This window comes from Idiotropiscis lumnitzeri, chromosome 9 (assembly GCF_059441095.1).
Source record: "Idiotropiscis lumnitzeri isolate Australia: NSW breed Sydney's pygmy pipehorse chromosome 9, RoL_Ilum_1.0, whole genome shotgun sequence".
NCBI lineage: Eukaryota > Metazoa > Chordata > Actinopteri > Syngnathiformes > Syngnathidae > Idiotropiscis > Idiotropiscis lumnitzeri.
In genome coordinates, this window is record NC_142399.1 from 17,182,002 (window position 1) to 17,470,359 (window position 288,358).

Consider the following 288,358-nt stretch of genomic DNA (forward strand, 5'->3'; position numbering starts at 1 on the left):
CGATCAGTAGGCAGAGTACACCCAGAACTGGTTGCCAGCCAATCGCAGGGAAGACAAAGACGAACAACCGTCCACTCTCACACTCACACCAAGGACCAATTTAGAGTGTTCCATCTACCTCCCATGTATGTTCTTTGGAATGTGGGAGGAAACCGGAGTACTCGGAGAAAACCCACGCTGGCACAGGGAGAACATGCAAACTCTGTACTCTAATGCGGACGTGCTAACCAGTTGTCCACCGTGCCGCCTGACTGCATTCACAGAATTCAAATATTTGCAATAGGAGCAGAATGAAATTCTGCAATGTACTCTATCTCTATCTCTCTGTCTTTCTCACATGCGCTTCAGCGAAGAGAAGAGGTATGCACGGCTGTGTGAAGAAGCAATTGCGAGCCAAAATAAGCAAATTAAGTTGCGTTTACTGTGAGGTGGACGTGCTAACCTGTCGGCGACTACTACATTCTTAGAATTCAAATATTTGTTCTCGCAGCATGAAATCTTGTAATGTACTCTCTCTCTCTCTCTCTTTCCCCCTCTCACTCTCTTTGAGAAGGCTTACACGTTATGTGAAGAATCAATTGAGTGCCAAAAAAAGCATATTAAGTGACATTAGAGAAAAGGTATGAAGTGCCAATACAAAAATATACAGCCATCTTTACAATGCCACCACGGTCCGAGCTCATCTGGGAATTTTCCTCGTGCGACAAGTGTCTAAAATTGGTTCCGGTAAATGCACACCCAGCCTGCTTTGTGGCACTGAGGAGTGTAAATACAATTTAAATGCATGTTGTTTTGTGTACTTTTGATGTGACGCCCTGTTAGTGAATGAAGTGTTGACATATGGCTTACAAACACGTGGTCATTATGTGAATGTAAGCTACTCTTCTGCTTGCAATCATAAAAGTGCAATTGTTTCTTCCTACATCATGGATGCTACAACATAGATAATACCCCATTTAATAACATGCAAACCTGGATGTATTCGATGGAAGCAATTTAAAAGGACAAAGTCAGACGGTGACGCACATTGATTATTTTTAGGAAGAAAGACGAATGGGCGCCCAGGTTGGGGATGCGGGACGGACCCGTAAAATAGGGTAAAGTTTTATTCTGAATCCAATGATCAAATCATGAGCAAAGGCTGCAGAAGCTGGATAACAATCCTGATCATTTGATCTGATCAGGTGTGTTGCAGCAGAAAGTGATGGAAATTGGGCAGGACAGCAGTTATCGAGGAACAGGATTGAAGAACCTTCCTATAGAGGAATAAAACATAATAGTTCAAAACACTTTAAAAGAAACGTAATCTAAACCATGTCCACGCATTCATCCGTTTTCCTCAAGCACTTACCCTGTTCATTGTGGCTTGCGGTTGGCATGAGTGACCAAAATATAATATACATACATACTAATTCTTTGTATGCAGACTTTAAATGTGTAGTGGAAGACATTTGAGCTTGCTTGTGATAGTTTCCATAGCTTTACAGGCCAAATTTTAATCAAAAGCCTTTCGAGGGATGATCATTGGAAATTAGCTTTACATACAAATGCTGTGATGCTGTACATTTGAGATTGTTTCTCTAATGTTGTAGTATTTTTCGAACTGTTTGAAACAAAGATTTTACGGGTATTGAATTAAGAAGTCTGCTGAACCAAGTAGTGTAACTGCAGAGCAAATAGGCCCTCATCATGACTCCGACCGCTCTATGTGCAGGGGAGTGGATTTTCCTTCCTGTCCCATCCCACAGAAAAAAGATCCGCTCTAGCCCTGTCCTGAACCAGAGTAAAAAAAAAATGACAATCCTGTCCCAAACAACTCGCATTCCCGTCCTACTTCCATTCATAATGACTCCCACTCCTGTACTGATCTCATTTTGGAGGTCAGCTACATTAAAAATGGCTGCACGTCTGTCTGAGTTTTTTTTTTTCTTCTGGATAATCCTGCTCCCGTTATATCCTAAACCGTCCCAATCCAGTAATTAAAGTTAAAGTTGACTCCCATTCTGTGGGAATCCCACAATACTCGTGTGACCAGTGTGATTCCCCAAAAAATGTTACCCTCTAATGCGGTTTGCATGTGTGGCATCAAAAATATGTCTGTTAGGTGAACTGGAGACGGTGAATGTGGACGTGATGGTGAATGATTGTCGGGCTCGATGTGTCAACTATGTGAATGACTGGCGAGGGAGTATCCACCGAGCAGGGATACTTGCCAGTCCCACTGCCACCCAGCACAAGATAAGCAGATGGACGGATGAAACCTGCGTGTGTTTATCTTACAAGATCAATGACACCCTTTTGACACTTGCAAGCTGCCGCCATTGAAGTAATCACAATCCTGACCCTTAATTATGTGCAGGTATGTGGGTTTGATTAGAATGAACTGGTAGGGAGGACCAAAACACAAGCAGCAAGCGTGTGTGCTCATTAAATCACAAGAATCTTGGTTTGTCGTTGGTGCACATCCATATTGTTTAATGCCACACAGCCATGCAGATTTACAAGTATCATACCTTGGTTTAATGAAGGCTTCCCTGGTGAAATACAGTTTAGCCTCCTTGGGGAAATCAGGGTCCCCATCAACATAAAAACTCCTTCTCGCTGTATTCCTTTGAATTTGTTCCATTTTGGGAATACCTTCAAATGACTTTTCCCTGCAGTTACATTTTGGCACAGGTACAATCACATCCTTTATCCTCAGCACGTTGATGCTGCAACGAAACAGCTTATCTTCTGTTTTTGTTTTGGATCCCATCATGCCCACGTTACTGGACTTGGAATAATACCGTACCTAATTATTTGGCTGTAGTCATATCCAATCTATTGCTACAATCTGGAATCATGCCTTTTTGTTCTCCGTGACGACATTTTGAAAAAAATAAAGAGGATTTGTTTGCATACAATATATTTATACAAAATGAATAAGGAATCATTATTCTTTTTTGTATTTTTATTTCACAGATGATTCGTTCAATGTGAGGAAACGCTGTATTGTCATAACCAAGCCAAGCCCAGTTCAGTGTCACTCCCCAGACAGGGCAAATGGGGAAAGTTGGAGTGAGGAAGGGCATGTCAGAAAACCTATGCCAAAGCTTACACCGTATATGGAAATAAGCCTTTAACATCTGAAGGAGGCTAATTCAAAAAGGTGCTGCTGTATATGGAAGATCACAAAGGAAGTTGTTCATATCGTGGTATAGGTGAAGATTTCATACAGCTTTTCTTTTTGGAGATTTCAAGCACTAACAAAACCTTGAACCCTGAATTGGTTCTACTTCTTAAATGCATATGCTTAAGCCCAGTGGCAGCTCTGTATGCAGAGTTGCTTTTCAGTAGGCACGTTTTTTTTTCTTTCTTGGGAATACGTGTTCTATAATTAAACACAGTTGAGGCGCAGTTTTAAGTTAACTTTGGTCACATTATCATGCTCGTCACATCATCACGTGGGAGCTGCTTGCTAGTGATGGGAAAATGAAGCTTCAAATTTACTTCATGAACCAGTTGTTGAATTTTTGAGTCCTGCAGATGGCACTGTTGTTTTAAATAAAGGGTTTAAAAATGGGCAAGTCAGTGTGCTTTCAGCCCAATGTTGAACTGAGACTGCCATCTACTGGAGTCCAAAACAACTACAACTGGTTCATGAAGCTGATTTGAAGCTTCAATTACCCATCACTACTGCTTGTTCAACTGATTCTTCAGGATTGTTGCGTTGCCTTTTTTTGAGGACTCGGGTGTTAGAGGATTGGTCGGCTGATTAAGAAAAGGCTGCATCAAGAAACGCAAATTCACTGTATATTTTTATGCGCCAACACTATAATAAGGTAACAACGCTTTAATATGATCAGCAACTCTCAAACACGCAACAGAAACCACGGAACGAATATAAAATGCACGAATGATACAAGCAACTCAAAAACGAGGGTACTTGTAGACATAACAATAAACATGAAGCTGCATTTTTATGTAATAATATTAGCAGCGTCCACCTGAAATGCGCCGACAAAACAGGGTACCACAAAGTGTATGAAAATATATAACTCACCGTAATGCTAAATCAAGTGCCGCTGTTTTTTTTTTTTTGTTTGTTTTTTTTACTCACTTGCTATCTGATGAGTTTAATATTCGCATTACGCGGCCAAGACATGTACCTTAGCGTGCCCAGCAAAATGTCTGAAAACTACAACCAGTCGCTACCGGTGTTCGTGTGCACATTCATGCGCGCTAATATATTTTCAGTGATTGAAGATTAGCGATACACATTTTGGCGGGACATCGGTCACCATTTCAGACAGCAGAAATGACAAACCAAGCAATATTGTAATGCTTGCTGCCCTGCTGTAACGTAATCAGTTGAGACAGAAAAAAATAACAAGCCGAAATTCAAAAGGGGGCATGCCAATTCGTCATAAATATCTTCCCCAAAAAGCCCTTAAATCAGCACAGAGTCTTTTAAGGGGTGAATTTTAGTACTGCTGTAGTTGTTACATACCTAGTATACAAGGGCCGATGTTCAGACGGATTAAGTGTCCCTGAGGAGGAGAAGAACAGGGAAAGACTGCCTTTCAAGTAAGGTGGCACCAATCGTATACAACACTGTGTCTGGTTTATTCCAAAAATATGCATGTGTATATTGAGGAGCTGATGAATCAAAAGATCCTCGCCAAAATATTCGGGTTACCATATGTTGGTAATTTATGATTATAATCCTCCTGTGCTGTGACTCATCATTTAAAGAACCATTATCAGATTTTGCTTACTCGCTGAACCGCCACTCACCGGTCGATGCGCACCACCCAGCCACGAGCACCCCCACTACACATGGTAGCACCCTCAGACCTTTCTGCAGCACTCCTGTGTCGTAGAGTACATTTTACTCTAAAAAGACTATATTTGGTCCCAGTAAACAGACTAAATTTGAGAGTAAAATATTTTGCGTAAAATTATCAGTGTAAATTTGAGGCTGTATTGTTAGGCCCCTAAACACCAATCCAACGTCGGCTGTCATGGCAAAGCTCATTTAGTTGTTGAGAAATGGCTTCAGTTTTCACCATTTTTCCGCTTTTGTCACTTCTGGTTCTTGTCCAGTGCACCGATTCGCTTGCATACAATCACAGTGATCATTTGTCCCGACAGGCCTACTCAATTCTGCATCGGGCAAACACGCGCTCCAGAGTCCCCAACAACAGCTCCGACTTCCCGACGTGGCGCACAATACCAAGCAAGACGGCATGTACCAACTTTCCGACAGCCGACAGCGGATTGCTGTGTTGAGGCCTTTACGCCAAATATTTTACTCTCAAATGTAGTCTTTTTAGAATAAAATATACTCTACGAAATTTACTGTGTATAAATACCCCAGCCTGTCCATCAGCTGCGTTTTTAGCTGTGTGTGCAGTTATTGTTTACTTCTTGTTTTGTTTTGTTATTTTTTAACTTTGAGTTTACCGCTTCAACTTGCAAACCAGTGTAGAGAAGCAAAACTGAAAACTGGACTCTGATTAGGTGTTTTCACGCAAATTTACATCACATCCGATCGCTCACACATGCTCACAGTTGGTCACTGTAATATCACAATTCTTGATCATGTAATTACAAAGCCCCATTTATATTGCTCTTTGGTAAAACACAGAGTTGTGGGGTATTTCGGGCTGTTGTACTGCATATACTACAGATTTTTTTTTTTTTTTTTTGCATCTCACTGTGCGGCTGGTACCAAGTGACCGCGTACCAGCACCAGGTCACGGACCGGTAGTCGGGGACCACTGATATTGTGTATATTGAGTTGGGTGCCGTCAGCCAAAATCCATAGGGGTGTGTGTTTTATTTATTTTGTTGACTTTATTGTTTTTAATTTCTGAGATCAATTTAACCACACAATTAAAAACAAGCAAAATCCACACCTTCATAAATTTTCTAATTTAATTTTGGTGATAGGTTACCTGGACCGGCAGCAATCAGAGGGAACATAAATTAAAAAAAAAAATGCTTCTCACTTACGCACACGTGTACAGTATGAGCCCACCCACACAACATGCAAAGTCCACACGAGAATGTCAGAACCGAGAATGAAATTCCGTAAATTAAACCTGTGAGGCAGAGGAGCTAACTACACTGCGCAGCAACAAGCAAAATCAAATGAGTCGTATTGATGTTATTTACGTACAGTAACTGTAAAATATATCATCGTGTTTACAGGTCATTGGGTGGCAGAGTAACACCAAAATAAAATTGGATTAATTTAGGGAATTTAGGATGTCAAGTCAGCGCATATCTCCATTCATTTTCTGGACCACTTGTTCTCATTGGGCAGTGCTTCCCAATTATTTTCTGTTATGCTCCTCCACCCAAAAAGAGAAGAAATTAAGGGATTATCACACCACTGCTCTCATCTATTAAAAGTGTCAAATGAATCCATTAAAGGTCTATTTAAGTGATGGAAATGTAAAAAGGTTCACCTCTTGAAACAGCTCCAGGCTGTAAGTGTTGTCATCGTCCGCAAAGAAGACCACCCCCGCGTCGCGGCGAGTCCGGTGTTGCCTGAGCCAGCCCAGGGCCAAATTTCTCTGCTCGGTGGCACGGGGCATCCCTGCGCGCTTGAATCTGCGCGGTGTGAAGACGTGCAAGTGCGTGTAAGGCACACCGCACCGAGCCAAGAAGCGACTCACCAGATCCGTGCGCACCGTGGAGTCCTCCACCACGATCCAGTGGAACTGGGGGACCTGGCGGAAAGCGTGCGAAAGTCGGGTCAGCTCTGCTTTCTGCACGGGTCTTGTGTATGTGGGAGTTATGGCGTAGATGACAGGCAGGGCAGAGTAGTTCTTAGGGCCACCGAGCCCCGGTGTGCGGGCTGCACGCTGCGCCCTGCTGCGAGGAACACCGATCGGGGTCCAGATTGTTCTTTTGCTGTCAATATCGATCATGATGATGACTATTAAGACCCAGGGCAGCAGGATGAAGAAACGGCAGAAGAACACTGATTTCATGGCGAAGTTATCGAGCTTGCACTTTTCCACTCACTTCATTGCAAATTGCCAATCGCGACCCTCTCCCCCCCTTAAAAAAAACAGTCAAAGATCATGTTGTTACTCGTTCTTTCCGTGCCATGTCGAGATAGCAACATCCGCTGATCTCCACGCTCCGGGTAGTCCCGATTCCCCGAAGTCACTCTCCTTCCCTTTCACAATGCGCTCCCTGTCGTCCTGTCCACTTCCAGCTGACTCTCACGAGAAGCCCACATGTCGAGAATCCTTGGTCCGTCAATACCGTGCCTCTAGCGGGGCGACAATAATTCTAAGAAATCGGTTCTGCGAGGGGGAGTCTGCAACACTTGCTCCCGTAGCTGAGAAGCATCACTTGCAGAGTACATGAGGATAATAAGGCAGGATGGGGAGGAGCAGGTGCAGTCGTGGAGGGGGGAGGGAGCGAGAGAGAGAGAGAGAGAGAGAGAGAGAGAGAGAGAGAGACAGCGAGAGAGAGAGAGAGAGAGAAAAACAGAGAGAAAGAGAGAGAGTGAGTTTCAGCGATTTCGCCCCCAGCTCGAGTCCACTTCAAAGGCAAACACACAGAACTTATCATTTGTCTTAGAAAAAAGATAAAGATGTCCTTTAACAGTCCCACAATGGGAAAATTTGCAGTGTTACAGCGGCAAAGATATAGATCCCACAGAGATGGCGGCGTAATGTAGCCGTTAATGTATAACATTGAAAGCAGACATTCATAAAAAGCATGCAAATATACACAGTATATACGTATATACACAAATCCCCATGTATATATACACACTTGCATCCTACAACATAGACAAGTGTAAGGAAACAATCCTAATGTATGTCCATGGTACAGAGGGAAAATAAATAAAAATACTTCAATGATAAAAAAATACTGCAATGATAAAAGTGCTGCAAAAATAAGAATACTGCAATGGTAAACAAAATACATCATTGGTCAATATTTAAGGACACCATTGGATAAAGTACAGTAGTAGTGTGTATTGCATCCTAGGACTGCTCAATTGCACTAATGCCCGCCCGTTTGTAGGCTTGACCCAATGTTCTTGTGAAGAAGTCTGACAGCAGCCGGCAGGAAGGAGCGGCGAAATCTCTTCTTTAATGAGAGTGAGAAAGTAAAAAGAACATTATTTTACAACATTGTACTCATAATATTGGATGTTTCACTGTCCTCAGACAAAGTAGCTTTTGGAGACTAAAATCAATCCTATGCTTAGTGATTTGGATGAAACCCATTTAATGGGTTCAACCAGGGATTAATCACTTGAGAGATTGATGGGATGACAGCAAATGGTTTAATAGGCTCCATTCCAATACGAAATTGTTCAGCTTGATCAACCTTGATGGCATGTTCCTCCATCTGTTCACACAATGTGCAGTTCAGAAATAAAAATCATCTAGCATAAAGTCCATCGAAATAGCAGCTCTTGGATTTAAAATAGCTTTATTATCACCAGTCAACACATTTAACACTTCCTCCACGGGAAGGTGTGTTAAATATATTTTGTTGGAATGTTCTGTCACAGCAATTATTCTACAAATGAAGTTGGTTGCAAGCACTCTGCAATCTTGTTGTTTTCTATTGGTAAATGGACATGATTTGTGAGCATTTGTGAATGTGTTAGAGGGGAAACGAATCTGGTAAAATTATAGCTTAATGAGCAGAGTACATAATGATACAGAGTCCCATAAAAGTTAGATATTTACCAGCCATTTACTCTCAGCAACATTTATGCTCATTGCTTCAGTTCTTCGAAGTAATGTGTCCAACAAACACTCGCTTTTAATACCAATTTGTGAGATCCAGAAAGATCGAGATTACATTTTGTTTTTGCATACAATGCCCAAGTCCATTTAAATATTGATGACCCTTTATGTTCCAAGAAGTCTTAAGCCAGCTACACATATACTTATTGTCAGAAACATTTTGAGCCATCCTACCTCTTCTGATCAAAGTGAGCAAAGGCCAATTATTGAACATCTCGAATTATTATCCTTATCGATTAGCCTGTGATGTACGTCGTGTTAAGAGTCATTTTTTTCCCCTCCCCAATCTGCTCAGGACGAGGTCTGCGCAGAGAACTTAAACCGCTTCACTATTTATTTTATATATATATATATATATATATATATATATATATATATATATATATATATATATATATATATATATATATATATACATATATATTCTAGCACGATGGTCTCACAGTGCAGAGGTTGTGGGTTCAATTCCGGCTCCAGCCTTCCTGCGTGGAGTTTGCATGTCCTCCCCATGCCTGTGTGGGTTTTCTACGGGTACTCCAGTTTCCTCCCACATTCCAAAAACACGCATGGTAGATTGATTGAACACTCTAAATTGCCCATAGGTATGAGCGTGAGCGCGGATGATTGTTTGTCAATGTGTGCCCTGCAATTAGCTGGCAACCAGCCTACTGCCCGAAGACAGCTGGGATAGGCTCCAGCACCCCCGCGACCCTTGTGAGAAGTGGTACAGATAATGGATGGATATATTTTCTGTAAATCTTGGAAAAAGGTCAGCGGGGGCAGAGACTCTGATAGTCACGTGGAAAGTGACTGTACAGTGCTCACTAAGACGTTTTTGACTAGTCTAAGATCATTGTGAGTGTGTCGTCTACGTGCGCCTTGCGATTGACTGGCAAACAGTTTAGAGACAGCTGGGATAGGCTCCAGTACATTCTGCCACAACACAATTTACTTTATGTAGACCCCTGTAAACCCCAAACAAGATCGCGACGAGGTATGTTGCATCCTCTTGGTAGATGTGCAAGGCACAATTGCAACTGTGATGGTGTGAGTTGCGAACCTTTATGTTTTTTTTTTTGCGATGTTCCATTACAATCAGTTTTGGCCTTGTCACATGTTTTGCGCTGGGCCTTTACTATCTGTGTCAGAGTATCGCCACTCACAACCGACAAGTTGAGTGCTACTCGGGGCAGTTGAAGCGCTACGCAGACAGACTTAGCTGACCCAGACCTCCTACCCAGAGGCAAAGTTCACTGTTAACGGCCTTTCAGTCAGGATCCAGGTATAAAATAGTGGTGAAAGTAAGGTCTAAGTCAGGTCTCTTCAATCCTGTTCCTCGAGGGCCGGTGTCCTACCCGTTTTCCACCTATCCCTGGTGCAACACACCTGAGCGATCGTTATCTAGCTTCTGCAGTCCTTGCTGATTATCTGATCATTTGAATCAGCTGTGTTTCAGCGGGGAGAGATGGAAAACCTGCAGGACACCGGCCCTCGAGGTACAGGATTGAGGACACCTGGACTCTAAGTCATCCTGAGCATTAGTTAATTTAGTCCAATTGTTATTTTCGGCGAATCAGAAATGATAAAATATACTTGGATACAATACAATAATACATTTGTCCAATATAAATGTGTTAAGAAAATGAATACATTTATTGTCCGGGTTCATCTGTGCCGCATTTTTCTCACGAGGGTCGCAGGTGTGCTGGTCCCTATTCCAGCCATCTTGGGGCAGTAGGCGGGGTACACCTGGGATTGGTTGTACATTTATTGTAATTTTATCAAATTTACTAACTATCGCATTTGATTTAATATAAGAATACATCTGTTAGCTGTAAAAGAGATAATTAATCCTTGCTTTATTTACTCTTAAAGTTCATGTCCTTTTATGATGATAAAAGAACTTTGGCCAAATCCTTTCCTGTTTTTAACTGATTTATCATCCCAGGGGAAAAGATGTAAAACACTTAAATGAAAATGCCTTAACCTTAATTCTAACAAAAACAGGGATCTGTTGATATTGCCACTGACTTCAGTAGGTATTGGATCAATACTAACTGCAGGATTCCAGCGTATTGTAAGAGCACATATCATCAGAACCTCAGCATTCTGGATCTGCACTGCTTGTGGTGCATCAAAAGAAAAGCACGAGTTGAAAAATAAGAGTCTGTTTTCATGAATGAAACAAAATTTGCCCAAAAGGAACAACAATGACAATCGTCCATTCAGGAGCAAACTCAAACTGTCAGCTTTTGCCGAACAAAAATCTAAAAGCTGTTGGTTATTTGAAGGCTGGTATTTGTGACCTCCAGGTTATCCACAACAATAAAAATGACAGCCTCAATGTACCTACCACTAGTTAAGCTACTTGTTTGCCAAGCTTCCTTTCTTTCAACCATTAATAACCCCACTTGCCCCAATAGTATTTTCCGGCAGTCTGAAAAAACCCCTAAAATTCTCAAAATCAATAAGTGTGTATCTGACAAAAAAGGGTCAACCCCCAAAAAATATTTGCAATAAAACGTTCTAAGAGCCTTCCATCGTCTAAACATGTCATTCTGATTAATATTGCTTTTTGTGGAATATGAGTTCCGCAGTAGAATTTACCGGTTTTCAAAACATTTCAGGGGGCAGCCATTTTGTCACTTTCTGTCGATTAAAAATGACATCACTGTTGCTCAGGGCTCAGGTAACCACCAATCACGGCTCATCTGTTTCTGAAGCTGAGCAGTGATTGGTCGTTATCTGAGCCTGAGCAACTGTCATGTCATTTTCAGTCGACAGAAGTAACAAAACGGCTGCCCTCTGAGAAGGACAAAAACAGGTGGACTTTACTGATTAAGTCTTATTGCACAAATAAAATAGTAAACAGAATGCCATGTTTTGACTAGTGGGGCTGCATAGAACATATTCTTGTTAAGAATTTTTTGGGTTGACTTCCCCTTTAACTTCCTTAGTCAGAGACAGAGCAAGACAAAATCAGAATTGTTTGTCCAGTTCCAAGTCTGGGAGGAATTTATACAGTTAAGACAGTTTAGTCCATTGTTGGCATGCGGGAAACTTGGCCAGCCTCTTGTATTGACAGCAGTCCGTGGACTGAAACAAGTTACTCCGAGTCCAGTCAACCTGGATTACCTTTAACAGTGTGCTTGAGGGTGTAGGCTGTCACCAGTAGAGAGCAACAATTGTTGTTGATTTGGCCTGGCTGATTTGGCTATTATGTGACATCATGTCCAATGTCAGTCAGCCAGTAAGAATTTTGCCAGGGACGCAACGAATGCTACGGGTCATAGCACCACAAGAAGACAAATACAGTTTTGCGAATATAGTATCGAATATAATTTATTAACAAATTATGCCCATTGCTACATGGCACTCCCACAGATGATGAACACTCATGTTTCCACTATTGCAACTCTAAAACAGGAGGTCTGGCACTATAGAGTGTCCGACTCCAAAGCTTCCTGTAAAATACAGTGTATTTAGGCCAGCATCACGTGTCCGTAACGTTGGAAATTGTGTGCTCGGCACAAGGTATAGACTGAGAAAGGAGTTAACTGTGTGGAACGGATCTTTGAATCAATGTCCCACTTCTTCTACTTGTGCTGCACTGGTGCTTATTCCATTCATTCACGAGTGGGTGATTTTGCACTTAACGTGCATGTTTTCTGCAATGTGGGAGGTCAAACAAATCAGAATCAGAATCAGAAATCCCTTTATTGTCATTGTACTCAAGTGTGCAACGAGATTTTATATATATATATATATATATATATATAAATAAAATATACAAACTCACAAACTCAGTTCAGATATCCAGGATCTTCAACTTGAGGCAACAATGGCACAGCACTCATGGAACATTAAAGGGGGATTTATTTGCTCATTCGGATGTCCAATTTAAAATTGTCATACAAGCACAGCAGTACGTTGACTTACCAGTTCATTAATTCCGCGATTTAGATAGTTACCCATTTTTATATCAAACTGTGAGATGTGGTCACTTTTATGAAATGATAATAATGTATTAACAACTGTCATTATTGTCATTATTATCATTATTATTATTATTCGCCCATATATTATTGGTGGTGTTGACCAAACATGCACACTTGTGCTCGAAATAACTTTTTTCTCTGAAGAGCAATTTTGCTAATAAGTTTGCTTGTGTTGAGAAGCAAAATAATGATTTCAGGGAGACATTTTCTTCTCTGGTTAATCCCAAAGACCTGACGCAAGGGTTTAATTAAACAATAAAAATACAACTATAAAACAGGGGTGTTGAATGTAGTCAAATATCAAATATTCCAGTATTCGAGTAGCCAACTGAAAAATTCTAGAATAATCGTGCACTATATCTTTACTTCATACATTTCACTTCATAATGAAAACAATTTGGTTTCCTTTTTATACAATCAATGGATTTTATTTGTTAAATCCCCTCTGTGTATAGTTACAAACTGTATTTGCGGTTGAGGAGCAACAAACACAAATTATTTCAACCAGGAAATTGATATTTTATGAATGGAACAGAAAGCTTATGCAGGCAGGCGGGAAAAACGAAGGCTGGTCATCTGCATCTTGGCTTTCTGGTGGGTGTGATGTACTTAAAGTTTTTATATCAATAAATGTTCATTGTGAACTGCTATATTTTAGTGTAGAGGTTTTGAGTTGCTTGGAGGTTAGGAATCGGATGATAAAGGTAGTTGTGTGAGTGTATTTTTTTTTTTGCTTTATGAATAATAGTCATCAAATTGTTGTGACTTATTAATGTATCAGTTGCTATGCAGTTGCTCTGGTCCTTTTATGCTCTGTTCCTTGATGTCATATAGGTTTGACGCTATAGAGCAGGGATGTCCAAACATTTTGCAAAGCGGGCCGGATTTGATGTTGCAAAATGTGGGGGGGCCGACCTCGGCTGACATTCACTACATAAACAACAATATATTCAAACACATTTTAGCAAGCGATTCTGTGTTTCACATTTTGCTTTTTTATTTGCATTTAAACCATCAAACATGTATTTTGGTTGATTTGAAATATGAACATCACATGCAATTGAATATTTGCTTAACTTTTTATTCTTAAACAGAAGTAATTATACTCTTGAGTGCAAATAATATTTGAACATGAATTATATTATGAACATGAATTATATTATCATCATGGGAGTTCAATGTTCACAGAATGTTTGAATAACAGAAATGATTACCACAAGTGCAGGACTAATTTGATATACATGACATATCATCAAATATAAATGTTGATTGAAAATTCTATTCTGGAATGAAAACCGACAACTGGTCTGAATTTGTGACTGAACAAAACAAAATTAAGTCAGAGAGTTATTTTAATGACAAATGACTTGCCTGCATTAATGTGACGGGTGATACTGAGATCTGGACTGCAGCACAAAGGCCAGGTCTGGCTCAAAGGCAGAAGTATTGATGCGCAAGATGTCTCGCAGATAAGAGTCTGTGAGTCGTGTCCTCACACGACTCTTATTTGAGTTCATTACCGAGAATGTCTTTTCACACAAATACGTCGACCCAAACAAGCTCAACATTTTCTTAGCAAACTCTCGAATCTCTCGAAACCTGCCTTTATCCAGCTCTCTGTAAAAGTTGGCAAGAGAAAGTTGCTGGTACCGACTACGGCTCTCGGCGTCACACTGCAACTCAATGAGCTCCAGCTGTAAGTGGGCTGGAACATTGTCTGTGTCCACGGAGAAAGGTGATGAAAAAAGAGCGATGTCCTTCTCAATAGCTGCAAAATCCCGAAAGCGTTGTGTGAACTCTTCAGCCAAAGATTTCATATCTGATGCGTACCTCTTCGTTTGTGCACTGATATTGCTCTCTGGGAATCTGACCATGATTTCTTGCAGCGCTGAGAAATGTGCAGTATTGGGCTGGGTCTGCGACAGGTGTCTTTCAAACAGTTTGAGCTTGATTCCAAAGGCTTTGATGTGTGAAAATAGTTGGCTTATGACTCCGTCTGGTCCCTGGAGACTGGTGTTCAGGACATTAAGGTGCTTTGTAATGTCAACTAGAAAACCCAAATCAGCTAGCCACATGGGGTCACTTAGTTCTTGCATAGGTTGTCCCTTTTCAGCCAAAAACTCACAGATTTGCTGCTTAAGAGAGTAGAAGCGCGACAGTGCAGAACCCCGACTAAGCCATCGCACGTCAGTGAAATAGACAACGTCTCCATATTCTGCATGAACATCGCTGAGAAACTGTTGAAACTGGCGGTGGCATAGCGCTCTGGAGCGAATATAGTTAATAGCCTTTATCACCGGTTTCATAACATGTTCGTATTGGAGATGTTTGGCACACAGAACTTGCTGATGAATGATGCAATGGAGTTTTACAGCGTTACCCCCTTCTTCACTTACTTTGTTACATATTAGTGTCGCTAATCCACTTCGTTCGCCAGCCATGGATGGTGCGCCGTCCGTAATAATCCCAGAAATTTTATTCCACGGGAGTTTTAGGTCATCCACGGCAGCGCAAACAGAAGACAATAGGTCTATTCCTCTTGTTTGGGCTTTCAGGCTCTGCAGGTCAAGTAGTTCTTCAGTAACGTTCATTTCTTTGTCCACTCCTCTCAAAAAAATAAGCAACTGGGCAGTGTCCGAGGCGTCAGTGCTTTCGTCGCAAGCCAGCGAAAAGAAATCAAACTCCTTTCCTTTGACCCCCAATTGTCTTTTGATGTCTGACGACACTTCCTCAATCCTGCGTGCTACGGTGTTATGTGCCAGGCAAACTTTGGCAAACTCTTGCTGCTTCTCAGGACATATTTTCTTCGCCATCGTCATCATGCAGTCTTTGATAAATTCACCCTCGGTGAAAGGTTTGCAATGCTTCGCGATCAGTGTTGCTACCTCGTAGCTAGCTTTCGTGGCATTCTCATTTGACTCCCGGGCTCTTGCAAAATACTGCTGCTGTGAGAATAAACTCGCTTCAAGTTGCGTCAATTTCTTGCTGCGTTCCTCCCCGGTCAAATTGTCATACGTGTCAGCGTGCTTCGTTTGGTAATGTCGTTTGACATTGAACTCTTTAAAAACAGCCACGATCTCTTTGCAAATGAGACAGACACAGTTGTTACGTATTTCTGTGAAGAAATAGTCCAATTTCCACACATCTTTGAAGCGTCGACCCTCGCAGTCAACTTTCCTTTTTTTGTTTATCGTCGCCATTTTAGAAATTGGGGGTAAAGGTCACCCGGGCTGATGTTGTGTAGTGATACTGCCTCTAGTGGGTAAATTAGGAACAGCAATCAGGAAGAGAGCACACTCAGTACTGTATATGTGCGGGCCAGAATGTATTAATTTTATTACAGAGGCTGCGGGCCGGATTAAGTTAGACCCCGGGCCGCATTTGGCCCCCGGGCCGGACTTTGGACATGTCTGCTATAGAGTATTAAAGAGGGAGTTTCTCAGTGACACATCGTCAGTACGTCAAGCCTTCTTTGAGTGAAGATCTTAGCATTCTTCCATGTGTTCTGAATCCAGGCCTGCTTGTTGTTACTTGGAATTTTTGTATATAAAGACTTTTGCCGTCTCCTGTCTGCTTCTGGGTCCGAATCCCGATCCTCACGTGACACAAATACACATAATGCCTTTTTCTTCTTAAATGCCACGCATAGTTCTATAACATTTTTGCACATTATTTTGGAACGTGGTGGTGTTATTTAAAGGTGGTTTTGATCACTTAAATCCTGTTTAAAGGCCCAGTTCTGACGCTCACTTCCTGCCACAGATGCACTTGTAAATCTCCCTCTGTGTAAGTAGAAGTGGACATGAAAATCATTTACTTGGACATAAACAGAAAAATTGAGTCTTGAACCTAACATGAAATGGGGGAGGAGGCCTGGAGCTCCGTAGAAGACTCACTTGAAGAGAAAACAACAAAAACTAAAAGAACAACCATTCAATGTCATGCAGTCTCCTGCCGTATGACAATGAGCAGGTGTCAAGTGGTCTTTTACGGTCTTCAACATTTGTTCATCAGCTCCCGTATCAAGGATGTAACCAAGGGATTCACATATTCTGACTGGAACTCAGAGCAATGCTGGCCAAAAGTATCTGGATACCGTTTTTTGCTGAGAGCGTGAGTCCTTAGAGTGGACATGGCTCTTCTTCTCTTACAGAAGCTCCCGTGATTTGTGAGAGCCCACTTCATAAATTGTTTGGCGCTTATCTTTCAAATAAATGTACAACCTTTTTTTATGGTGTTTGAACTTGAACTCATTCGAACTACGACTCACTGGTAGTTTTGTTGGCAACTGTAATTGTGGTATAAAAGAAAAAAAGAACGAAAATACATGAATGAATGATTAAAAAGCACTAGATGAAAGAACACATTCAAACTGCAACAAGAAATCCCGCTAAGTGGGGCACATTGACCCGATGTGCACATGAAAATGCAATTATATGATAACTCGCAGTATAATGCAATTCTGTAGGACAATTTGATTGTGCTCTAAAACGGCGATCCAGTCAAACCGCATTTGTCAACACCATTAGTAACGGAATACATTTCTTTCCAGCACTTTCTTCACTTGGGTGAGAGAGAATCGACCGCAGTTTGATGACACGACGATTATAAAGGTTAAGGAGTTTAATTCGACTGCTCCACTTCTCGTTTTGGTTTGATGAAAAGTGAATAGCTACAACCCCCTATTATTGTTGCTGTATTTTAAAGGAGACAAACTGTATTATGCAACGAGGAACCGTATCTTGATAAACATGTTTGTTTTATTCATAAAATCAACTCAAGAGGTTCAGATAAATAATGGATGAAAATAAATATTGTAAATAAAGATGTCATTACTTGTAGCTCTAATTACAAAAAAATGGCATACACCTTCATGATTATTGTCATTTGGGTTTGTGTCACTGTTTTGTAATAGCATTTGTAAAAAAAATAAAATAATGAAACACATTCATTATAATTAATGCAGTGAAAATATATACATATATCATAATAATAATATATTATATAATAATATAATATTATAGTAATTCTATTCTTGATTGCTAAAATTCACAATATATGTATATGTTGTATATATGTAATAATATACAAAAAATAACCTTATGTTTAGTGGATCCATATGGCAGAAAGGTCTGGCAACGTACCCTTGTATTTTTATTTTTAGGATATAAAGTTGCAATTTTCCAAGTGCTCTGCGAATGCTTGGTTCATCAATTATGAACATGCGTCTTCGTCTTGGATTATATGGGGCAGAAAATCTGAGGTGCCATTACAGTTTGGCATGCTGGGTAACATTTTTAAGACCATGGAGGGAGCTTCAACAGCAGTATACTGCAGGTGGCTTAGCCTCTCTCAGTCTTTGAGAAGTAAACATGCTGCATTTGCTGCAATGATCAATAAAGTGTATGCTGCTCGGTTCTCCATAATGGAAACACCACATATCTCTGCAGACTGATAAATAGATACAAATGAATTAATGAATACTGTTATGAACAGGTATGAAGGTAAGAATTTGAGATGAACCCAACACAATAGCATTCATCAAGACTCTTTTCAAAGTCGAACACAATACAATGAATCTGACTAATTAGGCATAAAATGATTACAGTGCTCTTCACAAAGACAAGGGAAGGCAGGAAGCATGGAAAAAATGAAGCAACGTGAGTGAAGTACACCAGGACTGCTTAGAAGAGGATGTCATTCATTTGTGAAGTGAATGGACCCAATCACAGGCAGGCAACAATGAAACGGAGAAAACTCAAGAGTAATTTCAAATTTAGGTTTGGAAAAGACAAAACCACAAGATGGTACGGAAAACAAAAACTTGAAGTGGCGAGCGGAAGATCAGTATTCGTGGTTATTTTTGGGGCGTGCAGCAGTGGATCTTTACTATTATAGAGCTGGCGCCATCAAATATTTTGGTATTCGAATATCATTCTTAAAATTCTATTGAATAATCAAGTATTCCAATAAAAGAAAAAATTTTTTTGCTTGGTAAAAGAACAATTACAAATTCAGAAGTCAAAACAAAAACTACTGCATGCATGCAGCTCACATAAGAAGCGGTATGCATTGCAACCTATTGTAATTCAAAGTCTGTGGACTGTTAAAGCTGTCAACCCAATATTATAAAAATGTTTTCAAATAATAGTTGCGTTCAATTTTTACAACACAACGCAATATCTACCTTGGTGATTTTTCATCTTGCACACAATAAAACACATAAAAAAACTAATACTAAAACTAAAAGTGTTTTTAAAAACTAAATAAACCAACAAAATTTAAAAAAAAACAACTCAAAACCAAATATCTATAATTATAAACTAAAATTCAAATTTGCTAACTGTAGTAACCCTGGCGCATACATTCAGTTTTATATAACAATTTATTGATTGAATAATTGCTTAATCAGACACACATGGGCAATATAACATGCCCTAATATGTTTTCTTACATTATGATAGTTGGATTGAAACAAAAGGTGATATGAAGTTGTTTATCAGATCCATAGTCATCTAAACTTGTGTCATATTTATTTTTGATGTCAATCCCAAATGTTTTGGGGTTTGAATGGAATGAGATGGCGGCATAATTTGATGACGTTAGTCAAAACAATTTGAGGGGGGAAAAAAACTAAAACACCCTACGCTTTTTATAAACGGTAACAATATAAAGTGGAATAAAAAGGAACAGAAGAAAAAGCAACACCCAGCAGCGCTTTAACAATCTACCGAATGGATTTTCTGTCACTAAGATAAAATCATTTGGGAACGTACATGCTTTGTGCCTCCTTTCATTCAGGCAGCCAAGAAGGAAAAGAAATACACAATTTTTCTCACTGACATCCCCACCATCTTTAGTCACACGTTATTTACTTTTTCACCCCAGTTTACGTGCCATTTTTATTCCTCCATTCCCTCATACTTCTCCATTCATTCAGTAAAAATGTCCTTCCCGTTGCATCCCGCAACCAAACCAACACAGAATCAATCTCCGTTTATTAGTTTGTTAAAATCATACAGTGTAGAGTTTGTGGCCCTTCCCAGTACTTAGGTTTGAGGTCAACGGACGCCAAAATCTCTAGTGTTGAAATCTCAATCTGAAAATGAGCATTGCATTAGCTACACTTCACTTTGCGCACGCACACACACTTTTGTCAGTGACATCCGCTGCTGGCTCGTGGACTGCCTTCTCTCTCTGAGAATGACACAAGACACAGCGTGGTAAACAAATGTTCTTTTTGACATTGATGGCGGTGCCTCTGACAGCTTGTTGAGTCGGCAGAAGCACAATAGAAAGGTCTCTAGTGGGTCCTAAGCATCCAAATAACCAAGGTAATAATGACTCACTGGAAGAAACGTTCTTGATTAGAGTAGCACAACCGGTAGGAACCCCTCTTCCTTTTTTTTTCTGCCACTGGTGACTAGTGATGGGTAAATGAATCAAATCAATTTCATGAACCAGTTGTAGTTGTTTTGTCCTCCAGTAGAGGGCAGTCTCTATTCAACGTTGGGCTGAAAGCACACTGACATGCTATTTTTAAAACTTTTTATTTAAAACAACAGTGCCATCTACAGGACTCAAAAATACAACAACTGGTTCATGAAGCAGATTTGAAGCTTCATTTTCCCAGCACTCCTGGTGACCTCTCCACCAGATGCCACTGTTTTTTGCTATGCATGAAACGCTTGTATTTCATCGGCGGGTATGAATCCGTTACTATTCAATTTGCATGTTATTTTATGTACTTTTTATTTTTTACTACAGAATCTACAAGGACTAAATTTATTTGAAATCACAAATGACGAACTAGGGGAGACCAGGACTTGTCAGATAGATTAGTTGCCATTATCTTCTCCAGCAGAGGGCGCAATGTGGAACTAGCTTTCCTGCTTTTTTTGGTCAGGGCTTGGATTTCGTTTAGTTTCTGTTTTTGGAACCACATTAGCTACTGTACCAGATCAGGAGCTTCCTGGGGTCGCTTCCAAATTAGTTAAAATCATTTCGTCAAATTTCAAATATAGATACTCACACAAAAATAAAAAAATTAAAATTAAACTACTAACTACTAAAAACATAATGAGATAACATTAAATAATTACAAACAGAACTGTAATACAATAAAATAATAATAATACATATGTTCCATTGCATTTACAATTTTTTTTAGCCCAAATTACCTTAGAGTTCTACATAATCCTCTCAATTTTATTTTAAATCAAATAGTTTATTATTCCAATAATAAATTGATTAATCTTTGAATAGATTCCAAATCCAATGCACTGGAGGTTGTAGACACGCAACACAATGAGGATACAAACTAAAGAGAGAATGATGAGAGCGCGAGAAATTATTGCTACATAGTGAGAGACTAAACGCTGTTAAGGTGGAAGAAATTGAGGGCCAAAATTATAAAATGAAATAAATTAGGGAGGAAAAGTGCAGACTTTGCAAATTGCAAATGTAATATTGGGCAGGCTTCTCTAATGTCCTGCATTTGGCTTATGGGTACTGTTCACCCAATGCTTCAGTCGGGACAAAATACAAGCACGGGGACTTACTGTTAATGATTGTGTGTGTTTATCTTCTGCAACTGTTGCAGCTATTACAATAATTCAACAATACACCCCCCCAAAAGAATTACACTTGAATGCTCCTTTATGTTTGTGTTTTACCGTTTATGTTTATAGCACTCTATGCAAATTTACAAAGCAATACATATGATGCGTAATTTGTTATACTGTACTTTTTAAATGAGTGACTTATTTTTTACATGATTTGGTTGTCGACTAATTGAACCATCCAAAAAATTGGCGGGTGCCACTTCGGAACCAAAAGAGCCAGCTGTTTTTCTGGAACCGAGCCTAAAGAACCGCTGGAAAAAGAGTCAAAATTGCCATCATTATTCCAAATTACAGTGAGCGGCTTCACAACAACAATCCACAGGATGAACTTTGCCATGGATGTTTTTTGTGTGCCTGACAGTATGGCTCACTGATGTTCCCCTCCAGTTGTCTTTAGCGGATGAGCCAGTTCTTCTAATCTGACTTCTGACAGAACATCTTATCAATTTTAATATTGTAGTGCAAAAATACCATATCTGCCAGGGCGAACCAAAACCAATGCGATCGAACCGCGTCTCGTGGCTTCAGCTGCAAGCAACAAGTGATTCAGTCGATCAGCGTAGATAAAACAAATTAAACACAACGGGATTTGTGTGAGTGATGAGGCAGCAGTCATGTTACATGGTGATGATTCATTTCCACTCCCTATTATTTTAGTTATTGTGGATAAGTTATTTATCAGGGGCACCATTCACGCCTGTAGCGTTTAGTGTCTGTAAACAGGTCAATGTGGACAGCAGCCTCATCAGTTACGTTGACACTTACCATTAGCCAGCCTGTCGGGCTGAGAGATTAGCTTCTTGTGCACTGCTACTTAAAAGCTCTGGGGAAGAAGAAAAGGGAGGTGAAATTCAACAAAATATATTTGGGTGTGACACTGACCATCAATAAGAGTCTGAAGTAAATGGACTCCGTCTATAGAGTACTTTTCTAATGAAACAGAACTCCAAAGGTCTTTTCCAATTTATATTCACGCAGGGACGACAAGCTGTCCTCCAATGAATTGGCCTGCCCACTTGAGGTGCTGCAGGCTTTGATAAAGCTCAGCTAATCCATGTCCAAATGGTTTCAAGTCTAAACGACGTGTCAAACTCAAGGCCTTGGGGGGCAAATCTGGCTCGCCACATTATTTTACGAGGCCGGCAAAAGCAAATCATGTGCATCACCTTTCAAGATTTCTTGAGAAAATATTTACAAAAATGTATGATATTCATTCATCCAATTATCTTTTCCGCTTCTCCTCACGAGGGTCGCGGGGGTGGTGGAGCCTATCCCAGCTGTCTTCGGGCGGTAGGCGGGGGACACCCTGAACTGGTTGCCAGCCAATCGCAGGGCTCATTGACGAACAACCATCCGCTCGCACAAAAACACCTACAAGCAATTTAGAGTGTTCAATTAACCAACCATGCAAGTTTTTGGAATGTGGAAGGAAACCGGAGTACCCGGAGAAAACCTACGCAGGCACGGGGTGAATATGCAAACTCCACACAGGAAGGCCGTAGCCAGAATGTAATGAATGCACTTAACAACATTGAGATACTGTAAGCCTTTATATATATTTTTTTTTTGTCTACAACCTCCAAACTCCCCAACAATCACATGAACTATAGTTGAACAACTGTTAACTTTTGATTTCAAAACTAGTTTTCCATTAACTTATTGTGTATATGTACTAACATGAGGATGCAATGAAATGTTTGTTTACACAGTCATAACTGAGAGAAACTGTACCTAAAAATGTGGCCCACGGCAAAAAAAAAAAGAGTTAGATATGCACTTGATATTAAGTAGGCTAAAGTGACACTTCTCAGTGACATCATTCTACCCACAATGTGTCCGGTTACGGTGACGTGGAGGTTGAGGAAGCGGAGGACCCAAAAAAAGGAAGGGAAGCAAGGCAGGGGAAAGTTAAAGGGTATTTAATTGACCAAATAAAAAAAAAAATGCAAACAAGGAACTTGGAATAAAACAAAAATACCAAAAAGAGCAAAACAAGGAACCAAGGAAAAACAATGACTTGACTTAACTAAACTAAACTGACATGGACATCCAATAAAAACAGCTGACAAGGGGAATGCACAGAACTGAAAGAAAACGGAACTAAATACAAACAAATTGACGAGACAATGAGGGGCACCTGAACAAGACACAAGTGATTGGAATGATTGATTGGTTAACACTTGGGGCTTGGGTAGACAAACACAGGTGGACACAATGAACATGACGAGACACAACAAACGCAAGGAAAAAACATGAAACTAATTACGAGACCAAAGACAACAAATAAAGACCATGATACAATGTTTAATTTCCGAAGCCATGTTCGATAAAAGAAAACTCAAAGAAAATCCGTTGTTAGCGTAATAAGTCATTGATCTACTTCTGTCTAGTTTTGAGAAAAATGTCCCCGTTAGTACATCTGTCCATTACATCGACACATTGGAACCTGTCGTTCGAAGTTTTTATGTAGACAAACTGAAGTTGGTTAGGGGGAAAGATGATGGGAAAACGTCAACGGCGTGGTCAATCTTTAAAAATCAGACTGGTCAAATGAAGCCAGTTTGTTCCCCAAAGTGAGCAATCACCAAATTGTTAATGAAGACGAGGGAGGACTTTGATCCTCTCAAAAGCCTCGAGTCGTTAAGTAAGGTAGTTTTTGCCCGGATGGTTAAAGGATGTTCACTGTAGTGATGGGAAAATTAAGCTTCAAATTTGCTTCGTGAACCAGTTGTTGAATTTTTTAGTCCTGTAGATGGCGCTGTTGTTTTAAATAAAGGGCTTAAAAAGTGGTAAGTCAGTGTGCTTTCAGCCCAATGTTGAATAGAGACTGCCATCTACTGGAGACCAAAACAACTACAACTGGTTCATGAAGCTGATTTGAAGCTTCATTTACCGATCACTAGTTCACTGCATTCAACACAATGATCTTTGTGTCGTAACAGCAATACACTGCAATATATATATATATATATATATATATATATATACATATATATAGCCTTTCAAGCTATCTTCGCTTGCTAGCTGCTAACAAAGAGATGTTGATGACTCATCATCAAGCTAGGAACATAGAACATCATTTTAGAGAGGTTTTGATCAATCAAGATTTTAATATCTCAAAGTGAGCTTAAGTAAATTTGTAACCCTGAATAATTAACATTTAAATGTTGAACGTGAATGTGAAGAAAAAGTAAGTAAGCATCACGTGTGCCTCAAATTTACAATCAAAGGCCTTATGACCCACTGTACATGAAAAAGAAAAAAGTACGCAGAACGGACATAGCGACTATTATGCCGCTCAAAATTGATCCCACTCGACGCCTGCCATAAGAAAGCCTATGCACCCGGCATACAAAAGTGACGTCATACCGTAGACCTTTATTGAGTCAATTCACATATTTATTTTGGTATACAGTATATGTACGCAAAATATTCATTCTTCCTGGTTAACAGAGGATGAAAAACAGCGTGGGTATTCAATCTGCTGCTATTGTGTGTGGAGCCCAAGCTAAATTGCTGATACTTTTCATATTTAAATCAACCTTGAGTGACAAGATATTTTTTATTTTATTATTTTTCGCTCAAATAGAATTTGAATGTCCGTAAAAATCTCTCACTCTCAACCACTTTACCTTGAAGAACCTTCAATTATAATAATCTTCTGATTACATTGTTCCCTGACTGCACACACGTGCATATTCACTACGGAGCCCGTCGCAGTGAGCTCAGCACATGATTTGAGCCAGAAAGACAAACCACATCTCGTCTTGTAGCCTACAGAATACAGATTCTCGAGGGACCTACTCAATTAATTGAATTCAGTGGCTGTTATGAGAAGAATATAATCTCTGTGACATTATATTCTTGCTTGAAAACATCTCACGTCTGGACAAAATAATGTAGTTTGATCAGAAAGACATTTGTTCCAGAGGAGCTTCAGTATTTTACCTTTCATTGATTCAAGCAGATTCTATCCAATTTGCTTCTTTTGTTTATTTAAAACAGTCTGACCTATTTATTGCATCACTTGGTAGTTCTACGTTTTTGTTCACCCTAAAGGTATATCTACAGAAAGAGAATGTAGTTGCACTTTTTGTTAGAATGATGATTAGAGACTGCACAAATGTCTGAGTTATCACAATGTTCTCTTTGGCTCCAAATGACAAGTTGTACTGAATTGCCTTAGAAAACACTGCTCTCTAGTGGTTTAAAAGAAGGTCAGCGTCCCTGGTCCATAAAGATTTTGTTTAGTTGAATTTACACCGGCATAAAAAAAATATGTTAAGTTTGTTTGCTGTTGCTTTTTTTTTTTAACTTTTGCAGTGGCAGCTTTCTAAAGCTCCTACCTAAATCGGGTTCATTTTGACGTTATTATTTTTATATTATTTATAATATTATTTTTTTACATCAATAATTACATCGTATTCCTGGCTATTAGTGGCGCTTCTGTGCCCAAAATTTAAATAATAAAATTTAATTTGAAATAAATGAACTATATATGATGAAAAGCTTTAATTATAGATTGAAGTCTTCTATACACAAAATAACACATACAAAATCTAGTTAATTTATTTTAAATACCTTTCTTGGGAACATACAGACCTTTAAACATTGTGTTTGTCAGGAATTAAAATTTTAACTCTCAGATCAAAACACAAAGAAACAGGTGGATGCCCAACGGCCACTGCCCAGTTGGCACTGCCCTTTGCACCCTGTGGAGCAGAGTTGCAGCGTCAATACAGAGAGAAGTGAGATACTGATCGGAAATGAAAAGAAGAGTATCTCAGGAAAGTGAGCTAGAAATGGGTGAAGGGACACAGGGGGAAAGAATTGGGGACATGGAAATCTTCAAGAGTGAAGGAAGGTTACACCATGTAGAGAGAACCTGGATTTCCAAGTACAGGCCTAAATTGACTTTTCTGCTAACCTAATCTGGAGTGTATCGACATAATCTCGATCATCGGGCCGATTGGGCCTGCAAAAAAAAAAAATATTAAAATGCTACAAATCTGTCCTGAAGCCCCAAACCCATCCAATTTCTATACAGTTTGTCCTCAGCCCATCCCCGCTGACTCTGAGGAAGATGCAGCGTACACTTTGCACTGGTACCAGACAATCACAGGACAAATACTGTGTTGTCATTCTCACATTCAATTTTAGAGAAAACATGCTCACTCATTTGAGTTCCTCTTTAGAAGAGGGTTGTGGTGGACATGGACACTTTTATTGCCTAACTTCCCAGTTTCATTTGACACCAGGCTGTTGTTTATGCATTCTGATGTTTTCTCTTCACAAGATATTTTGCTTTCGTTTTCCAGGGAAGGTGCTAAGTGTAGAAGATAAGAAAAAATTATAGATGCATGTTTTATTTAGAGCTGCTTTAAATACAATGTGGAAATATAGTGAGAAGGTACATGACACATTGAAAGTGTTTTCTGTGGGGATGTGAATACCTCCACAAAAAATTATTCAATACAATTCAAGAATGTCAAATTTTAAAATTCAGCAGTTTGTATTGGTTTGATTCAATTGAATATGGTTCAACTGCAGTTTTTTCATGTTTATGAATATGCAACAACATTTAAAAAATCTCTAAATCACAAACAAATCCAAGTTAATCAAATTCACAGAAACAACAAAACAACAACGTCAAAGCGAGCGCATCTCTCTCATAAAAGACAATCGTCTTTTCCTCAATACATAGGGTACGATATATTTAGAGAATGCGACTATTTTAAAATGTAATGATTCAATTCATTTTGGCAAATTAAAACCAATTTTCTGATTTAAATAGATTTTATTACGCCCCAGATACTGTACACCCATGGCAACACTGTATACATGAATTACAAACGACTGTACTTTTTTTAATTCTACAATGGCAAACTGTTGGTCACTTGTCAACACTTACAATGAATGTGTTGCACAATGATCTCAATACATGATATCGTAATATTTTCATAATTATACATCTGCTCAAAGAATATTGTAGAAAAAAAAGCTTATATGTGGGGCATTTCATTATCAATGAACCCCAATATATATATATATATATATATATACATATATATATATATAGATATATATACATATATGTGAATAAATCTGCTTGCCATCAGTTTGCTCTCAAGTGATCTGGAACATCAGCAAGTCTGCCAAAGAGTTACAAAAATTAATACACAAAAATAAATAGATCAATAAACAAAGTGTTTCGTTTTATAGTCCAAACTCAAATTTTTTTAGATGTGCCATCTGCATTATTGGGTATGGTTTCACTCAGCTTCCTTTTCAGCAATATGCCATTGATGAGTTTGCTGGCCAATCAAGCACAGCACATGGCTATTAAGTCTTTAGCAATAACCTTGAGTGAAAATGAAAAATGCTGAGACAATTTCCGTTCGATTATCCTTTGCAGGGATTTTAAGTTTGCGCATGTCTTTGTTTGAATGACAAACTCTGAAATTGTGGTGTGGGGGATGGGTGGTAGTAAGCCTATCTTTTTTTCACTGTGCTGGCTGACTGTACAGACACGTGACACAGCTTCGGTCCTGATGCTGCTGTTACTGGAAGGCTACTGTATACAGTGAGTGTAACACAAGTTGATTATAGAAAGGAATCATTGAAAAGGAAACCTGATTGGAAATTGTATCATACTCTTGTCGGGGGGAACAAACAACAAAATAATAATAATAATAATAATCTCATATGGCACCAGTCAGCTTGATTTTCCTTTTTAAATTGCAGCTTCGAGTGTGCATTTGTAATTTTTATTGTGTGGACTGAGCAATAAATATGAAAAAATAAAATATATTGGTAAATCGATCATTTTCGATGAATACTGTATTCATCAAGTAAAAATGTCTTGATCCTGGGTTTTCGAATCCTATTCCTATTGGGCAATGGAAGCACCAGCCAGCCCTCACCAACACGCATCCTCGTTGCTAGGCTTGAAATCTTTTGTCCCTGTCATTTCCACACTCGAGTCGAGGACAGGGCAAGTGGCAGCGCTCGACAGCCGCAAACAAATGCCACTTTGTAACCGTATAATATGTAATATTAGGTGACGGGAACCCTCTGAGGGGAGCGGGCGCAGCGTGTCTTAAATGGGAAATTTGGTGGGCAACTGGCGATTCAAGGAGCCGAGCACCGTGGAGGAATGCGACTCGACGTGGGGGTCGGATTCGGAGAGCGACGAACCGGCGGCGGAAGAAGATAGCGGCATCTCGGAAAGCGTGAGCCCGGCGGAGAGCGAGTGGCCGGCGGGAAACAATGGAGACTCGTCCCCGAAGGTACGAACCGAGGGAGCTTGCACTAGGAGGTCGAGCTCGGTGGAACAAAAAACAAACAAACAAACAAAAAAAGCTCTAACATGTTTGGAGGCTGAACGGGACTGATAAAGGGCAAATTATCCGTGAATTCACCTCGGCATTACGTAATTCTAAGGTGACTCTTATAGCATTGCTACGTTGTGAACTTGAACCCGTTACATATTCACACGTTACATATTCGCTTCACGTGATATGAAACAGAAACCAGCAACACTTCCTTGTAGCCATTGTAGGATACCCGAAACCTGAAATGAACGTACCATCATCAAAATTGTTCACATTACATTGCTGTACTGTATGTGACTAATGGGACAGTATATAGTTGTCGCCGACTTTTTTTTATCGTGTGCTTGAAAACGACTTTTTACTTCAACTGTCAAGTCATGAGTGCCTGCACAAAATAAAGATATTTTCTATACTGCATTTGGTGTTATACCAAATGTTCTTTCCTTGCAAAGGTAATGATGCTCAGTTTTGATTGAGGCTGTCAGAGGTGTGTTCATTTAACAATATGCATTTCTTTTTTGTTTTAGGTGTCATGGTAGCTGTACTGCATTTTAATACCCGCTTTGTGATCTCAATTAGTTACTTAACAACGTAAAACATTGGTATCATGGTATCAGGTATCATTATATTCAGAGCTGGGCAGTTCGTCCCGAGGGCAGAACGGTCTGGCACGGCCGGACGACCATTTCCAATTTTAAAAAAAGGGCTAGATTAAAAAAAGTCTGAAAGTTGATTTTAGTCTGGTCCACAAATTAGCCCTCATGCGTGTGATGAACCTCCTCGCAAAATGCGCAAAAATTGTCAAAAAAACAAAAGCGTCACTACCAACTGTTTGTCTATGAAGAGACATGAGACAGCAGTGTGCATTCAAGCGTGCCAGTATTTCCTTATTCTGACATTACGTAATCCGCACCTCCTGCCTACCTGGGGTATACCATTACAGGGGGGGGCAACACCAAATCCATATAACACCAATAATGCATACTTACTTGCATTGGGCACGTTCATGGGGAAGAAGAACGAAGAAGAAAGACACTAATAAGAAGAAGGAAACAAATAAGACCATAATAAATCCATTATAAAGTAAGCGGAGTTGAATTGTAAATTAGCCAGCTAATGATGTTTAAATAAACCTCTGCCGTTAGCATCTCTCCTGTGGCATGCATGGACACTTTTTTTTGGTGGAGTGGGGGAATATAATGTCGGGGTGGGCAGGAGGGTAGTCAATTTTTATGAATAAGGCCGGAGGGTCGTGGCCGGAACAGCACTGAGATTGCGGCTGGAGGTCGGGGGGCTTGACCCGCAAAAAAAGCGTCAAGTTCGCAGCTCTGATTATATTACATTACATTTTAGACTACAACAAACTACAACCACCGTAACATCTCTTTTTGATAGTGTTGAAAAAAAAACTGATTGTTTATTACCTTGGCAAAGGTAAATATTGCACTTATTGTTATTATTTTAGGTTGTTGTGCTGTGCAAGTGGTCATAATGTTGTGGTTGTTCAGAGTATTGTTATTATCATAACATAGGAGCTGAGGTAATGCCATTTAGATTATTTCGCCAACAGTTGATTTTCCTTCAAATCAGCTCATAAATGTTGCGTTTGTGAAAGTTAAATGTTGCTTGTTATACCTAATGATGACATTCCGAGTGAAGTTCTGATGCTGAAGTTTGATTGAAAATTAAAAGGTGTTATTAAGTTGTAATTACAGTTCTGTGTAATATTTGTGTTAATGCAGAAGTCAAAATTAAAAAGGAAAGAGTTTATCTGGGACTATATCGCTGTTTAGCACATCACATGAAATCCATAGATACCACGCAAGTGTGCAGTGCAGGGATGGTTTCAGAGCTGCCTTAATTTTCTGGTTGCAGATTCTAACGTTTTAGGTTTGTGTGGTGCTGTAAATAGATCAGAGGCTAGAAAACCACATCCTCACAACTTTTGGAATTCCCCATAAATGCTTGTTGTTCATTCAAGCTGTAACTTTCTAAGACTGGTTAGTTGTATGGAAAGAAGAGCCATTTTTGTTGGAGTCTTTGGATTAGGTAATTACTGTGTCGTTATTTTCATTATTTCTACAAAATGATAATTTTACTTAGTATTTTACAAAAGCGAGATAAATGGGCACGCTCCACCCATTGCTAGGTAAAATACATAATTTCCAGTCCATCATTTTCAGTGCAGCAGCAAGTGTGGAGTGCAGGAATGTCACCGCTCAACACAAATGATATATTATATATAAGTATTATCAACTACTGAAACATGCAGCAAGATGATTAAGGAGCTGCGTGGCATGACGTTTGACAACTGCAAAGTCTTCATCAATCCTTCCATCCGTCTTCAGCCTATGCTAGCTGACAAAAAAACAAACCACCAATCAATCACAGGACACATACAGACAAACAACATTCACATAATCTGTAGATTTAAAACTATGGGTAATTCAGTCTTCAACCTGCCATGCATTTTTTTAGAATGTGGGAAGAAGCTGAACTATCTGTTATATTTCTATCCAGAGAAATGTTAATACAATTGTAAAGTTGTTCACATTCATGTAAATTCAAATAGGCCAAAAATATGCTTGTATTCATTTTTTATCGCAGTTATTTCCCGTGTCGGATGAACATGGGCACATTGGGATGGTAAAAGTGACAGCGGATTTGAATATGTACTTTCTGTGCATGTGTGTGAAATGTGGCAGCAGTGTTCCTCGTTCAAATAAAATAAATAAATGAAAAAAAAAAAAAGGGAACCGAAACTTTCGGTTCGGAAGCTTTCCTGAATACATCCTGAGGAATTGGTCTTCACTTTCTCCCCTTTATAAGGCCACGCAACGAGCCAATTAATTGCAAAATGAGTAAAGGCCCTGCTTGCTTTCTACTTTGTTGTTTGTTTGTTCAGTCACTTTTGTCACTCGTCAGCATATTAAATGGGGTCCTGACGGCCCGCTGACCGCTCATTCGGGTAACCGGTCCAACACATGGCACATATAGAGGCAGACAAACTCCCACCTGAGCGGGAACTAAAGCCACGCTTGCCCGCTCCGAAGTCAGGCGAGTGAACCATTACATCATCAGTGACTGAAGACAAAATTATTATCGCACAAATGCAAACATTTGTTGGCTTTGAACAACAGCCGACCATTACCAGACTTACACGACGGCTTGAACATTGCTACACGAGAAATTTTCGAGCAAGCTATGGTAATGACATTGTATGGGAATTCTGAATCTACACAGAAAAAAACGGTTTGTTGCATTTACTACTCAGTTTTATTTTATCAAGTGGTTGCACGAAATAAAATTATATGGATCCTGATATAATTTTTTTCAAGTAGACTAAACATCTACTTTAAAAATGTATCTGGATCCAGATGATTTTATTTTGCACAATCACTTGATAAAATAAAATTGAGTAAACAAGTTCAAAATGATATGACCTTGTTTTATATGATTGTCGGATTTTTCTCTTTTTATTCCTTGTGCAGCTGACTGACTCTCCAGAGTTTCTACCAAAGATGAAGAGGAGTTTTTACGCTGCCAGAGATTTGTACAAATACCGCCACTGCTATCCGGTAAATGCACAACTCAAACACAAAACAAGCGGTGAGTGAACGAGACTGAATTGTTGCACAGTGAGCGGGGTTCTGCTACTAGTTTTCTTAAATGGGTGACTGTCAGCCGCTAGATTTGCTGCGATTCCCACTTTGAATTGCAGGCGAACATCACAATTTGGCAAATTGAATCCAATCCAAAATGACATGTTCCTATCATATAAGATTTCACAACAAAAAACATGTGTAACAATAATCCTTAACTACCGGTATGGTTATATAGTCATTTCATATCTACCTGTGATTAAAAAGCAAAGCGCGCAGAGTCTCTGTTACCTAAATGCATGACAGCAAAAACTACATTTTTGGGTACGTGTAGGACTGCCACCAACGATTATTTTGGTAGTCGAAAACAGCATAAAATGTTCTGTTGACGGATATTATTCCTTCAATGGTATTTTTGCACTAGAGTAGTCACGATTAGTCAACTAATGGGATCATACGTAAATTGCGGCATGTCGCACCAGTGAGCAGTTGCTCTTATATAAACAGAATTAGTTTACAACTTGAATTCTTTAAGGTACTTATGTAAAGTTAACAAGATGATACAACATTCAACTTGACATCTTGTACCAGCATTTCTGACATATTTATAAATGATGGTTAGCTTCCAGACACGACTGAACATTATCGAGAATGCTCGGCATGCTGCCATGAAAGGGAAGTTTGCATCTTAAGTGTTTGTGGTTGAAATGTAGCGTAACTTTAGGACTCTGTTGCTAACAACAAATATCCACGACACTCCTTACCCACAACGCTTCTCTTTACATCGGGATTAACACTACTGCGCATGTGCGGGTGTGCAGGCTGATAATATATTAACATCGCTTGTGCTTTTTTGTTGTTGTTTTGTGTATACGTGTGTGGCAGGATTACAAAAAGTCCCGGCAACCCAACGAGTACCGCAACCTGCGATTCTACCTTAACAAGATCCCACTTGTACCTGACGGTGAGCCACACGCATCTATCTACGCATACAGTTTATGCACAAGACCTACTGCTTTGTGTTGAGAAAAACAATGTTGGCTCAAGAAGTATTCGTTTGTTTGTTTCTTTTTGGGGTGGGAGGGGCAAAGTTGTTCGGGTTTGATTTGGAAAGAGCTGCAGATGAGTGAAGTGATTCCACACAAAGTTAAATGTCCGTCTTAGCTTATAATGTACACTGTCTTATTAGGTATCTACATTGAAGAGATTTTGACAAGGTGGAGAGGTGATTATGACAAGCTGGAACACAATCACACCTACATTCAGTGGTGAGTAAAAACAACAGATTCCGTGTGTGTCACCATTGAAATTGTTAGTCCTGCTATTCTGTACTTTATGAATAAATGTTTTCTTTTTTTTTTCTTCAATTGCTGGGTGGAAGGCTGTTTCCATTACGAGAACAAGGGCTAAACTTCTACGCACATGAATTGACTCAGGATGAGATTAAAGTAAGACACACATATTTTCACTAACACGTCGCGTGTGAGCAGTACGTCTACAGTTTTGAAATGCTCAAGAAATATCTTCCTGCATTTGTGATTCAATGACGATTATGAATATTACTAATACAGACAGATACATGAAAGTGGTCATTTTTTTTAAACTGCCAATAACAACTCCTTTTAGGAATTCCAAAGCATGAGAGAAGCCAAGCGGCGTTTTTTGGCAGCTTATTCCCTGATGTTGGACTTCTACGGCATCAAACTACTCGACAAGAGCGGAAATGTTGCTCGTTCTTCCAACTGGCAAGAGCGCTTCCATCACCTTAATGAGTCAGTAAACAAATGATTTTACACTTGAACATCATCGACCCAGACGGTATATTCAATATAAGTTATGAATAGGCCAAAGGTAGATATTTGCACCCAACCGTCTAATCGTGATAATGCGAGTTGATTACGTCTTTGTATCACCATGTAGACCAAACTGTACATCTGCTTCACCTTACGCGTGCAATGCTTGTTACACACTATTTTGCAAAGCCCCCGCTACTTACAAGCCGCGAGTGGATAACAAATATGACTAAACCTGATGCAAAGGCCATAGTTGTGTTTGCAGCCGGTGTCTTCAAAGCTCAAGACACTATTCATCGCCTCCACGGTTGCTCAGCTGCACATCTCCGTTGTGATGGGGAGAAAGACACAGAGCCATGCTAATTGCTAAGTTATCAAAATAGTCAGAGCAGTAAAGCGGAGAATAACTTACTTCCAACAGGAAAATATCCAGCATTGGAGAAAATAAAAGACGAACATAGACAGTTTTAAAGACCGGAAATGACAGTCAGCTGAGAGGAAGAGCTATCGACTTAAAAGCATGATAGTTAAAAGTACAACGCAAATTAATAAATAATAAATATTAAAAATACAAGACCTTTTATTAGAAGACATTTGTATGGTTTCAGCAGCAATAGAGGATATAGGAAATAGAAAATTTGCAGGCCAGAGAAGCAGTTTGAACAAGAAGCACATTGCGCAAAACAAAAAGCTGGAATATTGTCTGTGCATTAACCATTCAAAGCAATCTATCGGTGACATTATTGATTGTGAATTTTGACGTTTGAGATCTGATGAAGCTAAGTGAATAGACTTTCTTTAGTACAGTGGAAAACGGAATCGGTAAAACTAATTAATTGATGGGCGCAGACCTATTGATGGGAAAATGAAGCTTCAAATTTGCTTTATGAACCAGTTGTTGTATTTTGTAATCCTGTAGATGGCACTGTTGTTTTAAATAAAGGGTTTAAAAATGGGCAAGTCTGTGCTTTCAGCCCAATGTTGAACAGAGACTGCCATCTACTGGAGTCCAAAACAACTACAACTGGTTCATGAAGCTGATTTGAAGCTGCATTTACCCAGTTATTTCAATGAAATATAGCAAACTAAACTGAAAGCCAATTGTACTATTTTTCATTGAAAATACCAGCAGTATTAGATTTTGTTTGCACTATTTTGCACTCAAATTTAATTCTGACTTGAGATTTGCAGTTTTGCACAATACATGTTATCTTGAAGTCACTCATGGTGTCGTGGCACACACACCTGACTTGTGTGCAGGCAGTGTGGGAGCAATTTCCGCTCAGTGATGGTGTCTGCGTGTGCCCTGCGACTGGCTGGCGACCAATTCATTGTGTAGTGCCCCTTTCGGCCATAGTCAGCTGGGCTTGGCTCCAGCACCCCCCCACGGCCCTGGTACAGGATAAGCGGTCTGTTTAATTGTCTCAAATGTATTTCTTTGTAAAGGTCACAGCACAACTACCTGCGCATAACTCGCATTCTGAAGTCACTGGGCGAGCTCGGCTACGAGGCCTTCAAAGCTCCCCTGGTCCGCCTGTTCTTGGAGGAGTCGCTACTTTGCAACACGCTTCCCAATATGCAACACAGCATCCTGGAATACTTTGTATACACCATCCGCCGGCACGCCGCCCGCAGACAGCTGCTGCGCTACGCGCGCCAGCACTACAGACCTGCTCACGCCTTCCTCTGGGGTCCGCCACCTAAGAGATCCAAACCTCGAAGTGGGGACGTTGGTGCTAATGTGGGGGCTGGCAGCAGTGGAATCCGAGCTCCTGCTCCCACTCCTGAACCACAGAGGAGGGGGGACATGAGCTTCATCCCTGCCTCTGCATGTAGCGGGACACTTGTGTCTTATCATGATGCCACAGTATGCCAGGATGTGGCTGGAGAGAACCTGAATGGATACACACCACTGGGCTCCAGCATGGATGGACAGGAGGGAGCACTTATTGTGATGCTGGAGAGGAATGAGGCTGTTTCTTTGTACGGTGCCACTTTGACTGATACTGGCTTTTAAAAGTAAAGCAGCCATATTAACATGAAGAAAAAATTGCTTGTTTTTAGGAATAATAGGAACGTAAACTAAGATAAAAGAGCGTATTGTATTACTCATTGTTAGTGTAGAAAATCCTAAGGGCTGATGATAAACATATTTGCTGTTGATTAATTTAAGCTATGCTAGCGAACATATGGATTAAATATCCAAACCATGTGAAAACGGTCGAGGCCCAAATCAGGGACATTTGAACACAAGACTGAAGATGGCCTTTTATTTTTTTTGGGGAGTTGGAGTTTTAGCCAAATTGGTTATCGATGTTTTGGGGCACTTGAGAAGCAGGTGTTCGTCATGCGGATCTACTGATCGTTATTCAAACCCTGAAAGTGGAGCCACGGTCGGAATCAGGATGAAGCCTACTTTTGTGTAACAATGTGAAGCCGGATTTCAGGGAGAACCTTCCTCTTATTAATTTTCAAACTCAGTAAACAACGAAAAGTCTCATACAGAGTAGTTTAAGAATGCATAGCAATACAATTATATATATATATATTTTAGTGTAACGTGAAATTCAGGTTTTGTCCCTGAGTGCTATTACAATACTAGGTGCAAGTTGAAACATATATATTTAAATACACTCCTTTTAAAGACATTGCACACCTTCTGCAAGGACGTATTAATGCGACTCACTGGTATATATAGACTTTTAAGATGGGCCGTGCATTTTTTGAGACATCATTGCTGTCTTTCTATCAAGATGATTGCAATAAATAACTACAGGTCGATCATCCTAAAATAGACAAATGTACTTCATGTGAAAGCGTTCCAGTCATTATTAACCGAAAACTGTTTGTTTTTCCGCGACATTCAATTTTCAGTGCCTGGCTTACAAGATCTACTGTTGTAATTGTGATTGAAAATAGTAGGTAGGTCAATGTGTTACAAATTACAATTAAATACATAATAAACTATTTGTAAATCCCAATCATCTAATAAACAATTGAAAGTTAACTATCAAATTTATACACAAACATTGATCATGACACTCATTTGTAAAGTGTGCTATACAGTACCTCTGAATATTAATTCCGGACGCATTATCAATAGTGTAGGGTTGCTGTGTCAAATATAGTCGACTGTTTGTCTTTTTTGCCTGAAATGAAAAGCCAAGTGTGAGGTTCCATTGTACATACATAATCTACAATCCTTCATGAGTTCTACTGTAGGTACTGAACTAGTGTGGAGTTTTGGGCTACACTGAAAATAAACTCGATTCCGCAAATAGAAAATTAAGAAAACAAAAATACGAGTAAAGTCAGAGTTCCAGGAAGGAATTATTACTATGAGAGATTCAGGGTGGAATGTGGCAAGAATAAAGATGCAGCTTGAGAGCCGTCCGACAAATAAGTTCGACAAACAGTGACACTTTTCTGACCCACTAAAATCATCTCTGTCGATGCGTTTCTTCAACCATCATCAAGAAGGATTTGAAAGACATTTTATTTCCGGTGTGGCCCTTTGTAAGGTCGCGAAAAAGGTTTGCAGAACGGAATAATCTCACCTGTAAGCCTTTTGCACCCAACTGGCTGCAAATAACGAGCCTCAGTCGAGTGACGTGTGGTGCGCTGAACTTTATTCAGACAATCTTTGTCTTCCTGTGAAAAGTGCGGAAAGGTTACATCAAATTGCTGATATACTTTTGAGACTGCTGTATATACAAATGCAACCTGTGCGTTTTAGGATCATCTTTAGAAATAATATACAATAATGAATACACATAGGTAGTTTTCAGCTATATGACAAACTGACTGTGATAGTAAATTGTGTGTGACTTATCAGCCCATAAATGTGAGTCTTCAATCCTCTATTACGAGGGTATGGACATGCACCCCCAAAAAGGAAATTTTTTGTTTTATTTAGTTTTTTGGAGTGAGCCTTATACGAGACAAATAATAATGGTCTTATATCTTAGCCTTTATTGTGTATCCAAATGTAGATTCTGTATAAGGTTGGCATATTTACTCTTTGGGGGTTTTATGATGAATATAAGCGAGCACCAACACTTTTACTCAGCCAGGCAGGCCTTAGCATCTCAAAATTCAAATCAGATTTGGCAGATGCTTGTGTTTGTAAAGCTTAAACGCCTTCACTGACTTCCTGACTAGTGTTCTTCCTCTTGGCTAGGTTGCACCACAGCCATGCATTTGATGAAATTGTAAAACAAACTTGAAATGTGTTCACATGGGGGGTCCCAGGGGGGTTGTAACTATTTGACTTTTTAGCATACAGTCTGTATTATCTATATACATTATGTGGGTGAGTGTAACTCATACAATTAAGTGCCTCTTTTGTATTTTATTGGTGTCTGGAAGGATAGTATTTCTCAATCACTTCTTGTGCATTGTTTTTTGTATAGAATTGATATCTATATTGTATGTCTGTGTGTATTCAGGATGAGTAATTATTTGGATTAAATAAAGGAATATATCTCATAAAGATTGGAGGAAACATATTGGAGTAGTGTATATTGGGCTCATTTAATCAATATGATTGTTCCATATTTCACTATTGTTATATTAGTACTTCTGGGATTTTAGAGTATTAGTATGTAGGGCACAATAACTCAAAAGGAATGCGCACAATATGAAATAAAAATTGGATTTGTGGAAGTTTAGTTTGTATTTATTTACATATAGACTTTACACCGATCTGATCAAGTGTACCAAAATTGGTTGTTATTTTGCATTATTATGCAAAAGCGCTGCAATGTCATAATTCGTACAATCTATGAATGACGTCATTGATCGAATCCGTGAAATGAGGCATCACAGCAAACACAACTTGGTTCACTACGGCGTTACTCTGTGTAGCCACATTGAGCCAGAAAGCCCGTGTCTCTGGTCGCTGACTACGGCAACAACGATATATGGGTCACAGATCGTTAAATATTTTTTTTGACTGGTAAAGAGTATTAAAAACAGTTTATTCCAGTAAAAGAAATGACAACTAGTTCCAGTATATGTATCGTTTATTTAATTGTAACATCTCTTTAATTCAAAAATGCTTTCATGGCTCAGCGTTCTGCATTTTTGGCCGCACTGACACCACCTCCGACGCTACGTACCCGGTGTCCAAATTTACCTTAAAAGCCCGACCAAATATGCCACAGTTTGCGCAATCCACGGGGCTACATGAGAAGGAGTCTTTAAAGGTGTCGAAGGATTCCACCTGCTGATTGTAGTATTTGGAAATGTGTGGTCAAATCGGACCAGAAGTGACATCTGGTGGCTGAAAATGCGGCCTTCGATAGCCTGGGAATTTGGACACAATCACAGATACAAATAGCAGGCAGGCATTTTGTTCGACGAGACACAGAAATAACGACTTTGTTGACAAGCACTAAACCATTTCCGGGCGGGGGATACAAGATATTCTCGAAGTTAGTTGAGTTATTTGCCTCTTCCGAACTGCTGATTTGATTTCTCCACAGGTGTTATATGGGATTAAATCTGGACTCACTCCGCTGCTTTGTTTTAAAGCCCTTTTGGGTGTTTTTTTTAAGTGTTTTGATTCATTGTCCAGCTTTCTGACACTACTGGGCCCTACAGTACGCCCCTAATTTTTTTTAAAGTAGTCTTCAGATTTCATGATGATCTGGTACCAGTGAAAAATCAGTGAACCTCCACTATGTTTGACCACTGGTTTTCAGTTTCCAGTGATGTGCTTTACCAAAAAGCTCTCCTTTGGCTTTTTTCCACTAGATATTCTCCCAGATGGATTTTGGCTTCTCCAAGTAAATATTGGCAAACCACAGCCTTTCTTATTTATGTGACTGTCTCAAGAATGAGGCCATCTCTTACCGTAGTGTCCTTTTTCATTCAAACGGCGATGAATAGTGCAAGCTGACACTGTTGTACCATATCTGCACTCTGCAGGTCAATTTGAATTTGTTCAGAAGTGGATTGAGATATCTTTTTTCCACTAATTTTAATAATTCGCTATTGTAATATTTCTTCAATTTTTCTATTTGTTCCACAATCGGGGAGCTTGTCTGACATTGCCACAGCAGGTATGTAGAATTACAAATAAAGGAGCACTGCATGCTTGCCAAACAGTTATTTCTTGTAATTTTGATAAGGTGCCAATAATTTTGTCAAGTCCATTGTTGGAATTCTGTGTGGAATTATCAGATTTGGCCTTTTTTTGTGTGTTCCAATGCTAACAAAAGAAATAAATAAAACGTTAATACTAAATAATTTGTCATTGCGAAAACTTTCTGGGAGATGTGGTGCATTATTAGACATCATTATCTGACTTAAATCAGAAATAATATGCCCCAATTGCCTTTCTATCTGTAATAGGACTCTCTAGACTCTGCCATCTTATATGAAGTGTGTGTGTGTGTGTATGTGTGTGCGCGTGTGTGTAAGTTCCTGCTCCAGCGGGAGAGTCATGACCCAGGTTCTCGGGTCAGGAAAAGCAGCCAATCAGAGAAGAACCGCTCCCTGTTTCCTGTGCTGTACTCTATGGTAAGCATTCCGCAGCACTCGCAAGGATGTCAGTGGAATTTCACAAAGCCCTTTGCTGATACAGGATTGAAGCAGCTCTTTGTTTGTTTAAACATGAACTACACTGTACGGTTATGGTTGCTTAAGACGAAAGATGCTCTATCGTGGGAAAACACGGCCATTGTAGGTCAGAGCCAGTGGTTGTAAATCATGAGCTGGCTGGCATTGGTATAAACGAATTAAGAGCCGGCTTAGTTTAACGTGACCACTAGGGGGCACCCAAGAGCAGGTTCCATTCAACAGTCCCGATACTGTTTTTTTTAAGTAGTCTTGCTTGAATGAGAACAGAGTAACAAAGATAAACGTAAACGTAAATAATTTTATATTATTCCGTTATGATTTTGCCCATTTTTATATCGTTTTAAGACCAAATGATTAAACTTCAACTTTCATCTACTTTTGTCATTGTTTCTTGTACCTCTCTTGAGTTACATGATTCGCCATTTATTTATAATTTTCTTTTTATTGAAAAGCAACATTTCCACTTCACAAATGATCAAAGTGGGAAAAATTGTATATGCCTGAGATTCTATTCTTTAATTTTGTATACAAAGTATTTGACATTATCTTTATACGTTACCAGCCAAAAATGAACACATTCATGCTATTGAATGAGAATCCTTGTCCAAACATTTGAGTGATATAATATAGCTGGGATTTTATTTGCTTTTGCACTTAATATATGTTCTTGTATTCAGTAGGCCAATTCAATTTTCTAGTTTAGCACTTTGACTGTTGTGTAAGGCAACCCCAAAGCGGTCTTCTGTATTTTCTTTTTTAACAAAGCGAAACTCAACTTGGAATGATCACTAATTATTATTACTGAATAGAGCACCCCAAAATAAAACCTTGCTTAGGTGTCCCATGGAGGCTTGGCTCAAATTTCAAAGACATTTTCAAGCTCCTTGCAGCATGGAGACTAGAAACTGTAGGTATGGAATTATCTGATCACAATTATCGAGAAACAAATTCTGTTTAATGTTATAATCACACTATTGCTCAAACAAAAAAATGCAAGCTCCAAAAATATTGAAACTCATTTTATTTGGAAGACAAAACACAAATCGGATGTGCAGAAACTGTTGTTTTTACACCTTAATGTAAACAGAAATAACTGGAGTGAATTATCATACACGCAATACCCCACGAAAGACAGCTGTGATACATTAAACTGTGGTGCGAATTTGGAATATGTTCCATCCATAGAAATAATTATTAAGATGTCAAAGGTCCCAACAGCTCGATGAATTCCTGAGCCTTGCAGCGCAAACAGGCCCACTCCCGGCCACCAGGGGGTGGATGCCGAGAGTGTAGGATGTTTACACTTCCTGCACTCAGAGGTCAATGCATTTAAGTGAGAAGTAAACACATTTCCACACGCCACCCCCAACAAAAAAAGAAGAACAAACATCCAGGAAGCCATGCCTGATTTAGTTCCTCTTTTCAATTACGGAGCTGACACTGAAGTGGTTATTCCATAACCACAGAAGAAAGTTGAGAATTGTTTAAACATAACCTGCAAGAAGCACGGCACGGTGTGATGGATGTGGCGGTAAAAGGCTGTTTGTCATACTGGCACGCCTACTTCCTTCCGTCCTTCCTTCCTTCCATGTCTGTGGTCCTGTGGTGTGTTACAGACGGGTGGCCTCCCATCCACTGGGAAAAGACAAGTATCACTGCATGCAATCACACATTTCCGCTCACAAGTTTGTCTAGGACTGGGGTGACCAAGTCCGGTCCTCAAGACCCTACCCAGCTAGTTTTTGTTTTTCATGTCTTCCTCTTCCAACACACCAGGTTCAAATGAGGACTGAATTTATGCACCCCTAGTCTAGGATTTTACTTTTGAGTTTTGCTTTGATGGTTTGATATATCTAAAATAAAACAGCAGTTCCATACATGATTCAGCAGATGGCTTCATGGTGTACCTATCCTTGTTTATTTGAGGAAAAAAAAATCATCTCTTTGCTATAGAAGTATTTGAAGGGGAAAGAAAGGAAAAAGAAAAATTAACATGAACAACTTTTTCTACCAAAACGTTCTGCTGAGCTACACATGTAAACTTTTGACATAATCAAAATGCACCTGAGCGACATTCTAAAATTTATTTGCTACATATTTGTTTGTTGGAAGAGAAATTACTCTCTGGCCCACATAATCCAGACGACTCAGTCCTGCTTTTACCTGGAGGGAAACTGACATGAACCACCAAAGATAGTCAGGAAAAAAAAAACAGCTTACAACATTTTCCAGAAGACTTTTTGTGAGCAGATTTGGGACATCGGTTGGGTTTAAAAAAAAAAAAAAAAAAAAAACACACAATAAGGACTCCATTTTCATGAATAGACTAAATCCTTCCGGTGGGTGGCGTAACTCTGAGGAGGCGGGTTCACAAGGTGGATCTGACAGAGGGAAGGCTGAACCATTCTGGAAGTTGTCGCAGCTTCAATCATGGCGAATCAAAGCAGCTCCTCTCATTTTCTTTAAATGCCGTCTCGACACATGTAAGGACATCTGTGCTGTGACGTGGGCAATTGGAGAGCGCCCCCCCCCCCCCCCCCCACCTCCAATGTGATCATTCACGTGAAAGTCATTGCTGTGTCTCCAGTGAGGTAATTTAAAACAATAGCAATAATAATAATAATAATGATAATATTCTCTAAAATTATTTAAAGCAGGGGTGTCAAACTAATTTTTGTGGACAGGCCACATTGTAGCTCCGGTTTCCCTCAGACGGCCGTTATGACTGTGATCCCATATAAATGTACGATCACCTTACTTTATCACATACACACAACAAAGCCAGTCAGTCATTTGTTTGTTCAACAATTCTTAAAATGGCAATATCGGATATCTCAATGTTGTTAAAAGTGAAGAAAATGTGCTAGAAACAGGAAGTTGACGCACATGATTTGCCCTTTGCGGGCCACATAAATTGAGGTTGCGGGCCAGATCTGGCCCCCGGGCCTTGAGTTTGACACCTGTGATTTAAAGGGTTGGACCAGCTGTCTATCCTGCACCGGTACTTAGACGTGGTTCGAACATTTATGAGCTTAGATGTACATTTGCCACCAATTGTCACTGCGCCCGGTGCATCTCCAGCGACATTCCCTATGCGGCGCCGGCACGCCTAGCTTGGCGGAGACTAGTCTGCTAAATTGTCAAGCAAGTGCAGCATGCTTGTGCATGTACAAAAATTAGGACCCGCCCGTATTTGCATCACGCCATAGACTTCCCTTTTATGTAGGCACCCAGCCTTTGTTTTGGTCGCATGAACGCCAACAGCAATAGGTGTGCATTTTATATATCCGGTCATCACCAGAATCAACAGTGCGCTGTCAAGATGGTACTAGCAGGTGGCTGCTGCAAACATCCGACTGAAAGCCCCAAGACCCAACACCAGCTTCCAGTCAAGGATGTTTACAGTAGCCCTGACTGCCAAACAACCTGATCAAGCATAGAAGAGTATCTCTATGCATAAGGCTTAACAATATGAATACAATAATTGAAACCAACACTACTGTGACGATCAGGTACTGTACTCCATGATTCCGCTGGCACGGGCAGCTGCTCCCTTTCGCTCAAGCAGAAGAAAGAAGCCTGAAAGAAACGAGAGTTCATGATAGTTTGTCCTGATGAGCAGAGAACAAAGCATTGAAAACCCTGGACATACTCAAGAGACAACAATAACGGCAATGACACATACATGAAGTGAAAAATGGAAAGGATTATACACAATAAAAGGAGAGATATACCACGTTTTAATTTTTTTTTAAACAAATTAAAACAGTTACCGGGTGCTTAATAGCAAGTCCGACATGTTTTTGTCCAAATACCCCAAGGATCAATAATGACCCTAATTATTGTCTTGCTCAAATGAGGAAAGAAAGGCCCTTTTTAGGGAAGTTAAATAGGCAAAACTTCACCTTTCGGAATATGCCATCAGGTCAAGACTCGATGAAAATGTGCTTCCTTTCAACCATTTGAAAGGACAGCACTTGTTTCAAATAAATGAGCCTCTCCAATTTTCCTAACTGACTTCATTGCACGTCGGTGAGCACTGCTGACATCTCGGCTTGCAGACTTCACCACCACTTCAACACAGATTCTACCAATGTAAATAAAGTGTTTCTACAATGATTCAAAATAAAGATCAATTACTTTATATTTTACTTTATATTTTTATTACTCTATACTTTTTATGAGGGATCGCCTGAAGATATTTTTCATTTTATTTTCTAAATGTGCATTCCTTAACACATAGGTGTCAAACTCAAGGCCCAGGGGCCAGATCTGGCCCTCGACCTAATTTTATGTGGCTGGCAAAGGCCAAATCATTTGTGTCAATTTCCTGTTTCTAGCACATTTTCTTCACTTTTAACAACATTGAGATATGAGATATTGTCATTTATTTGTTACCAATCCTCACCTTTTAAAATAACTTGAAAGATCATTGAACAAACAATTACTTACTGGCTTCTGATTTCAAAGCTATCCATCAATTTGTTGTGCGTATGTGATAACATAAGGTGATCATACATTTATATGGGTTTGCAGTCATAACGGTTATGGGAAACCATAACTACATTGTGGCCCATCCATAAAAATGAGTTTGTCAGCCCTGCTCCAACAAAAGAGGCAACTATGTTTATATTATTTCTCTTTGTGTGGAACCAATTTTTAGTTTTGCTTGGGACATATATTGTTTGACTTTATCGACTATGCAGTGGTGAACAAAAAATATTATTATAATATTATTAATCTCATTATTTAATTATTAATCTATTTTAAGAATTATTGGCTGGATAACTGAAATACTCAGATTCCCTTCCAAAAAACACAGTTGTTGGTTTCCACTGTGGCTCTTCCCTTCCCGTTGTTGTCCAGTAAGCATCCTGCAGGCATGTGACATTCCACAGCCTTCAACTCTCATCCCACCCCCCCCCCCCCCACACACACACACACACACAGACGCCCACACACGCGCACACACATACACATATTTACCATGTAAACACGTCTCAACTTCTGTTTAGCCATCATGCACACTCCCTACAGGTCAGCGTGCGCACGCACACACAAACACACAAGAAATCCAATTACTTTTCACACGCAAATGATTGTGACAAACTCCCACAGAGCCCTTTTTGACCTCTACATGAATACACGCGCAAACAGAAATTGCAGTTCCCGTCTCTGTTCACCGTCTCCTTCACAGCCGTTTCGCTTGCCTGCTGCAAAGCTTTAAATATGGTCTGCGTCTGCCAGTACTGTATATACAGTATGACTCTCTCACAAGAAAGAATTAAATATAGTGGATATTTGATCTGCTGTTCAGCTACATTGGTTTTGTGATTCTGGAAAAAAATAGAATGCTTTTGTGATGGTGGGAATTACATCACAAAGCATTCATTTTAAACCAAATTGTATGAACAGAATAAAAAACCCAGTATTTTTATTACAAAAATACACCTTTACTAATTTGCTCTCCAAAAAATATAAGCACAAAATGATATAGGTCTCAACTGGCCTTTTTACCGAAATCAGAGGATGTGGAAAACAAATCCTGATGACATGGGATTCATGATTCGAACATTGCCAAATCCTGCTTTGAAATGCTTGTTGACTAATGGTATTCATCATTAGCTTTTAACTCTCGAACTGCAGGAAGAACAACCATCAGGAGAAGCCATTTAATGAGGTTGAAAGACTCAGCAAGTTTTTAGATAGCGTCCTGTCCATTCCCCTGGAAACTAAGGAGCACTCAACGTTTTGTCCCCGATTGTCAGAATGCTCTTAACTCCAAGCAGAGGCCTCTGTGAAAAGTCCTAATGGGCGCTGCACAATACAGTGCAAACATAATGCCTCAGGAATGCTCGTACTTATTCAATAGTACATGTTATTTAAGACTAATTGCATGAACAGAACAGCGTGTTCTCGGGATATACATGTGTTCACAGCAGGCTCTTGGTTAGCTCTTGCAATGCATAAGACTGGGCACCATATAACACTTCAGGGTAAAACTTTTTCTCACACACACAAAGGTCTCTTGGGGAACAAAGCAAACTTTATCAGAACATTGGATTCCTGCATTCCTCAGATTCTTGGCAATCAGCTAATGCAGAATGGAGCGAGAGTGAGAGCAAGCGTGAGAGAGAGAAAGAGAGAGTGCGAGAGAGAGTCAAAAGAGAGCAGGTGTATTTGTTAACCCCTCATTCCCGCGCAGTATTTGAAAGTCTTAATGCAATATAACGTTATGGACCGATTCAGTTAATGACAGCAAATCAATGATTGATCCATTATTCAAATTTGTTTCTTGCAGTAAATGAGATTCGAGACTGTCATTAGATTCTTTTTAAAAGTACAGTTTGGTGATATTATTAAAAAGATTTTTGTCGAACAAAACCTACTAGTGGATATAATAAACTTATTGAGATACCACAAACCTGTCTGTGCCCTTCATGGACATGGTAAGGCACTGACCTGCAGAATGCTCCCTATTGTATGGAGAAAATGTGAAATAGAAAATGTATGGCTTATCAGCCGACATTCATGCTGGATTATGCGCAACAAAGTGATACTCTTCAGTTGAGACATTTCAGACGTGTACACTTTTTGCTATTGTGCCATAGAAGTGCTGTAGACATGATATGATGATATTGATGTTGCCCAATATTGTGATAACCTTCTGAAAACGACTGATAACTAAGTAAACACTAGAGCTTTTGCGTAACCGTCACAAAACACACAGAAGTCAGTGTCAATACGGTTTATTTCCATACAAATCCATTCTTAAAATATGCTGCACTTTCAATATAATATATATACTAATATAATTAACTTGGATTTGGAAGGTCAACCGATCTTCGCCAGTGCGTGCAACTCATCTATAGGCTCGTTTCAAGGAGCGAGTGCTTTTGCATTCACTTTTTAATAAATCGCCCAAAATCTCATTTCGAGCACTGAGAAGCAAATTGAGAGTTGACCAGGTTGCAGGTGAATACGACTGTCACGCAAACATAGGATGGATATAATGTCGATGTTCAGCCATCATTGAAATATAGTAAGAACACATATACACCTGGTCGGCACTCTGTTTTTCTAATTTTTTCTTTTTTCAAAAATAAAAGCGTAGTCGTTACAATGCACAATTCCAAATTATTATGCACAGCAGTGTTTGAAGACATTTTATTGGTTGTAAAGAACTGAACACAGGCATTTTAACATAGGAGCTCTTATTTGATAGCATCTTATCAATTCTTGCATCAATTTATCTTGTGAGTTTTTTGGACAGCTTTAATTTCTTTTCAGGATGTCAGAATAGCCTCCCAGAGTTGCAGTTTGGATGTGAACCACTGCCTTTAAACCTAGAATACAACAACAAATTTAACAAAGGACTATTTTCAGTTCTTTACAACTCATTAAGATGTCTTGAAACACGGCACAGCATTATAATTTCAACAACGAATTTGAACAGAAAATACATTTTGAGTTTTTTTTTTATGTATTTTTTTTCATATTGTGTTATCATATCAGTTGATGACATGACGATTATGCTGAGTGCATAGACTACAAAAATCTGAGAAAAACTATTTGCAAAATGATTTGGAACACAGTGTACAGGTCAGGTGTGCTGCCAAGCAAAAGTTTGTTTGAATCAGCCAAAAGAGAATCATCAACTGCCGTCAGCGGCTGTGAAATGACTCAAAACGTACGTATAATACAATGCTTGAGCATTCAGAGGTGCTAGACCATATCGTTCAGCCTCCAGAGTGCAGGAATGAGTGCACCGTGAGATTACGCAGTCAGAGAACGCCCTCAATTCAAGGTCGCTCCACCTAAAGAGTGTGCATTTCAAATCTCAGCTTTCGGTGTGAGTTTTGCATGTTTCTCTGTTTTTGTGTGACTTCTTTATACGTACTATGACTTCCTCACAAGTTTTAACTGTGTTACTCAGAGTGGTTGCACAGGATACTAGTAGGAACACTTCCTACACTGTTCAGCAAATTACAAATGAAACATTTCTACTCACAAACATTTTTGTATTTCTACCAGCGATCAGTTATATCACTTTATCTTAGTAATACTTTGTCATTCAGCAGCAGTGACATCCCCTTTAGCATCTGTGCAGTTCCATCTCTTACTTGCGAGTTTAATGAGACTCTCAATTAATCGTTTTATTGGGGATTGAGGTTATGAGGCACAGCACTTTGTTATTTTCTTGTCGCCAGGTGCCTAATCGATATTTTGACGGGTTGAAGAAACAATGAATTTCCATCACTTAACTTTCTTTATTGTGAGGCACTCTTTTTTCAAAGTAAGGGTGATAAACAGCCCAAGAATGCAAAATTTAAAAGTATTTTAACAGTATTTGTCCAAAGAACATTCAAAAAAATAGTTAAACCTCATTAAAGTGAGCACACATGGGGTACAGTTGCAACAAAAACATGGAATCAGTAATCAGATCAGACATATAAACTTCTTACTGTTTTTAAACTTAATTAAAAGGAATTATAACCTATTTTAAAATGTAAAACAAAACGATGGGGGGGTGTGGGGGGCTTAGCCAGGGTCACTCAGATTTCTAACGGGGCCAGAGCTAGCGGTGTGCCTGGTAACCGACACATCTGATGAGAATTGCTCCTTCCCAGAGCTTTGGACATGACAATTTGCTTCCACTACATGTGTAGCTTGGAAGACATTCATTTGAAACAAAATTGTTAGTTATATAAGCTGTATTACGCAGATTTGGTACCGTTTTCCAATTAGAATAATAAAAATATTTCTCTATTTAGAGTTTTGAATGGTGTAAAGTGACAGCTTGAACTAATAGTCGGATGCTTATGGCCTTCAATTGTGAATGCTGCTTGAGTCAAGTATTTGTGATAATATTATTCGACAATAAGAAACGCTGAATATGAAATGTTGTGTTGTGTATTGTGTGGTGGACATGGCCTTGCTCAAGAGCACCTTGACAGTAGGCAGCAAGTAGACCAGCATCCCTCCAGTGAGACATTGAATCCATGTTTTCTGACTCGAAAAGTCCTTAGAGACAAAGTATATATGATAAGCGTGTTTTTGGAGCCTAAAAAAATATTTTTCATGCAGATGTTGAAAACGGTTGCTGGTAAAAATGTAAGCGATAACCAGTCTGTGCTAATGTGAATAGTCCAAGTTGTAAACTATAACGGAGAGGGGACACGATGCTGCGTAGTGTCTAGTAGCGCTTCTGCAACGAAGTTTACAGTACAATGACTGAAGCACTATCGATCGTCAAAGTGTGGTGTGTGCCCCACATTCACAAAGCAGGTCTACGAACCAGCACAATACTGATTGAAAATTTTAAAAATATTGTCGGTAGTACAGCATCAGCCTTAGAATCTGGGAATATGCCACTATGAACTGTGATGCAATTCAACTCCCAAAGTCATTTACATTGAGTTTTGGGGATTTTAGTATTTACACATGATATCAGTTACATCTATTTTAAAAAAGCAATATCCCTATGCAGGTACACGGCCATAACCAGATATTTTAACTGTTAGCCACACTAACTTTTAAATGTCAAATCAAACATACACTAGTTTCTTTTACACACAGCTGTTACACTTCACAGTTCAGTATAAACTGCACAGAGATGTAAAGTAACTATTCAAACAAGAGGAACTGAATGACGGCGGACCCACTGTACCCGCATCTCTGTAAAAGAGACCACTGTCTTCTTCCAGCAAGGCTGCAATATTTGACATTATGTAACCACCAAGGCTGCATGAATTCACTCTTGCTATGCTAATGGTTGACATGACCACAGAGATGTGTTTGCTCTTTCATCCACCTCTCTAACATGAACACTACATCGGCACAATGAGAGGGCCAGCATGCCAGTTGAATGCCATTAATCGAGCAGTGTATCACATGACCTCTAGCTGGGTTCCAGTATGTGCCAAAAGAGAACCTTTGAAGTTGCGCAGATTTTTTTCCCCTGGTAAATCACTTGACAGACTGCAGCATAATTATGCTGCCTGGTTTGTGATTGACAGTCATTAATGCCAGTCCCACAGTGAATAAAGCGGTTAACTAACAAACATGCCAATAGCGCATTACTTGGTTTTCCTGCTGACAATCCCAACCTGTGGCAAACAATTTTCTGCGACAAAGATAGATGAAGCAACACTAAACAATTGTTTGAAATGAAAAAAAGGTCCTCCTTAATGTATTCATCTGAGCAACAAGACTTTTTCCACATCTCAATAGTACATTATTTACAGTAAGAAGGAATAAGGAAATCATACAAAAAGCTATGAACCACAATTTGCTTAAAGTTGAGACGTTGTGTCAAAGTTAAATAAAAACTGTATACCAAATATCCAAATATAACTTATTTTGAATTTAATGCCTGCAACACGTTACAAATAAACTGGGGCAAGTGCATGTTTACCACCGTGTTACATATATCATCTTCTCTTTCAACAACACTCAATACGTGTTTGAGAACTAACGACATGATTGTTGAAGCTTTGGAGGTGCCAAGGTGGAACTCTCACCTCCTTGCTTTCTGTACAACTTCGGTTGCTCAACAGTCACGTTTTAAAATGTGACACAGATTATCAATAGGAGACAGGTCTGGACTGCTGGCAAGCACGTCTAGTACTTGCAAAAGTTTTATCGTGCGGAATGTGGCCTGGCATTGTGTTGCTGAAATAAGCAGGGACGTCTCTTAAAAAAACACATCGCTACAATGGCAGCGTATGTTGCTCCAAAATCTGTAGGTACTGTAAATTTCAGGAATTCACAGATTACAGTGAAGCAAATTACTTATGACATCAACACTAACACACACCCCACATACAATCACAGATGCTGCCATTTAAACTGTGCTGGTAACAAAAAAATAATAATCTGAATATTCTCAGAGGACATGACCCCAAAAATTTGAAATGTGGACTCATCAGACCACAGACAGTACATTTTAGATGAGCTTGGGTTCAAAAAAAGCTAGTGGCGGTTCCACCCAAAAATATACAGGTTAGTTTTGCATTGTCGAGTTTTTCCATTTTTAGCCTTCTTGGCAAACTGCTAACTATATGCGTTTCTCAAGTGTTCCTGAGCACACATGGAAATATCTTTTACTCAATGATGCTGGTTTTTAAGGCAGTGCTGCCTGAGAGATGGAAGGTCACGGGCATTCGATGTTGGTTTTGAGCTTTGCAGCTCAAGGGCACAGATTTTTCCAGATTCTCTGAATCTTTCAATGATTTTATGGACCATAGGAGAAAAAAAACCTAAATTCCTTGAAATTGCAGACCCTCTACAAAAAAATTAATATCATGGTAACTTAATTTCCATAATTCCATTCAAAAAGTCAACGGAACTGTCTCAACTGGGCCAAGGAGAAAAAGGACTGGACTGATGGGCAGTGGCCCAAGGTCCTCTTTTTCGAAACAAGTAAAGTGTTCCTTTCATTCGGGAATCAAGGTCCAAGTTTTTGAAGGAAGACGGGTGAGGAACAGAACCCAGGTTGCTTCAGATCCAGTGTAAAATATCCACAATCAGTCATGATTTGGGGTTCAAAGTCTAGTGGAAGTGTTGGAAAACTGCTTTCTGAAATCCACGGTAACTGCAACAGTTTACCAGAATGTTTTAGAGGAATTCAAGACTTCTTCTGCTGAGGATCTATATGGAGATGCAGATTTAATCTTCCAACAGGACTTGGCTTCTGCCCACATCACCAGAAGCACCCAAACCTGGTTGGATACCTTTGCCATCACAGTCCTTGACTGATCAGTCAACTTGCAATTGACAATCTATGGTATATTATCATTTCATGCCCGCTTATCGTTGATTTTTTTTTTTTTAAATGTCTACAATATTTTTTTTTACTTTTTTCAAAGGGCTTATAAAAAAAGACAGATTTTGGAAGTACCACCCAAATATATGTGGACACTGCTTTTCGCAGGACACTTTAGAATAAAAAACAACATATACAACATCGACACTCTGTAACCTGTCAAAAACACACGTCCGGACTTTTTTATTCCAATTTAATTGGTAACTTTGGTACTTGGATTGTTGTAGAGTCACGCAGAACCTCCATTCTGCTGGTTACAGCTCAGTTGAGTGGGTTTTACATTTACAGGCTTCCTGGAATGGCCTTGATGTCAACAGCGTGACTTTCCACAATTAAGCCTGAGGATATGCAAGAGCATTATGACTCCCTATACACTTCTACTTGTCTCAAAAATGGGAAGACTTAAAAATGCTCACAAAATTGTCAGTGTTTATTTATTATTTTCTCAGTTATTGATGTTTTCCACTAGGTGTGGGTTGATATATTATCACTGTCTTACGACAAATAAAGACACTAACACCAAAAAAGTCCTCCAACTTTATATGATTTCTGAAAAGTTTCCATTCTTTATCAGAGAAGCCTTTCTTCCTTCACTGAGCTTTCTATCCTTGACAAGTTGAGCTTGTACATCAGTCCATGTCAGCAATTTAACAGGCCACCGGGTATTCCGAACAGCTTCCGGAACTAACAGAGCTGGTGGTCTGTGTAACCAGAACTTTTGATTATTAACACCGTGAACTCCTAAAGGATTACAAAGCAGGTTAATATTCCTTGACACCCTTTGAGTATCTCGCACAAAGCACGTCCTCAGTCGCCATGAACATTCAATACAACAACGTGAGGTTAAAGTAGTCTTTTCTTAAATTTCTTGCATTCAAATATTTCAAGATAGATTTTACTTTTTAAAAGTAGGGATGTAATGATTCACTAAAGCCCCAATTTGATTTGATTTTCAGTTCCAGATATTAATTAGATTATTATTATTATTATTATTATTTTAAATTGCTGCCATGCTTGTCTCTTTGCACAAGTGTGGTGCTGCAGCCATCTACAAACATAATACGCATTGATGTTTGGCGCAATCTTGTAAATATTTAGTGCATTTTAAATGGAACCAAAACATACACACTTTGCTGATTTGCACTATTACAATGAAACTACCTTTAAATACTTAAATACTGCTGAAGATATTTCACTTTTCTTGGGCATTAATCTTTTTTTTTTTTTTAATGAAGAAGGCATTGAAATCACAAGTTGTAAAATTAGGGAAGTGCATTGTACAAAGGAAAACTTATTTTGTTTTGGTTCTCTAGTGTGCATTATTATAAAAACCAAAATAAAAATTAAGAGGCACATGTTTGTCTGCTCTGTAAATTAGTATATATTCCAACGTAACGACCAAGGTATGTTATGTATTATTATTATTATTATTGGGTTCGGTGTTGCAGTTAATTGCTTATGGCAAATGGGTCATGTATTACTTTGAGTACTGCGATGTCTGGGTTCATAAATGCAACACTCAGTGCGCGGTCGCCATCGAGTGACCGTGATAGCACATGTACTCTTGCTTTCTGATGTCAACCACGGGTATACAAAAATTCAGTTTTGGTTTTTAATAAATGTGAGTTTGCTGACTAATGCTGCCATAATGCTCAGTCGACTCTACAATATGTTAGCGTACCACAACAGGGCAAGAGCAGGGATGGGCAAACTTTTTGATTGGCGGGCCGCGATGGGTTCTAAAATTTGACAGAGGGGCCGGACCAGGAGCAGATGGATGGAGTCTTTTGGTCACCTCACCTCATCTGAGAAAAAAAATACATATAATTTTCAATGAAAGTGAATAGCAGCATTACAACTAAATATGTCTTTGAAAAAGCACAGCATTTAGAAAATAAAACATTAACAAGGTTTATTCATTTTTTCAAGTTCGGCGGGCCAGATTAAAACGTTTACGTGGCCGCATGTGGCCCCAGGGCCGTAGTTTGACCACTGCTGGCATAATGGTAGAGTTCCATCAGACGCACATGATAGCCTGTGTGTGCTACCTACAGGTAGCTTCCAGAAAGGAATGTTCCTATGTCATAAATTAAATTGGGCATCTGACGCAACCTGCCTCCTTTTAAAATGCTCGTTTATCACAGCCGTGCTCCTATGAAAGGCAGATTTACTTTTTTTTAAGTAATTTTGTGAAACGTGTCCGGACTATGTTGCTAACGCTAACATTGGTTTGCCATTAAACTCAATTACCCACAATGCTTCTGTTTTACATCACAGACGACCAGGATTACCACTAATAGGCATGTCCGTTGCAGACAAGGAGCAGGAGATGAGGCATTTTTCAGAGGAAAACACAGCGCCAAATAAATAAACATATCAATAAAGAACGCGTCGTCTATTAAAATTACCCGTCAACGGTTGTAATCATCAACGTTTTTGTTATTAGTCCACTAGTCTTGGCAGCCTAGTGTTAAGTAAAGCAATATATATGCAATGTGCATATGCAGTTCGTTTACAGAGGACACGAGAGAACAAATTTGCATAGCGCTGCCAATCAATGCTTTTCTACATCAATGCACATTTTAAGTAGTTTAATTTGAAATTACATTGATTTTCGATGAATATATACATCCCTTTTTAATAGCAAAGGAAACATCCCTCGGTAGTACAAGCAAAACTGAAACTCCAAGGTGAGTTGCCTGTATTACTATTTAAAGACTAAACACAAAACAGAAGGTCAGAAAGATGAGAGTATAAAATGACACATCTGTCCATTTTTCCTGTCTGAGCACGTGTCCACAAGCACATATACAGCAGTTTTATTTGTAAGATTTCTTTATTGGGATCCAGATGAACTAATTTACTGTGCTTTGGAAGCATCACTGCAGTATGCTGGTTGTCCAACATCAACATAAAGTTTTACGTCTTAACTATACCAAGACATTTTTTATCAATGTTTAATCAAGTATATGTTACAAAAATGCATAATATGTATGCACCTTAGAGATACTAAATGTCGTATATTCTGATATCATAATCAGAGACTGGAATCATGTACATACACAATGATTGAACAGTCACAAAAATGTGGGTTTCTTCATTGAGAGTATTTATCTTTCTTTCTCTTATTATTTCAACTTGGCCCCGTTGTGCACTATTTAGCTGTGCTTATTCATTACAATTTTAGGCTGGGAATAATGCAACTGAAATAGAAATCACAGTCGCTACCCTTTTCATTCTCCCTGGCAAATGCGCTCGGGGATGGACTGAGAATTCAGGAAGTGACTCTTGTCATCTCCATGGCAACTCGGAGGTCAACTCAGCAAGGCCGGAGACCCCTCCTCAAACACAGAGGAACAGAGCTCTGGATCCACACAAACAACTATCGCGTGCACGCACACGCACACGCACAACACTCGCCGGCGCGCACACACGTGCACGCACGCACGCACACTAAGTCAAGCTGTAATTAATTCTCCAAAGAAGTGCATGTTGAACATTAACAGCCCACTTGAAGAATAAAAGCTATTTGAACGAATACAACTACAGTGATGATGGTTATAAATTATGTTGTTCCGCTGAACAACATCTTAAATTGTCTAACTGTCCCAAGTAGACAGATCATTAGTTATCTTGATTGGGCTCCTGTGAGACATTTTGGGATAACTGTATACTAAACTCCACTCAGTGCTTCTTCCCAACTCTTATTCGGATGGGACCCAAAGCAGTCATCGTCCCACGGGAGGAATGAAAAGAGACTTCGAACAGGGAGCGCTCCGAGAGTCACGTTTACTGATTTGGTTATTTAAATTAACATGTAAAAACATTCCACCTCTTTTGAAAAGGGTCACAACTGACGAATCATCAAGTCAAACAAAGAGAGCTAACATCCATTAAAACAAACAAAAACAAGATACATCAAGGGTAGTAAACATTTTTTGAAACCAATACTGGACTTTGCAAACGTCAAATATGTTTTAACCTACCACCCTTGACATGAACAGGAAATAGATTATAATCAGAAATCAGAATCAGAAATCCCTTTATTGTCATTGTACTCAAGTGTGCAACGAGATTAGAGGAGTAAAGAGAATATTCATCAGACAACCAACAAAAATTTAAATACACATGACGTCATATGTTACGTTAAATACAAAGTGTAAACATTTTTTAAAGAATGATAAAGTGCAACAAATTGTGACCAATTCCTTGCGATAACGTTAACTCACCATGACTACTTCATCACCGACAACAGTTGAGGATGAGGAACAGCTTTGCTTCGATTTAATTAACGGGATTGTAAGGCATTATCCATTCCTTTAAAGTGTTTATTTGAGAGGGATATAAAGGTAAAGGTGCCTTTGAGGGCCAAAAGCGAACTTCAGTCTTCTGTCAAAGCTGTCCGTCACTTGTCCTTCAAAACTCCATCGTAGAAGGATGAACGGGGTGTTAATCGTCGCGTATTTAAATTGAATTCTTCGGATTACTTTTAAACAATTTTTAAAACACGTCTTGCCCCGAGACAACTTCTTATCGGAAATCGCGTCGACAAAACTGCCAAAGGTTTTTGTTGGCGCAAGAGTGGACGGAGTCCTGCCCCTTCTTCCTTCCTACCGGTGTCTAGTTAGCGTTCTTTGCACCATTAGCATGTTAGCCTCAAAGCTGTTCAGTTTCCGGTTGAGAGGGTTGTCGTCAAAATAAAATAAAATAAAATAATTTTATAAATTTAACGAAAAAACTTTAACAATCAATGGAACTATGTTCAATTACCTAACTGACATATGTTTATAACCAGTTCTTCAACTGTGGTACAATAGGCCTATACGTTAAATGTGTGTATACTGTGCGCTTTTATTTTTAAATCAATGCGTTTTCACAGTGTCAGATGACAAGTAAACTAATACTACATCCTGCTGGGCTGTCTCACATTATAAACTCACCGTTTGGACACAAAATTAACCCATAATACAATGACAATAGTCTCGTCAGAATAATTTGACAGGTGTACTCCAGTTTCCGGAAGACTAAAAAAAATAGAGACGGTCATTTTATGTCAATAAAAATTGTACTAGAGTTTAGAGTTTAATGACTCCATTTCGAGGCATTAAAACCCTAAACCAATTTGTCGTGTGTTATGACTATTGAATACTGTACCTTATTGTGTTTGAGCTTGTCCATAAGGTTTTCGATCATTGACTTTTAGATGAATCTTGACTTTTCCTACGAGAACACAATCTCAATTATGTGTGTAGCCATTTCTTTCATTTTACTTATGAAACGTAAACATGATATTGTCTGTAGGTCACCAGTGCTGTGTCAACGAATCCCCACATTTTACTGATGCTTTCAGTGTAAACACTTTAGTCGTCCAACTAGCGGTTTACCGGATTTTATCTGCTTTTAGTTGCTGACACCTGTAGGTTTGCAGTTGCTACTCATAACAAAAAATAAATAATAGAAATAAGAGGGGGCAGTGGAAAAAAACCCGCTGTAGCATGTGGGCCTCAGCAGTCCTAAGTGTAGTCCGCCTTTCACCTGAAGTCAGCTGGGATAGGCTCCATCTTCCCACTACCCTAAATAGGATAGTAAATGGGTGGATGGAAAACAGCGATTCACCCAATCATGCTCGCCCATGCAAAATGTCATCAAACAATTAGAACAAAAACAGTATGGAAAACATGCTTCTCAATATTTTATTTGCAATCTGATGAATTGACATATTTCCATGTCAAGTAACATAATACAGACAGGGATATGCATCAAAAGATGTACTGTGCTGTACAGTATTGTCACTAGTATTTTTGCATTTCGTTTACAACATTACCCTCTAGTGGCCGCTACCTGTAACTACTATCAATTTGGGTTTATCTGCAAAATTCATGAACAACGCAAAATTGACGTCGCCTTCAACTTCAAAACAATTAAATATTTCGCATAAAATTGATTCAGATTGTGGTCTTAATGCAAACCTTTTAATACTGTTGGATATTGTATAGATGTAATAATCATTGATGGATAGATAATTGTTTGTTAATAATAATTTTAAACAAAGAAATGAATACAGCAAACCTCAAGAATGCTGTGTATTCTCTCATTAAGGTTCATCAATGCTTTGGGTAAAGTGTTCCCCGACGTACAAGCCGTGGTGCAGGATATCCTTTTGGGCTGCAGCCCAAGCCATTTGCAGACTGGAGAAGCGAGCGGCCCATTGACCCTGTGGATCCACTGTCACCACTCCAGCCAATCCCTCCACTCTGGACTTCATGTAGGCCAGGCCCAAGTCAGAGGCTGCCTCTGCTGACTGACCTGGTGGCAGAATGTTTCATCATCACAGGAAACACGGACATGATGGTCAGTTGACAAGACACCAGTTGGCAGTTTGCAAATTAAGCTGACGTAGGAAGCAGTGATTGTTGCAATGATAAGAATGTTTCTAAAAACAACAATGTCATGTTTAAGAATAAAAACAGCTTCAAAATGGATGTAGAGGTACTCTGCTTTGTAAATGAGAATGAGCTTGTTAGTTAATTGAACTGCAAATTCCGCTGTAAATACCCGCAATATGTGGTGTACACTGGTACAATTTGTTGATGAAACTGGCCCTGCTGGCCTACATAATAACAATATACTTTTAATATTTAAGATGCATACTTTGTTTATTATATTTATGTGGCTTAGAAATTTGCAATGTAAAATGTGAATTTTAAGAGAATTAAATTTCTGCATTCACTGTCAAAGTATTTATCAGTCATACCGTTTCAACAAAATTAGAGGGAATTTAAAAAATCTATTTACTCTTGAAGTCGATGTGTGCGCATGCGTTCATGCACGTCTGTCAGTACCTTGCTCCATGTGAAACAGGATGAGTCTGGCCAAAGTAACTTTCATAATGGCCTCTCCGTGGCCTGTGGTTGATACGGCTCCCACTTGATTATCAGCAAAGCCTCCACATCCTGGAAAACATATAGTACAAACATTACAGTACTCACACTTTTTATCTCTTTAGTACTATTCAATTAGACAACTGAGGCCTCATTTCAAATTGAAGTCACATATTGTAGTCCCTTTTCTACAGCATGGGCAGGATTTATTTGTTAAAATAATTGTTTTGTTCATATTAGACACATTTACTTCTTGTATAAAACACAGTAATTGAGATTTTAAGAGAATTGGGTCTAATGGTGATTTAAAACAAAATTGTCCATAGGTGTGAATAGTTGTTTATCTATTTGTGCACTACGATTGGCTGGTGACCAGTTGAGGGTGTACCCCACCTGCTGCCGGAAGACAGCTGGGATAGTCTCCAGAAATGTCCGTAACCTTTAGTGAGGATAAGCGGTTCAGAAAATGGACAGATGTCTGTAATGGCAGCAAATGTAAACCAAACCTCATCATGAAATTACTTCAACTCATGACCCCTCAACGTTAACTTCTGCAAGTGAACTGCACATGTTTTTGGATCATATGTGAAAGAAAAACAGACCACCCTTATCACATATTAAGCAAGTTAAGTTGGCTCCAGCTAAGTTCAAATCATACATTAACTGGTAAGGAACTGGTGCTGGAGTCCAATTTAGAAAATCTTTAAAGGAACTGTCCAGCCAAGATGGCCCATTTTTCACTCATAAGATCAGTTTGTATATATTTTTTTAATCAGGAAACTGAAATTAGTTCTCATTATTATTTTATCTATGAATTTTGGAGAAATTGGGAAATAAGTGAGAACTTAAAAAAACGCTTTCTTTTAATGAGGAATATGGCGGCGCCCCCTTCGCTTCTCCTCGTGTTCCTGCGAGAGTCACTGTAGGGACCGATTACAAACTCTCTATTGGAATTCATGTACTTTCATTGCTTGTCACGTCCAAAAGTGGTGATCAATTGGCACCAAAATTCACATGGACATCCCTACCTATGACCACTTCAACATATCTAAAGGATTAACCACTCAGTGGCTGATGTATACGACAAAGAGGAACTGTGGAAGTGAGCAAAGCTACATAGATCTATGCTAAGAGGAAACTCGCACACTGCTTCTTTCCTGATCACGGTGAAAATGCATGGCGTAAAAGCACCGGATGGGATATTTACAGAGACTAAAGTGGGAATGAGTAGACGTGCAGATTTATTTGGATGAGGATTGGCCCAAGTTTTTCAACCTACACACTGTCCAAAAGATACATGCCCGCCTGCTGGCTGCCTGCTGCCAACCGCCGTCTGCCTCCTGAGATTTGACACGACTTTAATGGAGCTAAATCTCCAAAATATATAGTCGGTGTTCGTGTGCGCATTCCTGCTGTTGTCCGCTTCAGCCTGTGTAAGTAGAGAATCAATCATCACGGTATTTTTTATTTTGTTGAGGCGATCACATGAGCTCACGTTTGTTGTCAATAAATCAAAACTAGTTTTCAGAACTAGTTTATAATTTCACAGGTTGAAATGGACAAGAGTAGTCATGTGCATTTGCATTTTGGTGGCGATCAGCGGGTGTTCTTGACAACAGAACTGACAAAGCAAGCAATATTACTACGCTTGCCTCCCTGCTCTGACGTAGACAGCTGAGACCGGAAAAACTAACAAGCCGAGCTCCAAACGGGGGCGTGCCAATTTGCCGTATATCCCATCACATGAAAACCTTAAATCACTACAGAGTCTTTTAGGGGAGGGGGGAGCATTTTAGTAGTGATGCAATTTTTTACAAGCAAACCTATTATATAAGAGCTAATGTTAAGATCATCCAAGTGTCCCTTTAAACTGAAAAGATATTGTATTTCCTTAAAATATCCAAAGGCAGAAATTTTTTGAGGCTTTATTATAGGACCTTGTATTGAAATAGAAATGTATCAAAAATCATATAAACGCCATTATTAATGAATTATATTATGGAAATACAGCATGGTATGCAGTGTGCATTAATCAATTGCAGAAATATGGTATAACTGAAATTGATCACATGTTGAATGTGAGGCTTTGTAATACACACATACACTAATATACACACAAACAGAGGGAGAGAGAGAGAGGAAGAGCGAGATTTACAGTAATTGCTTCTGTGATTTGCTCAACCTTGTTCAAGAAAATCCGTTACACCTCATTTGCATAAATATTTCAACTTCATTACTAATTGGAGGACTAACCTATGCAGGGTGTGTCACCCACACGTCCTTCCATCTTGTTCAGAATCCCACCAGTGGAAGTCGCACATGCCACATTTCCTTCAATGTCAACTGCCACAGCTCCAACGGTGCCCATCTTTCCCCTACACAACAAAACATATCATGCTGCTTCATATCTATCTAGATATTCATATACACACATATACTTCACTGTAATAAGGATATGCAGTGCATAGATGGATGGCTGGATGAATGAACTCCACACAGGAAAGCCGGAGCCGGAATCGATCCCACGACCTCTGTACTGTGAGGCCATCGTGCTAACTAGTCGGCCAAGGTGTCGCTCACATCTAACCATTCCCACTTCAATCTCTGTAAATATCACGATTGGGGGTTTTATGCCATGCATCCTCACCATGATCAGCAAAGAAGCAGTATGCGAGTGTCCTCCCAGCGTGCATATATTTACCTTTGCTCACTTCCACAGTTCCTCATTGTCATATAAATCAGCCACAGAGAGGTTAATCCTTTTAATATGTTGAAGTGGTCATAGGTAGGGATGTCGACGTGAATTTTGGTGCCAATTGATCACCGTTTTTGGACGTTATGAGCAATGAAAGTACAATGATTTCCAGTGGAGAGTTTGTAATCGGTCCCTTCAGTGACTCTTGCAGAAACATTGGGAGAGCGAAAGGGGGTGCGGCAGTATTCCTCATTAAAAGTAGGTGTTTTTCAAGTTCTCACATTTTTTTCCAATTCCTCCAAAATAATAATTAGTTTCTTTCAGTAATGCCATTGAGTTTTCAACAGGGTCTCAGTGTTGAGTCAGGCTTCTTCATTAAAAGAATGTCCGTGTCTTCCAAGGATACCACAACGCATTCGAACAAACCATGTGACGTTACATTCTTCACATACTGGTTACAAGCATTTTAATAGGAAGTTGTTGTATGGACTAGTAAATGCTAAGTGAATAAAGCAGCACCGAGAGCGACATACAATGAAGTAAATCTGATGTTTATTGATTCAGGAACTATAATATACTATATACTATAAACTAAAAGGCTGTAAAATACCAACACATAACTGAATACACCCAAAAAGTACAACTTTAGTGTTATCCTTGTTGAAGTGGTGAAACGAAGACGTGCAACTATCAGATGCCTAAACAAACACGTCAGCATCAAATATTGATCTTATTTACCGGTGCAACCTGCAAACATGCAAAACCAATAATCATGCTGCTATTTGGCAATCAGCTATCAGCAATCTTGCAGTGCTGCAAATATGCTGGAAGTGGCCATGGATGTCTGTCACTCAATTTTGGGGTGCTTGAGCACCCCTAAACTGAATCCCAGCAACCCTGAGAGATTAATTTGAGTATTTTCCGGACTATTAAACCCACCTGCATATCAACCGCATAAACTCTTTTTGGGGAAAAAAAATGATATACAAGCAGCACCAGACTATAAGCCGTAGTTTTCTATGTAGAAAAAAAAAAGATGTTTATTGCAAGTACAGAACGATTTTGTACTGTGTATGCACATAAATGTACATCAATAAATTGTTAATCATAGTGTCTTTTAACATGGCAACAACTTTGCTAATTAAAACAGAACAGACCCAAGAGAAAAAAAAAAAATCAAGATTTATTTAGCGCGTTTTCTGTATTAAAGAGCGCCCCTAGAGGTGAAAGAAAAAATTCACAGAAAAGCCGCACCATAGACGCATGGTTCAAAATCTAGGAAAAAGGTAGTGGCGTATAGTACGTAAAATACAGTGGTTGATTTTTTTTCTGGCGAAAGTAAAGCATTCTCCTTTACAACAATGGACCAGTGAAATTAGGTGAAATTAGCCTTACCTTGTAAACTTTTTAATTTTTTTCTATTATTATTATTATTATTATTTTACGGACGGTCCTAAAATAGCGGTGACAAACTATAAATTAGCAATAATGGAAGTGCGGTTAAAATTACAGTGATGGAGCGACGATGAACATTCCTGTTCGGTTTGAAATAATGACGGACTGGCGATGATGGACGGGAGGCCCAGCAAACTTTCCTAACGTCTCCGTTAATTTGTACAACATTCCATTAAATTATCAAGTCTGTATTAGAATGAGGTATTGTCTGCTGAAGCTGATCTCAGTAGAATTTTGTATTTTTAAGGAAAAATATTGCAATTGTTTGCAATTTCTGCACTATAATTAAAACTATAAACACAAATGTGACGAATTACTGTCACCGCCAGAAAGAAAACGTGTGTCATGATCCGCGTCAGGCATGACAGGGGTTTTTGTATTGTTTTCGTGTCATGCGGTTTTGTTATTGTTTTCGTCACCTCCCTGCCATGTGCACTTTGTTTTTGTTTTGGTCAGCTGTGATAGCGCCTCCCCTCAGCACTCGTCCTCACCAGCCACGCACCTGTTCCCCGTTACCCTCATCACACACCTGTTTCCCATCTGCTCCCCTGATCACTCGGACTATTTAAGCTTCCCATACCGACAACGCAGTGTCGGGTCATTGCCGCACTTTCCGGACTTCCACGACCACGTATGTTACTGTCAAGTTCATGCTCTCGTTCCCGTTACGTCCCTCAGCGTTTTGCCCCGGCTTCTGTTCCTCGTCCTCCTTTTCTGTTAGTCACGTTCTGGTTGCCCTTGTTCCCTAGCCCCATGCCACGTTGTTTGTCCTTGTTTGTTTCAGTTAATAAATTCCCTTCACGTTACTCACCTCTCTGCCTCCTCGCCTTTTGGGTCCACCTCCTCCTCGCCGTAAGGCGAACCGTGACAACGTGTAACCCTATTTAGCGGAAAATATATCATATCTGTCTCTTCTTTTGGAATGGAAAAATCTATCGGGATTAAAACTGGCATTATATGACATAACTTACATTTGGCACTCCACAGGGTTGGCATCTGGTGCCAGGTTTTCTTTCCAACGCATTCTGGAGTATTCAGTGATGAGGGATTCTTGCGGCACCTCAGGGACACCCATGGCCCGAGCAAACTGATTAGCACCATGTGCTGTCAGACAGGTATGACTGGTCTAGTATAAAAAGAAAGTTTGATATAGATTTAAAAAAATAAGATTATTAAATACTATTTAAGACCCATGTCATTGAAACTTGGTTGATATTAGATTAGCCTTAAGTGAGATGAAACCAGATGAATAGATCACGATATGTCTATTGAACTGAGCTCAGCAGTAAGGAAAGTACATAAGGAATAAAGTCTGTACATCTTTAGCACGTCATCTCAGAACAAAACACCCTGCTCAAGTTACCTTCCAAACCAACACTGCTGGAGTGTGGTGCTTGTGGACAGTTTAGAGAAATGTTTCTAAGAAAAATGCCTGTAAGGATGACTCCGTTTAGATTGTATTCAGGAATCCAAGAAAGCTATTAGAACAGTCTTTGAATTAAATATACTTAATATTTGGTTATTTTGCATTCATTCTAAACTATTATTCAAGTAAATATCTGGTAAAAGCTTCACTTTAAAAAAACTATTACTATTTAAATGTTATTATTATTACTATTATAACTTAGCAAGTTGAGGTAGCACTGTAGTATTTTTTACATGATTTATGGACGACGTGTTGTTGACGACGGTGGCAACACTTTGTAAGATGCCACAACTACAATGACTCGAAAACATGAGTCAAGTCAGCTGTTACGCAGCGACATGCTGCAGGGAACAACTTGAAAATAAAAGCGTGCCAAGGCACTGATGTTAGTGGATTTGGAAAGATTTTTTTGGCCGCACCATGTTGGAAGCATGAAAAAGTGTTGCTAGCCCATAGATGTACAGTAATTTCTTTTTTAACCAAGGTACATAGTATTACAAAAATTTGGAATAGACATTTATTATCATGTTGAATTGAAAGTATGCCTTTTTTTTTTACAACATCTAGTTACCGGATAACATTTATAGAATGTTAAAATTAAATAATAATAATCCGTGTATATTACAGTGGGACGATTTTGGATCATTTTCTATAGAAACAAATAGTCATAAGAATTTACGGCAATTTGTCCATTGATCCATTCAGCGGTGACATAATATCGGCACTTTCTTAAAATAACGTTCTAAGTCATATATCACCTTGAACATCTCATTGTGCTGACCAAGCACGGGATTGTGTAATAACAGTTGAAGAAAAAAATTAATTCTCGCTACTAAAATTCAGATTTTCAGGCAGGGACCCGGAATACTCTACAAGCGCTCCTAAATACTTCACACAAAGTTCACAAAATATATGATAAGAATCATTGATCCTCATATATTGTTTATTTACCTTGTCCATTACGAGTCTTGCTAGCTGCACAGGGTTGGCTATATTGCGCACAGCAGAGACAGCACCACTAGCCAGTGTTTTCCCATCCATCACAATGGCATCCATCTCCACATTCCCACTGCTGGTTAACACTGACCCAAACCCTAAAAAACAACTCAAGATGAATGAACAGAACCGAGACACCAGACAATAAAAAATGTGACACATACAAAACTAAAGGCACAAAGATAAGATTCCCACCCTTGCAAAACTGAATCCTGCTATTTAAGATCTCTCTCTCTCGCTCTCTCTCTCTCTCTCCCTCTCTCTCTTTCACTCACTCACTCACACACCATTGGCTCTATTTTCAATTTTGTATTTATTTTTACTGTAAAGATTTTGCACAGATGCAAGCCTCCTTTAGCGTGTTTGTGACTTTGGCAGCAGGCCCAAGGCATTTTCTTTACACGCCCTACAATTTGGTGGCTGAAAATTGACGGTTTTATGCATGCTGAAAGCTAAGCTGTGGCGCAGGGAGACAGATTAGACTAGGGTCGCGGGGGGTGCTGGAGCCTATCCCAGCTATCTTCGGGCAGTAGGTGGGGTACACCCTGAACTGGATGCCAGCCAATCGCAAGGCACACACACGAACAAGCATCCGTGCTCACACTCATACCTAGGGGCAATTTAGAGTGTTCAATCGACCTGCCATGCATGTTTTTGGAATGTGGGAGGAATCCGGAGTACCACGCAGGCACGGTGAGAACATGCAAACTTGGCGTGGGTTTGATTCGGGTATGAGCATGCTTGGTAGGTTAATTGAACACGCTTTCCCTAGGTGTGACTGTGAGTGTAAATGGCTGTTCGTCTTTGTGTGCCCAACGATTGGCAGGCAACTCGTTCAGGGTAGTGATGGGAAAATGAAGCTTCAAATTTGCTTCATGAACCAGTTGTTGTATTTTTGAGTCCTGTAGATGGCGCTGTTGTTTTAAATAAAAAGGTTTAAAAAATGGCAAGTCAGTGTGCTTTCAGCCCAATGTTGAACAGAGACTGCCCTCTACTGGAGGACAAAACAACTACAACTGGTTGATGAAGCTGATTTGAAGCTTCACTTACCCATCACTAGTTTAGGGTGTACCCTGCCAACTGCCCGAAGACGACGGGGATAGGCTCCAACACGGCCGCGACTTGTGAGGATAAGATGTTTTGATAATGGATGGATGGGGGCATATTGTGTCAAAACTTAGTACTCTGTGGTACAAAATATCAAAAATAACATTACTGATATTATAAACATTTAAAATACTTTTGATCTTGCAAGTTCCTTGTCATGGCTGACAAAATTCGTGTTTGAACCTTTGAGCCTCTTTTTTGCAGAACGTTTTGGCCAAATTATTGACAGGGGACTCAACTTTTGAGTCCCCTGTGTCCTCCTGAGGAAACAAAAAACTTCACCTGCATTGAAGCTTGGGTTATTCTCCAACTTGGTCACAGCTTCAACCACAGCATCCATGCTGCTTCCCCCATTCTTGAGGATAACATAGCCGGATCGAGCAGCTGCGCAAACCCCAGCCTTCGACGCCATAGATTTCTCTCTTGGCACGACGCCAGCCCCTCCATGGACCACCACTACAGGAAGCATGTCAAGCACCTCTGCAAGAGCTGGGGCGAGAGCAAGTATAATATGAAGCTCTAATTCAGAGTATTATTTGTTTCATAAAATCATTTTTTCTCTATCTACAGATGAAAAAAGTAAAGAAATGCATTAAAAAAATACTCATGGTATGCGTCAGTATCATATTTTTGGTATTTTGTTTTCCTTGGTTAATCTGGATTCAAATTCAGTTTGATGCCTGATACATAGACATACAGATAAAAGTTGACTTACTTGCACTGTCCTTTTCATATGTGATTCCTGAAATCATAAACGCCAATGCTGCTTGACCCTTATATCGGTCCTCCTTTAAAACACACTACAGTACTTTTATCTGACTGAGCATGCTAGGAAGATATTTAAGACAAAAGAAGTCCAGGTAACAGGAACCAATTCCATGGATGCCTTAGAGCTATTAAATGAAAAAAATTCACTTGACGATGACACATGCACATGTCTGGACTGAAAAAGTCACCACACAAGAATGAACTAATGTAATAGGAACATAATTTCATCATCATTAGAGTTATTCCTATCTGATCACGTGGTCGAGGCAGACCACACGTTTCTTTCAGATGACGAGTATCAGGAGAAGAAAAGTTGTGTACATTCCTCAACTACTGCCCAGATATTTTGAATGGTATTATTCCACTGGAAAATTTGTGATTTGTCATTTTTCAAATCTTAAAAGTAATAAAACGTGTTTTACAAATAAACGTAGAAAAGATAAGAGAGAATTGCCATTATGTAAGTCAAAAGAAAAAATACTTTGCAGGAAGATATTTACTTATCAAGATTTAAAATTCCCTGTCATATATCGACAACACACAGTACCAAAATAATTGTGGCAACAACTTTGGTGTTCATTGTTTGGAGTGGAGTTAAACAGTTTTGCCTCCACAATTTTACAGTGTGTGTCATTCATTGATTCGTTGTCCCTTTAGGGGTCTAGAAAGACTAACATTTTGCACTATTTGCACTTGTGTGCCCAACTATTTTTCTTTGGTGCAAAAGATGGGTGCACACATATTTTACACTGCATCACATTTAACAGCAATTTTATATAGGATCAAAGGTAAGTACTTTTTTAAACCAAGTTATTGGTTCTCTTTTCAGACAGCGTTGAATGGGAAATGATTAACGAACAATCTGTTCATCATAAACTTCTTTATTTCTATCACAATTCCACAACTCTGACTAACTCAGTCAAAAGTATTGGTATTTGAAGTGCTCTGTGTCAGAGTGTTGGTCAGGACTTTTGAACATATCAGGCCTTAACCTAACGTTCAAAAATGAGTCAATCATTCTTATCATCCAGAGCTATTTCCAATCTGTCTGATGGGTGTAGGTCACTCACCTAGGCCTGTCACAATAACATGTTCTTACAATGATATATTTTTACATAAACCATCATGGTATCCGATAATATTGTTTATTTATTTATTTATTTATTTTTGGTTTCTGACAGACCTGTCGCCACGGGGAGGGCATAGGCGACTGTGCCCCACCACTGGTTGTCAACCCCCTGTGTATGTGATGCACGGATAAAAAAAAAAAAAACACTTTATTATAACAGTATTATTATTTTATTTGATCATAATAGCTATTTTTGTTATGTGGGATACTTTGGGGTGGCCCATTCGAAGAGATATGTCAGCGTGTCTGCAATTGGATATGGCCATTGTATTTGCCATAAATTGGGCAAACAATAGTAATAAAATGTAGTTAAAATTTCATAATGCAATCAAAGGCAACGGTTCGGTTTTAATCCCATGAGTTTTGGCTCGATGATACATCTTGAAGGAGCATGTGAATGAGGCATCTACAGGTGTCCATTTTGTCCATATGTATTGTAAATGTCTATGATAATACCTGTCTGTGAGTGGTTGTCTCAAAGGGAATCATTTGAGGCTATTGACTCTGAGCAGCAGTGCTCTGAGAATATATCCAAATAAATGGAGCAAAGTAAGTGTATTCATATTCATAATATTTTGCCCACTATTAATTTTATGTGCACTGCTTTAGGCTGGGCTTTGGAGACTGGTCTGGACAAGGGTACAAAAAAAATTATAATTATTAATGTTTCCATTGGGAGGATGAGCTGTATACACAGGATGGATGAATGATACTGCAAATAGCTTCTCATTTTATAAACAAACAATTTAAGATAACATCCCTGAGGCGTGAACAAGTTTCTCTGTTTGAAAAGTTCAATTGTTACCATGCACCGTTCACAAAGACGTTTGCTGAAACTAATGTAATTAAAACGTTTACGTGTTGTGAAATATCATTTTGTTGTGTCGATCGAGGTTAGAAAATACTGAATGACCTCGAATGATCTTAACCAGCGGACAGAGGAAAAGCGAGTTATCTTTCTTTTTCAAACAACACAATACGAAGAAAATAAATGAGTATCGCAGTAAAAAGTAACAAGTTAGAAAACCAAAGCTTGCATGTTATAACGAGGTGATAACACTTGAGCTACCAATTAATTAAAACAAATTCGCGGATATAAATCTTTACGATAACGCCACAAACTGAGAAGAGAAGAACACATAGCAATAAAAATTATGTTACTACAGCACGATTCGTTTATCCGGCAAATGCCAAACTTATGAAGAGTCCGTCTACGAGACTGACTTGTGAGTATGAATTTAAATATATGTAACTTCGAAATTCCCTCACAGACAGAGAAGGAAGGCAGATATTGATAGAAGGGTGTTAAAAACGCCATGTGACCAGAATGTCTTATTTAGAAACGTATCGTGTTCAAAGAAGACAGAGCGCACCTGTACTCACCTACAGGTATCCTGATGGGTACTATTGTGACATAAGTCGAACGGTCGTGCACAAAGGTTGCCTACTTCCGTCTTGCTCACCATTTAAATGTGAATGTAGTATGTCCTCTTTGGCACCATCGATAAAATAGAAAATAAAACTTGGAAGATGCTTGGCGCCCCCTAACGAAGGACATACGACATCGTCCAGAAGCTGTACTTATCAGCCTTGGTCTTAAACCGCAAACAAAAATGTCACAACAGGATCATTTAGTTTATATTGCCTTTTGACGGTAACGACGATACGTCACAAGCAGATGAACAAATATATTTATGCATCAATAAATTATATTTTAGGATAGATGAGCAGAAATGAACTAGTTTCCAGCCGCACCCCTGCATGAAGATCTGTCACTGCACACTTTGTTGGGAATCTCTGACGTCTACAATGTTTAACTGATTTGGCCACATGATTTACTCCAAGAAGAAGAATTTGCTGTAAGTTGATCTGTATTTCTTTCTTTCTCATTTTTTTTGTTTCTTTCATTTTAATAAGGATGCAATGTTATGCAGCGGTATACTTCAAACAATTTCATGGACAAATTATATTATTTAGAGTGTATTTCCTAAAGAGAGCCTGGATAACCTGCAGAAGAAACTCATTTCATCCGCTTTTATCCGGGATCTTGTTCATTTATCACAACCCACACTCCATGATTATTGGTGAGGGTAGGAACGTAGAACGACTGGTAAGATGAGAGCTTCACCTTTTGGTTCAGCCCCTTCTTCACCACAACGGACCAGTACAGATTCCGCAACACTGCAGACGCTGCACCAATCCACCTGTCGATTTCCCGTTCCATTTTCCCCTCACTCGCGAACAAGACTTAAACTCCTCTTCTCAGGACAGCATTTCCTCCCCGACCTGGAGGGCAATCCACCGTTTTCCAATTCAGGGCCATCGTCTCAGATTTGGAGGTGCTGATTCTCATCTCAAACACTTCACACTCAACTGCGAACTGCTCCAGTGAGAGTACTAGAACAACATCATCTGCAAAAAGCAGGAATGCTATACTGAGAGTTGGACCACCTCAATGCTGGCTGTGCCTCAAAAAGACTTGTTGGAAAAAATATATATAATGTTATATTTTATCTGCTAAATTGGATACAGTAATATAGGATAGTTATTGCATTTTTGTAATTTGCGCGACAAAGATATGAAATATTTGCAAAGTCCCCTTCCTCACCTTGAACAACTGCTGACAGAGGTGATACAGCAAACACCATTGTCGTTGGCATCACCTAATAACCGGGCACAGACCATTTCGTGCCACATAACCTTTGTCATTATTCCTCATGGCTCCGATCCTCTTTAATTTGAGGCTCATTTTCAGAAAGGTTTTCAGTGTTGTCATCAGTCCGCCTGTTCCACTGCCCTTAAAATCTGAAAGCCTGTACAAATGTCATATTTTTAGTGTCTGGGAATTATCTACAACAATTATAAAATTTGAAACAGATTAACACAATTCAACAAATTTAATTTGGGAGAGCAAAAATACAAAAGCTAAGACAATAATAATAATAATAACAATAATAAAAAGCAGTTTTCCAACCTCCAAAGCAGAGTGTGAATGTTAATTAACTGGTTGGCAAAGGAAGTGATTGTTCACTCCTTTGGTCTGGCAAACAATTTTGCAGTGGAAAATAAATACAGTAGACCAATGAGCATTAATAAAGCAGGTTGTTTTGTCCTTTTTGGAGGCAACAACTTTGTTGTAGGCCATCTCTTTCTCAATATTGTGTAGGAAGTGTTTGGATTTTTCAAGTTTAAGAGAAAAATATTTGCATGCCGTTGCTGAGATGAAATAGACTCCCTTAAGTATATGAACAATAAGACCAAATCATTTATTTTCGCCTTTTGCTTACATCTGGTTCTCCATGCACAACGTAGAAGGCATTATTTGCAGAGCTGGGCAATACGTCCCCGGGGAGAAACATTTTTGGGGCAGGAGGTGGGGGGTGTCAACTTTTAAAAAAGTGTTCGATGAAAAAAGGCCGGAGGTAGTTTAGTCCAGCCCACGAATCGTACCTAGTGCGTGTGATGTATTCACAAGAAAGTTCTAAAAATTCATTTAAAAAATTACCTCCGAACGCGTCAAAAGCACCACTACTATGTTTGTGTATGAAGAGACGTGAGACAGCAGTGTGCGTGCAAACATGCCAGTATTTCCTTATTCTGACATCACGTAACCTGCGCCTCCCGCCTGCTCCTGGGGCATACCATTACAGGGTGGAAGGGGGGCGGGTCCAAAACCGCTGAAAGACAGAACAGAGGGGAAGTCAACCCGTCAACCTACTGACAAAACACTTACCACCATAATAAGTTCATAATAAAGTAAGCGGATTTGAATCGTAAATTAGCCAGATAATGATTGTTTGCTTAAGTAAAAGTATAAAAGTAACGATTATAAAAAAACTAAACTATAAAAGTAAAAGTAAAGCGAAGGGGAAAAAAATGCAACAAAGAGTAAGTCAAGTCAAACATTTTTCTTTCAATATTTTCTCTGTGCCCTGATAGTCTAAACTAAGGTTTTCTGATTAAAGGAATTATCCGGTCGAGATGGCCCATTTTCATGAACAAGCTCTGTTTTTATATTGTTTGATCAGGAAACTGCAATTAGTTATCATTTTCATTTTTTATCAATTCCTTTTGGAGAAATTAGGAATTAAGTGACGATTTCAAAAAGGCCTCCTTTTCCCACTCACAATCATACCTAGGGACAATTTTAGAGTGTTTAAACAACCTGTATTGCATGTCTTTGGAATGTGCGAGGAACCGGAGTAGCCTGAGAAAAGCTACTTAGGCTCAGGGAGAACATGCAATCACCGCTCAGGAAGGCCAGAGCCCGAAATCGTACTGTGAGGCGGATGTGCTAACCAAATGGCCACTGTGCCACCACAAGTTATCATTTGAAAATTTTAATATTCACAGAAATTTATAGAAATGTAATGTGTTGTATACTTTTTTTTTTTTTTTTTACATTGTTAAACTACTGTTGATTTCTTGTGAGAAATCGTGTGCTGGTCAGTGTCTTCACATACATAAATATAATTCATTTTGACCAAACATTTCAAGATCTTTTTAGCAAATGACTTTGTCTTATTTCAGAAGTGTGTATGGAAATGGTCACACTTTGCATTCTCTCTTCCAAGAAGTTTGGAGACCCCTGCACTACAACTATTTGGAAATAAAAATATATAATAGAGAAAGAAAACTTAATTGTAAATTACATACAAATAATTATCAAAATAGCAAAAAAAAAATATATATATATTTTCTGGGATCATAGTACAGATCTGTTCTCTGAAAGTAGTTATTTATTTAATTTTAAATATAAGCAAGAACTGCTAACAAAATATTATCTTAAAATATTTGTTAATTTAAAAGACTGCCATAACCAAAAGTCAACACTGAATATTAAATTATTTGCTAAGTGTTTTAGAATTTTAGTGACACACTTGGGCTTATGCTCGTTCTCATTCTCGGTGGCAGGGAGGCAACTGCTGTGATGAAGGTCTTTTTTCTTGCATTGATGCTACTTTTTAAATACCTTTTAAAATATGACATATCCCCCGAGGTGCTAGCAATCCTGTTCCTCGAGGGCCGGTATCCTGTAGGTTTTCCAATTCTCCCAACTGCAACACAGCTGATTCAAATGATCAGATAATCAGCAAGGTCTACAAAAGGTAGATAACGATCGTTCAGGTGTGTTGCAGCAGGGAAAGCTGAAAAACGGGCAGGACACCGGCCCTCGAGGAATAGGATTGAAGACCACTGTTAGCTAGGTGCTCATGGACTGATCTACGAAACTGCAGATTCCCATACAGTATTATCAGGTCAAATTTTCTTGGCCCGCTTCCCTCCATCGTGCAGGAAGTAGGAATGTTGCTAACATTTGAGCCACTATTGTCATTTCTGTTTGTCTCTTTTTTTGGGAGGGGGGGGGGATTGTTGCTGGAGGGCTTATAGAAATGTCAGTAATAGTGAGTGAAAACCTTGCTAAAATTATGACATTTCAAATACAGGTTGAAGCTCTTGCTCGCTCCCTCGCCTATACCACCGTCCGTCCCTTTGGGTGCACATAAATTAAAAGTACAACTTTCAAAATAAAAGTACCCAATATTTTACATTTTATTTGGACATCATGACCTCTGTGACAGCCAGTCAAAAACTGTGGTGAGTTGAGTGGCCCTCAGCCATACTTTGCCAAGGTTTGTTTTATAATGTTCATCTTTAGACATGATTATTCATTTATATTGTAAGATGATAAGTTTGTTTGGCAAAAAAATGTAATGGAGCTGCACTGTTACAGCTGTTTGTACAATATTATATGTTTAAATATGTTTGTTTTATTTTAAAAGCGTTTTTCATGGCCTAAAAAATGAACAGCAGTAAGAGCTACAAAAACAAACCTTAAAGTATTTAAATGGGATATTTCTGTATCTCAGGAGTGGGGAGGTCAGGATCATAACCCACGCGATGGAGAGGGGGTTTACTTGTGTTCAAGAGGACTTAGCCAATGAATGTTGTGCTACTTTCCATGTAAATGACAGGGCAGTCTTGAACAGTGTGATGCTCCTTTACAGGATTCCTAAAGCCGGCCAATCAGAGAAAGGTGTTCTCTTGCGGGCGACGTTTAAGCCTTAAAGAGACAGGAACCAAAAGAGCAGCTGATGATTGAGCAGAGGAAGTTAATAAGATAAATAATTAAATTTACAGTTGAATTGACTATATGTTGCAGACATCTTGCTTTGCCTTAAGGCTCAAATTGAAAACGAAATACTTGAAAGTTATTTTTAGGTAAATGTACCGAAGCTGTAACGTAACAGTAAGATGTGGGCGGGAAGACCTGATCACTCGCCCCTGAGGAAACCCTTTATTTTGATACGTGCTACAGGCCGCCGTGAGCGCGCATTTTCCCGGCGAGTGGAGCCCCCCATTCTCAAATTAGGGCGGCGCGTTCCTGCTGCAAAAGAAGTGAACGCGCTTGAGGGGCTGCGGTCCCATTGACGGCTCTGTCTCCTTGACAGCAGCATCAGCATCAGCATCAGCAAGAAGTGCCCGCCTCGCCTTGCAGCGACGCAGCCAGACCAGTGGTCGAGCGCAGACCGCCTTGCCTCGCCACCTCCCTCTCCTCTGATCGGCCGGAACCCGGATCATTACCGCGTGCCAGCGTCCGCACCGACCCCCGGAGAAATGGGCTCCCCGTGAAACAGAGGTGGTGGAGGGGAGAGGCGGGCGGGTGGGAGGGGGGTGGGGGTTCGACACCGGAGCTGCAAGAGGGAAAAGGAGAGGCAATAACTGCAATCCGGAACATTGGCGCTACCACAACCACCATCGCTGTCATAGCTACCATCACCGACGCCGCCGCCCTCGCCGCTGCCGCGCCGGGTGCCTCCCCCCAACCGCCATGGGAACTCCGCATCATTCGCTCCTTAAACTGCTTCATCCGCAGGCCATGTCGTGATCTGTGGGCTCCGCCAGCGGGTTTTCGTGATCCGTGATCCCAATCGAGGGGAAGGAAGAGGAGCGTAGTGGTGGGCAAGATGTTCGCCTCAGTAGGCCCTCGGGGTCCACCCGTCGCTCAGGCCATCCCGGAGCCCGACTTGAGCCACTTGACTGAGGACGAGAGGAAGATCATCATGGCTGTACTGGCACGGCAACGGGAGGAAGAAGCAAAGGAGGAGGCCATGCTAAAGTAAGCTAAAGAAAGATTTCTGTGTGCGTGTGTGTATGAGTGAACTCCTCTTCCTCTCTTGTATAACTATTGCTTCAGCATCAGTACCGCGGCTCTTTTCTTCTGTTTCTGACCATGCATGTGTTTATACGTGTGTGTGTGTGTGTGTGTGTGTGTGTGTGCATGGCATGGGTGTAAATATTCTGCTACTCTCTCTCTCTCTTTCTCTCGATCTCTCTCTCTCCCTATGTCGAGCGCGCACACACATACACGCGCGTGCACACGTGCACTCACACACGGGGGCTCACATGCACACACACTTACTGCAATAAATGAATGACAAAAAGTGAAAACGGGCCTGTATCATGTTTCGATGGCGATGTTGGTCGATGGGTAACTTGAGGATGATGGTTGGATGAAGTGTATGTCACCACACGGCTCATCACCAGCAGCATGATATCCCACTTACTCCCTTCTCTGAGAAATAGAAACAAATTTCTCATTTGCACTTGTCTCATTAGCATCACCACCATGAGTCATGCTTCTGCTTCAGTCAAGTGGACTGTATTTGCTTTTAACCTGAAGTATTTCATTGACAGATGCAGCGGGAAGAGGGCAATGGAATAGCAGAAAGCTCACTGATGCCTGACACGGCACATAGTAAAAGTAAAACCCTCCCTGTTGGCTTTTATCTGTGCAGCATCCATCTCAACAGCTGCTGTTCCCAGCTCTGGGGTGCGGTTGAGCCTTTCCCATCCTTATGCACGATATGTAGGCCAGAGCTCTTGCAAACAGACTCGCTGTTATAGAACCAGTAGACCAATAACAGAGTGGGGAGAAGGTGCCTGTTTAATGTCATTTTGAATCAGGAGTGACTTGTATCCACTGTGTGCATCCACCTCCTCTGTCTTCCTTTATATGGTCTTCATATGTGCATCTATGAAGAAAGGTCCGATGTTTATCATTGCGATCAGTACGGAAATGAACCCTTTTCGCCAGTACCACGTAATCCATCAAGTTAAAGCATTTTTTTCATAGTATCTGCACAATGCTGCTTACCGAGCCGAGCAGATAGATAGATAGGATGACCCACCTAAGCTACACGCTCCTCAAGCTGTACGATTCGGTTCTATTTTAAGCACACTGCGTGGACTGATAGCCCAGCACTGGAATGGAGGATCGATTCACTGCATCTAAAGTAGGAAATGTCCAATATATAGCTCCTGCTCTAAGTGGCCATGCATCATTTTTAGTAATGTTTCAGAAGCCAAGGATTCAGACATGTCATACCGTTGATGCTGCAAATAAGACTGTCAGCACCTACAGTACGTCTTCACTTCAACTGGCCTCAGCACTGTTCTTTCTCATTAGTGTTTGGCTGTAGATTGACATACCAAAGCCACCTTTTCTTTCTGATTATAGCTCAATGGTTGACAAATGCAAATTATTCACAAAAGTATCGGAGAACGGTCCAGTGGAACAAGGAACAAAACAAAAAGGATACACATTGCATAGCCTGTGTTGCTTCAACACCGCAATCTCACAGCTGGGAGCTTTTGCAAGTTGCGAGTTGGAGGGGTCAGAAATATCTGATTTGGAGGGCCTTAATCACAATTGTAGAACAAGGCTCTGTTCGAACCAGTCAAGTTCCGTCCCAAAAGTTTCCAGAGTTGGAAAAAATGCAAATAAATTAAAATATGAGGTCAATGGGTCTTGCCCAACTTTCTGAATTATTCAAGAAAGTGTGTCTAAATACTAAAGCTGTATCGGGTACATGGTGAGTTAATAGACAAAATGCGGTTGGTATGTTGTTCTACAGATAGGAAAACTGGAATATTCTGTTGAGTCAATTTTAACAGGAAGTGAATAATGATTTCAAAATGTTTATTTTAATTTGACAGAAACAGCTGCTATTCTGGATGCAAAACCTGCATTTATTTTTCTTTTCACAAGACACACATTCATGAAGCCACATAGAAAATGTTTTATGTAAGAAATGGATCATGTGTACAGTAATTTTCAGTGAGCCTGTGATGTTTGTGTGCATGCTTCGACTGTATTTTCTTCTACAATAATATGCAAATGCTGCATATTTTGAGCACATGTGTATGTGTCATGTATTTTTAGCATTGCCAACTGCATACAACAGCAGTATCCATGTGAGGAAAAAGCTAATGAGATTACAAGCTTTGTCACACGTACATTAATTGAATATTTGAATTACACATGAAATATGAAAAGTATATAGAACACCATTAAACCCAATAGTTGTGCTTCAATCAGGTTGTCTTTGGACAAGAGTCTGTTGTCTTAACCAACCTATACCAGTGTCATTTTGAGGTGACACGTTTTATGAAGGATCAGTTAATGCTCACTGTTAGATCTGAATCACTATTTAATTTAACCAATGTTTCTGAAACATAAAATGATATTTAAAGTAAAGAAAACCTGTTGAATTACGCACTCATTCATAAATTATTTGCTCTGAAAATCAGATAAAAAAATGCAAATGCTTTACATGATGTTAAATAGTAGTCCTTGTGAAATTAGTACCAACTGTCAATAAACAAAAGTTTATATGTTTAATACAACGAAATTGACAACCGTTTCTTATTTTTTGTATTACAGAGAAGAAAAGCCTATTCAAGCCAGAACAGTAAACTTGGTTGGCCAGAAAAAACCTCCGCAGCAAAATGATGTCCGGTGAGTGGCTTACCCAGTTGACGGGAGTTTGAAATTGAAATTTAAAAAGTGAGTTCAGATCGGGCGCTCCATTAGTCATCGTAACTGTCTGTTCTTTTGCTTCACAATTGCTGTTTTGTTGTGCGATCGATCTTACACCTTGGATGAGTCACTAGGATAACAACTGCAGCTGTAAGAATTGCATTTCAAAGAAAACACGCATAGGTGTTGAGATTGCCTCCTGTATGTACGATACAGTGTATGTCCATCAGTCAGGTGACTACTACAACAGCTTTCAACATAATGATTGACATTATCCATCTGATAATTCCACGCAGTGCTTTTTCATATTTATTCTTTCCCGTCAGTACGCTCAGCTCGTAACAAAACCATACTGTACGTGCGTGCCATGTTTCACTTGAAATGTGCATGGAAATGAATCATTTACACATATGTGTTGCTAGATTGTAAGGTCGGATATATATTTTAATAGGTGGGGACGTGAGCTAAGGTATGGTCACTCCAGATAATGGCAAACTGGCCCTTTGCACATAATTTCCCGCTTTGCCGAAATGAAATCATATCCAGTTTCTTTCTTAATGCCTTACAGACATTGCTTAGTGCCATATATTTGATGCAACCATACTCTCGCGCAGCACTATCGCTTCCAGTCAATCTTGAATGGCGCCCTTTATAACAACCGCTGGCAAGTCTTACCTTAGTCAACATTTACAGTACTTATATCCAGACGCCATCTTGAGTACGTCGACATCGCAGCCGGATTGGATGTGGCAACGTGAAGCGATTTGAATCGTTCACTTGCTCCTTGAAGATATATAATCAAGTCAGAACTCATTGAATTAATACCAAACCGTTGTTTTTGATTGTATTATGTCAATCGAACTCAATTCCACAAATATTATTCGCAGTCTTTATGGCTAATACATTAACCACATCCAATACATAGTGCTTTGAACGAGCCACCCGGTTCAACAGAAATAAAAAAAAAAAAAAAAAAAGGAAAATAATATTTATTATATGTCAAATTTTAGATGCCCGATGGGTTTGGAGCTCATGTAGTTTCTTTTGTGAAAAAGGTTCAATGGGCTCTTTCGTTGGCAACCTCAAATGTAATATCTCCCTCCCTCCTCACTTGTCATATTGTGATTGTGCCGGCATCGGCTAAATGTGTAATGTATAAAAATGTTTTATCAGACACTCAATGACAACAGAATGTGACAAATCAAGCTAGGAAACATTAAGTATTACAATGCCACTATGACGTGGATGGGCTGAGATGGAAATAAAAACGAGCCAAGCTCCAAAAGGGAGTGGTCAAATTTCTGGTTAAATGTCATCCCCAAAAAGCCATTAAGCGTTTCTTTTTAACCTAGGTACTCAACCCTTCATATAGGCCGGTGCATCTAGCATTGTTCTAAGCATCTTGGCTGGTGGGCCCACCCGTGGCGAGGTAGTGAAATCCGAGGTAGTTTAAAACACTGTTGCTTTAGATGCCAATATGAACGTGCACATTGGTACATAACATTCATGGTATTGTTTGTTGTTTTTGGGGGTAAAAAAGATATTTTATTCAAGAATCATGCGTGGCTGTTTACTTGCTTTGTTGGTTCACAACTTATTCACGTTCTGGATATTTTGCTGGTGTGGTATTTCAGTCAGAATGCTGGTGTGGTGGCTTTTTTCCCCACTATACATGTGTGTGTTGTGCGCATGCGCTTGTGAGAGTTTTTTGATCATTAATACAGACGTGAATTGCCAATGTTTACTTGAAACAACCCGTCATCTCGCTTTGAAGTAATATAAGCATCTCCATTCCTTTCGGCTTATTTGTGTTCTGAAATTCAGCTTGCCTCGATTTCAGCATAACGTCTACACTCAATAAAGTCTTTCTTTTCGCCATACAACGATCAAAGGATAACACGTGTCTTATGTTTTATCCTTGTGTACTATATGTTTGGAGTATGTGTGTCGTTTTGACAGAGATTGATGGTACACAGCTGCTGCGCTGAAGAATCTAACGGTACCACTGTTATTTATAACACTATATAATTTGTGTCTTTTTCGCAGGTGCTTTTCTTCTAATAACAGAATTTTTTTTAGTCAGTAAAATCATCATTCCGTTCATGTACAACCTCTCATTTTATTTTAGTTGTGGCATACGAAACTGTCAAAAATCGGGTTACAATATGAGTCAATTTCTGTACTTCAAGGTACAATCCATGAACTTTGTATATGTATGCAATGGGCGAATTATTGGATTCAAAGGCAAGGCACCTTTATTTACTGTATATATCATGTACAAGGTAACTCAATGTGCATTAAATCTACAAAATTTAAAGGCATTCAAAAACAATTACGTTTATGATCCTTTAACCATTGCAAAATGTTGGTATTTGTTGTATTTCTTTTTTACAGATTATTACAGACATTTTTTCACAGTGCGATGCTTTGCCCAACACACTCACAATACAAGCAGAAACAACTCAAACAACAAGTAAAGAAGCCAATTTTTGCAGATATGAATTTATTATATAATTCCTAATTCACTGCCATTGATTGTTTTTGTGCACGAACCCATAGTCTACTTCTCTCCCATGCACTGTTTCACTGGCTAACAGCCAATCCGAGTGATCAATTGTCACTAGCGGTCGACGTGATTTTGGATACTGCAATCGGTGACTCATTCAAATCATATAAAAAAAGTACAATGTCGCCATGTGTCTTAATTCTTTATAATTCTAAACTTTTCTTGTTTGTTAGGGTTGTTCCTGCTTGTGTTATGATTGTGTTGGGCAAACCCGGTATCTGTGTGCATTTGTTGTTTGCTGGCTATGTTGTGAAAGTAATGGTTTTGCTTGACATTGTCTTTAAGAATTAAATGTTGTTCACTCGAGACAGATTATTTTGGAGTTTGTATTCAGCATCAATTGTAACTTTTTTTCTTGAAACCCGTATCTTACTGAATGGCGAAGGTTTTCACACATGGCGAATGTTATTTTTTTGTCAGGGTTCGTTCAAAGTTGCACAGATGTTCACCAGGCATTCGGAAACAGTTTTTTCTTGTTGCCATCAAATTTGGAACATGTTAAAAAAATTGTTGTAACCCTTAAAACTCTTTGCGAATGTCTTACGAACGTATTAGCAACCCTTTGCAAGCACCTTGAACGAACCCTGATTAAAAATCAACATTCGGGCTGTGCGCAGACACTCACAAGCTAATTGAGATACCGCCTTTAATTATGCAGTTACTCCAAAGGAATTGAGGTCAAGAGGTCTAAGAATACTGCATCCATGTGGAAATGGCAGAAATGTCATATGCATGATGCAGATGTTAGATGGCCAGCGAGTGGCAAGGGGTGATCTTGGCCATTCATTTCATATCTTGAATGTTCATATCTCCATTTTGATATGATAACGATATATCGCTCAGTCCTTCCTACGACCCATATGCTTATGGACGATGGCAGGTTTAATTGATTTTGAGTTATTGGCAATTCATGCTTTCATTATATTTATATATATATTGATATATTTCATTAGTATATTTTATCTGTTAATGATTAGATGCCGAATGTAATTTTATCCATGCTATAGGCCTTTAATGATTCATTTCTTTACTTTGAGATCATGTGGCATTTATTTTGCTATTAAATGTGTTTTCATGATCACGTTAGAACCCAATATATATATATATATATATATATATATATATATGTGTGTATGTATTGCAGCAGTGTTAATAGCACTTCATTAATGCCATCTTAGGGAATCCTTTCACGATGGAACGTATCGCGAGATCCTGAAATGTTTAATGAATGGAGCAATGTGCACAATTGTGGTTGGCATCTGCACAATGCAGAAATTATAAAGTACTGAAGAAGAGAGTGAGTTAAAAACCACACTCTTCTTCAGTTGTTTTTAGTTTCTGTGATAAAAAGCACAATGTCGAATACACTTCTTGTGTTGATGGGAACATTAAACATATGCACTCGCACTAACGCAACCAGTAGGCCTGTCACGATAATTACTAGAATCATTATTGTTTGATGAATAAAATTGACCCGCTTTTTTTTTTTTGATTGAATGAACTCAATACTGGGTCATTTATATCTGTGTTTGTTTGCATACGTCAACAATAATTAATCGTGCTGAATTATTCCCTATCATATGATATCTGTTACCTTGCTCGCCACTGGGCGAGTTAACACTGACGCATACGCAGCTAGGCTCTTTGGTGCTCTTTTAGTACTTTTTCTTTTCGTACTATTTCATTGCCTGCTCATGCAAAAACGATTTTGCAAACATTTACTACAACTTAAAGAAACTGGCGACCTGCACCAGATAGCTGTTTTGACCCCATAATTGACACAAAGACCAGGATACCGGTTCTGTATCTTTCCGATACCAAATATCTGGTGCATGGGGATCTTGCGAAGAATTACGTTCTTCTGGTGGAAAGATTCTGAGGTGTATGAGCTTCCGGTTTACGTTTATTCCAAACAATCGGAACGCCACCTAGATGAAATTTGACCTCATTCTCGTGGGTTTTTGTATTAAGTGCTGTATATTCAATAGTTCAAAGCTAGTGCTTTTCACAGTGGAAATGTCATCCAAAGTAGTGACTTTTTAAAGACGAATGACTAGCGTGTGGTGTGCCAGCCATTATATTAAGCTTTTGTTTTTTCGTGTTCTGCGCACCAGTGATAAAGCTGAGCTCTTATTTTTTTTTTTTTAATCCTCATCCTGCAGTTAGTAGTATATGCATGTCATTTTTATTATTTTTGCGAGTCAATCTTGTGACCATTGGCTGTGTTGGTGAAGTCTCAATTCCCATTCTCCAAGCCTGCTCCTTTTTTTAGGTTGTCCCGGCTGGTAAATGAAGCTGACAGTTTTGTATAACTGTGTTGTATAACTTTCGGTCCCACAGACCACTATGTCAATGATCCATATTGTAATGTGTGTGTGTGTGTGTGTGTGTGCGTGCGTGGGGGGGGGGTGTGCGTGTGTGTGTATATATATATATATATATATATATATATATATATATCGTGTAAGGATATAATACTTTACATCACTAAACGTGGACGAGAAATCTCTCCTGATAGCAAGGTACCATGGCAATGGCCCAGCAGCCCTGAAGTGTGCTGTGCTGTGAGCCCAGAGATTGGCGAGGAGTCATTTCCTGAGTTCCTTCAGGGATTGGCTGTTATCCTGGTCCATGAGCTTCTGCCTAAGCAGGGACCATGCAGGACATGTTTAACTCAATCTCTGTTTCATATCTCAATGTCTGAGAGTGTCCCATTTCACTTTTACCAAGCAGGGCTGCTGAATTTTGACAAGCTTAAATCTGGTGCACTTGTGGCCGGCCAAAAAAGGATCAGGCCTTCAGTCTTCTTTGAGGAAGTTGTGGCAGCATCTAGGGACGAGTTGTGATGAGTTGTGAGATGCACAAATCGGAATACTCTGAAAAAGTCCACGTAGACAAGAGGAGAACATGCAAACTTCAAGCCAGAAGGCCAAAGACTGGAGTCAGACCCACAATAACTGCACTGTGAGGCAGTTTTGCTAACCAGTCATCCACTGTGACACACTAATCAAAGGCTGAAAAATAAATAAATAAATAACTAAATAAATAAATAAATAAAAGTATTGGTTGCATTTGTACTGTTGTGTGTCTGCTTCCTCTAAAACTCAGACAGTCCTGTTGTGTTAGCAACTTTGTGATTGTTGATAGTTATTAGCGGCTCTGAAACAACTTCTATTGTGGAATATAATTAAATTTTATTTTCCCACACTAACAAATTATCACTAAATTTAAACAAGACAAAAAATATAGTTTTGGGCATTAGGCAAACCGTAGAACAAGTCAAAATCTTGCCAAATTAAAATAAAAAGAGTATGAAAACAAATTAGAGGGGAGTTATTATAACTTAAGCGGGACATGTGACAACATAAAACAAATCAAGCAAAGGTTGTGTTTCTGCTTGAGGTTTTAATTTGTGGAACAATTATGGCGCTAAACTAAAAAGGTGGGATTTACGTGCTCTGTTTCTAGACAGGTGTAAAAAACAAAGTACAAAACAAAATCAACACAAACATAGTTTATAGAAGTTCTGTTAGCATTGCAAGACCTCTTAAACCTTTCACATTTCTCAGTAAATTGCATGAATCTTAATGACAACATTCTGACAAACAGCAAGCAGGATATGATATCGATGGTATCAGTTTGGTGCTGATCCAAATTAGAATTGTTTGGCCTTGGCACAATAATGTCTGAGGATTTATTATACTGTTTAACCTTTTAAATAAAGTGGTCCTCAAAGTCATTCTTGAACGGAATGAAGGAGGGGGGGGGCTTACATCTCCTTGAGGTACTGTACATTTGTGTTGTACCTCTACCAATTTGCCATCTTTACGTGCATACGTGCTGTGTCTGTGTCTGGCATTACCAGGCCATATGGACTCCTGTGTGGGGAGCACACTGCCCACTTCACTCTACTGTTGGCTCTGGTGCGTCCTCCATCTGCCGCTCCTCTCCTCTCTTCTCTCCTCTCCTCTCCTCTCAGGTTCTTCATTCATTCCAGTTGTATTTATTGTTAGTGATTTATCTAATCTTAATTTAAAATCCCAAAATAGACATGCATGCCTTTCTGAATATATTTATTAATACACCAGCTGTGACAGCTAAGGCCTTTCATTTCCCATAGTATTTTTTAACGGATACTCCGCTTTGTAATATTGATTAGCCAATTGTGAGCAATTCCAAACTAGTCATTAATACATGAGGCGGTTTTCTCCTATGTAAGGTTTGTACCATTTCTATTCCTTTTAAAACTGAAATTGTTAAAATGGTTTCTGATTTACCTTTCTTTACTATAAGCAACTTGTGATCAGTGATTGGAGCTGGTATCAGTGAAGCGCCAGATCCAGCAGATGGTGCTGTTTTTCTCTTACCCAATATGTATTATATATTTAATACAGAGTTGTGATAAAAATGTGTTTGGCAATTTAGTGGGTGTGGGTGCTACAGTGTATGCTTTTTTTATTGAACTTTGCACGAAGTGATTGTGCTTCGAAAATTTTGAAAGAAACCAGTGTGGAGTTTATATATCCAGAGTCTGCTAGATTGGGTTACAGCTAACCCAAGACCCTAATGAGGACAAGTGGAATAGAAAATAGATGGATGGATGTTGCTAAAAATAAATCGGCTGTGAAGTTCTCACAATGAATTATTCATATGTTTACAGTATGTCATGAGAAAAGAAATTCTAAAGAAAAGATGATTCTGCTTGAAAGATGATGTCAGGAGTCGCCTTGCGGCGATGAGGAGGTGGACCCAAGAAGCGAGGAAGCAGGGGTAGGTGAAGCTTTAAGGAGATTTATTGTGGAGCTTGGTGGGGACGAACAACGGGGCGTGGGCAAAGAAACAACACAGGCAACTGAACGAGACTAACTGGACGATGACAAGGACCAAACACGAGACGGGAACGAGCCAGGCGGACAGGGAACGAAGACAAGTGCAACAACGGGAGCGAAGCGCAAGTCGTGAGAGTCCGAGGTGACGTGGCAACAGGAGGCAAACAGGGTAATGACCCGACACTGCGTTGTCGGTCTGGAAGGTTTAAATAGTCCGGGTACTTAGGGGAGCAGATGGGAAGCAGGTGCGTGATGATGACTAGGAACAGGTGCGTAGCTGGTGAGAAGGAAAACAATAACAAAGGCACATGGCAGGGAGGTGATGAAAACAATAACAAAAGGCACATGGCAGGAAGGAGGGAAGAAAATAACAACAAAAACACTGACGTGGCAGACACGGGTCATGACAGTACCCCCCCCTCAAGGGACGGCTTCCAGACGTCCCAAACGAAAACAGTCAAAAATGAAACCAAGTCCAAGAACGAGGGTGGGCGGAAGGGGGCCGGGAGGCGGGACCAAGGCCCGCGAACTAGGCTGGTCTGGCGGATGTCCAGGGGGCCAGACCAGCGAGTCCCGACGGGGCCATTCGGGCGGACGTCCGGGAGGCGGGACCAAGGCCCGCGGAATAGGCCAGTCTGGCGGATGTCCAGGGGGCCAGACCAGCAAGTCCCGACGGGGCCATTCAGGCGGGCGTCCGGGAGGCCCGATCAACAAGTCCACCCGTGAACACTCAGGCGGACGTCCGGGCGCACCCGAGACCGGAACGTGGAGCGGCGGCTGGTCGTCCAGCCCCACCGAGTCAGGAACGTGGAGCGGCGGCTGGTCGTCGAACCCCGCCGAGACAGGAACGTGGAGCGGCGGCAGGTCGTCGAGCCCCGCCGAAGCAGGAACGTGGAGCTGTGGCTGGTCGTCGAACGCCGGCGGGACGGGAACTTGGAGCGGCGGATGATCGTCGAGTGCCCGCGGGACAGGAACGTGGAGCGGCGGCTGGTCCTCGAACCCCGCCGAGACAGGAACGTGGAGCGGCGGCTGGTCCTCGAACCCCGCCGAGACAGGAACGTGGAGTGGCGGCTGGTCCTCGAACCCCGCCGAGACCGGAACGTGGCACGGCGGCTGGTCCTCGAACCCCGCTGAGACAGGAACGTGGAGCGGCGGCAGGTCATCGCACCCCGCCGGGACAGGAACGTGGAGCGGCGGCTGGTCCTCGAACCCCGCCGAGACAGGAACGTGGAGCGGCGGCTGGTCCTCGAACCCCGCCGAGACCGGAACGTGGCACGGCGGCTGGTCCTCCAACCCCGCTGAGACAGGAACGTGGAGTGGCGGCGGTTCGTCGGATGCCGCCGAGGCAAGGGCGGCAGGCGGCGGCTGGTCATCGTCCACCGCTGAGGCAGGAATCTGGAGCGGTAGTGGATCGTCGGACGCCGCCGACACGGAGGCGAGAAGTGGCGGTGGTTCATCTGGCACCGCAGGGCCAGAGGCGAGAGGCGACGGCGGTTCATCGGACGCCGCCGAGAACGGGACTTGGAGCCGCGGCGGGCCGGGCGCAGCGGGGACCGGGACTGGTAGCGGACGCAGGGCGTGCTCCGCCGCGACAGGGACTTGTGACGGACGCAAGGCGTGCTCCGCCAGAACTGTGACTTGTGGCAGACGCGGGGCCTGCTCCGCCGGAACAGGGACTGGGGACGGACGCAGAACGTGCTCCGCCGGGATAGGGACTTGTGGCGGACGCATGGCGTGCTCCGCCGGAACAGGGACTTGTGGCGGACGCAGGACGTGCTCCGCCGGAACAGGGACTTGTGGCGGAGGCATGGCGTGCTCCGCCGGAACAGGGACTTGGGGCGGACGCATGGAGTGCTCCGCCGGAACAGGGACTTGGGGCGGACGCATGGAGTGCTCCGCCGGAACAGGGACTGGTGGCGGACGCAGGACGTGCTCCGCCAGAACAGGGACTTGTGGCGGACACAGAACGTGCTCCGCCAGAACAGGGACTTGTGGCGGACGCATGGCGTGCTCCGCAGGAACAGGGACTGATGGCGGACACAGGGCGTGCTCCGCCGGGATAGGGACTTGTGGCGGACGCAGGACGTGCTCCGCCGGAACAGGGACTTGTGGCGGACGCAGGACGTGCTCCGCCGGAACAGGGACTGGTGGCGGACGCAGGGCGTGCTCCGCCGGACCAGGGACTTGTGGCGGACGCCGAACGTGCTCCGCCAGAACTGGGACTTGTGGCGGACGCATGGCGTGCTCCGCCGGAACAGGGACTGGTGGCGGACGCAGGGCGTGCTCCGCCGGAACAGGGACTGGTGGCGGACGCAGGGCGTGCTCCGCCGGAACAGGGACTGATGGCGGACACAGGGCGTGCTCCGCCGGGATAGGGACTTGTGGCGGACGCAGGACGTGCTCCGCCGGAACAGGGACTTGTGGCGGACGCAGGACGTGCTCCGCCGGAACAGGGACTGGTGGCGGACGCAGGGCGTGCTCCGCCGGACCAGGGACTTGTGGCGGACGCCGAACGTGCTCCGCCAGAACTGGGACTTGTGGCGGACGCATGGCGTGCTCCGCTGGAACAGGGACTGGTGGCGGACGCAGGGCGTGCTCCGCCGGAACAGGGACTGGTGGCGGACGCAGGGCGTGCTCCGCCGGAACAGGGACTGGTGGCGGACGCAGGACGTGCTCCGCCGGAACAGGAACTTGAAGCGCTGGCGAGGCGCCGGAGCGGGGGTCAGCAGCTCTCGGGAGGCCAGAACAGGCCCCAGCAGCTCGGGGGGAACCGGGACGGGGCTTATCATCTGGCGGGGAGCCGGAACGGGACTCATCTGCTGGCGGGGAGCCGGCACGGGGCGCGGCAGCTGGCGGGGAACCGGAACGGGGCTCGGCAGCTGGCGGGGAACCGGGAAGGGGCTCGGCAGCTGGCGGGGAGCCGGGAAGGGGCTCGGCAGCTGGCGGGGAGCCGGGAAGGGGCTCAGCAGCTGGCGGGGAGCCGGGAAGGGGCTCAGCAGCTGGGGAGGAGCCGGAACGGGGCTCAGCAGCTAGCGGGGAGCTGAGACGGGGCTCAGCAGCTAGCAGAGAGCCCGGACGGGACGCTGCGGCTGGAGAGGAGCCGGGACGGGACTCAGCAGCTGGCGGGGAGCCGAAAAGGGGCTCAGCAGCTGGGGAGGAACCGGAACGGGGCTCAGCAGCTAGCGGGGAGCTGAGACGGGGCTCAGCAGCTGGCAGAGAGCCGGGATGGGACGCTGCGGCTGGAGAGGAGCCGGGACAAAGCTCATTAGCTGGCGGGGGGGCGACAGAGGGCCGGATGCAGCAGTCGGTCCGGGCACAGCCGAACCGGGGGCCCTGATCCCTATCAGCCTGCCGCCATAGGGAATCAGGGGAATGGGGAACACGCGGGACCAAGGTTACAGGGGCTGGTGAACGCGAGCTAGGGGGTGCCAGGGGAACGTGAGCAGGTGCTAAAACCGATGGTGAACGAGGGGAACGACGTGGCCGTGATCTACGTGATTTGGGACGTGAAGTGCGCGAGGTGGATTGGGAGGTGGTCTTGGAAGACTCAAACGAAAAAGGTGTCAGGAATGGTTCGGGGGGGAAAAAGTGACTGGTACTAACTGTGTCCGGGTGGCGCTGAGCGTCTAACAAGGCGTAGATGTGGTCTGCATCGTACTCGTGATCCGAGTCGACAAAAACGTGCGGGGCATAGTGCTCAGAATCATCTGCTAAATCATTATCAACTAAAGCGTGAGTGGGTGAATTGGCCTGGTGATCAAAATTGTCGTCGTAATCGGAATCAATGGTACAGTGTGGAGGAAGGTCGGGAAGGAAGACGAGGGCGTTACCGTGAAAGGAAGACGAGGTACGGGGCTGGTCGGCAGGCTGGTGAGGGGCAGGCACCGGAGGCTGCACGGTCGGTGCAGCTGACGTGGGGGCTGCATGGGTTGCTGCAGCTGACGTGGAGGCGACGTGGGTTGCTGCTACGGACGTGGAGGCGACGTGGGTTGCTGCAGATGATGTGGAGGCGGGACGCCTTTCAGCCAGCTGTCGGTCGGCCAGCTGTGCCAGCCTCATGCTCTCCACCATCTTGACCTCCAGCTCCACCATCTGAGCTGTCAGCTCCATGATAGTCTCCCGGGGTGGTACCGCGGCGGCGCCCTTCTCCGCGATCGAGGCCACCTGCTCCGCTATCTGGGCCAGTCGTGCGCCCAGCTCAGCGCGGCGGGAGTCCAAAAGGTAGGCTGTCTTTTCGAACAAGTCCTCGTAATCTGGGGAAGCGGGTAGCGTGGCAGACGTGGCGCTGAGCTGATCGGCGGGTTGGTGGGGGGGGTCCGTGCGGCGGTGTCCATGACGCCGCCGCGAGCCCCTCGCTGGGTCCTTTTTTCGAGGTCGGGTCATTCTGTCAGGAGTCGCCTTGCGGCGATGAGGAGGTGGACCCAAGAAGCGAGGAAGCAGGGGTAGGTGAAGCTTTAAGGAGATTTATTGTGGAGCTTGGTGGGGACGAACAACGGGGCGTGGGCAAAGAAACAACACAGGCAACTGAACGAGACTAACTGGACGATGACAAGGACCAAACACGAGACGGGAACGAGCCAGGCGGACAGGGAACGAAGACAAGTGCAACAACGGGAGCGAAGCGCAAGTCGTGAGAGTCCGAGGTGACGTGGCAACAGGAGGCAAACAGGGTAATGACCCGACACTGCGTTGTCGGTCTGGAAGGTTTAAATAGTCCGGGTACTTAGGGGAGCAGATGGGAAGCAGGTGCGTGATGATGACTAGGAACAGGTGCGTAGCTGGTGAGAAGGAAAACAATAACAAAGGCACATGGCAGGGAGGTGATGAAAACAATAACAAAAGGCACATGGCAGGAAGGAGGGAAGAAAATAACAACAAAAACACTGACGTGGCAGACACGGGTCATGACAGATGATTTTGTTTCATTGTTACCTCTCAGTGTGGCATGGTGGATGACTGGTTAGCACGATGGCCTCACAGTGCAGAGGTGCAAGGTTCGATTCTGGCTTCGGGCTTCCCGTGTGGAGTTTGCATGTTCTCCCCGTACCTGCGTGGGTTCTCTCCGGGAACTCTGGTTTCCACCCACATTCTTAAAATATGCATGGTAGGTTAATTGAGCACTCTAAATTGTCCGTAGATATTATTACAAGCGTGGATGGTTTTTTGACTTTGTGTCTGCTCCCTGAAGATAGTTAGGATCAACTCGAGGGTCCCTGCAACTCCCGTGAAGCGAAGCGGCTTAGAAAATGGATGGGTGGATGGATGGATATCCGAATACCAAAATATTTGCAGCCCTAATATCAGCCAAGACTGCAAAATCTGTACTTCACTTTTAACTAACTAGAGCAATTAATAGTGGATAGGCCAAGAAAGGTGAAGGAGAGGTGAGAGAAAAGACACCGAATTTGGTGAGGTGTCCAATGTCTACACTTGAATAAAATAAACACATTTTCCACCCTCTGTCTTATAATAATAATATAATATTCCCTTTATTAGTCCCACAATGGGGAAATTTGAGATTCGAACCCAGGCCTCGTGGGGAGACTGGGTCCTGAACGCGGCGCCTTAGACCACTCGGCCATCCTGGCTCCCTTGGGCTGCATGTTCATAGATGTTTCCAGAGATAAACACACTTTAAAGAGTGACCATCCCTTCAAAGTCTGTGAGTTAACATTGAAGGGAGGTTGGAAAGATGGGTCAGCTGTATGTCGTGAGTTATGGGGACAACACGCAGAACAACCCAGCAGGATAAGTTCTGTAACGGATGAGAGGGAAGTTGGAATAGCAGCACCTGTCTCAGTTTGACAGATCAAGGGAGAGAGCCTGTATGTCCCTGCTTCCATATGGTCACATCACATATTATTCAGTATGTGCTCAGTGTATACTCTAAGATTAAACACAATCTGTTCTGAGGCATTGGTCGGATTTGGATTTGTTTACATTTAGAAAAAAAAACCCAATATAAAACAGTAATAGGGCTCACCAAAAAACATTTATTCATTTTGGTGCAGGGGCAAGTTCAGATTTCCGTGTTCTTCAGTTTAGCTGACTGTGCCCCATGTCGGGTCTTTTCTTCTTCTTTTTTTTTCCATCAATTTCCCAGTGGCCATGTGATGTCAATTAAACTTCAATATGACATCATTTTAATTATTTTGATGCCATATTGATTTGACTTCAGATGCCAACTGGGTTGGTGAAAGAAAAAAGACTATCCTTTAGAGCAGGTAATATGAGGTACAGGTGGTGAATTTGATCAAGGTGCCGGAAGACACACAAATATGGCAGCAGCGTACATCAAACACTGAATTATTGTAGAAATCCATTAATTAAACACATTAGTATTACCATCATCGTAATTATATTTAATTTACTAATAAAAACACTGTAAAATTGGACATGTGATGTTAAATTAAAATAACAATTCTCTGGGGTGCCTAATTGTCAAGTGTAAAATTACACAACCAAGTAAATCTTTGGATAGGTGCATTTTCCCAAACAAACCTTTTTGAATTTTACTGAAATGCGACTATGTGACTACAATTCATAAAAATGTCGTCCTATATCCATTACCATAATATTTACCATAATATTATCACATCATAGCCAAAAGGTAAACAAAGCTGCTGAGAGGGTTTATGGAACCGTGACCCAACAATTTGCTATCAGTGTCAACTTCAGCTAAGTGGCACAAAATTGTTGACAAGGGTTGTGAGGGATTTGTTTTTGGCTCTGTGTACCCCAATTGACAAGATTTTGTATTTTTAAAGAAAATGGCCTCTTGGTTTTAAAGCACAGCGTGCCTGAGTAAACATGCAATCGATGCTTCAGACTCTGTGCTGCTGCTTTGTTACGACCCCTCCGCTTCATTATAGTATTAAATTCATATGTGAATTGAGTGAGAAAGGCTAAAGAAAGAGGGTAAAACTTGGGTTGTAATTTTTTTTTTTTTTTTAAAAAACAAGTCACATTAATGTAAGGAAGACAGCTGGGAACTGTTTTGAATTATCAACACTGACAATATGGCTCCGTTATGTACTATACATACTATTTGCATAATTTTTTACATGATATGTTTTGTCTATTTTAATGAAATGGGCATTTTCTTTCCATATAGACTGTAGGTATGGGATTATTTTGTTGATTAAAAAAAGAATGGAAAGATTATATTATTATTATTATTATTATTATTATTTAACATCCTAAAACTGGTGCAAATAATCATTTGGAATGTGTGAATTGTGGTGCGTCATACACAATGCAAGTCTCAAAAGTTCAGATCCTTGAAAAAAAAGTGCTAAAGAATTTGCTGCAAATAAAAAGGTGTTAAAATGAGTGTGGGTGGATGTGCTTTGCATGCATAAAACTCTCAGACAAATTGTTAGAAATATTCTGAAACTTGACGTCAAATGTAAAGTAGAGCAACTCACATCAGAAGGGGTAACAAACTGATACAATTCAAATTGATATCATTTTTTATGTAGGTTGTTCATGGTAATTTGGTCAACTGTTTCACAAAATCTCTGCTTCCTATTTGAATGTTGATCGAAGTACAAGGGGAATGACTCATGTAGGCCACAGAGGACTAAATCCCAAAAGGGAATAGTGGAAGCTGGCTCCGAATCCCAACGATATGCCAACCTGCTTTCTAAAAGCTAAGGACTATAGACACCATGAGCCAATATTTGGCTTTGCAGCAGTAATGAACCTCAAGGACTGAGGGGCTTTGTCTTTTTATTTGCCTTATTTTGGACACAAGTACTGAATGCCAAGCAGAAGGTCTTCTCCAATTGTTTTTTTTTTTAATCATGATTGTGCTATGATTGAGGATACAGATTCTCATCCAAAACCAGTTGGAAACAGATGAGTTACTGTTTTTGTTAACTTTTCATGGATAACTAAGTGAGAGATGTGGAAGGGTCTCGCAGGGACGATATTGAGTTGGTGAGAAAGAATTTGACTTGATAATGATTACACCATCGACATGATGTATTAGAGAACACAGCAATTATTCGTTGTTGTTCGGCCTCCACCATCTTCAGATTACAGTATTTCATACACAGTGCGAGTCATGGATCCGGTAGTAAATCCTGTGGTGCAGCAGCAGCAGCAGGTGACCTCTTTGTGACCTTTGGCTTGTGCTTCTTGGGTATATATATATATATATATATATATATATATATATATATATATATATATATATATGTATATATATGTATATATATATATGTATATATATGTATATGTATATATATGTATATATATGTGTATATATATATATATATATATATATATATATATATGTATATATATATGTATATATATATATATGTATATATATATATGTATATATATATATGTATATATATATATATGTATATATATATATATGTATATATATGTATATATATATGTATATGTGTTAAGTATGTGTGCCTTTTTTTTGCTTTTGTATGTGTTTAAATAGGAGAGTGTTTGACCCCAGATCCCAGGATCTTCCTTTCTGTGCTTGCGATAGGGTATTTTAGGACAATTCAACCAGAGAAAGCAGATACATCCCGAATTTGTTCGTGAATATAGCATCTGGGTTCGTGCAGGAAAGTTGACCCAATAGCAGACACGGGACAAAGACAGATATTTGTGAAGAAACACTTTTATACAGTAATCCCCTCTTCGTTGCAGGAGTTAAATTCCAGAAAAAAACCCACAATAAGTCAAATAGAAATATCCTTTGTAAATAGTCTCTTAGCAGTTTTTTAGAGCATATACACACTTAATATTTTTAGGTCTTTAAACACAGTTTGCAAGTAATACAAATGCATTTGAACATGTATAATGTATTGATAGAGAGAAAGAGGTTTAAATATTGTACAGACTGTGTCACAATGTAACAATCACTCTGTGTTTACAGTCAATAAATTCACTTTTTTACAAGCCAATAAACGTAACCTATCTGACAATATACTGTTCTCCAATAGTCATGCCCATAGAGGTGCATTATAAAATGCCTATAATTAAATACAATAAAAAAATAAAATGCAGCTGTCGCTTTCTGTAGGTGTAAAAAGCAGGATTACAGCAGATGATATTCAATCAGTTTCACATCAAATAAATCAGATGTGCTAAAATACTTCTTGTTTTGTTCTTCTTTCAAATTCACACCATCTCAAACTAAATAATATAATAATAAGTTATTTAGTTTATAGTTCAATAATAATAATATTAAGTTTGCCGTCATCTGATGGTTGACAGTGAATGACACCCAATATCAACGGCAGTTTGGCTAAAAGAGAGTTATGAACTGTACAAAAAAATAAGAGGGGTTTACTGTGTTTTGTTGAGGAACCGGTCAGAGGAGTTGAATCCAAACAGTATTGCAAGATGAGGTCCTCAGGTGTGAGGTTCATGCGTGCAACAGCCAATGTTAATTAAAGGTTAGTCCTTAAATATAAAGCAGTCAAATTTAAAACCATAATTAAGGCGATGATTGAGCATGTCCTCTTGAGCCCCATGATGTCAACTTTTTTCACACCACTGCACGAAGTCATTCGTTGTACCTCATTCATAACTTCAAAAAGCCATGATATTGGCACATATTTGTATTAAAATCACTTGTAGGCATAACAGTCTCAAATAAAAATGCGCTAACTTTGTTTGTAATCAAGTCGGCTGTCTTGTGCGATGTCAAAGAGGACCGCCTGTATAAACAACCCGTATATGTAGAAAATCCGATTGTAATTTGGATACTGAAATAGAACACAGACACGGGGTGACGAGTTTACAGCAACATCTCTTGTTATATCTTTGTTCACCCTCATTTTTAATTTTGTTATATGCCTTTTTCTTTTATATTCCCTTCATCCTTTTAAAGTCCTTAGGTGTTTATTTTTGCTCTCCACATTCTCCTTCTCTCCCACTCACTCAATGTCCTTTCATTTTAACTTTACAAATTCTTCTACGCTGCCTCAGTTATTTTCATTATTTCCATCCTGCGACCTCCCTGTCACTCCTGCCCTTTCATCTACATACAACCCGATAAGTAAACTATATGAACCTCAGCCCGGATGTATTTCATATCATATCATATCATTCATATGATTTCACATCATATCATTTCACTCTCATTGTGTGTATTTTTCATTCTCTTCCCAAACTATTTGCACACTGCTCAATTTCCTCAAGGTGAAATACGTTTAATCTGCACATAGCATCTATAATGTAATCATGATGTCTGTATATTAATTGGAAGAGTTTTGTTTTCCTCAAAGTACCCTCAAACACGTGGACACACGTTTGATTGTTTCAAACTTTAAAAAAATGTGTTATGACTCTGACTATACAATCATGATTTTTTTTTTTAATTATTTTGTCAGTAAAAGTAGCAATTCAATTACATTAAGTGGCATCTCATGGTTTCCAGCTGAACGAGTGCCTGTCAACATTTACCTCAGCTTCCTTTTACATATTTCTGTATTTCGTCCAGCACTCACTAAACATTTTATATGTCCTAGGGGCATCCAGCAGCAGCTTTCCAGCTACAGGGAGACGGTGATCAGGCAGGCCACAGCTGCAGCAGGCTCAGCAGTTCACCGAGACGATGCTCCAACCTGCGGCATCTGCCAGAAGACCAAGTTTGCAGATGGTTGTGGGAACTTGTGCTCTTACTGCCAGACCAAGTTCTGTGCCCGCTGCGGAGGGAGGGTCTCGCTTCGATCCAATACGGTGAGATGGAGAGAGAATATTTTATCGCTTCTATTTTCCATGAAAGTTTTTAATCAAAGAGTCAAATCGTGTCAGTGATTTTCTGAAAAAACGAAACGAAAAAAAAAAAACAACAGTGACATTGCGCAAATGTATGAGATAGTGAGCTCAATAAACGTGCACTCGAGCGCTACCACATTTTAATATAGACTGGTCACTCTTCCCGATGCAGTCAATATATTGAAACCAGCCAAAATTCTTGCCAAATAATGAACAGCTTCATCAAGCTAAAGGGATTAAAAGTCTTCAGCATTTGGGGTGACTCAGTATGAACAGCCACTCACGGGATAATTCAAAACATACAAAACATGATACAGCAGTACTTCTCAATTATTTTCTGTTACACCCCCCTCCTAGAAAGAAGAAAACTATTCGTAACCCCCCCCCCCCCCCACACACCGACTCTCCGCCGCAACTATAAATAATAGCATTTTCATTGCAAAACAAACCGACACCGTTGAGTTAATTCTCGCTGTAAACGAAGGGCAATGAGAGTGCCAATGCCAACTACTGGAGAGGATGTGCAATTACACTTTTTTGTAGTACTGCGGGAAAAAAAGCATGTTCCCCAGGGTCACACGCGCCACCCTATGCAACGCACTTGTTGTTTTTGGCAGTTTGCTGTAGTGTTATTGGAGTTTATTCGATTATGCCATTGCATTCAATGAAGTGGCCAGTGAGGACATGTCGAGTAGCAACATCGCATGCATCCATTACAGTAACATTATCAGAATCTATTTCAAAGAAAACATTTGTTTACTTTAATAACTGATAAAAAATGACAATAATTCCTCTGCTGCTATAAAGATACAAACTTTAAAATCGTCACAAGAACTATCAAATAGATGTGCAAACATTCTGTTGGTAATCAGAGGTCAAAGTCTCCAATACACTATAGTGCAGCAAACATCAAACCCTTACTATGTCTCAACCCACCTTCGAATCAGAATCAAAATGCCCTTTATTGTCATTATACTCTTTTGGAGATTACCTCACCCATGCACCATAACATGTTCTGTATATGTATTTATTGCGGTTATACCGTATATGTTACAGTATATTTGATATAGTCACACAGTTTGTTTATGTGTGATCCCACCACAGTGTCAATTCGCTGTACGACCCAGGCAGAAGCTCCTAAAGGTTAATTAGGCATTACACTGAGCTGCGGATGGTGGGGGAAGTCTCCCACTCTGTCTTGGTCTCCCAGGGGTGCAGAGGTGCCCTATAAACACACAGCGGGGGAGTGCTGTGTGTTAGTAAAGGCGTTACAACTTCCACTGACATAAGTGGTGTGTCCTCTCGATCCCTCCCCTATGCTCCCAGTGTGCCATTTAATGATCCCACACAGACTTAAACACACACCCAAAAGTCTAGTCTAATTATTGCCTGCCATGGGGTCCCAGGTGGTATATGATTGGGTGAGGGGAAGTTTACTGTTACACACATTTTACTTATTGGTGATATTGGTAAGAGTTGCGAACCTAACAGAACCACATTGGTGACTTGTACGTTCGTTTTTTTTTTGCTCAAGATGCTTCCTTTTCCACAAATAAATAAATAAGTCCAAAAACTAAGTTTCTATGTGCTACATTGAAGGGTCACTGATTTCAGACAGCACACTTACTATGTTTCTCTCTTTTTTTCATGTTCGGTTTGACTCGGCTGAAGGAGGACAAAGTGGTGAGTACTGACTTTTTGTTTTAAAAAAGCGTGTATCGCATGCATTTTAAGTCGGACGGACGATTGTATCAGTGTATCAGTATGGTTGGCATCTTTGGCACTGTCGTGCATGTTCGTAGCACTTCACTTTTCCACACTTTATGTTAAAGCCTTTTTCCAAAACTGATTTAATTATTTTCCTCCAAATATCCTGCACACAATATACATTAATAACAAAATGAAAAACATTTCCATTTTTGTTGGCTAATTTATTTCATGTAAAAAAACAAGACGGCGACACGGTGGACGACTCGTGAGCGCGATGGCCTCACAGTGCAGACGTGCAGGGTTCGATTCTGGCTCCGGCCTTCCTAAGCGGTGTTTGCATGTTCTCCCCGTGCCTGCGTGGGTTTCTTCCGGGTACTCCAGTTTTCTCCCAGATTCCAAAAACATGCATGGCAGGTTGATTGGACACTCTAAATTGCCCCTCGGTGTGAGTGTGAGCGCGGATTGTTGTTTGTCTATTAGTGCCCTGCGATTGGATGGCAACCAGTTCAGGGTGTCCCCTGCCTACTGCCTGAAGATAGCTGGGATAGGCTCCAGCACCCGCGCGACCCTCGTGAGGAGAAGCGGCTCAGATAATGGATAGATCGATAAAAAACAAGAAATCACAGTCTTTGGCATGGCTAGAAAATGTGCTCAGGTCAACCCCGTTTTCACTGACCATCCTTAAAATGTGCTTACTGTTTAATTGAAGTCTAGAGTTGGTCAATTTAATGGTTTGGATGTGGTTTGGAAAGGCACACACATGTGTCTAATGTCTATATCATCATACAAGATACACAGAAAAAAGTGCAGCGCACAAACCGGTCATAAATTCGAAGAAATTGTCTGTTTCTCTCCAAGACAGGAATGTCTTGAGGCACAGATCTGGGGAAAGGTACAGACAAATTTGAGCTTCTCTGAGGGTCCCTCTGAGCACAGTTTAAGAAGTTCGGAGGAAGGTGAGATTTTGGTGGAAAGCAGGCATTGCTCATCACCTGGTCAATACCATCTCGAGAGTGAACCAGCGTGAAGGCAGCGTCAATCTGTTATCCGTTTCCGATAAGATGCTTGATGTTTTTCAACAAGAAATAGGTAACTAGTCATTATTGAGGGAAAGATGAATGCAGAAATATTGAGGATGAAAACATGCTTCAGCGAGCTCTTGACCTCCATCTGGGAAAACAGTTTATCAGCAGGACAATGACACGAAGCAAGCAACCAAGCAAAGTGGCCCACTTGAGGACAACTTTGTGAACCTGAGATTTAAATCTGATAGAAATTCTCGGGGCAGATCGGAAACCCACTCCCCCAATTCAATCTGATGGAACTTCAGGGGTGCTGCAAAAATGAGCGGAACTGGCCAAAGCATATTATTTTCAAAATTTAAGCCTGTAAAATGTGCCAAAGGTGCACCAAAAGCAAAGGCTTTGAATGAACATGAATTTATTTAGGTTGTTCTTTTTCAATACATTTGCAAAGATTAAAAAAATATTTTACATTTCTCCCTTATAATACATTGTGGTATTGTGTATAGAATCCTGAGATTTCTTTTAATAATAATAATAATAATAATAATAATAATATGTGGGAATGAGGCTGTAACAAAATAAAATGTGGTGAAGATATATTTTTTTTATTGGTCATATTTTGCCAGTACCAAGCCGCAGGTACATTACGATTCCTGTTAGAGTCATGAACATAATGTATTTTTTGTGCATTGGGCACAACGTGGCCTCTGCTCTGCAAACACGTTAGTGATACTCTCAGAAGATATTTTCCCGTGGCCTAAGAACGACTGGCGTGTTAGGTGATAAAACCATCGGTACATGTACAAGCACCCTGAAGCAATAAACGATTTAGAAAACGTGAATCCTCTGAACAAACACCGAATGCACAAAATGTAGCATTTTATCATTAATTTATCTGGTTTTACTTGGTGTTTTCGGAAACCACTAGAAGCCATCTTGGAAATATTGCAAACGTTGGTTGACAAAGCTGAGATCAAATTCTGAAACTTTCAGGGTGTTTTATTTTTTAATGTAATCTTCTTCTTATTATTTTTTATCAGAAGTGGAGTGGTTAGCTTAGAAGATACCATATGGTTTGACTACAATTGGACACCTTTTGCTTGACAGTTGTTTTTCAATTTTGGGGAAGTAGTGCGACCAAGCATTTACACATTGGTTGTGTAGATTATCTGGCTGTCATAGTGTCTCTTTGGTCTTTGAATTAGAATCAATTTAGGGGCCCTATTTTGGTTCACTGGTGCCTTTGGGTTGGGCGTAAAAACGGGTGGAACTTTATTTTAGTCCTGGGGCAATTCTAGTCAGGTGTTTGGGGCTGCAATACACCTCACTGAGCTGCTGCACGCCCGATGCACCTGCTATTTTGGAAACAGAAAGTAGACTGCATTTGCTTTAAAAACAAATGCAGCTCCATTTTCGTGCCAGGGCAAGTCTAGTTGCGTTCTTGAGTTTGGTAGACACGCTATGCCTCACTGGGCGTTTCTTGTGACGCGCCACTCATATGCTCCCCGGCGCACCTCAATTTTGTGACAAAAAGATGAGAGAACTTTAGGTCAATTTTGCAATGCAAGTGATTTTGGTGGATTTGATCGAGATACAGGCAGACAGATCCACGCTCCGCGGACTTTTGTGGAGGATGTCATCTATTTAATTGATATAAATGACACCAGCGTGGAAAAATCCCTCTGAATTATTGCAGTTCATTGAACAAATTATAATAATTATCACCTTAATAGCATCGCCCTGAGTGGACGGCACAACTATTGTTGTACTTCGACTTACTGTCGATGCGTCATTTCCAAAATCTATTTGAAATAAATGTAAAATATTCGAAAAACTGTCTTCAAACGCACCATTTTGCTTAAGCATTCACAAATTAAATTTGGCTTTTTGACACCCTTTTTTGCTGAATGATCAACTAAAAGCCATTTAATACACAACAATTACTTAGAAGAACTGATCGGACGTAAGAGAAAGCATAAAGTCTCCAACGATGTTGCACATTTGGTTATGATGAGCGAGTGCTTCATTATCATGCTTGTCCAAGATGACCACTGGACAAGACTGCTGGTATTGAGCAACTTATTTTGAGCACATTTTTGAATTGGATATACTGTTACTGGTGTGAAGCACTTAAGTCCCATCTGTTTATGTTCGACAAGAAGGAGTTGTGTGTGTGACGTATGTGTAGGTGATGGAAAGGGGTTTGTGAGTTTGATCTCTGAGTATTGCAGATTATTAAGCGAGTCGCTCCCCACTCACTTGCAAATACTAAAGAGGAAGCAGCATAAGACTTTTTGCGTCGAGACGAACGTTCCAGATGCAAAGAAAAATCTATGCACTTGTGTTCATGTCCACATGGCTGTAGAGCATGAAATTGGCTCCATGTATCTCCTTCGTGACGAAAATGTTCAACCTTAACGAATAAAACTGACCATGTTCAGAACTTAGCTTACTTGTCATTTAAACACAGCGCATCCCTTTTGCATTTGGCGTTGGCCTTGATATTTATACCTTTGGCCTCCAGCATTAAGTCTGAATCAGGAGGTGTTTGTGTGTGTGTGTGTGTGTGTGTACTGTAGACATCTCTATGACAAGTTAAGTCGATTATTTTGCTTCGGAAATCGTTGAACAAAAACCCGGAACACTGACAAAGCGCCGTATGCTGTGTTGGGCCACCAAGCCGATGGGCACTACTCCTTTCACAAATGAACGCAGTGAATTTTAATTACATTGTTTAAAAAATAAATAAATAAATAAAATATGTGTCAACATAGCACAAGTCACTAATAATTACCCTCTGTGGTAGAGAAAGTGATATACTTCTGACAACTAGTATTGTTATTACGAAGAGAGAAGGACAGTGAAGCCATGCTAATTGCAAAACTATCATGCCAGACGTGTACTGTAGATGTGAATCACCAAAACGAGTGATTGTGCTCTTGTCACATAGCTCAAGTTGGAACCACGTTATCGCCGAGACGAATCAATGTTGAATGGTAAAATAACTGACAAATTAACGAGTGTCTGGAGATAAAACAATACAAAAATAATACTACACAGCTGCATAGCTACATACATTATAAATATTTCTATGATATAATATAAGATAACCTTTATTAGCCCCATAATATGGAAATTGGCATCAAGTGAGACATATATTTGTACAAGAAGTACACCGCAATAATTGCAAAGCAAAATTTTGTCCTATACAATCTATCAACAGTTATTTTTTTTTTGCCAAATAGAGGGTTTAAATTTTGACTTTTAAGAGTTAATTCATCCGATTTGATACTCTTGATTTCTTAAATCTGCGATTGGTTGATTTCTTTAGTTGAAAACAGACTTGGTAAAGGCTAACTTATCCATTGTTGACAATGGCACACTGGAATCTCATATACTTTGATTCTGGCTGAAACTGAATGCACCATTATAAGGCTGATGCAATTAATACATCACAATAGCAAATACTGAAGCCATAATTTATTAAAGATGATTTTTACAGAGTAATGATGTTCTGCAATTGAGCAATATCTATAATTCCGTGTTCCCGTATTACGTAACGCATACACGGTATTATTGTCCCACAGTAATGTTCTTGAAACAAATGTAAAAAAAAATACATTAGAATGCACATATAATAAGTGTATAAACTGTTTTTCTCAGTGAAGTGTCACCTGTCTGTTCACAAAACAACTGAAACATAAATGTTCTTCTACTAACTTCGTTCCTCCTACTGCTACAGTGCTGATCTGCACAACGAGCACACTCTGAAAACGTACTTTAGATGACTTACCTCTCACGCTGACAAAAATTAATCTAGTGATGACAAGAATATGCTATTAAATACCACAAAATGTATTGCAAATGTCTATTGATCCAACTCAGAAATGATGCGCTGCTTTGTGTCACGGCACAACACAAAAGAAAAAGTCTGAGCGATGTGCCATGTCCTGTTAATGCCACAGCGGCTCATGATTACTATTGATTGCCAGTCTCACGAGTTGCGTCTGCCACCACGTGCGTCTCTCATTGACTGGTCTTAAGGGGGCCATCTTTCTTCTGCTTCTTGCTGTCCATTGCCATATGATAACAGAAATACACACATACACTGGGAAGCATACAGCATAGTCTTAGTGTGCGGTGCCCTTCTATAAATAGATTGATATACACTGTGGGAAATTATAGACAACCCAAGGGAGATTCTACTTCGAGGGTGCTCTGTGGACTTTCCCTTTCCAAATAATACCCTGTTTTGTATGTGTTGGGTGTCAACATGGACACACATCCAACTCATGGTACAGAGGTCCAGGGTTCGAGTCCGGGGTCTGACCTTCCTGTGTGGAGTTTGTGGGTTTTCTCCGGGTACTCCGGTTTCCTCGTGCATTCCCAAAACATGTTTGGTCGATTCTAAATAGTCCTTAAGTGTGATTATGAGTGTGAATGGTTGTTTGTCTCTACCAGTTCAGGGCTTACCCACCGACTGCCTGGAGACGGTTGGGATAGGCTCCAGCACGCCCCGCGGCCCTCGTGAGGAGAATGAATGGATGGATTTTTAACACAAATTATTTACTGAGTAGCTTAAAGATGGTGAAGTGCCGTTCATTGCAAATGGTCTGTGTGGTTTTATATTATTTTACATTTAGGTAGCCAAACATCCTATTTTGTCCGGACATGTCTACTTTGTGCACCCTATCCGGGTGACCCGGACGGTTTTATGAATTCATGAAACTCTCCAGCTTTAATCAATTTTCACAGGACCATGTCTTTAATTAGACTGACCTTATGTGCGACAAACGAGAGGCGGTGTGGTTTTTACGTGTGTATCACGGACATGGCGAATGGGGGGCCAGGCTTTCGCAGAATCCTGAAGCAAAGGCAACAAATAACAGTAGTTAGGACAAGTCTATGGATCAGATGCACTCAGTTACCAGCAAGCAATACGACATCCTTTTCATGCGTCAGTGTTTCACCGTTACTGGACCGAGATGTGCGTTACGACTACCGGTTGAACAAGCCAAATACAATGACAGTCGGTTTGACCTGACTATGATTCAGAGTTGAGGACGGTGAAAACACATGAACGAGATAATAGCGTGCAATGCATGTATAAACATGTTTGAAAATCAGAGATCTCAAAGCTTATAAGTGGACACATAACACACACGAAAAAAAATGAGGAGAGAGTTCCTGTGCAAAGTTGACTGAGTTCCTTTATTGCTAGAACTGGGAACCCGGAACAGGGAAGAAAACAATTGTGAGGAAGAATATTTTTTTCTTTGTTAAATTAATGTCCTTGTGACACTAGAGTTTTATTATTCATATTATTACACTGAAAATAAATAAGAAACATTTTATTTTATTAAAGCTGGATGTTCTACAGAAGAGATATTATTTAGGACATTGTCATACTTAAGTAAGACAGTAAGACTTCAAAAGATAGTTTTTTTTGTTTTATTTTCTCCTCATACAGAGGAGGCATAATTTAAATTAGCGCCGCACAATATATTGAAAAAAATACTTTGATTGTGATTGTAGCACTTGCAGTACGGAATGCAAAATTTATAATGCCTGGCCTCTTTGAGTATAATTTCAGTATTTGCAGACTGGGCCAAGTGTCTTCTTTTTTTGGAAATCAAAATATGGTCACCCTGACTGTCCATTACATGTAAGTCACACTGGTGTAGACATTACTCGAAAGACAAAATGACCATATTTTTCGGACTATGAGTCGCATTTTATTTCATAGTTTGGCAAGCCTTGCGACCTAATACTCAGGTGTGATTTGTACATATTAAAATTAGAGCTCGGACTTGAAAATGTCTTACCGTAACTAGAATCCTGAGTCTCATTGTGGCTGAAGATAGAATCATGGCGGGTAGTGTAAATCCTTGCTGTGGTTTAAGGAAGACATATTCTAAACAAATGATATGTCATACATTACTTGCCATGACTACTATTACTTCTTCTTTTACTTTCTTTTGGTGGCTGACAAATATTTTTGGTGCAACTTATACTCTGGAGTGACTTACTGTATAAAGGAATGGGTACCGAAGACTGTACTATTTTTGGTATGGACCAATTTGGGTCGCTACTCCCGAGCAACCATTCGCGTGAAAACAAACGATGCCATGTTTCCGTTGTGACTGTGCGGGAGTAGAAAAGTTGCCGATTTTCCATGAACGCAGCATTGTACGCACGCCAGCGCAATGACAAAACCTACTCAAGCTGTATTTCACAAAAAGTCTAATTTTAGTCAGGACATTTTTTTAACTAAACAAAATCGGTGCATCCGTAAAAACTACATTATCAATTTGAAACTTGGACTAAAAACATAAGTATTCTATTTTATGCAGAAATAATTTCAGATATTTTTATTTATATTAATGTTGATGCCAGTTCAAATCAAATGTCCCTATAGAGGTTCTGTGAAGACAAGCATTTTATGTCACCAAATAAATACAATGGGTACTCCTACCACAGTGGTACCCAACCTTTTTTTTTTTTTTAACTTGGGACCACATTTTGATAAAACACAGACAATTTTAATTTAATTTTACTTTACATATTTCATGTATGAAAAGTTGTTTTTCGTCAACAATGACAAAAATATTTCGTTGACGCCCCTTTTTTCCATTTTTTATTTTTAGATTATGAACAAGCACCAACCAAACTTTTTGTTAATTTACCACAATGTCTTTGTGATGAACTGCGATGTGTCTTTTCAGGTTTGCTATGTTTTTCGTCGCTATCTTTTGCTCACATTCCTTCCCTTCTACTAAAATCAAGTATACATTTCTTTCCCTCCACTTCAACATAGCGGAAATCTGTCCAAATATTTCGTCTTCTCTTTCTTCTATGCCCGACGCAAAGCATGGACATTTATGCTTCACTTTGTAGGCAGTGGTAATTTTGCAGTGACTGGCAACTGACCGCCGACTGACCATGTTTGCCGTGAATCGCGCGAGATGAAGGTTAAAGAGTGGTTATCAACACCAAGAAATCATATACCGTATTCTCCGGGCCATAGGGCGCTCTTTAAAGTCCCTAATCTTCCCCAAAACAAACAAAGCGCCTTGTCGCGACCATCAACCCTTTTACTCATTGGGCTGTTCGGAGTGCATGTTAGCACACCCTGCTGGACAAAGTCTGAGTCATCTATGCTTCTAATTGACTGATACATTATGTGACTATGGTGTTTGGGTGATGGTGTAGGAGAAAGCTGGACAAAAGGGCAGCTGTCCACAATGTTGTAGTCTGTCTTATCATTTATGTTATTGCAAGCAAGAAACGTCCCAGGTTTAGACAACAGACTGCAAAAAGCCCAAAGCACAACAGCACATCTCTCTAAACAGCCATGCACATCTCTCTAAACAGCCATGTGATTGGCTGAGTCTGAGTGGCTCCCAAGAAGCCATTGCTGTAATTGGCTAAGGCTGAGTGGCTCCCAAGAAGCCATTGCTATAATCTTTTTGTGTTATTTTTATTTCTTGTGGGTATATAGATGGCATGAGAGATACATGTTTTGTGTTAATCTTATTTCTTTGTTTCATTGTTTGCTTGTATGCTGAGTTTTTTTTAATTTTGATTTGAAACCGTGACTCTAAGGATTGTGGTGACCAGTGAAGTCTCTCCCCTGGCGTTGTCTAGTAGACTATTGCCAAGACCCCTTTTATTGGTTAGAGTCAGTGTTATTGGCAGTGAGTACTAATAGTTTCATGATGTCTGTCATAGAAGCGGGGTGATCCCTCTGGCAACAATCCCTTCGTGGATTGAGTCCCGGTGAGCTGGCATCAGCTAGCGCGAGCGGCTGAGCTAGCGCGGCTGAGCTAGCGAGAGTGGCTGAGCTAGCTAGCGAGAACGCTAGCGCGGCTGAGCTAGCGAGAGCGGCTGAGCTAGCTAGCGAGAATGCTAGCGCGAGCGGCTGAGCTAGCGCCTTGTAGTGTGGCGCGCCTAGTATATGCATTAAATACGGAAATAGCACCCTCAACTGGTGTTGCGCCCTTTGAAGCAGTGCGTCTTATGGCCGTAAACCACCTGGTCTTTGCTCGTAAACTTTTTTAGTCAACAAAAAAGCATACTGATTTATTCGCACTTATTGTTCATTAAGGTTTTAGTCTTGTCTAGTCTAGTTTTGGTCTGTTGAAACAAATATCTTTTAGTTTTCGTTAACGAAATTAACACGACAGAGCGACTTATTGTTCGAAAAATATGGTAGTGTCACTTTGACCAACAGGGAGTCCGGTCTGATTCATAAATTCCAAAACCCTAAATTATTTTGTATTCATTTTGTTTTCTACTGAATGTAACCGTTAAAGTAACTTGTAGTCTAATTTAGTGACTTTTAGGAACTTCAATTTTTTTATGGTAACAGTGACAACGCTGCTAATAGATGTGCAAACCATACGATGTACAGTATTTGTGGGAATGATTTGTTTGACTTGCACGTCCTGTGTATTCACCATCAATAGCTGTGAACGTGTACTGTACGTGTGTGCGCGTGTGTGCGTGGGTGTGTGTGCGTGTGTGTGTGTGTGTTTCATGTTGCGGGAGAGCTGTGGTGTGCTGATGTAGTACCTCATTAGCTGCTGTGGACACTAATCTCCTTTGTGGCAGTCTTTCATCCTTAGCTCAGGATTTATAGACGCCCACAGTCGCATGCTGCCGGTGCCATACGTCAAGCTGTCATTGGCTGCTACTACTTCCTGTTCCCACCCCTCCACCTCCTTTCTTTCTTTTGACCAAATATGCATTTTTTTCTCATTTGATAAGTGACAAGAATTTGGTGTATTTTAGCTTGATCAGATGCATTATTAAAAAGTGTAATGTAGCCTGGCAGCGTTATATGACAGTATGTCTGCTTGAGTGCAGACTGGATGTTGTTGATGACTGTGGTGATCAATACAGTAAGTGACGGATTGTGACTCCAGGTGATAGGAACTTGCAACTTGAGCGTTCATACTTTGTAACAACATTGCTGTATGTTATACTGTGGTGATAAAATTCGACCTTTTTATATGTGTGGTGCAAAACTTATTATAAGTGGTATGGTTAGCTCTAAAGAAGGCAGCAAATGTAGGAACTAGGGATAGAAATCTGACCCATTTTCCAATATCAGTTAATTACAGTTTTAGCAAATTAATTATTAACCTGATAATTGTCTAAACAAAAAAAATGTTTCTTTTTAAACAAAATAATAACATTTCACACAATGGGAACCAAACTGTGGGAATGAGCATGTGCCAGCTGGCTTTGGGTCAGAGTTCACCAATCAACACCAAAGACAAAATAAAAATATTTTCCTCGATTTATGACTTCTGGTATTTTCACGATTTATTATTATCGATGAGAAGCAGGGAGGCAAGAAGTGTGAAAAAGAAGAAAAATAAGGCAAACATGAAAAGTACTAAATGTACAAATTCCAAAACACATACAAGATTCAAAGTACCATGTACTGTATATACACATAGTATAATCAGGATGCTACCATAGAAGATTATTTCAGTAAGAGGGGCGGATCTTTGCGTCTGCCGCTATATGTGTGTGCTTTTTTGCATCCTCCAATTTAATTTGCTAATTACATTTTGGAGGATTTTTTTTAGCATGCATTATATACACAGAATCCTATTCCACGCACATGGATGTGCACCACAACAATCTAGGAAAGAAATCATTTTATAGTCTTTTTTTTTTCAAATTTAAACCGCAAATTGTCCTTAAAAATACATTTCTCTAAAGGAAATACACAATCACCACACGTTACACGTTATATACAGTACACATGAGCGATGATGCACATACTGTATGTGGGTGCAGACCTCCTTTACCCCCCCTACCCCACCACCACACACACACACACACACACATATGCACACATGGGTGCACGCAGGCACAGATGCTGCAGGACGCCAAACAAACACACACACACACGCACACCCACACCCACGGGTTTTGTGCCCTAGTTTCCATCTATGGAGAAGCTATTCTCTCTGTAGTTCGCCTGCACTCACAAACCGATCTCAGGGGGATCTTACTACGGTGATGTGACACGCTGCTGCTGCAGTTGTTTCAGCATTGTGTGTGTAGGGGTGTGCGCGTGTGTGTGTGGATCACCAACACATATGCTCATCGTTGCCTGTGTGTGTATTTGATGTTGTCGCCATTGTTTTTGTGGACATGTTTCTAATTGTGTGCTAATATAGTTCTTCCTCACCTATCCCTCACCATCGATATAATCTACAATTGAGGATTAGAGTAGCCATGTCTCCAGCATTCAGGTCATTTGTTGTGAGAAATGCTCACTACAAAATCTTTCTTAAGTGACACACTGTCACCGCTCTAGTAGAAATGACATACCTGGAGACTCACGTCACTTCACTGTCAAAAGATCTTGACTCTCTTTGTGGAGTTTGCATGATTATTTTCGAAATGAATACTGATACAAAATTATATTATCATACCCCAAGCTACTGTGCTTTCTTACAGGTTACCCCACGATATCAGGGTTCACTACTACGTATATCGCACATTTTACATATATTTGTCTATATCACAAATCCTGGCTTTAGAACATCATGACAAATGCATGTTTCATGCTTCTTTGTTTTTTAAACACCGGAATGGAACAGAAAAGTTAAACACATCCTGAGCGCACTCATGCAGGGGCTGCCCTTAACCACAGCTCACGTCCAAACACTCACACGCACACTCGCCGTAGTTTGAGCCCTGCAGTTCTCTGATGTTGTTTGCCTTTGTACCAGATACTTTGACTTTTGAAGATCAATGTTTCTACAGTTACCTTGAAACACTTTTTTATTCCAGTGACTACTTGATTTTAAAAGTACAACTAAGTTAGGTTAAGTTATTTCAATCGTTAGATTCAGCAGATACCGACCACCCTACTGAACATGAAAATTAAACCCGTATTTGTCACCTCATCTGAAGTACTTTTTTAACAGTGACATTTAAAAGTCTTGTGTTGGTTTTATTGAAAATAAAATAAAGGCAACCTTTTTGACTTTTGAACGATGACAACTGCAACTGTCTGCGGTGATAAGATGGACTATGTTTTGTTAATTGAACTCGAGTGAACGAGAGGAATGAATACATTCAACAACAGAACTTTTCACAATATTTGAAAAGTACTGCAGTCTGACTACTTGACAATTAAAAGTAGAATAAAAGTAGTTAGGTCAGTTACTTTGAAATTTCTGCAATTCAGAGTAATGCACTATTGAAACAAATAATTGTTGAAGAAACATCACTAAGACACCTTTGTTGTTTGTTCAAAAATATTTACTTTGTGGGTCTGAAGTGTGTGTCGGAGGGCGAAACTATCTAATACAAATGTTATTTCTGTATCACTGATTTCCACCTATTCCGCTTAGGTCTGGAACATATCCTCTGTGATAAATGTGAGTTCACTGAGTTTTATTTATTTATTTATTTTTCTTATTGATGAGTTCCTGGTCATGCCTGGTAATTCAAACATATTTAAAACATTTCAATCTGGTAGACATGTCATAAATCACATGGAGCAAAAATATAGATATAATGTCCCACATGAGCTCCTGAGTGTGAGTGCCTGAGTGTGTAGGGGTGTGCGTGTGTGTGTGTGTGTGTGTTTGAATACATTTTCCCATTTTCCCTGGTGGTGCTGGGCTGTTTGGCAGGATAAATATAGCTGCGGCGTCGGTGTAAAGCTGTTTTCTCCTCAGCTTTTGTAGCTTTAATCAAAAGCAATCTGGAGGAGGGAGAAGTGAAAGAGAAGGGGGTGAGAGAGAGCGTGAGTGGAGGGAGAGGATGGGGAAACGGGGTGGTGTGTATGGCAGACGGCAGAGTGTTTTATTTTAGCTCTCTTTAAATAGTCATCGGGGAATGTTCAGGAGTAATGAGAACTCTGGTGGCTGGAGAAGACGGACTGACTCTAACCTCCCATCTCTCTCCTCCTCCCTCCTATGTGTGTCTGTATTTCATGGCCAGCCACACTTCCTCCGTCACTGAATCTGATACAAATGCGGGCTTATGACTACGACTGCGCTCTTGCTGCAGGGCCAGCGTGCAGCACTTCCTCTTTTACAGAATGATTCATCATATCTATTCTGGGATGGAATTACATCAATCGTCAATTTCAACTGTCAATGCAGTAACTGATTGCTATTGATCTGTCATCATTTTGTTTTCAAAATGAATTAAGTGGTCTACACTGTATAATGTCATACAATGAAACACACCCCTCACTAGCCCACAAAGCTGACATATTTTAACCTGCAATTTACTGCTGTAGAACATACTGAGTAAGCAAATTGCTGAAACGATGGAATGGCAGGCAAGTTAACTCGCAAAAAGTATTGTTTCTCCAGACCATGACTGCTTTTTCAAAATGCCTTTTTCTAAACGCCTTGCTGTGTGAAGTTTGCATGTTCTCCCTGTGCCTGCGTGGGTTTCCTCCGGGTACTCCGGTTTCCTCCCACATTCCCAAAACATGCATGGCAGGTCGATTGAACACTCTAAATTGCCCCTAGGTATGAGTGTGAGCGCGGATGGTTGTTCGTCTCTGTGTGCCCTGCGATTGGCTGGAAACCAGTTCAGGGTGTCCCCCGCCTACTGCCCGAAGAAAGCTGGGATAGGCTCCAGCACCCCCCGCGACTCTTGTGAAGAGAAGCGGTACAGATAAATGGATGGATGGACCTATACATTACAATACAATAACACTTTATTTTAGGGCTGTCAAAATTAAAGCATTAACTCAGGGGATTAATCCCAAAAATTTTAACTCAGTCAAATATTTGAACTCAGTTAAATTAGTTTGATTTACTTAAAAAAAAATTTGCATACTTTGCAAATATTGTGCCATATTAGCTGTCTTTAGCACGTCTCAGAACAAAACACTGTGTTTAAGTTACCACTGGGCCTTGCAAACCAACACTGCTGGAGTGTGGCGCTTGTGGGCAGTTTTGAGAAATGTTTCGAAAATAAATGTCTGCAAAGATGTCTCCATTTAGATCGTATTCAAGAATCCAAGAAAGCTATTAGAACAGTCTTTGAATTAAACATACTTCATATTTGGTGATTTTGCATCAATTCCAAGATATTATTCAAGTAAATACATGTTATACGCTTCGCAAAAAATAGTAGTTGAAAAATGTGATTAATCATGGAATTTCTTTGTGATTAATTAGTTTAAAAAATTAATCACTTGACAGCACTACTTTATTTAGATAGAGCATTTGACTACAGCGGGACGGGAGCAAAGCGCTTTTCCATATGGTGTAATATACCTTATTTTCGCAGCCATAAGGCACACTTTAAAGTCCTGAAACTCGTCCAAAAAAGCCAGGGCACCTCAGCCTTTTGAGGCGGAGCGCCCATTATGTGGACCAAGTGCACCGCTGGGCTGACTGCGAACATTAACTGCCTGCACACTGCTTATATAGAGAGAAGGCGGGCGTGGCTAACGACAGCAGGCGGACGTGAGAGGGGAGATGGGCGTGAATGACAACGCAAAGGCACGCCCCCAGTGCAAAGCAGCCCCCAATGCTCCTATATGGGCAACCGTGTCTGCTAGCTCTGTTGTTAGGGCTTTCGCAAAAGCCGGCATCATGAGGAGCCGCACGTAGCAGCGACACGGGGAATCTGACAATGACGAGGGGGAACCTGGCGTGTTTGTGGGAGAACTTGCCCAGCTGTTTATTTCTGATACAGAAGACGATTTTGATGGATTTGTGGATGATGACTGATTAATAATAATGTGAGAACATTGTTAAATAGTTCAATAAAATACAACCAAGCTCAGTTTTGCTCCTGTTGCCTTTTTAAAAACAGCTAGCCACGCTAGCCATGCTATCTTCTGTTTTAGCGTGCATGCATGTAAACTAAGGTATTGTATAGTAGGCTGGGAGGCGGAATTTTGCTGGGCCTACACTATTATGCTATTCAGTTGATTTGGGGTGATAGTTTTAGTTTTGATGTAACGCCGTGACCGCACATCGTTTGTTGATTAGTGACTTGCTTACACCGGCATTGTGTCGGCAACCCATCTGAGGGGCTGCGCGGCAACGAGAAGGCGAGGCAGACTGATAATGACTCTCGTGTTTGGTGGAGAACGTGTCCAGCTGTTTATCTTGGATACAGAAGACAAGGACTTGGTGCATTTTTGGATGAGGACAACTTCAGCACGTTGTTAAAAGCTAAAATAAAGTACCACAAACTCGCGCTGCCATTTTAAAAACACGGTAGCACGACTGAGCAGCCAGCACGACTGCTCGGTTGCTCGGTTCTGTTTGCGCCCAATGATACGGTGCGTTCTATCTATGTATCAAATACAGAAATAGCACCCTCAACTGGTACTGCGCCCTTTGATACGGCGCGTCTTTTGGCCGTAAAAATACGGTAAATTAGCAGGAAATTATAACACATAAACACATATACAATAGATTCTCCAGAAGAACAGCAGAAGAGTGACAGTCTCATGTTGAGTCGAAAGCTAAAGAATAAAAATGTGTCTCCAAACGGGTTTTAAACGTGGGGGCTTGCCTAACATTCAATGGGAGGTCATTCCTTAGGGATGGACAGAACAAAAAAGGCATGATCCACCCTGAGGCTGCGCTTAGTCCTCAGCACCTCCAGCAGCATTTGGTCCACAGACCTGAGGCAACGGGCAGGTGCGTAGGGGTGGTGGAGCTCGGAGAGGTACGCTGGGGTGAGGCCATTTAAAGATTTGCAGACAAAAGAAGTATCTTGAACAGAACTCGAACGTGCACTGGGAGCCAATGAAGAGAGGCCAAGATTGGGGCTATGTGATCCGTCTTTCGACCTCCGGTTTTCCAGAAACCCCGTCCAGTAGAAGATTCATAGATATCAGCCAGATGCATTTATCTAATTTATGTTTTAGAGTTAAACTCGTGTGGAAACACACTTCATGAGTAGTCACAAAGAAAATCTGTACATTGTGTTGTCGCATTGATAGTGTAGTGGTTTTGCATTCAGGATGTAGGAGGAGCCAATGACAGGAGACATAGTTTGACAAGTTAATGATCCAATCATTATTCACTTATCTTTATTTTCAGCTTCTGAAACCCAAAGTTAGCCAATTGCAGTGGCCAAACTACAAACTGGTCATGTGCATGCTGTGATTGTGATGATCTGAAATATGTTATGAAACAGTGACTATTTGTGTGTAATCTCTCGTTTTGACTCATTTTCGTAGGTCATCTGGGTTTGCAATAACTGCCGAAAACAACAGGAGCTACTGACCAAGCCAGGCGAATGGTTCACCGGTCCGTCAGGAAAGCCCACTGGTCTCGGTTCAGCCATCAGTGAGCCATCTGTGTGCCAAACCCTTGGTGAGAAGAAGCTCCGATCCCACTCCCAAGCCCCTCCGGGCTCCACAACATCTCTAGACCCGAACCTAGCCGGCGCACCTGCGAGCACTGCTGGAACAGACATCCGGTCACGAAGTGAACCACCAAGAGACACGTACGTTTTGCAAGTAAACTGCATTTCAAACCAATCATGCCAATATTCACTTGAGGATTGTTTTATTGAAAGTTTTAAAAGGGAATTTTGCAATATGAATGAACTTTCAGGGGTGCAGATAAACTTTTTTTTTTTACCAAGAAAGCAGTGGCTCCTAAATTAATGAAATAGGGGAGCACACTGTAAGTCAACTTGTAAATTAAATATTTACACAAATAATTTTCACTATACTAATAAATGGATTTACTGAATAGTGGAGCAGAGGTTTCTCACCCCCCCAAAAAAATAAAAATAAAAACATATTAATTGGTAGTTATCAAAAGAAATAAAATCTGCTAATTTGTTGGTCCCAAGGATGCGAGTAGATGAAATACGTACTTGCACTGTCTTCGCTTTCTGGGTGTCTGAGCTTTTGAAAGGCTTTCTTTACCAGCTCTACTCAGAGGCGCTTTGTGATATTCCCCCTATTGGTAACAATGGTTTCTCTAGATTTGTGAGCGATGATTACAACGCTTGAAATGTTGATGACCTTCCTCATTCCTCATGTGGAAAAAAGTAGACTAGATCTGCAGCAGAGGTAGTTAGTTAGGTAAGGGTCTACCAAAAGCACCAAACATGCTTTCTGTTCATTGTTTTATTCCTTTGGTGTCCATTTACATATTCATTCCACTAGGAGAAATGGGAGAGGCGGTGGAGGAACTGGTCGGGGAGAGCGCAGGTCAGGCCAACCCATGCTGCAGACCCAGGTTTCCATGGACCGAGACCTCCGAGGTGAATCCAGGGAGCACAGGGAAAGCCGGCGGCTCACAAAAGGGCGTTCTTTGGAGATTGATCCAGTGGGAGGAAGTGGTGGGTTGAAACGGACACAAGAGGGGGGCTACCAACACAGTGGTGGCCCCCCTCGTCAAGCAGGGACACTCCCTTCTGGAGGCAGGGGCCATCCTGTATCAGTACAAGGCATTGCAACAGGAATTATGGGGGAGGTGAGGGATGGGATAGTGTCTGGACAGAGGACTGTCGGTGGACAGTGTGAAAACACACTTGCGCAACAGGACCGCCCGCCTCAACTCAGAGAACCTCTGAGTTCAGGGCCTGGATCAGCCTCTGATCAGGGGCATGTCGTGAGACGAACCAAAAGGAACAAGGCCGACAGCATGCTACGCAATGATTCACTCAGCTCAGATCAATCGGAATCTTTGCGGCCACCACCACCCAGACCTTACAAATCAAAACGAGGACTGGGGGCTGGAGGCAAGAGGCAGACCAGTGTCAGCAGCTCAGAAGAGGAAGGAGGGACCACACCTGAATACAGCAGTTGTGAGGATGCTGAGATCGAAAGTGTGAGCGAGAGAGGTGAGACTTCTTAATCTGTGCCATTTTCAATTCTTCACATAGAATATCCGAGTCAGATTAGTGTCAACTAATGTGTCCTGTCATGCATGTGTGACATCCAATCCCATGACTATGATTAAAAGGATAATTAAACCATTACAAATAACATTATTAGAAAATAATCAATGATAATAAGTAAGTATAATTAACTATGATATATTGAGAGTACTTCTTGCTAAAATGCCTGAAGGATTCCCACATTCTCTGATTATTTTATTTCATTGATTTTCTAGGTTTTCTTTTTAATTTTTTTATATTTTTTGGAGTGTTTGGGGTTTTGTAGGGATTTTTTTCTCAGAATTCTTATTGGATGAGGAAATTGAACAATATAATTGATACACAATATTAAGTTATTATCATGATATACAAGTCATGATATGATCTCATAGTGCAAAATAATTATCGGCAGAGTGCGATGTGGACAAAATCTAATGTCCTTTTATGGGTTATTTTATATCCGAATAACAATAAAAAAGAATTTTTCCCTAAAAGTACATGAAAATAAAAAAAAAATTATCTGAAATTTCTCCTTTTTTTATGAAACACATTTTATATAGACACATTTATTTATAAACTATAAATAAAATAGAACAAAACACAAATATCCAAGAGGAAAATACCATTGAAAATATCAACAGAGTGTACGCTGTTGTTGTTTACATCGTGATATCGGTAATGAACAACGTTTACATTCTTGCTCCTCTATTGTTGCCATAAACCGCTGAGAATTTCTGGGTCCCGCACATTTTCGTTCATATTACGTACAATGTTGCATCTAAAGTCATTCATCACACAAAAACTCTCTTGCAGCCACATGCACATTGCACATCTCTATTTATTGAACTCCGCTCACAAATGACGAGGGAACATTTTTAGCGTGTCATGACGAAGCAGCCCATGCTTTATCCAAGTATTACATGAATGTAACAATTTGAGCTTGAGAATGATTGAATAGTCGTGCCTGGAGATAAAAGCACAAAGATGACGTAATAGAAAGCCAAATGTTGTTGTGTTACCATCTCAGATGCTACAGCAGTGTAGCAAGAAAGCTAACCCAAAACCCCACACATTAACATACACCCCAAAAACCCAAAACAAAATGTAGATGTTTTTATATTGCACTGCAATATAGTATATTGTTATATCACACAGCTCTATTTTGCACATTGGAAATATCCTCACTTAAAATGAAGCCCTAATATTAAACTTAACAGGCAATTGGTGTGTTAACGTCAGGACATACCTGAACCTGTGTCCTTAAACTTGAAAAGAGCATGTTTTGATAATAAACATGAACATAAAACTGTTTAGTGCAGACTAGTTAACAAGCATGAATTTGTTAGGTTTGGCCCTGGGAATTAATGAGATGTACAGGCCACTGACCACTCCTCCTTTTCATACTGCTAAGCGCTATTCGTGGGCAGCGTCTTGGGCGGGCATCAGCAGGAGCATATATATGAACTGTGATGTCAAATGGAAAGAGATTCCTTTAAGATTTATAACTGCCCTGGGAAATGGAGCTTCTTGCCGCATTTAATCAAGAAAGTAGCTTCGCAGTGAAAAGACAGTACAGAGGTGGGCATTCCGTCAGTACTGATGGACGGTCCGTCAGTCCATCACCGATGGACGCTTGGTTTGCTGCAAATGACGTATGACAGGAACTTTGGAAAAACTGATGGACTACCCACGGAAGTGGGTTTTCGTCCGTTTATTTTTGTATTTATTACTTTTATATTTTGTACTTATTTACTTTTCTGCTGGCAACCAGTTCTGGGTATGCCCCGCCTACTGCCCGAAGATAGCTGGGATAGGCTCCAGCACCCCCCGCGACCCTTGTGAGGAGAAGCGGTACAGATAATGGATGGATGTACTTATTTTGCTATTATCATGAAAGCTAGTATGAGATGATTATCAATGGCATGTTAAATCTGCAGATGATTTTAAGTACAGCATTAATTCTCTTTCCATTTTGTTTGTAGAAGAACTGCAGTGCTTACCACATTTTCTAAGTTTCATACACAATGCCTGCTTCGGGACAGAGCCAGCAGCCTGATAGTCATTGTGACCAGTGTGCATGTTAACAAGTGTATGTTAGACTGTGTGCGTGTTTGAGTGAGTCTAAATGCTTTGCTGAGTGTCATATTATATTGTTTTCATCTTGGCCCTAAGGGAGTGAGTTGGTGGTGACAGTTGCACTGAGTGTACATGTGTGTGCTTGATCGTGTGTTTGTGATACGTCCGTTTGACCCCATTTGATTGCAATGTTGACCTTGTGTGGCCTCACATAGCAAACGATGTCCTCAAGCCCTAGAAGACACGGCTGTTTACGCTCTAACATTGTTATTTCCAACGAGGGTGATGTCACATCACTGCTCAGCATTCTTTGAAACTAGAGCTCCTTGCTGAGCATCAAACAATTATAGGGCTAAATGAAGCCATGTTTTTACCATTTTTTTTATAGCGCTGTTGAGAACTGGGATTGTTGCTTCTCATACAACCAACCTTCAATTCTCAGAGAAGGATAGATTGTGTGGTTTAGATTTGCAGTGTATTGAGTTGCGTAATAGGTGTAATTAGTTCAATGTTATTATGCATTACCCTCATAACCTATTAATTTGATCAGAATAAGCAATACCTTACATTAGGCACTTCAAATATTTCTTTAAGCTCCTCCCCACACTTGTAAAAAATACTGTAAATACCAAGCTGGGCACTTGACCCTTTTTTGCCAGTCAGTCACCCACCTTCTGGCTGCGATAATAGTTACATATTAGATTCATAAAAGCTGTCGGCCCCCGGCCACGTTCCGCCACCACCCTCTCAAAAAAAAGCAAAAAAAAAAACAAGCATCCGTGCATGACGCCGCCGTGGTAGAAATGCGAACGGCAGAGTTTTATTTCAAGATCATTGTTTGCAAAAGAAGAGACATGACTCGGCAGCGTGGGTTCAAGCACGCCTGTATTTCCTTCTTCTGACAACATGTAACGTGTGCCTCCCATCTGCAACTGGGGCATACCATTACAAAAGGGGGTGGGTCAGAAGTTTAAGAATCATATTGAATTCAACATGGATATGAAATTTGAAACAATTCAGGAAAGGTCCATCATATAAGACTTATTACATTTTATTTTGGAAAGAAAGACAGCCAAGAGATAAATGCAAGCCGTATTAGCCTGTCCTAGATACAGTATTTTCAAGGTTCCTAAACTGAATATTGCTTTTATTACCGGTATTTAATTTAAACATCATTGAGTCATGGTTTTCGTGAACCATGTAGGCACACATGCAAAATAAAATCTATGTGATGAGGGCCAACTCGCCCATCAGGCCATATGGTCAGATGCTAAGGGACTCCAAGGGGTGCCACAGGGATGCCTGCGACATCTGATTGGTGCTTAGAATCAAACTTTGATTCAACACCAAGCATTATGACAGTGAGCAGGTGGAGGTCTAGTATGAGCTGCTTTTGTCAGAGCAGGTTTTACTGTACACACTCCAGCACGGCAGCAAGACGCTGCTTCCTTTTTTAGCTTGAGACTAAGACAGGATCAATTATGAGATGTGGTTGCTGGCAGCGGAGAAGCATGCAGGCTTTTAAATCATTTGACTTTTTAAAATCATTGTGAGATCACAATGGAAACACACTCACGTACACTCAAATTTGCTCCGAGTCTTACATGTACAGTATTGGGCCGACTATGTAAAAACATCCTCTTAAACGCTACCAGATCAAACATTGAAAAGCAAACATTGTCACAGTAATTTGAAGATTGGATAATGACTTGTGGTCTGATCATATATTATATATATTTGCATATATTAGTAATATGTCATTGAAATCCATCCATGGAGTCCTGACTCTATATGGCCATGCGCGTTTTTTACGACTGCAAACATAACATTCTCAACCACGTGGCCCAACACTGCACAGAATTACATTCACGCTTGATTTATGAAACGGAGAACTTAGTTTGTTTTAAGATTACATAATGCCACTATAAGTTGTCACAACCCATTCTCCTCATTGTCTGCCTGCTCCTGGGGCTGCTTGGCTCTGTTTTTCTCTTATTTTATTTTATGTCATAACAATGGTGTTGAAGTGCTGCACACATTGTATTTCGACAACGCATGCCTGCACGTGTGTACTGAAGAGAGTACAGCTGGAGGAATGCCATAGAGATAGTTTTCATCAGTCGGCAATATATTCAATGAAAAAAAAATAATTTAGAGCTTCTCATGCCATTTGATAATAACCAAGGATGCTTGAATCAGTGGCAAATAGGCAAAGGTATACAAAGCCCTGTTTTTATATCGTGATATTTTCGGCACAGTCGGGCCTTCTGTGTTGACTATGCGTCGTTTTTTTGATTTTCAAGTTCATTTGCTCACATCTACCTGCAGTGACATAGCAATTTTTGGAGTAAAATTTTCAACCGTCATGTAAATGTAGTTAAACCCTTGTAAAACAAAACAAACAAACAAAAAAAAAAACAATATGACATTTAGTCCAACATTTAATGATGTGACAAAGGTAACTGTAAAAAGAAGTTAGCTCTGTACGGGGAATGTTATTTTTGGAATCAGGTTTGAATCCCACTGCAGAATAAAATAAATTACATGTGTGGCCCGCCGAAAACATTAAATGAATAAACCTTGTTAATGTTTCATCTTCTAAATACTTTGGTTTTTCAAAGACATATATATTGATGTAATGCTTTTGTTCACTTTCATTTAAAATGAAATGTATTTTTTTTCTCCGATGAGGTGATGTTACCAAAACACTCCATCCATCTGCTTCTGGTCTGGCCCCTCTGTCAAATTTTAGAACCCATTGTGGCCCGCCAATCAAAAAGTTTGCCCACCCCTGCCCTAGAGCAAGGCATCAAATGCCACCTGAGACTCCTCCAGATGACAGAGTACTTTACATACTGAAGAGGGAAGACATCCGTTCACAGATGAAAAATGTCATCATCAAGTAAAATAGCGGTCTACCTTAACACTAATGAATACAGTGACTTTACTGTAATTTAGTTCACATGACTTCTGGTGTTGATTCTTATCTTCTCTCATTCTCCTAACACCACTTGTTGAGGCTTTTTACAGGGCAGGGATGTTATATTTTTAATTTGTTTCTCATCACCTGGGTTATAATAATTTTAGATCTTCATTATTTCTTCATTCACGGTGACTTTTTTATTATTCACTTAGTTTAACTAGTTGTTAAAGCAACTTTGTTGGTTTAATTGTGTTTTAAGTTTTTTGGGAAACTACTTCATTTTAGGTTAGTTTTTATTAGTTATAGATTTTTAAAAACACAGTATGGCGTGTTTGACGAGTGCAAGATGAAAGCAAAGGGGCACTAAGTGTAGCTAATTAACGGCTACGTAAAGAGAACTAGCTACAGCATGTATGTTATTTATTTAATTGTAACTAATCTTTAGTTTGAAATAGTTTTCATCACTCTGCGTAAGTTACGTGTACTTAGGGTCATGTACATTCAGTCACAGATGCCACCAGCAGGCGGGTATGCAGTTTGAACAAACACTGAAAGAGCTCTGTTGTTGACAGTTGACAGATGCACTCAACTTTTGCTAAACGAGGATACGAGATATACTGCGGGTATACCGAACATCAATTGAGTTATTCACGCGACGCGATTACATATGAAGTCAATACAGTTTGTGTGGAATGGGCCAAATTGGGCAGCAGGGGTCAACAAAAAAACCAAGGGGGCCTCATGTGGTGTGTCCTCATTTAAAACCTGATCTCTAGGTAAATTTATTGAATTCCTTCCTTTGTGGTTAACTGTGGTCATTTGTCAGTGTAACGTTGTCATCCGTGCGCCTTGGAGATGTTCTAGACTCCCTGGTCTTCTTTGGAAGGTAGCACAAAGGAGTCAGTCCTCTTGTGTCTTAATGGAATGGCTAATGTGGAAAACTGCAACGGAAAAACGACTTGTTCACCTTCTTTCTTCTGAATGGACATGTTTCTTTTTTCTTTTTCTCCTTTTTTTTCTTTTTGGTAACAAGTAGTTCCTAAAATGCATGTAAATGGTCCTTTTCTCACTCCTTCCAATACATGAATGAATGTACCTAATTCTGAATATTCATTGTAATCCTACTGATAATGTATTCCAAAGGATTTTCTGACTTTTGCTTTTGAAGTATTTGCTTTTGAATAAGTTTTACTCAGTACAAAGGCCCTATACACAATAGTTACGCGTATATTAAAAAGGTAATATCACCTTTCCTTAAAAAAAAAATTGATCTTTCTCTTGCAGGCGACTGGGAATGCTACCCTCATGACCCCACTGTGTGGCATGTAAGTATTTCTAAACTCAACTCAACTTCATTTCAAAAGCCATATAACAACAAACACAGCTGTAACAAAGTGCTTTAAATAAAACATAAATGACATTAATTTAAAATAATATGAAATCAAAAAGAATTAAATTCAACATAATTTCCTAATTAAAATGTACAAGAGCTTCCTTTACATTTCAATTTTGCATGCAGGAGATGCAGAGCTATATTCCCTCCTTACACGTGTGAAACTGTGAGTAGACGAAAGAGAGACTCATAATGAACCCGCCAATGACAGAGTTTGCATGATGGGTACTCTTGTTTGCTCCAAGCTACCTTTGCAAATACGTTGAGTTTGAATGTAAACAAACAACTGCAGTTAACACCCAATAGTCCATCCACTGTAATACAGAGCAATTAATTAAATGTTCCAATCTCTTTTAATCCTCTCAACATATCGTGCGGAAATGCCGGCCGGCCCCAAGCTGCCCAGGTGAAAATATATGTTTTATTCATTGCAATGACAACAGGCCGAGCACCAAGAATTCACTTTGAGTTTCAAATTCAAATTTGAATTTTTGTCCAATTATATTCTAAAAAGGATACAATTAGGTATAAAGCATAAGAAGTATATTAGTGTGTTTTTCTATTGTTGTCATATTGCTTATTGTTACTTTTTAATGTCTCTTAGTGTGGCAGATCACAATTCTAAGTCCAGCCAGCTCCTGTTTTTTGTTGCAGCATCCTGTAACCTGGCAGCCATCCAAGGAGGGTGACCATCTGATTGGCAGAATCACCCTGAGTAAAAGGAGCACAACCATGCCAAAAGAAGCTGGAGCTCTGCTGGGATTAAAGGTCAGGTTGGCAACAAACAATTACGATATACACATGCATAATAATAAATATCCTCTACAAATGGGTTTCATATCTTTTATGTTCCTCATGGCATGCCTGCGTTTCTTTATAGGTGGTTGGAGGTAGAATAACAGAGTCAGGCAGATTAGGTGCCTTCATCACCAAGGTCAAGAAGGGCAGCCTGGCTGATGTGGTTGGACATCTAAGAGCAGGTACACTGAAACTCTGAGTCATTAAAAATACTAGATTATTTGTTTATTTTAACATAAAATAAAACTCTCACTGGAATGCAATACACTATAATAGTTAAGAATATGCAAACAGTATGACTTACAAGTACTGTATGTTTTGCTCATAACAGTATCTGTCAATATACCCACACAATTTCAAAAGCAAACTGAAATTTTTACTTTATTAAAACTGTTAATGATTGCTTGGAATTTTGTTCTGTTGGGAATTTGAGGTTTCCAAAATAAACCTATAACCAAACATCACGGCTGCATTTACTGCTGGAAATAAACATCTCTTCCACACCAACCATGACAAAATATCTCATTTCAGGGGATGAAGTTTTGCAGTGGAATGGGAAACTGTTACCAGGAGCCACCATGAAGGAAGTTTACAACATCATCCTGGAATCTCAAGCGGAGCCCCAAGTTGAACTTGTTGTTTCCCGGCCTATTGGGTAAGTTATATGTTTCTAAATTAATGTGTTTTTTTTAAAGACAGCTCATGTGGTAGAATATATACAAACTTAAATACAATTCAGACATAATCACTCTCTCATTTGGTAGACTTGACTGTCCAACTCTATCAAAAATTCTACCATTACAATGACAATGAGCAGCTTTCATTGATGAATAGTTCACCTGATAGTTTGCTTGCCTATTGTCTTTGTCAAGACACAAGCTTTAAATAGTTCATGTGTTCTCGCTAAAGTCATTTCACATGTCCTATTCCATTAGATAACCCCCTAAAACTATTTTTCTAGTTACAAATGCAAGTAAAAAGATATAGTTTCACATCTTACTAAGCAATAACTTAAATAGTGAAGTCGAAAATCATTACCTCAAATAATAGCTCAAGTCACATTTTGACAAAGAAAACCCCCCAAAAACATGATTTGGCCTTAAACATCTCCTGAGGACGCTGGCCACCTCTGCTGTATCCTTCGTCAAACCGATCGTCAAACCGATCTTCATAAATATGATCAGTTTTTCAGGTTTTCTCAACCCCCCCAATATTACTTAGGCTATTATTACCTTATTTTCACTGTCATTGATATTGTTTCTATTGATATTGTATCATCAATTTGAAAAGTTATTTTCAACATTATTGATTTTGTTTCTATCAATGACGTTGATATAAATATTTGCTTTGTTTTGAAAACACACTTTGAATGTATTAATTTCTCTCCAAACACTCACAAAGGGTGTATAGAAAATATCAGTAAGTAATCCTACCATTTTATTAGGATCTTTTTTATCCTTCATGCGTATGGAAAAATAAGTATGATATTTCTGGTGACATTTTGCATCCCAAAAAAAGCAGATCTTTCCTTTAGATAAGCTTTTGCGCAAATTGGCTTCTTTGAAAATCGCTGCAATTGTTTATTTAGTTAAATTTTCTAACTCAAAGGGCTGCAAAATGGGAGTAGAAGTGTTTCCACAAGCCAAATAAGCCAACATGCCAAAAAAAAAGAAAAAAAAAACATTTTATGCTCATAATGCTCCAAACTTTGCTAACTGTGCTGTTTTGAATTTTGGCTGCTGGAATTGCTGAAGCACTTTTTTCAGTTCATACAATGATGCTTGCTTTATTTATTTAATCTGTACATATGTTTTATAATAATAATAATAATAATAATAAAAATAATAATAATAATTATTATTATTATTATATTATATGATTATAAGTGAATAATAATAATAATAATAATAATTATTATTATTAATATTATTATTATTGTGCCCCTACTGAGGAGAAGCGGTACAGATAAAGGATGGATTATTATTAGTAGTAGTAGTTGTAGTAGTAGTTGTAGTAGTAGTAGTACTACTACCATCACACGCCACTTATAGTTACCGGTAACACAGAGATGAATATAACAAACAAAATAATACCAATTTCTATCGCAAGAATTCCAAAGTTGATGCAACAAAGAATCCTGGACTCCTTCATCAAGGACAAAATGAAACAAATTAACATGATATTATATGCATTGGTCCTCACATCACCATGCTTTGTTTGGTCTGGTAAAGCTGGTGCTTAGTGCATACATATTAGCTTGATGCTATAGCATCATTTAATGATGACTGGAACATATGAGTACATTATATTCATTTAAGGAACGTTCCCATTTCATGATTATTTGCTTTGCCGTGTTTTGTAACCGTAATATTTTAGCTTGAACATTGGCTATAGATAACCAGTTTGAATACTTTCTGAATCAAGCATGCAAGCCTGTGCATCCATAAAACTACTAACTTTACTGCATTCAATCCAGCCGGTTGTAAACATGCAAATGTGTCATGCATTTGTCTTTTTCTTTTTCAGTGATATCCCAAGAATCCCAGACACATCCCACCCTCCATTAGAATCTAGTAGGTATCTCTGATGTTATGCAGTGCCATCTCCAAAGTTGAACCTGATCCATTTTGTGATGCTTGTCAACTTTTGTTTTAAAATAAAAAATACATAAATTAAGCACCTTATGTAAGAAGCCAACCACCTATCAAGCTTATAAAAGTAACGTCACATGTCACTGCTACTGATAGGTGTTTCAAGTGGTTCAAACGTTGCCGTTCAGATTGATAGCTTAAACATTAGATAGTGCTTGATTTGGTCTTTGGGTTTCACTTGTACTACTGCATTTGCTGTCAAAACATAAAGACCAGAAAGCTGTCGATGGGATAACAGTACATCAATTTGGAGTGTCCTGACAAAGAAAGAAACAACTAGTGTACAGAGCAACAGACACTGAACAGGTCGGCCAAGGGTTTCAAATAACTCGAAATTGTCATTCTTCAGGTGTGAATGGATATTTGTTTATATTGTCTGGTGACCAGTCCCGGTAAGTAAGTTTCGTATGGCTACACCTCTAGAGGTGTGGGTCCGGGAGCGAAACAGAGTTTCGGTTCAGACGCCGGGTTTTTTGGATCATTCTTGGTTTCCCCGTATGGGTACTCTGCCACCGCACGACGACAACGTGATGATCCGGCGCGGCGGCCCTGAACTGTTGCCAGCCAGTCACAGGGTAGACATAGACGCCGTCACTGAGTGGGAACCAAACCCACGCTGCTCGCACACAACTCGGGCGAGTGTACCACTACACCATCAGTGACATACCAGTCCCGGTCAGAGAGGTTAAAAGAGGTATAGAAATTGGATGGACGGATGGATGTACCGAGCATCCAATGTTCTTCTTTTCCATCACTGTTGTGTGACATCACAAATGATGTTGTCGTCAAACGTTAACCCATTTACTACCCTTGACGGATAAAGACGTCAAAAATCCTTTTAAGAATTAGCATTCATGCTATTAGCATATTCGTCCTCAAATTGTTAGTCCAATTCTAATTTGTGTTCTGGCATTCGTTTGTTCCAAAAAGTTTCAAATTTCCTTTTTTATATGTATTGTATGTATTTTTCTCGTCATCTGCTCATACAGTGTGACATATTCTTTTGTTCTTAAGCATGAGTAATCACAATCACGGTGGCCTGAAATAACAAGAGCCTTCTGACAGTTTTTTCACACGCTACTTCATCCAAATAGAGAAGGTGCTGTTCTGCCCATTTAAAGAACTAACACATACAATGCTAAGCAAACACACTGTGGAATGCAAAATACTCTCTTAAGCTTATTTTGCCTTTTTTGCCATTATTATATGGGGATAATGAGGAGAATAGTTTTGATTGTGTCACTTTTTGCCATAAAGGGTATATGTTCCAGCCTTAAAGTTTGCTGTGTTGTCACCTAGTAAATAGCTTGTTTGTGAATATAGTTGTGCATTTAGCAACTCTCCAGAACTGCCCAATAGAAGTGACTGGAGATGACAAGTGTCTATGAACTATTATTCCAATCTGTAAACTGCATTCTCACACAATAGGTAGATGTGTACGTACTGTGCCAATCGTAATTGATATGAATGATGTCATTACAACAGAAAACTGATCAGGTATGGTACGGGAATCATTGTTATCCCTGGTCTTGACAGTACACTCTGAAGGGAAATATGTACCCAAAGGTTTACCGATAAAGGGTACAAAAAATAGTACCCCCCAGACATGTAACATCATCATCACTGACCTGTGAAAAACATGTATGTCCAAGTTTTGTTGTATTTTTTTTAACATTTTCAGGTTAATGGAATGTCTGTAATGTGAATGGCTTTTCACATACAGACCTAAAAAAAATATAAAAAAAAAAAAAACATAAGCGTTTTTCACAGAAACATTATTTTCCTACAAACAGTACAAATGTTGAGTGTCCCAATATTTACTTGAACGGGTACAATTGGTGTTATCCTTGATGGTACTGCCCCAGAACAAGCCATTGCTCCCTAAAAGGTAGAAATTTTGCAATTTTGACTGACAAGAGTGAAGGTGATTCTGATTAGTCATTGTTCTTACTACGTTCTAGTGTTGCCACAAAATTTGCAATAGCGGTATTAAAGTGACAGTACAAAACAATTCTCATGGACACTCCCAACTTCAAATTTCAAGTCACCTCAACCAAGTTCGGAAAACCTGAAAACAATACTCCAAGCATTGAAAAAAGTCTAAAAATCCTGTCTTTTTAATGTTTTTCTTTCATTTCCCTTTAACATAGGCTCCACCTTCAATTACTGAGATTTGCAAATGATTTTCTATTTCTTTTTGTTTCATAGCAGGTTCAAGTTCATTTGAGTCCCAGAAGATGGAGAGACCATCAATAAATCTTTTGTCTCCCACCAGTCCGAGAATGATTTTAGACACTCCGCAACTAATGCCAGGAAAACTTTCTGTGAGTGTGGATGCAGTCTTCTTCAACTGTTATCTGTTTCACATTGTGAAGTCTCTTGACCAAATTTGTTTGGATATATGTATTCATCTTGCAGGTGAAGCTCTGGTACGACAAAGCGGGTCACCAGCTGATAGTCAATGTGCTTCAGGCGGTAGAGCTCCCTCTGCGACCTGATGGACGACCCAGAAGCCCATACGTCAAAATGTACTTTCTTCCTGATCGCAGGTACAGCTGTCATATGTTCTTGTTTTCTATTATAAAGAGGACATTTTCTAAAGTGGCCTCAATAGTTGTTATTTTTTTTAAATATTGTAAATTTGGGATTTGCTTGAGTCATTGGAATGAATTACATTATTCAATGAAGCGAATTAATAGGCACAGCACCCCACTCTGGCTTCAAACTTAAACAATGACATTTTCTGAACACAACGGAAATCTTCACTTTTGTATTTGGTTGTGCTTAAACTAGTGACAAGAGTAAACGCAGGACAAAAGCTGTGAAGAAGACCTGCGAACCCAAGTGGAACCAAACATTCCTCTACACTCACATCCATCGTAGGGATTTCCGGAACCATATGTTGGAGCTGACCGTGTGGGACCAGCCCAGATCACCAGAGGAGGACAGCATCTTTATGGGAGAAGTAATATACGCACACACACGTGCACACATACACATGTGCTCTATGCTTTTTTTCATTTCTTTTTTTTTTTTTTTTTTTTTAAAGTTTTTTGGCTATCAGTTGCTGAAGTTTTTAACTTCTTCAAAGTAAAAACACATTTATTCACAGTTTTAAGATGAACCATTAGTTCTTGACAATGAAGACTTTGAATTAACAGATCCTTATCGAGCTGGAGACAGCCTTGCTGGATGACAAACCACACTGGTATCCCCTCCAAACGCATGATGTCTCATCCATACCGCTCCCCCGACCCTCCCCATACCTGCCTCGTCGACACATACACACAGATAACCCTGGCAGGAAGCTGCAGCGTAAGTATCGCATGTCCGTGTCTGTACTTAATTATGAGTTTGTTTTTAATCTCCGTAATGTTCTGTGTTTGTGTGCACTGGAAAACTGTGTTTTTTTGTTTTGTTTTTTTAACCTTTGTATAACATGTACTGTATGTCAATGTTAATGTCTGCTTTTACTTCCCTCCCTAATACTTAATGTGTACTGGAATGTGTGCATGCCTGCGTGTGTGTGTGCGGGCATGTGTGCACGAATGTTGTGGCGTGTGTTTGTGTGTGTGCCTGTGCGGACGTAGGTTCACAGCGTGTAACAGAACCTGAATTTGAGGGTACAACAGTAGTTTCTAAAGGTGGGTGGGGATTGTTTTTGTACTATGCAATGTTTCCAATATTTGTCTATGTGTAGTTTTTGTACGCTTATCAGTCGAGTGCAATGTCAAAGAAAATTAACCCTGAAAGTAAAACTCATTCAACTTGCGACCATATAACACTTTCACCTGGGTGGTGTATGAACTTACAATGTTGTAGACTGTATGTTGATACTGATGTGACAGCTGACTGGGGCTGTGTGATTGTTTGTATACTTTATATTCGATTACAAATCAAAATTAAAGAAAAAAAATGTTTGTTAGAATGCTATTGAGCCCGCTCAAAATAATAAACTGCATAAATTGGCTGTAATTCTGAATGGTAAATGTGTACTGCATTTATGAAACTTTTTCAATTAGTCTACATTTAATTTACTTATTTATTCTTTCGGCTGCAAGGGTAACTGGATATTTCACAATTGCTCAACACGTGGAAAAACAGAGCTGCTATCAACTCAGAAGAAAAGTTTATTCTTCCATATGTACCAATCAAACGATTAGGACACATCTTGGGTGTAAAGTGGTCTCTATTTGCCAATGCTCCAACCTCTAGTGATGGGTAAATGAAGCTTCAAATCAGCTTCATGAATCAGTTGTAATTGTTTTGGACTCCAGTAGATGGCAGTCTCTGTTCAACATTGGGCTGAAAGTACACTGACTTGCCATTTTTAAAACCTTTATTTAAAACAACAGTGCCAGCTACAGGACTCAAAAATACAAAAAATGGTTCATGAAGCAAATTTGAAGCTTCATTTTCCCATCACGCCCTGATTTTAATGCAAATGAGTATTGCAACCACAATTGGCCTGGACTCGGCTGTGTTCCATCCCGCAATATATATGTGTATGGCATTAATAGGGTACTCAGTCATTCCGCACCATTTCAGGATATTTCTGTACATCAGTCAAAACATTAAGTGTTTGAAGTAGCTAACTGGAAATCTCATTAAATCACATTTGTGTAATGATTACGGCTAAAAGTAATCCGTAAATTAATCCAATTTGTTAGTTGTGCAAATTGGAAGAATACTGGTATTGAATCTCAAAAACTCATCACGGTAAGTTTACTGTTGATGCAACTATTGCGTCTCAAAACTGGTAACTGCCGAGCATCCTATGAAAAGTCACAGCGGTAATAGTCATTGGCTTTGTGTTGGCTTCATGTGTTCAAAACAAGGAAGAAGCTCATAGACAAAGTAAACACTAAAACACCGGTGTCGGTTTCTTGGCGGCAATGTGATTAGAACAGGACATTTGTTCATTAAAACAAAAATAAAAAGCATGAAACCACACCAAATGCATGTTGTGATGAAAAATCTTACCATCATCCGGTCACCTTCCAACTTTTTCTGAAAAGTTCCTGTTCATTCTGAACACCTTAGATCAACTCTTTCCCAGATGGACTCAAGAAACAAACCATCTGGTGTGTCTGGTTAGATATAAATGGGAAAGAAAAATGGTAGACTCACTCAAAGAGAAACTAGCGGGCCATAGCAAGCTTTGAGGTATTGCACTGTTGGAAATGAAGCCAGGGACCTTGGGATCAAAACAAAGCCCAGCAAGGATGCACATATGCCTTCAAGGCTGATCACTCTCTTTATTTCTATTTTTATCTTTAGATGATGTGCGGCTGCAACGACAAAGAATGATTTGTTTTATTATTTTGAAAACAAAACTCCACTCTTAAGTTTGATTAAATGATTGTTTATTACTAAAATATTTCCATATTCACTTGCCTCCAAAAGTGTTCCATCTCTTTCGTTTTGTTGTAGACTAAGCACATTTAGATTGGACGTCAAAAGATGAGAACATGAGACAGAAGCTTTTACTTTCAGAATCTGAGTCACAACTCATTAATAATGAAAGTGCATTTTGGTCAGAGCATTGTAAACGTTAGGCTTTAATGACTATTTAGTTGCTAATCCTGAAATTTCTATAACCGATCACCAAGTTTTGCATTTTTCTTTGCGATGCTATAGAAGATTTTCACCTCAGCACATTTGGATCATTGGTCAAGGCCAGGGGTGGGCAAACTTTTCGATTGGCGGGCCGCGATGGGTTCTAAAATTTGACAGAGGGGCCGGACCGTCACGTCATAATTACAGTAACTATTTTTATGAAAATCACTTCTAGGATATAAATATTAAATAATCAAATGAAAAACAGTAAGTCGTGTGATAACTCATCGTGCCTTCTTGTCCAGCGTGACAAAGTTTTCTTACACCGCTGCTCAAACCGATTCATAGCATGCCAGTCATAACCTTAAGGACTCCTGTCGGTCACCAATGAAGATGAGAGAGCCTGTCCCAGAAGAAACAATGCAAGCCCATGCCAAGCCTTTGTTTCACAGATGAGCTTGCACACTCAGCATCATAAGCATATCATTTTTTAATCACAATTATTTGAGCCATTCAATCATTTTGGTAAAGGGTCAACTTCATCTCATCAGACTTTAAAACCTTTTCCTAGCCTTTTTCTTTTTTCTTTTTTTTTGGCTCATCTCAATTTTTTTTTCTGTTTTTCTTGTTTATCAATGGTTTACATTTTATCATGTCGTATTATGTTGTGCATTGTTCTACTTGATTTTCCATCTTGACTCAGCTTCACAATTGCTTTTCATGCACAGACACCTCTCGTGTTTTCATGGTAGTTGCACAAGTCTAAAGTTGTTCCAGGCAAACCAAAAATTTAATGCTCAACAATTAATTTTTTGAAGAATCAGTATAATGGAAATAAAGTGAGTTTCTAGTAAACATCTTTGCCTACATGAATAGTGGATGGATGCAAACACAGGATGCGATCCTCTCAGTTCAGACCTACATGTACCAAAATGTTGATATCTTGTCTCCTATTCATCTTTTGATGTCCAACCCAAGTGTATTCAGTCTACCACACAATTAAATGGATTGCCCAACTGGTTCAATACTTTCAGTGTCTATGGCGTCTGAATAGTAAATGGCCAGGTGATTTTGTACTTATTTTCTGTACAGTCTACAACATTTCATATAATGATCAGGTGTCGTAATATATCCGCCTGATCTCAAAATCATTCGCGCATAAGCCCTGAAAAAAATGCTTACCACACAGTGTTTGAAATGTTCATTAACTTTGCTTGTAATTGACTGTTTTCTGTGTATCCATCCGCATTTCCATGCACCATCACTGCCACCCGCCAGCAGAGGGACGTGGCAGGGAGCGACAACGGGAGTCCACGTCCACCCTGGAGGTGCCCGAGCGCCAGACGACGCCCTCACATCATATACGTTCCCGCTCAGTGTCCCCCCACCGCGAGGAGCAGGGATATATGCGTTCCCGGCCAGCCAATGTCCCTGCACAGAGGTAAGAAGTTACATGAAATGACGTATTGTTTGATTGAAAAGGGACAATGCTCCTACATCAAAAGTGTATTACAGAAAATTGATCATTTCAGAGATATTTGGCTTCATTATATATAAGGCGCAGTCTCAGTCCAGTGTGCTATGTTTTTGTTTAACACATGGTCAAAAAAATTTTACCTTAAAACATACGGTAGCATGCATGCACGCTATAACTAGTGATGGGAAAATGAAGCTTCAAATTTGCTTCATGAACCAGTTGTTGTATTGTTGAACCCTGTAGATGGCACTGTTGTTTTAAATAAAAGGTTTAAAAAATGACATGTGTGCTTTCAGCCCAATGTTGAACTGAGACTGCCATATATTTGAGTCCGAAACAACTACAACTGGTTCACACGGCTTAGCTGGAGGCAAAAAAAAACTAGGGTACTACCCTAAACTCACTGTGCACTACCAAAAATGTTACCTTAACAAGCTGACTCTGACTGACGGGACGATATTTACCGATTCTTCCGCCCTCATACCGTGGATGGACAATTTAACAGGACTGCCCGCCGTGCAATGGCCGGAAATTTACGCCTACCCAATGAAAAAAAACTGAAAAAAAACGAGTGTTTACACCAAAGATGAACTGAAATATTAAACCATTCGAAGGTTGCGACTACGTTATATGCTATTGCAACTGAAACATACAGTTAACATTGAGTTAGCAAGTGGTTAGTTTAGGATATAAAAAGAACCCCCCCAAATAATGCCTAATTTAAATGAATTTGAGCCACAACTAAGTTTTTTAACTTATTTTGGAACTCGGTGCACATATATAGCGCACCCCATTATCAGCAGCCCCGTCCGTTTGGGTGAAAATTTAAAACTTGTGTGCGCCTTATGGTTGTGAATATAATTTTGAAAGGAATCGGGAATGTGTTTGCAAAACGCATTCTTAAAATTTTTTTCTTCATTTTAGTACCAAGACCATCCTCATGCTTATTCCAATAAATTCTTGTACTTTGAAATACAGTTTTTCTTCTATAGTTTTTTCCTGAAAAATAGTCATCTCCAGCGATGTTTCCTTTGGATGCTACATCCTAGTTCAAGCTATAGGAAAGCGTCGCTATCCAAAGTAGCAAAGTAGGCTATTTATAAAATGTATATGCATCCAAATGATCTTATTTTGTGGAACCATTTGTCAAAATGAAATTGAGTAAACTCAAGACACCATTTTTTTGCACCGTATATGATAGTGTGTGAGAGAGGAGGAATGTTGGAAACCAACAAACAGAGGCCATCTTCTAATGAAATGGCCAACTACTCCGGAACTCATTGTGCTGCCAGCTCTGCTTTTACAATCTGAGCCAAATAAGCCCAGCCAAGAATTGTCTGCCATATTGCTTGACCACTACAGTGACATAAGCCATTTTCGTCTTTAATTATATGTTTATTGTCTTTCTTTTTCAAGGAGTCTAGACGATGAGCTTTCGCACTCCAGGCGTTCTCGGTCTCCGAGCCGCTACTATGACTCTGCTAGAGGTCACCACACGGATCAGGAATACCTGGATGACAGGTATTTCCCTTGCGTTTCGTTTTATTCATAGCAATGCTGACAGCTTAATTGGAGGAAATGCTGGAAAGTGGCAAAACATTTGAATGTGTGGAGTGTGTGAATGTCATGGATAGTGAAACCTCATTCTTTGAGTCAAGTAATCGCATGGTTTTTATTTTTTTTCCACTTTTGATATGCAAATCTGTCCTTTTCATGGTTGGTTTGGACCTTGTAAATGGGTTTGGTGCAGTAGCCTAGTTGTTTGTAAACTGTTCATCGTAACTTGTGTGTTTTGGCGTGCGAGTGTGTGTTCATGTCGACATTTGTGTTTGTGCATAGCGTCCTCTCGTTCCAATTCACTCTCTTCTCCCTTTGCTCTCCTGTTTTGGGGAATTGTTGTTGATTTCCTCATGTGTCATCCATCCCCATGGTTACCACAGTGAGGCCATCATGATCCACCAATCAATGCGAGGCAAAAGTGCTGAATGCATCCACTTAAGGTAACTTGGTCAATCATGTCATATTCCATACTATGTGTTTCTTGGTGTGAATTTCTGGCGCAGAATTTGTACTTGCATAGTATTTCCGTGAAAAGTGCCTTTTTGTTATAAGTTTCAAAACTGAATGTCACAAAGCACATTATTCAATTGTGAGAAGACAATCAGATTACATGTCAATGCAATATTCATCCTAAACCCAATAATAACTAAAAGAGCTTTTAGAAAAGTCAGGCAAAAGGGGTCAAGATTTTGAGAGGGGAAAGACATCTAAATGGCATCGTGGATTGCGTTCATGTAATTCGCTTGCAATGCAGCCTGTGAGCCACAAGAGGGCACTACAGGTTGATGTTTATCATTGCCTACAGTTGAGTGGGACTCAAATTTTGTGTTTTCCTTTTTAATTATGTTTTAAGTTTTGGGTTTGTCCATGATTCTCTTGTATACCAGACAAACATTAAGAATCAATCTTTACAATGTTAACTGTTTGGCACATGTATTTTTTGGGGGGGGGGAATACTCATTGCAAAAATATTGAAGCACTGTGATTCAAAAACATGAAAACTGAAGCGACACACAAAGTGTGTTGCCTAAACTTTGAGTCAAGATTGTAGTTCTAAGCATAGCCAGTAAAGTCATATGCTCTCAGTCAAAGAGGTAATCTGGGCTCCCTGAGAACACGTTGCCTCGTCAAAAGTAAAACCATATATCTTTACAAAAAAAGAAAAAAAAATGCCATTGTGCATTACATTTCTAAATGTGGAAATCATCTGTTATCACGTGCCTTTATACTATGAAATACTCAACAGCATAAAACCTCTGGTAAACTTTCCTCTTCATTTGCCCTGTGGGACTCTTTCTCTCTGTTGTCCAAAAAGCCACCCTCAATTCATTTTTTTCCTTATCTTCTCCTACAATTTTGTCCACTTTGCTGCTTCTGTTGCTGACATGCATGCTTACCGTAATTCATGAGGTAAACTCGTCACAATGAAACTCTCCCACCCGAGATGCCACTTTTATTGAAAAATACAATAACATGAGGAGGTAAGTATAAGGCCTTGATATGCTTCAAACAAACATCAAATATTCAAACGCGTCCATAGTGTGGGACTTGAATCACATGACCTGAATCGTTGACAATTGTCGCGATTGACACAAAATATATGACTCAATTTAACTTTGAGTTCACTCTCAAACACACATGAAATGTAAGCCATTTGAGAAAACAATAAAGTAATAGACAATACAAAGACTGGTTTGAGACCATTTCGGGACTATCGTGCAATTGTGATTGTGGATGCGTTAATGCAAGTACTACTCTTTTCATAAAGCACTGCAGATCCCAGTCAATAGTCTTGAATGGTGCCCTTTGTGAATACCGCTGACAAGTATAATCATAGACAACATTGAAAATCCATATACATATATACATTGACGCTTACGTAAATACACTTATTTCTTGGAGATGGATCATGAAACCAAAACGTATATGATTATTAATACTAAATCATTGCTTTTGATTGCATCTAAGTCAATTTTAAGAATATTAGTCATCAATTTATGGAGAATACAATGGCCACATCCAATATGGCGGATGCACAGACATCGCTTTGTCTTTCCTCATTTGCAGCACTGTTACGTGCCAGTGACAGTATAAATGCAGAATGTAAGAAAATAATTGTCACCTTATTTCCTGCAGGTCACCATGGTTTATGTTGACATCACGGAAGCATAGAACTGCCAATTTGGAGTAAACAATTTTTGACTGGCAAATACGTTCGCACGTACTTTCAAGTACGTTTGAATATGCTCACCCGCACTCAACCTAGCATTTTTTCTGGAAATGCCACTCATCATCAATCAAACAAAAATCACACACATTTTTAATGTTTTAGTGATTAACAACTCAACATTAGTATTTTGCAACACAAAAATAGCTACTATGATAAAACAATATAATGCTAATAATATTAGAATAATTAAGTTCATTTTTAGAGATCCGTGCCTCAAATGGGGGTGGCACAAATATATTGGTAGACGGGCACGCCCTCCCAATAACCCGCTCATGGTGTCAGGTCTGTTACAGCGGGTTTCTCAAAATGTTCCATCCTGCTCTACTTTTTTATACTTAAAGTTTCTATTCTGTATCCATGTGTCATTTATGTCACAATTTAAAGTATGGAAATATTTTTTCCAATCTATAGCCATGTACAAGTAATAATTATAGAGTGCTCATTTGGTATGCTGTATTTCTCATCTACAAGATTTTTTTTTTTTAACTGGCCTTACTTCTGAAAATGTGAAGAATTATAACCAGCCACACCTGTGTAATAAAACCAATATAAAAAAGATCTTTTCAAGTCAAGTCATTTCTTGTAATACTGTACCAAAATATGTTCTCAAACAACAAATATTTTTCTAAATGCCAACATGTCAGCAATGTTTGCAGTGATGAGTCTTCACTGTGCTATGTTGTCAATTTGCTTTCATTCTTTTGTTTGAAGCATATGGCCAAGCTTCGTGGGGTTGTATTGATAATTTTCTCAAATCATCAATAGTTTATACATTTCGCACTACTAATAACTTCTGCTACTACGGTCGACAAAAAATATCAGTAACTTTCTGGGAATGAGAATCTCACTTGTTTTCAATTCCTATGAGAGTCGATTCTGTTCTTTGTTTGCACTGCATGCTGTTTTTGGAAATCTGCTGTGATCATTAGCAGTCGACCATGCAAGCATGTCAAAAGCTAAGCTCAGCTCAGTTCTGGAATCACCACCCTGTTAAAATATATCGTCATCACACAGTGATTTTGGTAACTCAGGTAATCATTGTGCCCGGCAGCCAGGCATGGCTTGATTTTCAAACTTGTCATTTTGTGAATCCTTTCTTTTGTAGTAAGTTTTGTGTTTGTCCATTGTTTTTCTCTTTGTGGTTGACCTCTTGCCCTGTCTCTCCTCCCCATCCTCCTCTTCCTCCATTGGATGGCATGTTGTGCTGTGATGCCTCTAGTGATCTTCAGCCTTCTCTGGACAGGGTTAGGAGTGCTAGCACCAACTGTCTGACTCCAGATAATCATGTCCCCTCACCTGAGTTGGAAAGGTACCATGCTTTGTATCCACCACCCTCCTGTAGTGATGCTGTAGTCCCGATTAGCCTTAGATATCGCTCTCTTGCACTTTTCCCCACTTTACAAAAATATTTTTGATTCTCCCTCACAACAAGGCACTCACTGTTGACCGAGTTTCTTTTGTTGTCACTTGTGTTCAGATTCACACTGTTTTAATTCAAATGATTTACTGTAATTGGTCCAGTAATTTAAAAGTTATACTTGCCGCTGGTGAAAGACAATTACATTTCTTTTTGTACACCTTAAGATGTAATTCTTCTTCTGCTGTGATTCATTTCACTAGTCACACATCTCTATCCTGGTTACGTGCTCTTAATCCAGAGAATGACCTTTGAAATTTATGTCAGATGCACTACATCATTTCCAGGAAAATGTGTCTGCTTCGTGAGGCGGAGTTGTGTGACTTGTATTGCTGTCCAAAATAATTGCAGTTGTTTGTGTCTGGTATTCATAGCGTGAACCTTGAATGTGTCTCGTTGATGTCATACACCTGTGGTAGTGCATCTTCAGTACAAAAAAAGAAGACCATCATCTTTACTGGTGGTGCGTTAGAATAATCAGCAAAGTACTAATATTCCTATAACTGAAATTAAATAGAGCTTTAAATAAAATGTGATTTGGAAAAACTAAGCAATGAGGAAATTGTGGCTGTATGCTCCTGTACAGTTTAATCTGAAACTAAAACAATATTGGGAATAGGATTGCCTCTACTGCCCTCTAGTGGTAGAAAATAAAAAGAAATTCCCATGATGAGACTTAATTTCTATAATATTAATTTTTAAATACTGATGGTGTGATAAAATCATGGTATTTGACCGTCCATCTGTTGGACCTAAAAATATTAATGGATGATAGACTCCATTTTTTTTTTCAGTGAAGTTATTTTTTTCCCTGTGACACATAGAAAATCACTGTCCCATTCGTTGCCCCGGAGACGACCTCCGAGTCCCAGGATTTTTATCCAACATGCTTCCCCTGAAGATGACAGGTACCCTTTTGTGGACCCTTGACCTCTCTCTCAACTCTTGAGCTTGACTTGTGACACCACTGAGTACCAACTTAAACGCTTTATTTTGTAACTTGAAAATCACTTTCCTATACACTAATTAATTCCATTAATTATAACCCCCTTTTTTTCAATTCTTCTTTCAAACTACAAGTTATGTTTTCATATTTTTTTAGGTGCAAACAGGTGTTAATTGGCAGTTTATGTGTGTGCTGTTCATCACTGTTACTTTAGATTCTTTTAAAAAATGTTTAATAAACTTGTAGAGTTATTCTTAATCTAACTTTTAAATGAAATAATTTTGTGTTTAAAGTGATTTTATCTTGTGTGATATACAGCCCAGATATGAAGTGCCATTTTTTTTTTTTACGAAATTTTTTCTTGCTTTATTCTTGCACATTTAAATCTTCCCACAAGATAATTATTGCCAAGTGAAGTTCAGTTTCTTTTGTTTTTACATTGCCACTTACTATAACTGCAGTAGCGACTGTAAATGGCGTCCATTATTTGAAGAAATACAGGATAAAATCACAAGCTATTTCTCCTACCCTAAATCCCTGGTACTCTTTGGTCATGACTTTGACACAGTGACTGTGGCATACAACGTAGAACTTGTCAGAATAGGAAGTCAATCTACAGACAAATTCTACCCAGTTTGTCACTCACATTGTGTAAAGGTTTTGAGTTTGTGCATTTTTACGGTCTCTTAGACTTGCGATGGTTTGTGTTCCTGGTGGTGGATAGTGTCGACATTGTTTTGTCTTGTTGGTTTCATATTGTTTTCTCTAAAGCTTCAGTTTGTGCTCATCTCTAACTTGCAGTATAGCTTGGATTGCTTTTGGTGTGAAATTCTCTGCAGTTTTGTTTGCTTGTTGCACTGACAAAGTGTTTTTGGTTGTGGTGTTCTGGGAATTGCATTTGCAGCTTCTATGTGCTCAACTTTTTTTTTCCAAAAAGTCCTATAGACCTCAGCAATGCCTTACAACTCTCAATGGCATCAAGTTTGGTTGTGTGTATGTGTGTCATGTCATCCATGCTATATTTTCCTCTTTGGTGCCTGAAAGTCACTTCAATGAGTTACACAACATTTTATTGAGGCATCTGCACAGAAATACACACACACACACACACAAGGGGACTTTTCCATTAGCCCCATCGAGACAGTATAGCTTGGCCCCGGATTTTCCATTGGTTTGGACTTTTTGGGGACTGAGCAGGTACAATAAAAATGCTTTTCAGGACCATCTCGAAGATGGTATTTGAGTTATATATACACGTGTTACTTGACCCAGTTAGGGACAATTAAAGGGACGGCCAAAAACCCATCTCTGGCCTTTGCTTAGTCCATCCTTTTTTAGAAACCTTGTCGTCCTCCAGCCTCCTTCCCAAAAATGGGTGGACCGTTCCGACTCTGTTTCTCTTGTTTTGGGGTATCTTCTTTACACAACCACTATCGTTTGGCAGCCTCATTATTTCGGTACATCGGAATGTCAGACACGTGGCAGGAAACTCTGAAACACCGGTTGGTATGTACTGGACACTCAGAACATGTGAAATAGTAGCCATGTAGCATAACGTCACAAAAAGGCAGATTTTAAAACACCACCATCGCCTTTGAATTGTCTCGAAACAACATCACTTCCTGTTCAATGATGGACACCACTTTTAACATTCCATTTTCCAATTTTGTCTATTTATTTTATATAAATAAAATAATTAGCAACTCCTAATGTCTATTATGGCCGTTTAGGATTTATGTGCGTAACTTGAAGCAATAAAAGGCAGGATACATTCTTATTTTATATTTGATACAGTGTAGAAAATTACAAGATATCCTGATAGACAATGTTTTCTTAAAATTATTTAATGAGCAAGTGTTTTATAAAATAAATGAAGACTAAGTTTAATTTAGCTTGTTTTTTTGTTTGTTTGTTTGTTTTTTTATCCTGGTCCACAATTTAGAAAAGTAAATGAAAAGAAAATTATGTAAACAAAGGAACTGCTGTAACTACCGAGTAGGCACTTTTTGCTAATGCTAAAAGCTAGCTGCTAGCTAGAATTGTGCCGTATCATAGAATGACGGCGTAATTAAGTTGCGGTTTGTTGGGCTTTCTATTGACGATTATCAATGACTCGATCTATTCTTCGATAAGATTTATGCTGAACTTAGCCTTTGCGGAGGAGGCATGTTCGTTGCGTATGTGTTGGGTCAATAGGCAGAAAAAAATCCTGTATCATTAATTTGAGGACTCATTTCACCCCAAGTTGCCAAAATGCTCCCAAACATGTGACGTCAGACACGGACTTCAGCGAGTCTATTGTTGCTTCTGCAATGTCAAGCACTGCCACCCCAAAGCAGTCCACAAAGGCGCAATTGCTCCGTTACGTACAATTCTACCTGCGCAAATTCTAGCAAAATACCGAAACAAAGAGAGCTCCACCCATGCACACTGTTGGACTACAATTTGCGCTACACTTGCGCTGGGAATGAAAAACAAGATGACATGCCAAATTAGTCACTTGTTCAGGGTAACCTACAGTATGACTTTATTTTAGAGTTATTTAAAATATGTGACATTTATTTGTATTCTGTTTTTCTTTTCCTATTTTCCCCATTTTTGTCTGCTCTCTGATGTCTTTTTGCACTCTTGTACTGTAAGGTAAAGCTAAGAGGCTCCTTCTGCAGCCTTTTCGTCAGGGGATTCTCCCTCGAATCATCCAATGAGAAGCAAATGCTCTTTGACTTACTAGAGACACTGTAGTAGAAAACAAGCTCTCTGTTTGATTCCATGTCTCATTCCGTATGACATATCAACCCTCAAACCTCCTCAGCATAATCTATTGTTCTGTGCTTGTGTTTATTACCATGTTTATTCCTAGTGTGGATATTTTTTGTGCCTCTCTGTGTTCCAGGGGATGTAGGAAAACCGTAATTATTTTGTCTCTGTATTTCTCTATTGAATATTTTACACTGTTTTATTCTTTCTATGCTAAGTACTCGCAAAGTTAGATATTTCCACTTTCACCCACTTCCACCTTGTATGCAATGTGTGTGTGTGTGTGTGTGTGTGAATGTGTGACTATTTTCAAGAATCTTTTTTGCTTTGTTTGCTGGCTAGTCTACACCTTGCTTCTTGTATGGCTGATGTTTTTGCCACCTTTTCCCTAATTGTTGTTGTTGTTTTAAGCAAAATATATATTTTGGTCAACCTTGTGGTTTTATAGATTTATCCAAACTATTTCCCAGAAGTTATTGAAATAAGTTTCTTTATGATATATTGCTCTTTCTCTTCCCCTTTTTCTTTGTCACTTACTAATAGGGGACACCACCAAGGCGGTACACCTCTTTCCTCTTCAGTGACGTCATCCTCATCTCGCAAAGTGAGGCAGCTTCCCCAGCTTCCCCCCAAGAGCAACAGTGTAGAGCAAGGTAAACATGAGCAGGTTTATGGATCTCTCCTACCATGTGCTTGCGTTTTGACCACTTGTAAGATTTAGATGTACAACTGGTCAGTTGTGTTTATGAAAATAAACACCACAGAAAGCAAAACTTATCCACAAATGCGAAGCTATCTTCCAGAATACCACATGTTATACCAGAAATCCTTTGATGAAATTTTTGTTTTATTTTGTGTTTTTGTCCAGCCCTGGTAGCAGAAGAGCGCGTCCGTCAACTCCAAATGAGAGTTCATTCAAACCGGATGTCAGCTGCCAGTAACTCCAGCCAGCAGGACCTGGACAGTGCACTCAAAAACAAACGGGAGGTGGGTTCCAAGTCATCTTTCACTTTGTGATTAATGTAGTAATTAGGGCTGTCAAAATTAAAGCATTAACTTTGGAGATTATTCTAAAAAAATTGAACTCATTTAACCCATTTTGATATACTTCAAAAATAATTTGCAAACTTCTACACCATATTAGTAGCACATTTTTAGCACCTCATCTCAGAACATAACACCCCGCTCATGTTACCACTGGGCTTTGCAAACCAATACTGCCGGAGTGTGGTGCTTGTGGGCAGTTTTGAGAAATGTTTCTAAGAAAAATGCCTGTAAGGATGACTCAGTTTAGATCGTATTCAGGAATCAAAGAAAACTATGAAAACAGTCTTTGAATTCAGTTGGTGATGTTACATTAATTCCAAGCTAGTCAAGTAAATATCTGTTACAAGCTTCCCAAAAAATTGTTGAAAAATATGGTTAATTGCAGTTAATGAAATGTAATCACTTGACAGCACTAGTTCCAAAGTATTATTTTCACACTTTTAATGCTGACTGTTTTTATGCGTGCCAAATGAAATGTTAGGATTTGCAACATGTTTTGTGACGTGGATACGATTTTCTCCTATTGCTTAATACTGTACTTTTTCCATCAAAACTAACACAAATGCCTCTCATTGTCTTAAGAGCTCATTTTTGGGTTCTTTTATTAATGGTCTTTCTTTGTCACTGAAGCTGCATTTACTGTTAATGCCACTGGAGGGAGCCTGGTAATAATGTTGCAATACATCCAACAAATTGTTGAAACTGTTGTCAGAGATGAAAGCAGACTGTACGCGTTGTTGCAAGTCAGATAAGCAGAAACAGGCAATTATTTCTCCTCACATTTACAACTTTAGTTATCAAGCAATGATTGCTTGCATGTCAGTCATGTGAACCACTACACTATCATCATTCATATCAGTGGGTCCCAATCTTTTTTCCCGCCGCAGACCACTTCTTACAAGTCCATAGGTTTAGTGGATCAGCAACTGTTGCGTGGTGGGGCGGTATCTCGCAGCATATTGCGCAGAGCAGGCTTCATACCTGGTCTGTTTTTCACTAATTTTGCTTGCTTGTGGGTTTAATATTAGTTTAATGCGACCGAGTCAATTAGCATCTTGTCATGCGTCAAGAGGTCAATATAACGGAAAATAAAATATTTTTCATCTTAGAATAATAAATAAGCCGGACGTACTGCCAGTTTTTTTTTCCTTTAATCTGTGCGTCCTGGTCCAAGGTGGCCCAGTGGTTGGGGGGGCCACTGATTAAGATGATGCTGGTTTCCTGCAGCTCTTCAAGGACCACAGGACGAGCAGTGAGAATGCTTCCCATAAGTCCTCGGACAGTGATGTCAGCGACGTATCAGCCATCTCTCGAACCAGCAGTGCCTCTCGGATAAGTAGCGCCAGCTACATGTCCATCCAGTCAGAGAGACCCAGAGGACGCTTCAGGTACATACATTATATGTACTCGTCTTTTCAAACATGTGATAGACGTCACTTTTATGATACTCTGTGGATGAATTTGCATTTTAATGATGTGATCGATTTTGTAAAAATCGATGATCAGTCGAGCCATGCGTGCGACGGGCCGCCACATGATGAAGAGCACCAGTGTGAGTGGCGAGATCTATGGGATGGAGCATGCAGATGGCAGCCAATCAGACACCGCCCTCGGGAGCTTGGGAAGCGGGATCAAAAAACGTCGCTCAAGCCTCAGCCAGCGTGTTGTTGCCATCCTGCCATCGAGGCGCAGTCGAAGTACCTCGCAGCTCAGCCAGACAGGTCAGAGAGCACACCAAGAATCATGCAAGACCTTCCACAGATAAGTTTTGACTGAAAAATAAATGGTGGCGCACCAATCACCATGATATTTTACACAGTAGAAAAGCTATGTACTAAACATGATGAAGAATCCGTATAAATGCTTTTATCAGAATATTATGTATATTCATATATATTTTACATGAGTTAAAGTTATCATTATTATTATTATCAGTATTACGAGCTTTTGCAAAAGTCAGTCGGCATCATTCTGACGAGCCGCTTGGCTATGAGAAATATGCTAACATGTATGCTAGCATAGGTTTTAGCGTGCACGCATTCTCCCGTTTGTTTTAGCTAGCATATGTTTCATTATGTCTGCGCCCAATAGTACAGTGAGACACATTAAAAATGTTAAATACAGAAAAAGTACCCGCAACTGAGACGGCGCCTTTTAATACGGTGTGCCTTATGGTCGTGAAAATACGGTAGTAGTTTTGGAGACGTGAGGATTCTGCCCAACACCCTCAATCAACAATAACTTCCCATCTGCATATTCATTTTGAACAAGGTGTGTTGCTATCATTGTATGTTTTTCCTTTATGGATTCTTCAACGACAAAATACAATTCATCCATTGATTTAAACATTTTTTAGCATGGAACAGTTCAAATATATCCCCGTGGACTGTTATCAAAAGGCAGAGTAAATTGTGGATTGGTGGCTAGTCAACCTTAGGACATATAAATGTTCCCATTGTGGGACTAATAAAGGACATCTTTATCTTTATAACATGCAAAAAATCTAATTACTACTACAGTTACTGAGTGGAAAAATATTTCTATGCTGCCCCAAAAGAAAGGGAGTGTGTGTATCGCGACTCTTATCGATGACGTTGGACACTATTACTCTTATATAATTAGTTTACAAAGTGTATACATCTCAAGAATGCATCAATAGAGCACCTCGATAATGGCCAATGCATTTCGCATGGTCAGCAAAAAGGAGCTTCATTCTCTTAGTTGTGTGTGTGTTTGTAATAATTCATGTACTGTATCTGTTGTCTTGACTATCCGTCATACATGCTAATACATGTATCTGTCTTTCCAGTACTTTGGTTTGAGTTGTTCATTGGTTTTGTTATGTGTTATTGCAGAAGCGGCTGGTAAGGCGGTGGACAGACAGAAAGGTAAACAAATTAGAAAGAGAGTGTAGAATGGAAAGGAGGTGACAACAATAAGAAAAAGTTCTGTTTCAAATTAGATTTCAATTTGTAATTTAGTTTATTCACCATTGAGGCACAGCATGACAAAATGACGCGGCTGACTCACCTATTAGAACAAGGGAAAAATACCAATTATTTGTTTACTTGCTATATTTTAAAGAAAAAGGTTAACCAACTATCATTGTCGCTTCAGGGGATGTCACAGAGAGTTACTGGCATGATTTGTTTGGGACAGTTGCATATGCCCGATTCTCATCCTGCTTAACGCACCCATTTTTTACCATTGGCTGGATATCGGGGCACTGGCTGGGAATAGAACCCGCACGATTTGCACGAAAACAGCAGCATGTACCACGTCGTCGCCAGTGCTTTGAATTAGACGTTTTTCTTTCTGAATATATTTTACGTTTATATTACCCAGACAGCAAGAGATGTAGTGACAATACTCCCAGCCCTTCCTGACCTCTGTCTTCAGCACGCTTCTTTACTCCATCCTCTTCAACATTATTGTGGCATTCAAGAATCTGGGAAGTCGGAAATCTCCAACGTATGATGAGGAAATGCTTTCAAACAATTTACTATTTGTGTATAAAGTTTGATTGCATTTCCTTGATTGATATAATGAAAATTCACAATTAATCAATTGTTAGTTCTTTGTAAAATATTTGGATAACCATGCTTGTTTGTTTACATTTGACTAGTACACTTTGATGACACCGTTTGTGATCACCAATTTCCAACTTCCCACAAGTCTTAAATGCAGCAAACAGTTTTAAATGTGGTTCAGTTCATGGCGAAACCAGTAAAACAGCTGTTTGTTTGCTCGATTGTGTTTGCATTTAATGATTTAATTTATATTGACTAGACAGATCCAACTTAAACAAATGACTTTTAGAAAGGGCTGAACCAATCATTTATGGATGCACAGTACGGTGATTGCATGATTTCCTTTTCTTTCTCTTGAAGTTTCACCTTTTAAACATGAGCAAACTCATTACTCTATGCTGTTACCAATTACGGTAGTGACCTCATTCTCTAAAATATTATGTTTCAAAGTCACAAGGTGTGCAAATTGGTAGATGAAGAAGGTCTCGTGGAGGATTTGTTGTTATGTGTATCTATTTGAAAATGCACAACATAAACGTAGCACATTACACGTTAAAACAGCACATGCGCAAATGAAGAAAGCTCAACATGTTTCACGTTTCCTGCAGAGGCAACCGCAGGTAAGAAGGTGACAAAGGCTGGCAGCAGCAGTATCCAAAGGAGCGTCGAGACGGGCATGGCAGTGGAGTACCCGCGAGGAGGGTCAGCCATGAACCGTCAGGCCAGTAGAGAATCCACTGATGGCAGCATGAACAGCTACAGCTCTGAGGGAAAGTAAGTATAGTTGCAAGAAAAATCATTTGAATCTATGGAATTCCCTGGCCTTATCCTTAGATTGGTCATACAGTGTGATCCGATCTTCATCTAAGTCACAGTCTGCTTAAACTAATCCCGCACAATCAGATATTTTCATTCTCAGTGCATGTGTAGCGTAAAGCTTGGGTGCCGTTTTCTTGCGTTTGGTATTTTGATGGACAGGTAGAATTGGGCCAAACGGGCGTTTGACCTGTTATGGGATGGAAGTAGCCGTTTCGCAGCCAATCGTAGCACCACGCCTCATTGGCATTAAAATGAGTTGGTTGGAGTGTGGGATGACCGAGTACGCCATCCTTGACATTGCAGAAACAATACGTCGAGTGTACCGTACTTTCTGTTAAATAAATGAATTGTCAGATGAGTCTGGGACGAGGCAACTCTGTAATGATGACTTCAAAATATTTTCCTGAAAGATCTGAGTAAAAATCAAAGTAGAATGTTCAACAATACAATCAAGTGCCAATTTTAAGTTCTGCTCAAATAAAACATGAATGACAAATACACAAAACTTAAACATGATTTGAAGAAAATTGTGACCACAACGTCATCATCTCTGCAGCAGTAAACTGATGCAGTGTGTGTGCGCGTGTGTCGTTATGTTTGTTCGTGTGTATCAGTCTTATCTTCTCAGGAATGAGGTTGGGCGCTGACAGCCAGTTCAGTGACTTCCTAGATGGTTTAGGACCTGGTCAGCTGGTTGGCCGGCAAACACTGGCAACACCTGCAATGGGTGAGCGTTATAACAATTATATTACTACTGTCACGAACAGGCCTTGTTTGAGAAAATAAATGTGGCCTTTAAATGTTAAAGGGGAAGTCAACCCGAAAAATTTTCTTTGCAAGAATTTATTCTCTGCAGGCCCTCTCGTCAAAACATGGCATTCTGATTAATACTGCGTTTGCGGAATATGGGTCAAATAGTAAAATCCTCCCGCTTTCAGTCACCTCAAGGGGGCAGTCATTTTGTCATTCCTGTTGACTGAAAATGACATCACGGTTGCTCAGGGCGCATATAATGACCAATCATGGCCAATGTTCCCTCTAAGCTGCGCGCATACGCAATTGCGCACTGCTCTCACCTTCTCTGCGCACATGGCGACGCTGTCCACGCACACACATTACATTTTTACATGCATTCCTTTATTTCCACCGCAGTTAAATCTACAAACAGGACAACACACTATTCCCACTTCCCTTCCAGTTTCAATAGCGCGACTGAGGGCGCACACTCAGTTGTTCTACTATAGTTTGAAACATACACATGCTCACCACTGACGTGCTGCTGCAGACGACACACAGACAGCTCTATTCAGGAAGTCCAAATATGGGCGTAGTTTACACGCCCCTTAAATGAGGTTGTTTGGCGTGCGTCAGAGGTCAGATGACTTAGAATTCTTTTGTGTTTTATTAGATGGCACGATTTTTGTTATTTCTGAGGGGATAATGTGGGACCATTTTGAAACAGATTCTATTCAGACTAAATAAATTCCGCTTAAAATTTTGGCTGTTATTTTTTTTTTTTTAAGTAGAGCTGATTTTATCATAATTCTCGATGCATTTATTTGTTCTATTTTCATATGTAGACGGTTTGAATGTTTTTGTAACATCTAAATCATATAACAGGCGTGGTATTGGTTTGGCCCCCATGCGCATGCCTGATATGTTGAGCACTGTGGTCCAATGGATGCATGGAAAATTAGAGGGAACATTGATCATGGCTTAACTTAAAAAAACAGGTGAGCCGTAATTGATGTTACCTAAGCCCTGAGTAACTGTGATGTCATTTTCAGCGACTAAATGGCTGCCCCCCTTGACATGGCTAAAAACGGATGGATTTTTCTTGTCGGGGCACATACAACATTTTATTGCAGGTTTTTTGGGGAGTTTTAAGGATCAAACTGTTTCATTAGACAAACTCACATCTAAGCATATGTTATTCATGTTTCCCACATACGCAGGTGATGTTCAAATTGGTTTGATGGATAAGAAAGGACAGTTGGAAGTGGAGGTGATCAGGGCACGAGGCCTTACCCCCAAACCAGGCTCCAAATCCCTCCCAGGTTACCACCATTTTCCTGCTCCCACATTACATTGCTTTTTCTACTTCATCACCTGTTTTGACTATTTTCTTTTTTTTTAATCTGACTAACTCCACGACTGCATCAACAGCTCCCTACGTCAAGGTGTACCTGCTGGATAATGGAACTTGTAAAGCCAAAAAGAAAACTAAGATTGCACGAAAGACCCTGGAGCCTCTGTACCAGCAGCATCTGCTATTTGATGAGAGTCCCCAGGGCAAGGTGCTTCAGGTAATCTCCTGAGTGTGTCTATGTGTGTGCTTGTGTGTGTATGACCGTCATTGTATATTACTGACCGAACCATCAAAAATAGCTTCTCATTGTAAATGTGTATATGAGAAAGGCTTTACCACATCAACACTAGATAATAATTGTATTTATTTATGGATTGAAGATTTTTCAAATAATGTCTTTGTTTCTTTATTTCTTCCCAACAGTCACTAGAGTTTCTGTTGGACTAAGTACTGTGGTTTGTGTTTTTTGTTTTACCTGATCCAGTGTGTCTCGTTAGCACTGCCCCTCCCCCTCCTCTCCTCAACTCCTTACCTGCCCTTGTCTGCCACAACCTCTTTATCGAGAGTCTATTTCAGGGACATTCACGTAAAAAGGGGCCAGGATTTTTTTTTAATTCAGTCTTTTACAACGCAGTTCCAAATACATTTGCTTTGTAAGTAGTATCTTCATCGATTGGTTGTAATCGGCTGGAATATAATTTAAGAAAATCTTCAAAATTTATCGGTTTATTATTGATTTTCACAATGAACCATGAGGGGTAAAAGATAACTTATTAAACTAATTACAATCCAGAAAATTATTTCTGTTTAAAATGTGGTATAGAAAGGGTATTCTAAACTTAATGGAAATTCATAAATAACAAAATAAAACGTAAAAGTTTGAGGTCCTCTGGTCGATTTGGCCCCTCTGTTTGATCAGTTGTTGTTTTGTCTCACCCATTTTTGTTCTGTGGTTGTCACTGTGAGTTACCGATTCATGCCCTTTTTCTGCTTTGTAATTGTAATTATAGTGGTACCTTGACTTAGGAATGAGCCCAATTTCAGATCTGTTAGTTTCTTTTTTTCCCCGTAAATTAGCCCTAAGTATGGCTCCCAGTGCAACTGATTGCACATTATCAAAAACCCGGGTAATAAGTGCTGATGTTGTGTGACGGTGTTGGGTGTGCTTTTGCTGGCGGGACTGCAAGTGTGTTGTTTTTATTGACTTGTTTCTGGAAGAGCTGTCCCCTTGTAGTATTCCATTTTTCGACTTTGGAAACGCAGTGTTCTGATCGTTCTGGTACAAGCTAGCAAGCTCATCGTTGTAACTCACTCGGCCATGTTCCATGCATCAACACATAAATGTACTTGTGTTTGTGTGTATGTGTGGGGGTGTGTGTGTGTGTGCGAGCCTACATTATGATAGTTCATGAAAAGAAATGAAAAAATATGAAAATTAAAATTTAAACAAACATTTTCGTAAATTAAATCAAATTAAAAAAAGAATATAGTTACAAAGTGAGGTCACGCAATGGCTGAAGGTGCTCTAGTTGGGGACATGTGACGTCAGGCAGTACGGGTGGATACAGTTCAAGCTACTGATTGGTCTAGAACATGAGCTGCGTTCAGAAATTAAGATGAGGGGAGCAGTGCTTTCCTAAAATAATGATCTTGCCGCAGTTTAGTATTGAATGTGACATTTAGGCTTATATAGTTGAACACAAAAATTTATTTTCCAAGAACCATGGCATATTCCGTTGTGCGAATGGCAACAGACACACACTAGACCAGAGGTGCCCAAGTCCATTGCTCTCGAGCCCCTATCAAGCCTGTCTAGGTATTTCCCTCCTCCAACATACCTGATTCAAACGATCAAGGTCAGTATCAGGCTTCTGTAAAGTTTACTGACGATCCTAACCATTTGAATCAGTTGTGTTGGCGGAAGGAGACATCTAAAACAGGCTGGCGGGGGGGATCTCGAGGTCTCTACTTAGGGCGCCGCTGCACTGGAAAAGTGCCTCTTGGGAAAAAAAAAGACGCAAAGAATTTTTTGAAAAACTAAGTAAATTAAAACAAATGCATTTTAACACACCAACTCTTAACACTGAATGAATTTTAAAAATAAAATTCAAAATGAAATGAAAACTAGCGATAATAGCTTCCCAAACTATTTCAGCCATGATGCGTGTGTGACCTTCAGCTTAATTAAACCTCATAAAACCAATTAATTACTATACATTTTGGCAATGTTAACATGTTTTTGTATTTTTATATGATTTATTTTTTCTTTATTGCAAAAAACTGACTTACAAAGAAATGGGTGCTTTTTTTTTTTGTTTTTGTTTTTTTGTTGAGCAACCATTTAATTCATTTCAGTAGGTGAGGGCCTTTTGTGGTTGAAGGCATCTGAGTTGTGAGCATGGCCACAGAATAAATTATACTCTTAAATCAAGGTACCACTGCATATAGTAGTCTAGAAATCATATTGTTTTTGTAATTATGTCCTATTGCATCCACTAATCTCCATTGTGTTGACTCTCTTATTGATTTTCTCCTCTAGGTGATAGTGTGGGGGGACTATGGACGATTGGACCACAAATGTTTTATGGGTGTAGCACAGATCTTATTGGAAGATTTGGACCTATCAAGCACGGTGATTGGATGGTACAAACTCTTTCCACCATCTTCGTTAGTAGATCCCACTCTAGCTCCACTCACGCGACTGGCGTCTCAGACATCATTGGAGAGCTCAGGACCAACCCCGGGTGTTCGGTCCTAGTGACCGTGATGACGTCATGCGTTCAAGGTCCCTTAAATGACAAAATAGAGGAACGTAACTATTGGACCACAATGGAGCAGAAGGTGGCAACTGGACAAGAAGACCTCGGGTCTACCAATAAAAAGCCAGACGGAAAGACAGGGAATATGAATGATAGAGAGAGAGCAGACGGGAAAGAACTAGCCAATCAAAGCTTAGTCGGAGTCTGACAATCATTTCTCACACCTTAACTTCTTTATCTAGTCTATTTGAGCGTATATTTTTTTTTTTTTGCAAATTTGCCTTCATTTGTTCCTCCTAGAAGGAGATTTTCTTTCCACTTTGATTATCAATTATTTTTTTGTGTAACTTTTTTTTTGTTTACCAGATCAAAGTCCTTCACGAGCCAAGAGTGCTATAAACACTGTCGGGGTGTTGGTAAAATTTCAAACTGACGCACCTTCATGCAGATGAATGGCTGCATGAGACGTTCATTGGCATTGTCAAGGTAAGAGTGGAAGTGTAGCTGAGCGCCAGGGGCAGCTTTTTGGCATGGTGTAGAAAACTTTTTCATTTAAATGGAGCCTGCGCGTGCACACACACAGACACACACAGACACACACACACCCACACACACACACACACGCCAACACGTAAACAGTCATCCCTTGCCTTGTGAGACAAAAACACAAGCACAAGAAAAGCTTGAGTCCTTTATTATAATAGAGACAAAAAGGTTTTGCTCTTTGTCTGAACAAAAGAAAAATAGGCCAAATTATTACATGCTATGTATATTTTATTTTGAATGTTTGTCTTTGCTTTAGCCTAGAGGTCAGAATGGTGCCATATGGTGCAAACTATTTCTATATATATTTTTTTTTTAATCAATTTTAGAGCAATGCTTTGCTTTTGAGCAAAAGCCATTATCAGGTGACGTTTGTCTGAACAACCTAACCCTAATACCTGCGACCCCTGTAAAAGGGAGCAGCATGATCTCGGGATGTCCTGTCCTCACGTCCAGCTGCATGCATGGTTCTTTTGTTACTTTCATTTTTTTTTGTTTTGGTCTCTCACTGTCTTTTTTTTTTCCATTTATTATTATTATTTTTTTTTTAGAAAAGTCAACTACTTGAGAAACTAACAAAGAATTCTTTTTTTTTTTTTTAAAAGTTGGGAAAAAAAGGAAGTGTGTTAGTTCCACATACATTTTAGGCCAACTTGTATGTTGCATGTTCTTGTACAGTTTGCTTGGACTGAATATGAATACAAACCGAGAGAAGCCAAGCCATCCCCCGCTCCAATAACAGGAGCGGACCAATGAGGGAGGATCAACTCCACCCAGGCCACACCTTCCACTCGGGGTCGAAATACTGTATCCATATCAGGAATTTGCCACAGTAAGATCTCATTGTTTCAGTTTTTCTTTGAAGCCCTTTGAACAACAGTGCTGTTCTGTAGTACGGAGCATAGCTGAGATCCTGGTGATGATGAGGATGTAACTGTAATGTCAGTTTGTCGGGCTCCAGACCAATAGCGAATGTGTGAAACACAGCTATATGTATATGAAGTACTTTTAAGAGTTTGAGAGAAATTATAAAGATAGAGATATATATGAATATAGAAAAAAAGTGTATCTGCCTGTCTCCAAAACACACATGCACACCTTGTACATAGAAAATAATGAGAAGTTATTAACAAGAGAAATGTCAGTGACACGCAAACATTCCTGATTTTTGTTTTGTTTTTTGAGAGAGGAATGTGCACCCTTTGCTGAGCTCAAGCTGCTGAGCGGTACTGAGCCACAAGGGGGTGCGCCAAAAGGCCTTTCTTCATCCACGCTCCAAATTGTTTAAGCAAAAGTCTGGAAACATTGTTTTTCTTTTCAAGAACTCCCCTCCTGTTTATTGCTATTGATTGGGACTGGACTTCTAAAGCCAATGAAGAATAAGATTTTACAGACCTATGTTGCAAATGTTTGTTTTGAAAATCTTGGCAGTGTGGCCGGCTGCCCTTTCCTTTGTCAGTATTATTCCTCGAATACTGATTGTTTACAACCCATGACTCCCCAAACCTTAATGATAATGCTAGATGAAAGACGAAGAAGTATTCACTGCAACCGTTCTTGTTTGTATAACAGATGTGGCTCTACTGACGTGTATGTTTTATATTCAAGAGTTCATTTTTATTATTTACAAATAAAAGACTGCAGAAGAAGATATCTTCTCCTTCCAAGGAAGAGGCCTCATTATTACAGTGAAGCTGGTTTTGACATGAGGAGTAGAGGGAAAGGTGTTATAATGCAAAGTCCTTTGTGGACAACTGAAAAAAAGTGCAACTTCCTTTCAGCTTTTTCTGGGATCCACTCAAACAAGACAAAGATGAAACACTTCATTATATTTGTTATGTGCTTATCACGGGCAGCACGGTGGGCAACTGGTCAGCTCGTCCGCCTCACAGTACCGAGGTGTCTGGATCAATTCCAGCTCCAGCCTTCTTGTGTGGAATTTACAATTTCTCCCTGCTTGGGTTTCCTCTGGTTACTCCGGTTTCCTCTCACGTTCCAAAAACATGCATGGCAGGTTGATTGGACACTCTAAATTGTCCTAAGGTATGAGTGTGAGCGCGGATGGTTGTTCGTTGATGCGATTCGTCAAACCGATTTAATATCACACTGAGACAACCCAAGGATATATAAAATGCAGTTTCTAAATGATGATTTCATTTAGCAAAGGGCAAAAACAGTACAAACCTATCTGACCCTCTGTGAAAAAGTAATGTCCCCCCTGTGCTCAAGCAAAGCAACCAAGCAACTGTGACTCACTACAGTTTTGGGAAAGTTGAGCAGTTTCACGGGCAACAGCCAACCACCACCTTTTTTGAATCAAGAAATCACTTCAATAGAATTTGTTAGACAAAGTGAAATAGGCTACAACATCTCAACAAATGCCACAATCCAAAGAAAAAATTTCAATGGACAGACTGACAGATAGATAGATAGATATTTTGTATTTTGAGTCTTCGAAGGGTTCACTCTTTGCATTGCAGGGTATGTCTTCCTGAATAAAAGCCAACTCTAAAAATACTACAGTTTATTTCATCAGTCATCATAGATATATCCACTGGATCCTCTGCCGCAGTGTGATTACAAACCCAGCAGGATATTCACTGCAATTGAGTCAAAGCAAGTGACCGAGTGCATGAATATGTAAACTAAGCCTCCTAATGTGCAAAACATAGCAACCATCACAGTGCTTCTATGGCATCCTAATCAAGGCAGTGATGATTCTAAAAAAAACATCCAGACATGGTGAGACAATTAAATGTATTGATTTCATTATGCACTCAGTACTTGGATGCAGTGGCAGTTATAGGGACCTGTACCTGAGGTTGCAGAGGGGTAGCAGGAGGTTCAGTTGTTTGGGGGGCAGATTTTTTTCCCACTCCAACATACACACGCACACACACACACACACACACCCCAGCACACACACAAATTTCAAATTCAGATTTCCTTTTTGCATTTCCTGCGCTAGCAACATGGTGAAGACTGCTGGACACAGTCCTTACAGAGACGAGCTAGCAAGCAAAAGAAATGCATGCATTTTGTGTCGTTGCTGTGTTATTGGAAATAAAAGTGAGCATACTGTAGAAACCTACTAAATGGAGGAGTTTTTTGCTTAGTATGCAGCCATTTGCAGAAAAAAAAAGCACGCTGCAGAATATGGGCAGAGCCCAGGTTATAAAATATTAGATATGTATACATATGTATTATGCATAACAAAATTTAATTTTGGAGACAATTTATTTGTTTTCATTTTATTTTATGTATATAATTATTATTACAATTGTTATTTATATATTTAATTTTACTTTCTTACTACAGTATTTATAATTTATTTTACTATACCATAATATCATTATCTCTATTACTTATGTCATCTGTGACGTTAATCCCACTTGGGGACATCCATCACCGGCATCACCCCAGTATTAACCACTATGCTAAAAGTCCGGGCTGGCGCCATGAAATCTCTATGGTCGCAATCGCAATGAACCACGTCATCTTGGTGTGTAAACAAGTGTAGCCAACTGCACGGTCATTCTGGCTTTCATTAAAAGAAATAACCAGCCAAAATGGCCCATTTTTTACTATCAGGCTTAGTTTGTGTATTTTTTTTTATCAGGAAACTGAACTTACACATAATTTCCTTCTTTACCCATTCATTTTGGAGCAATTAGGAAATAAGTGATGACTTGAAAAACACCTACTTTTAAAAAGGAATCTGGCCATGCCCCCCTCCGCTCGCTCCATGTTTTGGTCGGAGTCATTGAAGGGGCCGATTACAAACTCTCCATTGGAAATCATTGTACTTTCACTGCTGATAACGTCCAAAAATGGTGATCAATTGGCGGCAAATTCATGTGGGCTTCCCTACCAATGACCACTTTAACTTATCAAAAGGATTAACCTCTTTGTGGCTAATTTATACAACAATGAGGAACTGTGGAAGTGAGCAGAGCGACATAGATGTATACGGGGGAGGGCACTCGTGTATTGCTTTCTTTACTGATCACGGTGAGGCATGAAAGCACCAATCGGGATATTTACACAGACTGAAGTGGGAATGAGTAAACATGCACATTTATTTGGATGAGGATAGGCTGTGACATACAACATGCCGTTTTATTCTTTGGAACATAACATCTCCGAGCTACGCGTACACCGCTCAAGGCTACGTTCTAATGCAGCAACAATCGGCCTCCTCGCTGAAACGTTTTGTTAGCTGAACATTGACGAGCAAAGCTGCTGATTGGTATGGAACATAGGCTTCCTTTGGAAACTAATAACAGGGGAGCGTGCTCTGCCTCTCCGAACACATAGACACTCACAGTGTAGTGTAGGAGCGCCACAGTAAATTACCAAATGGGACCCTAATGTTCATTTCTTTTTTTTCCAACTTTGAAAGAAAAAAATTGCAAGAAAATGTATCAAAATGGTGAGGTCAAATTGTAATACATGAAGTTATGGTCACAAATGAAAATCCGCAATATGAACTGCGAATTAGCAAGGGAATTACTGTATGGGCTATGTCTGTGTTCCTAGACGTGTGTGTAAGCACACAGTTTTTTATCAAGCATATCAACGCCACATTTCAAACGGTAGTCTGTGATGATATTTGTTTTTTGCTGTGGATCTTCTTCAAGCTCCACTTTCTTATGCAGCATGCATTAGCTCCATGAACAGTCAGGAGGGCACTATCAGAAGTGAACATAGCTCGCGTCCTGTGGTGTTTTTCGCCTGCTCTCCTAACTTCCAGACAAATTTTGTTCAGTGTGCCAAGCAAAGTTGTGTTGCATTTCAGAAGCCTGATCAACAGAGACAATAAAAAAAATTGTCAAAAGGGAGAATCACTGACAGTCCTCTGTCCTAAAAGTGTTCCAGTGAGCCTTGTCACAAGATAGACCCAGTCTTTAAGTAGACGAAGCAGCTGCTTAGGACTCCCATGACCAGTAGATGCCCCAATTTGAATTGACATTATGGAAAACAGCAACGACTTTTGTCGTTGTGCGCCGTTGGTAGGACTATGCATGACAGTAACATACGGTGTGAAGGCAAACTTCAAAATAAAGCTTAGTTACCCAAAGATGACATGAATATCAGTGCCTTAGTTTGCATTTATTTTGAAGTTGTTCCCAGCATCACATAGTGACGCGGCGGCTTTTTTGACGCGTCTCTTGACTCAAACAGTAGTTGAGGCCAGTTTGTATCGCCATCACAAACTGTTGCGGCGCAGCCTCCTCGGTTCTCATTGACAAAATAATACTAAATGGAAACTGGATATGTTACTTGTTCGTTGATCACATGTTCACTGAATTTGCTTAAAATTTTTTAAACATACCGATGGAAAACCAATTATTGGCATCACTCGCCATTATTAATAGCTGACAGACTTAACAAATTATGTAATACCCGAAGAAAGGCAACCGCACCCCAACCTCAGTAACACGAAATAATGGCATAAAATGCATTTGCAGCACAAATTGTCCCGGACTAGGTAAGTGAAGAGAATATTTGCAATGATGTCATAAATGACATCTCAGAAAGCAAGAACGATAAAATTCTGAAAACCTAAACTGACAATTTTTTAGTCTAATCACAACAAAATGGCCATCACTTTTAAGTATTGCAGTATATATTATATGCATTTAATCATTATTTTATCTCTTGTAATTTATTTTAGGACAGATTACTGTTTATATTATTTTTTCACTTTTCACTTGAAAGAAGCTTTTCGCTTTATGTTCAGACAAGGTTTGTAGTTCTACAACACACTAGTTTGTCCCTATGCACCAAAATGTTGCAAAATTCCTAAGCAATAAAGTTTTAAAGTTTACTGTAGATATATGTCTTATGGCTTCACTGTTTGATTGTTGCGATATTTATTTCAATTATTTCACTTTAGTCACCGTTTTTCACCATTGCACTGCTGACTGTGACAAAACAGGACTGATACATTTCCGGTGGAGGAGGAAGAGAAGTGAGGCAGGAGTGAAAAACAAAATGTTTATTATACAGACTAAAAAAAACAAGAAGGCAAACACGGTACTGGGTTTAAAAAAAGATAACAGAAGTCCAAAAACAACGAGAACCAAAGTAACTATACAACCACTCCGAAAACAGGACTTGAAACAAAGGACAATGAACCGAAAGAAAGCAGTGAACTAAATACAGAGAAATTGACGAGTCAACGAGGAACACCTGGACAAGACACAAAAGCTTGGCGAGAGCTGATTGGCTCACCCTGGTAACGGTGATGGAGGACAATGGACACAACAAGACACACAAAGGAACACATGTGAAACGTGAAACTAAAGATGGAACTGAACTCAAACGCAATTTAGACAGAACATGACAAGTACAATTTGTGGGACTGAGAAATTGTTGCATTTACTTGGATAAGATTTTATCACAGTTTACTTTATTTAACCTTTAAACAGCTTAATTTATGTGTTTTGATACTTGATTACAATCTTAAAATTGAAAAAAGAAGCAAAAGTAAAACAAATTTGTTTTCAGATTTTAGAATGAGGTTTGGCAGCATATATTGTAAATACTGCCAGTCAGGTGGGATGCCTCGTTTGAATTCTCTTCAGCATTAGACAACATCTGACAAAAATGTGAAATGTGGGTGTTTGGGTTGCACAGTACGCCATCACTAAATGGCACACCAAAAATATAGGTAGTGGTGATCGACAGTTTTCATTTTGACTGGACATTTTAGTTTCAAATTGCAGTCAGTTCTCAAACCTCAAACTCAGCTAATTCAACAAAGTGAGGGGGGGGGCTTCTCCCTGCGCTATAAAATTATCAGTATTTAAATCAGGGTTTCAGACATTTTTTTTAGTAGAAGCACATGTGCCCCCAACCCAACATTTTAGGGGCACAAGTAGAGAATATTAATCACAAATTGCCCTACAAAGTAAATATGAACATTTCTACTCATTTTCACAGCAGTATATTCCTGATAAATTGGCAGAAGTGTGGTGCAAGTTGTCTGCATGTTTGTCTGCAACAACAAATATTAAAGAATTTAAATACATAAAAATAAATTAGCAAATTCATTGGCCACTAATAGCATGAGTATAGATGAAAAATGTAGTTGCACTCCACACATTTTCCTATACTTATGTGCGGTGTTAATCTTCAAATTATGTGGTCACAGTGGCTAACAAACATATTAAATACAGCTTGAGTTGTTGTTGTTGTTTTTTTTTTGTTTGTTTGTTTGTTTGTTTTTAGGTGATAGGCCTACTTAAAGTTTAGCAACTCTTTTTGAGACCACCCTGCAGGGTTGCAATTTTTAAAAATGTTAGCAACACAAGAGTCAGCGCCGAGAAGCTTGAGTTCCAGATCTTCACCATCCATGTGAGAAGCGTGCATCATCACCAGCAGTCACGTCGAGTGTATCAGCTTGATGGCTTCTGAGATGACAGATGTCTCACTCTGTCGCCCTCTGCCACTCTAGACCGCCATCCCTTTTCTGCAAAGCTGCACGCTGAGGCGAAGAGACGCCTGAAAGCTCTTTATTGCCACCTTGTGGCGACATCGGAGCACAAAAATGGATGACAGACTCATACTCACGTCAACTCCTCACTTTCTAAAGAAATAAAAACGCCGGGGGAAGGAGAACCGCATAACGGTGATGTGATAAAAATATTTTTGTTTCGTGTCCATATGGGTGTTATGATTTCCACTGAGGAACAAATGGGTAAAATTTGGCAACTCAGACCATAAACCTGTTTACTCATTCTTCAGAATGTATCGACACTTCAGCTTCTTCTCCGTACACACTCAAAGCGTTCAAGTTGATTGGAAATGCGTTTCAGATTTATATTTTTGTTTTATATATATATAAATATATATATATATATATATATATATATATATATATATATATGTAGGTCCTTCAACGCGGTCTAACGAGATAAGTAATCTGTAATAGAAGTAGTTACACGACCTAAACTGATTCACATTTTATATAGCTATATTTATCCGTAGATCGTTGGTGTCCACATTAAATCGTTTTGCTGAGCAGCGGAAAAAATTAATGATTTCTCCAATTTATGACACAAAAGAAAACGTGGAACACCTAAAAGCATCGTATTTAGGAGTACATATTTATTCACTGAAGAAGTGATTTTGGTCATTATGACCAAAACCTTTGGAAAATGTCTCGATCATCTCTTAAATTTAACTCTCGTGAGCTGTTTTTGTTTATATTTGTTCAAACTCATGTACCTTTAATTTGACTACCTTTAATTTAATAAAAACAAAAAACATTAATATAAAACCAAAAGAAACAAGGGAGGTCGCTTCATTTTTTTCGCGGCATGATTTTTAATTAGCAAAGACTACAACACAATGATCCTGTCATTTCAGCTTTTCGACAACAAATGGCCAATGAGGCCATGTTAATGTTTTCGTGCCTTTTCAATTGGCGTTCGTTGTTATGTTTCACATTTCTCGCATCGGTGTGTGCAATGGTGAAGCGTGCTGCAGTGATGATCACTAAATATATCCAATACTGTTTATATTCAGTATGTGTGATTTATACTACACACTATATAAAACATGCATGGTTTATATTTTTCGTTTACTTTAATGACCAATCTGATATATTAACTTGCTGAATATTGAGTTTTATGTTGAAAAAAATGCTGTGCATGGCTTTCCGTCGAAAATATTTACAATCATGTACATGGCAGCATATTCAAATTTAATTCTGCCTTTAACTATACAGTAGTTTAGAATAGTTTTGCTCGTCGCTGTCGGTAGTGTAGAAATAGGCTGCATCACGTGAGACGTGCGGGTGAGCAAATAGGATGCGCTGTGCATGATATTGAACAAAGATGAATTATTTATCATTAAAGTGCAGCGTTATTATTGTGCAAAGAGACAACTATTTTGATCTACAGGTCCAGTGCATTATATTCGTGTTAGTGCGCATAGAAACAATGCAAAGGCATTCCAAAATTTCTCAAAATAAATTTGGAGATTCATTTTTTTCTTTTGCCTGCAATATAGACTATTGTACGCCGACATCATGTGGCAAAACTTTCTGGAAAACTTTCTCGCTCTCACCAAACTTCACTTTGCCCTGGTAATTATTGTAAGCCCTTATGTGTTGTTTTCGCTTATTTTTAAGTTATTATACAGCTCCTATAAATTACCACGTGCACATTTTCCCATTAAAAAAACAAATACAATCCACTGTTTATTGTTTTTTTACGGGGGACGGGCATGTGTAAACAAACATTAAGAGTGTAACCTATAATTGGTCACTTATGATAATAATAGGTCCTCTTGGTCTCCGGAGATGCGCTACATGAACACGCAAGTCGGGGAGTCAGATGGCATTAGATGCAGGGACTTTGCCAGTAATGGAGGCTTTCTGGTTAAGAGGCAGACTGAAACAGAAGGGTGTCATGTCAGATTAGATTTGTTATTTCCCCCCTCGGTGTTAATGGTTTGAAAGGCCCCCTAGTTTGCTTCAGAGCCCATTAGAAAGTGGCGGCCGTGATACAGCCGTCATTACCGCGCTGTTCCCCCGCACCGCCGCTTAATCTAATTAGATAGCCCGGCTCCTGCCTTTTGGGGGGAGTCTTTCTATTGATATTCATTAAAAATACATGATTTATCACTAAGCTCTCTGAGGTACGACCACGCGTAGCCGTTCGAAGGTAGAAACGGTGTTCTTTGGACTGCTGAGGATTTATTCCGCTGCAATTTCATGTTTAATCATAATTCATTATTCGGAACATGCTGGATTATTATTATTAATAATATTATTAATAATATAAATAATAATAAATGTCAGTTATAATAAAAAAATATACATTAAGCAAACGTGATCACGTAATTATTTGGATGGGTAAATGTGTATTTTGTCCGTGTTGCTAAATTGATATAATTATTTTCGATGGAATTATTCATTCTCACAACCCATTTTTTCTTATAGCGGTACTTCTTTTACGTGAATTACACTACAGATTGTTTTAGTCGAGTTCGCAATAGAAGAAAGAAAACATCCTGACAATTAAACAACATGCTTGCTAAAAAACATTTTTCCGAGAGAAAATACTTTAATACATTTTCGCTAAATCAGAAACACGTCTGATTCTTCGGTGAGTTTTATTCAGTGAAAATGTATTTCTGTATACAGTGCTAAATCACATTTGTTATGTTGGACAACTATAACGTGTTTTTGAATCACTTTAAGGACGCTCCATTCCAATATTAAACGTTTTAGTGCCCTCTATGCCGGTTTGACGCTTCGGGCCCATCGCAGCAACTGGTTAGGGCCGCTTCTTTTTACACTGGCGCTATATGGCCACTAGAGGGAACCCCAGTCCGTGTTTGCTGCTGTTAAAACCACCTCCAGTGTAGTAAATCCACTACAGTATTCTTTAACGGCACTTTTCGTCGTTGCTTTAGCAGCACTTGACCAATCCTCCTCCTGTTTTTTTCTCCATATAAAGTAATGTGATTATTAAAAATACCTTCAATTAAATGCACCGTTTGCAAGGTGTCTTCAGCCGCTGGATTTCTGGATAAGAAAAATAAAATCAAACTGCTTTAAATTGTGGAACTGCCTAACCTCATATTATCCAAGCGTGCCGTCGTTTAAACTCGACCGTGTTTCACACCAGCAAACACTTTACTGCCTTTATAGATCTCTTAAGCTATATGCTCCAGTGCTGGGCTACTTGCAACACAAAGGTCCCAAGCGTGTCATTTCCCATCGTCATTCATCTTCATAACAACCAGTTAGTGTAAAATTAACAACGACTTAACTAACGGCGGCCATAAACGTGCCCGTGCATTAGAGGCAGATGGATGGTGGTGATGGAGGCTGGCCTGCATGCATCGGACTTAATAGGTAGACTTTGCTCCAGCTCTTAGGGTGTGATATTGTGTGGCCCCGATGCAAGATAACGAGTGAATCTTTCCTGTTGTCCCTTTTGCGATTAAATGAATTTAAATTCTGACAAAAAAAGAGATGAAACGATAAATAGCATTCATTGCAACCTGTGTGTGATGTCCTGAACTCAGATATCGCATCATATACGCAGAAAAGCGCTCGCATGTGTGCGCGCGTGTGAGTGTAGGTGTGTGCGTGTGTGTGTGTGGGGGGGGGGGGCGTGTATTCGTGCGCGCGTTTGTGGTTGCGCGTGTAAACGTGTGTGAGCGTGTGTGCGTGGGTGTGTGCGTGTGTGTGTGTGATGGAGGTGGTGGGGGTCTGGTAATTTGGTCTATAGCTGCGTAATCCCGCCTGATTTCATCTAATACCACCGGGCAGACGCAGCGACGTGTGCGCACATCCCGCGACGTGATAATAGTTCCCTGTAAAATCCAGCCTGGCCCCGTTTTTGCAAATCTTTTAGGATGTCTGAAAATTGACGGTACGCGCGTGTCCGTGTGCGAGTGTGTGCGTGCATACGTGCGTGAACATGAAATTCCACTGCCAAAACGAAAGACTGGATGTGACAAGGATTTGAAGCTCTGCATAGAAATTAAGACGACACCTGAAGGAAAAAAATGAGAGAAAAAAAAGCCTTTAACCCATTGCTTGAGGGTGATTTTCAAACCACGTGGCGAACATTGTGAACGAGTCGTGGAGTTGTGGCGAGACCTCGCGAAATCATCTGAAGTTGGGTTTTGTTGTATACGTAAAATTTAACATGCACAATAACAAATGTTCGGAATTTAATTATTTTAAATCACCATATCGGAGCAAAATTTGGCCAGGAGCATATTCACGGTAAAATTGCTTTTAATAAATCCATTAGAGGCTCTTAAAGCAGGCCCACAGCTCGGGTTTTGGGGGAGATTTCAAAACAATATAGGCAGCGACCCGAGAGACCAAGAGAGAAATGAAGGTGTAAAGAAGACCATAGAAGGGATGGGGGGTGAAAGCGGTGGGGGTGTGTATGTGGAGCTGATTTATCTCAGGGGCCCCTTGGTCATTTCCATATATTGAAATGCGCCCCCAGTTACTCAATTTCCCCGGAGCTGTCGTGCGTGCAGAGGAAGGCGCCCATGTGACCGTCATCGGTCTGATGCTCTGTTGTCTCTCCCCTCTTTTCACGTCCCTTACGACGCACACACACACGCACGCACACACTCGCCCCCGCGCGCTCTTATTTTGCACAGCCACTGTGCACTCTTGAATTTATACATGTAACGTGTTGATCTTTAGAGCTAAAGTGCTGAATTGTTCAATGGGATGCGGATGTAGCTATTACCGAATTTGTTGGTTTTTTTTGCTAACAAAGTTCCCACAAAATCATGCGTTGAACTCTACATGCCTTCGTGCCTGCGTCTGCACAGCTTTCCTTGCGTCGCACAATTCTAAAGTCTGATTTATGACGAGCGGCGCGCTCCCAATTTCCATATGGAGACAGCTCAGTTCTCTCTGTGCGTCCGATCAGCTCTGAGCGATGCCCTGCGTGCACGCGCGTTTTTGTATACGTGTGGTGGTGAGTGCGTAAAGTGGCAAGTGAGGATGAGGAGGGAGATTGGAGGAAAAGAAGAGAAGACTTTTTGTAGCAAAAGAGATGGAGCTGGGATGTTGAGAGGTCAAGGTTATAGCGTGCGTTGGATTCGGGGAGCTGTAAAATGACGCCGCCTTTTACCGTGGGTACCAATTGGGATTAGGTTGTAAGGGTCCCTTAAATTTATTAGGATTTAAGGTTTGGATTTATATAGGATTGCGGTGATTTGAAAGAACGTGCAATGAAGACAGTGTTCACATCAATGAAAATATGAATAAGTCTATAAAAAGTATTACATTTGTAATACTTTACAACTAAAAAAATGTATTATTAAAAGTCGACGCACTCGTTCATACAACACGTTTTTTAATCCGATATACTGGGGCGGTGGCTCCTAAAAGCGATACGGTCGACGGGAAAACTCAAATCAACCTGTACAGGTTGGGAAAATAGGGGTGATAATCAAAGACGTCTATATTTCAGTCACGCATCATAACACGAGTAAAAACGGAAGAAAATGTTTCCACTTTATAGACGCCCAAGAGTCTAAATCACCCAATTGGGGAAAGGTTGAAATTTTGATCCACTCTCATGTTGACCTCTAACCTACCGTTGTTGTGTACATCCAAATCCGCGGTACTAAAAAAGTAAAAGTATAAAAAATAACACTGCTGTACCCCTTCGTTGGTTTTGTTTGCTTAATGAAGCAGCTCTTGAATTAGTACACCAATATATCACTTATATTCATCCTCCCTGATGCATTCATCATCTCAACTCGTGAATGCGATTAATCATTATAGACCGATGAATAAAATACAAATTGTAACAAGAAACCGCAGTAAGATGCATACTTTTTGGACAGACGTGTTTTATCCTTACATCCGGAGAAACCTGCTGCTACACGAGCACTTCCACAAAATGGACGCACATGCACGCGCGTGTGCCGACCTGTCCTATAACAAGCCATGCGAGCAAGTTGCAACTTGCAAAATATTTCACTCACTGGTCATGCATTTTTCCCCCTTGACGTTGAACCTCCTCCGCCACTCCTCCGGCGACTCGCTCGCTCTCTCTCTCTCCTTCTCTTTCTCTCTGTCGCTCGACCATCACCCCCAGCCCCCCTCCCCCTCATCCTCCTGGCCTGCCTCCCCACACCACCATCACCACCACCCCCTCCGTATTAAGTGCGCGTCCTCTTCGGTCAGTGAGCGAATCTCCGGGCTCTCGCATAGAAGCGCCACTCCAAGCTCCCTCCGCCAACGCTGAGGTCGCTCGCGCCTTCCTCCCGTCTTCTCCAGCAGTCAGTGGAGCCATTATGTCCCCCGTCTTCTCACGTTCTCTCATCCGTCTCTTGTCGCTTCCGAGCAAGAACCGCGTCTTTCCACCCATTGTGTCTCCTCAGCGGATGGCCGCACCGGCTGCGCGCTGTTCGCGTGCGACTTTGCCGATATAAAGCCTGTCGTCTTATATTACCAAACCCCCTTTTATTACAAGAGTATTTACAATCTCTTCCCCCTCCTCTTCTTCTTCACTCTTCCTCCTCCTTCTCCTATACACCACCCCCACTACCGACGAACCCTCCCCCGTTCCAGCTCGAACCTGAATCACATCTGAAAGTTATTATGGGCCGGCTCCGCACTTCTTCATGCCAAGGTCAGCAGCTTGGGTTTCACCCCGAACCGAGCCAAACAGTCCGGCGAGGGCTCTTGATTGGACATATGTGAAAAGTGCCCACTAAATGTATTCACTCGCTTACCGCTTCCAAAGGTGTGCACAAACGTGCTTGGAATCGTTTGAAGTAGACGAAAAGTGAGTGAATGACGTGACCCAGACATGAGATGACACCCATGCAATATGACAATGAAATACATTTCTTCATTTCAAGAGGATTTCTTTCTATCTTAGGGGTGATCATAAAGTCATTGCCGTTGTTAATGAAGCTACGGGCCTACATGCGGATGATAATGACAAAAAACGTTTTAAAAATGTGATTATACAAAAATAAAGCGTATACGTGTTAAAATGGTCATCATGTATAATGTGGTTAATGGTTGTAAAACGTAAAAAAGCCACCCACTGCTTTGCCAGTGGAATTAGATTTGGGGTTGCTTGCAACGGCAAATACGCACACGCCTCAATTTAAGTTTCCCAAGTGTTCTGTGCCTGTGGCCACGCACACGACGCAAGTCCACGCGAGCCGGTATTTGTCTAAGTATGTGCAGGAGTATCATTCTCGCCCCACTCGGAGGCTCCGCTTGCCCTGTTTCACGTCCACGTCCCTTTCTCTCTCTGCATATTGCTTTCATTATACTCGCTCTCTCTCTCTCTCTCTCTCTCTCTCTCTCTCTCTCTCGCATACACCCTTCCTTCGAAGTGTGTCTTGTCCGGCCCCCCTGATCTCTGTGTCCATTGGCTTCTACCGGGTCTACTTCTCATGTGCGGCCCTCCCCCTCCTCTTCCTCCTCCTCCACCTCCCCTCTCCGATGATCGTCCATTGGTGTTGTTATTTCGCGTCCCTCCTCCCACTCCCACTCCCACTCGGGTGCCTCGGCCCTGCCCATGTTTTTGTATGTCGGGTGTCCGTCCACCGCCTGACGTTCAAGTTCGCCGGGAACGTCACGTCCGTGCACTTGAACCCCCAACCACGGGGGTGGGGGGAGGGGTGGGGGGGAAGGGGAGGGGTGGTTGGCGGTGGTGGTGGGGGGGCGGAGGGGGGCTTTTGCCATTTTTTTTCCATCGCTCTCCCCTCTCTCCTCTCCTCTCTCTCCATCCTCATACACACACACACTCTCTCTCTTTTCTCCGCTCTTCTTTCTCAAAAAAGCCATGAAGGCGATCCCGCGATCCATCTTCGCCTCCGCGCCATCTTTGTATAATTTCTAATTAGTTTTTAATTTTTTCCCTCCCTAAATTATTTTTGTTGTTGTTGTGTGTGGATGACGAAGACGCCGGATGAAGACATTCTTTTGCCCCTCCGGAGTCTCCAATGTGTAACCCCGGCTCTTCCCGATGTGATCCGCACTGAGCGCCGCCGCCAGCCACCATGTCTCGCCGCAAGCAAGGCAAACCTCAGCACTTAAGTAAACGGGATTTCTCGCGTAAGTACAACCCAGAAACGGAAAGATACATGTCCACGCATTGGTCTCGTTAAGTTACACCGGCAACCGGGTGGCATTGGTGGGTGGGGAGTCTGCGGAACATCAGCCGTGAGGACATCGCGATGGACCGCGCAGACCTGCGGTCAACTGGACTCAGAGCGCGGTCACTAAAGTGCGACACAGTAGTTCGTCAACGAGACCAAAATAAGTTGCTTAGCCTTGTTGCAAAACTGCAACGGGATCCAAATGAAGACATTTGGCGTTGACCGGCTCCAATTGGCTCCCGCTCCGGTGCCCCCACGGTGGGTCGGGTCAGTGGAGGCGCACGCTCGGCTCATCTGAGCGGCCGTACAGCGCGCTCTTCGCTGAGCTGGGGAGAAATCCCCCTCCGAACACCACTTAACTGTTTGACGAGCAAGTTTTACATACTCTCTCGCCTTCTATTTTTGGGATTATTTTTTAAAAACAGAAAAACTTGGAGCCGAAATTACCGGAACCAGCGGAAACACATTACCTCGTGTTTACAAACTGCCTCCGTCACAGCAACACCTCGCTTGGCGCAGACAGCACAGATCGATTTCCTTTACTCGCTTCTAAAATCCGAACGCCTGTTATGTAAATGTATCGGTGTTCACCCTAGTTGAGGAACTTTCTCACAGAAACACGCGCTAAGGAGTTTGTGCTGCTCGGAGTTGCAAGACAGCAACAGGAACTACTTGTCCTGTCCCGTTTCTCATCTTTTTTTTATTCTAATAAACTAATGAGGCGATGCACAAATGTTAACATTTATAATAAGTTGATGTAAGACCAGGTATTGGCTATTTATGGTTGTTGTAACATGGGAAAAAAAGATAAGATTTCAACATCATTTTACATAAAATGTCCCAACTGCGCACAATGTATTGATCATCTCCTGTAATTTGTCGTCTTTATTGCGCCTACATTGACACAATAGTCTTTTATACGAGGGGGAAGCGTACACATTTGTAAACTATAGAGAGAATGGCCATGTGTCATACTGAATTTCCTCGCGGTATTTCAGCGGTTGACTAAATTGGAGTAAATTAGAAAACAACAATAACAACAACAACAAAATATTATAATACTCACACATCAATGCTTTGGTTATGTGTTGGTATGCTGATTGGCCGTTGCCCGTGCAGCTGTTCGTTTTAGACCTTTTTTTTGTTGTGGAGGGTGGGGGGGGCTATAGTGTGTGACAGTGACATGGCGAGAAACTGTCGCTAGGAGGCAGAGCACGATCAGAAAATCCAGCTCAGAGCTTGAACTTGATCACTTTCGCTGCTACTCCTCTACATACTCACTGCTACTATGTGTGGACTATTGGGAGGGAAGGATAGTGTGTGTGCGCGCGTGTGCGCGCGCGCGCGCGTGTGTGTGTGCGTGTGTGCGTCGCGGTGGGGGGGCTGGGGGGCTATGGGCAATATACATAAACATTCAGTCACACGCATGCAAACATACGCACACACTCACACACGCACCCACACATGCACAGTCAAACTTCCACATGCCCTTTGACCTTTACTATACATATATTTTTTTAAAGAATTGTAATTTTGCTACAATCTGTGTACATTTCATATGGAAAGTGCATGTACGGAATTTATTCAAAACATCAGTATGGTAACTTTTCTGCATATAAATATAATTGTTTTCAATATACGTAGACTGTAATCTGTGAATATAATTTAATGGTTTGTATATTTTTGAGCAAGACCAAATCACTTTTTGCACTGACCAATAAAGGACAACAGCATACAAAATTTAGTATACAGTTAAACTTTAAAACCAACATTGTCGTCTACACCAAGGCCATATTTTGGAGTGTTTATTAGGATGAAATGGAACTGATTGTAGGATGTAATACTTACATAGATACGATTATGCTTTGTGTTCTTGCGCTGTCTTGCAGCAATAATATTTTTTTCTCAATAATCATTTTCTCCTTTGTCACACTGCTTTAAATGCACCAAAAATGTGTTCCCCCAATATAACAACTGTAACAGAAGCCTTTTAATTGAATATTGGATAGATTTCAATATTTTGGTCTTATTTTGTCACTGTGGTGCCCTCTTCCTCATTTTTAACTGCAGTATGTAACAAGAGTAAGACTGTGCTGACCTGAAGTTAAATCAGCAGGGTGCAACGGGGCTGGATGTAGGATGATGCTGGGGTGAAGGGGGCTGTGGTGGGGTTGGCGAATTTATCATGTTATCGCCATGTCCCAGTTTGCACGCAGATGTGTGTGGAACTGCAGCGTTCAAATGATAATTCAGGGAAGGGGGCGTGTGGTCCACATAATATAAAAAAGACACACACACACACACACGCACGCACAGGCAGGCTTGCATTCCAACACACACTTTCCAACGCTACCCATTTATCAGACAAAATCTGTTCCAATCAGCCAGGCGATGAAAATTAAAATCTATTTTTTGATCCTCAGTGGTTTTAAGTTCATTAAAATGTGAAATTGGGTGGCTGAGTAAAGAAGGTCAACGAGCATTATCTGGCGAGCGCGGAGTCACACTCCTCACCTTCGACTGGAAGATCTTCTTTAAAAGAAGGACACTGAATTACGCTTCTTTAATTCAGCGTTTGCTCTGTTCGCATGACTCTTCTCCACTGCAGGAGGTAGTGCGTTTGACAAAAGCCTTCTTAAAAAGTAGCCTCAAGTTAATCCGACCCCGAAAGGGTGAGGAATCGCCTTGAATGGATCAGTTTGAGGATGAGTTCTTGCTTCACAAGCGGTCAATATATAAGAAGTCATGTGACATCGACTTTTTGTCCTGGGCCCTGCGCATGTTGAACATGTTTGTTACGCTTTTTTCTGTCTCTTGGTTACTGGAAAATAACTTTCACAAACAAGGGTAGGAAAGTCTAAATGTTATGTTGTACTTTTTTTTAAAATTTAGATTTGAATATTCGACCTACTGAAGATAGTAAAGATTTGGTCACCAGATCTTTGTCTTGTGTTGCATGCTAAGCACCTTGAAAGCTCATCTTTGCAGTTGTTTAGTTTGCTCCCTCATCAATTCACACAAATAAATGCAGCAAAAGGAACCATGAGACTGTTTAAATATGTCACTTAATTTCCTGAGAGTAAGACTTATTTTCTCATTTCCTCCCTTTTACTCATTCTTCTTTATTCCTCCCACTCTTATCTATTTCTTCTTCTTTGGCCTTTCCTCTTTATTTCCAGCAGCCGATCCCCTTTCCACGGCAGTCGTCTCATCGGAGGAGTTGTCGGAGCGCTGCTCGGAGCACTCGGAGGGGAGCAGCAGCCTCAACGGGCACCGCCCAGGCTCAACTTTAGGCCGGCTATCGCGACTGGGTCATGAACCTCACCACTCGGCGGAACAGGACCTGCTGACCTGCGGCCAATGCCAAGCCACGTTCCCCTTGGCGGACATCCTGCTCTTCATTGAGCACAAAAGGAAGCGATGCCACGGCCCCCCTTGTCTGACTGTGGGCCGAGGCCTGGACAAGCCCCCCTCCCCATCCCCGGGCCTGGCCCTGACCCCGTCTCCCGCTTTGAGCTCTCTGCGCAGCCGCAGACCCGTGGAAGTTGGCATCCAGGCCACTCTGGCAGATGAGGACGATGACCGCTTCTCATCGCCTCGTGGAATCTGCCCCAAACAGGAGCTCCTCCCAGGTAACGGCTTTCACACCTCCCATCTTGCATCGTCTCCCTCTGGGGTTTACCTCAGTATATGAAAACAAGCCTCTTGGAGGCAATGCTTTGCAGAATTTCTTTGAAGCAGATGTTTGTCCATAAGTTGATAAATTTGCAATAAGACGACAGGATCGGAAACAATCTTTGTACAATGGATTCCTGCTTGAATCTTTTAATATCCACATACTGAACTTGTGTGGCGTTTGTTTCATGTGTCTCTACGTGTATATGACACAAGTTCCTATAGTCGGACGAGAAGCCTGCAAGTGCTCCAAATAAACTGCACAGAGGCCGTCGTAGTCTAAGACGGCATGTTAAGACAAGCCTCGGACTTTTGCTTTTCTGCATATAAGGGAAGCCGCAAGTAGGAATGACAATGAGGTTTCTGTCTTCTGTTCTGACCCACGTTGAACTTAAAATGCTTAAGGTATCCGGACTCTCGTGGTCACTTTGTACAGGACTGTAAATGCTCTTACGATTGTGTGTGTGAGTATTTATGACTCGGGTTTAAATTCTTAGGGGTAAGTGCAGTCTCTTCCTGAGTTTGGCTGCGCAGAATGTGTGTTCTTTTTTAATGTGTGGATGTGTGTGTGTGTGCTTCTCTCATGTGGCCCGAGCAGATGTGTCCGCTCGGTGTGGTTTCCCCTCTTTCATTGCCACATCTAGCGCGCCTAAATGCAGCCCAGCTCTGAACCCTACGTTAGGACTTCAAACATCTTTCTTTGCAAAATGTGCTTCATAGGTAAAACATGAGAGTTGTCCACACTTGTATCTTCTCCCTCATCTCTTCCCTTGCGAAGCAATCAAATAGCAGGCAAGCAAAGCGAGGGAAAAAGCCAGCATTAGTTAAGCTCTGAAAAGGAAAGTCATTTATATAAAGCATCTTAACACCACTAATTATTTGTTGCACTGCCATCTTTTCCTCCCCATGCATTTTAATTAGCAGTAGTTTTTAGTGGCCGCCTGTCTGTACCAAATTAGCCACTGCTGAAAGAGAAAGAGTAAAACGGGGATGAAGATCAAATAGAGCAGTGGAGAGACAATAAAAAGACACACGTTATCATTTTGTTCCTTGAGTGCGTCTCAGGAATCCAAAGTGCTCCAGTTTGTTTCCCATTACGCTGTTTTTGTTCCTGTATTCGTGTGAAAATTAAGTAATTGTTCCGTATGACCTCTGTCCTGCATTGAATAACGTTTAGAGGAGGAGCACAGACGAGGAAAATTATTGACAGACTAATGTGCATTTGACCTTTTCTGCAGATAGACAAATTTATGTCTGTGCAAGAGAGGGTGTGTCTTTTTTTTTCAGGCAAACCTGCTTGTCTAAGCAGTGACTATATTTCAACACACACACGCACACGCACACATGCACCCTACACGCACGCACACACACAGACACAGCTCAACTGGGTTATTAGAGCGATTTACATCATAATGCAGGCGCCTGGTAGCTTCAATAGCGTTGTGTGTGGGAACGTCTCGGTATGAACAGCTGTACACTCAAACTGGTGGCGAAAACAGGATTGCTGTGCTGTATGTCTTGCCTGAGTTTGAACTACAGAAAGTCATCAAAAATATTTTGCAGATTTTTATTACACTCCAACTCGCAACCAGCTTTCCTGTAGGAAAAAAAGAGAGAACAAATCTACTCTGATAATAAAAGCCAGTATTCCCCTTCCTGCCCCGTTGCTTTCATCCTAATTGACCCCAAACTGTCATGGCAAAGTAAATATGTCAGAAAAAAATCCTACCGGAGCTTCAGCCTTGATTATATCGGCCCAGCATTCCTAGTGACATACAACGAAGAGAACGGACACTTAGCGTGTTTCTTATTTATTAATGCTGACTTGTTGTGTTCAAGCGACATCTCTAATTATATATTTCATTTTTCCTTACAGCAAATCAAGCCAGTCAGACATAAGAAAAAAAGTCAGTTTTTGACCAAAACTCACACAGATGTTTTCTTGAAAATAAGTACCAGTGGTCCCTTTTTAAAACTTAGTAGTCACATTGTAGAATTTGGTAGGTATTTAATGACTCGTACAAGTCCAAACATCATCTGTGATGATTTATTGGCATTGCAATTAGAATAGCATGTTAACTCAAGCATCTTTTCCCTTAAGGCCATTTATTTATTTTTTTCCTATCTTGCTTTTGTGTACCGATGATGTGATGACGCTGGCGCAGCTTGTTGTGAAATGTGTATCTGTGGTCAGAGTGCGACAATGATGCCTCAGCTGCAACGCTCCGAAGAGCACAAAGCTCCGGACTCGTGCTTGGCCGCCGCTATTTGCATATCAAAGAGATCCGGCTGTGGAGAGGATGCATTACCTGTGTGTGTTTATGTGTGTGTGAGAGGATTGTATAAGCAAATCAGCGATGCAAAAAAAAAAAAAAAAGAAAAAACAGCATACCTCCCCACCGCAAATGCACACACGCACACACACGCACACGCACACAATATGTGCTCTCTCTTGCCCATTTATTCTATTAATCCCTGACTGAGATGAAAATTGTGATATAATCCCCGAGGCAGTTCATTCAAAAAAAAAAAGCATTGCTAATGTCTCAAAAGAGAGGGCTTTTGCATGTGTGTGTGTGTGTGTGTGCAAATGACCACATCTCTCACCTCATCTCTGCATGGTTTTGATGGATTTAAACACTTTTGGTTTGTGATGTACTGTTTTGTTTTAGGATCCAATTTTTGTCCATTTTGAATTCATCAGCCCCCTCCTCTATAACACATCACTTCTGCGATCTGAAATTGAGCCAGAAGCAACAACTGTTCATGCCTCTGACCGATGATGTTATCGGCTGATAAACTGTGATACCCTATCAATATGAGCTCATTAGCACAGCCTTCAGTCCTCCTCGCACAGACGAACCCTAAAATGTATTGAGGCCCACTTCAAACTATTTATGAAAGCCATTAGCCTGCTAACTGCTGATATTCCCATTTGAAGGCTGGTCACATGATGATTGTTGTATATGATTTATTGTTTAGTAATTATCTCATCATCACTGCTAATGCAACTTACCTCAATACATATTAGTTCATCTCCAAGGTCCATTTATTTTCTTGCATGGTGTCAGATCCCATTCTCAGCCTCATTCCTCTTTTTCATTCTTTTTCTCTCTCTTTTTTCGCCGTGTTCTGAGTTGTTTTTTTTTTTTTTTGATTTTGAACCAATTCATTTCCTTTTTCACTCGCGCATTTGTCTCCCTTCCTTGCAACATTTAACAGTTAACGCAAATCCAACACTGTAGATTGTAACCGAACCACTTTGAATGTGCTTAGTGTGTGTTCTCACGCCACAGCGAGCCTACAAAGAGATTTCACACACAGACTGCCATCACTAATCTATTGATAGCCCTCTCTTTCGTCCTTTTCCAACACAAGATTTATTAGTGGACTCAAGTGCAGCCTTTTTGAACTTCGCTTGTCGGGTTCGGAATGTGCTTATGAAATGTAAATATCTCTCTGGAGGCATAGAATATCAGCAGTGGGCTAAACACGGGCAACCTGATTGACAGCACAGTGAATAATTTGCTGTTGGGGACAACACATTTTTGTTGTGCTTTATATTCAGTGGTTATTTGCAATCTTGTAATTCTGCACATTTTGATGAGGGCTGGAAATTGTGTTTTAATTTACCATATAGTGTGTTACTATATTTTGATAATATTGCACAGATTATGTCACAATATAAGAAGCTAAGAGATTTATTTCACAATATTTAAAAATGATTTAAAATCGATGTTACTTAAAAAAACAGACACAAATGACTGTTGTTTGACAGATTTAACATTGGAAATGTATATAGTCAAAGTCATCACTTAATGTTGTAGCTTTGTAGTTGAGTCTCGTATTTATGCGCCCGTTAGATTTTAATGACAGATAGATGCAGTACTTGCAGGGAAATGAAATGGACATAGCAACGTAAAGACCGCAGAATGTTTTTGGCTTCATCCATGCTCCAAATTCAGCAGAATTCCTAGTTAGTTAGCGACCTGATTTTGAGTTATATGTTTCAAACGGAATTGGCACAATCAAATTAAACCTCTTTTTTAAATCATGTTAAATATAACGCAGTGTGTTTGCAATGACAAAAAAACAATATGCTTGCTAAAATGGACAAGACTCTCAAACGGCGGGTCCGCATAATTGTTGTGATGTGGGGAGCTGGCCTATTTGTTTGTCTTACAATTGAATTATTGTGACTGATATTTGATAGAAGCGTTTTTTTTTGTTTTTTTTTTGCCCCCAAGACAGAGGTTTCATGTAAAGCAATGTTTTGATTGATTGGCATAAAATGAAGCAGAAAAAAATGTTTTAAAAGCCAATCGCTCGTCACGACACAAAAAGTAGTTGTTGTAATTAGAGGGAACCGTGCAATTGTTTCTCTTCAACGAGTCGGGACCATCTTGCGGTAATGGGAGACAATCACACCCAAAATGCGTTACTTATGCCTACTGCGTAATTTTGTTTTGATTGCTGCCATTGCAGAAAATTTCACTTCACATAAATAGGATGATGGAAATGAAAACCAGGTAGTGCGAGACTGTGGCGCAAAATTCTACGTGGAACTGCTGATATTGTCTTTTAAATTAAGCTTTATTTTTCTTGGGAGTTGTTGACTTTTATTCTTAATTTGCCCTTGTCCACTTTCCTCCTCCTTTTTACTATCTTGTGAGCATACATTTTTACTAACATGACCAAGATGAGCAGTTTGACGTCTGAATTTCAAAACTTCTTTCAAGATGCTAAAAATGAATAAAACGTTCTTTTTGTTCAGGCTCTCTCTCCGGCCCGGTACCAAACGTCACACGGACTGGTATCGGTTCACCGATCAGTGGCTGGGGACCACATAGCCTATAAAATCGGTTTTATTATTTCTAATGTATCGGTTTAAGAGTTGGCAGTTTTATGCTTGTGCAAGAACAGGAATTTACTGTTGATACAGTAAATGCGAGGAACAAAAAACAGACAACAGCAACATTAAATGGTTAAATGTAATGACTGAAAGGCATCACTTCGCCGGTATTCTTTGATTGACAGCTGACCCCCGAGAAGACCCGCCTCAGATAGAGACTGCTTGGTAGAACACACCTGCCCTCCCCGAAACAGCTCTTGAAAAACAATAAATTTCAACGATTTCCTTGTTTGTAGTATTTAGCGCTGACATGTGCGACTACTCTAGTGCAGTGCTCCACACACTCACTGATGGTGGAGGATTGTTTATTGATCTGATTCTTTTGTGTTTATCTAAGCAATTCAGTGTCCACGCTACATTTACTCCTTCATAGCATGAGGGAAAAGCTTCTGCTTTTGGCTCACTTGCTGCTCACTGGATGTGTTTATTCTTGTTCGTTTGTGCGCGTGCACGCACGCACGCACACCCAAAGTTCAGACGGTTGTGCATGTTAGTCTCTTATTATGTTGAGGGCTTCATAAACCTGTTTATATGCTGCAAAGTTTATTTATATACGCCACTGGATTACAGACCCCTTCTCAACACGTACACACGCACACCCTAGTGTTTATCAATGACTCCTTTTGTTTGGTTAGACCTTCACAATCTGCCCACTTACAGTACAGTACCGATGTCTGCCTTTCATGCAGCCTGTGTCGCTTGGATTCTCGGCCAGTGTCCCAAAACACAGCCACCGGAGCTTTCCAGTCCAGGTCCCGAGCCGGGAAAGTGTGTGAGTGATTTGGCAAAATGAGTGCAGGGGATTCGTCGGTAGTTTGTGTGAGTGATAGACACACACACACACGCACGCGCGCACACGCACGCACACACGCACGCATACACGAACGTGACAAGACGCTTACATCTTGCAGCTGTGTGTGAGTGGGTCTAATCTTTTATGTTGGCATTGTGAGTGTGTCTGTTTGTCTCACTCTCTCCCACCACCTTCTCTACTTGACATCCTTCTCTTCAGTCAGTGAAAACGGTGATTGCCACGCAAAATAGGATGCATCTCTCAAGCAGGATAACATATGTAATTCGTACAATCCACGGCTGTTGTGGGACTTCTTTTAACGAGCACAAGTCACTGAATGAAAGTCAAGAGCTGCAGATGGTGATAAATGAAAGCAATGTGACAAATTCTTGATGTAAAATATTTTAAATGCAACAAATAAGGGTCTTTCAGTTAAACATTTAAAGAGGCATGAAGCAAGAAGTTCTTTGTCTACTATATACATCGTCACCAAATGAGTGTCAAATAAAATAAAAATAGTCCCATCCATTATCTACAACCACTTGTCCTCATTAGCTGACTTGAAATCTCTTGGACTGATCGCCAGCCAACCACTAAGCACACAAATATTCATACTCACACTTTTTGGCAATTTAGCATCAATGAACCTGAGGAAAATGTTTCTGGAATTTGGGAGGAAGAAAAACCACCCCAGCATGATGAGATCATGCTCTTGGCCCAAGATTTGAACCGTGAACCTCTAACCGCTGGCCTGCAATTTGTCCCAAATTTATGATTATGTGTTATTATAACCGTATTACATGTATACATATTTACACTGCCTAGAAAAATTAATAACATAATTCTTAAAATTTAAGAGTTTTTTTTAAACATTTGCCCAATGAATGTCTAATACAGTGGCCATCCTAAAGTGCCTTGGAAGGGAAAACAATAAATTAAAAACCAAAGTCAGGAAGCTACGCAAATTAAAATAAGATGAAAAGTTATGAATGCCAAATTGCTAAAATAATCAAAAAATACAACTGGGAAAGCATATAAAAGCATCTGGGTCCTGATCTGCAACGCGTTCCTCCTACTGACTACCTCTGCTTAACAGTACTGAATTTGCAATTAAGTGCCTTCCACATTCAAAAAGCCGTTTGACATTCTCTAGAGGAAAACTCTAATTACGTACCTTGAATTACTTATGACCTTGTTGTGCAAAAATACTACTACTCCTCATCATAACTACACTGCCCAAATGAATTAAGCATCAACGTCTAAATTATTTGCAATTTGATAGTTGGTTAGTTGTGCCACAAGTGCATAATTCAATTGTAATTTTTTTTAGTTTGGTAATATTAATTAAATGTACCAAATTGGTTCTTTATCCTATTTGCAGTTTAAAACTTTTTAATACATTTTGAAAATGTATTATATAAAACAAACAAACAAACAAAGCATTCACATTGTCCGAAAAATTGGCAAAGAACAATCATAGGAATGTTAAAAAAAAACACTCAACACATAAACATCCATGCATATGCGACCCCCCCAAACACACACACGTACACAAAGCGCCACCAGCAGTAACGCTGACTTTTCCAGATAATTTGTGGACGCTCATTTGAATTTTAAGCGCTACTTTAATCTTCAAAGCTCAAATAGCTTTATGAATATGCATGCAGTGGGCAGACTTTAGTTCATTACCTAGTTGTAAATTCTAATGACCATTAGTTCCTCACAGTAATTGCCAATTGTTTTGCATTTTTGATTGGCCTATTACCATGCACATTGGTGGTGCACATCCGCCACGGTTGTCAGAGCTCACATGTCAGAGGGTGTTTTCATGCTTGTGTTTGTGCCTTGTGTGTGGGGGTGTGTGTGTGTCTTTTCACATTTGTGCCTTAGGTAGGGGTGTGTGTGTGTGAGAGAGATGTTTTTTTTTTTGTTTTTTATTTTTTAGATTTTTGGCGAATATGAATGAAAGTTACATTATTCTTAATTGTGAAGATTTAGAGCCTAGGCAGATATTGGACATATTTAATTTACATGATGTCTCGCCTGTTTCCTCATTACAGTGCTTGTCCGATACACGCACACATCCACAAAATATATTCAACAAACCATCTGGCTAGGTCCTATATGGGTCAGCTGACATGGTAAAATGATTTCTCAATGCCCATCTCTCTCTCTTGCGCGCTCTCTCTCTCTCTCTCTCTCTCTTTCTGTCTCTGTGATTGTGTCAACTATTTTTTTCTTAAAAAAAAAAGCATGTTAATTGAGTTCTCCTTTGCTGCTCCTCAACAACATATTTAGAATCAATTTGGCCAAAGGCGGTTGACCTTGTACTTGCAGTTTCACTCACTATAAAAAAACGGTAAAAAAGTCGTTAATGAGAAAAGGTAAAATAAAAGTAAATAATGGCTTAGTGTGTTGTGCATGAATACAATAAAATAGTCCATCTGCTCGCAAGCACTTAGCTGTATGTATGTCTGGAAACACAGACATGGCTGCACTTCTCTGTGATGAAAAATGCTTTTTTTTTGCGGTGGAAAAAGCTCTTTGTGAGGAAAGACAAAGCACAAAAGTCAATAAAGCGCATTGATTGCCATTGAATAATGAGGATGCAAAATTCCAAAGATGAGAACAAAGATGGCTACCAGGATCAACAACAAATACACAAGCACTAATCTTGAGATTATTTCTCCTTATTCCCTTTGTTGCTTTTTTTTTTTTAAATTTTTTTTTTAAATCAGTTATTTACCCCTACTTTCCACTTACACGCATACTCCTCTTTCGTCCTCCTCCCAGTTTGTGTACAAATGCTGTTAGGGGAAATATGTGAAACTACATCCCGATGAAAAGGAATTCTTAATTGCTTAGAAATGAGCAACGTGATGGACGAAGTGTTTGTATGTGTGTTTTGAGGGGTGGTCTCCATGGGGACTCAAGAAGCCTGTTTCCTGAGGTGTCTATTCACACATATGCAGACACACACATACACACACACGCACACACGCACCCCACACATGCAGTACATACCTCTGGCTGCTGTTACTCACTTCAAAGTTGTTAATATTCAGCTGGGAAACTGTATCCAGAGTACAGCTAAATTATTTAGCGAATGAACTTTTTTAGGTAGTCAGATGAACTGATGGGCAATTTTCTCGTGTGTGCGTGGGGGTGTGTGTGCGTGGGTGTGTGTGTATGCCCGGTGCTTGGTCTTAGGCCAAGAGCATGCATAATTGATCCTGTGCCCGCTATCATTTTCTTGATGTAATTGCCCTGTAAGATATGATGAAATCTAATGGATAATTTATCCGCCCAAAATGGAATGGCTAAAATGTACTTTTTAGCCGTTTTTCTCTCATTTTCTCATGTGGGTGTTCTTGCACGAATGTGTGTTTTGAATACACGCACACTTCGACTGTGTGTGGTCAAAATTGAAGATGCTCGTCCTGATGTGGTGGATTTGAGTGGATTTTTATTTTATTTTAAATAATTAAACTAATAAATATGTTTCAAAAAGTAAAAGTAAAATCAAAGCATTGTGAAGTAAGATTTGAAGAGGATGTTTTTTTGGGTTGTCTCAAAACCCAACTGTTTTTTTTTTGTTTTTTTTAACTTTTGCCAACTATAAAGGTTCAATATTTTTCAGCTTCTAAACAACAATTTAAAACCTACATTTAATTATTTCTTGTTAACTAAATAATAAAATGAGCTCTTTCTTGAATTGACGCCCAACAACAAATACGCTTGGAAAAACACAACCAACTGCGTATGCGTGCGTGTGCGTGTGTGTGTGTGTGCATCGATAAGAAAATACACCTTACTTACAGTTTATGCTTTGTGAACCTTCTTTCATTTTTTTCCACTTTTTTTTTGTCCGACAGTTCGTCATGCACACGGTTGCATTTTTTTCTCCCATTGTCTTATAATCTATTGATTGTGGCCTTTGTCTAATTCATCGTTAATTTCTGTTTGCTGTGTGGCTTACTCTAACGTATATTCATAGACTGTTGACAGACTGACGGACAAAGAATCACACACACCCACACACACTGTTTATCTTTGGTGCTCAAAGTTAGGTGATGAGAGAAATCGGGGAATGGGACTGTGAAAGGTTGAAAGAGATGGACTGAGAGATGAGGACGACAGGGCATAGGGGTAGAGTGCCTTGAGGGGCTTGGGCGGAGGGGTAGGATATGGATAGTGATGGGATAGGGGATGTGAGGGTAAGACAGAAAGAAAGGGGGAGGGTAAAGTGAAGAGGGAAGGCTGAGTCTGACAGTGACTGTCCATTAACAGATGAACTTGGCCGACGTCCAATTGTTTGATGAGACTGGTGTTGTACGGTTGTGTGTGTGGCCGTGTGCGTTTAGCCCTCCCTCATCCCACACTCTAACATACATTTTCTCCTGCTCTGCCTTGCTTGTCATTTAGCTCCCTTTCTCATTGTATGCTCACATACATGCACGGGATGATTAATGATGGCTTTTGCTGTAAATGTGTGTGTTTTTTTTTTTTAATCATAGCAAAAATGCATGATGACCATTGATTTAGAATGACCATGTTATTAACAATGATAATGATATTGATATGATTCAAATGTATCATTGTCCTGATCACATGACTTCCATCCACCAGGAAGGGAAATTAGCTGAAAATATCAAGTCAGTCTCCCGTGCACAACCATTTCATTGTTCTGGGAGCACGCCCAATATTTTGGATGTCGGACTTATGCTGGGACATCCGAATTCAAAATCTCTGTTCTATTTCAAAGGTGTTTGCTGCCACGTGGGACAGTTGAGCTCTTCAACACCAAACAAATCTAACTATGCATTTATGGACCTTACTTTCAGCACTGGGGTGCGGTCATGCTGAACTCATGCGAGAACTGATGAAGGGCTTCTCAAACCTGCTCTCACAAAGTTGGGAGCATTAAATTATTGAATATTACTTGGTTAAAATGAACAAGAGAAGGGAACTCAAAGATGTAGTCCTGATTGATTAACTAACTAATTTTGCCCATATAGCATACAAAGATTTAGACTCCTGTTGTCCAGGTTGCTCATCTTACTTCCATGCTGATATGCATTAGTATTGGATAATACATTCCTGCCTATGTCTCATTTTCCTCCACCAAATAGTTAAGAGTTAGACATATACAGTGAACCCCCGTTATTCTTGTGGGAAAGGGACCAAGCCCAAACAGCAATAGCAAATTTTCACAAGTCAGCAGGGACAAACTCCAGCCCACCCGACCCCTAATGAGGACATGTGCGATGCAAAATCGATTGATGGATGCATAAGGTTTATATTGTTTGTGTTAATGTGGTGCCATATGACAGCGCCGGTGGCGAGTGGACTTGAGTTGCATTATGGGCCTTTGTAGCGTGGAATATGAATCACAAACTGGACATGTTGACACCTACTGCTGAATATGTTGAAATGAAACAGCACCTACAGTACACAGGAGGTACACCAGAGTTTCATAATTGACAATAGTTTGACCAGTTCGATGTATATCATTTTCCCTGTCTGTTCATTGTATAGATGTTTGTATGTTCCTTCCCGACAATTTCATTTAATTGTGATGATTAATAAGTTTGCATTCTAATATCAACTCTTCCTTCTAAATGTCATTAATATTCCAATATTTTGTGAGAATTATTGTTCTAAAGGAGTCAGTGCATAATATTTCTTTAAATCAAGAACTTTTTTTTTTATTGCGTCTATTGGCAACATTTTGATACAAGTCTTGTACTGGGAGTAGAGGCTGCCATTTTTTGAGGAATCTCACTGTGTTGGCAAAATGGGACAGGACAGGATTTTAATTTTTTTTTCGACTTCGAGCGAGAATGGGACGGGATAGGATTTTTTTTCTGAGGCAGTGAAATACGGGAGTAAAAATCATAATCATAATGTAATAATAGGAGTGAATCTAATCATGTGACTTGTGCATACATGTGAAAAAATTAATTAAAAAACACAAGCAAAACACAAATTATTTCTATCGTTTAATTGCATTACAATTGTATTGTTTGGGAAGGTCCAGATCGCTAACTGGTGCATTTCGATGATGTCACGCATGCGTTCATCCAGGTTTCAACTTGAGGATATTCGATTCTATGTGTATTTTTCTCAGTACCCTGTCATATTGTGCATCCAAATTGGCAGCCAAAAATCTGAATGTGCCACTCGAACATTGTATCAATATCCATTGTTTGTGCACTGAAGATTGCATCCAGTAATTCACATTTCCGTTTTTAAAATCTCTAATCTACTGTATATCTTGTAATTTCTCTGACACTAGTTGATGTCATTTTTTTCTTTGTTCAGATGAGGGCTTTTAACACAAAGGCTTTTGTTGTTATTCCCTTGTCACGGAGGAAAAAAGTCAGTCCTTCTCCTCACTTTTCTCCTATGTACTAATTGCAGTTAATGGCCACTGCCAATTTTGCATCAGGGAAGTTGTTTATGCACACTCGCACAAACAGAGACGCAGTGTGGTGGTGCAACTTACTTTTTCTACCTCTGGCTATACCTCACCTCGCCCCCCCTACCTAGTGGCTATTTGCGGCATCGTTGGCTGCATTTGAAATTCGAGCTTCTTGGCTTGAAGCTACCATATCAGCTAGCTTCTTTCGTCCCTGCTCTCTAATCTTGTGTAAACACAGAAATCAGCTTCCAGCTTATTCTGGCAGATGAGGGCCAGCAATGATGTCCCACTGTGATACAGTCCTCTAAAGCCTGGATTTAAAGTTTAGAGACGCTTCACAATTTGGGGAGGTACGTTTATGTTGGAGGAAGAGTGTTGTTTATCGTCTCTTTATCGTAGTGTATACCTGGGAGAAGGAAATCTTGAGCAATGTGCATCCAAAACAAATAATAAAGCAAGATTTGACGGGATTTAATTTTGTACTCTACAGGGTTAAAGGACAAGTGCATATCTTTCATTAGTAGAAGGGTGTTGGCTGCTTTAAACTATCTATTCGGCAAGAAATTCACACGACAAAGTGGAAAAGTGCAGGAGGCAGACAGAGATAAAGTGGAATTGAAAGAAAGCAAAAATATCTTCACCATGTTGAAAGAGACATGTTGAGACATGACCCGTGTCCAGACCCATGTACGCATAAGCGTCTGTCTTTTAAGATACATTTTTCTGTATGCTGGTGTGTGCGTGTTCGTGTGTGTGTTCTGAGGATGTTTGAGTATGTCTGTGAATGATCTATGGTTTGTGTTTACCAGGCCATATTCTGTCCAGGCTTTCCATCACTGGTGTATGAATGATAAATTACGGATGTCCATCGGATTCACCGAAGCACCTGTGGTCCCTTTTTTTCCTTTGTTAAAATATAAAAATGTATTGTTTTCATATGAGATAAAAAACAAAACAACTATTTATTCAAAATAACTGTCTTGAGAATTTTGAAATAGTTGTATCAGTCAGTGTCAAAACAATTTTGAACTAAATGTATTTATTTTGAGCACAAACTGGGTTATCCTTGTAAGCCTTTTTCCACTTCTTTTTTTTTAATTTTACTGTATTAAATAAAATTTATTTTTTTATTTTCATCCAGAATGGCAACCAGTGTTGATGTTGTGGTCACACAATTCAAACGTCAAACAAAGCTATTACTATTAAAATGCATTCACTGCCATTGACGGATATGTAAGCCAAAAAGTGCATTTTACCTAGGCTTGCAGTAAATTAGTTAAGTACAAATAAGATGTGTCACAAACTAAGTGTATTACATTTACTTTAATATCTTTTGTTTTTTTAACTGTGTATTTGTGAGAATCAGCAGCAGAATTAAAACAAAAATAATCAGTCTGTTATAAAATTGCCATTCTTGGATGAATAAAAAAAAAAACAAAGAGAAAATGATAACAATAGCAACTGAATTACAATTGATTATCATAATTGCTGCAAACTGATAACCTCTTTAAACTGACGACAAATAATTCTCAAATGCTCCCCCCCAAAATCCACACGTGAAAACCAAACAAGTCGGAATCCAGCAGCATTTTCCTGTCAAGCTGCAAGGTCCGTGGCTCTCCGTTTGCTCTGTCCACACTTGAGCGTCTCTCTGTGTTCTTAATCCTTTGCACTAATAACACCCACGCCCGTGTTAACATTCACGATCAATTGATCTTTCTCCTGCTTTTGTTAGTTGCTTATGAACTTTATTAAAAGCTGATTAAGGACATTCAGCTGGAATGCCCCTTACGAACCCGTTTGCTGTTTGACTGGCATAAATGGAGATGGCAGACGGTGAGTGAGATATTATTTACTCTTTAAGTTGCACTTTGCTTTCTTTTTCCTCTCTTTTTTTATTTTTTTAAATTTTATTTAGGTCAGTTTAAATCCACAGGAGTTTATCTTAACTGTTTAAAAAAAAGTGCCAGTGTTGTTTGTTAGCATTCTTTATGAGTAAAGCCACACGTTTACATCGTTTGAATGTATCTGCCGAAGCTCTGGTGCAAAGCGCCATCGAAGCCGGTAGCTGTGTTTGGACTTGGGTGACCTTTTGTTGTGACAGTCTACATTAGAGTAAAGCAAAAGCAGGTTGAAACAGTGGAATTAGTGCGAGTGAGATTTTGCGAGTGGGACTAGCAAGATCTTTGCGCTAGATACCACTTTGTAATCTTTTGCATCGTTTTCCTGTTGCTTTAAAGTGTGCGTAGTACACACACAACTCTAGTGATGCCTGACATTACATATGTGTGCATTCCGATGACCGCCAAGGTCTCACAACTCTTCCTGGGCTGCTGTTTCACGGCCTTCTTGTTTTGTCTTCTTCTTCTTTTTTTTTCTTTTCTCGTCTCACACGGGCCCTCCTTTTGCTGTGTTTGTGTTTCCACAGCCCGCTCGTCTCAGTAACAGTAAATACCCTTGCTACCTGACACAGATCCACCTTTCTACTTGACCGGGCACATAGAGAGGGTCAGCTGTGTGTGTGTGTTTGTGTGTGTGGGTGCGCAGACGTGTGAAGAAAAGTGTATTCCCCGGTGACCCCCTGCCCTCTGGTTTAAAGGAGTGAGTGAACGCACCCTCTTACTCACTCCCCCCCAAGCAGACTCCCATCTCTGACATAAAACAGGTTTAATCTTTGACACTGTGTCCAAACTGGCCTCTTTGCAGGTGAGGAGAGCCTCCTGGGGTGTGTATGTAACCGTTAGATTCACTCTGACCTAAATTTGGAGGACAATAGCCTGGAGGCTGTGTGTGTTTATGATTGTGTCTCTCTTGTGCCACTGTGAGTGTTTCCGCTTTTTGGTTTCCCTCAATCTTTTTCTTGAGAAAAACAGCGATATTAGATATTTGCTTTTTCTCTCGTCAACTGCAACCGCCGGTATAACACATGACTGTTCATATCAATCGAGAAAAGCAATACAGACCTCTTCTCATTTCTTTATTCCACCCACACTGAAAAACAACAAATTGAACATTTTATAGTGCCAATTCTAGACTAAATGCTGCTTAAAATTGAACGGCCCGTACATTTACAAATCTAATATGTCGAACACACCTAATACTACTACACAGAACAAGCCATCAAACATGCTACCTCAAGTGATTTTTTTTCTGTATTGCAAAAACATGCCTTCCATCACATTGGCCGCAGCCAAAAAACTAGAATAAAAAGAATGCCTGGTTTGATATCACAGTTAAGTGAGTCAGCATGTGTTTGAGCAGGAGAGATGAAAACCCCCTTTAGGTTTCCGCATGTCAAACGTTTTTTAGTGCCCTATAAAACGTTGCTACATCCCAATTCCATAAATTCTGAGTGCATCCACCATGTTACTGAATGCTACATAGCTTTGTGCCAATTAAACGAGACAGCATTTTACAAAATTAATACGACAGGAGTACCCATGTCTCCCACTTAATCCACTCTTCTATTTCCGATCTTTCAATTTCATAATATTAGCGCCCCTTATCTGTAATTATGTGATTTCATTGGATTGGCGCTAACCTCATAACAAGATCAAGAAGAACAAAGGAAAAACTGCAGATGAAGACTGGACATTTGAAAAAAAATATGTCCTTCAATGTCATCGGAAATTTTTTTTAAATTATGCAACGTATAAAGCTATTAGGACGAAGAGTGAAAATGTGTCTATGAAGAAATCTTTAAATGGTCTTCTTTTTTTCCTCTTATAATGGAGAAATATTGCCTCTTTCCCGCTAAATATCTTATTGTATCTTATATTATATTATCTTATCTTATCGTATCCCTTGTGTACAAGTTTGAGGTTTTTCTTTCATTTCTAAACTGCACATTATTTGTACAATTTCCTCAAATGAAACTTCTCAGTTTAATCATTTTGTTTCATGGCCGCGTTTGTGTCAGTACATCCTGAACATGTTTTTTTTTCTACCAAGAGAGTAGTCTATATCTGATAACTGTGTAAATTAGTGGATGTTTGAGAAAAATTTCGATTTGTTGTGCTTTCCATTTCAGTGTGGCGATTGCAAGGAAATAAAAATCCATCTTTGACATGAGCGTCCGGCTCTAACCTTTTGGATATGAAACCGTTGGTGTTAGCCAAACAGAAGGCATGATTTTTGTTACCCTTTTCACGTTTTGACAACATTAATTTGAAACATTAAACCAGACAATACAATCGCATACGGTAGATGCCTTAGAGCAATCCCAGAGTTCTTATTTCTAGTGCAATGCTCTCTGATGATGGAGATATTGACCTTTTAGGAATATTTACCATGTAATGCAATTATAGCACTAATGGATTTGGCCCGCTGATCTTTTTGTGCGCAGTGTCAGTGGGCTAGTAAAGCGCTGTTGGCTTTATTACAACTCGCAGACACACGGACCATGCACACCAGTCGAGCCCTGCGCCCATTTGCCTGTGTATGTTCAACATCTCTAATCCTCCCTCTCTTGTGAAATCACACACAAGCTCAAACGAACATGCGTGTGCGCACACAGCCACTAACGCACACGTGCACGCCAGACCCCTTGCGAGTGTGTGTCTGCCAAGTCAGACGGCAGACTGCCAGCAAATAAGGGGGCTGTGATGGGGTGAGGGCTCATCTGCCGGGGTTAGCCAGCTACAGCCATGCACACACAAAAACACACGCACTTAAGCAGTGGCCACTTAGATTAACGGGGTTAATTACCACAACATGGCGCTCGACTTTCCCACTGTGGAGGGACGATGAGCTCCGGCCGGGGTCACGAGAGGACCAGTAGTACAGCGTCCTCATGTGCATACAAACTTGTTGCAACATGTTACACAATGTGTTCATGAGAGACACCCCCAACATGATTGATAAAAAAAAATATATATATATATACATATATATATATATATATATATATTCCTCAGCCACTGATATTCATATTATGCAATATTACATTATTGCATATTATATGATTATAATACTGTACCTTACATACAGATAAACATTGATACACATTTCAGCAAATAATATTAACAATCATAGCTAAAAATGTGTTTTCTCTTAATCTTTTATTTTTGACAAACCAAGACATTTTCCGAAAAGTGCTTGCTTTCAACTTCATGGAACAAGTGTGTGAAAGAATTGTTAGACGAGTTATTGTGGATGAATGTAAGATACCTGACCTTAACTAGTCAAATACCTTTGCAAAACGTCCAGGATCTGCTGTAAACTTTGACATTCCAAATTCCGGCCCAAAAGATAAATTCAACAGATTTATTCTAGAATTGGAAAGAAAGTCTTTAGGAGTCATAAGGTCTAAAGTATTTCCAAAAGGGTCTCCAATGTTCAGCGACTGTAGGCGTAATGCCCAACTGTTCTCTCTCTCTTTTTTTTAAAGTGTGATTTGTATTCTAAGGTGTATATTTGTGTCGTCTATGTTTGTGATTCACTGTAGTTCTTGTTGTGACTCGCCGGTCCACATATTGCCACAGAGATTTACAGCCTTTAATATTAAACTGTGATAAGGAGTTAAATGGTCGCCATTTTAAGGCGCAAACGGCAAGCGCAGAGCTGTGATGGCCGCCGGGGGTTTTGGCAAGACGTGTGAGGAGCGCTACTGTCGGTTTGAGAAGTTGAGGCATGTTTAATGGCGAGAAAGGGAAGAAAGGAGGTAATGGGAGGTTATATCAGCGTCAGTTGGAGCCATGCAGAAGGAAGCGGCGACAGAGAAGACGAGGGCAGATGGTAAAACTAGTGCACGTGTGAAAAGCAACAGGAAGTCCCTGTCTTTGCCAGTCTGGACTAAATATGGCACACTTTGCCACCCTCTCACACATACCCCTTCTCACGCTGTCTCTGGAAAACAAGGGATGGGGAATGGGGGGGCTGAAATCATGGACATAAATGCTGTTCACAACCAAAGTTCTGTTTCTGTGTGCGTTCATATTGTCGTCCAACACAGTGGCAATAAATCAGATCACTCGTCTGCTTTCTCTGAGGAGTACATTTGTATTGAATTACAGTAACGGAAAAACTAACTGTGACTCACGTCTCTTATACTGTTGACTGTAAGAAAAAAAAAATAAAGGTTATTGGCACTGTTATTTTACTGGCGTTTGATAAATGATGACCAAAGCAAAACTTGGTGTTTAGTCTCTGAGGTTTGGAAAATTTAAAATTGACATATTAGTCTAGCTCTACAAGTCGACCATACACGTTCCTCTGTGTTTATTTTACAACATATTCAAATGTACGGTAACTAACATGTTTTGCAAACGATGTTACACATTTGGACTGGAGTAAGAAAAAACTCAGGAACACACACACAGCTGGCCTCCTAATTCAGATGAAACGTGCAAATAAATGCAGAACTCTGCTCACCATTTTTTATTTATTTGCCAAAATAGGTCTGCCTTATTGGCTGATGATTATTAGTAAACTGCTGTATTACCGCGGACATTATGCAACATATTGTAAATGTATTTCAGTGTTGAATACATACAGTGTTACTGTATATACAGAAAGTCATGTGTGAGGAACTTTTCTGCTCCACACCTCATGAGATAAGCCTGCAGGACTCGTTCAACCCTTATGACCCTGACACATAGCGCCAAACGCCATATTAAGCACACTCACACGTGCATGTACGTGCACACTGCACCCTTATATACATAGGTAGATGTATAGGGAACGAAAGGTGGTGCGGGAAGGGTACAATTGGGACATGTTTTTCGCCAATGCTTATAAAGAACATACACATTCACACACAGGGACACGCGCACATACACAGAAAAGCAGCTATGTTATGTTTCAACTTGATTTAGCAGGCTCAGCTGCAGGGAATAGGAGTTGAAAAAAAAAGAAGGGCAGGGGAAGTAGACGGACTGAGAGAAATGAAGTTGTGTAGTTTACAAGTAGTCGGCCTGGGGAAGGAGAAATATAGTGACTGTATAACTGTTTTAAACAGAAACGGTGCCGGTTTTTATGAGGTCCAGTAGTTGCTGCCCTGTAAGGAGAAGTGTGCTTTGTGGGAAATAATCTATGCGTCTGACACACTGCAACATACATTCATAGACATTCAGAAGACATTTGAGAGCCTACCGTCCCAAAAGGCTTTGTCAGCTATTTTACGGGGACTTTTTCTCCCTTCGAAATCCATTCCAATAATGTTCTTTGTAGATCATTCCGAATGTCTGAGATGATGACTTTGGAGAGACATGCATGTGTGTGCTTTTAATGATGTGACTCAGACGGTTTTGGGGATGGCAGAGAGTGATATTCCACAAACGGAGAGAATAAAAGCTCACATGAATGCCAAAACAGATCCATAAATGGATACACATGAATGCAATGGAGTCTGTGCTTTTATCACTTCATCACAAAGTTGTCCAACAACCTCTCAAGCCTAAAAAAAATAAAAAATTTAAAAAAAAGAACTGATATGGTATCAGATAGTTAGTCATCGAACATTGTTTATTTGAAACTTGTAGTAGACTGTCTAGTGCTGAATAGTGTATCGCACTTTCTTGAATACGTTCTTAAAAATCAGATATTTGCAATTATGTTTCACTGTCTGAGCAGTACTCTTTGACATTGTTTTTATGGTTATGAAACGAACCTGCTCGAGTGAATTAATTTGTTTTGTGTCGCCAGCTAATCTATCTGCACATAAACACTTGTTTTGTTTCTTTCCTGCCATAGCAGCTCCCAAGTAGGAGGAGCCGCTAAATGAATATGCTCATCTAATTAGCTTGATTAAGATTGTCTAACAGTGGTTATTATTTTTTTTTTTTAATTTTATTTATATTATTATTATTTGTTTATTTAAAACGTTTTTGAAAGAGAAAAATCGGGAGAAAGTCTAAACGTGAAGTTTAATGTCTGTGCGCGATCACTACGATATGTGTTTCCTTTCTCCAATTTTGCTTCTCCTTTTTTTTTTTTTTTTAACAAAAATGCTACCGTGCCGATTGACTTGTTCTGTATGATGACTAACAGCAAGGCAGGTGTGTTGTGAGTGTGTGAGTGCATGTGTTGATGAAGGGGATTAGATTTTGCCGTTCATTCACTACCTGCTTCAAAACACAACAGGTAAAGAGGGAAGAGATTGTAAAAAAATAAAGACGATAATAAGCAGGTATAGAAGCCTTCCATCTCTTTCGAGGAAAATCTTGCCTCAGTGTGTATTCCACTCCGAATCATGCCTGAACCTGACCTGACGTGAATCTTAGTGGCTCTTGGCTTGCAAGAAATGGATCCTGTTTACCCTGAACCCAAAGCTATTTTCTCCCTGTCAGGAGCCCCCTGTGCACTCATGCTGCATTTAATAGCCAGGGATTTTAAATTCCATGCATATAGCTTATTCAGCGCAGTGGTCAACTGTTTTAACAGGCCTAATTGCATATTATCACATTGCAGCATTTAACAAAATAGTTGAAATGTGACAAAAGAATTTGGCCAGCACGCAATCTGAAAAACTGTGAAAATAGTTTAGTCTCGGAAAAAAAAAACACAGTCGTCCTGAACACACCTAAGTCAAATTTGGAGTTATCTGATGTTTTATTTGTTGAGTGAAAATCTTTGAAATGAAAATGACACAAACACGAGAGAAATTACTTCAAGAGGTTTAGTTTGCAAAATGCGAGCGAAATAGTTTCCATTTAGATTGTTACCGACTTTTTGGTAATTATTCTTATCCCCCTGTTATTAATGTCAATTTTGAACTCACACAAGCCTTTGCATCTGCTTCCCAAGAAGAAACACGAGACTTTCAATCAATTATACATTTAGAACATCAGATTTGGACTATTTTGAGAAACACTATGAAGAATTTTGGAAATGGAACCTCAGACAAATTTAAGTAAAACAAACAGAAACGAGAGTATGGTAAATGGCAAAAAATTCTTAACACAACAGCTGAACATCTACTCCACTTTTTCTGACAGAACACCAACAACCAGTAAAACATCTTCTATGTTTTGACCAGGATACAAAATTCACAGTCAACTGTATTCATTTGGGCGTATTCAAAGTTCTGACTTACATGCCACAGTAAAAAGAAAAACATCAAAAAAGACGTAAGTTACAGCAAAAGAAAGCACATTCCGTTAAAATGTATTCTACATGTGCTTCAGTTTGATAAAGCCAGACGTGAATACTGCCTCCACCTTTATCTCAGGGGGGGAAGTCTGGTTTCTCAATTATCTCTGTTTGGCGCTACTTCTGACCTGTGGCTGTATTTACGCGAACACACATTTTATCCATGGCTTTTAATGGCATATAAAAAAAAGAAAAAAAAGCAATCACTTCTTCGTCAAAAAGCCCTCTCCTAATAGCTTTCCAGAGTTGTTTGGGAGCTGTTTGGGTTTGGTCATTAGTGGACCATGAGTATGTGTGCATGTGCGTGTGTGTGTGTGTGGCGTTTTGGAAACCAGCTGACAGATGCGCTGTAAGGTCGTCTTAGGTGGGATTGAGGGGCGGGGAGAGGCAGTGCCCATGAGGGTGGGGTTGGTTGGGGTTTAGGAGTATGTGGTGCAGCACTTAAGCCATACTGGGCCCTGATGGGAATGCCAGGCCCCCACACCACTTTCCAAAATCACTAATGGAGCATCTTTGGACGCACGCCCATGTATACACACCTTGCCACATGCCTGCAAACACGTATTTTACATGCGAGATTATTTTACCTGGATATCGAAGACATCCGCACAGCTGTTAAAAATACGTCTTGATTGTACATGCGCGTTCAGTAATTTTCTTCCTATTGCAGTTCACACTTTTCAATTATTTAATAGCCCTTTTGTCCTCCGCTGGTGGCCAGGCACAGTTTGGTGTGTGTGTGGGGGTGTGTTTGCGAGTGTGTGTGTGTTATTGCGTATGCAGAGCAGAATGCGGCTTCGCACACAAACAGAAGAGCCTTTCACATCCATCACGAGTCTTTTGTCACTCCCAAACTGCGTCTATACCATATGCAACTCTCCACAAGCACACTGAAACAATTTCTCGCCACCACAAACACAAAGAAGGGTTCATTTTTGTTTTTTGCATCACACTTTTTACTGCTGAATGTAAATGATAAAACTCTTGTCATAAAGAGTACTGCGGGATGCATTGAGACTGATTGATGCCCAGCAGAAATTCTACATTTAGTCATTTTTCACTTACTAAAGACTTTCATTCATTGTTTCTTTGATATAAATCAAAGTAAAACAAGCGCTCACAATTGTAAGAATGCATCACTGATTGTTGAATCTTACTATTCATATTTTTATCAAATAATCATTAGGAGAGCCCACATGGAGTATGAAACCAGAAAATTCAAATTGAACTCCTGAAATTATATTTAAAAAATATATTACATAACAACACAAAGGGCCATGTGTTTTCAGTTTCGTTATGCTACATGGAACAACTGTTGCCCCTGGGATTGTGACTATGATCAGTTTTTCTTTCCCTCACCCAATAAAAGCGTGTCATTTATATTTTTAAAGCAGTAGCAGTTACGTGCACACACACACACACACGCACACACGCATTCTAACTGTTAACCACATTTAATATCCCCTATATGATAAAACTAAGCCTGAACTAAAATAAGGATCTTTACAAAGTTTTGCAGGATTGTCGCTTGAGGTCTGTCAAATACATCTGTCTCGCAATTTCACACAAACCAAAAACCTGTCTCCATCATCTTGGCTGCGCTTCTAATGTTGCACACCCTGTTTCTTTTGGAGGACAAAAGATTTCTTTTGGCACCGAGCGCTGGGCTTTTCGAGAGCTGTCCCAGTCTCCTCGCACACGCGCACACACATGAGTACGCAGTTAAAGAGGCAGGTAAACTGCTCTTCATTTCACATTAACACAGTCATATATTCTACCTGTCTTGCTTGCTTTGCCCACTCTCAAGTTTTTCCTCGTTCTATATAAAACGTCTGTGGGATCGATTGGGCTCTCAGGGTGTAGTGACTGCAGCTCTAATGAATGAAGCCTACAGCGTTTATTAACTAGACAAGGTTGAGAAGGAGGGCCGGGGGTGGTGGGGGGGAGTTAGTCTTTGCGCTTCATCTCATTGCGACAATGCTCAGTGTTGATGTCTGCTAAGGAATACGGACTTACCTCAGAAAACTTGTTGGCAATTATGCTTTTCCGTGTAAGAAAAAATATCTGAAAAGGCACCAAGTCGCAGCAATTTATGCCGTACACTTGTGTATTGATTCATATTTTACTTTGAAATCACTTCTAATAAAAGCAAACAGAGGCATAAATACCAGAGGTGGGACTCAAATTGCAATTAATAACTTAATGTATACATTACATAATCTAAAACAAATGTTTAACACCATAAACAATGCTTTTCAATTCAAGTAGACCTAAGCGACAACATCCAATCATTCTTTTTAAACAAAGTACTACATATAAAAACAGATAAGTGCCATTAAATAAACGGACAAGCCTGCAAATATGGGAAAAATGATTTCACGCAGACTCGTCACATTCTCTCACAGCCATTTCATATTAATTAGTCATAATCTATCATGTTAGTTCTATTCAAGCCTTTTAATGACTTTTTGTGAACTTTATCCAGGTGTTTTGCGTTCTTGCCATACTCAGGAATGCAAGTAAACTCTCTTCAAGGATGAAGTCAGATTTTGGCCTTATTACTTATTTGCCGTCTTCACATAGTGGACACAAACAGTGTTTGTATTTTTCTCTGTGGATGCAACTTTTTTTATTGTTCTCGCGCACACAGGATTTACTGTAACGTGCAGAAATATGAAAGCAGAATTATAAATGCAACCCGTTTTAATGGATTATGTTTCTGTGATGTGTTAATGAGAATTAACACGTTAAAGTCCCATCCCATGCACGATTAGCACAGAAAACAGAAAGCTATAAGTGCTCAACACAGAAATGAAACACATTTGAATTAAACATTGCTTTATTTTTCGCAACCTTAACATGAGTCACCTCCGGGCTTAATGACCATCGGAAAAGCTATCTAACTATCGGGTCAGCGAGCCAAGTTTGAGCACAATGATCAGATTGTAATCATGAAAAATAATTACATTTAATATATTAATTATTAATATTATGATAACATGAATATTTCAAATGATTTACTCTCAAAATCCAACTTTAGGTCGATTTGGACGTTGAATTCTAAAATAAAATGCTTAAAAAAAAACACCCGAGACCCACTTGAAGTTTTGAGGCGGGAGGCTATCTTGAATTGGAGTGTTTTTGCTGCAGCCTAAACTCGATGTCTCCAAGGTCGACAGTGAGACTGTGGGAGGCTGTTTGTGCTAAAAGCAGGATGGCACATCTTTCCTCTCCTCCCTCCCCCTCTTTTCTCATTCACTCTGTCACCACAAGCCAGATACATCTTGGAAGGCAAAGGCTTTTTATTGCTGATGGCTTACAGTCATAAGTTTGTATTAAATATGTCCTTCAATCGATTGGCCTGGAATGAATACAATTAAAGAGATCGGCACTGAGTGCTTCCCACCTGGGAGAGCGGAGGGACGACCGGAAGAAAACGGCTGGGCAAATAGATGCAAAAGCAAGGATGGGAGTGATGTTGTGCATTCACACAATCAAGATACAGGATGGACTCAAATATCAAGACCAACGTAATCACTCTGTGCTGGAATTTTCATTCCTCATTCGCCAAAGACCGTTTGTCCAATTCTAGGTCCAAAGCACAAATCAATGTCCATAAAAGCTGTGATTGTACAAGTTTAATGTACAAGAGCTTTAAAGCCCTCACATCAATTTTAACAAGCATTTAATTTCACGGAGATTGTGAGCCAGGCTCCATTAACCATCACTGACCTCTGACCTTACAAATGCTCTTCGGGATGAATATTCACAATTCCCCATCGGCACCAAAACCGTTTAGAAAGTCTACTTCAATCCAAGTATATAAACGTAAATTGTAAATTGTCACAAAATTTGGTAGATTTGTGTATCGCTGTGACAGGTGGATTGAGGTTACGATAAACATGCGTGGGTGGCTAACAATGTGTGAGACTATATTGGACTTCTCCTTGCTTTTTGGGTTAATGTGAAATCATAAAGATAAAGGCGTGAGAAACTGATTAATGGTTTAAAATGCAGGCCGAGAACAAGGGCACGGACAACTGAGTTTAGTTTAAGACTACAGAGAGTGAGAAGACAGCCACCTGTATGCAGTGTTGACGGACAGATGGAGGGATGAAGCCAAGTGGGTGGAGGAGGGATTAGATGAGGAGAGGAAGCAAAGTGCTGTGCGTGTTTGTGTGTGGGCCTCCGTCCAGCTGAGGTGTTTGCTCGGCTCAGAGTGATCTCCTACTGCGGTCACTGCAGCACGCACAACACACGCTCACACACAAACACCGGCACACTCGCATGCACACACAGACAAAAAGACAAACTGGTGACTGAATTGTCGTGCTCGGCAGCTGTTGCAGGTCTCGGCAGATCATTCTGTACTAGCCTGTGCATGTGTGTCATTTGTGATCGCTAACCTCTTCTCCCATTTATGGCCCGGAAGGAAATTCTCAGTGCGCTCCTGTGTGAGTGTGTGTCAAAGCGAGCAGGTGCATTTTTGGGTGCTGCACTTTCAGAAAAAAAATGAATATATTTTTAAAAATAAGAATCCCTTTACAAAAGTTGTGCATAGATGTGTATTTATCATTTATATATGCAATTTTCGTTTTCCTCCTCCAAGTAAAAGTCCTGCGTGACAAACGGAGTCAGCTGTGTGCAATCAATCAAAAGCTTAAATTATTCAGCCCCAGTAAAGTCCAAACCAACTCGGACCGATCGAATTAAATCTGATGAAACGGCAAGAGATCAAGAGTGTGAAAGCAAGAGTTTGCATCCTGGGATGAGGCCACACATACAGACACAGTTTTGTGTGTGCGTGCACACTCAAGACTGACTCTTGTGTAACCAAGTTCAGAAGCTTCCAACATAAGCACAGACACATTGAGGACCACCTTCTGTCTTTCAATCTTTCCCTCCCCTCACTCGCGCTCTGTCTGTCTCTCTGTTTGTCAGTCTCTCTCTCTCTCGCTCGCTCCCCCTCTCACTGCTCACATAAGTGCTGTAATTTGGCTGGTCTGTAATTTCACCATGGTGGTTTCGGGTTAAGTGGTGGCTGTCACTGCGATCAGGGGTGCCGGCCTTCCACATGGACACGCGCATTCACTTGTACACACCGACAAGCATACTGCCACAGTGCACTTGGATGTTTCTACAAAGGTCACCTCTATTTAATTACGTGTATAAACACAGTTTAAAGGTGCAGGCTTTGTCATTGGAACAGCCTTTACAAGATGCATTACTGTGTTTGTGCGAGTGCGTGTACAGGACATAGATAGTTTGTATGTGTGTGACATCAAGGGAAAAAAAAAACAAACTCTGCAGCTATAATGGCTTGTGGTGGATTGACACACATGCAAAAACACACACACACACACACACTAGATTACAAGTGAGAGAGTTGCGGATACCACAGTCTGTAGCCCGGCAGGGGTTCTAAACACAGAGACAGAAGGTATTGATATATTCCACAAACACATACACACGGGCAGACGATATTGATATTTTTTGCTTATACGGCGAGAGAGAATGTGTGGCTATTTAGCAGTATCATAGATACACACCCATGCACACGTATTGTGCCAGCAAAGAAGCTCTCTATTGTTGTTTTGTGTAATCTAAATGCATTCATACTGTCTCACATTGAAATAGCAGTCCATGATTTTCAAGGCTGCAGGCCACTATGAGAAAAAAAAATGAATTTGATGAGTTAGAGTAATTTAAGGTTTGTTGCTGCGAGCCGAATTGTTATGGATTTAAGACATACCAATATCCAACTAGCTTTTCCATTTGAATTTAAACAATTTGATTGATCTGAGAAAACTTCAATTCGTTCAAAGCCAGAGAATATATACGTCTTTAGAAAAAAATTAAATAAATAAGGCTGTTCATTTGTTAGAACTCACCAACCCACAAAAAATGGTGACCAGTTCCCTGTGCTTGCTAATATTCCATAGAGCTAGTTGAGTTTCCTCCAGGATGCTATCCCTTATATATATATAAATTCTAACCGCTACGTCTAAATGCAGTGCTTTGAGAAGTCCGAACCTTAAACTGTATACTGGCTTTCCATCCTCTGAGCATTTGCAGGTCTTTGACCGTGCTGAGAGGACATCAACTGCCTCGGTTTTCTTTGCAATTGTTTGCACTTGACTTAGTGACGCAGGAAAAATATGTGGCGTCTATAAATTACTCCTGGAATTCAATTTGATGTGTGAAGAATGTCTCAGATTTCTATGGGCAGATGTAATAATTTAGCAGAAAGCCACTTACGCTACACCAAATAACTTGTTCACTTATTTTTCCCAAACAAAACTCTTTGAAACTTGAGCAACAGGCATTTTTAAGTTAAACCAACATAAACCTCACGTAATCATTTTTCACTCGTCACATAACTGCAGTGATAAAGTCACGTAACTACTGAATGGGTGTCATTGATCAAGAGTAGAATATGGGTATTTGATTGTTCATTACCAGCTGTACGTATGACGCACGAAAGTTTCTTTAGGGTCACAAATAAGGTGAGGAAGAAGAACTAGTGATTCTCGAATAAGCAGTGAAAACGCTGAGGGTCAGATCTAAATCCCAAATTGTGTAAGCGTCATTGTCCCTCAGTCCCAGTGTACGTTCTTAATCCCATTTTAGGGATATTCCATTACTTCACCTAGAAGCAGACTCAGCCGAGGACACTTGCAAATTGCCCTGATGGGTTGAAAAAGAGGAGCAGTGGTTTGGATAGAAGTAAAGGTGGGAATAAGGTGCAAAATTTGAGCCAAAGAGTAAAAAGACCCCCAAAAAATGGAGTCAAGATTAATATTTAGGAATTAATCAAATTCATGTCGGTCAAAAAGAGAGATGGACATTGAGTGTGGCCATCAGTATTTGTATGTGTGAATGGTGTTCTAAATGAGATTTAATTCTGACAAGTCAGCTAATTTCTAGGACAGAATGACTGGATGAAGATTAGGCAGTTTAAAGAACGGACAGTCTGTGTGACCTTCCAAAGATAATTTGAAAGTATAAAGGATTGACTTTATTGTTTGGTGTTTGAAGCACGCAAGTAATGATAATAAATCAATCAATTTGGACCGACAGTGACCCTCAGAAATTAATTAATTAACAAATGTGGGTGTAGTTTGCACTGACATCAAATTTCACTGCACGATCCAGAAAATCATAAGCAACCAAAATTTGCTTATCTCCTTTAGCTCCATCTCTTTGTAAAAACTGAATTTTGATTTCAGCAGATACAGTATCAGTTATGGCATGAGGACTTGGTTTTCTGAATGTCTATTTGAAGCATGCTATTTCTGTTGAAGTCTCTCTCTACTCTAAGTTCTCTCTCTCGCTCGCTCACACACACACACACACACACACACGCACGCGCACACCCCGACACAGGGGGTAACACAAGCGAAGCTGGCTTAATCTCCCCCTCATTCCTCCCTCTCCCATGCAGCACCACTTAAGTGTCCAGGCAATGCCCTTGGTTTAATAGAGTGTAATGCCTGAGCTGGTCACTGTAGCATGGCTGGTATTGAGTGTTAGGACATTTCTGAAACTGAGAGCCTCTGTTCTCCTGAGTCTCACCAGGAGCTTTGACATTTATCTTGAAGTAAAAAATCCCACACTATCATCCCCTTCCCCGTGCACCACTAATACACCTGCAGCACTCCAGCTAACTTGCTCTAGCATGTTTGTCGTCTCTGTATTCATTTTAAATGAAAGTATTACTTCACCTTTCTCACCTCCATCCCCTTGCCTTCATCTTTCTGTCTCCATTCCACTTCCTCACTTAATTCTTCTACCTCAGAGTGGCAGAGAGTTTCCCTAATGAAGTGGTTGATGGGAGTATATTACAGAGAGACAGAGTGAAGCAGTCGCCTACTCTAAAATCCATTAACCTCACAGTTTCACTCAGTGCATAGACGAGTCTAATCTAGGTTTGTATAAGGAACATACTAGCTGGAGAGTAACAAAGTCTTTGTTGGCTTATTGTTTTTTTTAGTATTGTATTTCATTAACATATTGGAAATTAATCAATTTGGTTATTGTGTATTGCTCAGTTCATAGGAAGCTACAGCACTGCACACACACGCAGGATTTTATACAATAATTATTTATAAGTATTGCCCTGTCATCAGTCAAAAAATTAAAAATAAAACGGGCTTTGATGTTTTATTCAGTTTTTTATTATTATTATTAATGGATGTTATGGGTTAAATGGTTTGGGGAAAATAATTTTAGGAGCAGCAAATCTGTTTGTTGAATGTTTTGTGGCCAAATTGTTCTTATTTATTTATTTTTTGGCAGTAACACTTGTGTTGCTGAAAAATGCATCAAATCGAACCCACAGGAGTCATACCGCCACGTCATCCAATTCCTACATCTGACAAATAGAAGAGTCTAAATTAATAAATGGACTGACCAGTTCATCAAGAGGAAACATTCATGAGTGAATAAAATTAACCATCGCTAGTCGTGAAAATGCAAATGATATTCAGAGGTTAAATCTGATGCAGGTGGCCACATTAGTGGTAATTTGTGCCAATTTTAATGATCCATAATTTAGCAGCCCCTCTTCTGGTCACGTGGGACAACTGTGTGTTGGAAAGGACAGAGTGGGAAAAGCAAATGCATTTGACTCAAACTGAAAGACAGAATGTGGCGCTCTGTACACAAAATTGAACGCTTCATTTTATAATTGCAGCCCGAATAATTGTTCACTGTGGCCATCCATAAATTTCTTTGCTGTTGTATGTGTCTTTTAAAATAAAGTTATTGGCAGAAGATTAATGCCAGATGCCCATCATTATACAGTTTTCTCAGCATTTTTTTGTCAAGTGTGCCAAGTTTCAGTTATTGAGTGTGCCATAAAGCAAGTGATTCACAACCATTGTACTCGCGTATCGTAGTGTGCTGTAAGAGGTCTTCAGGCGTGCCATGGGAAATTATCCTGTTACACTTAATTATTTATTTATTACACATCTTTATTGATTTATCTACACTAGCATCATATAGCGACAGGCAGAATTATTAAAAGCTCTTCCTCATCCATCCATCCACTATACAACAGAATAAGAGGTTTGTGTTCAATTTAACAGGCGCAGATTTTACACTGAGTATGTTTGCAAATATAAAATGAGACAAGATCATCATTATTTCTGTATGTATACTTTTTTTGCCATTTTATTTTTGCGTGCCATATAGTTTCTCATGACGTTAAATATGTGCCTCGAGGTTGGTAGGCAGGGCCATGAATTGTAATATAAGATTAAATGGTATTTTGGAATAATGTACAGTACGTTTCAGAAATTGTGAGCCATTTTTTAAAATACATCAAAATTCTGTCTTCTCCTTAGCTCCGAAGAATCTGGTTTTGTTGATTAGGCACATGACATTATAATTAAACCATCCAAATGGCAATACCTGGGCTTGTTTGTTGTAAGCATTTAGAATCAAACTGATGGCTGTCCATCTTGTCATTAGATTATACTGCTGGTGGTACCAAAGGTTATTAATGCTGAGTCCAAAAAAAACTTTTTTTTTTTTTTTTGTTCAAGTTCATCTCATTCCGTCTCACTTGTCATTAGGTATTTTCATGAATTACGTAATTTTTTTTCTCGCGCAAATGTTTGTGTGTGTGTGTCTAAATTAATCAGTTTTTGTGAGCAACACTCGGTTTTGGTGGCTCAATGGGATGGGAGAGAGGTGGTCCGCCAGGATAGCAGTTTCTTTGTTCTTCTGCTGACATCAGAGGACTAACATTTAGTCCAAAGGGAAACATTTTGTTCCAGAAAAGTCTGAGAGAAGAACAACACACACTGAAAAAAACATGCAGACCATATTCTCACATGTAACTCATGTGGGGCATGACCTCAATAAGAGGTACTGTTGTATTTGAAAACTCTGCAACACCATGTGCCAACTGCTCTTAATAGCTGTAACATTTAGGCCTTAGGTTCCAAAAAGTGATTGGTTCAGCCATGCCTTAGTTATTCATGCCTATTATTCTGGACACAATAAAAATAGTCTGTGCACAGTCGTAGCTTTGATGGTGAGAAATGCACAGAGCGGGAGGTTTAAAATTGTAGTTATCTTGATGCATGTGATATATTTTTATTGAACATATTTCTCTTAACGTCTCCTCTAAGATATTTTTTTTCTATGTCCCTTGCAGGCAAAGAAGAACCGACAACCTACACGTGCACTACTTGTAAGCAGTCATATGGCAGTGCCTGGTTCCTGCTGCAGCACGCCCAGAACTCCCATGGTTTCCGCATCTACCTGGAAAGTGAACATGGCAGTCCTCTGACCCCACGAATGGGAGGGCCTTCCTCCCTGGGTGGGGGGGCAGATTGCCCTTCTCATCCTCCCCTTCACGGCCTCCATCTGCCTCCTGATGCAAGCCCTTTCAATCTCCTTCGAATCCCAGGCTCAGGTTCAGGGGGAAGGGACAGTGTGGGAGCAGGTAGTACACTTGGGGTTGGTGGTGGGCTCCATCATCAGCGTTTTCCTCCCACGCCACCTATCTTTAGCCCCCCTCCAAGGAACCACCTGGACCCCCACCACCTGAGCCCAGAGGAACTGGCGCTGGCAGCCCACCACCCGAGTGCCTTTGACAGGGTGCTGCGCCTCAATCCTCCTCTTCCTATGGAGCCCCCTCCAACAATGGACTTTTCACGGCGGCTACGGGAGCTGGCGGGTAACACCTCAGGGTCCACTCCCCCTCTTTCCCCCAGCCGGCCTGGCCCCATGCAGCGCTTACTCCAGCCATTTCAGACAAGTGTGGGAAGCATAGGCACAGGAGGTGGCGGTGGCAACAAAACTCCATATCTTGCAACCCCGCCGCCTCTGCAAGGCTCCATGCAGTCCCCCGTGGGCTCTCAGACCACTCCCACCACTCCTCTTCCCTCCGCAGGGGCAACACCCTCGTCCAACACTCCGTTGAAATCCAAGTGTTGCGAGTTTTGTGGCAAAGCGTTCAAGTTTCAGAGCAATCTAATAGTGCACCGGCGCAGCCACACAGGAGAAAAGCCGTACAAATGCCATTTGTGTGACCATGCTTGCACGCAGGCAAGTAAATTGAAGCGCCATATGAAAACTCACATGCACAAATCCTCCTCACCAAACACAGGCAAGTCAGAAGATGGGCTTTCGACTGCCTCCTCTCCAGAGCCCGGCACCAGTGAACACATGGGCAGTGCCAGCAATGCCCTTAAGTCAGTGGTGGCCAAGCTGAAATGTGAAAACAACAGAATGCTACGTGAGAATGGAGAAGAAGAGGAGGATGAAGAAGAAGAAGAGGAGGAGGAGGAGGAAGAGGAGGAAGAAGAGGAAGAAGAAGGAGAGGAAGAGGAAGCGCAGAATGGAGAGAGGGCTGCCCGACGAAACAACAGCTACCACTTTGGCTTGAATCTTGAAGCCGCACGTCAGCATGAAAACAATGGAGGTATCGGAACTCGACTGGGAGGAATGACTGATGAGGGCTCCATTCCTCGTTCACTCCCTGAGGTAATGCAAGGAATGGGCCTTGCCGTGAGCATGCAGCATTTCAGCGATGCCCTCAATGCACACAAAAGGAACGCAATTGCCCAGGAGAATCACCTCCACCACCACCTCAACCGAGGACATCCGCAACATCGGGAGCTGTGCGATTCTAACTCTGTGCCGGAAACAAATCGTGGCGAGGAGGGCTCGCTCTCCACTGTCAATGGACGCGGAGCATCCCCAAACGAATCTGCCTCTGCCTGCCTTTCTAAAAAACTGCTTTTGGGTAGCCCAAGTCCACTCAGTCCGTTTTCCAAACGCATCAAGCTGGAAAAAGAATTTGACCTGCCCACTCCCACAATCCCGAACACGGAAAACGTCTATTCGCAGTGGCTTGCTGGCTATGCTGCTTCTCGACAGCTCAAGGATCCTTTTCTGAACTTTGGGGACTCCAGACAATCGCCCTTCGCCTCTTCATCCGAGCATTCCTCAGAGAACGGGAGTCTGCGGTTCTCAACTCCTCCGGGGGAACTCGATGGTGGGATGTCAGGTCGCAGCGGTACGGGAAGTGGGGGCAGCACACCTCATCTCGGCGGTCCCGGGCGGCCCAGCTCCAAGGACGGCCGCAGGAGTGACACTTGTGAGTACTGTGGCAAGATATTCAAGAACTGTAGTAACCTGACTGTGCACCGGCGCAGCCATACAGGGGAAAGGCCATACAAGTGTGAGCTGTGCAATTACGCCTGTGCCCAGAGCTCCAAACTTACTCGCCACATGAAGACCCATGGTCAAGTGGGCAAGGATGTGTACAAGTGTGAAATCTGTCAGATGCCCTTCAGTGTCTATAGCACCTTGGAGAAACACATGAAAAAATGGCACAGTGACCGTCCTTTGAGTACCGAAATAAAGTCAGAGTAGAAGGCCGAACAATGGGACCTTTTTCCTGCAGCTATCTGCCATTAGCTCCCTGTTTATTCCAAGACTCTTGCAGTTTTTGCCCCAGCCCCAAAACTCCACTTTCACCAGGCTGGTGGAAAGTTAAGACCATGTGCTCTGCACCAGCACACCCCGTGTTCATTACCCATTGAATGCATGATCTGTATCGGGGCAATACTCTTGCATTGAGGCAAAACTTCAAGCCTTTTTCTTGTGCAATAAATTACATGTTGTGTACTATTTTATTTTTGGACTTTTACGTTTTCATTTCTAAGAATTTGTCAGCATGCATAGTATGTTTTTGTTAATCAAAAACAAACAAAAAAAAAAGAAATGGAAAAAAAAAGAAAATAACTTGTCCCTGGTTGGTTACTTGTTTAGTAAATGTGTTGCTGTTTTTCTCTTGTTATGTTTTTTTTCTTTTTATTCTTCAAAAAGAGAAAAGACAAGAAAGATACAGTATACCCATGCTGCATATACCCTGTAACACATATCATGTACAGTTTTGTGTTGTTACATGGAAAATGACCCACTTCTGGAACCCTTGGAAATGCACTTAATCGGATCTTTCTAAAAGATACCATGTTCACACAGGGTTGAAAAAAAATACTTCATAGGTTTGATGAGTAAATAAATATTAACGACTGTCAAATTTCAATAACACAAGGGTGTGCAAAGACTTCAAATCGTACTATCATTTGGTAAAGTAAGAACGAGTGCCTTTGATATTTTAAGACTACATTGGCCATAATCTTATCTGGAATAAGTTTGGGGGCCACACGAGGCTGTTGAAACCAACAAGAAAAGGTCCTTGCATCAAGCACCTGACTGCCCCAGTGGACTGTGACACCTCATAATCAAAGATTCACTTTCTAGTTAATGACCATTTTAGCTATCTAGTACATGTTCAATGGGCTTATCTTCAGTACGTGGATTTCATACGGAGCATGGTACGACCAGTGTTGTTAATATCTGATAATGTGTAGTTCTGTTTCTGATATGGAGCTACTTTTAAGGAAAAAATGGTAATCTGTAATGTACAATCCTGAATTTGAGGGATACCAGTGATATTTGTCCGAGTTAGCACAAACCTGCAACGCTGCTTTCATTTGTGGTGTGGCGAACAACACATTCAGTAATACGTGACCTCCAACAGAGACTTGAGAACATTGACATACCTTGAAGCTAGACAGAGGGAAAGGTACAACAAACTTGAATCTACATATGTGTGACGGGGATTAGAGGCAATTACTTCTTTGTTTCTTCAAAACAGGGTCTGTCACTATGATCTCCAGCTAAATGAATAGCATCAGTACAGACTGGCTCTTAAAAAGAGTCAAATGTGATTATTCTAATCAGTATGCATAGGCTAATGCAGAGCACATGTTTTGTTGCTTTGAAACCAGAGAGGAAAGATCTCATAAACTGTTTCGAGTCAAGCACTTGTCATTCAACCTGGAAGTACCATCAACTCTCTCGCTTTGTTCCACACGTTTGCAGTCGTGGTCAGGCTTGAGTCGAAATGCTACATTGTCAGTTAAAAGACATGACGTGCACTGTTTGAAATTCCAAGTTTAAAAGTTTACGCTGAAGGGGGGAAAAGGGTCCCGCTGGTAAAATTCTCTGTTGACAGTCACTTAATAATAGTCGTTGATCTTCACCCCCGTTGCCGTTTTACTTTTGACCATTTGTCAATGTGTCCACTGGGCTAAGAAAAATCAGTCTTTCAACAAGGTCTGTACGTTGATTGTACAGCACTCTCAGATCATTTCAAAAAAGACGCTGGGGCCACCGGCAACTGGAGTCCTCAATGTTGACTTTGGTGAAGCGCTGCATTGTTTCATTCTTGCCATCTTCGTCTTGGATAATCTCTGACTTTGTCGGCTAGACAAACACTCAAATCGTGTTGTTCACATTTTTGTATAAATGTTCCTTTAATTATAGGTATGGAAATAAACATTTTGGGGGACATAACACTTCACCGTCCTTTGGGGGAAACTGTTAAGTTTGTTGTCATTTCTCTTTTCCTGGGCGTCTTGATAATGTACAAGACACCGATCACAGTATATATGAAATGATGAAATAGAAAAGAACAAAAAAGTAACAAAAAAAAATCTGTGATGTTTTGTATTTTATTTTGCCTTGGCTCTTCACAGCTCTTCAGGTTGAAATACAATTTGCATTGGGAAAATGAATAAGATTATATATGAATATATAAAGAACTTAAAATATAGGAAAATGCACATACATGTCAATTCCTATGCTTAAACACATTTATGGTTGATTTTTCTGTATTTCTAGAACTGTATTTGAATTCAATGTTCACTTAGAGTAGGCACTATAGTATTTATATTGAGGCTCGTATTTTTAACTGTTGCTTGTTCTCTCTAAAGGTACGATACCTTTTTTGGTAGTGGAAAAAAATCCCAAGCTGCCGCGGTATATTTTTTTAATTTGGCAGGATAATATAGTGCAAATTATTTGTATGTTTAAAGAAATAAAAGGAAAAACCTAATACAAAAAAAAAAAAATCAGCTAAAGCATGTGGCATTGGGAGGCATTGTTGGTCATATGATGGCGACTGCTCTTCACCCTGTCCACAGAGGTCGTTGTACATATCTTCTTTGGTTTTTGGTTCCGACCCTCTTTCCATCCTGCTGCCACTCTTGTATGCAGTAATACAAGCTGACATTGGCCTGTTCTGTTGTACGCTTCTGTCTCTCTTACAGTACCTGACAACATTCCAACAAGTAGAGAGAAAAAAAGAAATCATATACAGTCCAAAAAAAGTGTCAAAATAAATATGTTGAAAAATAATTCAATGTTTTGCAGATTTTTTTTTCATTGCCAAATACAAAATGGTGCTTTCTATTTAGATTGGGTACCCTTTCATATGCCAAGCATATTTAAAATTGACCTGAGAGACGTGGAGAAGCCTGCTTAAGTTAAGATTTTTTGTAAATGGCAATGCGGAATATTTTGTTATCAGCCTTTTCTATTCCTGTTCTGAGAGCTGTTTGTTGTAACTTGAACTTGAACTTTATCTTTTACAATGGGAGTTGCTATTTATTATCACCTCTATGCTCTGTTCAAAACAGAGACGTGGGATGGATCCTTGTTTTGATTTAATTTTATTTTATATTTTTTGTCAGAGTATATCATTTATTTTGTATTTGTGGCCAATGGTCATTTGACAAATCAAGCTCTTTATTCATTTCTGTTGTATATGTAGTACCTGTTCAGTTGTATTAAGAAAACCACTGTCTGTGTTTTCTGACAGATGTCTGCATAATCCTGTTCACACACCCATTTTGTCCCTTTATCAAAAAAAAAAAAACAGTTAATAAAAAAAATGAAAGTATATTGACACTTGTCCATTTTCTCCACTGTGTTTGTTATCATCTCAAGTCTTTTCCTTGCTATCCGTAACACACCACTTTCACAACAATTCTGCACATTGGGTCCAAACAATACGGAAAGCAGTTAGATACACGGTAGCGTCCCAGAACCTTTCTCAGTCGCTCTTGTCACACGTGCCCACTTCGCCAACCAGCTTCACCACGCAGCAGTGACATCTTTGGAAACCATTATTTTATGCGTTAGGGAGACACAGGTGATAAACAGAATTATTATATATGCCGTATTTTCCGGACTATAAGCCGCTACTTTTTTCCTAGATTTTGAACCATGCGGCTAATAAAATGGTGCGGCTTTTCTGTGGATTTTTGTTTCACCGGTAGAGGCGCTCTATTGTTCAGAAAATAAGCTAAATAAATCTTGATTTTTTTTTTCTTGGGTCTGTTTTGTTTTAATTAGCAAAGTAGTTGCCGTGTTAAAAGGCACTGTTTTAACAATCTGTATATGTACATTTATGTGCATTCACAGTAAAAAATCATTCTGTACATGCAGTAAACAACTAATTTTTCCAAACATAAAAAAGTGCGTGAGGGTACGTTGCTCCATGGACAGACTTTCTGTGCTGTCGTCCGTTGCCAGCGATGGTGGGAGTCAGTCGCCGAAGAACAGATGCTACTTGATCCCAATGCTCATTACACTCAACTCAAGAGTCTTATTCTCGCTCTCAATTGCTCCTTAAACCGCCGTATTCAGCAACGCGTACAAAATTCCGCATTTCTCTTTTCATACATATATATGGTTACATACAAAATCAATATAAAGGAGGATTTTCTAAAACGCTCTTGTTGTTCTGTGTGTGTATGCATGCGTGATTGCCTTTGTACATATGTGATTTACATCTACTTTTATAAGCAGATGCACACATCACTCTTTAATCCAATAAAATACGCTGCTGATAACGGCTATTCACATAGTCACATGTGCACCGACATTCACTTGACATACTAACACATATAATGGCCTGCCTTCACAGAATGTCCTTAAGCAAATATAATTATGTCCCTCAGTTTGCTCAGTAGTCACAAAGCCTCATAAAGCTGTCAGGATCAATCAGCACCATGTCCTCCAGCCACCGCACCCTTCGGCTCAGTTTACACACTCTTCAGCCTCTTTAGCAGTGATATGGCTAGATAGTGGACGACTCAGAGAAAACCTTGCACTGAAGATTCGACAAAATAGTTTAGGATGTTGTCAACAATGAAAAAAGTCGATCGCTGACCTCAACCAAGGCCATAAGATCTCACTTTGGATGAAGACTAACTTCTTCATGCACACTCAATTCCATTTGTCAAGAGTGATGAGGAGCCACTGAGAAATGGCGGCCAATGAAAAAAGAAAATTGCCTCATGGTGTTAACAAAGAGATTCTGAATCTGCACCTTCATCGAGAACCAATAATAATAGATTCTCCCTGTGCTCCAACCTTCCAAATTTTTATTCTAGACAATAAAGATTACAATTCCAATAAAAATTGTCGTACACAAATTTACCCCTTTATACTTGCATCATGCCAGTGTGTGAATGGATATGCCAATGAGCCAAAATATATGTTCATGTTGGGTTAATGCTTCACTTATATTCCACAAACGCGATATTAATCAGAATACCATATCTAAACTAGTAAAGGCGTATTGAACATATTATTGATAATAATTATGATTTGATTTCCCCTTTAAGGAGAACGAACAAACAAAAGCAAAAATAAAAATAAGTACTGCATTTTGAACTCACATTCAACTAGCCACTGGGCATGGTTTATATTTTTGTCATGACTCTGACTCTTCTCCTCAAATAACATTATATTAATTTTTTTTGTTTAATCTCCAACAAGCAAATAGTGTAGCATATAAAACATATAACAGCTTCAAGTAACATCTAAAATTGTATACTATATTCAACCAAACAAACAAACAAAAAAAAAAACGGGACAACAACGATTCGCTCGAGCGTGATCGCATTAGATTCGCAACTGAGCTGCAGCCTTTCCCTGCTAACTTTGGACGGGAGGTACGGTACACCCTAGACTCATCATCAACATTTCACAAAGCTAATGAACAACATTGCACACTCGATGGCAAATGATCTTACATAACAAATTCCTTGTGAGGCATGCCTCTGAAACAACCAGCTGGGTGTTTTAATCTGTTCGCATGTACAGTACTGTAGCGTACATTAAGCTTAGACAATAAAGATGGAGTTATAACAATTCTTATACAAATTCCAGGAAATTTTACATGTGCTCCAGGTCACTAGTTTGGTACTCTTGCATTCAGAAAATGCAGTTGAAGCCCTCAGAGCCAAAAGTTTGGAAGTTCAGGTGCGTTGGACATGAACGTATAATATATAATAAAGCTTTACTTGCCACCCCAGGACCTACAATTGGCAACAGTTTCCGCTTTGCTCTGCATTAAACAATGAAACTAGCCACTGGCTGCACCACCTGGGCAAATAAAACAAATCAGCTCCACATTTTTTCTCTCTCTCTCTCTCTCTGCCTCTCTCTCTGTACGTTTTTTGAGTTGATTTTGCGACACGCTCATTGTTATAAACCTCCGAAGCATTCAGGCTTTTCATCGAGGCGATCCTTTTGTGGTTTTATATGAGAAGCGTAATGCATTTGTCACTGTAATAAAATGTATACAACCATGACCTGCAGTCTCCAGTAACTGCCTGTGCATTTGTCTTTGGCCTGCAGGGTTTACTAAAAGAGGTCTTGCACTCACAATAGAAACTACGTTTTCACACTGCTTTGTGTATGGCCTTGACACAACAGTTCCAATACAATCACAAAGGAAAGTATGTGTTTTGTCTGTTATTTTTGCCCAAAGATGTGTATTAAAGTATATTATGTGTACATAGTGCTCAATGCCACAACAATTCATCTTGTCTGAGACAACCTATTGAGTAGTTTCATAAGTGAATACATGGTGGCTGACCACTGTGGTAAGGGGGAACTCACTAGAAAGTAAATGATGGATTCTATTGTGGATGTTCCATGCACAATACTCAGAAGCTGCAAATACCAGAAAATAATAATGAGCAAAAAGAAAGCACATACCCTAGCCCACATGTGTCAAACTCAAGGCCCGGGGGCCAGATGTGGCCCGCGACCTCATTTTATGTGGCCCGCGAAGGGAAAATCATGTGCTTCAACTTGCTGCTTCTAGCACATTTTCGGCACTTTTAACAACATTGAGATATGAGATATTGCCATTTATTACTTGCTTTTGATTTCAAAACTAGCTTTGTATCAATGTGTTGTGTGTAAGTGATAATGTAAGGTGATTTACATATGTATATGAATTCGCAGTCATAACGGCCCTCTGAGGGAAATCAGAACCACGATGTGGCCCGTTCACAAAAATGACTTTGACACCTCTGCCCTAGCCAATGTCAAACTAGTAACAGAAGTGACAACAAAATCATAATGATCATTTAAAAAATATAAAGAAGAAACTAGTAGATAAAATTAAGATCTAGAAAATAGAATAAAAAAACAATGGAAGTATATCTAGAGAGAATAGTCTAATGGCCAATTATGATGTGTAATAACATGAGAGAGGAGTGAATTAAAGATGCAAACATTTGCAAGGTAAACATGACATTTTGTGCACAATGAACTTTTAAATGTTAATAATAAAGTGATCAATTGAACGTGCTGATATAAACATAGCTATAGTGGTGAAAAGCATAATAAGGCATCTAGATATTAATGAGCTCCAGTGGCACAATCGGTTAGCGCGCGGTACTTATATGACAGTACATTGTAGAGCAATGCCGAGGTTGTGAGTTCGAGCCTCACCTGGAGCAGTATTTTTTCAAATTTCCCCATTGTGGGACTAATAAAGGACATCTTTATCTTTATCTTTATAAACTGGGAACAAAGTCTTGAGGAATGCAAGAAAGGATTTAGTTATTTTTGTGTTAAATGGCTGTCAGCAGGAAATTCAGTTCTAAATAAAACATCCTTCCAGATTCTGTTTTTTGGGTTTTCACATTTTAGTTATTTATTTATTTATTTTTTAAATCACGTGTTCCCAATTCCAGGCCTTGCGTGCCCTTGTCCATTTCTTTACCCTCTAAACTTTATTTGGCTCCCCAGTTGGCCTTTTACTGTAAATGGAGATGATCATGTGATGGCTAATGGCGACACCCAAATAAATGTTGTTTTTGTTCTGCAGGTTATCTCTTCGTCTTTCTTAGAAACGTTTATAAAACGAGGTGACACATCCTCCTATCCTTGTCACATCAGCTAGTGGTGCCAGTCCATTCACCTGCCCTCTTTTTTTTGTGGTGTCCCTTAAACACCATGGCGGCAGGTTGATCAGGCTGACGCAGCTCAAGTTCTGGTCCCGTTTCCACATTTTCAACCGTGCTCCAGCGGAGTATGATACTACAGAACTATCATTTGCAATTAACTTGAATGTATGTTGGTGAGAACAGAAGATTTGGGACTACAAACACAGAGGTGAATGCAAATTCCTTTTAGAAATTGCAAAATATGCTCCATGCCTAACTATATCACGATCCCATACAGTTGAATCATAAGAGGTGAAATTCAACATTATAGGTAGCGCATAATGGCAAGAATGCCCAATGTGAAAAATGGCTTATCCATACAAATGTGGAGTGATTCAAGTTCAAGACTGTTTCTATTGAACATGAGACTTTTCCTACCATCATGTATGTAAATATGACTCGGAAGTGTGGAGGAACTGAGAATAAAAAGAGTTGATTCAACAAGTGGAACAGGCAGTGTTTGAGGTCAAATATGGACTCACATGAAGAAAGACATGCGTGGCCCTCCCTTTTCTTCCCCTCTCGTGAATGAACTCCACACCTGGTTCAGCCTGAAGTTCAAATTCATTGTCTGAGTGAACGTGAATGAAAAAAAGATTCTATGAATGTGGCAGTGACTGAGGGCAAGTGAAGGATTTGAGCAAGTCATTGCATGTGATTTAAATTTGCTTTCAAGGATTTGACCCAAAAAATGAATGCTGTAATTATTTTTTGTAGTCTTAACCCTTTTTAAATGTTCAACAGTATCATTTAAAAATAGAAATAAATGTACCGAAATGTCGCATTAAGTCAAAGAATGATAATGTTGATTCTAAATCAAGTTGCGTTTTTATTTTTTTTTAAATTTAGTGATACACCGTACAATTCAGTAAAAAAAACACAAGCTACCCTCCTCCACTGTACACGATGATCCTGTGTTATATCAGCCGCTGTGACTCTGTTCACCCTGTGACCTCATAACTCAACAAAGGCAGGAGGTTGTACGGGTTGTGTCTTGTTTCGAACCTCCAGGGTCATGAAGGGCATCGCTCTGATCTGTGACCCCAAAAAGAGGCCTCGTGGCCAGGCTGGGCCAACAGAAAATCCCTCCGGCCTGAGCTGGATAAAAGGATGTCCAGAAAAGACATGGATTATCTGTGTGGGTGTGTGCGTCTTGCCTGACTTGTGTTACCAAGTTCAAAAGTCTCCGATACAAGCACAGACCCACTCACAGAGGTCAAAGATGTTAATTACAGCTCGACAGATGAGGGATAGGGGTCTATTTTGTCGGAAGAACGAAGAAAAGATAGCAGAAGACACACTGCAGAAACTCCAGATGCACTGAGGTGTCTGTGCTCATGAGCATTTGTGTGTGCACGTGGGAGGGAATGATAGACAAATGTGGGCTATGGGACATTGTGTGTTTTGTTATGTCTGATACCAAAGTGTTTCGGTGACCTTCCTGCTTTCAAGCCTTTTACAATACAGACACATGCACGCAATTCTCTTTCATCTTCTCATTTCATCTTTCCTGCAACACTTGCTTTGCGCATATTTGCCTGTGATAGTTCAAAGGTCAACCTGCAGTTGAGAGTTGGGTTTCACATGGTTTAACACCTTTATTGCTCACCACAGGTTATAGGGGAAGCTTCAGTGTGTACATGAGACAAAGTCTGAGTGTGTTTTGGATGTTGTGTCTAGTTCAGTTCTACTTCTCCTCGCTTATTCTCAAAACATAATGTTTACTATAAATACGGCCCTCCGCATTCTTATGCATGTAGGATTTACCGTAAGTAAAATAAACAATACATTTTTGCAAGTTTCTCTTGTCTCTCTCTTGTCTTGTTTGATAAATAATTTACCAGCTCAACCTATTTTCAGGAATATTACTTAAGGACGTTGTCACATGTTGCGAGTCTTTTTTTTTATACATTAGGCTATTTTGCTGATCGAAAGCCTGGTATAGTCCAATGTCTTGCAAAATTCATTTCAAAACAACCATTGAACTGTTAATTTATTTGCATAAAACTCAGAGCTTTTTTTTCCCTTTTTACGATAAAGTCGTATTTTGGAAAGTTTCATTGTATGAAAAGTATTAAAAAGCCAGAGGTATTTTGGAGCTTCTGGTGACTCTGCATAATGCTTAATATTTTTTACCAAACCCACGCTAATTTTTACACACTTTATTTGACTTCCAAATGGCGCAGAAAGTCGGATGGCCGAGGTGGATGGAGTTCTGGTTGGGTAGAAATAATGAACATAAATAAGGAACATAGCAAAATGCATGTTCCAAACTGTGATAATGACTGTGTTTGCTAAATAAAAGAAAGGCATTGAAATGATCTATATGTTTATTTTTTTTGTTCATTTCTACTAGCTATAAATAAATATGAACTACAAAGGTGTTAAAAATGAGAAAATACAAAGGATCCTATTTCGGTGCCCTGCGTAAGTCTAGTGCAAAGCACAGTTGAACTGTGCGCATGTATTTGCTGTATGACAAACAGACTTTAACTGTAGTTGGCGGTAGTTTTGTGGTGTAAAGAAACCACTTAAAGACAGGAATAACAAATAGGACACTATTCACATCACTTTCACAATCAGCATACTTTACATGTTTTTGGACCGCGGGAGAAAGCAGAGAGAGAACATGCAAACTCCACACAAAAATGTCTGCACTGACACAGATTCAAAGCCAGATTACTTTATCTGGTCAGAAAGACATACCAGGAGTCAAATCCGTCCCCAGACCTCAGACTGAAGGGGCTTTTGATTGTATTATGTCATTGTAACTTAATTTTGCAAATATTGTTTGGCGATTTTATGGTTAATACAATAGCCACATCCAATATGGCGGATGATGTGACATCGCTTCGAAAGTGCCACACGGTACAACCGGTGTTAGCAGCAGAAATAAAAAGAAAAAAAGTTAAATAAATGTTATGTTCATTTACAAAGTAGACATCCATAAGTGTTGGAGGCTCCGGTGGTTTATTTTGAAATGGGTTGAAATGGCTCTTTAGTTGCTGGCCCCAATTTAATATGCTTCTCGTTAATTGCCATACCATGATTGTGCCAGATTACACAGTGTCGCACAAAAAAAAATAAATAAAAAAAACTTGCTGATTCACTCTGAAAAATTGATGTATATGTCGCAGATTGACCTTTGCACCACCACACAATTTTCATATTTTAATGTCTTAGTGATAAACAGCACGTGAATATTTCGCAAAATGAGTTTCTATGATAAAATAAGATAAAATATAAATAATGAAAAAAAAAAATAAAAAAAAAAAAAATATATATATATATATATATTTTTTTTTTTTTGGGGGGGCGGGCGAGTGTGGGGCTGAAATTGCAATTGACCGACTCCAATACTTTAAAAATTTAAGGGGTCATTTACACAAGAGCATGATTATTATCATTATTTAAACAAATACAAATATTATATAATTTTGGCTATAACTTTTTAGAAATGCTGAAAAGTGCATGTTTTTTTGTCCCCCTAAGTTTGGCATGTAAAATTTATTTCTAAATACAGTGCATTCGTGTTGCTCAAGGTACTGATCCTAATAACACAGATTTAGCGATGTATACCTTTACTATGAAACAGATTGCTCCATATCTGAAATGAACTTGTGTATTTTGTGATCACTGGTATTTGTCATCATCGAAACTGCTTATGCGACAGGGAAACCAGGTCAGGTGAAATCTGTCCCAATTGACAAAAGAAAATAAGTGTCACCGTTTCAACAAAGTGTATTCATGATGAGGTGGCTTCTTCATTCTGAGGATCACAAAATATTTATTTTCCAACAGCTATATTGTTACAAAAACAATCCTAGCAGATCATCGATTTGTGTTTTTTTAAGACACCATCATTAAAGTGTGGAGAAAAGAGGAAATGATGAAACCTTTGTTGTTTAAAGCCCTGCGGCTGAAGTTTGTTGAGCTTTGTTCATTCTTGCTCATTTTCATGTATTGTCAACATAACTTTGTAAGCCATGCTGCTTAACTTGAATAAATTATTATTTTACCGACTAAAAGGCGTAGAATTCCCCCACTTCCCCAATCATCAATTTTCAAGAGACCCCAAAAACGCCATGTTTTTTCAACCATTAACATTACTTCATCAAAGAGAAAAAGCCATTTCTCACACTTTGATTGGTCAATTTGTAAAAACAACACACGTGGACTGACCAAAAAAAACCCCAATGCTTTTACCAAATTGTAAAATGGGAAGTTTCGGCCTGACACCAGCGATATGAATGTAATGTAAAGTTACCTCTCATACGTAACTTATTTGAGTGTACATTTTCACACACACACTTGCGGTCATACGATATGACTGACCTGTTTTACTGGCCTACAAAACACACACATGCACATGAACTGGTAGGTGCTTGCGTGCGCACACACACACCTGACCTGTTATCAACGACACTCAAATGTTAACCCAAGACTTTTGTTTGTTGAAATCATTTCAGGTTTTAGATTTATGCTTTTAATCTTGATAGTTTAGAACTGTAAGCCCACACATGCACATAATTTGCATGAATATGTCATAAACAATAACCACATTATGGGCAGGAAGTTACATTTAAAATATGCATTTGCAGAAACACTTTGCATCATTTACTTTGTAGAGTGCATTCTGAGGGGAACCTTATTCGAGGGGTCTCCGTGTCCTGCAGGCTGTGAATATTTGAATGTCAGTTTCTCTAATCATGGGATATGTTGAAAAGGTCACTCACAGTCCCGTGACCTCACCGAGAGCCTGGACGGAGCGTGCGCTCGTGTTTGCAAGAGAACATGTGCATTCACGTGCACATGACAACTATGTGCAAATTAATGTGTGGCAGCACAGAATGTGTTGAATCAGTACTGCAGGCAAAGAAATGAAGAGGAAAAATGAAATGAAAGGTCACATAGTGAGAGAAATGCAAGAAGAAACACATGAAACAGCAGAAAAATAGTCATGGAAATTACTGATACAGCGAAAGCTTAAAATAAATAGCTATCAGTCCATCTTCTTCCACTTATCCATGGGTGGGTCAGTGGGGCAGCAAAAAAAAATCTGTGACATATAACTCACGTCACCAAGTTGAAGCCCCTCAAAGCCACAGTTATGCCTAAAGATTCTGAATATAAAGGTTAAGAACAGGGACTTCAAATGCTTAGGATCAACAGTCCAGAGCAATGCTGAGTGTGGCAAGAACTGGATCAAAGGAGGTTGAAATGGTTGGAACAAAGTGTCAGGTGTGTTGTGTAATAAAGAGTCTCTGCTAGGATGTGCGGCTTAGAGACATCGCCTCTAAAAGAGACAACTGGAAGCAGAGATGGAAGTGTTGGAAATGAAGTTGTCGAAGTTGTCTTGAGCAGTGACCAAGTTTGATAGAATTAGAAATGAGCTCATCAGATGGACAGCCAAGTTGAGATGTTTTGGGGACAAAGTTGGAGAAAGCAGACTTGGATAGCTTCGACATGTCCAGAGGAGGTGTAGTGAGTATATTAGTAGAAAACTAATGATGATGGCACTGCCAGACCAGAGTGCGCAAGGAAACCCCAAAACAATGTGATGAGAAAAGTGAGAGCGTATACAGCATACACAGAAGATAGAATTTTATGCTTGTTACTGGCAATATGGACCAAACTCTAACATCAGATGCACAGGGACCGTGTCAATATTGTCTGTTTGGTATAGAAACAATTATATGGACGATCAAAGTCTGAAATAAAACATGAAGTACAATCTTCGGTGATCTCGGTTTGTAGATCAGCTTCCACATCTATGTGCAAACCTGTCTTAAATCGCCTCTGAGTTGTTTGCTGAGAACAGGTCCGAAAGGATGATGGTGCAAATATGTTACGAAACCCTTCTGGTTTTGGTTACCCTTTTAAAAATGATTGCAAGAGAAACGTTAAAGTAAATTTACAGATTAAATGTTATGACGCCTGTAGTCCAACAGCAGGGTAGGCATGATAGTGCACCGACCGCTCTGTAATGTGCAGGAGACACAAAGAAATGACATTGCATTAATATTTGAAATAATGAATCCACGTGGTCATTAGGCTGGTCTCCTCAGCTTCCACAGCAATACATTCGGCCAAGACAAGTGCCATGCATTTTGCATGCTCCTGTCAACAGAAAATGGATCCTGTGACATAATTATGTACACCTTGGAGGCAATATATATATATATATATATATATATATATATATGTGTGTGAGTGCATGTGTGTCGTGTATTGGGGGGGTTGGGGCATCAGGAGGGTTTCACCCATTTACTGTTATGGCGTCATAGCGGCCTTGGATATGTGATTATGGAAAGGACACCCAAACATCTCACCAACTGATACATCTCAGTTCATTTTAGCTCCTGCAAGAGATGTCAATCCAACGAAGGCCATCATTCCATTTTTGGCAGAATTATAACTTAATTCACTCCTTTTCATGTGGCTGTTGGATCCCTTCATGTTCGTGGACTTCACTTTGTTCTTCAGACATAGAAGACTGAGAAAAATGTGTTTTTAGTATCCTGTTGAATTGAGTTTGCAGGTGCATATCATGCAGCAGCACCTGGACAATTGTCTGGGTCATCATTCTCCATTATTTCTTATTTGGGATTCAATCTAGCATTTCAAACAGCATCTGATTATTTCTACAATCCTGGATGAGAAAAGATTGTCTAAAAGAAAGAAAATGATGTGTTACTAGCAAGGCCATGCACATGAAGCGTTTTTCGAGGTCAAAATTGAAAGTAATATATATTTTTTTTTGCGCAAAATAGAGATGGTGTAAGATGTGACAATTCTCAAACAAGTCTGTGTGAAATATATATCAATTTCCCTTATTGGAGGTCGGCAGTCGAACCTTTTATTCGTTCAAATCGTTGTGTGTTGTACTCACATTAGTTCAAATGAGAAGACTGGCCAACAGAAATTTTAGACATTGCTTCTTGTGTTCCTGAATTAATTTTTTTACGTGTTTTCATTTTTTTTCCCGAGTTTTCCCTATAAAAAATGTGGATTTTACCATGCATTGTAATTCATTGCAATGTTTCAAATGTGTTGATCCGTACCTCACAGATGACCTTTTTGAGAACGGCGGATGAGAATTTTTTGAAAAGGACTAGCAATGACGGAAGCGGGATTTCTTCCGTCCCTATAATCGTATTGGACAGCGCCAAATACCCATGGACGCCCATTTCAAGTGCTAAGTACCCACGCATGAAAACACACAAAGCCTGTCTTGTGTGTGTAATCCACTAAAACATTATTTCAGATCAAATGTGAAAAATCTAGTACGCGGGAGGAAGTGACTTCACTTTGCTTCAAGCCGACGAGGAGGAGCACTCGTCCTCTGTCCAAAAAACTTATCACATCAGCAGGCTGGGACGGGGATGGAGGAGGATTAAATTATGAATGAACGATGACGGAAGGCTGCCCAGGTCGCCGACGGAGGCCGGAACGGGAAAATAGTACCTCTGTTATTATGTCACATGTTATATAATTGTTATTATAGTATTCTTATTTTATTATGAAAACCTGATGTGTTGAAGATAAAAGAAGAGAGACCCCAAAAATTTATCGAGAAAAGTTTGCTCATCGTAAAATGTGTTTTATCATGCTAGTTTGTTGACCAGCGTAATTGGGTGGAGGTCAAAGTACCACTGCATAGGACATGTCGAATTAAAGTACAATGTGTCTACATGGCAGATTAGCGTCCAAATCACCAAATCACGTGGTTAGAGGTGAGTTAGGGACACTGTTTGCGTATGGGTCTTGTGGACATCTATATCTGGGGGGGTTCGCGAGGATAAGACAAACCAAGCTTGTGTACCATCAAGAATGCACACACTCAGACTATTAACCCGTTATCTGAGGATTTAGAAGTTAAATCGGGTCACCCGTGTGAATGGGGTTGGACCAAAGTCTGGCGTCTAAAACGAAACACGCACACATATCGTTCTCTCTCTCTCTCTGTCTCTCTCTCTCTCTCTATCCATCCATCCATCCATTATCTGTTCCCCTTTTCCTCACAAGGGTGGCGGGGTTCTGAAGCCTATCCCAGCTGTCTTCAGTCAGGAGGCAGGGTACATCCTGGACTGGTTGCCAGCCAATTGCAGGGCACACTTTGACGAACAACCATCCACAATCCGCGCTCACACTCATAACAATTTAGAGTGTTCCATTAATCTCCGATGCATGTCTTTGGAAAGTGGGAGGAAACCGGAGTACCCGGAGGAAACCCACGCAGGCACGGGAAGAACATACAAACTCCACACAGGAAAGCGGCAGCCGGAATCGATCCCAAGATCTCTGCACTGCGAGGCCAGCTTGCTCACCAGTCGTCCACCGTGCCGCCCTGAATAACACATTGTAAAATAAATATGATTATTCCTCGCCAAAATGTCATAAAACATTGATTAGGATCCGGCTCATTTGTGACCCATTTAAGTAAAAGTATAGGGTCCTGTCACTCATGAATCCGAGGGGTAAGTACCTCTAATAAACTCGGTTTGATTGACTGAATATTCCCCCAAATTTCACCTCCTCCCTAAACTTGGCTGGTTTCCATAAAAAAAGGCTTTGCTTATATGATTACTGTTGTCATGGGTCTTCACTCATCTTCTTTTTTGAGTGAAAATTAGGTCTGATTGTTGGAGACACATTTTGTGTTCAGGTCCAATAGTTAGACAGACAGGTCTGCCCAGACCATTGAATGAGTGGCGGTCTGCCAAAGCCAATAAGAGGTAGCAGTGGGAGGTTGGGGGATGGGACACACTCATGTATTATTCATAATTATTCACATAATCCCCATATGGAGGAGGCTGATCTTTATTGTGAGTATGCATAAGTATTTGTCCGTAATTTAAGGTAAAAACATGCCAGCTAACCAAAACACACCCTGAAATTGTATTGTATAGTTTACAAAGATAGAGTGCTAGAAGATACAATAACAGAAAATGCAGTGTGCCAACTTTCTTTTGTATTGAACCCATTCTCATCCTTGGAGTTGTGTGCATTTAGGTTTGTGGATTGAACTAACATTTTTTGCACCGCTGAAAGTTAAGATGGGAATGAGCTTAATATTACAAAAAACTAAAAGAAAACATGTGAGTCTAACAGAAATACACATTGAGAGCAAATCACAGTGTAAGACAAGACCTACATGTGTCAAGCGACTGTAGACAAGGCAGGGCAATTTTATTTATATAGACATGTCGAGCAGAAGGCAACTCAATGTGCTTCACACAAACAAAGACATAACACCTGCAAGCATTTACAAACATTTTAATATTGTTAAGACTGCAGGTGACAATCTAAGCTTCAACAAGGGAACAAGTCCAGTCAGTCACTCAGTCATTTTCTTACTTTATTTTTGCTTTGCTGCCCTAAAAATGTGAAAATTCTCCCTCTATGAAATATTTTCCACTTTTTTGGGCTCAGAAATGTAAGCAGGGAAGCCCAGACTTCTTCCTCTCTGGCCATTTTGTCAAGTTTTTTTGGGGGGGTCCAGAGGCGTTGTTAGACCGGGAGACAGCCTCTTCAGCGTGTCCTGGTTCTACCCCGGGGCTTACCCCGAGTAAAATGTGCCTGAAACACCTCAGTAGGTAGCCATCCAGCAGGCAACCTAAGCAGATGCCCGAGCCACGTCAGCCAGCTCCTCTCGAAGCAAAGTAGAAGGAGAGCCCAGTCGCCTTTTTAAAGGTAACTCAATTTGGTCATTTGTACCCATGATCTTGTATAATCTTTTTGAAATCACACCCTACAGCTCGTGAACATAGGTGAGTGTGGGGACATAGATCAACCGTTATTTTAGCAATGATTTGTTTGCCTTTGAACTTAACACTTTGTTATCCGACACAGCTGTGTCTTGTCCATCCATGCATCCATCAATCCATCCATTATCTGAGCCGCTGATCTTCACGAAGGTTGCGCGTGTGCTGGAGCCTATCCCAGCTGTCTTCGGGTAGTAGCGTGGGTACACCCTGGACTGGTGCCCTGCCAATCACAGGGCAACAACTGAGGATCAAGGCCTCACATTTGGAGGTGTAGCTTCTCATCCCAACCATTTAACACCTGAATGAAAGCTGTTCCAGGATGACAACTTGATGAGGCTAACAGAACCACATTTCCATTTGCTTCCTAACTATACACAATGTTGATTGTGTGTTGTTCCACCTTCCTTAGACGCCAGAGTGTGAACAGGAATTTCCTCCAAAACCAACTGTTAGCCTAACTCCATAATTTCACCGAGCTCCACCAAAGCTGCATTCAACTGGGCCTGCCTATGGGTTTTACGGGCTGGAAATACCTGATGGGAAGGGCTTGAAACTATTTCTGAACTGTCAGACCTTCCCAACAGACCCTTACATTTGGATCTGCCAGGCTGGACCAACATCGTCCCTTACCATCGTAGACAACAAACCAATTAGTGGTCGAATGTTCACCCAAATGTCCAAGACTTGTGACCACAAGTTAGGCGACACGACCACCGACTTTGTGGTCAATCATTAATCACTAAAGTATGGCCCAAGTTGTCCTGGTACCACATTTATGAATGAACACATTTAGGATTATGGATAATCCGTGATGAGCACAGAAGTCCAATAACAAACCTCATTAGGGGTCTGGTGAAGGGTTCCGCTCCTCTCAATCAGGCCGTTTGTATAATAAAAAAATGCTCACACCTGCTCAGGACACTGATGACCCACATTTGGGTGGGACAAAATGTTTTTCAATAGCTTTTTATGGTCCTCCCCCAGGATTTGTTTACCCAGGCCGACCCTTCCATGGACATAAAATTCCTGACAGCTTAGTTCCTATGATCAGTGAGACAAAAAAAACTCTTCACCATGGTAAGGCTCAAGGAGCAGGATTTGGAAATTATCCATTGCTAAAGGTGCAACAGGCAAACATTGTGTCTCAAGGATTGGAATTTCAGTTGATGAAATCTGTGTTTTTCATTTTACTCCAATATGTAAAAATAAATTCACAGAAAATTATTTACCGTATTTTCACAACCATAAGGCACAATGTATTGTTGGGCGCATTGATGTGAAAACATATCTTAACGTGCATGCACTCTATAATATGTTTAAAAAAAGGCAGCCCACGCTTTATGACAACTTGAATAGCGGTTTGTCAGACTCTTTACCTTTACAGTATGTGATCGCACAATGCTGGGGTAGGCATGTCCCTAGTCGCCACTCTACTTTCGTCACGGTTTTACATCAAAAACAAAATTATCACCCACCCAATATCAGCTGAACGGCATTCTAGCAAACAATGAAACAACCAAAACAAGCCACAAAGAAATACAATTAACACAAAACATGTATCTCGCATGCCATTCGGATCTCAAGTGCTGCAAAGCATTCTGGTAGTGTTTCAGCCTCAGACAATCAGATGGGTGGTTAGAGATGGTGTGCTTTGGGCAGTGTGTGTTTTTTTTGGTTTGTTTTTTGGGAGAGGAGGGCAGAATCTGTTGTGAAAAGGTTAACCTAACCTGTGATATTTTTTGTTTGCATAAAACAGACTACAGCATTGTGGACCGTGGCCCTTTTATCCGGCTTTCTCCTGCACGTAAATGCTGGTCTATTGTCAACTGACTGTGGTCTCAAACCAGTGGTTGCTGGTTTGCAATCAACCATATGACAGCTACTCACCGAACACACAATATATGAGTGATATTAAGGTTGAAATCATGATAATAATAACAGTAAAAATAATAAAATGAATATTTTTACATTACATTTCTGCGTAAACAATGGGATTTTTGTTGGCTTACTTTGATACATCTGTGAAGCAATTTACAAGAGTACAAAGGAGGCGCTATTTTCCAAGTCACACTTTTAAATTTGTACAGACTATGATCTTTTGTTGAACATACAGACTGAGCCAATAAATTGCACTTTTGAGTGAATAAATCTTAATTTTCTTTGAATAAACAAGATTTAGTGTGGTGGAAAAATGTTCAGCCAGCCTTTAGTAAAATCAGTATAGATAATGACAGAATAACAAGAGTGAAAGTGCTTCAATTGCTGGAATTTGAAGGAATTTACAGAATATAAAAGATGAATTGTGTCCTTTGAGAAAAAATTATCACCTAAGACTCTGTTTTCTGATATATGTATTGATAAGCCGACAATGTGCTGCACCACAATACATTGTGCTTACAGTACAATCAAGGTTGAATGGGATATCATCGACAGCCTGTTTAACAATGCCACAACTATGGCACAAAAGAAGACAAATAAACAGATATACATTAGAGTCAATTTTACCTTCAGTGTTCATGTCGGCCAATTTGTGACTTGTTAAAATCTTCCTACATGCCTTTGGTTTCAATTTTGTAAATTATCATTACTTCTAATTATATATGCACATAGAGCAGGTTGAAAATTTCTAATCAAACGGGTCCACCTTCCAGCTGGACAAGTACTGGGAAAAATACTCTAATACGAATCTCAAAGTAGCCGTATTACAGGGAGGTTGACAATGTTCTTGTGACCTGAGGTTTTGATTCCACCACAGTTCAGTAACAATGTCTTTATACCACTGCATCTGACACTCAGCATTGTGCTTGGTGCTTGGTTTGAATGCTGATGCCTGTCCCTAGAAACCCATGCAATTAAGCTGCCAGTCCACTCTGAAATATCTATTACACTTCATAATGGCGCATTACTTAACATTCACATTATAGATTATGAAACACTTACAAGTATTAGGTCAATTAGTGTTGAAACTATCACAGATGTAATGATATTACTCTAAGTAGTGTCCACAGTGTTATACTTGTATTAGAAAATGACATATTTTAATAGGATGACGGTGATGATGATCTCAAGGTGATTGTCAGAGTGCGTTTAGTGGAAAATGATCCCACTAAAGCTGCATGGAAGTGGAATGGGAACCACAGCAAGAACAATGGCATGAAAATAAATTTAATGCAAAATTAATTTTGAATATGATTACACTGATGATGACAAAAATTTCAGGAACCATCAAAAGCAGTTTGAGCCAAACATTGCAGGCACAACAGTTTTAACCGACAAGTGAACATATTTGTCGTGTGATTATGTACTCAACCTACAATAAGAAAAGTATCATTTATCTTTCATTTAAAAAAGCACCGGTATACTGGACAATACAGACAGAAATAGTAAGAACAATAGGGCAATGATAGAGCGTAAAGAAGAGGTAGTTCTCTAAACCTGGACCGAACAAGGGGCAGGGTAAAAAAAAAAAGTAAGAAAGAGGGTAGTGTGAGGAGGAGAGAATGGGAGCCTTTAATTGCATGGAGGTAGCATGACAATTGAGCGGAGAGTGGAGGGAGGCAAATCTCTAGGAGTATTGATCAGTTCGGTTCTTCCATTTCAGTCTCTCCTCACCCCCTTCTGCGTCTCCCCCTTCACCCAATTTGCACCCCTAATTTAGATTGAAGTGTGTGTGCATGTGAATGTGTGTCAGGAATTGTTGAGGTCATTTTGTGCACTGTTTGTCCTTCAGTGTATGCCGATATCTCAAATATAGTTATTTACTTCTTAATGTGCTTGTCTATCATATTACAGGGGTATTGCAAAAACCAGACACATGTCGTGTCGTTTACAAACGTAATTTCAATTTCTGATCTGAAACTACTGAAATACTTTATTTGAAAGTTATTCACGGCTGATATTTTAGTTTTTTAGGTTTGCAGTCTATATTGGTAAGCAGTGTGTGTGCGTGTCTGTGTATGGCAGGTGAAAAAACGGTGGCAGGGGTCGTGGGGGGTTATACTTCCTGATCGATCTCCCGTCTCCCTTTGGAGTGACCCTACACCTCCTCCTGGGCCTAATGAGACATGCCTCATCATGGGACCAGCACATGCACACATACGCACACAATAATAATCAAACAAATATGTTACAGGTTCGTTTTGTATAATTTCACAGCCCAGCAACAAATATGTTCATGCTATTTATTTACCAATCCTAAGAAACCGTTTTATCATGTGTGTACACCAGGTGGACCATTCTCTTGAAGGATATATGATCAAGGCTGTGACCTTCCACCTCTGTCTCAGTCCCAGACTAAATCAATTCCTAACCAGACAATCCTCCCGCCCTAAATACCTCCACCCACTTTTCCGAGCACAATGACCAAACCAAGACTACTTCACGAACAATACGAAACACTGCCAACCTGAGGGATTATGTGTGTTTACACATGTTGGATGTGTGATTGAGCCAGTAAAGAAGCGAAGAGAAACATTTGTTACTTCAGCACTAATTGAAACACTGGAGCAGTTTTGATGTGGTACTGTATGCTTTCTTACTTACAATATATACATGTGTGTGACTATTATTAGACTTATTTAATCGACTAATCGGATAAAATTTATTGTGCAGTAAAGTTTATTGCAAAATAAATTTTTTCCCCAAATTACTGTTTAGTAACCAACAACTGTTCTGCATTCCATATTGTTTAATGATGACAACTAAGCAAATTATCACATGAGAGGGAGTGATGTACTCAGCAATGTTTTTGAAAGTGGGAGCTACTTCTTGAATACTTAAAAACGATAAAGATTATGAGTCTGATATCGGCTTCTGAGGCTACTTCAAGTTCAATTAGATGCTTTTCAATTTCTGGCTATTCCTACTGCAGCTGCAAATAATTAATATTGTCGTAATAGATTAAACCGTCTATTGTTTTTTATCATAGATTTTTAGGATTAAGTTTCTGGTTGGGTCCACAATATCCATCAAGAAATTGGCAAAAATGTTGATCGTTGTCTAAAGTTAAAGCCGATGTTTGCAAATGTCTAATTTTGATTATACGCAAAAAAAAAAAAGAAATAAAGATGAGAGAATATTTTCTGATATGAGGGTAAAATCAGAGGATTTTGACATATTTCTGTTAAAAAATGGCTATAAACGATTAATCGATCATCAAACAAGTTAATGACTAATTTGATTATTGATCAACTCTACTCTATAATTTTTTTGTGGATCATGGTGACCAGTGCGCTTCTCAATGCAGTTCAGCGCAACGTGCGTAACAATAAGTAGAGATGTCAAATTGACTGGCACGCCGTAGTTAAAAATCCAGAGGCCAGAAGCATCTATATAAACAGTGTAATAAGACATCAAGTTTGAAAACCGTTTGAATAAAAAATTTGAAAAATGACTGCTGTCATAATCGTAGTGTGTTATTTGAAATTACAACAAGACATACAGTTAAATGGAGTGTAAAGTATTCTAAATATTAAAAAAAAATTGACACTAAATGGCCTTAGTGTTTTATGATGGATGGCAGACAGTCCCAGCAAATTAAATTAATTAGAACATATTTTATAATGATGCACATTATGATTTGTGACATGATTTTCTGGCAAATGAGTCAAAAATCTAACTGGTAATGTTATATGAGCTAACTTCTGGAGTTGCTGAATAAAATATACCTCACGTCTCAAGAGAAAGTGACTTGGACTCACTCCAAGTGTCACAATGGGCATATATGCGGCAATTCACATATAGACATGTTTGATTTGTTGTGACTGGAATTCTTCAACTACAGGTCTGTTCGACTTGCTGCCCTCTGGCAGGCGCTACAGGTGCATCAAAACAAAGACTCACAAACAGTTTCTTCCCGAGAGCCATCTCCATGCTAAACTCTCACACACACTTACCCTTACCTTGCAGAACAGCGACATAATATGTTTCTATTTTTACAATTTCGGATTTATTTTCTATTTAATTATTTAATCTTTAATTAATCTATTTCATATATTTAATTAAATTATTGTTGTATTGCACTGGAGCGGGGAGCTCTCTAATCCCGTTGCACACTGAGTACAATGACAAAAAAGAACATTCTGATTCTGATATATAGACCAAAAATGTTAACCTAACACTTTCCATTTTGCTCCCATTTTTAATGCACGGAACTCAAATATTTGCGACTCTGTTTACATGCTGAACGACAGCATGATTATTGTACAGTTTTACTGTGTTGGGGTGGACCAGGGAGCAAGAAATCCAGCCAGTATTTTGGTGTCCGCACCATTTACTTCTCACATCTCCCTCACATTAGATTGTTGATAATGGCCCACGTAATTCTGTTCCATTCTTCTTCAATGGCTGAATGTCGGCAGGAACTGGAACACGCTGTTGTATAAGCTAGTCCACAGCATCCCATACATGCTCAATGGGAGATGTGGCTGGCCTGTATACAAGCCATGCAAGAACTGGAATGTCTTCAGTTTCCGCGAATTGTGTACAGATGCAACATGCGGCCGCGCATTATCATGTTGCAACATGTGATAGTTGTGGAGTAATGACACAACAATGGGCCTCAGGATCTCCACCTCCAAGATAGCTTGATATGACCCACCCAGGAAGCGCTCACATTTTAGGGTTGCAGTGCCTGCGCATGTGCAAATGTAACTTGAAAGGTCTGAAATGACAGATTTGCATGAAGGAAAGTCCATAAAGCCAGAAAAAAAAAAAAAACATAGCTTTGCGCCTTTTTTCTACGAATACGTGGGAGAATATGGCTCTGGTGATTTTTTAACAAACTTCGTCTGAGCATTGTATGCGTGAGACAAAAAACTTTTCAAGTGTGTTGATGTACAAGCAGAGTGCGCATGTGAAGATTTCCTTTGTGAGTCCAGGGCAGATAAGTTAGACTTTGATGACACATTCAATGATAAACTTTAGATTTTAAGTCCTCTCCACACTAGTTATTGCTAGTCTACTCACTGCCACTCACATATTCCCAGCTGCTCGGACAATGTAATTGTATATCGATTGTCAGGAAAAGGATAAGTGGATTGTTTTTAATCTCTAGACTTGAGAAGAATATGAATTCATTCAAAGTCAAAACACTCAAAATTCCAAGTACAATCAATAAAGCTGAAAGGTTTTTCTTACAGTCTGTATAACACTATTCTAACAGTGTCAATCAAAATTAATCATTACTTTTATTTATTTATTTTTGGTGGGTGAAAAGTAGGATTATTTGATACAAAATAACTAGATCTCCAACATCTTAACACTTTGGTCTTTTATCCCTCCTCTCAATTTCTAATTGTCAAAATGGAATTTCCCCTTGCAGGAAATAAAAGGTATAATGGACTAATTGTGTTTCTTCATTTCCTCATCTTGATTATATATGTTTTATTTGTTACTGTCATTTATCAAATTTTGGATACATAAATTTTACCAGACAGCTAAAAACCTAAGAAATATAAAAATGCCTGTTTATCCCAGCGTAAGGTAGAAGTGAAAAATGGGCAAAGGTCTATAATGTTGACAAACAGGAATGTTAACTCGAACAATTTAGGTTTCCTATAACATGTTGATCCTGCTTAGTCGTTGAGGCTATCTGGACCCAAGTTTTGCAAAGAGTGAAAGCAACAAACAACAATGATAAAGCAGCAGTGATAATGAAGGTCCACCAGAGTCTGCACTTCCTGAGGGTCCTCAGGAAATTCAACCTGTACAAGAAGCTTCTGCTGGCCTTCTGCCACTTGTCCATCGAGAGCCTGCTGACGTACTGCGTCTCTACCTGGTACGGCGGCTGCACTGAGGCAGACAGAACGAGGCTCCAGAGGACAGTCCAAACAGCGCAGAGGATTATTGGCTGCCCTCTATTCTCACTGTCAGACATCTACACCACCCGGTGCCTCAGCAGAGCTCTCAATATCATCAAAGACAATACACACCCGAGCTCACACCTGTTCGACCTGTTGCCCTCTGGCAGGCGCTACAGGTGCATCAAAACAAAGACTAACAGACTGAAAAACAGTTTCTTCGCGAGAGCCATCTCCATGCTGAACTCTCACACACAACTACCTTGCAGAACAGCAACTTTATGTGTTTTTAGTTATTCAATTTCCGGATTAATTTTCTATTTAATTTTTAATTAATCCATTTTATATATTTAATTAAATTATTGTTGTATTGCATTGGGGCGGGGAGCTCTCTAACCTCGTTGCATACTGAGTACAATGACAGTCAAGGGCATTCTGATTCTGATTCTAATAATATAAAAAAAAAAAAACATCCACGTTATGAATACGTACCATTCGGCAGGCTTTTTAAAAAAGCTTTGGTTCTGTTAAAACACGCAGTACCTGAGCTGTTTGCTTAAACTGATTTTTTTGACTTGCTGCTGGGAGCACAGCAATGTGTAAGTGTGTGAGAGTGGAGGTGTGACTCATGTGTGAGTGGACGTACCCATGAACAACCTCTTTTATTTGTGTGTATTACCTTTGAATGGTTCCTACATGTGCATCAGACCGTGCATGTTTTTGTGGGTGTGTGTTTGCAGCCATTGCTTCCTTCCTTCCTGTTCAAGGGGACCCGGTCCCTTGACCGAACAACGTTTCTCTCCTCGGGGAGCGAACTTTCAGTATGCGTGTGTTTGTGTGTGTGTGCCTGTTACTGAAACCTGGCTAGATATGGGGCTACTACGAGACCACTCTATTATTGAAGTTCCTGATTTCAGTAATACATTCACAGCTGCACCTAAAAACTAACCAAACTATGTTACAGACAGTTGAAGACAAAAACAACCTCTCCCCACCCGCCTTATTTTGTAGTGATACTAGAAATTTGTTATTAATCTCTTTGCGTTATTATCCAAAAGTCGCCATGATATTGTGGACAGGTTGAGTCAGCAGTTTAATATCCACTTGACAAAAATACAGCAACAGCCGATGAATCGAGCCTGATCTGCGAATATGTTTTTGCTACTAATTATTCTGGTCAGCACAATATCTGTGATGGTGTATAACTGTTCATCCTGTTAAGGAGAAAGAAGATGAAAACATTTTCCTCAACACACATTTTTCACCGGTCGAAAAGTTGACCCGATGAGATAAATCAAAAATAAATGTGACTAAATCATGATGCATTTTCATGGACTAATAAAGATGAGATGTAGCTCATTAAATAAAAACTGGGCTAAAATTGAGTTTACTAGCAAAAGACGAGACGAAAATTACAGTATATGATATCTTGGCCACTGTCTCAACCAAATTCCCGCATGATTCACAGCAACATAATGCTAGGTTAGCTGGTGAGTTCTCACGCGATTCACGGCAAACTAAGGCTTGGTCAGTAGGCGCTCAGTTCCCAGTCTCGGCAAAATAACTACTGCGTAAAAGTGAAGCATTAATTGTCAGACTTTGCACAGGCCGAGGAGAAAGAGAATGACTGGTAAAATGAACACGTCCGTAGAACCCGGATTTGTCAACTCAACACACACTCTCTCACATCGCTTCTCTCTTAGACTCTCCTGCATTGACAGCACACCCACTGCATGTGGGAATTGAATTTAGGAGTTTCCAATTGTGCATCATTGCGATGCGGCGGGATTGTGTTTGGGGTCAGAGCGCTATCATGTTGCCAATCAGCCAGGCCACTCAAAGCCCACATCATCTTTTGATTGCATTTAGAATGGTTAATTAGATAAAATATGACATTATGTAAATGTCTGCGTCTTTGCCATATGGCTCTGGGAGCTGCCCCTCACCCCCACACCACCTTCCCATATCTCACCAGGGGCAACCGAGTGCTCTCTCTGCATGTGTGTGTGTGTGCATGTGAAGGCCTGCACATTAACTAAAAGTAAGAAGTTAACCTTGATTTTATTATTTTTTAATTGCTCCCCGAATGTCCGTCAAACTGATGACTGATTCTTTTTCTCCCAAGGTTGGTTGGAAACTGGACTAGATTGCAGTCAAAGTCAGGTTTCCATTTCAAATTGAAACCTAATCGAGTAGGAGTTGTAGATCCTCTCTTTGTGCTGTCCAGCCCTTTCGCTCAGTCAAAAAACATTGGTGCCAGATTAACTGAACATCTTAGTCATGTTTCTGTTCTCGGCCAGTCTGCGGTGGTACTCCAGGTGGGCGGGGTCTCTGCACAAATGATAACATCATGATAACATTCGGGGTGTTTCGGTGGCACAATCTGAAGGACGCCATCGAATTGCAAAAATAAACTTGAATGGAAATGCAAAAAAATGTGACGAAAAAAAGCCCCAAATGTTTTTCCTAGTGGTGGGCAAAATTAGGGAGGCTTCTGAGCGTATATCGAGTAAAAGTGGGCGTGCTAAAGGAAGCCCCGATTTGAGTGTGTGTCGGCGAATGTTACAAGGGGCTTCAGCTGAAAATCACTCGTTTACACTTACAGACGGTTGATTTTTCAGCGCATCAACTTCAGGAAAATGCGAATTTTGGCAATGGAAACAGGTTTTGCGAATAAACAATGGTAGGACCGGATATCCCACTGCATATTTTGACTGTATAGTGGTCCTACAAATTATCCAATTGGGTCACACAAATCGTAAAACTTGTCATGTGGAAATGTTTCAACTAGAATTTGTCTGCAAAATGTTGCTCATCAACGACTCTCCAGAAGACTTTTACGGACCTGTACAAATGGAGAACGACGTGATGGTCTCATTATCTCCAACAATATTCTGAACATATCAATCTTCTTTGCCGTCTCCCTCGCATGGCATGCATTGAATGCAGACACATTTATAACCAGAGTTCTTCTAGACCACGAAAGGTCGATCAGCAATCTGTCTATAATCACTTATTGTCGTAGAATCTTTGTGTTCAAGTCTACAATTCGTATTTTTGTGCTGTTAGTCTGTCTTGTTCAGGTCCGATTTTAATTATTTAGTTTCCGCTCCGCTTTAGTTTAGATTTTTGCGTTCATAATTTTCTTTTCATGGGGCAATTTTCAACGTTGTCCTATTTTTTTTCTTTGTTAACATTGAATGTTTCGCACGCTACCTGCTTGTTTTTGTTCTTACAGTAATTTGGGTGTGCTTCAACTTGGTGTCCAACTCACTTGTGATTGACAGGTGACCTCAAAAAGGAATGCTTCGATAATGATAAATGTTGATTTATTTATTTTTTTAGGTCAATAAGATATACAACACAATGATAACATAATACAATCATTGTGTGTGGTGTGTGTTTTAACTTTTTCAATATTAATTGTTTGACATTTTTGTTGTCTTGGACGATCTTAGATTAAGATTTTCAGGATTACTGTTTACTTTGTTATCCAAATGCACATTCTATACATTCGTCGTTTATTTATATAAAAAAAAAAAAGTTTACATGGTGCTTGTGACAAACACGAATGAAGAAAATGCTTGTTACCCGACTTAAAGAATATTTTACTCTGCTTATATTTTCCTTATTGAGGTAATTTACTAGTTCTGTGTACGCTTCTCTGGAGACACATTTTCAAGATCATTAGCTAGAACAGCACACGCAATTACATCCCTGTGTTTCACCATTGATAATTTGAATAGACATTTCTGCATATGGCTTTCCATTAGCATTAGCCTGAAAGGAATCAAAATGTCATTTTATCGTTCAAAAATCAATTAAGTAAAAGGACAGAAAAAAAAAGTAGTTTTTCATTGCAATTGTAGTCAGATGAATATGTTATCGTGCGCTTTTCCTTACGTATATTCATCGTGCTGTACAATACAATGAAGTGTCTGGCAGTCTTTCTCGTTATCTCTCGAACTTTCTGTCTATCTCCCCCTGCCTGTCCCTACACTGTAACCAAACCACAAAGGAAGCTGCTGAAAAGCGAGAGAGGTTGTGGTGGGCACACATACGCCCAAAGGGGCCCAAGCCTGACAGCTCAGTAGCCCCACATCTGGAGCCTCCCGCTGGGCCAGCAGCCTCCCTCCAGCCCTCCTCCTCCAACACCACCACCGCTCCATGGGGAGCACTGAGCGTGCAAAACTACTACACTCATACAGTTACACAAAGACGCATGCCACACACTCGACTAGCACACTTCACCTAAGTCCCTTACACAAACACAAATTGCACATTTACATTACTTGCCATTGGTATTGGAACAGTGACGCCAATTTCTTTATTTTTGTAAAAGATGGCTAAAATTTGAACGACAACTAAACATCAACATTGAATTTTTTATTAACAGGTATTTACATCTGCATCTGATACATAGCCTAGAACAGGCATGGGCAAACTACGGCCCGGGGGCCACATGCGGCCCATTGAACGTTTTAATCCGGCCCGCCGAAAAAGATTAAATGAATAAACTTTGTAAATCTTTTATTTTCTAAATACTGTGGTTTTTCAAAGTCATATATATATGTATATATATATATATGTATAGTTGTAATGCTTTTGTTCACTTTCATTTCAAATTAAATTTATTTCTTTCTCCGATGAGGTGAGGTTACCATAACACTCCATCTATCTGCTCCTGGTCCGGCCCCTGACAAATTTGAGAACAAATTGTGGCCAATCAAATCAATCAAAAATATTTTTTTTGTGTGGTGAAGCATTTCATGACATTGTTCATTATTAAAACAGAAGATAGTGTAGCTTCAGATTTGGCTTCATACTATTTAGAAGTGTAACCAACAAGACAACCAAGTGGTAATATATCATTGGAAAACAGGCAATTGTAAATCTGGGAGGAGAAGGAAACTCAATTTTGGCCAAAGCCGGTACAACAATTTGGAATGTCGAGAAGAGGAGATAGCCCCCAACAGATGTACATGTAGCTACATCAAAGAAACCAGCAGGAGTTGATGACAGAAACATTGTGAGAGTTGTATAGGAATCATCAGCATCAGCCACCTGAAAACTGAAGCCTGGTTTATGCTTGACGCGTTGGCGAGGTCCGCACAGCTCGACGTGGCAAAATTACGTTAGCTCAGCAACCACACCCCCTAAGGGCGGCATCCGCATTGCACAAATTTTCTGTATTACCCAGATTTTCCGCACTGTGCATCTACGAAGATTAGCGACCACACGTGTATAGTCCAGCAAGTCTACATGTAGTTCATAAGAGTCTTTTTTGTGTTCTCATTAAAGAGTTTGTTGCTAGCTTGCCGCTTGGCCAGGTCACTTAAACAATGCTACGATAATAATGAGTACTGCCAGTAGGCTATTGTGGTAGAAAATGTTTTTTAATTCATGAAGTACACATGTTTGTATATATATATGTATTAAAAAGATACTTTATTTAATTGCTGCTTTTTAAAAATGCTAATTTGTTTGGGGCCACAGGGGACTCCAGTTAAAATGATGCAGTTTTCGTCAAATGTTGATGCTAGCTAATCAGGGGATCAAACTTTGCAAAAAATACATTTCATAATTCAGTATTATTTTTTTTTTTTATCATCATGCCTCCTAATTACTTTTTATTTCCTTTTAGGTTTTATTAATTAAATCACCTTTCTGTATCATTGCCCTTCGAATTGGTAAAAAACAAAATGACCCATATCCATTTTCTATGTCTTTTCATTTATGGCACAATGTTTGAGTGAGTTTTTAATCCAGTTATTTTGCCATTTGCCAAACTTTAAAGTATTAAACTAGATGAAGGATCAAGTAATTTTGAAACAGATGGACGAACTAAAAATTCCCAATTCAGATTACGTTTTGTCTTCTGGAGATGTTTCGATCGCTAAAGTCCCGTTTTTCTACGAAAATATGTATTCATTTATTTTGTTAATGCTTTATCGCGCATGTGTTTGGAGTGTTTTACCGCTGTAGGTGAAAGTGTTCCATTTATAATCAGTCCGTACATGGCAGTGGAAATTATGAATCAATATCGTAAACAACTAAAAAAGCAACTTGGATTTTGATCGTGAATTTGACCTGAAGATGAATCAAGAACCCAAGCAAATAGGCCTGCTACTCCATATCCATATGTGTGTTTTTTTAATATATTTCCTTCTACCCTTACAATCTGAACACACCATCTTCCAGAATTGGATTGAATATGTCCATGTGGCTTTTCATGGACATTCTTACATTCAAAGGCAGGAACATGCTTGCAAAAAGCAAAACGTGACAATTTGTAGTTTAGCTAGACTCTCAAAATTGGGTGTATAATATTTCTTTTGAACGATGACTGAAACAATTTTTTTTTCTTTTTGTAAAAATATACATACCTTCCAGCAAGAATATGACTCATTTCTATTGACCCGGCTGGAACATCTGCTTGTATAATGAATTTTGACTGAAACAACTTAACTACTCAGCCAACCGTTAATCCAAACCACCCAATTGACCACACCTCATCATTTCTTAGATAGGTGCAACATTTTACCAGGACGGACATTTTAAGCCACGTTAACAATATTCACCCTCATGTGTTTGTGATTATATTGTCACCATAGATTAGAATGGGGTCGAATCTGCACAAAATGGGCAGTTTTGCAGGTGCAGTTTGCTGTGCTGGTCAAACCTGTAGTGCACTAAGCGCCCGAACCCTTTGCCAGTCAGTTTGTGGTTGCGGGATGAAAATAAGAATAACTTTCTGCCGGATAATGGCCCATATTCAGGCTTCTGTGCGTGCTGTCCCAGAGGACGGCCCTGTCTGCTGTGAATATTCTGCACTTTAATGGTCCATTAGATGCCAAACAAACACAGACAGACCGCCATACTAATGACCAATCGGGTCTAGGGTTGAGGCAGGGCACCCACCCTGTCTTAGTGTAAATGTAGATGCGTGGGAAGGATGCAGACAAGGGGTGGAGAGGGCCCCACATGGTTAGCCGTGTGTGTTGGAGTGGGAGGTTGATTGTGTGTGACAAGGGTCAGAAGGGGTGATGAGTTCTGAGTATGGGCTCTCTGGCCAGAGGGGAATCATCATCCCATCTTGTCCATTTGCATGTCTGTCCCATTTATTTGTGTGTGGTTTATTCTCAAATTATCCATTTTTGAATAATATGTCTTTGTTAACTTGCATGTATTTGCATGTGCATGTACATGTGCATATTGCCTGTCATTCTGCCATGTGCACGTCTTCATGCTAATGTTCACTTGAGTGAATGTGTGCGTGTGTTTGTGTGTGCGTGCATGTGAGTAGCCAGGGTTATTCTAATAAGAAGATGCAAGTTGTGGGCCCCAGGCCCTGGTCAGCCCTTTGCTCATTATCATTATTAATATTTGAGGAGTAGCCTGTGCAGGGCGGACAGACGCCCTGGTCTCTCTCCTCTCAACTTTTCATGAAATGTGACAGGCCACGTCCTCATCCTTCTCTGCTACTTATCACAATATGAGGACTGAGAGCTGAGGTGTCTAAGCCAGGCGATCATAAGCAATATTAGCTTGCTTACAGGGGTTGAATTTGAATTAAATCACGTCAGTAAAAATAATTAGAGGGCACATTGGTGAAACCAAAACAGTGGTTTGACATGTTTTTTTTACTTGCCCAGTAGCATAATAAACCCAGTACATCAAATACACATTGCTCAATGTTCATCATGTTTTCACCATACACATCTTAATAGGTTAACTTAAAATAAAAAAATTTTTTTTTGCTGAGTTTCAGTTCATAGACAAATATTATACTGGTCTTATTTTATTTATTTCACAGTCTAAGAGCTCTACACGGCTGTGCTTGAGCGTAAGAACTGGTGCATCTTGATTTTTGAGCAGGAGCAAGCCTCGTTTCACCTGTTTGGAAATTTGTCATTGCACTCTGCGACAGAAAGTCATTTAAACCTAGGATGGGCAACTGGTAGCCACACATTGAGTGGCCCCTCGGTTAATTAAAATATACAAATAAAAAATGTTTAAAATGAGATTCATATGCTCAAGTCTATGTAAATAACTTTGGGATTGTTCAGATTTCTGGTTTTTCTATTGTATGAACTTTCTTTAATTAATAATAATATCATGTAAGAATTATTCTTGATATTAATTACAGTGTTAGAAAATAAATTGACCAAAATTGCAATTGACCAAAAGCCTTGTGCAGCATAGAATCTACAACAGCATAGAACAACAAATCTCTGTGCCATTGTTTCATGTTCAATCACGATCCACCTGACGAGAATATTATTGTATAATGCATTCTCTATTTCCATTGCAAATCTGTGTGTCAACCCTGCTAACCCTATTCATAGTCCAAGAGAGACAGACACTAAGACGGACAGACCAATGAGGAGTTGTTTGTGCTATTAATTGCAAGAAACAAAACCAGCAATTCTTCAAACAAGCATTGAATCCTTTGTGATATAGTTGCATATTCATGAGAGAAAAAGTTTTCCCTTTTGTCTCAGTTGTTGGCAGGGGGTGTCGGTTAGGAGGGTTATTTGTTTCTTGTGACATTCTGGGAGTATTTCCTGAATGCCAGCCACCCAAAATAGACAAACAGCTTCAACATAGCAGCACATGCTCATGCACACAAAGGTGCACGTTTACTATGTGTGCACATACGATCAAACTTCTGACAAATGCGCTTGTTATATGTACAACCTACTTTTATAAACTGTACATTCACAGTCGCATTTACACATATGATGAATGTTAAAATACACTACTGAAGACAAAAAATTAGCCAAGTGGTTATGTCCTCCAGGAAGCAAATTATTTACAATCAAGTGAGGTACTTTTCAATTGCATTGATTCATTCCATTCCTTTCTTAGAAAGTGGAAGTTTTTTTTTACTTGAAAATAACAGATAAAAATCTGTTTTGCTAGATGGGTATTAAAAGTGCAACAGAGGAATAGAGCAATGTCGGGTCCCATTTTATATTTGCTACAGTGAGTCAAGCACGTTTTTGATTTGCATGCTTTGACAAAACACCTCCACTGTAGCAGCATTCAGATTTGTTTCAAACACAAGTAAAAAATGTTCAACAGAGCGCAAGAAAGCACAAAAACCCCAACCATGCACTGTCTAAGGGGCGTTTATTAATCTTGTGCTGAGTGTTTGCTCTTGTGCTGCCATGATGAGTTCTTCTGTGCTGTCTTTAAGACCAGTATGTGCAAATCACAGGTAGGATTTCTAAATATAATGCACTTTTTTTAATTGTCAATGGTATATGCCATGCAAAGGCTATCCCACCACGATTGATTAGGATTTTCATCATGAACAAGGTTTCTGCTTTCTGAGACACAGTTTGTGCATCTTTGTAATATATTCTATGTTCCGCTTAAGAAAAAAAAAAATGTCCCTCTTAAGTTGAACTCAGTTTCTCTCTTTTAAATCTGTTTTGCAAGTTGTTTGGTCAAATTTGGTGATAATATCCATACATAATTTTAACCACATTTTAGTCCACCAATTCATTAAATTCTAAAGACTGTGTAGGTACTGTGTTTGCTTGGTCCCTGTACCCCATTAACGACTAGAACAGGATGTTTCTGTATAAGGAAGATCGGCTCGGTGTAGGTCCTACAAGACGCACCCTTGCACTTCAGTGCAATAGGTCAGATAAGGAACAATCAATGTGGTATACAACAAAAGCAAAGCCCTCTTATCAAGTAATTCGTTGACCTTATTTATGGTTTTGCGGTACTTTTGATTTTTCATGTTCTATTGGAGTTTTCCATGTTAAGTGATCATAACACCTTCAAACTTGATTTCGTCCTTTCAATATCTTTTCCCGGCACAGTCCACCATTTAGTTTAATGTACATTTTACAATTTGTGGTCCAGGTATGCTGCTTGTTCTGTCCAGTTACGCACTGGTGTCAGACTTACTTCATTGAACCGGTAGCCATAGCAGAGGCCCGCTTGTCAGCTCTGACACCTCGTCTCACCTGCTGGTCTCTCTCGAGCACCACTAGAAGGTTCTGCGCCATTTTATTAAGATACAAACATCTGCTCACAGTAGATCAAGATGCAGCACGGAAAATTGTATTGTTTCCTTTGGAGAACGTGCATTTGGTCAAACTGCTTTTTCTGTTTCTTTCTTCTTCCTTTTTTGTCTGTTTCTTTGTCTGCTGCTGCAGCAACGGGTAACAGCAGAATGAGGTTCAATGACGTCCAGCGGCCATGTTATTGAAAATGGTGGATTTTCATCAAACTCACCTGCCAAGCCATGAGCGAAGAAACTGAAAGAAGTGGAATGGTGTCAATTGACAGCACTGTTAGATCACCGTTCAGCAAAATTCTAGCATTGCACAAACCCAGCTATGTGGATACAGGCGATTTTATACAAAATATGTCCACTATAAATAAATGGTGGACTAAAAGACCACTGAGGACTGTTAACATGGGTTTGGGTTCCATGTACACCTGCTGATTCTAGTCCTGTCTTATCCGTGTCCCAAAATGAATAGTGAAATTGAATCAGGTCCGATGACCATCTCATAATATAGAGGAGACAATGCCAATCTCTTTTTTCGCTTGCCAGATGGCATGTAAAACGCCTCGAGCAAGTTCAAGATCTGTCCCTGTTTGTCAGTGTGAGGCGACCCATTCATGTGCCCAAACAAATTCAGAGACGGCGAATCCTGTTAGACATCTAAGCGCCTCACCCTATTTGCAATAGTCCAAACTACAACAGCAGGGTATCTTTCACACCACAGTTTGGTGAAATCAAAGGGAGATGAGGCTGGCATGTAAACTGCACACAAAAGTGAACAATGGACATTTGAAGAATATGGAAAAGGAACACGGAGCTCAATATGTTTCGATTTCATACATTTTTATGGCCTTGTGGCAGACTGCTCGATGTAGTAGGCAAATGTGCTTCAAATGCATAATATACAGAAGTGCATATGCGCATTAGAATGAAGTCATCGCCTTATCTGTTTATTATTAGATTTTCTAACAGACCTAATGCTCTTGCCGTTCAAACAGGGAAACCCCCTGCAGCTGCAAGATCCAGCCTGCCCACCTGTCAATCTTCACTCTGCCCCAGGGCCACACCAAGCAGTCCGGGGGTTAGGTTGATAGTAACGGGATTGCCAAACCTGTTTCTCCCCATACTTGTTTATTTCCATTTTAAGCTGACATTTTAATATACCACGGTGCAGCTTGTCTGATCCTTTGCCAAAAAAACTGAAGCATAAAAAAATCCCCTCACATGGCTGTCAGCTTGAGGCAAAACAGCCAAATCAGAGTTTTGATGAAACAGAAGACCAAAATGATGGCTAGCATCTGTGTTTAGTTGGTGGCACACACATACGTGCATGCCTTCTTTCATATTATAAACATGTTGCCTTTGGGTAAATTGACAGTTCTTGCTTTGCTAATGATAAATCAAAGAACGGAAAAGAAAATTGCGTTATTGGTACTCGACCACCAGTGCTTTCAACCACAGATTATCCAATTAGGTTGATTAAATATACGGCACTTATATATATATATATATATATATATATATATATATATATATATATATATATATATACTAGAGAAATGCAGCTTTGGTATTGAACTGAGTTTGCTGTGTAGCATAAATGTATTCACTTGTCATCCAAATATGCCGCCTGTTTCTTCTGGATTTGTCTACTCTTATAAGTTAAATAATGTTAGACACACAGATCCCAGAATTAGCTGCTGGGACAGAAGTCTGCACACAAATACTGCTCCAGTTCGTGATTGATCAAAAAATATAAATGCGAGAGGAATTAATCAGATCAAGGTGTTGTTTGAACCTCCATTCACGACTTCGTAATTTTTTTTCTGGCTCTGTTCAAGAATTGCCATTATCATCAATCAAAACAATTGTCCCCATTAAAATGAACGGATGTATAATAGTGTCAGTGCAGCCCCAGAAATATGTCCCCCAGACAAGTCGTCGGACCGCCCACCTGCATTACTTCACTAGCGGCATAACCAAATAATTGCGCACCAACTGTCAAAAGCCATCACTGCCTTGAGTGGGCAAATGCTCACATTCGACTTTTCTTATCTTGGACAAATCCTGGTTTTTGTTGTACGTGGCAGATGGCAGAGTAGGTGAGCAGTTTTCAGATGCCAATATTGTGGAATGAACGGCCCATGGCGGCAAGTTTAGTGTATCGGTTGACGTAGATTATTGACAACGAACACAGGTCCATTTTATTGATGGCATTTTGAAGGCAGAGTGATACTGTGGCAATATCCCGAGGACTATTCTTATGCCATTAGTGCAAAACCATCATCTCACGTTGCAGCCATGATAATGCACGCCCCCATGTTGCCCTGTGCACAGTTCCTGAAAACTGAAAACATTGCAGTTTTTTTATGGCCAAAATACTCATGGACATGTCACTCATTGTGCTTGCTTGGGAACCTCTGAATTGGCATGTATGACATTATGTTCCAGTTCATCCTAATATCCAGTACGTTCACACAGCCATTGAAGATGTGTAGACCAACATTCCACAGGCCACACAATCTGCGACCTGATCAACTCTATACAAGGGAGATGTTTCATATTGCGTGAGGCTCACACCAGATAGTTACTGGTTTCCCGAACTCCCGACCCCTCAATACAGTAAAACACATTTTAGAGTGGCCTTTTATTGTGGTCAGCTTAAGGCACTTTGATATGACACACCTGAGAGATGGATGGATTATCTTGGCAAAGGTGAAATGCTCACAGCAAAGATTTAGACAGATCTGTGAACAACGTTTGAGAGAAATAAGCCTTTTGTGTCTTAGATTTTTGAGTGTTGCATTTATTTTTTTGTTTTTGTTTTGTTGTCTTGTGTCTAATTTTTTTTCTACTGTTTGTAATGGGTGGATGGACAATTCAACAATAATAACAAACTCACCCACCACCCATTTCTTTTGCTTCTAAAAAGTTTGGTTTCTATGTGCCTTCCACCATTTGAATTTGGGTCATTGGGCAGTTGTGCACAAAACGAGAATGTCTAATTGCTCTGGTCGCCGTAATGTAATCCTCATTGGGGCAATGTATTCTGTGTTTTTAAATGCAAATTCATAAGGTTATCCGGCACATAGATTTTCCCAAGCCCATATACACACTCACGCCATCTATGTGACCAAAGACCCTCTGACCTTGCGAGCGTTCGTCTCAATTTTGCCACTTAAGCCTTCACGTATTTCTTTAAAGCTGGCTAATGCTTTCCCTGAGGGCAAACACTGGCACAAACTGTCCCCCACCTCCATTAATCCTGTCTTTCTCACACACTCTCAATCTCTTTGTTTTTCTCCTTCTGCACTGGTTGACAGTTCCTTATCCCGCTCCATTTCAGTGACCTCCAATATCACACATTTTTTTTCCCTCTCTATGTCCCTTACTAATCCCAGCTGTACTCTTCCAGTCTTTTCCTTCTTCCGTATGGTATGCTCGCTTTGCATTTTTTTTTCTTTTCGCAACGTGTTCAGTGGGGAGCCATGGGGCAGAGAAATAATTCAAAGTTTTTGCATTTTGCAAGCTCTCTGGTCAGCAGTGCAGCCCTGTGCATAGACACATTACTTTATCTGGATTGACCCAGCAAACATCTTGCACCATGACAAATAGCCTAGATGTTGCTGAATGCACGCACGCACACACACGCACGCACACACACACACAGATACACCGAAATGAGACTTATGCAGAACACACACTCTGCTGCTGTCTGTGGGCTGGAAAGCAGGACTGCCCCTGGAGCAGACACTTTTAAAAAAATCTTCAGCCCAAAAAAAAAAAAAAAAAAATCAAAAAACAAATGAAAGCATCAAGGGAGACAGTGAATAAAGATACCGATAAAAAAAAAGAAGAAAAGAAGCTAGAGAGCTTTACTGGAGCATCCCTTTAGGTAACAGAATGATATTCTACATTGTTTAATTTTTAATCACTTTGCCGTACCCAACATTCCTCAGCTCCTTTTTGCATATGCTACATAGAAATATATAATTAATGTCTGAAAAGCAGATAAAAGTAAAAAAAAAAATAGAGGAGCAGAGAATAATTTGTTGTTATGGAGAACATATTAATGCAAGTGATAAAAAGTGGAGTTGCTGAGGCCACATTTTTTTCATCCTTCTTTTCTTTTTATACTTTGGCACATTACATTTTCCTTTGTACCACAGGCAAAGCTTTGCTGGTCATTTAAGGAAGTTTCAGGAGTAAATTGTCTCCTGCAGGCAGCCAGGCTTCAGACACGCTATGCATTACTTGGGGAACAGAGAATGGACTTGTGGGAAACTGCGGCAAATGTGGAACAGCACATACATACAGCATGGTAGACCCTCATTGTGATCATAAAATAAATGTAATCCTGTCAGAATTCATTGCCCTTACTCAATGTGAATAAACCAAGACGATGCACACATTGTCAGTGTAAGGATCACGGCCGGGTGGAACATTTTAGTTAGTAAGGGATACAAATTGTAAGTCGAGTTTCCACAACAAATCAGTTTCGTTTCCCATGGTAGTTTCTAGACGGCAATATAATAGTGTAGAAAGTTCAAGTTGAAAACAGAATGTTGTATTAACACCACTTTGTAATGAGTCTAGAATGTAACACTGACATGATGTTAAAATAAGGTGTCACATGGTTACGCTGATTGGTGTCCGTTTGAAAATGAAACCTCGTTCTTACGTAATGACGAACGTTCACTGGTCAGAATCAAACAATTTTCATTAGTATCATTTCCCTCCTCGTTTGCCAGATGCCAACTGGGTGAGTATGTTATGTAAATTGTTTTGTGTCCATATTCTTCGCTCTGTTTTGTTGCCATGTAATTTTGAAGGAGGCTCAAAGACTCTGGAAGGCCGCTCAACATCTGAACAGCCATCAGGTGATTAAAGCTCGTCCATGATGAAACATTTGGCTAACCAGCCAGTTGTTAACGAGTCGAAATTAAGCCAACGTTCACACACACAGAGATCCTACACTATCCAGACCAGGTGTTGTCAAATATGTAATGTCAAGTGTTTCCGCTACTTACTGAGTGAATAACTATGGAACTGAATGCCAGAATGGAATGTTTTTGTGTGTGTATGTGCGTGCGTGCGTGCATGGGTGTGTGTGTCTCTAGGAGGTGATCGCTAAATGGTGTGGCGTGAAATAATAGCAGTGTAATCCTGCCAATGGATCCAAAAAGTATGTATGATTCAGAACATATCATAATAGATTTGGTCAGTGGAACATGGTCAATAGAGCGTGCAAGGGCACTGTCCAACCACACACTTTCCCAAAAGAAAAAAAAAATTGAGAATCTTAAAAAAATAACCATATTTCGAAATATGTGTACCAGTATAGCAGTTTTTAGATGAGCTGGATAAGTAGTACATTGTAAATGTTTCCTTTATCATTGTTGTCTGAAATCAGGATGGATTCCTGGTCTTGGGTGCAGAAATATTTCCCTCTTGACACACATGTATAAGTCACTGACGGTGTAGTGTTACATTCGCCTGAGTCGTGTGCGGGCAGCATGGGTTTGGTTCACACTCAGTGACGGTGTCTATGTCTGCCCTGTGACTGGCTGGCGACCAGTTCAGGGCGTAGTGCGCCTTTCGCCCAGAGTCAGCTGTACAGGCTCCAGCACCCTCCCGCGACCCTGTACAGAATAAGCAGTGTGGATAAAGACAACGATATATATGTATATATATATATATATATATACATATATATATATATATATGTGTGTGTGTGTGTGTATATTAGGGCAGTCAAAATTAAAGTGTAAACTCAAGATGAATAAAAAAAATAAATTAAATAAACGATTAAATATTTTAACTCAGTTTTATTTAATTCAAAAGTTTATTTGCACATCTTGCAATGCCAATTTCAAACACTGTTCGATATTAGCTGTACTTGCTTAGCACATCCTCTCAGAACAAAACACCCTGCTTAAGTTAACACTGTGTGTTGTAAACTAACACGGCTGGAGTGTGACATGTACAAATAAATGTACTGTATAAGTTTGGAGAATTGTTTCTAAAAAAAAATCCTGTAAACATGACTCCATTTAGATTGTATTCAAGGATCAAAGAATGCTATTCGAAGAGTCACTTCATGTTTGGTGATTTTTTTCATTTAATCCATTTCATTATTCAATTAAATACTCCTTAAAAGCTTTACAAAAAAATAGTAGTATAAGAAAAAGTGATATATAGCAATTAATTATGGATTTTTTATGCGATTAATTTGTTAAAATAATTTAATCGCTTGACAGCACTAATATATATATATATATATATATATACACATATATATATATATATATAGATATATATAGATATATATATATAAAGAGAGAGAGAGCGATGCCACTGTTTGCAACTTTCAGGAGGACCTCTTTTCTGGCTACAGTCAAAGAAGTGCTTGCGGATTTGTGGCCCAGCCCCACGATGGAGGGCTGCTGAATGCGCTCTGTGGTTAGCCAAAGTGCTTTCAGAACAAAAACTGCCAGCCATCCATAGAGCGCATGTGTACATCTGCTTCCATTGTGGTAAAGTATGCATGATGTGGCTTCTGAAACAAAACATGTTAGAAATGTTTTTCCATATTGGAACTTTGTGACTGGCTGATACAAAGAAAAAAATGGTCACTTGTCCATGATAAAATATGCTGATCATTTTTTTTTTGAGAATCATGCACACTGCCAAACATGTGTCTTTGTGAGACATAACATAACATAACATAACATAGTAACTACACTGTGGAAAGCTCCAGTATGGAAAATATAACCAGCGCATATTACATGTTTTGGGGGTTTTTGTTGGGTTTCATTGATTGTAACAACTAATGGCTCATTCTTCCTGTACTGGCAAACCTCAACAGAAGAGTAAGAGGGCAATACTGTTGGTCTACCTATTGAAGAAAAACAATTACTTTATTTACTCGGAGGACACTATGTGCACATATTCATATTTTCTTTGATCAAAAGTAAGACCATATTTTGATATCCATTGTTCAAAATGTTACTTAGAGAATACTAAATTCATATTAGGTTGCAATTGAAGTATATTGTTCAAGTGAGACAAATTTGGTGAGGCCCAAGAGTAACTAAGAAAGTCACTAAAACGGGCAAAGAAAGTATGTGAAAGAATGAAAGAAACACATGGAATCTGATCTCTGACCGATATCAGCTCTCAATCACCTTTGGATAAAAATCTGATATGAATCTGCCGATGCTGCAGTGTAAATTGAGTGGAAGTCACTTAAATACGGGTATCAATGACGTGTCCTGCCGACGATACGTCGGGGTGCGATGGACGTTGTCCAAGATCAGCAGGGCTGTAAAAGTTTTCTTTGCTGAGATAAGACAGGATCCGCAGACTCACAAAGGACACAATGTCACGACCCTCTGCGTGCTTGAGAACATTCCGAAAACTAATATTGTAGCTTCGGCTCATCTTTTCAGCTTCCTCGACCGTCTCTTTCCGCTAGGCATTATCTTTTGCCCAACATTTCTCTATCTTTGCATGGTCTGTCACGTTTTCTTCACTGTTGCTGACTCGCTGTTCTAATTCTCTGACTTATTCTCCCAGTGCGAACGGTTTCCTCTCAATGCCGTTCAAAATTTTCTGAGTGTTGTCCAAGTGGGCAACCTTTTCAGATTCAAGTTTCTGGATGCTAAACTGGGGCATTTGTTGAAATGTTTGATCCATGGTCACAATTCAAACTAAAGAAGATACGCCCAGCAGCAGGTAGTGTGATATTAAATCCTTAGTCTGTATTTTACAGTAATTAACTGAACTGATCAATCAGGATTAAATATATGAACTGAGGATTAAAATTTAGGGTCATTTAGACGCAGGCTGAGGCACCAGTAAAAATTCACACCACCGTCAAAGCAGCTATCTTGATGATTTGGGAGACACAAATACTGTATGTACTGTAGAGAAGTGAACCAAGCCTTAGTGCTGGATCGAACTGAGACTTTCATGTCAGCTCTGAAATTGACTGGAGCCCAAAGGCAACCGGGATATGATCCTACTTCCTTGTGACCCTGAACAGGATAAGGGCATAGCAGCTGAATGTTTAGACGGATGTGCTCCTCAAGAATTCAAATTCTAAGGATTTAAAGAAATCCTAATTACTACTGTGTATATCATGACCCCAGTGTGTCACGTCCACCTGGGCCTCTCCTTAAGACCTGATGATGTTTTATCTCCATATGTGTCTAATTATATATTGTATCTATAAAGCCGCTTACCCCTTTCCCTTCAATTCCTCGCTTTTCCTTTTCTTGCTCTTTGAACTGTTCAAGCAGCGAGGCTCAGGGTGTTAGCAGGGAATTTGTCCAGCTTTGACAGGGCCGAGCCGTTTTTCCTCAGTGCTCTTTGAAGAGCGGCCGCTTATCGACACCGGGGCTAAGCGCCGGCCCTCTGAGCTCAGGCTTCAGCACTACTGGGAGCCCAGTGAGTCTAGTTTGCATCACTATCTGATTGCACCTACACAGACACGTGCACATCATGGGATGCTCACACACTCAGCCTGTGATAAATTCAGTACACGCTGAAGTAAGTACACACAAAAAAAAGTATGCATACATGTAGAGGAGACATTGAAAGACTATGCACCCAGGAAGACATTTGCAAAAAAGATGTAGTGACATTTGGATATGTGGGGAAGGAGATAATAGGGATGATAGAGATATGGGCACATGCGCATTATGCACACACCCTCACACAGACACACGCTAACCTTTTCCCGTGGCATACAAGGGACGAAAACATGCTAATGCTTGCAAAAGGAAGATCAATGGAGCTTTGTGGCACCCTGGTGTGAAAGAGGTGAGGTCAGGAGGCCGGAATTTCCTCCTTCGATTTAATACCTCAAGTGGAGTGATGACCACTGATTCAGTCTGCAACTCAGTCAACAAGTCAAGAAAATGTTTCCCACAGTGGCCCTCAAACTACAGGATATTATTATTATTGAGAAAAGTTCAGCTTGCTGACCTGTTTTCAGTAATAAATGCTTGTGTTTACTCTGAAGGCTAATTTTGAAAAAGGTATTGGGTTTGCATCGAGCACAACAGGCACACACATCCCTTGGCTTGTTTCCCAGTCAAATTAAGCCATTTAGAGTTGCCAATTACCCAACAGGATTTCCAAAATAGTCAAACTAAAAAAAAATTGTTGGTCCCCATCACAAAAAACTCGTAGCACACGTTCTTTTGTCTAATAAATCACAATATTATCAATTGAAACGTGTATACAAAAGCCCAGTTCAAATTAAATAAAAAAAATAGAATACAAAATTCACACGACATTTACTCGATTGAATTTATTTGTTTATTTATTTATTTTTGCAAAAATTCACTCATTTAGAATTGTATGCCTACAACATATTTTAAAAAATCTGGGACAGGGGCATGTTTAACGCTGAGCTTTTTAACACCACTCAAAAAATGTTTTGGAACTAAACGTATACGCTATGTATGTGGTTATTCTTTTCCTTTTTTTGCTTGATGTTCAACTTCAGTTGCTCAACATTTTGGGGTATGTTTTGTCCTATTTTATGCTTGAGAGTGTGCCACACATTTTCAGTGGAAGGCAGGTCTGGACTGCCGGTAGACCAGTCTAGTACTCAAACTCTTTTACTATGAAGCGGCGATGTTGTAACACGTGCAGATTGTGCTTTGGTATTGTCTTGCTGAAATAAGCAGGGTTGTCCCTAAAAAAGCCGTTGCTTGGATGGCAGCATGCTTTGCTCCAAAACCTGTATGTAATTTTCAGCATTCATGGTGTCTTCACAAAAGTGCAATTTAGGCATGCCATTGGCACTAACACAGCGACATACCATCACAGATGCTGGCCTTTGAACTTTGTGCTGACAACAATGTGGATCATTCTATTGCTCTTCAGCCTGGAGGACACATGCTCCATGATTTACCAAAACAATTTGAGATCGTCAGACAATAGGACATGGAGCCGAGAATCTGTCTGCGTTTCTTGGGGGGTTTATGTATGGCATTCAACTTGCATGGTGGAGTTTAAAGAAAAAAACTATATTAAGTGACAAGGTTTTCTTAAGTTTTCCTGAGCCCACTTGAGCTCAGTTTTTAGCACCGTGCCGCCGGGGTCAAATTATTATTATGAGTATTCAGTGCTGGCCTCGCCATTTGTGTCAGAGATTTCTCCAGATTCTCTGAATATTTTGATGGCATTATGGACTGCTGATGATGAAATCCCCAAATACTTTGCAAATTTATGTTGAGAAAAATTTTTCAACTGTTGGATTGTTTGCTCAGACAGTTGCTCACAAAGTGGTGAACCTCTGTCCATCTTTGCTTGTGAACAACTGAGCATTTGGGGATGCTCTTTTTATTCCAATCCTGACACCCACCTGATTCCAGATCAACTGTTCACCTGTGGGATGTTCCAAACAGGTTTTTATTTAGCAGTTGTCATCTTTCTCAATCTCAAACAGCCCCAGTCCAAGCTGTTCTGAATTTGCAGGCATCAAATTCAATATGAGAGAATATTTGGTAAAAACAATAACGCTCATTAGTTTGAATATTAAATATCTTGACCTTGTAGTTTATTTAATTGAATCTAGGTTTAAATTTATTTTTAAGTCATTGTTATCTTTTATAATGTATATCTTACACTATGTCCAAAAACAATAACTTTTAGTATATTGCAATTCTAGAAATGAGTTTGATTTGAATAGCTTCACTTGAAAATGTACAGTAACATCATGTATTGGAATTCTTGTCACTGAGTATCTGGTCGCCATAAGGCCGCAGTATCAATTTTCTTTTTAAAATCTCTCTCTCTCTCTCTCTCTTAAATGTAGCTCCATCCATCCCTTATCTGATCCGCTTCTCCTTACTAGGGTCGCGGGTGTGCGGAAAGTTATCCCAGGCAGGATACTCTCTGAACTGATTGCCAGACAATCGCACGAAGACAGAGACAAACGACGATGCACGATCACACTCACACTTGGGGCCAATTTAATGCAAATCTTTAATTTGGAGTGCTCCATTGACTTACCATGTAAGTCTTTGGGATGTGGGCGGAAACCAGAGTACCCGGAGAAAACCCACGAGGCATGGGGAGAACATGCAAACTCAAACTTAGGTAGATTGTACGCAACTGCTCAATGCCATTTACTGTCAAGCCTTGTTCGGCTGACAAACAAGCTGACATTTTATGCGGAATTAAAGATGTCTTACTTCCCATCAAAGAATGAGAAGTTAAGTTAAAAGACTTAGCAATGTATTTATAATAAAAATGCAGTTCTTGGATATTTTTACATGATTACTTCAGGTTCCGACTGGTTGTATTCTGTGCTGGCACCCAATAGCGTTAACTTGTTATAAATTGTGAGACACATAGGGAGAATGCCCTGTGAATATAAGTCTCAGAGGTCATTCCAGTTGTAAGACCTCTGTCAGAAACAGCAAATTTCTTGCAATGGCCTTAATGCTAAATGGGTTAAGTCATATATTTGCCATTTGGCCTGAAAAAAGACACAGTCATGTCATGGTGAGCAATTCAGCCTTGGCTGGAAAATGCTAATAATGGAATGGATTAGACTATCTTCTGGAAGAAGATTAGCGCCCAAGGCTAAAGCCAAAAGAAAGGCCAGTGCCATTTGATAAAGTCTGAGCGGAGAAAACCAAGGTAACTTAAAGACGAGAAGGTAAAAGTGGGATATCTGAGGATTTCATGGAATGATAAAAAGCCATGGATTGTCGGAGCAGAAGGTCTAAACTAGTGTTATCATTGTGAGAGAATTTAAGGGAGATGAGGATGAGGATTTTACATATTATTGCCGTCCATTTAGCCACATTTGAATTATTTGAATGACTGCTGCCAGAAATGGTACCTTATAATTGCTCACACCAGAGTTTGATGGAATGATTCCCAAGAAAACACTGTATCAAACCGTGCTGAATTCAGATATTGTTATTATTGCTATCTTACAGCAATCCCCTTGGTTGAGATGCAAAGGCACAAAGTGGCTGGCCCAGTGATGGGAAGAGAAAGTACAAATGACAGAGAAAAGAAAGTAGAAAAAGATAAAAATGTCATGCATACATTCCACAGGCTAGCTGTCTGTGAGTCGCTCACTCCCTCACTGGTTCCAGCACTGACCCCTCTCATTAAAGCTGATTAAAACTTTTCAAGCAAGCGCTGGTTGCCCTCAGAAGATGATAACCTCTACAAGGCTGCTACATAAAAGAATAATAGTCTGCTACAATAGACGGTCGGACAAAGAGAAAAAAAAAAGCAAGGCCCCCAATTGGAACGTTTTAGAAAATTAATGAAATTTTACATCAAATGAATTATAAATTAAGGAGCGAGAGAGCGGGAAAAGATGAATAAGTCATAAGAAAATGTACTCTTGCGCTATCAAACTGTAGGAACATGTTATCCTCCACCGGGCTTGAAGAAACAGGGTCAGGTTCAAGTTGCGCGGATTGGGAGGAAAAACAAAGGTTTCCTGTTCGACTCAGCTTTGAAGATTTTTATTACGATTGTAGTTGAAATGGGACTCTGGCCTTGTCCCCCAGTGCGAAAGACTCGGCGGCTGATTCTGTTGTGTTGTTTTCGGAATTTCTTTTTTAACCAGCTGCAGGGATTTGCGACATTTGGGAATGTTCTTTTTTTTTTTTTAAAGAAATGACATTAAAAAAAAGTAAGAAAGGACTGATAATGTGGCACTCTCGCTTCTCTGTAATTAATAGCATCTCTTTTTATGTGGTATTGAAAATGCTCTGTGATAGGAGACACTGCTTTACATGAATTGGAGGCCTAGTAAAGTTATGTTTTTTCCCCTTTTCTGAAGATTTTGTTCTCGCAAGAATTTTATAATCCACTTTTATTTAGTAAAGAGAAAGTTTCATTTTGTGGATACAAAATACATATATGGGTTTCATATAAGAACATGTTACCTGCAGTCCTACTAAATTCTCAGCCTGAGAACTTGCTGTGTTGCAATACAAATGTAACAGTATAAAACAATACTCTTGATCTTTGAAAAAAATTTTTAAAACGTGTGAGCTAAGCTCATGTCAGCTTGCATTTTTGCAGCCCGGGTCCATTGCCTCTCTCTTGACGATACCTCAACTGAATGGTGTTAAATGGATCATTAGCACTGTATAGAGACACTTGCCCTTCTGTCACCTGAGGTCAGAGGTTATAGGCCACAGGACACAAACCACTGATCAAATCAACTCAGCCCTACTTTACTTGTCACTTTTACAAGCTAACATTTGAGTGTGTGTGTGTTTACAATGGAACTAAAGTCATGTGCATATGTTCTTTATTATCTGCGGTTTACTTAAATCTACAAACCATTTCTCAAATGAAAATAGTTATTTAAAGCATTGCATGTACAGGCTTATGGGGTCTTTCATTTAAGGTCATTTCATTCTTGACAACAGAAATCATGCAGTCAGTCAGTAAATATTTTGCAAAGACAATCAACATATTCAGTTTTAGGTATTAGCTATCAACGTGCTACTTTCAACATAACTTCCGGTATGCAATTGATAATGATTCCGCCCAACATGGCACCACCATTAATTAATTATTCAGTTTAATTCGTTCTAATCAGAGTACCATGTTTTGACCCGTGTTGGCACATTCAACGTCTCCTTGCTTTAACATTTGTTGGTTTTAGTTCCCTCTTGAGTGGATTCTGTGTGGTCGAGCTGTCAGCATGTTTAGTTATTGAGATATGATGCGATCATGTGAATTATTTTCAGTTTGTGAACACTTAACTAGATTCATGAATAGAGAATTCAGAACTGCAGAGTATCCGCTTTGCCATGAGATAATTACAAATTACAATCATTTATTTATTTATGTGAATAATACCAAATAATGAGAATAAGTTTGCGCAATTATTTCAGCTTTCAAATTATTCTCCTCATTGTAGTTGTGCCTGCAGACTATCTGAGACATAATTTTGAGAAAGATGGAAAAAAGATTTAACAAGGACAATTCTTGGTAAGAATAAAGAAAGTTCCTAATTCTGTTTGACCAAGAGCACTCAGGGTGGATGCTGTACACTCGTAGTAAAAAATTCACTTCTGAGCCTTGATGCAGTTGAAATGTGTCGCAAGTCAGTTTTGTCAAATAATTGTCTTACCTATAGACATAGGACTTAAAAAATGATATAGTAGTATAAAAAGTAGACTAACTGACGCAATATGTATAATATTTCCAAGAAGATCCCTTAGATTAAAGAAAGTAAAGTAAAGTAAAAGTAATTTACTGATTATTACTTTCAACCAGACAAAAAAAGAATACAATCTCATTTGTCTGAGTTAACATTTTTCTGGCCACATCCACACCGCCCACCTCACAGACATGCGCAGCCACAAGCTGCTTATTTCAAAGATAGTAAAAGAAAAAAATACATACAAAACAAAAAAGAGCTGAAAATGCCTTTTTTTTTTTACAACAGTGAGTACATTGGTTCACTCAAAACCCCGAAGATGACTGTTGGGAGAATTTGATCAAAGCTTACATCCTTCGCCTACATTGTAAAATTATATATCAGAAAGCCCTCATCTTAACAGAGATGGGGCAAAAAATTAGGTTAACACTAGTTAATCGGACAATAGGCGGTCACTAGCATTCACAGCTTGTTACCATATGCTCCTCAATAATTAATGCGCTTCTCCCTGGCAGCTCTGCTACATGCCAAGCTTTGATAGAAGGTCACTGTGCTTAAGGTCCTGCCGCAGGAGGGGTGGCTGCTCCAACACTGCAATTTCATGTTTTCCTGTTTTGAACACCTATACAGGACATTCTCTAGCCTGGTCCAGGGTGTCACATATCATGTTCAGATTAAAGTTAGCTTCAGTTGTTCATCTACAGCTGCTCCGGCCCAAACACAGCAAAATTGTCTGCATTCACAGGTCAACAATGAATATTATAGTGTGCATGAAAGATAACACACATTACTTGGAACAAGATGACTCCAGTGGAAATAATAGCCTGATGCATGAATATATCGAAACGGTCAATCGCTGTGTGAATTTATACAGAGCGTTCAATACTGTTGACAAAATACTTGCGGTTTGGAAAATGACTTTTGTTCAAAACATATTTATGACAATACCGTTCCCCAGAGAAAACTCTTAGCCTCACTGCTAAATAACCTATGAAAATTGTAACAGGAAGTTGGCAGGCCCCTCACTGCTCTGACATATGCTGAACGTCCCCCTCCCCATGCTCAGGGATCTGTCATTCAGTTTCAGGGGCACAGCTGCAGCAAGGCACGGGGAGAATTAGCCCCCTACTGAGTTTCTCCCACCCCTTCCATCTATAACCACTACCCTGCCCCCTCCACCACTCTTTCTTCCACCTATTAGCCCTCTAACTGTGGGGCCTTTTCCTTTGCCCCTAATCATGAATGGTCTCCAAACCATGAGGTTTATTGTCATAGAAGGATTGGTGAGAGTTGTGACTGCTTTACTGTATGTACTGAAGGCAAATAGTGAATCTCTTATGATGGGATGCTTTAAGATGTGGTCAAGTGTCTGGTTTTACATTGTCTTTGGGGTTTGTCTTTGATACTTCACTTTGTGACGCACAGGAAGACAGATAGTCAAATGTAGACAATGACTGACAGGAAAGTGAAAAAGGGGGTTATTAATATGTGAAATGTGCACGGTGTGAAATGTAGTTGTCAGAAAGTGGGGGAATGAGTGGCCTTCTCTCTGTACCGGGGATTACGTTGGTCATCTTTTGTGTGCAGAAGGGTTTAGGGGTTCACACCAGATTAGGGGCTGGAGGATTAAATTAGGGGACTTCAAGAAAATCCTTCAGACTCTGCTCTGTTTATCCTCGTGCACTGTATGTGTGTCAGTGGTCAAAGTACATTAAATCCTTACGCGCTTTTAATTAACCACAAGGATTTTATTTTTATTTTATTTCTTTTTTACTCAAATGACATTGGTAAGAGAGCAAAGTTAGAAAAAAATATTATGCTAATTTGTGTACATAAATCCTGTTGTGACACCAACTTCAAAACCAGTGTTGGGGGTAATGCATTACAAAAGCAACACGGTACAGTAATATATTACATTTAGGGAATAACGGAATGCTATGATGAGATATCTTTAACATTTTTGTAATATGATTACAGTTATAATGTAATAATTTTAATTAATAATAATACATTACAAAATTGGGACTTTAACACACTTTTAATCACAAAATATAAACAGGAGGGAAGTTAATTACTTCACTAACAAGAGAAACTATTTAATACATTAATTCCCACTATCAGAGTGTCATGACTCACTGGGAATTTAAAGCAACAGTTGAATAGATCGCCCATTTGTCTCACTCCCATGCATTTTGTTTGTTTTTACATGAGGGTCAGCACTTGTCAAGGCTGAAAAGTTATTCTTTGTGACACCAATCACTTTCATGGTTTCATAAAATAAAATGCAAAACGTGCATTAAAAATACCAGCGGGAATAAACCAAAGTAAAAAGCAATGAATAAATTGCAAAGCAATAAGAGTTAATGTGCTTTTTACATATGATTTTACTGACCTTTGTGCCATCAAGTTCAGTATGTAAGACAGTGTTCATTCTGATTGGCTGGTAGCAATCAAAATGCAAGTCTGTCTACCCCGAAGACGGGGGCCGATGACATAACGCTAGGTCATAGATGTCAAACTCCGGTCCTGGGGGTCTGTTTTATGCATGTTTTCCATCTCTCCCTGCTTCAGCACACCTGGAAAACATGCAGGGAAGCGCCCCCCCAGGACCGGAGTGTGACACCTATGTGCGATGGAAACTCCAGTTGGACAAATTACAATATACTCCATTAAATTATGCGCTATTTATTATTTTCATTTTTATTCTATCTATCTATCTATCTGGAGTCGATCTCAGCTGTCTGGCGTTAGCAGACGGGGTACGTCCTAAATTGGTTGCCAGCCAATCAGTTCCAATATTCATATTTAAAAAAAAAAAAATCTTATTGATAGGTAGTAATCTCCCCCCAATGAGTAGAAACATTGGACATTACAGCACACACTATATAGTTAAATATCCTCATTGCAAGTTAACTTTACGAGCTACAGCATGGTATCAAAATTTTGTATTTTCCTTTTAAAGTGCCAAAATCAAAATTAAATAAATGAATGCCTGATTAAAATAAACTGAAAAGTCACTTAAACTTGAGTAACTTAATACTAATAATCATAAAGACGGCAATATTATAAAGAAACATTACTTTTCACATGCAAGTAACTAGTAATATGTAATATATTATTCTTTGGAAGTAACTTGCCCAATACTGTTCATAACACAAACAAACATAATGAATGAAATGCATGTAAAACGCTCATGCATTATCTGTCACAGCATCATGAATGCTTTTCACTGTAAGATATTAGTAAACTTGTCTCCAATGTTTGTGTGCAACAAGCCTGTTAGTAACCCTTCATTCAAATTCAACATTTCCTAAGGCGTTGCACCACATGCCAGCCTCCAAGATATCACTAAAATAAGCGTCCTCTTTGACCACGTCTGAACGACCATATGTGGCGCTCACGCTGTGGTCTTCTGTTCAGGTCCAAGACCCTTAAAACATCCTACCTTACGGAAGGATTCAGTTTTATACTCTTTTTTTTTTTCATTCTTTAGCGAAAGCATCCTTTGCTCAAATCAAAAGCTGAGTGCTTGCTAACCCAAACACTGGACCGCATAATGACAGCCAAGGCATCTAGCAAGGAGGCCACAGAGGTTGTAAAATAATGTGGGAAGGGAATGGGAATGACCAGTGCGTAAGTATGGGTTTCCCGCTGGTATTTATGTGTCTTTATGTGTGTTCAGGCCTTGTGATCAGTAAGCCTCATAGTGGAACGGTCGCCTCAAATAGAGTGCGACCAGCAGCTTCATAAGTTAAACCCTGAGAACTCTGTGACAATCTGCCACTTGGTGGAAAGGGAGGTGATACCACACCGGTGCCGGGGAGGAGTAAGTCTCTTCTCTATTTCAAAACCACCCACAGTAACAAATGACAAATTGTATATCAGGGCAAAGTAAATGACAAATTGTAGGCTTGCCGTCGCTTTGTGGTGAACATTTGCCATTCATTTAATTTGAGCAGATATTTTTGAATGACCAACCAAATTCCAGGGTTTCATTAGTTGTGTGATTAACGTGAGTCAAAACAGTCCTTGGTGGCCTTCCTTGGCATTTATGAAACTGCTTCATCCAGTGGTCATTACTTCAAAATATATGCTGACAAAATGCTTACTGTTTACTCTGCAGGATTCAGGACAGAGCAAGCCTATCGCTTCAGTGTTTGTTGACTATCTAAAATGAAGCACTTTGCACTGAACACTGCTTCATCTGGTAGACCATGGCTGTGGTCTTGTTGCCAAGATTTGGCTGATGTACACAATCATTGTTGGGTGTGCGGAAGATCAATAGTAGTTTGTGATCATTTTATTGGAGGATGACGATCTGGGATGCTCAATGTACTCTTCCTGGAACCCCTAACTCAGAAAATCTATGAGAAAAATTACCAGGTTTTTTAAATGTCACTATTTTTATTTTATGTTTTAATTGAAGACTGCAAAGACGCCAACCGAAATAATTGTAACGTTTTCTGTTGTGTCCTCTGGCCAAGGGGAACTGGGAAAATTGTGTGGGCCTTGCTGTTGTGGAGTCGCTGATCGTAAAATGACCTCTTGACTTAGTGTGGACAGATGTGGTTGGCTGTATTTCCAGATGCATCAACCTGTTATGGCTCGTTACTGGCTACTAATGGACACTTTAGTTCACTCTGCCAGACTTTACGTGAACGTTGACTCTATGACAGCACCCTTTTAAAAAAACTAGTGGATGAAGCAGGCCTGACACTTTCATGGTGTCTCGTCCGTCGCTCCCTGTTAGGCCTACGATCTGTTCAGCTGGTTGAGTGGAGAGTGGAACTCTGAAGGGAAAAAAATGCATCTGCATCAGAGATAAACACCTTTCCGCAGTACGCTGAGGGAAGTGCTCAACTTGACCCCACAGATGACTTACCTGATATCTTCCTGAAATCTGACTTTGAAGGTTTCAGTGGCTCCCTCTTGAACAGTCAGACAATAACAGAACAAGGCATGGTAAAAAGACCTCTGTACTCCATGGGCACCATGTTAGTGACCCCCAAGGACTAGATTAGCTGATCATGGGCCTGTTCTAAAACTAACTCACCTGTGATGATAGGAGCATTGCAATTTCTTTGGATTGTTGTAGAGGTGATCATTTGAAAATAGGTTTCTATGGTCTACCGGCACTCAACGTCATATCTTGCCTTTAAAATGTAAACAATACCCTACTGTAAAAGTCAGCGTGTCTGCTTGTTGTAGTGGGCGGGGCCTCCCATTAAGTGTCACTCCCCAGAGCGTGTTTGGCATGAGAACGAAATGGCACCAACAAATTGCACGCTTGTCTGCAGCTCGTTAATACTAAGACTACGAAATCCGTCATTTTGACGGTTTTAAAATTTTGTGATGTTTTTATTCTGCATACGTAGAATGACAATGCTTCTGGTTTCTTGACTTTTCCTAATTCTGTATTTTCTTTATTCTCATGGTGCAATTTTATGGCATCAAATAATAATTGCAAGTCATTACTCCATTAACTACAACGTGCCCGTCAATTTGACGGCTCCACTTAATCTTAAACACATTTTTCTGGGACAGTGCTGCCTGGTTTCCATGGCAACCAGTTAAAAAAGTTACTGGGTTGGGTGGGCTCGGGACAGAGATGTTTACGTTCCGTACTTCTGATTTACTTCCTCTTCATCGATGTAAAGTGCAGTAATGTCTTTTGTGACTTGCGTCTCGTTTCGTTTGGCACCATATCTGCTGTATTTTATCACGCAGTGGAAAGCCGCACGGGACAATAGGCACTGCACTAAGCGCGACACAATTTACATTAAAAGATACTCACAACAGAATTTTAACACACAAAATCCGTTTAGTAGACACTCGAGCAGTGAGTAATAATCTTTTCAGTCGATGACGTTATTGCCAGAGCGCAACAGAGCGCAGTCCATCGAAATGACGGTTCTAGTAGGTCTTATAGTTTCAAAACCTTGATAGATGTGGAAATATTTTGCTTTGACGTCAGAAATTCAGGGCAAGCAGAAATACACAAAGCGAGTCTGCAAAAGTAAATATAAAGGTGCACAGACCAGAAAATCTACAGGCCCAATATACTTTAGAATGGCCAAACTCTAACACAAAGTTTAAGGAGTGACGGGTTTTGTAACTGTAATGTATTTTAACAATGTACCTTCATACCGTCAAACAAATTAATTTGCCAAGCCAATTTATGTCCCCGCTGATTGCAATTGACGATGCAATAATCAATCCACATAAGCAGCTGCATTGAGGAATTATGCATTTAACACTTTTAAATAATGCTATAATTGTGTTGTTTACATTGAAGAAACCAAAAGCACTTAAATATAGGAATTCTACTGACTAAGTCAAAAATTATACATAATACAGATTGATTAAAAAAAAACTAATGACCAATGTTTAGAACATTTTATTTATGTATTTATTTTTTGAATTAGCTAAGATGCTTTGTCACATTTTTGTTTTATCAAGATGGAACAAATTTGATAGAACCGGAATGTACTTAAAGCCCGAGAGTGAGTACAGATGATCCATGTGAGGAAAAACATCTCAAGGCGAGGTCTGCTCGAGGACCAGACCACCACCATGGAGTCCCCATAGCAGTGACATAGCAAAAGTCTCCATGCATGGTGGATGGGTACACCATGAATAAAGACCTCCACCACGGCCTGCCGCTGCTCCGAGTACAAAAGGCTCCTTCTGATGAAACAGAGGACGACCGCAGCTGAATTCGTAGAGCGGGTCATCCAGTGACCAAAGGGTCACTGGCATTGTAAATGACAAACAGTTCTTAATTGCCTTAACTGGTTGAATAATAAATACACAAAAAACACGGAAATGGCAAGACATTACGAAATCATAGACAGACCTAATAACATAAAAACAACATGACAATAAGATAATATAATAAATGACAGAAAAGAATAAAATAAATGTTACAAAAAGTAAAGGGAATCGATAAAATGAGAAAATTAGTTTAAAAAAAAGGAAACATTAGTTAAAAAAGTAAAAAAGGTGGGTCTTGAGCCTGTTATTAAAAACATTCTCTCCAGTCCTGAGGTTCTTCAGAAGGCTTTTCTACAAGCAGGGCCTGTACAACTGAAACACTGCCTAGCTATGAATATGTGTGTGTGTCTTGTCTCAAGAGAGGGCGAAGAAGGACCTCAAAGCTCGAAAGGGTTTTTACGGAAAAAACGGTCTGAAAGATTAGGAAAAACCAAGACTATTAAAACAACAACTAAAATATTCTTAAAATCAAAGAAACTCATGGGGATCCAGCCAATTGATCCATCCATCCATCTTCTGTCCCGCTTCTCCTCACTAAGGTCATGGGGGGTGCTGGAGCCTATCCCAGCTGTCTTCGGGCAGTAGGCGGGGGACACCCTGAACTGGTTGCCAGCCAATTGCAGGACACACAGAGACAAACAGCCATCCGCGCTCACACTCATACCTAGGGGCAATTTAGAGTGTTTAATCGGCCTGCCATGAATATTGTTGGAATGTGGGAGGAAACCGGAGTACCCGGAGGAAACCCACGCAAGCACGGGGAGAACATGCAAACTCCACACAGGATGGCCGGGATCGAACCCAAGCCCGATGTTGTCTCTCACTGTGAGGCCATCGTGCTAACCAGTCGTCCACCGTGCCGCCCCCCAGCCAATTGAGTTATTTTAAAATTGGTGTAATCGGGTTCCATTGCCAAATTCTGCAATGATAGCATAATCTTTTTAGAATTACCAGAAAGCAGGGCGTTAGAGTAATCAATATGCTAAGCGGTAAACGCATACAAAAGCATCTCCTTGTTTGCCCAAGAGAGAAAGAGGTAGACTCTGGTTATAATCTCCGAATGCTAAAAAAAAATATTTTCTTTAAAGTTCTGATGTGAGGGATAAAAGTGAGCTCAAGGTCTAAAATAACACAACGGATTATCTAACAATATTAAGGATAAGGTCAAAATTTCAGTTTCTGGAATATTCGGAATAACTCGTTTCCAGGCGTGAGCAGAAAGCACATGGTAATTGTTATCAATTGCAAAATCCTCATCTAAATTGTGACAAACGGACAATGACATGAGGCAAATAACGGTCATTTCTACTCTATACTATAAATAAAAGACATTATCTTCTCACTTTCACCACATTAATAAAATAGTCCGGATCTTCCTCACTCCAAAGTGTGATTCTGTGATGCCTCTGTGTTGCGCATCTAAAGGACATACATGCAGTTCCGGTACTCAAAAGTCCATGATTACTTGTGGATAGAGCATGCGCAGAACACGAACCAATGTGCCGTTCAATTGAGATATTCAGGATAGAACAGAAAAACCCAGGGGTCTTATACAGGTTTTTAAAAAACAAATATGAGCATAATTGTTTTTTGCGGGTGTTTACGTGAGCTTGCGCAAACAGAATATTGCGAATATTCCAGTTTTTAAAATGTTATTGACTGCATGTAAACGTAGTCATAGGTTAGTAAAAGGTTTCTCTCTAAGGGCCTCAGGCCAGATTAACCTGGGTGAAACCGTCCAGTGTTTCCTCAGGTGAAGACAAACACTCAGAAAGGTTGATTTAAAAATGTGTCACAGCTAAAAAAAAAATACATCTAATGTTGTCAATCTGTCCTTTAACGTGGCCTGTGAAATCTTCAGAAATATAGTTTGTTGAGGTTAAGGAGAAGCTGTTAAAAGCAGCATTAAAAAGCAGTGTTTTTTTTTTTTTGTGGTTGTGAACATTTAGGAGAAGTATTCAGATCTTGAATTTCTGATTTCTCCTTTTTTTTCTCATTGTTATGCAACTTTATTTGGTCGCGGAATATTTGATGATTCACAGTGGTTCTATTATTTTCACCATTACCTCTCTGCGACCCTGCAACACTGTCATAATTTATGAAAGGAAGTTAAGTGCTAGTCAGACTGAGATTGATTGTGATGGTTATTTTAGCCATGACTTTTTGTTAATTGACTTCCTTTAATAGTTTTTTCTATATATTCTTCCTGTGTGAACTGGCTTGGCCATTTCATATTGATTACAAATATATATTTTTTTAATTTTCACATGCGTTAGTAATTGTGGAGTAATTTTCCCTTAATGCTCCACTTTTTCATGACTGTGCATTCCCTCCCAAAAGAAATGGCAGTGCATTCCCTAGCCGTGTAACTAAAATAAAATTATACCTTCACTCCCCTTACAATTTACCATAAAGTCCCTGGGTGAGGTTTATTACTTGGGAGGGGGGGACCACTTCATTGTTGCAATCCATGCGTATTTATGTGCACATCTATGTTATGCAAATGGAGGTGCATCATGCTTAATTGAAGAAAACCTTCAATGTGCCGTCTGTTCGAAACGCACTTAATAACCACAAAAGCTCCTTGAGTGGAAAACGAAGGACAGATTGCGCCAAAACCAATTATTGCGCCTTTGTTTTAGCGTTGTTAAGTCCACAGATCTCCTAAGAGCCGAAGCGCTGTTTTGATGTCTTTGAGTCAGGGTTATTGGTGGGATGGCATTAGCCACAGCTAGAGCTACAAAGAGCCGGGCCTCGACAGGGCCCAAGCCTCAGTCCAGATGGCTCGCTGCCACTGCGACCTTGTCAGCACCTGCTCCCCAGGCACTTTGTCTGGGCATTGCCTGCGGGAGAAGAGATGGGCACATCATGCCACCCCATATCCATGGAAGCTAATGAGCCCTGTGCCCGCTTAATTAAGGAAGCCAGCTTAATGCACGAAAGAAGGGGAGGCAGGGGGCTAAAACACATATGCTGGACCTCAACCAAAACAACAGAAATAAATAATTAGCCCCCCAAAATGGAGGGGGATGACTAGAGCCAAAATATCATTAAAATTTGATATGTAAATCTCCTTATCAGTCTAGCAGTGACACAAATTAGCAGAGCAGCTGAACGCATTAAATCCAGGCGCAAAATATTCAATTAATAAATGAATGAGTTGCGATGAACTTTTGATTAATTTGGGCTGCAGTCCAAGTGTACCTTATCAGGGAATGTCACCTTGGACTGAACCTCGTTGGTCTGTTAAATAGTGTCAGAGCATCCATCTTCATCTGCTTATTTATTCCTTTTTCTTAAAGAGCACTCCATATCACAGAGTGTCTCTGGGGAAATGGCACTGTTGTTTATGCCTGATTAGTCAAACCACCAAAACATGCACTTGTTTTTTGCTCCAGAAAAAAAGGCAATACATAATTTAGATTTCATTAAACTCAAATTAAAGCTATGCGCGTGTGAAGGAATAGCACTGTTAAAATGTTACGCGCCATCTCCGCGTCTCCCTTTGGACACGCACGTTGACACGACTGCACGCACATGTGAGCACCTTCTCTCCTTCTTTGCCCTCACTCTGACAAGCATGGACAAATGCTACTCTCCGGTTGACTCCCAAGGAGCAAAATAGACAAAAATATTCTGTGTCCCTCCATATCTGAGGGCCCAGAGAGTGAAGGAAGGGACTGAAAGAAGGGTAGGAAAGGAGGATGGGAGGGGTGGGCGGGCTAATGTGCAAAGTTGTTTCCGTCCTCTACGGCGAGGCCATCATTTATTCAGCAGCTCGGCACTCGAGACGGGCCACTCGCATTTGCTTGATACTCAATTATACATTAGCGTACATCACTTGGCAATCTGTTCATATCAATTTAATTGGATTTTAATATTGCCTCTGATCTTGTTGTCCAATTAACAGTGCTGGCTGGCAATAAAGCAGAACCACACACTATGTGACACCTTTGATCCCCACCATATGGAGCCCTTCCATTGATTACCGGCACCGCCACAGAATTTCACTCCCTCAATATGGCCTGTGATGAATGGAAGTGGTGGGGAAGCAGTGTATCAGGAAAGGTGGAGAAAGGCATCATCATCCCCTCTGCTTCACACCCACCCAACCACCACTGATGTGATAAAAATTTCAATTCGCAGCACAACTTCATTTATTTTGTTGACATTCGCCTCTGATTAAAAACAATAAAAAAAAAAGAGTAAGCAGGACAGTGTGGCCATGCTCTAAGCACTATTTGCAAATCGAACACTGATCATTTATCTTGTTAGAAGGCAAACCACTGACTGCCAGCCCGCTGCTGTGACATTGCCTTGACAATGACAACATGCTTTAACAGTGACACCTTTTTCCTTCCTTCCAGTGGCCTTTGTGTCTGCAATGGTGTTGACTTGCGTATTATCCCTCCTTCTGTTTTACTCCCATCGGCTGCTGCTACATAACAGTCAGGAAATAAGGCAAAGAAAATGGATAGGATGAACGCAAATAGGAGGTTCCTTACCCGTTTTTGTAAATAGAAAAAATAAAAAGGAGAAAAGAATCCATTACTTTTTTACAAAATGTTAAAAATATGAGTACAATACAGAAAAAAAAATCATTATGAGTTGTTATCGCAAAATAATGCTCTTCAAAGGTGTGTATTAGAGCTGTGACAGAACCTGCCCAGTGAAATGAAGACTTATTATGCGTAACTGAGGAGTTGTTTAAATGCATTTACAATATCAAAACCAATGACAAAGTTCACCTCATGGTCACATGCACTATTTTTCCCAACTCCAGAGGATTAATTTTGCTTTCTGTATCAGTCTCATCCTCACGTTCTCGATGTCCTTGTTAAAAGCACCACTGAGTACCGGCCTGTCATTAGAATAATTAATTGTTCAACCAAGTTGCGCATTGAAAAGGGAGCCACTTGGGCAGAAGCAACAAGACAGTGGTTAGTGTGGAGGAGGAGGTGGGTGAAGTCAAGCATGACACTACAAAACACAAACAGGTTCCTGTTAGGAGCTCAAGCAGCCGTGAAAAAGGATGGCAGAGAAAAAAAAAAGTCCCTATACGCTAGGTTGACTGCGTGACTCATTTTTCCACATTTTTATCTGCCATTATGAAAAGACAGAATTTAAGCAAATCACATTCCAACAATGACTAATATTGTGCAAATATGTTGATGTGATTGAAACTCTATATAAATATTTTGCTCCTGTGAATTGGTTTCTGCGAATAACCTGTTTGTGTGGTCCAAGTTATTCCTCTCTGAGTCATCACCTTGTGGTGGAGGGTGTGTGCTTAATGTAGCACATCTCATATGTAAATTATGATTTTGCTGCAGTCAGAGAGTTTTCCTTCTGCTTGGGCTGTAAGATTTACACCATATGAATGATGTTGGGCCACGCCTCCCCAACCAAGACATATAAACACAGTCATAACAGTGTTGTTCAAGTAATTTGCCTCAAGTCAACTTGAGAATGTATGATGAATGAGTTGAAAAAAAATAGCGGTGAAAACATATTTTCTATGTCAGACGTAACGCATGAAGCTGATTGCAATAACACTTCAGACATGTACTCAATATAAAATGGCTAATGGATAGTGGTTGTGGTCTGGAAAGATTGTGGTGGTAACAATCTTTACGATTGCTCAAACTTCCAAGTCAAACCCAACTTATTAATTCAAATTCAGACCTCACCATTTTTTACAAGTTTTGTATTCTTAATTTTTTTAACCTAAAATTGAAATTTGATTAAAAAGCAAATAGTCACTGAAGGATAAAAAGATTGACAATTCCCAAATCCTGCTCTGCTATGTTTTGATGTTTAATTGTTTACTTGTATGTGCGTGTGTGATCACGTTTTGCTCAAACATTGAGCTTGAAGACTCTTCAATGAAGGCTAACCTTACTGAGATCATCGGAGACAAATGTCTCCACTAAGTCAGATAGTCAGCACAAATTTAGACTTGAATAGAGTATTAAGAGTACACTTTTAGGTGAGACCAAGTGGAGGTTAATTTGGCATGCGCCAGTCCAACAGGTTTGCAAAAGTTGGGCTCTCCAGGCATATTTGGTGGGGATCGTTGTCATATGTACTTGGATCTTTGCAAAAACATCCAGCAACAAAACTAATGTTTTTGCTCTATCATTTGAATGTAAATGTATTGTTCCTTTAGAGAAATCTGAATCTGGATGCAAGGAATTTCTACTGGATCCACTTTGGTTTCTAGTTATTTCAACCACTGCTAATACAAACATATTGATTATTGATCAAAAACAGCACTCAAGGCAAAACAAGACAAATGACAACTGAAAAGAACACCAGTATTCACACGCTCAAAGTTGACTCAGATGAAGAGTGACGTGTGGTCAATATGCATCTGTTCTATTTTAAACTTGGCTTTTTGTGGCTTAACAAAGACGTGGGCTAAAATAAGAACTGGTATTAATCTTCATTCTTTTACAACGTATTATACTCACAGTTTAATACATTCAGGGCATCACAAAGTGACACATGGCAGACAGTGCTGCAACATGCTACGAAGAAACACAGGATTGACACTTTGAATATTTATTTAGTTATTGGTATGTTTTTAATCACTGCAGCCTCGGACATGCACACCCCAAATGATCCAAATATATGTGTGGACTTTCCAACTAGGGTGTGTTATATATTGTATTCGGTTGTGAAGGTCCACTTCAGACAAAGCAACATTGAGCCATTGTGCATTTGTCTCAAATTTGGGCATAACCCCTGTGGAGGTGGGGGATGATGCATTGCTGGGATTTTGGGCTGTCTAACCCCAGAGGGGAAAAAAATCTTGAGTGTAATTGTAATCAACTAGAGTAGCTGGCAGTGTCACACTCATTGTCAGCGCACACAAGGAATATTAGCTAGTGATGGGTAAATGAAGCATCAAATCAGCTTCATGAACCAGTTGTAGTTGTTTTGGACTCCAATAGATGACAGTCTCTAATCAACATTGGGCAGAAAGCACACTGACATGCCATTTTTTAAACCTTTTATTTAATACAGGACTCAAAAAAACAACTACTGGTTCGTGAAGCAAATTTGAAGCTTCAATTTCCCATCACTAGGCTCCGGCCATCCTGTATGTGGTTTGCATGTTCTCCCCGTGCTTGCGTGGGTTTCCTCCGGGTACTCCGGTTTCCTCCCACATTCCCAAAACATGCATGGCAGGCCGATTGAACACTCTAAATTGCCCCTAGGTATGAGTGTGAGCGTGGATGGTTGTTCGTCTCTGTGTGCCCTGCAATTGGCTGGCAACCAATTCAGGGTGCCCCCTGCCTACTGCCCGAAGATAGCTGGGATAGGCTCCAGCACCCCCCGCGACCCCAGTGAGGAGAAGCGGTACAGAAGATGGATGGATGGATGGATTTTCTCATCACTAGTTTGTGACAAAAGTGGACAAACGGCGAAATTTGAAACTATTCCTCGGGAAGTAAATCAACTACGCTCAGTTTTCACATTTCCTTTGTGTACATAACGACTGGCTGGACAGAAGAACACGGAAACAAATGAATCACTCTCATTCAAGAAAGGCCGTAGACATGGCATGGAGGAGTACAGCTTCTTACGTATGCGCAGAAGCTCTGGAGTAGTGTCCACCAGCTTTTGAGGTGTGGTCTTCAGTCATTTTTTTGTTCCGAGTGCCGACTTCTTGGCCGACGTTGGATCGGTGTGTAGAAAACTTAAGACTGAGTTTGGAACTGAAGGGTCTCATCCCATTGCAAAAAAAAAAAATTGAATGGAGTCTATAAATACCACCTGGGGTTAGAATTTCAATTCAAATAACAGTTTCCAATAACAAACAATTAGACTATCAATTCCCCCTTGATTGGTCACTTATTAAATAGTCAACAATTCCCCCCCAAAAATAATCCCCAGAATTAAATTTCTGGTAACAAGATTTCATCAAAGTGCTTTGAACTCCTCTTCATCACACAGAGGCTCGGGAGAAAAGCTTGATGCTGGCGGTACAGTTACGGTAGGTTGATTCAGTGCGGGGGCTACGATGGATGGACACAAAAGGGTACTCATCCTTCCTTATCTGCCATGTTGCCCAGTCGATAACAAGGACATCTCGATAATTCCGGACAAGTCTTGTGCACACATTGTCATCCTACCGAATACGAGACATACTTTGACCTAAACATATGGACAATCTGCAAAGAAAAACGAAAATTCATAGGCAGCAAGTAAAGCCGCAAATCCCAACACACACACTCACACATTTGATCATTTTTGCTATCTGCTGTCATTTACTTCCTGAAATTCCTAGCCCAGAGGTCCAGTGGGTCTCAATGCTGTACATATAGTTGATGGATCATAACTAAAGGAACGCTTCCTGCCATGCCCATTGCTGCCAAAAAAAATTGGCTCGCTGTTTTGTTTTTTGCTTGGTTGGCCAGCGACACTTAGACCTGCTGCACACTAATTTATAAGATAGCACCACACAATTTAAAACATAAAATGGAACATTTTCTTCATTTCATGACTGCATCGTTATCGTCAAACAAAGCACGCGGGTAGCTTACTGTTTAACTGGACAAACCAAAAGTGACTTCGCTTTCTCCCGTTTTCCCTACACCTTTATTTCTTCCCTCCATACGCTCTGGAAAATTCGGGTAATTTCAAGGAACATGATATAAACATTTTTGGATTTATAAAACAGCCTTAAATGTTTCACTTTTCTACACAACCTATGAGGCTGTCACTGTTGTTTTCAATTTTGATTAATGATTGTAATTTCAATTCATTCAAATGTTACTCAATCATGTCATCATTTTTGTTGTCATGTACCATTTAAAGTCAGCATCATAATTGGAAAACCTTACAACAACTAACCCGAGCACTCAAGAGATAATTCAATGCAGGTGACGCACGATGCGCAAGCCGAGGCTCTGCCTCCATCTTAAATTTGCATCATACTGGCTGCCTCTTCAGGACGATGTAGAATATTCAGTCTTGCAATATATACTTTGTTGTAGCATTTCCTTTAAAAGCAACACCAGCAATTGATACTCATAGCAATGTTTGTTTACATTCCGTTTGCTTTAAGGGAGCAAGCGGATTGTCCTAGCCTCTGTAACCACATTACAGCACTAAAAAGAGAGCAAAACCAAAATAAAGGAGACAGTTTAGACTCTTCACGCTCTGCTTTTTCAGCCATGAGCACACTTGAATCATAACTCAAAAAAAGCAGTGGCTGCCGGTCAACCAAACAAAAAACGGAAAGTTCACAGTTCATGACAGTTCATTCTGGTTCAGCCCCGTTGCTCAATGTGAGGCCTTACCTCAAGTGCATGGGACATATGCTTTCTTCATCCAATGGACCACAGTCGTTAATTTCCCAGTTGACTGTGTTAAATCAGGCGACATGGTTACAAAGGGACGAGTTGAAAATATTTGAAACGCATGTTCTAAATTGTACTTATTTGATATTTGAAATCTCATATTGATGGTGTAAAGGTCGCATGCCCCATATCTTTGAGGTCCCCTTTTTGATCTTATTCTGAAATTCCGATAATCTCTCAGTTGCCTACGACTTCCTTCCTCTCTTGACATTTTCTTTTCTTGCTATTTTTTTTTACCAGAGTAGCTATGTGTATTACAACACAATAGCGAGTGTATAAGTGTGTGTACACACATGGGCGTGCGTGTGCGTGTACACGCATATGCGTGTGTGTGTGTGTGCAGTCGGTTGACTGGCCAAGGTCTTTGAACACTAAGACCTGGATGAAGGATTGAAAGGCCCCTTGAAACCCCCTGGAAGCCTCTTCAGTCTGCATTGACATCCTCCAGGGGCCAAAGAGTGAGGGAAGGGAGATCAAAACCAGAGAGAGGAGTCCAAGAGGTCGACGTGAAGTGAATGTGTGGAGCATCAGCAGCAGTCCAAAGAAGTATACGCGTCTTGTGTAGCATTTTTAACAGGGTCACACGATGAGCAAAAAAGGCATCAAAACTGGGAAGAGCGTGCAGCTGTGAAATTCTGTCAATTCCTGGACAACGGACTGAATCATCACCCTCAGGGGCCATGCCAGGTCCGATGGCATATGATTTCTGTGATGCTGGAGTTACTTTGAAAGATATCACCCTTGAATTATTTTCAGCTGCCTGTTGAATTCCTGATTTTTTAAGTTAGGGACACTACGAAAATCTGATTAATTTCTATTTACAGTATTAATTTTCTGGAATGTGTACCAAGGACGAGAACAAAAAATAGATTTAGAAAGAATCCTGTGGTCTCAATAATGGCTTTGTAAACTTGATCTATTTCCCCCTAATTTGTTTTAAACATACACTGGAAAAAGTTAAATAAAAATAAAAAAAAAAATAGGTTGCACTCCTCTTCCTCTGCTTTTGCAATGTGAAAAATAAACTGATGCGATACCAAAGCAGTGTGAGATGTATTACTCAGCATCTCTTCAAATGCTACAAGTGACGTCACTTGCAGTTTAGGAGCAAAGCAGACTTGTTCATTTATATGTTGGATCCCATTAAGGGTCTATCGCTTTCTCACCACAGCAGACCTTCCCAAGTTTGTTTGCAGCCAAATATCTTGAATGGCTGAATCAATGCTGCATATAAACTGAAGTCAGATGAGTGTACCGATACACTATTAGTAGCTCATCTTGATTTATAATTGTACTTCATTAAAGTTTAGACTGAACTGAATGTAGCCTGATAGGATTGTGTTTTAATTTTCATGAATATGTCTATTAGTCTACAAAAATCAATTGTAATTCAAAAACACTTGTTATTGTTCTTTTTTTTTGTATTCTGAAAAAAGTAGTTTGATGCATGCATAAGTGATTTTATTTTACTTTTTTGGAGTGAGGTGCCAATGCCACTATTTGTATCAGTTTTGGTCACGGTCATTGTGACGTAATAACAAAACAAATGAATCATGGACTTACACAAGACGTACGGATGCCAGTATGTAATTATGATCATAAAGCTAACATGCTATGCCAAATATTTTATTAATGCACCAACTACTCAAAATCACCACCCACACACCTACTTAGAAATTCAGCAGGAAACAATTAAACAAATGAGTAGCCTTAACCATGACACAAAAACAATGAAAAATGGCAATGGTGATCAATAGCATGTCTGAAATTCTTCACTCGAGGTGAGTGAACTAAGTAGCACTCTTTGTAGGCTATCGGTCATTGAGCTACAAATCCCTAACTGATTCCTCTATTTAGAATCTTACTATTAATTCCTGCCCTGACACTTTCCTCATCAGTGCAACCCGAGGCGCACAATAAACACAAAAAGTGTCAAGAGATCATTCCTCATTTAATTATTCAACTATTATTTTGGTAAGCAGATTCACAAGATGATTAATAATTTGTTTATAATCACAGGACTCGGAGCTCGGCTGTCTCTCTCTATCCTAACCTTCGTCAGTTGAATGTAGAGCAGCTGAAGACCCATATGGATTTTTGCCCAGAGCCATGTGGGCTGAACTAAAAGAGAGCTTGTCAGAAAAGTCTGCAAAAGGGAGAGTGTGAAAGTGAGAAAGGAAGACTGTAGGGTGGACATAAATCTCCAAAAAGGAGCATCTGACACAAACAAGGTGCTGGTCTGACCCTCGACATGAGGAGACGGAGAGGAAAACAACACTGAAACAAAAGAGAAAAATGAGGAGGGAGGCAAAAATAACCAAAGAAGGCGCTTTCATTTCCCCACTTTGTACTCGCCTTTTCTACATTTTCAACAAGAAAAATAATGCCCACTTCGAGTGTGTCCGTTGGGCCACAATCTGTCAGCATGCTTTGATGTGCTCATTGCAGCCTCCTCTGAAGTCCTGTACGCCAAGTTCCGCTAACAAAGGGAATAAAATAGGAGGATAAAGAAAGACGAAAGAGCGGCCTGTTTTTGTATTTGGCAATGCACTGCTTGTATTCCTCGTGGAGTTCTGCCTTCAGCTCTTGTTCCATGCATTCACATTCCCATCTCAATTTCTTCCTCTGCAGGGCTGATGTTCACCGGTTGGTCAAAACACAAAGAAAGTTAATGATCAAACAGGTAAATTTCAGTTTTATTTGAAGGGATTTTTTTAAACTTTTCTGGCAAACTTTTAGTTGGTACAGGTTTAAGTGACAAAATGTATGTATACACAAATATGCGGGCGCACACATGCAAATATCTAAATTGTCCCTAAGTGTGATTGTTTATATGGTGTTCATCAACGTCATTTGCATTTATGTATTTAGCTATACAGGTAATTAGTTCGGAGATTTCAGTGTGTATATTGGGTCAAGGTCATTTAAATTGTTTTATTACTTGATCATTGCTGACATGACCATTTCAATTAATTAAATGTAGTTAAAGGTAAAACCTGCGTCTCTGCCACATTGAGCTAGTTGATTATAAGGATGCCAAAATCATAGCTGTCACTGGCCGGGATGCAGAAACTGTAATCTTCCAGTAACAGAGTGCATGACATCTTCAACATTTGTGACAAGCTGAGTTTGAATGTATACAAACAACCGCCGTTTTCCAACAATCAATAATTCGTTCATTGGTGAGTAACACACATCCAGAGGGAATGGTTAAATTCTTCCGTCCCATTTAGTCCTCTTTCTTGCTACACTTTATATTATTGCCAGCTCTTTTCTCTCACTATATCCCCTTCGCAGAGTGGCCGTTGGCCGGCTGGCTCCATACTCGAGCGAATCTGTTCGCATTTGCAGAATCCTACCTGAGGATATCCTAGGCATGATCACCGTTGCTGTTGTGAAGGCAATAGAGCACCAGCACAGCAACTTGTCAGTCATCCACCGAGATGTGAAGCCCTCCAATGTTCTCATCCACACTCAGGGCCAAGTGATATTCTCTGAAAATACCACGGCCAAAATGCAGCAATGGTGTAAACAGCCAAACACAACGCCAAAAGTGTAAAAAGTGTAAAACAGAGGATCAAATCACAGAGCTGTTGTAAACATGATGCCAGGGAAAGTGCACACACGAAGGATCGGGGAGGAAGGCAATCTCCTCGTGCCTACTTCACAGATCTGTCATTTCCCCGGCCAACTTTGCATCATCTGCCTGTGGAGGTTTGCATGCAGCTCTTTACAAATGTACTGTGTGTGCTTTGACCTCCTGCTTAGACTCGAGCAAATCAGTCTCTCCTCCTTCCATGTCAAGAACTGCGCGCCTCACTTTAAAGGGAATGAAGCTGCTTCACAACGGTGCACAACACCTGTTTTTAACTGTGCCAAGCTGTGAGTAATTATGAAAATACCAAAACTTTGTCTAGCCCACCACCATGCAGTTCAAGTACAAATTAAGAGAAAGTCAGAGGACTCGTTGTAACAGGCTGCCAACTTGGAGAGACAAATAGCCTTCTTTAATCATTGTATGCATCAGCAAATTCTGTAATTATGAACATATGTATACTGTTCTTATAGTTGTGTGAAAAAAGGGCTATTAGTAAAATGCACTCTCAGGTGAACAGCAGGAAATAAAATGTTTGTTAACAAAACTGTTTCCAGCAATTTCCGCTGCTTCTCGGCAAGATTTCTGTGGTGTGAAATCAATGTCCGCCTTCAATCTGACAAACACACGCACAGGCCTTGTTTCACATCAAAGACAAGCCTGCGTTTTCCGTGTTGTGTAAGCCTGTTCTTATTCCGTTCACTTGACCTTCTGGCACCGTGGCCCAGTTCTGGCTGACAGAGACAACAAAGAGCGATCTCTATCTCACAGATCATTGCGCAACCATTGTCAGGGAAGGCTTAGTACAGAAATAACCAAAGGGCGAAGAGGATGGCCTCATCTTTCACTCAACCTGTTCACCTGCATGCTGACACAAACATACAAGGATGCACTATTATCGGGAGGAGAAGTACTGCACAAAACAATGCAGTATGCACCTGCATATAGCGTGTACAAAAGTTCAAACATAAGCAATGTTTCTATTTGTTAAGAATGCTTGAAACTGTTATCCGTTAAACAGCAAACACCAATGATGAATGTAAGCTTTTTTTCTCAGAAAGTAAGTACTTTGTTTAATGCAGTGTAAACCTCCATCCTATGTTTTCATATTTCTTTCTGAATTCTGGTTCAATGACTACTCAGCTTTTACTCTTTACCATCTTGTTAGAACTTTGGGTACTTAAAGAAGAAGTATAGGGATCCTCCTTCATTTGCATATTTGGAACTACTTCAACCTGTAAGATGTTTCTGTTTTTGCTTTTTGTTTTGATTATTAGGCAGCATTCAGGCCTGGATGGTAAGCAGTCCAAAAAGCTTTAGCCCGAATATTACAGAGCCATCAGTAAAATAAAGCTGAGTTTCTTATTTCTCCCTCTATCCCTCTCCCAATACCACAGCCATCGCTCACTCAGCCCCCGGGGTTTGTCTATGAAATTAAAATAAAGTGAATGAAGTTTGCCTTTGAAGAATGAACAGATAGAGTGAAAGGGCTTAAACGACAGAATGAAAAAAGTGGGGAGTGAGCTGTCGGGGGTCTTGAGGAGAATGGGTGAATGTGAAAGGGAGAGATTGGAGGGCTGTGGGGTAAGCAATGGGAGTGCAATTAAAAGTGCACACACTGGCAAAAATCAGGGTGCTTTCAAGGCAGAGTAGCCACAGACCTCTTCGGGGAACTCATCACACTAAGGCGATGTGTTTGAAGATGATGAGAGTGCTGCTAACTGATGGTTAAAAACAGTCCAGGAGGTGCTATGCCCCCCGTTAGCTCACTCGAAGCCCCCTGCTTTCCTTCTTACTCTTCTTTCATTTGCTAAAGTTTAGCAAAAACTGCAATGAGATATAATTTTACACCTGGTGAGTAATGTCTCTGATTCAGTTCTTAATCGGATAACTCAACAAGATGCAGTGCTTTTTTATTTAGTGTGTTGTATGAAAAGAAGAGGTAGTAACATCAACATCTTTAAAAAAAAAAAAAAAAAGAAGAAGAAATGTGGGAACCAGTGCACCCACTGGTCAAAAGGCTCAATAGGACTCCTCCTTCAGTTTGGCGGCATGCGTCATCGCTGACGTCCTCCAGTGGATTCGGGGGTCGTCACCAGACATGTACACGAACGATCAAAAGGCGGCCTGGGCCTGAAAATAGAGCTCTCTAGCTTCCATTTCATAATGTCTATACGTTGTGTATGTCAAATTGGAAGAGTTGTTTACAAATGATATCTGGACGCTGACAAAAATCAAAAGCAAAAATCTAACAGGACGTTGTAGAGATTATTTACAAGTTTTCTCACTCTGTTGTGCTTCCGAAGAGACAGCTGAATGAATAATGAAGGATATCGTAATGGTGACATTGGTAACGCAGCATGACTTCGACTATAACATGCATTGTAATTTTGTATCTAATGTATTTGTTTGAGGATGTTTTTCGGGGTTGAATCTGTAAGATAAATTAAATCCATGTTCTAAATGATAATAGAGACTGAAAGACTGGAAGTAAAAGTGAAGTGAGCAAAACATATGACCTGACTGATAATTGCCAACCCATTAATCTATAAAGTTGGATGTTAAAAGTCAGCCTTAAGTAAAAGTTATTACGTTCCAATTTAATGTTTACTGTCCGGGGGCCATTATTTTGTAAAGATCCCCCTAATGTTTTGTTCCGCCACTGAAACCACACAAAAAGAAACATGTAAGCATGCTGGGTTAAATGTCTGTGAAGTTGTAAAATACAAATTTATAAATTGAAGTTGAAATTTGAAGAAAATATTTAAAATACAAATCACCCTCATGCATGATGTATTAGTCAAATCTCACGAGAATTCACTCAAGTGATTATCTAAAGCAGAATTACACAAGTGCAAACTACCGTGACAATGTTACATTTTTAAGAAAACATTATTTTCATTCAAATTACCAACAAAAATTCAAGTCATTTCCATTTTGGAGCAAATTAAAATATTTATTTGAGCTGTCATTTCATCTTTTGGCTAACTATTAAACATTTTCTGCATCACTCCAGTCATCCTTCCAACCACAATTAGATAAAAGGATGTGGTTATCTAATTGTTCTTGTAAGGGTCACAAGATGCTGGAACCTATCTCAAGTGACTCATTCTAAAAGGGCAACTCTACCCTGGACTGGCCGTCAGTCAATTACAGGGCACATAGAGCGACAGACCTCAACCTTTCACACTCATGTTCACACTATCACTGAGTGGGAATTGAAGCCACACTGTCTGCACTAAATTCAGCCGATTGAACAGTTAGAACATCAGTGACACTTCAGTCATGTATTATTTTGTTATTTCTGCATCTGCGGCTTTCTGTGCTTACTCAGAATCCATGTCACTTGGAGCACTGTGTTGCTATCTGATGTAATAGATGTGAGAACATTCCTGCTTGCAGGTTTCTATGTCAAATTCAGTGAATTTGTTTTTATTATTTCCCATGTATTAGGAGAAAGAGTCTCTTCAAGATTACTGTAGCTTTGTCTCAGAATGTTTAAAAGTGGAATCTTAAATCACAGCTATTGCCTCCTGGCATATTCAATTCATAAGTCTTGCTCAGTTTGAAGGGTCAATAAATGACTTTACAGTCTATTCTTATAAACTGACCATTTTCACTATTCACTTTTCTTTTTTGCAATGAAGTTGGTAAAAAGCAATTTTGTTTAATATAGGCTCCTAATGCTGTCAGAGTATCAACAAAATGCAGTTTTCACACTGCTCCAAAGGCAAAAGGGAAAGTTAAAACTTGCACTTGCAGCAGTGAAGCCAGTAACAGGCAGTTTGTGTATTGTTGGCATGGAGACAAGTCCCATTTTACACGTGCTGATCGACCAAATTCCACGAACACCTGGTTTTCGTGACACAACCTTGACTGTGGCGCCCATCTCGAGCACCACCTGTGCAGTGTAAAAAGGCCTCAACAAATCAGTGGCCACATACACTTTTAAATATCAACACCACTGCAAAGGTGGGAATATCAGGAGGGTGACAGTGGGAACACATACGATAAGATGAAAAGAAGTCCCCAAAAAAATAAAGAAATCGGAAAAGCAAAAACCACAGAAAAAAAGATTGCTAAAAAGTTCCTTTGGGTGAAAACCCCAGCATGTAAGCGATGAATTGGAGTTAAAAAAAAAGGGTTAATGTTGTGTTGTGTAGCATTACATCATACATATGGCCATACCAAACTGCCGTAGAGACCAACAGTCCATTTGTGATGAATAAATGATCATTTATGCATTGGTGTTGAAATCCAACCTCAAAGCCTTCTTCACAGTCTTTTCCTGAGTGTCTTCTGCCACTAATTATGGGGTCAAAAAAGCAATTTGTACCATTGCAGAAAATCGCTCCTGCATTCTGTCTGACACACACACACACACCTCTACACGCACGCACACGCACACACGCTGAGGACGGGTAAAGATGAAGTACACGCATAAACACCTCTCACATTATGCAAAGGCACCAGCTGCTGGTAACACCTCCCCAACAGGCTGGGAAAAGGACGAGGAGAGAAATAATGGTTATTTGGGGAATGGATGGGGGAGACCATGGATGGGCCGATGATATTGTAACAAAAAGTAGTCAAATGGAAGAGCAGACATAGTTAGCGCTGTTATCAGCTTTGTTTGCAGCCTTTTTTAAAAGAGTGGTGAAAAAAGTATTTGGTGCTACAGTATTCTACAAAGTTATTGTATACACTGTTGTACATACAGTTCCATTCAAATGTGTGTGTGTGTGTTTTTTTTCATTATTATTTTATTTATTTGTATTCTTCAATGCTACCCTACACAAGGCAGTGCAAACTATAGAGCGTTCCCAAGCCAGGGTAAATGCAGCATGTTTCATAAGAAAGGGCATCCCGTTTAAAAATAATGAACATTCATCGGAAGAATTCCAGACCGGATCGATCGTAGCCCGGGTTAACAATGATCGCGAACTGGCCAAAGATCAGAAGAAGCTGCCTTGTGTTAATGTTGATCTTGAGAAAGCCCATGATAGGTTACCCAGAGAGGAACTGTGGTGAGTGCTTTCCGTGTGACAGAGGAGTTTAAGGTGGAGGTTGGGCTACATCAGGGATCAGCTCTAAGCCCCTTTCTCTTTGCAATAGTGATGGATTGACTAACAGATGAGGTTAGACTGGAATCCCTGTGGACCATGATGTTTGCAGATGACATTGTAAACTGCAGTGAAAGCAGGCGGCGGGTGAAGAACATTTAGAAAGGTGGAGGCATGCACTGGAAAAAAAGAGAACGGAGATTAGCAGAAGGAAGACAAACTATACTATATTGTGAATGAGAGATCTGGACAAGGCATGGTAATAGAGAGAAGAGGTAGCAAGAGTGGAGGACTTTCAATACTTGGAGTCAATAGTCCAGCAACGCTGGTTGCGGTAAAGAGATGAAGAAACAGATCCAAGCAGGTTGGAACGGGCGAAGGAAAGTCTCAGGGGTGTTATGTGAGGATGAAGGTGGAATTTATATGACAGTGTTGAGGTTGGTCAATACGTACAAATTAGAAATAGTTGAAAAATGTCAGGAAGCAAAGCTGGAGGTGGCAGAAAGGAAGATGTTGAGATTTTCTTTGGGAGTCACCAGATGGATAAATATAGAATTAAGCGCATCAGAGGAACAGATAAGGTTAGATGTTTTAGGCACAAATGTTAGAGAGAACTGACTGAGATGGTTTGGAGATGTCCAGAGGCCAGATAGTTAGTAGCCTGTGTGATGAGTATGGAAGTGCCGGGAAACAAAACAAGAGGAAGACCTAAGCGAAGGTTGATAAATGTAGTGAGGGAAGACGAGAGGGCAGTTGGTGTTAGAGAGAATGATGCAGAAGCTAACGGGTGAAGCCGAAAAGAAAAGAAACATCCGTATTTTTGTCTTAAAAAAAACACCAGTGTATATGTACATGTTTTCAAATCCAAATATATATTGTATATATTTGGTTATTGCAGTTCTTAATGAATTCACCATCTCTCAAGACCGATAGTCAAAAGCCTGCACTTGAAGTAGGTGCATTGCAAATTCTGTGCAAAATTGTAGACATTGGAACACATACTGAATGTATTACATGGCAATGGAAGAGTTTGAATGAGTACACACACACACACGCACACACACGAGGTTTGCGTGCTCTTCCCTACCCTCCAAGCGGTGTAAGGGACAGGGCAGTGCTTTCAGAGGCATGTCAACTGGACACATTAACTCATAAAATACCCCCTCTCCATGAAATATGCAGTGCCAGGCCACAAGGATGGAAGTTGAATATCCATAATTGATGTAAATGAGGAGCTCTCCCACGGCAAACACTGTGCGAATCTGTCCCTCTTTTTGTGTGCATGTGTGTGTGTGTGTGTCACATAGGGAAACAGACTTGTGGGCTGAATTTTAAGGTAAGGTCATATCTTGTACCATCATGCAGTCAAGCTTTAAAAGAGTAGTGATGCAGCTTTGAACAAAACCAGAACAATGTAGCCCGATGTGCCACAGATTGTCGAGTACATTAAATGATTGACTGAATTTACGGTGCAATTTTGGTGAAATGTAAGACAAGTGCGACACAGATGGGGAGAATTTTTTCATTGGACATGCGCACAAATTCAAATCTTCCATACTGACCCAGTAGAAATTGATAACAAGCTGACACCTAAATAATGTATTGACTACTTTTTTCAGTTGCCTTGTTTGCCAAGTAGCTGGATGTTTCACTTGACTGGCCTGCAAGAAGGATGAATATTTTACTGAGCATAACCACCATCTCTTTCTCCATCAGCATCTCTGACATGCAAACGAACAAGAAGATCATGTTCACATGGGGTAAATGAGGTGAGGGTGAAAGTACGCTATATAGATGATCTGACCTGCCTTTACTTCTTTGAATGCTCACTTATACAACTGATCAAACCAAAATTCTGCTGTGTTGTGCTGTTGACTACACCACAAACTATACTTTAACTGAATTTTGTCAACTACTGCAACTGAATTGGAGCAGCTGTTTAGACGTCCATACTTGGGAAGCATTTAATCACATGCAAGCACATAAATTCTTAATATAAGTTCTAATTAACATTTCAAAGCATATTCAATTACTTGTGTGGAAGCATGGGTGAATTGATTCATGGGTGCATGGATAAATGGAATTATGGATTTGGTGATTTTAGTATGAATTTCTTGAATAATGGATTGATGAATATGTTCATGGGTAAGAGCAACAATTGATGTACGGGTCATTTTCATGTAATTTGATCAATAATGGTACAGACACATCAAGATAAAATGTTGCAAGTAATTTATGCCGTGTTGGTTTTATATGTTCAAGGACTGTTAGACGCAGTCCTTATAGAGACGAGAGAGACAAGCTTACAAGCAGTGTGCACTTTTCAAGACGTGATTGTTCCTGTGTTAGCTGCGCACCTCTACAATTGCTGTGGCAAAAAGGCTCACTCTTAGCGAGCAAGAGTTATCACCTGCCGCAGCACCTCAATACGCACCAAATAGCTAAAAATAAATAAATACATGCATACATATCTATATTCACATATTGTAAGTGGTCATACTTGACAGACCATTTGAACATATAAACGGTCGCAACCACGCTTACCCGACTGCCTGCGGTAAGCATTGGATAGGTGGATACCTCATGCTACCTGTGCTTCTGAAGACTTGAGAAGATTTGGAAAGACATTTGGAAGACTATCCTCTCATATCTACACACATCTTAAGACAAGTTACAGAGTTTTTAGTCTCAGCCTATTCTCAGACTGTGATTTTACATAGACTTTGAATTTTGAGGGACACTACTATTCACAAGACTACAACAAGATTCTTTCAACATTTTGTTTCTCACAATGCAAATTGTTCCTGTCATGCTTTTGCTAGAAACCTACAAAATGGAGAAGCAGGAGTTTTGGGCTGCTGTTGCCCAAAAGTATACAGAAATTTGTAGAAAAAAATACTAACGAGAGTGCACACTGCAGAATGTAGGCAGAGAGCTAGTTATAAAATTTTAGCTATGTATGAATATAATATAATACACATCCACATTTGTAAATGTATTTTATAATTATGTTACCCAATAATATCATTAGCTTTATTACTAATGTCACTGGAGCACTCATCACACTCGGGGATTGATTCGGAGTCGACATCCATCAGTGCTAATCGCTGAGGTAAAGGTGTGGGCCACTTGCTTCCCATTTACTATGGCAAGGGAAGGTCTCAATGGACGGCGCAGCTCGTCATTACATTCAGTCATATCTTGTCATTTTTAAGTGGTGAATCTCCACTGTCGGACAGCCGAGAGAGGCTGGGCTGTTGTGACTACAGCTCTACCACTCGCTTCTCTTTTTGGACCATCCTTTTTCACAGACCTTATTCCCCCCTTGTTCATGCCGCTCTCGTGTTCACAAAGTTTCCCATTTACGATTTTGTTAGAGCTCATCTATTGGTTGTTGGTGGTGTCACGTCACCGCGAAGACGGAAAGATTTACAGTTATATCCCTTATAAGGCCAAGACTAGGAAAAAACTGATCTAAATTACCACCGGTATTAACCACCTTACATTAAGCGATCGATTTGACGGGAGTATGCAGAGACTTGTGGAAAACCTTAAAACATCCTTAAGACTTTATAATAATCATAAGAAAGAAGATTTATAAAGCATCAGTTTTTTAGTCTCAGACTGTGAAAATCTTGTGATGTAACCCTAGATTTGGGTGGAGGTGGCAGATATTTCCAACAAAACGATGACATAATGCTAAATAATGATGTTTAAGACGGCCATTGGCAGCATTTAAGACCTGTATTTCACGCCACAGTCGAGAATGCCACCCGTCTGTGAAAGGTGGAAGTCGAACTCCCAAGCACCCTCGAGGACCTGCTGAGGGTTTAGAGCTACTCCACTGTTCTTCGACCGGGACGAAAACCACACTGCACCTCCCGAATCTGAGATTTGACTTTCAGATGGACCCTCCACTTCAGCACACCTGAATAGTAGTAGAGTGATCCCTCTATGGTTGGAACACACCCTAGGGCCGCCTTCTTAAAAAGAGGGATCTTAACCCCGGTCTGCCAATCCAAAGGCACGTCTCCGATGTCCACGCAATATTGTTGAGGCGTGTCAAGCACGACAGCATCATAAACAGCCAGAGCCTTTAGGGGATCTTATCTACCCCTGGGGCTTTGCTTCAGAGGAACTTTTTAATTAAAAAACTAAAAAAGAAAGCCCACCTCAGAGGCTCTGCTTCCTCAAAGTAAAGCGTATTGGTGGAACGGAGAAGATCCCACCGTCACGTCACGTCTCGAGTTGAGGTCACCATTGCCCTATCACCATTATACTCAGTGTTTATGGAGCACTTCTTCCCCCTGTGGATGGTGGACCAGAATGTTCTCAAAGCCGTCCGGAAATCGTTTTCCATGGTCTTGCCAAACTCCCCCCATGCTCAAGTGTTTGCCTCGGCAACCAAAGCTGTGTTGCATTTGGCTGGCCGGAACCTGTCTGTTGCCTCTTGCTAGACGACATCCCTTACCGAAACTGTTCCTGACAGACCTTCCCAGCAAACCTTCACAATATGTTTAGGTCTGCCAGGTTGGACCAGCATCTCTTCCCCCCCACTGTGTGTTTATTACCGCTGTCTGCGTATCATAAATTTGAGTTCAAACCATTGGTCATTTATGATCATGAGCCAAAAGAGACAGAATTTTTAAGTTCTTCAATATTTATTTATTTATTTTAAAAAGTCCATGTCTAATTATAAGAGTCAGATTTGCGGTCACTCCAACATTCCATTTGATACAGCCAACAAACTGTGCCAATCAGTCCAACTTGGCAATTTTGTCAGTGTGCACTGGCCTGTTAGATGAACCTTGGGACTATTTTCAAGAGACGAAGTGACATTTTGTGCTGGGAGATAAAAATATTGTGAAAGAATTTGGAATGACTGTCAATCAAAGCTTTTGCAATATGTTATCAGTGGAAAAAAAACATTGACTTGTTGTGTGTTCATCATAAAAAAGACTGAATCAGTGCTGACAACAATTTCAATTAGCATATGCACGAAGTATCTTACTTTTGGGAAAGAAAGTAGTAACTTAACAAGCCTGTAACTTCGATGAAAGGCAGTGTGCACCTCAGATTGATCACCAGTCAATTACTGGGCTGGCATAACAATCATTCACACTCGCATTCATGAAAGGAGTTTATAATTTTTTAATTAAAATAGTATATGTCTTTTGGGACTGGAAGCCCTTGTACCTGGAGAGAACGTCGACAAATTGAGCAAAAGTTGAAACCCATTTTCCAAGTTTCAGAGATGGGGTGGGGGATGTATGACTTTGCTTTGAGTCTGACTTGTGTTGCCATTTTAAGGAGTTTGACTTGACTTGACTTGGTGTCTAAGTGAGTCGACTTGACTTGAAATACATGACTGACAAGTCATCTTGTTTATAGTTTTAAATGTACATTTTAACACTGTTTGCATTTTTAGGGAGGAAAGGAAGAAAAAAGAGGGGTTTTGTTCATTCACCCTAGCGCCATTTGTATTTGTTGTGTGAAGTGGCGACGTAAACATCAGCAGCATTGGAGCGACTTCTAGGATCATTAATCTGAATTAATAAATTAATTTATCAATGACGTTGACAAAAACAGGATGGCAAAATGTATGATTGGCAGCTAAGAAATGAAGATACAAAAACACGGATGCTGACGTGCTAACCAGACGAGCACTGTGCTGCCCATTTTGCGTCCATGTTTAAATTTTTCGTTTTAATATTTACTTTTATTTTGTATTACATATTTTTGTAGCTCTTATTTACATTTTCTTTTAAATGTATTTTTTCAATCACGTTTTTATATTAGATTTTATATTCAAGTTAATTGGCTTATTTTTGATTTGGGCAGTTTTTGTCCTGCAATGCCGAAGGAAAGGAGGGGACGGACCTAAGTGTGGCTTGGGTTGAACTATTCGCCTATTGGTTGATATGTCAGTGCAACAAGCATAACCTACTCAGTACACGAATAGTTCACCCCAAGAGATACTGAGGGGGCGGTCCGTCATTTGAGTAACATTTCCTTTTGCATTTCATGCTGACAAAGAAAGAAATGTGATTATATCCTCTTAGTTGATCGACATCCATATTTTGAACAACCTCTCCTGTTTGTGCGGGTAACAAGCGCAGGCTGCGAAACACCCCCCCACAATCCGCTATCAAACTGATCAAATCGCAGCCTTCCGCTTGTGCGGGTGGCGAACGTAGCTGTGAACCCCCACGGCTCGTCTGCGCTGCCTTTCACGATCCTCCAAGAAAAAAAATAAATAGAAATAAGAACAGAAATATCCATCCATCCATCATCTGTACCGCTTCTCCTCACTAGGGTCGCGGGGGATGCTGGAGCCTATCCCAGCTATCTTCGGGCAGTAGGCAGGGGACACCCTGAACTGGTTGCCAGCCAATTGCAGGGCACACAGAGACAAACAACCATCCGCGCTCACACTCATACCTAGGTGCAATTTAGAGTGTTCAATCGGCCTGCCATGCATGTTTTTGGAATGTGGGAGGAAACCGGAGTACCCGGAGGAAACCCACGCAAGCACGGGGAGAACATGCAAACTCCACACAGGATGGCCGGAGCCAGGTTCGAACCCACGCCCGATGCTGTCTTTAACTGTGAGGCCATCGTGCTAACCAGTCGGCCACCGTGCCGCCCAGAACAGAAATCCACCATACAATTTTTTTTTTTTTTAAATTTTAAAAATTTTAAATGATTTGCAAAACAAATGTGTAAATAAATACAAAAATAAATATATGAAGACAATGACATCAATCAATCAAGTATTATTATATATTATATATATTATTAACAATCAATTATTTACATATATTCATCCATCCATTCGATTATAATCTGAGCTGCTTTTCTCCACGTTGGTCACGGGCTTGCTGGAGCCTATCCCTGCTGTCTTCATGCATTAGGCAGGGTACTCCCTGGACTGGATTCCAGCCAATTGCAGTTTATATATTACTATATACTTAATATATTTTTTTTATTTTGACTTTTATTTATTGATTTTGGTCCTCCATAAACCTCATTAAAATTCAGAAAGCAACAAACTACAAAATGCACCCATTTACAGATCTAATTAGATTTGGGTCACATATTAGCACATGAAACAATTTATTTAGTTATAAATTTACTGATTATAAAAGTTTATGTCCTCATTCAGCATATGTCAGTATTTTTTGGCCATAGTAACTGTGCGCCACTCATGTAACGTAAGCATGAAATAAAACGTGCATTATTCTAAATAACTGAAGTGTAGATATTCATTTTATGAGTTAATTGTTATTTTTCTAGATGAAAATGGTCAGTCCACATTTACAGATAATGCAGTTTTTGTTGAAAAAATATGTTATCACTCCAACATAATGTTTTACTGAGCAAGATTTTATTACTTGACTTACAACTTGCTTGAATCAAGAAATTGCTTGACTTGATTTGCTTGAAATTTGCTTGAAACTTGCTTGATTTTTCTCCGCAGTGACTTGAGACTTGCTTGAGACTTAATAATGACTTTCACATATGTGACTTACTCCCATCTTTGCCAAGTTCAATCATCTTGTTCTAGTGTAGTGATGTTAAGCACCGTTTTACCGCCCTTGGTTATAAGAAAAGAGTTGTGAAATGTTTCAGTTGCATGAGAAAGCAACAGGTATAATTATCACCCCTAAAGGCAAGACATTTTGGAAGTCTGAAGAGAGTAAATTGGCGAGCCAAAAGATCAACAATGGCAAATCGAGAAAACAGTGAGTCATACATGAAAGCTGCTCAAGGTTTTTCCATTATTAAATGAATAAAATTTTATTTAATTACAATTATATGAACGTTTGTTTTACTCTCAATACAAAGTGAAAATATGTAGTATCTCTGCTTGCTTGCAATAGTATTCCCAACTATTTTTCATCAAGAAAGTACAAACCCTCAAATGTTGACGTCTATCTGCATGTCTTTGAGATATGATGATCTCCAAGTATTTCCTCCAGTATCCT

At 40.1% G+C, this 288,358-nt stretch overlaps 5 protein-coding genes, 2 long non-coding RNA genes and 1 other non-coding gene across 20 annotated transcripts in view; 4 read left to right on the plus strand and 4 right to left on the minus strand.

Annotated features, from left to right (window-relative positions):
- The window catches only part of b3gat2 (beta-1,3-glucuronyltransferase 2 (glucuronosyltransferase S)), a 49,619-nt gene extending 42,263 nt beyond the window's left edge, over window positions 1–7,356 (minus strand). Inside the window, exon 1 of the mRNA XM_088304548.1 lies at window positions 6,456–7,356. Coding sequence (XP_088160674.1) covers window positions 6,456–6,983 — 528 coding nt within the window. The 5' untranslated portion in view covers window positions 6,984–7,356. The remainder of the gene's footprint in view (window positions 1–6,455) is intronic.
- A 20,974-nt stretch (window positions 7,357–28,330) lies between these two features.
- Window positions 28,331–38,790, plus strand: ogfrl1 (opioid growth factor receptor-like 1). The gene is made up of 7 exons (XM_088305181.1): window positions 28,331–28,685; window positions 32,222–32,308; window positions 33,218–33,296; window positions 33,522–33,600; window positions 33,714–33,780; window positions 33,959–34,104; window positions 35,572–38,790. Exons 1-7 carry the CDS (start codon window positions 28,500–28,502, stop codon window positions 36,140–36,142), a joined length of 1,215 nt encoding a protein of 404 aa, XP_088161307.1. The 5' UTR covers window positions 28,331–28,499; the 3' UTR covers window positions 36,143–38,790.
- Window positions 38,791–58,216: 19,426 nt separating this feature from the next.
- On the minus strand, window positions 58,217–70,760 carry asrgl1 (asparaginase and isoaspartyl peptidase 1). 2 transcript variants are annotated; one of them, XM_088305637.1, is made up of 7 exons: window positions 70,378–70,760; window positions 67,380–67,586; window positions 65,946–66,088; window positions 64,540–64,694; window positions 61,672–61,793; window positions 59,380–59,490; window positions 58,217–58,843 (listed from the first exon to the last, which is right to left on the minus strand). In XM_088305637.1, exons 2-7 carry the CDS (start codon window positions 67,564–67,566, stop codon window positions 58,632–58,634), a joined length of 930 nt encoding a protein of 309 aa, XP_088161763.1. In that variant the 5' UTR covers window positions 67,567–67,586; window positions 70,378–70,760; the 3' UTR covers window positions 58,217–58,631. The 2 variants fall into 2 exon arrangements, with proteins under 2 accessions (XP_088161763.1, XP_088161764.1); XM_088305638.1 differs by having other exon boundaries at window positions 70,368–70,488.
- Window positions 70,761–72,016: 1,256 nt separating this feature from the next.
- Window positions 72,017–76,269, minus strand: LOC148330565 (uncharacterized). Its single transcript, XR_015845177.1, has 3 exons — window positions 75,770–76,269; window positions 74,829–75,689; window positions 72,017–73,593 (listed from the first exon to the last, which is right to left on the minus strand). It is a non-coding gene; the product is annotated as an uncharacterized LOC148330565 (long non-coding RNA).
- On the plus strand, window positions 75,682–152,889 carry rims1a (regulating synaptic membrane exocytosis 1a). Of its 11 annotated transcripts, none has more exons than XM_088305625.1 (31): window positions 75,682–76,114; window positions 78,722–78,796; window positions 96,721–96,931; window positions 98,642–98,653; window positions 114,911–115,179; window positions 115,853–116,532; window positions 122,852–122,892; window positions 123,615–123,728; window positions 123,841–123,940; window positions 124,290–124,413; window positions 126,285–126,331; window positions 128,618–128,733; window positions 128,828–128,958; window positions 129,203–129,374; window positions 129,571–129,724; window positions 130,000–130,053; window positions 133,247–133,409; window positions 134,862–134,966; window positions 135,386–135,445; window positions 138,455–138,544; window positions 139,477–139,560; window positions 142,899–143,008; window positions 143,224–143,342; window positions 144,630–144,790; window positions 144,909–145,123; window positions 146,258–146,290; window positions 147,541–147,706; window positions 148,366–148,478; window positions 149,707–149,808; window positions 149,918–150,057; window positions 152,380–152,889. In XM_088305625.1, the coding sequence occupies exons 1-31, from the start codon at window positions 75,963–75,965 to the stop codon at window positions 152,596–152,598; spliced, it is 4,332 nt and encodes a 1,443-aa protein (XP_088161751.1). In that variant the 5' UTR covers window positions 75,682–75,962; the 3' UTR covers window positions 152,599–152,889. The 11 variants fall into 11 exon arrangements, with proteins under 11 accessions (XP_088161751.1, XP_088161752.1, XP_088161753.1 ...); XM_088305626.1 differs by having other exon boundaries at window positions 133,250–133,409; XM_088305627.1 differs by having other exon boundaries at window positions 128,621–128,733.
- Window positions 152,890–159,128: 6,239 nt separating this feature from the next.
- On the minus strand, window positions 159,129–167,126 carry LOC148330567 (uncharacterized). Its single transcript, XR_015845115.1, has 2 exons — window positions 166,637–167,126; window positions 159,129–164,664 (listed from the first exon to the last, which is right to left on the minus strand). It is a non-coding gene; the product is annotated as an uncharacterized LOC148330567 (long non-coding RNA).
- A 1,205-nt stretch (window positions 167,127–168,331) lies between these two features.
- Window positions 168,332–209,443, plus strand: bcl11aa (BCL11 transcription factor A a). 2 transcript variants are annotated; one of them, XM_088305047.1, is made up of 3 exons: window positions 168,332–168,731; window positions 171,955–172,407; window positions 203,835–209,443. In XM_088305047.1, exons 1-3 carry the CDS (start codon window positions 168,677–168,679, stop codon window positions 206,060–206,062), a joined length of 2,736 nt encoding a protein of 911 aa, XP_088161173.1. In that variant the 5' UTR covers window positions 168,332–168,676; the 3' UTR covers window positions 206,063–209,443. The 2 variants fall into 2 exon arrangements, with proteins under 2 accessions (XP_088161173.1, XP_088161174.1); XM_088305048.1 differs by having other exon boundaries at window positions 171,958–172,407.
- A 3,769-nt stretch (window positions 209,444–213,212) lies between these two features.
- Window positions 213,213–213,306, plus strand: trnai-uau (transfer RNA isoleucine (anticodon UAU)). Its single transcript has 2 exons — window positions 213,213–213,250; window positions 213,271–213,306. It is a non-coding gene; the product is annotated as a tRNA-Ile (tRNA).
- Window positions 213,307–288,358: the final 75,052 nt, after the last annotated feature.

What these genes read in the sequence shown, in the direction of transcription:
- asrgl1 (XM_088305637.1), bottom strand. Translation starts at nt 67,566, where the DNA reads ATGCTTCCTGTAGTGGTGGTCCATGGAGGGGCTGGCGTCGTGCCAAGA. An exon ending in CAAGACTCGTAATGGACAAG is followed by an intron (nt 64,695 to 65,945) that starts GTAAATAAACAA and finishes TTTTTATACTAG; the next exon opens with ACCAGTCATACCTGTCTGAC. An exon ending in CCTGTTTCACATGGAGCAAG is followed by an intron (nt 58,844 to 59,379) that starts GTACTGACAGAC and finishes TTCTGCCACCAG; the next exon opens with GTCAGTCAGCAGAGGCAGCC.
- ogfrl1 (XM_088305181.1), top strand. Translation starts at nt 28,500, where the DNA reads ATGGGAAATTTGGTGGGCAACTGGCGATTCAAGGAGCCGAGCACCGTG. An exon ending in GATCCCACTTGTACCTGACG is followed by an intron (nt 33,297 to 33,521) that starts GTGAGCCACACG and finishes CTGTCTTATTAG; the next exon opens with GTATCTACATTGAAGAGATT. An exon ending in AATCACACCTACATTCAGTG is followed by an intron (nt 33,601 to 33,713) that starts GTGAGTAAAAAC and finishes GCTGGGTGGAAG; the next exon opens with GCTGTTTCCATTACGAGAAC.
- rims1a (XM_088305625.1), top strand. Translation starts at nt 75,963, where the DNA reads ATGTTCGCCTCAGTAGGCCCTCGGGGTCCACCCGTCGCTCAGGCCATC. An exon ending in CGAAAGTGTGAGCGAGAGAG is followed by an intron (nt 116,533 to 122,851) that starts GTGAGACTTCTT and finishes TTTCTCTTGCAG; the next exon opens with GCGACTGGGAATGCTACCCT. An exon ending in GGCGGTGGACAGACAGAAAG is followed by an intron (nt 146,291 to 147,540) that starts GTAAACAAATTA and finishes CGTTTCCTGCAG; the next exon opens with AGGCAACCGCAGGTAAGAAG.
- bcl11aa (XM_088305047.1), top strand. Translation starts at nt 168,677, where the DNA reads ATGTCTCGCCGCAAGCAAGGCAAACCTCAGCACTTAAGTAAACGGGAT. An exon ending in AAGTAAACGGGATTTCTCGC is followed by an intron (nt 168,732 to 171,954) that starts GTAAGTACAACC and finishes CTTTATTTCCAG; the next exon opens with CAGCCGATCCCCTTTCCACG. An exon ending in CAAACAGGAGCTCCTCCCAG is followed by an intron (nt 172,408 to 203,834) that starts GTAACGGCTTTC and finishes TGTCCCTTGCAG; the next exon opens with GCAAAGAAGAACCGACAACC.